Genomic DNA, 252892 nt, shown 5'->3' with positions numbered 1-252892 from the left:
ATGAAGGTGCCTCGCAACCAGGAGCGACCCCCCAACCTGGAATACCCCCAAACCCACTGCAGATCACTGGTGCAGATCACAAGGGTCTGCAAACTGGCCTGCAGGCCAGATCCACATGCTGCCTGTTTGCACCAGAGAGCTAAGCATTATTTTACACTTGAACATTTGTGTATGTATGTGATAATAGCTACAATACCATTGAACCCCAATTAAGAGACATATTATCCCCTTCAGAAAGGAACTCCTTTCCTCTCATTAGTGGGTGTGTACTGCAAAAAATTGTACTCTATTATTACAGTTTGGATTTCATCAATAAAAACATTGTGAATTTTTTTCTCTCTTGTTATATAAATACCTACATAATATCCTCTCCATTTTGCCTCTTGGCCCTCAAAGCCTAAATTATTTACCATCCAGTGCTTAGTCAAAGAAAAGAACTGTCCAGGGTTCTTGAAAAATTCACAGCGCCAGTGACCATCTGAGCCCTGACCCCAGGTGGAGGGGGCAAGGTTGCTCTCGACGTGATGTGCGATCGAACAAAGGCCCCTCCAGATTCCTCATTTTTAGGTAGATGTGGTGGTCCTTGTGCCAGTTTCGCAACCTCCTGCCTGTCGCTCTCTCAAAGGCCTGACCCCAGGAACGCAGTCCGCCCAGGTGGCCCCCAGCTGAAGCCCTCCACATCCCTGGAGGCCCCGCCTTCCCTTCCCTCCCTGCAGACAGGAGCAAAAAGTCTTTCTCAAGAAGCAAATACACTCCCAAACCAACCTCTGGGCACAAACCAAATGTCGGGGAAGGGAATGTGTTACATGGGGGTGGAGGACTCGCGTGTTGATGATGCTGGTCACAGTTTAACGTTCCTCGATGAAAACAGATTAAACAGGTTGGATAAATGGCTGGGTTTTACCTAATGTTGCCAAGAATTGGCTCTCCATCAAGAGAAGGCCACTCGCAGGTGGGTTGTAGCCTGCTCTAATCTGACTTCATATTTTTGGGATTTGGGGGATTGTTGGGATTATTCATATCATTGGAATTTTTCATCTGGGTCCATGTACTTTGCAAATTAGACTGCCTAGCACATCACGTGTTTCTTTTAAACTCCTGCATCTGCCTGCTTACCAAAAAATTGTCCAAAGCGTTAATTATGGCAGCACCTCTGCCCCTTTTTCATTCCGCCTGGAGATGTATATGTGCTCTATTAATTTTGGGGGGAAAAAAACCCTTCTTGCAATGCCTTATCTATGTATTCTATGGATAATTACCATAGCAATGAGATTTATACTCATACTCAAACATATGTTTAAAATTTTTATTGAATGAGTCTGCCAATGTAATTATTTTAAACTCTCCTAATAAAATTTACTACCAACAGTATTACTATAATTTTTATGTCCTTAAAATTTCTCTCATAGACAAAATATATACACATTCTTCTCAGAGGGAAAGTGGCTTCTTGTTGGCATGGTGGGGCTGCAGTTCTTTGATAACAAAACGGATGGACTCTATAAAACAGTAGAAGTTAAAGCCCCGGTCCTCCAAGTCTGTTCATGGTCGGGCACTTGGAAGCTATGATTGAATTGTCACAAACCATGACTTCAATACTACCAGGGAGAAGCAATATCTGGGTTGGGGCAACTAATAAAATGGTTGTCGGTACAACACTTTGATGAGTTACTATGCTTAAATGCTGAGGGTAAACAAGGGGAAATATCCCACTGGGATGGATGAGAGTCATCTAAAATCACCATGAGTAGCAGACTGTCCAGAAAGCTGATCTTTATTTAAGTGTGAACACTCTCTCTCCCAAGCGCCTTTATCCTTGATCCATAGCACCCAGGTTGTGGGGACCTTGGTCTAGAGCGGGTCTCTCAGCCTTGGCACTACTGAGATTTGGGCTGGGTAATTCTTTGTTGTGGGCCCTGTCCTGTTGCTTGTAGGATGTTTAGCAGCATTCCTGGCCTCTACCAGTAGCACCTCCCCACCAGTTGTGACAACCAAAAGTGTCTCCAGACATTGCTAAATGTCCCCTAAGGAGTAAAATCACCCCAGGTTAAGAACCACTTGTCTGAACAAACCACTGACCCTTTCTTCCTCCATGTGAGCCTTTCCTTAGAGCTGCTTGGGCTTCCTCACAGCATGGCTGCAGGCTTCCAAGAAGATAAGCCTCAATGAGCAAGAGCTTATCCAGCCTCTGCTTTTATCCTGTTTGCTAATGTCCCATTGGCCAAAGCAGGTCACGTGGCCAAGACCAGCGTCAAAGTGGTATGGGACAACATAAGGGCATGAATATTAGGTCCACCAGTCCACCAGCTGTCTACCCCAGTGCACTGACTTCTTGGACAGAATGTGGAGTTGAGGAAGCCCCCAAGAAAATGGAACACACGTTGAAAGACTCAAGACCCAGAGGATGAAAAGAACATCTACTATGTGTACATAAAATCTTAGACCACGAACATATTGTAAAGTATTCATTATTTTAAGATAAAATGTTAGTGGAGAAGATTTAAATGATAAGATATTTCCATTGTTGACTTCTGTCTTCATTGACTCATGGATAGGGCTGAAATGGGAAAGCACTCATTTGAGTTTGTGAACAGTTTCACATCTTGTATTCCCCGCATCATTTAGCCAGGTTCTTTCTGTATAGTGAGAGCTCTAAATATTTTCTGAATGAATTTATTTTCAACTATCCTAGGGCTGAGAAATGGAAGAAATGGCCCAAAGTCACATGGCTAGTAAAAGGCAATAAGGGGATTAGAATGCAGACCTTCTAGCTCAGCCCTTTGTTCTCTGGAACAGTGCTGTCCAAAAGAAATATAATACAAGCCATGTATGTAATTTACATGTTTAGTAGCCATATTTAAAAAGAGTAAAAAGAAACCAGTGAAGTTATCTTAATAATACATTTTAACCCAATATATCCCAAAATATTATTACTCCTACTTGTAATCAATATTAAGATTATTCATTAGATATTTTCCAGCTTTTTCATACCAAGTGTTTGAAGTACGATGTATACTTTACACCTACAGTGCATCTCAATTTAGACTTACCATAGTTCAAGTGTTCAACATCCGCATGTGACTGGTAGTTGCCATATTGGAGTGAGAAGCTCTAGAACACTGGTTCCTAAGAGCAATGCCAAGACACCCTGATGCATGCATTCTATCAGGTGTTTTTATTAGGAGTCTGACACTTTACAACTAATTATAAAATGCTAATGTTTATAAATAATTTAAATTATAAGTTAAAATGGATGCAAGTTTATTCTTCAGTTAGTGGCATTTTCACTCATAATCAAGTATTTTTCCGATTTTTATTTCTATATCTTTTACTTTCTATTATTTAAAGAAAAATAATTTTTAAACAGAGAGGAGAGTAAAATGAACACCCATAAACCGATCACCTAGATTTGGCAGCTGTCACAACTTTGCTATATTTGCTTCATCTGATTTTTTCTGAAGTGTTCTAAATTACAGTCATCGTATATTCACCTGAAAATTATTTAGTCTGCATCTATAAAAAGATATGGATATCACATAATGTATAAAAATTAACTCAAAATGGATCAAAGCCCTAAATATAAGAGCTAAAACTATAAAATTCTCACAAGAAAACATAGGTATAAATCTTCATGGCCTTGGATTAGGCAATGATTTCTTTATTATGACACAAAAAGCACAAGCAACAGCAACAACAAAAATAGATAAGCTGGCCATCAAAATTAAAAACTTTTGTGCTTCGAAGGATACCATCAAGAAAATGAAAAGGCAACCCAAAGCATGGGAGAAAATGTCTGCAATTCATATATCTGATGAAGGACTTGTATCTAGAATGTATAAACATGACCACAACTCAATAAAAAGACAAATAATTCAAAAACGGGCAAAGGAACCTGCACATGGACGTTTACAGCAGCCTTATTCATAGCTGCCAAAACTTGGAAGCAACCAAGATGTCCTTCAGTAGGTGAATGGACACATAAACTGTGCTGCATCCAGACAGTGGAATATTATTCCAGTGATACAGACAGTGGAATAGTATTCAGTGATACAAAGAAGTGAGCTCTCAAGCCATGAAAAGACACAAAGGAACCTCAAATGTGCATTACTAATTAAAAGAGACGGAAAAGGCTACCTAGTGTATGATTCCATCTGTATGATACTCTGGAAAAGGCAAAACTACGGAGACAGTAAAATGATCAGTGGTTGCCAGGGGTTAGGGGGAGGGAGGGATGAATAAGTAGAGCACAGAGGATTTTTGGGGCAGTGAAACTATTCTGTATGATACTATAATGGTAGATACATGTCTATACGTTTGACCAAACCCACAGAGTGAACCCTAATGTAAATTATTGACTTTGGTTGATGATGATGCGTCACTGTTGGTTCATCAATTGTAACAAATGTAGCACTCTGGTGCAGAATGTTGATAGTTGGAAGAAGCTATCATCAGTTGTAACAAATGTAGTACTCTGGTACAGAACGTTGATAGTTGGAAGAGGCTATGCGTATGTGGAGGTATGCAGGAACTCTCTGTACTTTCCACTTGATTTTACTGTGAACCCAAAACTGCTCTAAAAAAGTCAAGTCCATTAAAAGAATGGGAAAAAAAAGTAGGCCAAGGATCTGAATAGATATTTTTCCAAAGAAAATATACAAATGGCTAATAAATACATGAAAAGATGATCAGCCATCAGGGAAAGGCAAATGAAAACCATAATGATACCACTTCACACCCATTAGGTTGGCTATAGTCAAGAAGACAGATAATGACAAGCGTTGGTGAGAATGTGGAGAAATTGGAACCCTCGCATACTGCTGGTAGGAATGTAAAATGGTGCAGCTTCTTTGGAAAACAATCTGGCAGTTCCTCAGTTAAACACAGAATTACCACCTGACCCAGCGATTCTACTCCTAAGTATATAGCCAAAAGAATTGAAAACAAGTACTCAGAGAAATAGTTTACATGAGTGTTTATAGCAGCACTGTTCCCAATACCCAAAAGACGAAAACAACCCAGATGTCTATCAACTGATGAGTGGATAAACAAAACGTGATCGGTCCATACAGTGGGATATTATTCAGCCATAAAAAGGAATGAAGTTCTGATACGTGCTGTGACATGGATGAACCTCGAAAACAGTATGCTAAGTGAAAGAAGCCAGACACAGAGGACCACATATTGCACGATTCCATGTCCAGAATAGGCAAATCCATAGACAAGTAAATTAAGGGTTACCTAGGGCTGGGGGATGGGAGGATGGAGGGTCTAGGGGGTGATGGCTAAGGCGTGTGGGGTTTCTTTGGGGGTAATGAAAATGTTCTAAAATTGATTATGGAGATGGATGCACAACTCTGTGAATATACTAAAAGCCATGGAATTTTATACCTTACATGAATAAATTGAATAGTATGTGAATTACATCTCAATAAGAGATATTTTTAAAGATAAGGACATTTCTTTATGACTCCAGTACCATGATCACATCTAATATATTATGTCAGGTTGTCCTGCTATTGGGGATATTGAGGATGATACTGATTTAAGGTGGTGATGGTCTGATTCCTTCATTGTAAGGCTCTCTTCTACCCTCGCAAATGCTGATTTTCTAATTCTATCATCCCTTCCTGTCTACAAATATTCACTGGAATTCTCCAGTAAAGAAGAGCATCCCTTCATCTTCTACAGCCATACGTGGTTACCCTAAAATATAGTTTGTACTAGAAAATCAAGACAAAATTTCATTTTCTTCCTTTTAATGACCAGTTTTCAGAGTACGGAGTTTGGTATAAATGCTATCTCCCACTGAAAGGAACCAGGGTCCTTGGAGATCTGGCAGGTCCAAGGTCTGGGGCAGGGGATGGACAACATGACCCAAGACACCCTGCGTCAGCGCTTTCCAAGACGGGGAAGACTATGTCTGCAGGATCAGGGAGCCGGCTTGAAGTGGTTACTTCTCATCAAAAGTGGGATAGCGTGAACAGCAAAATTCATGGACTGATAATGGCCTGAAATGTACAAAATATCTAAAAAACAACAAGTTCATAACAATAGGCAATAAAATGAAAACCAGAAGTCAACCTCACGTGGACCCAATGAAGATGAATATTAAACTAATTCCTTTCCATGAAAATTGGTCATTAAAAGAGTTCGCTTTCTTGAGAGGCAAGGTGAAGGTGGAATTAGCCGATTTCTCGGGTAATTACATATAATCTGAGGCTGCCCAGGGGAATTTCCTTTTCATGTGGGTTGGATCAGTCACATGGGTTGGAAATTAGATCAAAGATAAAGACTCTGGTGCCCTCGGTGAATCTAAGAGAGCTGGATACGGCATACATAATTCAAGCAGAGGAGTCCAGCAAGTTAAGTGGCACAGGAATTCCCAACCAGGGCAAAGATGGAAGCGTGAGGAAGTTTTATAATGGTGGCGCCAGAAGGTTCTTCAAGGGGATAGAGGGTTTTCGGGATTGTGAGAAGGTGGGGGAGCATTCTGACGAGAGGAGCAACGCAAAGTCAGTTAAGTTGAATTGAGCTTCATTTTAGTGTGAGCCAAACAGAGAAGTGAAGGCTCTAAAGTAAGGACCAAAAAAGCAACTTGCTGCAAACCCTTTCTAGAATAAGGTAGCCACAGAGAGAAGGAATAATAACGTCACATGTGCATGTAACACTTACTACCCTGCAGGCCTTCACATCAACCCTATGAGCTTGGTCTTATGACTCTCATCGCCGTTTCACAGGTAAAGAAACTGGGAAACAGAGCAGTTAGGTAACTTGCTGAAAGTCACACAGCTATGTAGTGGAGCCAAGCAGCTTTTACTACTGCACCCACCGCCTCTTACATCATTCCACCATGTAAGTGGGAGCAACTGAAGAAGGCTTTCCATTTTAGATCCATGTGATGTATAAAAAGGGTACTTCTTCCTTATGATAATATTTCTCGCTTCTAAAGTATCACAGTAACACAATCGTGATAAAGATTATCCCGCCCACCCAACGTTTCTTGGGATGTTGTTGGAATGCCTCGGCCTCTCTTGTCTTCTTTGATCTTTCTACAAGCTCTCTTTGCCAACATCCAGGCCCATGACCTGGTAAATCCTGATGATTTACATGCTCATATCTCCAGCTCAGACCTCTCTCCTGAGGGCTAGGCTTGAACATCCAACTCTATAATGGGTGGGCAAACCAAGGCCAAATTCTGTTCACAGCCTGTTTCATTAAGAAAGCTTTACACACTCACATGCAGATGAAAATTTTCACTGACATGTTGTCTATGGCTGCTCTGTGCCACAAGGACAGAGTTGAGGAGTTGTGGCAGAGATCATGTGGCTTTAAGGCCTAAATATTTACTCTTTGGTCCTTTACAGAAAAAGCTGGGCCTCTTCAATGAGAAGTCTTCTTCTCCCCCCGCTCCAGCCTGCCCAGCTTTATTGAGGTATAATTGGCATATACCTTGTGTAAGCTTAGAGTGTACGATGTGTTGATTTGATACACTTATATATTACAAAATGATCACCACCATAGTGTCGGCTAACACCTTCAGCACATAATTACGATTTCCTTCTTGTGGTGAACTAAGATCCACTTTCTTAGCAATTTTCAAAAATATAATACAGTATTATTAGCTGTAATCACCATGCTGCACATTAGATGCCCAGAGCTTATGAATCTTACAGCTGAAAGCATGTTCCTGTGGCCAATATCTTCCCCTTTCCCCCACCCCCCAGCCCTTGGTTCTGACCTTCCCATTACTTTTCATGTGCCGAGGCTGTTAGTTCTGTTTGCAAAGTCTCAACCTCAAGTCCGTTCACTTCTGTCCGTCTCCATGGCCACCAGTCAGCCCCGGCCTTGGCCTCCTGCGTGATATTTGGTCCCGAGATCTTTGCCTCTCCAGTCCCTTTCCACGCAACAATCAGAATGATTTTTTTTTTAAATCAAAGCTAATTATATCACGTCACTCTCCTGCTTACAACCTGTCAATGGCTTCTCACTGTGCTTGGAATTTGGCCCTGCTTAACCCTCCAACTTCATGTGCCCTCACTGAACTTCAGCTTCTCTTGTCTCCTTCCTACAACACAAACAGCCCTCCTGGCCACAGGACCTTTGCATATGTGCCTTCCTCTCTCAGGAAGCTCTTTCCACTGACTCCTCCATCACAGGCTTGGCTCCTTTGATGTCCTGGCCTCAGTTTATAAATGTCACTTCTTTAATCTCCCCACAAACCACAATTCTCTTTCCTCCCCTCACTCCCGCTCCACTTTTTCTTTACCTCCTTGCTCCCTGTGTTGACTGCCTTCATAGCATTTACCTTAATCTGTAATTATCATCTTGCTGCTTTTAGCTGCATATTACCTATTGACTAGACTGTAAGTAACACAGTCAGGGATTGGGTCAGTCTTGGTCACAGATTTATCCTCAGAGTCTAGCACAGGGGTTGGCCAGATGGTAAATATTCTCAGCTTTATGACCATAGGGTCTCTGTTACAACTACTCAAGTCTGCAGTTGTAGCACAAAAGCAGCCACACATGTAAATAAATGCACGTGGCTGTGTTTCAATAAAACTTCATTTATAGACACTGCAATTTAACTTTTGTGTGTCATGAAATATTATTTTTTCCCCTCCATATTTAAACATGTAAAAACCATTCTTAGCTCAAAGGCTGTGAAGAAACGGGGGGCAGGTTAGATTTGGCCCCCAGGCTATAAGGAGTTTGACAATCCTTCATCTAGCACATTGCTTGGCAGATTCTCATCATTTTTGTTTTTCTTTTTTGGGGGAATAAAGAAGACAAGCAGGGAAGAACTTAAAAATCAGAAATATTCTCCAACCAATACTCCTTAAATTTGCGTGTGGAGAGAGCAAACACATGGTTAAATGAAAATGTGATTATTTTGCAATTGACATGATCAACATAGACAGCAACCAAAAGTCCCTTCATCATTTGGCATCTTCCTAAAGATCCACTTCTCTTTATGCTGTGCAGACAGAGCCACTCTCATAAACACTCCAGCGATAAAATAGGAATTAGTATCAAGTGACCCCTAGAAACTTCTTAGAGCCATGAGGAATAACTCAACAAAACATGTTTTTCTGGACACACACACACACACAAACACACCCTTCATCTTTCCAGTTCTATCATTGACTTTTTGTCCCTCTGGATTCTGAATTGCCCCATCCTTTTCTCCTCTTTCCCCAGAATATTGAGACACTTTTCCTTGGAGGAATTGGTAGTGAACGCAAAAATAGCACCCAGTTTAATGGTGCATCTGCTCTTAGTTGCGGTCGTTTTGTTCTTGGCCTCGTTCTGTAGACCGCCATCCTCTTTTCCTGCCATCATTCACGCCATTAGGGCTGTGATGTAACACCATTTCTCAGAGGAGTCATTTAAAAAGATACAAACTGTTTACGCCACCTAATGAATTTAGCAAAGGTACTGGGGAAATGTTGAAAACAGTGTTTTCTTTGTATTTACTTTAAAAGTGTTTATTTTTGAAAATAGTGTTTATTTTTTAAAACAGATAAAATGAATACTTTTGGAAACCTTTTTCTTTTTCTCCAAAATAAAATTCTAAAGTATGTCAACGAGTTCAGCATGTACTTTCTGAAGGTTTATCATATATAAGAATCTGATTTACAAGCACAGCTTTTTAACAAAAAAAAAATGTTCATTTCCCTGAATGCCAACGTATGATAACAACTACCTACCTATCACTTCTCAGAAGCGTGATATGATTTTCTTGATCTTTTAAAAGAGGAATAATGTGACCTTATTCAGGCTTGAAAAAGCTTCAGCTCAAGTGTCTTTGGGGAAAAAGCCACTCTTAGTCAATTATTAAACTCCATTGGCACTCCTTCAAGGTTACACTATCATGGCAAGAGACAGGCTGCAGCAAGCCACGATCAGGAATTTTAGCTCCAGCACACACCTCTGGAATATTTAGACCCTTAAATTGCAGGTGCTTTAAATTAAGTCAATAAAATACATTTAATAAACACCCATCTTGTGTGAAACACAAAGCATCAAGTATAAATCCTATCAGTTTAATATAGAAAAAGTAAGGCAGCCAAGGTTAGTGGTGGGCAAGGATTTGAACTCCCTGTTTTCTGTGTATAAGTTTGACTTTTTTTTTTTAAACATTGAAACACAGAAGATAATTGCTCACTCTTCGATATTAGATAGGGTGAGATGTCCTTTGGGAACCAGTGGGATGCTAAATATCTGATGCCAGGCCACTGGTGAAATGAATGTATTTTACGACTGCAACGGGAATAAAATTAATATAAAAATCATACGTAAATAAAATTATAAGTATGTTCCCTTTTAGTCTCTAAATAAACTAAGCTGTATCATCCAAGACTGCTTACCAAGTAATCTAAGGGGTACCATATTGCTCCTTAATTTTCTAATACTTTCCAAATCATTCCTGATTTTTAGAAATTGTCCACATGATCTTTTGTTTGATGCAGCTATGACCAGCTAAACGACGCCCCTGTCTGAGCTGTGATTTGACACAAGGAACCACATCTAACTCATCCAATGATGCCCCCCTTATATGGATGTCACTAGGGCCCCAGTGGCAGCTGTTGGATTTGTTGCAGCCCAGGGGCCACCAGGCTAGGTACTCCAGACCTCAGCTGGCTCAGCCTGTGGGTACCAGAGCTTTCTACATGGCGTGGAAACTATGAGAGAACTATGAAACGTGAGAACTATGGTTCTTCAGACATGGGGCCACCAACGCCCCCTGCTCCAGCCTGCTGGGCACCGTACACTGGCACTGCCCCCCCCCCCCACCTGCCTTCAAATCTGCCAGAGAGCCGTACTGTCTGGTGATTTCGTATCTAATCAGCAGAGAATGTATGTTAATAGCAACCATATTATTCTCAGTGCTTAATTCACTTTCAACTTTTGATGAACCAATAGCAAATTAATAACATTTTCCAGCTACTTTTTCTAGCTGGGATAGTAACATATTTAATCTCTCTATTAATTTACCAAGTCATGCAGCCTCCCCAATGATTGGTTATCATGACATTCGATGACATGGCAAAACCTGGCACTAAGTTTATATTATATATGGAGAACAGTATGGAGGTTCCTTAAAAAACTACAAATAGAACTACCATACGACCCAGCAATCCCACTACTGGGCATATACCCTGAGAAAACCATAGGTCAAAAAGTGTCATGTACCACAATGTTCATTGCAGCTCTATTTACAATAGCCAGGACATGGAAGCAACCTAAATGTCCATCGACAGATGAATGGATAAAGAAGATGTGGCACATATATACAATGGAATATTACTCAGCCGTAAAAAGAAATGAAATGGAGGTATTTGTAATGAGGTGGATGGAGTTAGAGTCTGTCATACAGAGTGAAGTAAGTCAGAAAGAGAAAAACAAATACAGTATGCTAACACATATATACGGAATCTAAGGAAAAAAAAAAAAAAAAGGCCATGAAGAACCTAGTGGCAAGACGGGAATAAAGACACAGACCTACTAGAGAATGGACTTGAGGATATGGGGAGGGGGTGGGGTGAGATGTGACAGGGTAAGAGAGTGTCATGGACATATATACACTACCAAATGTAAAATAGATAGCTAGTGGGAAGCAGCCGCATAGCACAGGGAGATCAGCTCGGTGCTTTGTGACCACCTAGAGGGGTGGGATGGGGAGGGTGGGAGGGAGGGAGATGCAAGAGGGAAGAGAAATGGGAACATATTGTATATGTATAACTGATTCACTTTGTTATAAAGCAGAAGCTAACACACTATTGTAAGGCAATTATACTTCAATAAAGATGTCTAAAAAAAAAAAAAAGTTTATATTAGAATGCACGTTATTAATTATTCTTACTAGTCATAGCAGCTGCTATCTTGCTGTTTACCAGTTAGTAGAGAAATACAACAATTTCAGGTTGAAACATGAAATGACCGATACTGAACCATTTATGACCTACAAAAACAGCTATTTCATGTGATTCCACCTGGCAGTTCTAACAACTTGAATGCCAGTACTCTAGAATACACTCTCTGATAAATACGCTTTTCTCTTGGCCAGTGGTTCTCAATCAGGGACACATTTGCCCACTAGGGGACATGTGACAATGTCTGGAGACATTTCTGTTTGTCTCATCTTGGGGGCTAATGCTGGCATCTTGTGAGCAGAGACCAGGGACACAGCTAAACACCTTACAATGCACAAGACAGCCCGCCACAAAGAAGTATCCAGACCAAAATGCCGAGATCGCCGAGGCTGAGAAATCCTGCTCGAGGAGGATTTATAGACTAGATGGCCATGTATGTGTGTGTAGCTGCGTCTTACAGCTATAGCTCTTTCCTTTTCTTCTGGCCCTTTATTTGTGCTTAATCGTTACTAGTACACACCTTCTGTTTCATTAACTTGGTGAAGAAAAACCCATTGAAAATCAGAAGCTAGGAAACTGGTAGACCAGAGATGAATACAGAAGACTTCCTGTGATTATAAAACAATATCTTAAGAGAAATTAAATGAGTGATGCCACTGTCTGCTGTGCCAACACGGAATTCAGGTCTATACCAGTATGCTCTCATTTTCTTCCAAACTTGTCACCTACAAGCTGCCCTAACAGACTCTCTGATCTACCGACATTGGTTTACCCAATTGTCTAAAGATATCTTGTTCTTTCTGGAATTTTTGCTTTCATCCTCCCCACACCTGAACTCAGTTGTATATTAGACCTTATTTCTCACTTGCGCCACTTACTACAGTAATGTTCATGGACAACTTGCTTGTTCAATGTGCATTTTATGAAGTAGTTGATTGGACCTATTTTACACATGTTCTTTTATATACAGTTGACTCTTCAACCAGTATGGGTTTGAACTGTACGGGTCCACTTATAAGCAGATTTTTTTTTCAATAGTAAGTACCAGAGTAAGGGGTTGATTGAATCGTGGATAGAAATGAATCTCAGATCTGGAGGGCTAAATGGCCAGCTATAAGTTATACGCAGATTTACCACTGCGAGAAAGGTCTGGCCACTAACCCCCGTGTGTTGTTCAAGGGTCAACTGTAGTTTATTTTTAAATAAACTCTGTGTTGTGGAATCATTTTAGATATACAGAAAAGTTGCTGAGCTAGCATATAGAGTTCCTACAAACCCTTCATTGAGTCTCCACTCATGTTCAAATCTCACAAACCAGGGCCCACTTGTTAAAACTAAGAAATTAACAGCGCTTCAATGCTACTAACTAAACTCCATATCTGATTTGATTTCACTACTTTACCATTATGTTTTTGGTTATTTTCTTCTGTTCCAGGATCTGATCCAGGACATCACATTGCATTTAGCGTGTTTTTTTTCCTTTTCTTTTCTTTTCAATTGAAGTATAGTTGATTTACAATGTTCTGTTAGTTTCAGGTGTACAGCAAAGTGATTCGGTTAGAGATATATATATATATATATATATATATATATATATATATATATATATATATATATATATATTCTTTCTCAGATTCTTTTCCATTATAGGTTATTACAAAATATTGAGTATAGTTCCCTGTGCTATACAGTAGGTAGTTTTTTTTTTCTTTAATATTTCTTATAGAGAAGAGTTTTTGAAAGAATAGCGATTGCCTCAATTTCTATTTCAAGGCAAAATGCAACCTGGAAGAAAACTTCATACTCTAGGCCACAGTTAGGAAACCAGTGTCCTGCGGTTCTGTTTTCTTTGGTCATCGTAGCAATGTCTCTGCATTGTTGCCTTTCACTTGAACAAGTTGCTTACTTTTAAAATAGAGGAGATTTCATCTAAAAGCCAGATTTTTTTTATTTTTTAAAGTTTTTCTTTTTTTAAATTAATTAATTTATTTATTTATTTATTTATTTATGACTGTGTTGGATCTTCGTTTCTGTGTGAGGGCTTTCTCTACTTGCGGCGAGCGGGGGCCACTCTTCATCGCGGTGCGCGGGCCTCTCACTATCACGGCCTCTCTTGTTGCGGAGCGCAGGCTCAGTAATTGTGGCTCACGGGCTTAGTTGCTCTGCGGCATGTGGGATCTTCCCAGACCAGGGCTTGAACCCATGTCCCCTGCATTAGCAGGTGGATTCTTAACCACTGCGCCACCAGGGAAGCCCTAAAAGCCAGATCTTTGACTTCACTTGAAAAATCAGGAGATCTGGCAGCAATGGCCCTGCTTTTGTGTTGAGCCACAGTTGTTTGTCCCCAAGTCGAGGCTGTTCCCTTTTGGGGGGCAGCAATCTCCTCTCTGCCACGTCCCAGCAGCCTCTGTTTTATCCCCACGGAGGCCAAATGTCGGCTGTCACTTTTCGTCTCTTTGTGCCTCTGTTTGTCATTCCGCCCAGCCCTAGTCACACATTTCCTTTGCTGTCTTGGCTCTTGCAGGCGGCTGATTTAGCTTGTCTACCTCTAAGCCTTAGGACCCATGTAAATTAGAGGGCAAATAGCTGTCTGGCTCCAATAATCTTGGGCCTGCAGCTCAGGACGAGCCTGCATTTGGAGAAATTTAATTATCCTCGTAGACAGTGAAAGTGCTTTCACTGTTGAAGAAAAAAAAACCCAAAGAGCATATCGAATAGGTCTGCACCAACATTGCCTTAAGTTGGAGGCTGTTCTTAAGCAGGGGATTCTGCACCAGCCTCAGCAGAGCCTGGCAGTCAGGCCTGAGATGGGGGAACGGAGACCCAGACTGCACTCCTTATGGCAAAAGACCTGCGCCCTGCCCGGTACTTTTAGAGAATTAAATAACATCCCAATTTTAAAATGAATAATGCAGCCCTAAGAAAAGAGGTAGCAGTGGCATTGCCGAATTTTAGATTTTTGTTTCAGATACTGTTGGTTGGCAATTCTTTTTTCCATTTGAACTGTATGCATATGTAGCTTGAGGTTTGCAATTTTAGTTTAATTCCCCAAATAATCCTTATTTTAGAAATATGTTTATATTTTCAATTTCTTCCAGAGAAAGGCCTTCTTACTGTATCATCATTGTTTTGGTAATAATTTTCCATTTTTATTGTGCATTTTCTGTATAATTTGGAAAACCTAAAATATGGAAAGTATATTGGTCTCATGGAGAAGCATGTTGAAGGGAAGGAACTAGAACTTACTATTTTAGCATGACTTCCAGTGAACTTGTCTTTCTAACAGTAAAGGAAGTTCACAAATATTTCACTTCTTGGTTATTTTAGTGATATGTCTACTAAGATCATATATCGTTAATTTTTAAATTTGGGGGAAAAAACTCCAAAGGAATAGCTTCTTACTGTCTTGAATTAAAGATTACTGTATGCAAATCAGACCTTTAACTGTCTTAATAAACGAGTGTTTGACTACAGTTACAAAGATAGAAAAACTCAGAAAAATACTGGGGAGACTTCTGAAGAGAGAAACAAGGTTTTCCCTAGAAGTTTTCCTTTCCACGGCTCCCATACTTTTTCATAAAGGAGAACAGTTTGAATTGTGCCTGTTATTTTGAATGATGAAGAATAAAATCGCCAGTCACAAACTGTTATCCAGCTATCTTCTGGAAACAAAATTATAAAACTATACTTATCATATTTGGCTTTCATGTATATTAAGCCCATATTACGCATTCTCCAAGCACTGTGCTAAGTGTTTGCATTCATTATCTCAACTAATCCTCACAAGAGCAGAAGAAATGTGAGTTACTATCCCTATTTTACAGATGCATAAACTGCAGGGCAGAGAGAGGAGGTCATGTGATGGACAGCTGGCAAGCGACAGAGCTGGGATTTGAACTCACATGTATCCGTTCTCCCGAGCCTGTCCAGTGAACTACTGCACACACCATCCCTGCCCACTGCTATGGCTTTATGTTCCGTGCTTCCTACCTGTTAAGAAAAAGGAGCACAAAAGCATTTTTGTGTCCCCAGCCCCAGTCACCCCTGCCATTTCCATGAGCAGGAAGCTGGGTTCAGGGGTCCCCTGGCCTCTGGTTTCCCTGGCGCCTGCCTCCTGACCAGATCTCAAAGGCTCAGAGCTGGAAATACAGTAAATGCATATTTCCAATTCATATGCTTGTTTAGTCTATCCCCCTTCCTAAAGGGATCTGGGGCAGCACAGAAAGATGAAAACTGAACATACTAATACAAGATTAAAAACAGCAAGTGGATTTGGAAGAATTACGTTAGAAAGCCAATATCAAAGAGAACATTTGAAACCCAAAACAGCTCAGAACTTCCGGGTGGGCAAAGGAAGCCAAGAAGGCAAAGTAGTGTATGTGACTCCCCCGAGGAACGCTGGAGGGATGAGGGCCGATCCCCAGACTCAGGATTCTGAAAGAAGCGTTTTGACATTTACTAAAGATCTGGTTGTAGGAAGAAGTGAAAGGACCACCTGGCTAGAAGCTGGAAAAGCTCAGCTGCTCTGTTCTTAATCCATCAATTTTACGAGCTGTTATACACGAGGACAGACAATCCAAGGCAGCAAGAAAGGTTCATTCCCTTCCCTCCCAGGAAATGCTGGGTGATCCCCAACTGAAGGAGGCTTATGCTCACACATAAACATACTTCAAAGGTCACTTGAAACACAAAACTGATAATATATTTGCGAAGAGATCAAACATGTATTTGAAAATAAGGAGAATCAGTCTTTGCACAGAAAAATAAAGGCGAGAATGATGCTGAAGGTTGAGAAAGGGTCAGTGTGGATGCTCAGGGGAATAAACAAGATCTTTCCATTAGCAGAGCTGTTCATGTTAAGAGTACAGGCACGAAGTTCTTTTGAATATGGATGAGCTGAAAGAAGCCTTTTTTTAAAAAAAAAAATGTTCTCAGAGAAAGTATTTTTAAAAAGAAAGAAAGAAAAAAACAGATGTTCTTCATATGTCTGGAGAAATGACCTAGAACCAGTATGAAGCCATCCCAGGAGAAGCGGCACTGGCTTAGAAGTGACAACCATTAGGTTTGGCTGTGAGGACTCGAAGACTGAGCTGGTGGGTTACCGGCTCTCATGCCAGAAACACAAGTCAAGGCAGGCATTTCTATTTCTTCTGCAAGATCTAATATCAGAGCAGCCCCACCCTGTTACAGAAACAAGGAGGGGCTGTGATTCACATCACTGCCCACATGGCTTCTGGAGTTGTGCAGTGCACAACCTGTGCACCCATACATGGCAACCCTGAGAAAGGGGAACCCCCAAGGGGCTTTGCAAAGTTTCTCTTTCTTTTTTACTGTCTGCTGGATGGACAAGTATACAAATAAAGAGCCAATGACTTGGACAATATTTCAGAGGGCTTAGCTTTAAATTAGAAATGATGCTGAAAAGGTGACTGTAGAATTGGGTTTTTAAACTAAATAACTGAAAATACAGAAAAGGGCTTTGTTATCTTAAGAAATTCTGTGGCAATTTTTTCTATAAAGAGGAAGCCTTTCACGCAGTAAATAATCATCTCATGTAATTAGAAAAATACAGGGGCTTCCCTGGTGGCGCAGTGGTTGAGAGTCCACCTGCCAATGCAGGGGACACGGGTTCGAGCCCTGGTCCGGGAAGATCCCACATGCCGCGGAGCAGCTGGGCCCGTGCGCCACAACTACTGAGCCTGCGCTCTAGAGCCCGCGAGCCACAGCTACTGAGCCCACATGCCACAACTACTGAAGCCCCTGCGCCTGGAGCCCGTGCTCCGCAGCGGGAGAGGCCACCACAGCGAGGGGCCCGGGCGCAGCAGCGAGGGGTGGCCCCCCGCTCACCACAGCTAGAGAGAGCCCGTGTGCAGCAACGAAGACCCAATGCAGCCAAAAATAAATAAATTTATTTCTAAAAAAAGAAAAATACATATTTTTCGACATTCAATTTGCTTAAAATGAAGACCATTGAAATGCGTGGCTCCGGCTCTGTGAGTGGAGCCCTTTGCCCTTTCCACTCACACATCCAAGATCCCACTCAGACCCTCACACTCTCAGTCGTCACAGTGCTACCTCTGCTAGTAGCTTGTGCTGCGTCAAGGAAACAAGAGGCTCCTATACGGAAACTTAGAGCAGCCAAGGAGATGGCTGTGCTTACTACACACAGATTAGATGAGATAATCTATGCCGAATGCTCTTGCCAACAGTGAAGTGTCATGCTCACATAAGACACCATTGCATGGAACTACAGGCTAAGTACCCACAGGCTAGTGGTCCCTATGGGTGCCTGCACATGGGAACCCCTGGGGGAACTTCAAAACTTCTGATGCCTGGGTCGCTCCCAGAGATGGAGATTTCCCTGGTCTGGGATGTAGCCTGGGCTTTGGAATTTTTTAAAGACCCCCAGGTGATGTTAATGTGCAGACAAGTAGGGAAGAGGAACAGGTTTGCTCTGCAAACTTAGCTTCCAGCCACACCCGAGCTCCCACCATCTGGCTTGACAAATGTCAGAACCCACTGCCACAGTCCATTTCTCCCCCTTTCTCCAGGCAAACCTGTCATTGGTCCCTTTTGCATGGGTAACTATGACAACAATGATGAAGGCGCACAGTATAACTCAGGGTACTTCCCTGCCTGAGGACTTCTTAGGGGATACCCTTGCTGGATTACAACACACTTGACAGAGAGCTTAGCCATCAATTTTTCTGATGTCTCTTTTCTTTCCTCTCCTTGCATGTTCCATGTACCATCTTGAAACTTTTGGCTAACTACATTTCATTTTTCTATCAAATATTTTTGACCATCTGCTCTGCATAAGGCACTTACACCTCGCATTTCAAGAATCACATCACAAATAATGGCATGCTCAAGGGAGAAGGTGTGCTATTACTTTGGCCACTAGATGGCAGGAATCTTAAGCCCAAAGCCCACAGTAAATCAGAGCATTCTTACTACAAAAACAGATCAATGGCCCCTAGGTGAGGATGGGACAGGCTTAGGTGGTGTTTTAAGGGAAATGCAGTTTACCTTTCAGGCCTCTAGACTTCCCTTTCCCCCATACGTTTGGGGGGCTCTGCTCCCATCAGGTACAGCCGGACCCCACCTGGGTGCGTGCCTCCCCGTCCTCTCCTCCTGCTGGGAGCTCCATCTCTCCTGGTGATCAGAATGGCGGGGTGCGCAAACTAAACGGTGGACCACGTGGACTACGCCAATCCCAGGCCAATGTATGCAAGCCCAAGAAAAGGGAGTTTTTACCTTTTCCCAATCCATAGTTTCTTCCAGGCAACGATGCGACTGGTGGAACGAGGACGGAAACGTGGGTATGCTGCTGACCCCAGTGGAGGGAGCCACAGGCCTGTACGAGCCGAGGCAACCAGGTGCGCTGGCTGGGGCCGAGGTGCCGCTTTAGCTGGGATGAGGATTGTCTCCGGGTTTGAACTCTGATAGGTATGTAAGATAAAGGGATTTCAATCCATCATCCTAGACATTTCCTTGTCAGTTCTCGCAGGTGAATATGGCTTTTTCTGCTTCCGTTTCTGTAGCCTCAGGTCAGCTAGGCCCTCTCCCTAAGCTTGACCCCTTGTGGAGACTATGTCCTTTTTATGCCTCAACTAAAATCCCCGCCCCCTAATTTTCAGCCCCCAAGTTATGAATTGGAACCGCTCTTCTCTAGCAATGACTCAGTGGTTTTGATACAGTTCGGTGGGACAAAAGATGCCTGTAGGACACCCATCTGACTCGTTCCCACTTTCAATGGAGAAAAGACATAAGTGGTAACAAGAGAATGTTGCTTTATAAGCATTTTTGGCTATAAACCTCTTCTTTAGTAATAGGAACGGTGAAGACCACCAAAATCTGCCTAATCCTTCCCGGGGCCCTGGCCATACCACACATATGAAAAGGTGTTTGGAAGTTGGAACAAAAACAGTTTGAGCATGTTATTTGAAAATGCATATAAAATATTGTTTTAAAATAAGCTCGGGCTTCCCTGGTGGCGCAGTGGTTGAGAATCTGCCTGCCAATGCAGGGCACACGGGTTCGAGCCCTGGTCTGGGAAGATCCCACATGCCACGGAGCAACTGGGCCCGTGAGCCACAATTGCTGAGCCTGCGCGTCTGGAGCCTGTGCTCCGCAACAAGAGAGGCCGCGATAGTGAGAGGCCCGCGCACCGCGATGAAGAGTGGCCCCCGCTTGCCGCAACTGGAGAAAGCCCTCATGCAGAAACGAAGACCCAACACAGCCATAAGTAAATAAATAAAAAGAATTAAATCTTTAAAAAAAAAATGTTGACTTCCATCTTAAAAAAAAAAAAAATAAGTTCATCAGAGGTTTCCTGATTTTTTTCAGATACCTGTAAATCTCCCAGTGGCCTTTGCTGTGAGGTGCGGGCACGTGGCTGAGTTCTAGCCAGTGGAACTTGAGCCGAAGCGACAGTGAACCTCAAGTACTCCTCCACGGCCTTCCTCGCGTCCTGCTGGCTGGAATGATGATGACAGAGCATGCTGGGAAGCCAAGTGTTGAAGACGGGGGAGCTGCCGTCAGCCTGGGTTCCTGAATGACTCTGTGGAGCAGAGCCCCTCTCTTCCTTCTCCCCACTAACCCTGTACACTGCACCCCCCTCAACTCCTATCCCTTCAAGTGTTCTGTGAATCAGAAACTTCTCTGAGTGTGAGTCATTACATTACATTTTGGATCTACTTGTTACAGCGATTTAGCTTACAACAAAGCATGTGGATGACTATATCTCAATTAAAAACAAATTCACAAGAGTTGGGGGGAAAAAGCAAGTGGATGATTCCTATTTGGACTCTCAAGCTTAGGCACCTTAAACCTCGCTCTGGGAAAATGATAGGTCTCTCATCAGCATATGTATACTTGGGTGGACGAAGTAACTGACAAGCTAGAGTAATACTTTACAACGGAAAGCAAAGAAAATCACATTCAGGGCAACATTGATTGTGTGCTCAGATCAATGTTCTTCCTGAAAAGTTTGGGAATTTCAGCTCTATGCAAGCTGTACGGTTCACAGCTTTCATTGTAGAATGCTAAATTAGAACTCTTGGTGAACCCTAGTCACATGCTAATTTTAATTCATGAATACCTTACTTTAGTAACTTTTTATGACTTACTTAGATGGAGAGCCACTTGAATACAGCCATAGATTAGAGGGAGATAGCAGCTTGGCGGTGGGTATGGATTGAGAGGAGAATCAGTGACCTGGAGAATTCTCCTAGATTTCCCACTACCCCGGACCCTGGATGAACTGTTTCGCCTCCCAGAAGCTAAGTCTTCTCACTTGGAAACCAAGGCAGCTGCAAGTACTGTAATCTCTTCCAGCACGAACGTGTTATGATTCTCCAGTCATTCATCTTTTGGTTTTGCTTTTTTTTTCAATTGAGTTTTACTTTTTATCAGTTAAACACTGATGGTTTAAAACAGGGGTTGGCAAATTGTTCTGCAAAGGGCAAGACAGGGCATATTTAAGGCTCTGTGGGCCACAGGGACTAACCCAGCTACTTAACTCTGCCCCTGTGGTGGGGAAGCGGCCAGAGAAAACAGGTGCCAATAAAACTTTGTTTGTAAGAATAGGCAGCTGGCTCGCCGGCCATAATTGCTGACCCCTGGTTTAAAGGGCCAAATACTTTCCTGCCAGGGCCCACAGTGCTTATCTGTGCAGTTTCCTACCCTGCACACCCCTGTGCTCCCCAATCCCCCCCTCTTGCAGCTCCAGTGTTTCTTCCCCAGATACAGCCACTTTCAACCCTTCCTTTTTTCTCCCTAATTAACTTCTGTATCTCTCAGTAATACGGATACAGAGCAAGCTCTGCCCAGGAAGCTTGTGCTGGTTCAATAAGCCGTCCAGGTGATTTACTTAAAGCTTGAGACTCCCCGCTCCAGAGGATTTGCTTGGTTATTTCCAGTATATGTAAAATATTGTTTAAAAATACATTTGCTTTTCTCTTAAGCCCAGTCTTCCTGTCACCAGCCCCACTTTTATCACTAGTTCTAGAATTTTCCTGGAACCACATTCTCTTTCTTTTGGACTTGCTCCCTCATTTAGGGAGAGACTTTCTTCCACTAGCTTCCCAAGAAATGGGGCCTGGGAAATATATTTTTGCGGTTCTGCAAGTCTGAAAATGTCTTGAGCGTACATTCAGACTTAAATTCAAACTTGGCTGGATGTAGAATTCTTGACTGGAAATTGTTTTATCTCATTTTAAAGGCTCTGTTTGATATACTCCTAGCTTCCATTGTTTCCGTCGAGAAGTTTTTGTATGAGGTTCTTTCTTTCTTCACTTTCCCTCTCTGGAAGCTTCTGTGAGTTTCTCTTTGATCCTAGCATGGGTCGTAGCATGGTTCTTTTTCCACCATTGTACCAGTCCCTCAGTGGATCCTTTCATTTATGGCCTTCAATTCTGGAGCAGTTTCTTTTTTAGAATTCATTCACTCATTCATTCATTCATTCATTCATTCATTTATTGCTGCGTTGGGTCTTCGTTGCTGCACGCAGGCTTTCTCTAGTTGCAGCAAGCGGGGGCTACTCTTTGCTGCGGTGCGTGGGCTTCTCATTGCAGTGGCTTCTCTTGTTGCGGAGCACGGGCTCTAGGCACGCGGGCTTCAGTAGTTGTGGCACGCGGGCTCAGTAGTTGTGGCTCGCAGGCTCTAGAGCGCAGGCTCAGTAGTTGTGGCGCATGGGCTTAGTTGCTCCGCGGCATGTGGGATCTTCCCAGACCAGGGCTCGAACCCGTGTCCCCTGCATTGGCAGGCGGATTCTTAACCACTGCGCCACCAGGGAAGCCCTGGAGCAGTTTCTTAAATTACTTCTATAATGATTTCCTTCCCTCCATTTTTTCTGCTTTCTCTTTCTGGAACTTCTCTCATTTGGTTGTTGGACCTCCTGGAGAGATACTTTTTATATCTTTTTATTTTCCATTTCTTTATCTTTTTGCTCTACTATCTGAGAGCTTTCTTCAATGTTTTCCTCTACTGAGTTTTTTCATTTCTGTGTTTATATTTCATTTCTGTGTTTCCTCTACTGAGTTTTTCATTTCTGTGTTTATATTAGGTTGAACTATATGAAATTGCCAAATTTTTGATGACTTTCAATCTTTAAAAATGGCAATTTCATGTGCTGCAGACCGATATTTTAAATTTCCAAAACATGCTCTTGTTTTCTGATTGCTTCCCTTCATTTTGACAGTGTCCACTTCTCATTTCATGGATGTAATATCTCCTCTGATCTCTCTGAGGCTCTACGAATGGTAGATCTGTTGGTGTGTTTTTATCTTCCTGTGTAGTCTTTCTCCCCAGTTACTTTTTTTCTGTCTAATTGTTTTGTTCTCTAATTTTCACATTAGAAGTTTTCCTTCACTGATAATAATATCAAATAATAAAATCAAACATCTTTAGAGCACTTACTATAGTAAGTGCAAAAACTCTTTTAAGTTGCTTTAAGAATATTAACTCAATCTTAACAACCGTCCCAAGCTGTTGGAGATGAGGAAACAGGTTCAGCTATCTAAACTGTCTGCTAATATTTGAGACAAGGCACTAAAGAGAAGAAAAGAAGCTCTGTGCAGTGAGTGGGGCTTGTCAACCATGGGTGTCATTGAGAGTGATGGGGCCCCCTGTGGTGAGCAGAATAATGGCCTCCACAGGTACCCCTGCCCTAATCTCCGGAACCGGAACCCGAGAATATATTACTTTACATAGCAAAGGGGGACTTTGCACATGCAATTAAGTTAAGGATTTTGAGATGGAGATAGTCTCCTGGATTACCCAGGTGGGCCTGATGTATTCACAAGGGTCCTTACAGGTGAAGGAGGCAACCAGGAAAGCCAGAGTCAGGGGAGATGTGACAATGGAAGCAGAGGTTGGGGTGTTGCAGGTCCATGAGCCAAGGAATGCAGGCAACATGAATCATTATGTCGTACACCTTAAACTAATATCAATATAGTGTTATAGATGTCACTTATATCTCAGTAAGAATGAAAAAAAACCATACCTATTCTTTGCTTAAGGGGGGTTTGGAATGGAACAGTGCTTCATTTTAATAGACCATGTTTAACTGGAAATCCCAGTCATTGAATTGATTTTTGTGTGTTTCAGCAGAGACCAAAAGAAATTAATAATGTGAAAATCTGATTTTTCAAAACATACACAGCGTCCTTTGAAAATAAGTCAAATTAGCTATAGTATTCCATTTTAAGCATTCTAAAAAATATATTAGAACTTTTAAAGTTAGTAACAAGTCTGTATTTGAATACCTTTCTTCTTCTTTTTTTTTTTTTTTTTTTTTGGCCGAGTTAGCATTTATTTTTTTTTTGGCTGCACTGTGCAGCCTGTGGGATCTTAGCTCCCCGACCAGGGATTGAACCCGGGCCCCGGCAGTGAGAGCACCGAGTCCTAACCACTGGACTGCCAGAGTTAACATTTTAGACCAAGTCCTTCTTTTTTTTTAATTTTTTTTAAAATAAATTTATTTTTATTTATCTATTATTTTTGGCTGTGTTGGGTCTTCGTTGCTGCACGTGGGCTTTCTCTAGTTGCGGCAAGTGGGGGCTACTCTTCGTCGCGGTGCGTGGGCTTCTCATTGCGGTGGCTTCTCTTGTTGTGGAGCACGGGCTCTAGAGCTCAGGCTCAGTAGTTGTGGTGCATGGGCTTAGTTGCACCGCGGCATGTGGGATCTTCCCGGACCAGGGCTCGAACCCGTGTCCCCTGCCTTGGCAGGCGGATTCTTAACCACTGCGCCACCAGGGAAGCTCTAGACCAAGTCTTTCTGATGCAGGAGCTCAGAGCCATCAAGCTGCACAATACCCAGAGGCTCTATTTGCACAAAATAATAGAATTCAATATGACTCCAAGGAACAGCGTCCCAGAACTGCGAGGCTCCCCTTTCCCCAGACTCCTTGTGTCTCTTTTTTTCCTTCTAGTTTTATTGAGACATAAGTGATATAATTATACCGAGATATAATTGACATGCAGCACTGTATAAATGTAAGGTGTACAGCATAGTGACTTGACTTACGTACATCATGAAGTGATTATCACAGTAAGTTTAGTGACCATTCGTCATCTCATATATGTACAAAATTATAGAAATAGAAATATTATTTTTCCTTGTGATGAGAACTCTTAGGATCTCCTCTCTTAACAACTTTCAAATATATCAATCAGCAGGGTTAATTATATTTATCATGTTGTACAGTATATTACTTATTCCTTATTATGTATCTTATAACTGAAAGTTTGTATCTTTTCACCACCTTCATCCAGTTTCCCCTCCCCCTAACCCCTGTCTGTGGTAACCAAAAATCTGACTTCTTTGTCTATGAGTATGTTTGTTTGTTTGTCGTCAGAGTATAATTGACCTACAGTGTTATTTCTTGGTGCACAACATAGTGATTTGATATCTCTATGCATTTCAAAATGATCACCATAATAAGCATACTTATGATATGTCACCATACAAAGATATTATGTAGTTATTGACTATATTCCCCACACTGTACCTTTCATACCCCTGACTCATTTATTTTGCAACCAAAAGTTTATATTTCTTAATCTACCTCACCTATTTCTTTCCTTCATCCTCCCCCCCATTCCCTCAGGTGATGACGTGTTCATTCTCTGTATCTATAACTCTTTCTGTTTTGTTATATTTGTTCATTTGTTTTCTAGATTTCACATATAAGTGAAATCATACAGTATTTGTCTTTTTCTGTCTGATTTATTTCACTTAGCATAACCTCTAGGTCCATCTGTGTTGTCACAAATGGCAAGATTATATTCTTTTTTATGGCTGAGTAATATTCCATTATATATGCATATAGATATAGGTGGATAGATAGATCACAATTCCTTTATCCATTCATCTTTTGATGGGCACTGAGGTTGCTTCCATATCTTGGCTATTATAAATAATGCTGCAATAGGGGTGCATATATCTTTTCGAATTAGTGTTTTCATTTTCTTTGGATAAATCCCCAGGAGTGGATTTTCTGGATCATATTGGTTGTATTTTTAATTTTTGGAGGAATCTCCATACTGTTTTCCATAGTGGCTGCACCAATTTACATTTCCACCAACAGTGCACGAGAGTTCCCTTTTCTCCACCTCCTGGTCAACACTTGGTTATTTATTGTCTTTTTTTTTTTTTTAATTCTATTGACTTATTTATTTACTTTTGGCTGTGTTGGGTCTTCATTTCTGTGCAAGGGCTTTCTCTAGTTGCGGCAAGCGGGGGCCACTCTTCATCGTGGTGCGCAGGCCTCTATCGCGGCCTCTCTTGTTGCGGAGCACAGGCTCCAGACGCGCAGGCTCAGTAGTTGTGGCTCACGGGCCTAGTTGCTCCGCGGCATGTGGGATCTTCCCAGACCAGGGCTCGAACCCGTGTCCCCTGCATTGGCAGGCAGATTCTCAACCACTGCGCCACCAGGGAAGCCCTATTGTCTTTTTGATAATGGCCATTCCAACAGGTGTGAGATGATGTCTCATTGTGGTTGAAGGCGTTTCTGTGAAGTCTGCATAGCAAATGACGGATTCATGGTCACGATCTGCAGAACATACGGCAAAAAAGCACTGTGATGCTCCATCTAAATGACCAGTTCATTTAGCCCACGCGAGCGCATTTTGCACTTAATTTATTCTCACAAGTTCATCAAGGTGACGTGCTTCATAAAGCTAGAATATCCATAGAGGCGACACGGAGGTTCTTATGTGGACCAAGCCATAGAAGGCAACAGATGTTTCAAATGATCTCCAGCCCAAATAGCATCCCTTCCATGCTGTTTGGCAGCAACTTTAAGGCCTTATGTATCTTTCAAAAAGATCCCAAGTTCTTGGTTGAGAAAAATTACTGCTCCTCCTTAAATTGGGCCCCCTATTTCCCACACTTTCATAAAGTGAATTGCTATTCCATGTAGCTGGAAATAAAGCCTGACTCTTAATCTTTCTCAGATGGATGTGCATGCTATAAACCCCTCTTTCTCTCTCAAATCTCACATCTAAAGCCTGTAACAAACAGAAAACCATATTTTAGAATACTTACCTTTTCTGGTCCTTAAAGCGTGGGCCCTGGACCAGCAGTATCAGTATCACCTGGGAACTTGTTAGAGATGCAAATTCTTCACCACGCCCCACCCCCAGGCCTAGTGAATCAGAAACCTTGGGGCTGGGACCCAGCATCCTAACAACTCCTCAGGGATCGTGTTGCACACTCCAGTTGGAAAAGTCCTGTCTTAGAGGACTGCAGGATAAACTGACAGCTACTTTAGCACCTGGCACAGTGTTTGACATACTGAAGATAGATACTCAATACATTTTTCAGAGAAGGAACCTAAGACTCACTTAAGACATACAATATTGGAGGAGACAGCCTAACAGGGCATAGTACAGGCTTAATACTTCTAAAGGATCAAAAGAATCTGAACATATATATATATTCAGTTTTATATATATATATATAACTGAAGCACTTTGCTGTACACCTGATACTAACACAACATTGTAAATCAACTATACTTCAATTAAATAAACCCAAAAACCTAACATAAGCTGAGATTTGCCTTTCTGGCTCCACCATCCAGAAGCTTAGAGCTGCACGTGAATTCAGACTCCCTTTGTCCCCCTCCCATGGGGCCCTTTATTTTCAACTGACCCCACTATGCCTTTGGCTTGATCATGTGAGCAGCCTCAGAATCTTGGGAAACAGGCCAGGTATAGATTAGAGATAAGGTCCGTGAAGGGCCACAGGCAGCCCCGAGGCCAGGGTCAACGCACAGAAGCGAGGCTGGAAAAGTGACCTTTGATCACTCTGGCTCGCCATGAACACGAGGAAAAAGCAATATGTGGGGGCCGTTATCAGCTTGCACCTGACAGCAGGTCAGCTTGGGCAGGGCTCCAGAGCATTTGGTGTCATGGGGGTGCCAGCTGGAGCTGTGGGAACAGCAAACATGAACTTCTGGAAGGCCGAGATGAGCTACTCTCTTTGATCAGCTGGACAGCTTGGGGGACTGGGGAGCTCAGTGAGGCCTGTCCCTCCCATTAGGGGTGCACCTGGGCTCCTTCTGTGGCCAGAACACTCATGGATCCTTTATATCCTGCAGCTACACTGAAGGAATTACTGGGATCTTTCCAGCAATTGTATCCTTGTCCTGTTGGGACAACCAAGCAGTAATTTACAACAAAAATGATTGACAGGTGGTGGTTTTAAAACGTGCCTGGAGGAGAGGGTGTGGAGAAAAGGGAGCCCTCCGACACTGTGGGTGGGAATGTAAGTTGCACATCCACTATGGAGAACAGTCTGGAGATTCCTTAAAAAAACTAAACATAGACTTACCATATGATCCTGCCATCCCACTCCTGGGCATATATCTGCAGAAAACTCTAATTCAAAAAGATACATGCACCCCAATGTTCACTGCAGCACTATTCACAATAGCCAGGACATGGAATCAACCTAAGTGTCCATGGACAGATGAATGGATAAACAAGATGTGGTACATGTATACAATGGAATATTACTCAGCCGTAAAAAAGAATGAAATAATGCCATTTGCAGCAACAGGGATGGACCTAGAGATTATCATACTAACGGAAGTGAGTCAGACAGAGAAAGACAAATATCATATGATATCACTTATATGTGGAATCTAAAATACGACACAAATGAACATACCTATGAAACAGAAACAGACTCACAGACATAGAGAACAGACTTGTGGTTGCCAAGGTGGAGCCGGGGGGAGAGGAGGATTGGGAGTTTGGGATTAGCAGATGCAAACTATTATATATGGAATGGATAAACAACAAGGTTTCTGTACAAGGAACTATATTCAATACCCTGTGATAAACTATAATGGAAAAGAATATAACAAAGAATGTATATATATGTATAACTGAATCACTTTGCTGTGCAGTAGAAATTAACACAACATTGTAAATCAACCATACTTCAGTTAAAAAAAAAAAAAAGCCCACATATTCTTGCGAATGTATTCATTTTACTTCATCTTAAAACAATAATGGACTCCCTCTTTCGAGAACACCAGAATCACAACTAACTGCTGAACAATCATCGACAGGAGGACTCTGGAACTCACCAAAAAAGATACCCCGCATGCAAAGACAAAGGAGAAGCTGCAATGAGACGGTAGGAGGGGCGCGATCACAATAAAATCAAATCCCATAACTGCTGGGTGGGTGACTCACAAACTGGAGAACGCTTACACCACAGAAGTCCACCCACTGGAGTGAAGGTTCTGAGCCCCACGTCAGGTTTCCCAACCTGGGGGCCTGGCAATGGGAGGAGGAATTCCTACAGAATCCGACTTTGAAGGCCAGCGGGATTTGATTGCAGGACTTCGACAGGACAGGAGGAAACAGAGACTCCACTCTTCGAGGGCATACACAAAGTAGTGTGCGCATCAGGACCCAGGGGAAGGAGCAGTGACCCCATAGGAGACTGAACCAGACCTACCTGCTAGTGTTGGAGGGTCTCCTGCAGAGGTGGGGGGTGGCTGTGGCTCACCAAGGGACAAGGACACTGGCAGCAGAAGGTCTGGGGAGTACTCCTTGGTGTGAGCCCTCCCAGTGTCCGCCATTAGCCCCACCAAAGAGCCCGGGTAGGCTCCAGTGTTGGGTCACCTCAGGCCAAACAACCAACAGGGAGGGAACCCAGCCCCACCGATCAGCAGACAAGCCGATTAAAGTTTTACTGAGCTCTGCCAACTAGAGCAACAGCCAGCTCTACCCACCACCAGTCCCTCCCATCAGAAAACTTGCACAAGCCTCTTAGATAGCCTCATCCACCAGAGGGCAGACAGCAGAAGCAAGAAGAACTACAATCCTGCAGCCTGTGGAACAAAAACCACATTCACAGAAAGATAGACATGATGAAAAGGCAGAGGACTATGTACCAGATGAAGGAACAAGATAAAACCCCAGAAAAACAACTAAGTGCAATGGAGATAGGCAACCTTCCAGAAAAAGAATTCAGAATAATGATAGTGAAGATGATCCAGGACCTCGGAAAAAGAATGGAGGCAAAGATTGAGAAGATGCAAGAAATGTTTAACAAACATCTAGAAGAACTAAAGAACAAACAGAGATGAACAATACAATAACTGAAATGAAAACTACACTAGAAGGAATCAATAGCAGAATAACTGAGGCAGAAGAACGGATAAGTGATCTGGAAGACAGAATGGTGGAATTCGCTGCTGTGGAATAGAATAAAGAAAAAAGAATGAAAAGAAATGAAGACAGCCTAAGAGACCTCTGGGACAACATTAAACGCAACAACATTCGCATTATAGGGGTCCCAGAAGGAGAAGAGACAGACAGAAAGGACCTGAGAAAATATTTGAAGAGATTATAGTTGAAAACTTCCCTAACATGGGAAAGGAAATAGACACCCAAGTCCAGGAAGCACAGAGAATCCCATACAGGATAAACCCAAGGAGAAACATGCCGAGACACATAGTAATCAAACTGGCAAAAATTAAAGACAAAGAAAAATCATTGAAAGCAGCAAGGGAAAAATGACAAATAACATACAAGGGAACTCCCATAAGGTTAACAGCTGATTTCTCAGCAGAAACTCTACAAGCCAGAAGGGAGTGGCATGATATACTTAAAGTGATGAAAGGGAAGAACCTACAACCAAGATTACTCTACCTGGCAAGGATCTCATTCACATTCAAGGAAGAAATCAAAAGCTTTACAGACAAGCAAAAGCTAAGAGAATTCAGCACCACCAAACCAGCTCTACAACAAATGCTAAAGGAACTTCTCTAAGTGGGAAACACAGGAGAAGAAAAGGACCTACAAAAACAAACCCAAAACAATTAAGAAGATAGTCATAGGAACATATATATCAATAATTACCTTAAATGTGAAGGGATTAAATGCTCCAACCAAAAGATACAGGCTTGCTGAATGGATACAAAAAAAAGAACCATATATATGCTGTCTACAGGAGACCCACTTCAGACCTAGGGACACATACAGACTGAAAATGAGGGGATGGAGAAAGATATTCCATGCAAATGGAAATCAAAAGAAAGCTGGAGTAGCAATACTCAGATATCAGATAAAATAGACTTTCAAATAAAGAATGTTACAAGAGACAAGGAAGGACACTACGTAATGATTAAGGGATCAATCCAAGAAGATATAACAATTATAAATATATATGCACCCAACATAGGAGCACCTCAATACATAAGGCAACTGCTAACAGCTCTAAAAGAGGAAATCGACAGTAACACAGTAATAGCGGGGGACTTTAACACCTCACTTACACCAATGGACACATAATCCAAACAGAAAATTAATAAGGAAACACAAGCTTTAAATGACACAATAGACCAGACAGATTTAATTGATATTTATAGGACATTCCATCCAAAAACAGCAGATTACACTTTCTTCTCAAGTGCGCACGGAACATTCTCCAGGACAGATCACATCCTGGGTCACAAATCAAGCCTCAGTAAATTTAAGAAAATTGAAATCATGTCAAGCATTTTTCTGACCACAATGCTATGAGATTAGAAATCAATTACAGGGAAAAAAATGTAAAAAACACAAACACATGGAGGCTAAACAATATGCTACTAAATAACCAAGAGACCACTGAAGAAATCAAAGAGGAAATCAAAAAATACCTAGAGAAAAATGACAATGAAAATACGATGACCCAAAATCTATGGGATGCAGCAAAAGCGGTTCTAAGAGGGAAGTTTATAGCTATACAAGCCTACCTCAAGAAACAAGAAAAATCTCAAATAAACAATCTAACCTTACAACTAAAGGAACTAGAGAAAGAATAACAAACAAAACCCAAAGTTAGCAGAAGGAAAGAAATCATAAAGATCAGAGCAGAAATAAATGAAATAGAAACAAAGAAAACAATAGCAAAGATCAATAAAACTAAAAGCTGGTTCTTTGAGAAGATAAACAAAATTGATAAACCATTAGCAAGACTCATCAAGAAAAAGAGGGAGAGGACTCAAATCAATAAAATTAGAAATGAGAAAGGAGAAGTTACAAAAGACACCACAGAAATACAAATCATCCTAAGAGACTACTACAAGCAACTCTATGCCAATAAAATGGACAACCTGGAAGAAATGGATAAATTCTTAGAAAGGTATAACCTTCCAAGACTGAACCAGGAAGAAATAGAAAATATGAACAGACCAATCACAAGTAATGAAATTGAAACTGTGATTAAAAATCTTCCAACAAACAAAAGTCCAGGACCAGATGGCTTCACAGGTGAATTCTATCAAACATTTAGAGAAGAGCTAACACCCATCCTTCTCAAATTCTTCCAAAAAATTGCAGAGGAAGGAACACTCCCAAACTCATTCTATGAGGCCACCATCACCCTGATACCAAAACCAGACAAAGATACTACAAAAAAAGAAAATTACTGGCCAATATCACTGATGAATATAGATGCAAAAATCCTCAACAAAATACTAGCAAACAGAATCCAACAGCACATTAAAAGGATCATACACCATGATCAAGTGGGATTTATCCCAGAGATGCAAGGATTCTTCAATATATGCAAATCAATCAATGTGATACACCATATTAACAAACTGAAGAATAAAAACCATATGATCATCTCAATAGATGCAGAAAAAGCTTTTGACAAAATTCAACACCATTTATGATAAAAACTCTCCAGAGGGTGGGCATAGCGGGAACCTACTTCAACATAATAAAGGCCATATATGACAAACCCACAGCAAACATCATTCTCAATGGTGAAAAACTGAAAGCATTTCCTTTAAGATCAGGAACGAGACAAGGAGGTCCACTCTCACCACTATTATTCAACATAGTTTTGGAAGTCCTAGCCATGGCAATCAGAGAAGAAAAAGAAATAAAAGGAATACTAATTGGAAAAGAAGAAGTAAAACTGTCACTGTTTGCAGATGACATGATACTATACATAGAGAATCCTAAAGATGCCACCAGAAAACTACTAGAGCTAACCAATGAATTTGGTAAAGTTGCAGGATACAAAATTAATGCACAGAAATCTCTTGCATTCTTATACCCTAATGATCAAAAATCTGAAAGAGAAATTAATGAAACGCTCCCATTTACCACTGCAACAAAAAGAATAAAATACCTAGGAATAAACCTACCTAGGGAGACAAAAGACCTGTATGCAGAAAACTATAAGACACTGATGAAAGAAATTAAAGATGATACCAACAGATGGAGAGACATACCATGTTCTTGGACTGGAAGAATCAACATTGTGAAAATGACTATACTACCGAAAGCAATCTACAGATTCAATGCAATCCCTATCAAATTACCAATGGCATTTTTTACAGAACCAGAACAAATCATCTTAAAATTTGTATGGAGACACAAAAGACCCCGAAAAGCCAAATCAGTCTTGAAGGAAAAAAATGGAGCTGGAGGAATCAGACTCCCTGACTTCAGACTAAACTACAAAGCTACAGTAATCAAGACAATATGGTACTGGCACAAAAACAGAAACATAGATCAATGGAACAAGATAGAAAGCCCAGAGATAAACCCACACACCTATGGTCAACTAATCTATGACAAATGAGGCAAGGATATACAATGGAGAAAAGACAGTCTCTTCAATAAGTGGTGCTGGGAAAACTGGACAGCTACATGTAAAAGAATGAAATTAGAACACTCCCTAACACCGTACACAAAAATAAACTCAAAATGGATTAGAGACCTAAATGTAAGACCAGACACTATAAAACTCTTAGAGGAAAACATAGGAAGAACACTCTTTGACATAAATCACAGCAAGATATTTTTTGATCCACCTCCTAGAGTAATGGAAATAAAAACAAAAATAAACAAATGGCACCTAATGAAACTTAAAAGCTTTTGCACAGCAAAGGAAACCATAAACAAGATGAAAAGACAACCCTCAGAATGGGAGAAAATATTTGCAAATGAATCATTGGACAAAGGATTAATCTCCAAAATATATAAACAGCTCATGCAGCTCAATATTAAAAAAACAAACAACCCAATCCAAAAATGGGCAGAAGACCTAAATAGACATTCCTCCAAAGAAGACATACAGATGGCCAAGAAGCACATGAAAAGCTGCTCAGCATCACTAATTATTAGAGAAATGCAAATCAAAACTACAATGAGGTATCACCTCACACCAGTTAGAATGGGCATCACCAGAAAATCTACAAACAACAAATGCTGGAGAGGGTGTGGAGAAAAGGGAACCCTCTTGCACTGTTGGTGGGAATGTAAATGGATACAGCCACTATGGAGAACAGTATGGAGGTTCCTTAAAGAACTAAAAATAGAATTACCATATGACCCAGCAATCCCACTACTGGGCATATACCCAGAGAAAACCATAATTCAAAAATACACATGCACCCCAATGTTCATTGCAGCACTATTTACAATAGCCAGGTCATGGAAGCAACCCAAATGCCCATCGACAGATGAATGGATAAAGAAGATGTGGTACATATATACAATGGAATATTACTCAGCCATAAAAAGGAATGAAACTGGGTCATTTGTAGCAACGTGGATGCATCTAGAGACTGTCATACAGAGTCAAGTAAGTCAGAAAGAGAAAAACAAATATCGTATATTAACGCATATATGTGGAACCTAGAAAATGGTACAGATGAACCGGTTTTCAGAGCAGAAATAGAGACACAGGTGTAGAGAACAAACATATGGACAGCAAGGGGGGAAAGCGGCGGGGGGTGGTGGTGGTGGTGGTGGGATGAATTGGGAGATTGGGATTGACATGGATACACTGATGTGTATAAAATGGATGACTAATAAGGAAAAATAAATAAATAAATAAACAGTAAAAAAAAAAAAAAACCCCAAAAAACAAAATAAATTAGTCACAGGCATAAAATGTACAGCATGGAAAATATAGTCAATAACAATCTAATATTTTTGTATGGTGACAGATGGTAACTAGAGTATAGTGGTGATCATTTTGTAATGTATAGAAGTACTAAGTCAGTATATTGTGCACCAGGAATTAATATAGTGTTATAGGTCAATTATACTTCAAAGACAAACAAACAAACAAACTCTTAAAAAAAGTGATTAGATTTGTGGTTACCAGAGGCATGGGCCAGGGGGAAGGAGAATCAGTGGAAGGTGGTCAAAGGGTGCAAACTTTCAGTTATAAAATAAATAAGTACGAAGGATGTAATATATAACATGATTAATATAATTAACATTGCTTTATGTTGTATATGACATTTGTTAAGAGAGTAAACCCTAAAAGTTTCACCACACAGAAAAAAACTTTTCCTTTTTTTAATTTTTGTATCTATAAGAGATGATAGATATTCACTTAACTTATTGTGGTCATCATTTCATGATGCACTTAAGTCAATCATTATGCTTTATGCCTTAAACTTATACAGCGCTGTATGTCAATTATATCTCAATAAAACTGCCAAAAAAAAACCCAGTAACGGCTAACGTTTATTAGGGCTTATTATAGGTCAGACAGTCTCCTAAAGACATCTATGAACTCATGTATTTCTTATGAAAACTATATGATAGCAGCTGTTTTATCCCCATCTTACAGATAAGAAAACTGAGGCGCATAAACATTAGGCGACTCACCTGAAGTCAAGGCTGGGATGCGACAGAGCTAGGAAAAAGGGAAATACAGATTTTTTATTCTATTAACTGGAAAAGTGTTTCTAACTCAAAAATAACTTCTAAAATCTACAAAATAAACACCTAAGTACAAAAAGATTTCTTTTATTAATGAAAACTTTTACAGTGATAAAAGACCCGGTTTATCTATAAAAGCAAGGCCCTACAGGAAAACTTTCCTTAATAAAGCTTGTGATAAAGAGCAGCAGTAAAAACACTTACCTGCAAGAATAATTCTACGTAACATTAAATCTGAAAATTAAAAAAAAAATCATTTATAGCTCAGCAGCCTAGCCAGGGATTTGTCCCTGGAGAGTCATATTAAGCATTGAATTATGCGTCTCTGTTCTCAGCGCTACCTGGAAGGGTATTCTATTCTAATGATACTTCAAAGCAGCTAAAATTAGAGAATTAGCAGAAAGCCAGGGCCTAAAGGGCTATTTGGAGCCCAGGGTTTATTACTTTTATTCATTCAATAATAAACATTTAATGAGTATCTGCTCTTTGCCAGGGGTATCTCTGGTTGCTTGAGAAACTATAACTCATCTCTGGCCTCAAGGAACTCAGAGTCTTAATGCAATAAAGACATACCATTGCAGCGCATGAGTAAAAGACAAAGGTCCAGTGAGATGGGAGGTCAGACTTGCCTGGGGGGGGGGGGGATCCGGAAGGTCAGAGAGCTGGGCCTACTTCATCTGAGTTGCGAAGTTCAGGCAGAGAAATTGAGGCTTGAAGAGGTTCAGAAATGACCCAAGGGGATGTAAATCACAGCTTCAAGACGCAGAATTGGAAGCCAGGTCTTCGTACGCCTGATCCAATGCTCCTTCCTCCTTACCAACGTGAGGACAAATCTCAAATATAATGGGCTACCAACTCACTCTCATGTGGCAGATGGTTCCAAGGTGCTCCGGTTTGATCCTCTCATATCACCTGGGGGAACGTTTGGACTCTGGCAATCATGAGGGAATTGGTCATTGATTATGATTGTTTCAAGGTGACTCTTAGAGCAATGGTTCCCAAAGTGTGGACCCCGGACTAGCGGTGTCAGCCCCATTTGGGAACTTGGTAGAAATGCAAATTCCCTAACCCCACCCCAGACCGGCTGAATAGAGAACACTGGGGGGGTGGGTCCTACAGGTGATACTGATGGAGCTAAAGTTAGAGAACCACCATCTTAGAGAAGTTTAGGAACACTTACTTTCACATTTGTTTGCTTGTTGATCAGTTGTCCAAATGTTGTAGCTATATTTCATGCATTTGGTTAGTAGCGGGGACTAGGGTCTTGCTGCTTGCATGGCTGGTGGGTGAAAAACATCACACTAGCTGGGAGCTTGTTAGAACTGCAGCATCTCAGCCTGCCCCAGACCTCCTAAATCAGGATCTGTATTTAAAAAATGCCCAGGTGATTCGTATGCACGTTGAAGTTGGAGAGCTGCTGGGCTAGATAACATCCATTTCCAAAGTTCAGGTTGTATAATTCTGTGAGTTTTAATGTGGTCACAAATCAGATTGTATTAAAAGTTTAAAAAAAAAAATACAACTTTCCCCCTGCCCCCTGGAACTGTTTCATCACTGTGGTAATACAAAAAAAAAAAAAAAAAAAAAAAAAGCCCTTGGCATTTCAGTTCATTTTTTAAAAAGACATTTATTTGGTGCTTGCTGTGTGTCATGTATTCTTCTAAGCACCAGGAATACAAATGTGAATAAGATGCAGGTACTTCACTAAGCAGAACAGATTGAAAAACAAAACCAAAAAACTAATACCGTGTGCGTAAGGCAGTAAGAGAAGCATTAACAAGACACAGGGAGCTCAGAAAAGAAAGGGTTGCTCTTGAGTAGGGTTGGAGGTGCAATCACGGAGGGCTGCCTGGGGAGGTGACCTCTGAGGTGTGACTGGAAAAACAAGTAGGACTTCATTAGTCGGACAAAGCAGAGGAAAGACTTCAAGATGGAGAGCTATTTTCCTTGGAAAAGGTCACTTAAAACTGTAATTACAAATTCAAGAAGTATTTCTCAAAAATCAATCATTGTTATACTTTTAATCTGTACCTATTCCTGGGTTGCCTCAGGCACTTATGACCACTGCTCTGTCTTCTGCTCTATATTCTCAAAGACAGATAAAAATGTCTTCCTGGATTTAGTTATTCTTTCCATTATGCTTTTTCATTTAAGATACGTTCAAGTGTGATTTAGTGATATTTTTACATGATCAAGTGTCATAATTATAATGTCTTATCTCACATCCATTTGCCTTTAACAGTATGAATATTGTATAATAGAAAAATAATTCTAAAATATAGAGTAATCCTTTACTTATAACATGAATGGGTGACATATACAGGCTAGGTTTCAAAAATAAAATTTTTTTCCATTCAAACTGCAATTTACTCCCAGGAATGTAATTCTTATTTAATGAACCTGAAAATAAAATGATACTTTCACCCCATCACACACTAGAGAATGCAATTTACATATATTGCTCAATTTCCCCTGACCCCATCAGCTGGGTGGTTATAAAAGGGATCAACTTAATGGAAATTAACCATGGCTTGGCTGCTCTTATGCCCACCTAGTAATGTAAGATTTTTCTTTCCTGTTAATGTCTCATCCAGTTTTTCCTGGGAGTTCTTGATGGTACCTCATAGAAGTTCACCAACAGGTCTGCCCAGAATGTGTGACACCTGCCACGTTCTTCTGCCTCAGTTTGGCCTTGTTGTGATCTGCTCCCTATGAGCTGGTGGAGAGCACCTCAGCCTTTCCCCATGCCACATCACCACAATAGAATCTGTGTCATGGCCAAGGGTGTTCCCCCTGAGGAGTCCCAAGTGAACCAGGGGCAGAATGTATATAACTTTGATGTGATACAAATCACCGTCCCCAGTCTGTCCACCCTTTGTCATTCTATGCCTCAAAATATGCTGCTTGTTCCACAGGGTCTGATCAGAGATTTGATGCTGAGGAAATTGTCTACACCCATGGAGAAAAATAAAAGCGGATTTCCTACTTCACTTCATATTAAAAAAAAAGTAGATTTCAGGTGGATTAAAAACTAAATATGGAGGGGAGAGATAAATTAGGAGTTTGGGATTAACAGATACATGCTACTGTATATAAAGCAGATAAACAACAAGGACCTACTGTATGGCACAGGGAACTACATTCAATATCTTGCAATAACCTACAATGGGAAAGAATCTGAAAAAGAATATATATAATATTTATATATATATATATATAAAATATAGATATATATCACTGAATCACTTTGCTGTACCCTGAAACTAACACAACATTGTAAATCAACTATACTTCAATTTAAAAAATAAATAAATAAAATAAAAGTATATGTTAGCAAATGTAAAAAAAAAACACTAAATACGAATGGTGAAACTACAAAGCAAATAGAAGAGAATGTGGGAGGATACATTTCTCATGAAGAATTGAGGAAGGACTTTTAAACAAAACCCTCAAGGCGTACATCATAAGATTAAAGATTGGTGGGCTTGGTTATTTCCATACTAAGCTTTTCTGTTTTTAAAGGAAACTATGGACGAAGATTACAAATGATGGATTGGGAGAAGATATTGGCAATGTCCCAAACCAATGAGGGCTTTACATCTAAATGCATAAGAAACATCTGCAAATCAGCATTAAAAAAAACCCCAAAATACTCGATTGAAAATTGGGCAAAAAACATGAAAAGGAAATTAAAGGAAAAAGAACCCAAATGGTCAACAACGCTATTAAGAGAGACTCAAACTCTAGAAATCAGAGAATGCAAATTAAAACAATAAAGAAAGATAAATCCACAAAAAAGGCAAAGTCAGAAAGCTGGACAATACACATTGTTGATGGGGTACATGAATCAACGTCTTGTGGGTGTGTAGACAGGTGCCACCATCTTGGTCACATTAAGTATACACATACCTTATAATCCAGCATTTCTGTGTCTCTCTGTGTGGGTGTGTGCTGCTGTTGTTGTCACACAGGAGGATGTATGATGATATTCGTCTCAGCTTTGTTTGTAGGAGAGAGCCGAAGGTCATTAGGTGTCCACCCCTGGCGAAATGGACAAGTAAAGGTGGTGGATGTACGCTGTGGAATATTTTACAGCAATAAGAAACCAGGGGGGCCTCCCTGGTGGCACAGTGGTTAAGAATCCACCTGCCAATGCAGGGGACATGGGTTCGAGCCCTGGTCCGGAAGATCCCACATGCTGCGGAGCAACTAGGCCCGTGCGCCACAACTACTGAGCCTGCGCTCTAGAGCCCAAGAGCCACAACTACTGAGCCTGCGTGCTGCAACTACTGAAGCCCGCGCGCTTAGAGCCTGTGCTCCGCAACAAGAGAAGCCACTGCAATGAGAAGCCTGCACACCGCAACGAAGAGTAGCCCCTGCTCTCCTCAACTAGAGAAAGCCCGCGCGCAGCAAAGAAGACCCAGTGCAGCCAAAAATAAATAAAGAAAAGAAAAGAAAGAAACCAGGATCTGACCAAAGAGTACACATAGCAACATGGGAGAGATCTTTCAATAATAATAATAATAATAATAATATTAAAATAAAGATCAAGATAATTAGAATGAGATCTATAGTACAGTACCATTTTTATTAAGTCATGATACATGCAAACAAAACAACACTACATTTTTCTTTGAACTTACCAGAAGACGTGTTATTCAGACGATGGGCCTCCTGAATTGATCATTTAATTTCTTCCATTCCCTTCCTTCCCCTTCCCCCTCCCACCTCTTGGTCTGTTTGATTTATCCAGGTTGTGTGTGTAACTGTCAGTAAACACCCACGACCAACATTTTTCTACACTGTAGTCATGCTGTCATGAAGAGGAACAGAACAACTTATAGAAGGTTTAACATGAGCCTAGTTACTCAAGAGTACTTCTGGGTCCTTTGGTTTGGTTAGTGTTGGGGAATATATAATTTATTGCAGAGAGAGCAATCAATCTCTCTTTCTCTCTTTGATCTCTATCTCTCGCATTTCTATCTCTCTCATCTCTATCTCTGTATCTCTCTGCTTATCTCTCTCTCCCTAAGAAACCAGCCAGCCTGCTTTGGTAGCCTGCTTAGAAGGAAACCTCAGACACTCAGGAACCGAGCAGAACTGGAGAAAGCAGATGCGGAGCATCTTACACAGCCTGACGCTCGATTGCTTATCTTGCTCTTGCAATCGCCATGGATCGTTGGGCCTGCCTAGGAGGGAATCAATATCTGGCAAAGTTGAAGAATACCTATCCATTTCTCAAATTCCACACTTGAGCATACCTCCTGAGAAAAATCACAACACGTATGCACAAAGAGACAGGTACAAGAATGTTCATTGCAGCAGTGTTTTTAATAGCAAAAAATCGTCAACAACCTAAATGTCCATTAACAGCAGTATCTAAATTCTAATATGCAATAGATGACTGTAAAGCAATGAGGGTAAATGAATGAAAGCTCTCTCTCTAAAAGGCATAGATCTTTTAGAAACTGATGTTGAATAACAAAATCAAAGTGTGGAAGGGTATGTACAGTATGATACCGTTTACATAAAGTTTAAAAGCATGTCAAACAATATTACACATTTTTAAGGACATGTAATCATGTGGTAAATATATGAAGAACTGCATGGGACGGACGGATACAAAAGCAAAATCAGGCTTGATGATATCTGAGGAGGGAGAGAGACACATGAGACTGGGGAAGGTTACTCAGAGTATTCCAACTGTCTCTGATGTTTATTTCTTTACAACAAAGATCCAAAGCCATATGGTAAGTTGCTAGGATCTGACAAATCTGGGTGGCAGGTACATAGGAATTGACTGCAGAACATTCTAGATAATAATGTATGCTTCAGGTGTGTCATACAAAAATCACAATACAAATCGATGTTCGCTAAAGTAGAGAAATGAAGCTACCCACACATGTAGTCGTGCACACGTAGATCACGGCCAGGTCATGAACTATTCACCCATGACCTCCACATAGTCCATTGCCCACATTGTAACCAAATCAGAAAAATGTCAAACCAGCGCTCTGTAGTGCATTATAAAGAAGTTCATGAAAACAATGTAGCTGATATCTCTGAACAAATATCTGTGAATGGTTTGCTCTGTTCACTGAACACTAGATAATGGCTAGAGAGAAAACTGAGAGGAAAAACAGAAATAATAGAAGGGAAACAATCTAGAATTGAAGAAAGGCGTGAACTCTCAGCAGGAAAAGAGGCACTAAATTCCAAGCAGAATGAATGAAAGAAAATTCCAGACCTAGACACAACCTTGTGAAATTCGCACTGCAAGTAAACAGAAGAAATGGATCTGCAAGGCGATGGGGGACTCGCTAAAGGAACGAGGAGAACATTTAGCAAACTGACTTTAAAAGACAGTGGGACAATGACATCAATCCAAGGGATGTCACTTTGAACCTGGAATCCCATATGCAGCCAAATGATCAGTTAAGCAGAAGGGCAAAGTAAAGGTATTTTCAGACATGCAAGATTCGGAAAGGTTACATTCCATGTAATCTTTACGGGAAAATTCCTCTAGGCAATACTGGATACAGGAAACTGTGGAGTCCCTTCTAAGAAAGCTGGGAAGGGAAGTCCTAGGATGGTATTTATTCAGATAAAAACAGGTTTATACTAGAAAAGGAAGTCAAATGGCTCTGGCAGGGGGGATGCCTCCAGGAAGAGCTTATTCCATGGAACAGATAACACGATTGAGATGCCGGACCGTGTTAAGGCTTTGGTGGAAGCACACGGGACAGATTAAACATGGCGGCAGACTCTTTGTCACCCCTCCAACTGAGAGGTGCAGTCTAATTCTCTTCTTGATTCTGGTCTGGTCTGGTGACTCAGTTGACCAATAGTAAGTTACTGAGTGACATTCCAGACTAGGTCATAAGAATTGAAGCTTCTGCCCGGTTCTCTTGGGACCCTTGCTCTTGAGATGCTCCATCCTAGAAGCCAACCGCCGTGTAAGAGGTGCTGCTATCTCGAGATTGCTGTGCTGTGAGGAGCCCCAGCCTCATGGAGCGGCCCCATGAAGACCCTGTTTGACAGCCTCCAGTGAGCTCCCAGCCAGATGCTAGCCACATCCACATAAGAAGTCATCCTGAAGCCCTGTCAAGCCTCAGGTGACTCTGGCCTCAGTCACCACCTGAAATGCAACTGCATGAGAGATTGCAAGTGAGAATCACCCAGCTGAGCCTATCCCCAGACCCAGGAGAGATGCTAATAGTTCTTTAAGCTCCTACATTTTGGGGTGTTTTTTTACCGCAGTGCTAGATATTCAGAACAGCACATTTTAATTTTATCAGTAAGAAAAAAGGAAAACCTATAGAAACTTCAGGGTAAGTATTTTAAAAACCTAGAAAGTAAATACAGAGGAACCTAAATATGACATGATTTTGAAAAATCAATGCTATTTAAGGAAGGACAGTCTATCTTATTTTGATGCTTTGAACATTCTTTCAAATGACTTGGGAGCCACGATATTGAGTGTGGATAAAAGGAATCCTCTTAGCACAATAATCATCACAATACAAAACGCTGGTTACTGGCTTGCAAATTGCAGATCCAACCGAAGTCAAAGCGTGAATGACTTCATTTTAATGACAGAAATGAAAATGTTACCAACCTTGACTGGGAGGAAACAGTAAGACACACTTGCCCTTCTAAGAAGGAGGGATCAGCTTTAGTTAAAGGGACTCCATGAAGGAATCACACTGAACTTCTGTTAGGCATATCTATGAATATTCTGGCTGCTACAGAACTTCTCCAGGTTGAGTGCAATTCAAATTGTGTTCTGTCTACTTTCTCGTCTTATGAAACTTCTTCCCTTGACGTCTCCTGATGTTGAAAATCCAATCTCGTGAGAGCTCTCTTAAATATGTATGCAGTCTGTAGTCATCTCTTTTGGAAATATTAATCAGAGCCTCTCTGTATTTCAATATTTAAACACATTTTAAGTCATTTCAGGTTCAGTCACAGGACAAGGTTTAGTGCAGAAAAGAGTCGTGCTTCTTAAATTCTATCTGTTGGTAATCATTTAATACAGGGATTTTCAAACTTGAACACGCATTAGAATTATCTGGCGGCTTGTTCAATCAGATTGGTGGGCTGCCCACAGAGCGGGAGTCAGCAGGTCTGGGTGGAGCGCAGGAATCTGCATCTCTAAGTTTCCAGTGGGTGATACTGCTTGCTGCCTCTGGTTCAGGGGCCGCACTTTGAGAACCACCGATTTAAGGTGTAATGAATTCACAGTTCTTCTTTCCTTCCACGTATAGGGTTCTCTGTTTCACCTTCTAGAAGAGCTCTGGATAACGTCATGGTTTTTGCAAAAGCAGTTGACCATGCTGTTTTTCCAGACTGCAGTGGTTGACAAAATATTGATCTCTAAACACTGCGGCAAACATTGCTTCTCATAACAGTGTGAATGATGTCAATGTGATGGTACTGATGGCCTAAGATAGGAGGAAGGAGTGCAGAAGTGGGGAGGTGGAAAGAAAGATCGACTGCGGGAATAATTAGGTCCATTCCACGTCGATAAGGAATCAACAGAGACTGTCTAAAGATGATTGAACAAGAAGCAGAGATGTAACTATAATATTTAAAGTTAAATAGATAATGAAGAATAGACACAATAATAATATCCCTATTAGACATTGGTTAGGGGAGAAGAAGGAAAGGTGAGGGGTAACATAAATAAGTGAATTCCTTATCTTTCAAGAGGTGATTGGTAGAAATTGTCCAAAGTCGGTAAGTCATCCACATGGCGTGGCAAAAAAAAAAAAAAGTTGGTAAGTCAACAAATTATATTATTTAGAATTAAGGAGAAAACCACTAGAAGAACTAAAAATAGAAACTGGTGAAATGGGTTGTCTCTTGGAACTGGGACCAAGGATGCAGAGTTTGGGATAGGAGATGCTTGCTTTTTCTCCCTAAGTTCTTTGGTGGAATTTAAGCTTTTAAAAAATAATGCTGTATTTATTTGATTAAAAACAATCAAGCTATCTACTTGGCCAAAAACTGATGAACAAAATTGCAATTCCTGAGTTCAAATCTTGATTCTGACTAACATCCATGATTTGGGGCAAGCTATATTTGGAGTCTCTAGCCTCAGTTTTCTTTCTTAAAAAAAGGATGACACCTCGAGAGGTACAAACCATTAGGTGTAAAATAAGCTACAAGATATATTGTACCACATGGGGAATGTAGCAAAAAAATGAAAAATAAAAAAGGGATGATAATAGTAATTTCTCAGAGGTTGTTCTAGGAAATAGATGCAATAATTATGCATGAAAGTCATCCGGCATAGTACCTGGCACATTTGCCTGATTAAATATTAGGTGTTGTTATTATCAATGTCATTATAATCGTACCGGTAACAGACTGGAACCAAATTTTCAGTAGTGAGGGACAGAGGCAGAATGGAAGCAGAAAAGACAAATCTGGTCCATGCATGTATTTCTGGGTTATGTGACACTACATTTATTTACATCACAGGCACGTGCACAGGTGTGTGTGTGTGTGTGTGTGTGTGTGTGTGTGTGTGTGTGTGTGTGTTTGCCTTGTCACAGCTTTCTCAGAAATCCAGGGAGTATGACGGAGTACTTCAGTATAGTCTGATGCAACAATATAGCTTTACATAGCTTTGGAAAATAAAGGGAGAGAATAAAGGGTCACAGAATCTAGAAAGAAATGAGCCCTGCTCCATATTCATCTCTGCCGAAGCCCACAGGGAGGAAACAGCACCCTTTCAGGGTACTCTGGCCACGAGTTCCAAGTGGTCATGGAGGGCAGTTGAACTTCAGTGTGTGGGCTCCTCCAGATGAATAGCTTAGGAGCAAGTGACCTGGGGCCATTCATCCCCCTTCCCCTAAATACTTGAGAAAGCCATGGTTATGTTGGTTAAAGTTCAGCATGTTTTACAGTTCATCTGCCAGTTTAATTGTTCGATGTAACCTGACCTCAAAGTCATATTTGACTGTAAAATGAGTGCAATGAAAAAAGTCATATTGCCATAGAAAGTTTACCTATGGACCTACCACTGATGCACAGGTCAGTACATCATAATTATTGGAGTTTCCAGCCCCAGAGAAATTTGGCATATTAACAGGGAAACTAGAGAATGGGCCATATCTAGAGAATGGGCCAGGGCCAGGACAGAGAAGGCCAAAGGCTGTCCACGTGGCCTCTGATGACTTATGTCAGAGCTCCGGGTCCTGAAAGCCTTTCAAGTTTGTATTTCAAGTGTCTACAATATTTCTTCTGTTCAGAGGAATATGTGATCTGTTGAGTTTGTAGCTGAAGGAAAAGCCTTGGATGGCATGGCTGACAGACCCCAAGGTGGTCCCCATGATTCCTGCCCCCTGCTGTTCGTGCCCCATACGGCCCTCTCCTGTTGAGTGTGGGCAAGACCTGGGACATGCTTCTAACCAATAGAATATGGCAGTGGTGAAGTAATTTTGGAGATGTACTTAAGGTCCCCAATCAATTAATTCTGAGTTGATCAAATGGGAGTTTCTCCTGGGGGGACCTTACTTAACCCTGAGGTCAGAGATTCGCTTTGCAGGCTTGATAAAACAAGCAGCCATATTGGAGCTGGCCCTGTGCCATGGGACTGTGGGCAGGCTCTCTGACCTCACGGCAGCCTCTGGTCTCCAGCCAGCAAAACAAGAAAATGAATTATTCTAACAATCTGAATGAGCTTGGAAACAGAGTCACCACTAGCCAAGCCTTCAGATGAGGATGCAGCCCAGCCACAACCTTGTTTGCAACCTTTTGAGGGCCTGGGCAGAGGGCCAGTTAAGCTGTGCCCGGACTCCTGACCTCCAGAAACTGTGAGATAATAAATATGTGTTATTGTAAGCTGCTAAGTTTGTGTTAATTTGTTACACAGCAACAGAAAACTAATACAGAAGGGTGGAGTGGGAGTGTCAGGGGAGACAAAGAGGGCAAAGAGGACAAAGGCAGGAAATAATAGATAGTGGAGATTAAATTTAAATTGGCTTTCATCAAACTCTGAGCTCACATCTTCCTTTATTCCTTTCTACTCTGTATATATTTTAGACCTCAGAATGGATTGGGCCACATCTGAGTGGCCTTGGGATGAGGCTTGGAACCCAACCAAGAAGGAAGTTGGGCCCAAGAACTGGTGGAAAGATGGGGAAAAGCAGAGGAAAGTTCCAGCTCTGGACTGAGGGCTGGTGTGGCATCAGAGTGTGTTTTCAGGAGGGACATATTTTAGGGAACAGAATGCACATGCTGATTGTTAGGTCAGTATCTGACACAACGCTTCCCATACGCCAATGCCTATGTTAATCATCACCAACTAATGTGTAGTCAAAATTTGCAGCAGATTTTCAGATCTTGGGGAAGAAAGAGTCATCCATGCAAATCACACATCATCATCTAAGGCATCCAAAGGCTAAGAACAAGTGTTGTTTGAGTCTCTGTGTGTGTTGGCATTGTTCAGGGGCACTCAGGTGTCTTTTTTACTTAGGGCTTACCTGGGGTTGAGGAAAGGATTTGGGTCAGAACTCGTGGTCTAACGAGGGATAGTCTTCATCTGCTACCGTTTCCATTACATACACCATTTACATGTCTCTAGCAGGGCCTGTGTGAAATGGGTGTCATGTGTACTAACTGATCAGAGTTAGCTCCTTCCCCCCAAATCTAGACAAATCTTCCCCAGCAGCCTACCCGTTTCCCTCTTAGAATTTGCTGCCATCTGTCATTATTCTGTTTATTTTTTACCTTTCTGTCTGCTTGCCTACTAGAGCTTCATTATCCAACAGGGTAGCCACTAGCCACAGATGGGTGTTTAAATTTAAATTCATTAAATTGTATAAAGTTAAAAATTCAGTTGCCACATGGAAAGTACTCAATAGCCACATATGGCTATTTGCTACCATATTGTACACCAACGATTTAGAAAATTTCCATTATTGCGGAAAGTTCTACTGGACAGCGCTGAATGCTACCCGTTTAGCCATTTTCACCACGGGCTTCAGACCCTTTAAACACCTGAGTACAGGCAGTCCTCACTCTCTATGGGTCTGATATACGTGAATCTCCATCAACACTGTTGAGCTAAACACCAGTCCCCCAACGACATGGTTTAAACTTCGGTTGCCATGGTATGTTAACTGTGAATAACTGCATAAAGTACAAATTTTGCTACTAGCTTTTTTTTCTGTTTTTTTGTAACCTCTTTATTGGAGTATAATTGCTTTACAATGGTGTGTTGGTTTCTGCTTTATAGCAAAGTGGCTACTAGCTCTTTAATCCAAAAATCACTATATAAGTAAAAGGTGTGCATGATGATCAGTGACCAATCATAGCACTTCTTTCAAAGTCTGCCAGTGATTGGTCACTGAGCACCTGCTATTCAGTTCATGCACAGACAGCAAAGCACGTCGTCGTGCCTCCTCCCTTTATCCTGAGCGATAAAGCCATAGAACGTTTTATAAAAAATGGATGATTGAAAGAGGGAACTGGCCAATAAGGACGAGAGCATAACAAAGAAGTAAAAAGTGGTTACTCTGGGGCTTCCCTGGTGGCGCAGTGGTTGGGAGTCTGCCTGCCAATGCAGGGGACACGGGTTCGAGCCCTGGTCTGGGAAGATCCCACATGCCGCGGAGCAACTAGGCCCGTGAGCCACAATTACTGAGCCTGCGCGTCTGGAGCCTGTGCTCCGCGACAGTGAGAGGCCGCGATAGTGAGAGGCCCGCGCACCGCGATGAAGAGTGGCCCCCACTCGCCGCAACTGGAGAAAGCCCTCGCACAGAAACGAAGCCCCAACACAGCCATAAATAAATAAATAAATTAATTAAAAAAAAAAAAAAAGTGGTTACTCTGGAAGTGAAATTAAAATCAAATGTAAACGGAGTAATAGAAGAAGTAGGTGACTGTGCGAATGTTATCACTGCCCTCATTTGAGATTGTAGACATACAGGCCAGAGGGATGCAGTGAAGGCGAACTTAGTGACATAAATAAGGGGAGTGGTTGTGATGAAAAGGATGAAGCTGTCCCCGAGGAAGTGACACTAGGGAAAAAACACTCACATTAAGGAACTCTTAGAGATATTGCACAACATTGAAAGCCCCAATGATAAAATATTGGAAGCTGATCCACATTTAGAAAGGAGTAAGAAAATTTGCCAAAGCATAGAATAGATGCTCATTCCATACTGTAAGTTACATGATGCAGAAGAGGCAAGCACTGTTCAAACTACTCTATAAGGTTTTACAAAATGACCCACTTTAATTCTCAAAGTTTCCAATGTTTTAAATTACTGTGTACAGGTACTAAATAAATAAGCATTTTACTATATTTTTCATACCCCTATACATTTATAAATGATAGTAAGAGAATGATATTTTGACAAAAATCTTTGTAAGTCACGGAACAACTGTAATTTTTTCGGATTATTAAGATCACTTTACACATTTTGGGCTTGCATGGTCATCTTTACAGTCCTGCACCATCATGCAAAGTGAAGACTGCCTATACTTCCTTCGAACCCCTCCTTTCTTAAGGAATAACAAAGCATTATCCATTCTAGAATGGGCACTCCCTTTTTGGCAGGGACCATGTCAATCATATTCATCACTGTACCCTGCCTCTGGCACCTAGCACAGTGTTTACCCAGATTAGGACGTTGTTAATAGCTATTTGAACGAATGAATGGACTCATCCTGGGAGGGGGTGACGGAAAGAAGTCATAAGTCATTTAGTCAAAGGGCAAGATGTGCAAAGGGTACTAATTCAAAAGGAAAACAGAAGAAGCTAATTCCGCCTAACGTTGTATGTGATGATAGCGCAAACGGCATCCTGGACCAGAATTTTGGTTTAGACTATAGAGTGGAAAATGAGGGAAATTCCCTGGCGGTCCCGTGGTTAGGACTCCGCGCTTTCACTGCCGAGGGCCCGGGTTCAGTCCCTGGTTGGGGAAAAAAGATCCCTCAAGCCTTGTGTCACAGCCAAAAAAAAAAAAAAAAAAAAAAATATATATATATATATATATATATATATATTTATTTAATATATATATATTTTTTTATTTTAATGCTTTAAAATTAACGTGTAACATAAAATTGAGATGCAATTATAAATATGGTGGAAAGATTAGGAAAAGTTCACCCGAAGGTAGCAGGTTAATTTCAAGTTGAATGGTGAAATAAGCTACTTGTGATAATTGGTTATCTATTTCCCTCAGCTAAGCAGGATTCAATTAATTCCATTATTTTCTGCAGCAGAAACAGTTGATAAAGACATGGATTGTTCTTCCGTGGATTTCCTATGTACAGGCTTCGAAATTTATTTATTTTTTAAATTAAGATGAATGGATAAAGAAGATGTGGCACATATATACAATGGAATATTACTCAGCCATAAAAAGAAACAAAACTGAGTTATTTGTAGTGAGGTGGATGGACCTAGAATCTGTCATACAGAGTGAAGTAAGTCAGAAAGAAAAAACAAATACCGTATGCTAACACATATATATGGAATCTAAAAAAAAAAAAAAGGTTCTGAAGAACCTAGGGGCAGGACAGGAATAAAGACGCAGACGTAGAGAATGGACTTGAGGACACGGGGAGGGGGAAGGGTAAGCTGGGATGAAGTGAGAGAGTGGCATGGACATATATACATTACCAAATGTAAAATAGCTAGCTAGTGGGAAGCAGCTGCATAGCACAGGGAGATCAGCTCGGTGCTTTGTGACCACCTGGAGGGATGGGATAGGGAGGGTGGGAGGGAGACGCAAGAGGGAGGAGATATGGGGATATATGTATATGTATAGCTGATTCACTTTGTTATAAAGCAGAAACACACCATAGTAAAGCAATTATACTCCAATAAAGATGTTAAAAAATTAAAATAAAAATGAAAAAAAAAAAAATGAAAAAATTTTAATACAGTTTCTAAAGGTTACTTTCCAATTTTTGAAATGAAAAAGTGAGAGGGGTAGGCTAAGGAATAGGCAGAATAAAAAGTGTCCAACTGAGTGATGTTCAAGTTGTTATGAATAAAAATTCAGTTCAAAAGGTAAGATTCCAACTCTTTGATATTTCAAAGCTGAGAAGCTATTTCTGTAATCTGACTTGAAAGTTTTATCATAGTTTTTGGAATGCCAGAGGGGAAACCTGCACTGAAATCCATAAAACCAAACTGAAAACTATTCTCACAGACAGACACACACACCTATCTACTCAAACACCTGTCCTGCACCTCTATACACCCAACACACTCACGCACACACACACACACACCCCAAATCAACCACTTTCACGGCAGAGATAAAATCAGGTTAGAGGAGAAATGATGTAATAATATCCATGTATTTTGATCCCTGTGAAGATTCCTAAATATTTGGAAGAGGTGAGGAATCACCTGAACATAGCTAATTTGCTTTTTTCTCAATTTCAAAAACAGTTAACACAATTATGAATGGTGATAATCAGTCCAAGAGAACAAACTTTTCCATTGCCAAATGGAGAGTAATCCAGGAGGAATAAATTAGTGTGACATCTTGAGTAGCTCAGAAATAACATTCAGAGAATAACTGACATTTAGAAATATATAAAAGAGGAACAGAAATGAAAATTGTCTTTCCTAAGACGAATTATAATGAAAGATGAGATTCATAGCAAAAGGAATCAATCTATTGTAATGTTGCTGTAGCTGGTCATTTCAATATTGTCAGTTTTCTTTTTTTCTGAAACATAATTTCTTTTGTCATTAGACTAATATCAGCTGGGCTGAGGGGTCTGTATCATTTTAATGTCTAAGGCAACTGCATTAGTTGCTGGATTTTACTAGAAGCCTAATACTGTGGTGGTGGTTCATCTGACCCTTCTGTCTTTCCATGTCAATCAGACCCCTCCGGCCAATCCACTTACATAAAGTATGGTGGAACTGAGACTCAGGAGAAGGGCAAATGTGTTCAGACTAACTCTGAGTCAAAGGTGAAACTCCTAAACACCTACAATAATAATAACAATAGCACAGATATAGAAAAAGCTGAAAGCAGATGCCCCAAATTGTTGACAATGACTGTCTTTGGGGGTTGGGTTTATAGGAATTTTCACTTTCTTCATCATTTATTTCTGTAACATATTTATTTGGTAATATTAGGGAATTATTAATTTTAAAAAGCATGAAAATGGCATTATGATTATGTTTTAAAATTCTTATCTATAGGAAGTGCTTACCGAAATATTCATGGATTAAGTGCTATGATGTCTGGGATTTGCTTCTACATACAGTTTGGAAGGAGGTGCCTAGAAACAGAGAAAAGATTGGACATGAATGGGTGTGTGATCAGTACATATTGATTCATTATATGATCGTGCCTATCTTTGTATATGTTTGAAAGTTTTATAATAAAGGATGAATAAAAATGATAGGTGGTACACCTGGAAAAATAGGCTAGGGGCTAAATGTAAAGGACCTCAGGGACAAGGAAGTTTCATTCTCTGCTTCAGTGGTCTCCGAACTTTAGTGAGTGCAACCTTACCTGCGACAATATTATTGCACACATGCATCAGGCATATGCTTATTAATTAATTGATTTATTTAAAATGATGTACATATACCACTGTACTCTTATGCCATTATAAAACATACACAAACATAAAAAAGGCTAGATAAAAATAAACACAAGTATCATTCTAATACATTCTTCCTACACTCTAGTGGACCTGGACCCCACTTAGGAGCAGCACATTTAGCGATTGGGGGGCTCTTGAGGTTTTCTAAGTAGCAAAGAGTTTGTTTATAAGAAACAGAAATGTATTGGAGCACCCAAAGGTAATGGGAGATTGGTTAGAAAGACCCAGAGCTATTTCACTGAGGCCTCGCGAAGAACTGAAATGGACCGGGGTGGTGTTCTAACTGTACATGTGATCGAACAAGGATCATCACTTCCTCGTATATTTCTCTTATACATATGCAATACACTCATGTATTCTGCACAGAGTCAGGATACAATACGTATATAAAACAAACAGCCCCTACATATCACCTTGGGCAATATATTTAACGCAATGCTTATGATGATAATAATATCTAACACTGAGTACTTACTCTTTGCCAGGTATTGCAGTAAGAACTTTCTATACATAATTTTACTTAAAACTCATGACAATCCTATGGAAATAGATCTTATTATTGACTTCCATTTTACTAGAAGGAACTTGAGACCGAGGAAAATTGATAAAGGGCTAGAAAACGGCAGAGTCCAAATTTAAATCAAGAAGTTTCTGACCCCAAGCCACATGTCCTTAACTACGAAACTATATTGCCTCCATAGGGAATTAATGATAGTGTCCAAACCATAAGATCGTCGTGATGATTAAATGAGATAAGATATATGATATGTTTAGCACAATGTCTGACATAGAACACAAGCCTATTAATATGTATTTTCGTATACAGAATATTTACCAAAAATTTTCACAGTAAACATCATTAATATTTCTCACTATCAAACACCAATATTTATAATTGTAATCAAATAATGTTTTATTATTTAAACATTATAATAACACGTCTAAACTCCTTTTGTTTGCTACCACCTATAAATATGTGTGGCTTTTGTTATTGAGTCTCTATGGAACAACTGACGAGAGAGACAGCAACTAGGGACTGTGTTATGCCTACGGAAATGGAAATATTTGCACTGGGCACACTCCTGTCATATTCTAAGAAGCCACCTACATAAATAGGAGTGTGTGTAGCTTGAGCACTAAAAGAGCCACGAAGTACATATGTACATATCAACTTTATTTTACAATTGCAGACTTTGCATCCTTTTGCTTTGACCCAAAGATACATTTTTAGAGAGACGATGGTTCTAAAAACTTCTTTGCATTCTGTCAGGTTCACTTAAAGCAGTCAAGTTTACCACTCTTTTTTTTTCCCCCCCAGCTTTCATATTTCTATCAGTCAATCCAGATTAGAACATTTCATAAATACTTTTATTATTTATTTAAGTATGGCTTCCATATTAGAGTAACTATCTTTCCCTGATTTTCTGGAACATTCCAGATTTGAAATTTTGTCCCAGCGGTGTTAGGTTGTCATTGCAAATTTGGTTGGAAGCATTGGCTCCCGTAGAGGTGATGCACGAAGCTCTTTGCTTTACGTTACTGGACCTGCATTTACTTGTATCATTAAATGTTCCTTTTCATAATTTTGCAAATACTTTACTAAATGTTCTGTCACCCTCAAGGGAATTCTAGAGAGACGGTGTCTTTGGTTTGTATATTTTGACATTGAGTCAAAGCAGATCTCTCTTTTCATCAAACAATTTAATTTTGGTATTATTAATTCCTTTCCTTGCATGCAATTAGATAGTCCCTAAGTAGGTATCACCCAGGAACCTGCCCCTCATTCCCTCTGTTCTTCTATTTGGGAAGTATTTTAATTCTGGAAACATCATGAAGAGCATTTGTGTTGACACAATAGAATCCACTCCCACCCCATTTCTAGCCCAAATGGCGTAAGCCAAAATGAAATATGTAGGATTCCTGGAAAAAAGCATCAGATAACCAAACACTATGAGCAAAAAATTAATTTATTATATATATTCTCTAATAATTCATAATAGCTTTTTGAATTTTAAATGTCTTTTTGCTATTTCCAATGCTTAAAAATCATAGTTTTAAAACATAAGTACTGTTTTATATACATGGTGATTTTTCTTTTCTTTTCTTTTCTTTTTTTTACTTCTAAATATGAATGATATGGTCTCCAAGTATCCACTTGGAAGGAAAGGGGATAGGATTCATTGTTTTGCTCCAACACAGCAGAATTTAAAGTTTCACATCACATACCTGGAGTTTCGACTATATGAAAAATAGCCAAAGATCACCACTTTCTTGTATATTTCCTTTACATGTATATATATGTATAATATAAACAGAATACATCTGGATTAGTACATTTCAACTTTTCATCAATGTGACTTTTATCTCCTATTTCATATAAAATAACAAAATATACAGAGAGAAGAAAGGAGACATCTGTTCATCGTACACATAAAGTAAATAAAAGTTCATGTATGGCTTTGCAAAGGTAGATTATGACGTGACTTTCATACTTTATTTATTTAAAAGCATCTTGAGAGAACGTGTTAGTGTGCTTACGAGAGCGGCCATGGTGGTTGAATGTCGCATTGAGAGTCCAACATTGGGATCCCCAGTGGTCTTTCCGGTGGCTGCCTCGGCAGCTTTCAGGAGACAGATGTAGTTTATGACCACTTCATCGATCTTCGCTACAATTTCCTGCCGCTGTGTCTCTGAGTTCACAACTTTAACTAACCGCATGCAGGCCTCTGTTAGGCAACAGAGCACTTGAAAGCTGGAAGTCATAGCTAGGAGCATCTCCTCTGGACTTTTCTCGGCCATTGCCATTTTCCTGCAGGCACTTCCCAACTGTCTGGACTCAATGGATAACAGCTGCTTGTACTGAGAAAGCGTCAGGTCATACGCTTCAAGGCGTGACTCCTCTTTCTTGCCCTTGGTCGCCCTGACAAGGCAGAGCAGCTCATTGGCATCATTCTGGGCTGCGAGGAACCCATCGGGCATTGCATATGCGCTCTCCTTAAGGGCATTTATCCTTGCAATCCGGGCATCAAAAGCCAGGTTGCTGAAGTCCACATCATCTGGGCCACTCAAGTCTTCGGCCCAGACCTTCAGCACTGAACCTCTGGACAGCTCCCCTCCTTTCTTCTGAATTCCGACAGCCAGGGGTGGGCTGGTTGGGTCCGGCATGGCTTGAGCCATCTGTGGTCGAAAGAGGCAAGAGACTTGGAGGGTGGCCTCTGCCTCCTCCTCATCCTCGTCACCATCTTCATCCTGCCCTCGGTTCAGGAAGCAGTAGCTGAAAGGTCCCCGGCATCTCCAATTGCTGCCTTCCAGCTTCCGCAAGGGCAATGTCCTATACAGCTTTGAGTTTTTGTGAGCCGCTGGGGACCTTTTGTGAACTTTCCCCTCAGAGCTAAAGTGCATCGAGCTTTGGGAAAAACTTTTGGTGAGCTTCTTCCCTAGGGGGAGTTCTGCTCGCCTTTCTGAACTGGCCTCCTGTGCTTCTGTGATACCTGGACACTTTAAGCCGACTGCACCTTTGCTTCTCTCCCGGAAGGTCTCCAAACTTACAGATCCCGAGAGGATACTGCTGCTACGTCTCAGAGCCCTCTGGCTGGGGGGTGTCCTGAGGCTCCCCCCTCTCAGATCCAGTGGCCACCAGCTCACAGCCTCTCCGTAGGCCTGGTTTGCTTGGGAGAAATCAGTAGGGTCTTGATTTGGAATTGGCACCTTTGATTCCGAGTGAATGTTTGATGGTAGCAGGGTGGGATCAGCTTTAGGATGTTGAGACCAAGCTGAAGGCATGCCTCCTCGTCTCTCCTTCCCAGGCTCTGTCAAAGCTACACTAGGGGTAGTAGGAAAACAGAGAGAATCATTAAGCACCTCATGGGTGGTCATTTTTACTAAATCTCTATGTGATGTCTGTCATCTCCCAAGGATGTACTCTAGAAGAGCTGCCATCTGCCAGGGTCGACCTGCTTTCCAAAGACGGCCTCCTGAAATCTTTTAATAGATTTTAATTTTAATATAGTTTAAGAAATACTAGAATCTCTTATTCCTGAAACTATTGATTCATTTGGCGTTGTCTAGAAATCACAAATATTTTGAGGGAGACAGTGGAATTTTATGAATTGCCTTGTTCCCAATATTTATCTATTAAAGCTTAGACACATAATGAGCAAACACACATCTTACATATAGATTATTCAAACATATTTATGACATTTAAGTTCCATTTCAAGGAGTTAGGTTAATCCCGGCATCGGTTACCTTCTTAAAAAGAAGTGACCTAATTTAATTAATGCAAATTAGGTATATTCACCTTTTAAAGAGGACCCCATGAGATTTGCCTGGTACAGGGTTTGAAGTTGAGACACTGGGGAAAGTCCCAGAAAAGTTGTCATGTGAGGACAATAATCTCCACCTCACAGAATTTTTGTGAGAAGCAAGGGGTAAGTTAGGTGAAAGCTCTTTGTAAACTGCAAAGTGTCCTTTAATGAGTTTAGAGGTAAAGATGCTAGTTGGGAGGTGAGTTTAGTAACATTCATAGACGGGTTTCCCAAGGCAGGTGAAGCCAGTGGTGAGTCTTGAGAAAGGCGATAATCTTAAAACGGCGGGAATGGAAATTAACCAATATAAGGTCTCACTAACATCTATTGACCTATATGGAAAAGACGCTACTGAGGATATAATTTGAAATTGGAAAGTATGAAATAGTGTCTGCTTTTGCCACACGATGGCCGGCCAAGTGGATCTCGGAGACGGATAGGTGCCCACTGGGTGGCAGAATGGTGAAGGCGGGCACAGAAGGTGGCTGTGTTCGTGCTTCTACCTGCGTCTATATTTTATTATTTTGGGGAAAATAAAGCACCTCATCGTGCATCCCCCCCAAACCTTCTAGACACTGCGGTAGGCCAGACACTTCAGAATCCTCGTCTAGGAGAGTCTTACAGAGTAGGGAGGGCTCTGGAAGTATTGCTGAGAGGCAAAGGATCTTCCCCAATCTCTCCCACCTCCCAGATCCCCTGCTCTAACTTCCTTCCTTGCCTCTCGAAAAGGAAATGGCAAAATGAGAAATCCGATGTCTTGAGAAGGAAATCAAACTTTTGCGATTCTAGGCAATACGATCTTAGAACTAAAAGTTGCACTGGGCGCTGCTCAAAGTCTACATTTAGAATTTAGGGAAAAAATGCTGCTCCATCAAATTGTAAAAGCAAGACAGAGCAGGAAGCTAAAGGCCAAAAATGCCATTTCCACTACCGTCCAGACCTAGAAACTTCAGTATTTATTCAACACTGGGGGAACGATGATTGACACTTAACCTGGCCACAGTTCTGCAGCCATTTTAAAAAACCCTTTTCCTTTTCTTCCAGACTTTCTGTTTTTAGGGTTTGTTGTAAATTTGGTTTACGTGCTCCTGGCGGGTAACGCAGAGCGCTAAATCCATCATTGCTGTACCTGTGGTTTCCTTAATCTTGGGGAGTCGATGACATCCGTCTCTCAAAGTGCCAAACAGGGGTTCGGCATTAATGGCCGTGTGCAGGGCAGGCACCGTCATCCGCGGACACATCCCTTCTGTCTGTGGGTGTAATTCCTTAAAGGCGGCTCCGTGGTTGGGAAGCCCGGTGGCTCTCTCCTCGGAAGGGATGTAGCTCACGCCTTTCCCGGAAGTCTCAGGAATCAGGTGCTTCCCCATGGAGGGGCAGAGCGGAGACTCCACCGGAGTGGCACAGGTGCTGCCGCTGCTACCCGTGCCACAGCCCGCGTCCACCGAGGAGCCTTGAGAGCTCTGTAGAGAAAAATGGCCCTCGCTCTGCAACGACGACATCCGCTTGGCCAAGTGGTAGTCACAAAGGCGGCCCACGCTCTCCTCCGCCTCGGGGAGCTTGGAAGGATGGTCACAGGTGGACGGGTCAGCATCGTCCGGGTTACCCAAGTCTTTGGCTGAAGACACACAGGTCACCTCTGTTAAGAAGTGGTCCCGCTGGCCAAGTCCTGAAACCTCAATGGCTTCTCCATCAGGAGCCCCATCGTCCTTCCCTTCGGTCTCTGTGGTTCCCATGGCCAAAGCTCTGGGAAAGGTTATCCCTGTTGCTGCTTCCAACCCACTTTTTTCAGCCATAGCCCCCTCAGTGGCCACGTACCATCTTTGGCTGTCCTTGCGAAAGGCAGTTCTCTCCAGGTTAAAAGTGCTCAGGTGTTGACTGTCCCTTGAAGACACACTAGCAAATTTACCTTTGGCGTCCTCCTCCGCCTCTGCCGTTTTGGTCCCCTGCTGTTTCTTCCCTGGCATGCTCCCATTAAGGGATGCTTTCCCCTCCCCATCGGCCGGCTGGCTTTTCCTTTTGCTGGTGCAGGAATATGCCATCGGCCCAATGTGCAGTTTGCCAAAATAGTCAGTGACTGACTTAGTCTCCATGGTTTCGGGCTCCATCTCCATGTGGTCCGAGTGAAGTATCTGCTTGGAAGGCACAACTTTGGGCGGGAGGTCGCTCACCGGACGGGCAGGGAGGGCGTGGGAGGCCTTTGGAGGCAAGGCCCCAGCTGGGCTTTTGGAGGTGGGGAACTCTGTCTGCTCTTCCGCAAGGGGGTGGTAGCCTTCGTGAGTGGCCAAGAACATGCGGGAGAGGTTCTCTGACTGCTTCTGGGCCGTGGCCAGTTCAGAACTCTCCGTCATTTCAGAAGAGTTAGTTTCATTGCCCGAGTCTGAGGAGGACTCAGGACTATAAGCCCGCAAGATGGCTACACCTGCAGGCCGTAAAAACAAGAACCGGTTAATGGATGCGTCACAGGCACTAGGAGACATGTAAGAAAATGGGACTCACTATTATTAAAACAAAAAATACCAAGTTTTTCCCTTTTCAGTAAGGACTCTGAGTTTATTGCACAGCTGTTCCGGAAATGGGGGGGAAAAAACGTGCCACGTGTTTTAAAAAAAAAACCACCAAGGACACCACACACACAAAAACCCCACGATGGTAGTTTCAGCACGTTTAGGAAACGGGACATGCGTGACATGAAGGACACATGACAGGACTCCAAGGGCGGATGGCTTGAAAGGATGAAATGATATGGCTATCAGTGAATAAATGTAACAATCGTGAAAGAACCTGAATTGTCACTGGTCTGCTGATCTTCTGACACGGACAGAGCTTCTAGAGTGTCCAGCGTGGAAACGACGGCGTTATCCAGGCCCTTCTCACACTTGCCCTCGGCGCTGGTGGGCACAGTGTCGATAAGGGACACGGGGATCTCGTCGTTCTGCAGGGTGCCACCTGCCTCCTTGTCCTCCAGGAAGGAAGCGGCCTGGCTCTGAGAGTCCTCCTCGTCGGAACTATCTCTGAAGCCAGGCGGAGGCGCGGCGATAGCCATGTTCAAGGAACGCAACAGGAAGTCATCCTCATTGTCGTCCCCTTCGGGAGGGGGCAGGGACGTGAGGTCAATGATGTCATCGCTTGAGCCAGACAGGTTGAGGATGGCCGGCTGGTTCATCTCTCCCACCACGAGGTCCTCCTCGCAGCTCACCTCGTCCTCGTCCTCCGCGTCATCGGTGTTCTCTGCGTAACAGATGTCGTGCAAGAGGGGCTCCTCTATGCCCTGGGCGGCCTCGAAGTTCTTCACGTCGCCTATGTTTGCATACACAGAATTGGCCACGAACTGGATGCTCTCTGCGTCTGGAGTGAGATCCAGGCTCTTCGTGTCATTGGCACCGCTGATGTAGAGATTCCTCTGCTTCTCCAGCAGTTCTGGACTCTGGTCCAGTAGTCTTTCATAGCCGAGAGTCGGGGGAGTGATACCATCATCCAAGGCGAGATCTCCAAAAATAAAGGACACTTTAGCTCCTCTTGGAGGCTCCTGTGCTTTCTTTAGAGCTTCTGGTCCTGAGAGAGTCAACAGGGACCGCTGAGCTAGACTTCTGTAGTCGGCCTTGCACGGAGCATCTCCCGGCTGGGTCAGCTGCTGGCTGAGCTCGTCTGCGCTATAGGTGTTGTCCATATACAAGTGCCGGTGGTGGTCTTTTGGACACAAGGTGCCATCCGGAATCTCAACTGCCTTCTGCTTTGCATCTATGTATGTTATCTGCGCTTCTTGCTCCCCTTCGCCAATGAATGTGGTCACTTGGGGTATACAGTTCCAATCTGGGCCAAGGAGGTTATGCTTTCCTTTATTTTCAGTTCCTAAAGAGAAAGAGTCATGCAAAGACACATTACTGCGCTGTCTGGTTTCTGGGGGGCCTTCTCTCTGTTTCTTAACTTAATGGCTTGTAGCACCACTTTTGTGAATACGGTTGTTATTCAGCTTTCCAAATACGGTAGCGGTCGATTTAGGCTTCAGGTGCAAGGATTTCTTGGTTAGGAGAACTGATACTGCAGAAAATAGAATTGCTATTTGATAAAATAGAATACCATCCGAGAGTAGGGAACTACAGTTTACTTCCATCTGATCTCTGGTTCTAGCATTAAAAGGCCTCGTTTATGTCTATAAATGTGAATATACAACATGCCTTTAAAATTCCTTAAAGGCGATAGTCCAATAGGCTGTTATTCCAGAAAACAGACTGCCCCTTTCTTTGTGAGATCTAACATTTCCCGGTTTGTACAGGGAGATGTTGGACTTTTTACTCATCGAGTTAAGAGAAGGTCAAGGAGCCTCATACTTCTACCGTGTTTTAGGAAATATTGTAATGATAAGGTAATAATAAATATATACATATAAATGTATATTAATAAAAACTAATACTACATATTGCAATGGTGGCACCAAAACTTCTCTCTTTAGCCTTTTCCTGTCCTTGTGGGTGCGCATATTTTTTACGCATAAATGCCAGTACGCATGCCTGTAAGCACACACGCACACACAGGTAGGACGTAGAAGGTGGAGCATTCACAGGTAATGTGCCCTCTCTGCTATTTCTATGCATAGTTAATACTTTGATGAATTTCCATTTTTACTTGTATCGTGAAAACTCCTGAAGATTTGTTTGATGTTCTTCAAGAATTAAAATTGCAAAACTGTAATTTAAATACCAGTGTTTTCTTTGATCTTCAAGGGTCTTCCAATAGAGAATTCGGCTGCGGAGATTCTGCTCTGATATTTACCAAGACAGGGCAGCGAGTCATTGTGTCAATACTGCTTTGTCAATTCCAGAGGTGACATTTTGAGGAAGTGTTAGGGTCACAAATTGTCCCATTTGTTTCCTCAAATTGCCCTCTGGCCCAAGTTTGAATAATACTGAAATCAGATATACAAGAGATACGGGAAAAAAACCAGTTTTACTGAAGAGGTTTTGGCTCTCTCCCAAATATACAATGGACTCAATGCTGCACAATGTTCCGAGTCATCTTACTCAATACATATATTTTTATGAATAGCAGGTAAAGATAAAATTTTGAAGACACTGAGTTACACACCAGCCATACTTACGTGCTACCTTATAACAAATACACCTGTCGGGGTTCAGCACTGTTTTATTAACAATGGCATGGATTATGACTGGCTCTGTGTGAGTGTGAGTGTGTGTGTGTGTGTGTGTGTGTGTGTGTGTGTGTGTGTATGTGTGTGTGTATATCAGGAGTGTGGATTGTTGGGAGGAGGGAGAGTGGTTCAGCAAAGTCGTGAGACAGCTCTGGGTTTAAACCAGGGGTTGGCAAATTTTCTCTGTAAAGGGAGGGCCAGATAGTAAATATTTTAGGTTTTGTGGGCCAACAGCTAAGTTGAGCAACTACTCAACTCTGCTGTTATAACACGAAAGGAGCCATAGATGACACATAAGCAAGTGGATGTGGTGACTTGAATGGTGACCCCCTCAAAAGCTAAGAATGTGACTTTATTTGGAAAGAGTCTTTGCAGATATAATTAAGGATCTTGAGATGAGATCACCCTGAATTATCTGGGTGGGGCCCTAAAATCCAGTGGAAAGTGCCCTTACAAGAGAAAAGCAGAGGGAGATTTGGGCCACACAGAGAAGGAGGGAAGACCGTGAGAAGACAGAGGCAGAGACTAGAGTCATGCAGCTACAAGGAATGCTGATGGCCACTAGGAACAGGAAGAGGCAAGGAAAGATTCTCCCTGGAACCTCTGGAGGGAGCGTGGCCCTGCCAATGCCTCGATTTTGGACCTCTAGCCCCCCAAACTGTGAGAGCACAAGTTTCTGTTATGTTGTCCCCAAGCTTGTGATACTTTGTTACGGCTGCCCTAGGAACCTAATACAATGTACAAGTTTCAATGAAACTTTATTCACAAGAGCAAGATTTGATCCATGGGCCATACTTTGCCCACCCCTGGTTTAGACCAACAAGAAATCTGAATAGGTCAGCAGGCTAAAAGCAAGTTAACAGACTTTCCTAAGGCTCAGAGATGCTTAGCTATGTGGGTTCAGGGATTCTGAAAGTACTTGAAGGGTTAATTTTCAAGATAGTGAAGAAGAAATAGGGGCTTACTGTTCCTGGTTAGAGATCTTGATGAAGGTCTTTGATCAATTTGAGACAAGAAGAAAATACATACTCACTCTTGGCTTCCTTCCAGGAGAGTGTACTGATTTGGCTTCTGGAATGGTTTTGGAAACACAGAAGGATATCTCCTTCTAGGGACGAGCTGGCCTCAACAGACTTTGCTCTGTATAGCTTTTGAGTCTCAGGAGATCTCTGGGGGATTTCTGAGGAGAAGGGAGCCCTTTCAGCCATTAGAGGATCCTAAGTCCCGAGCTGCAGCTCTGCTTGGGTCAACCAGTCGCTTTTTTGGCGTGTGCCATCTCTCTCACTCGTCCTCCCTTATTAAACACGCACACGCACACACGCCCGCCCGCTTGCGTGTGCTATTTGGAACATGTGCCCTCGCCCTCATTCTCACTGTCGAACCGAGAGAAATTACCGAAAGGATGAAGTTCTAGTCTTTCTCCACAATAATACAATACTTTTTGGAACTACGTTTTTGCCTCTTGAAACTTTGTTCAACATCACATTGTGAGTCACTATAAAGTGGACAGAACTGAGGCCCCTCGGTTCTGTAACCATTTGTAGAACGGTAGGTTTGGCTTTCTTCTTGTACCCATACAAACTTAACAGTCCGTGGGGAAAAGGTTTGATTTTCACAAGAAATTTTAAGATTTTAAGATTTAAGATTTTCCAATGTGAAAGGATTGTGTTAAATTGCGGAACTGCTCTTCAGAATTTCAAGCGTCAGCGTTCAGTTGCTCTAAATCTCCTCGCTCAATGAAAACATGTGGTTGTAAAAATATTTACCACCTCCTTTTTGAACCTACTTATTTTTAATCATTTGTGTCTCTTAGAAACAACAGACACTTTGAGATGGGGTGGGATGAAATCTAGCCGCAAGTCCCAGCTGCCTTCCAGCAGGCCTTGCTCACCTCTCTTTCTCTCTGGTTTTCCTTTACCCTTTGACGGCAACTGTTTCCACTTAACCAACCGTCACAATAAACTGCATGCCAGTCTGTCTGTGTGCCCAGCTACATATTACTATATATTCATGGAATAATTTCTGTTTTCTGCTAAGTTTAAAACGAGGGGATCTTCCTTCCCTTCTTTTTCCTTTCCCCCTTTTCTCTCAGTAACAGTGACAATAAAATTTGTTCTTAAGAATTTCCCTTTCTTTTAAAAGAAACCCTAATTATGGAGCCCCTGATTATACTTTTTTCATGGGTTAGTAGCTCTGGCTTGAATGGTAGGGTCTGTCCATCAGCCATATTTCCTGAGGGTCCACTATAGATGGAGGAAAAAGTTCAAACACTGAAGAAAAAGGTTCTAGAACATGCAAACTATTACATATAGAATGGATAAACAACAAGGTCTTACTGTACAGAACAGGGAACTATATTCTATATCCTGTGATAAACCATAATGGAAAAGATTATGAAAAAGAATGTATATCTGTGTATGACTGAATCACTTTGCTGTACAGCAGAAATTAACACATTGTAAATCAACTATACTTCCATAAAATAAATTTAAAAAAAAAAAAAGTTCTAAAATAAATAAAAACCATCCACCCTCAAAGAAACTATCAGTTTAACAGCTGCAGCCCTCCTTATCCTCACTTTGGAGCTATTTCTCCCTGTCAAGTCGCTGAGATGAATTATTTGATCTTTGCCATTTTGATGCTTCTGCTAAAAAGCCAAGATGGCTTCCAGGGTCCCTTCTAGAGCCTGAAGTACAAGGGCTGGGCAATTCTCAAGTCTTCCTGTTGTAAGGCTCCCAGAATCCTGGAACCTTAACTAGGGACCAGCCCTAAAGCTGGGGGCTCACAAGCCCTACTGGGCATTCCATCCTTAGTTCTCTGTGCCCTGACTCACCTCTAGAAGAATGAGGCAGTAAAAACTTAGCCGTAAAGGCTGAGGCTTACACCCTTCACAATAATTAAATCACTGCTTTGGAAGCATGCACCCAACATTGCCAAGTGATGTGTAAAATATGATGGAAAAATCAACATCTTCGTTAAAAAAAACTAGACCATATCAGAAGTAATTGGAGGGTTTTGTGTTACATTTGGACACTAGATGTTTTTATGTGTACGATTTTAACTTTTCAAGAAATATCCTTATTATTGTTGTCGGTGGCGTGGGGAAGGGAGGTCGGTGCCTCGTGAGTTTAGGAAGAGAATACCTGTCTCCTGGGTCCCTGCGTTTTTCTTGTTGGCCATGTTAAATATCGACCTCCTGGAATCCACAAGCAGCCGGTAGTATCCAGCCGTTAAGCAGGCCAGGTTCATGGCATCGGAAGATTCCATCAAGAGCGTGATGGGCTACACAAAAGAGAACGTTTTGGTTAAAACCATCCCTCCTTTATAACCTCCCTCAAGGGACAACGGCTACGTTTGTGCTTATGAAATGTGAACAGACGGAGTTTTGGAGCGACTGTTTCATTGAAGAAACACAAATGGGGAAAGGTCAGGTATAACAGAGAGCCTGACTGAAAAACGTTCAGGTGACAACATTTTGAAAGCCTAGACATTTGGAATCTTTCCCAAGTCATATTGGATTTAAAAAAAAAAGACTGGCTTTGTTCCAAATAGTTAATATTTTTAAAAGTCATAGTTAAGGAGTCAGTTACTAGTTGTGAACCCGCCATCTGAAAAAAAATCACAGGAAGATTAAGTTTGGGTTCGTGGTGAAAATTCATGTTGAAGTGAAGCAAAAATCAAGTGGAAATTACTGCTAAGACTGAATGAAAAGTGTCAAAGAGATCCAGGAAAATGATACTTCTAAAAGAAACTGTAAATTCAGAGGAGGGCAAAACAGACATGGGAGTTGAGAAAAGGCCCTGCCAGAACTTTCTGCAAACTATGAGGTTACCATATAACTGGACGTGGATCTTGGGCATATAGGGAAGCAATTATCCTCGTTGAGTAAGGAAGGGTGGACTTGCTGGTGTGTTCTTGTTGAAAGAGAGAGAAAGTGAGAGGGAATTAAGGGAGCAAAGAACAAGCAGACACCCGGAGAGGCACAGAAACAGCGAGATGACAGGCCTCTTGCTTTCACTGCCAGGGGTAGCACCCTGGCCTTGGCTGGTGAAACCTAATTTCCATCCAAAGCCCCTATACTACTTGATGTGCTGCCTTTTCCTTCCATTTCAACTGTGGTCTCCCTCCAAGCCACCCCACAATTCTTTTCAGTAGGCAGGAAACCATCCATAGGGTCTTGTCACCCATTTCTGTTGGTGATAGATTATCCCTGTTATCAGGTCTGTGATGACTGCACCCGATATACCCTTTCTTCCGCCTGTTTTCCATGACAGGCTATTGTTCTCAGCATCTTCGGTTATGGACCGGGACAGGCACGCCAAGTCTCCTCTTGGACTTTCTTTGCCATGAAGTCAAGGGCAGCGCCCTGGATTCAGCCCATGAAACGCTCAGGCCAGCGCGCCTGAGCTCCGTGCTCGCCCTTTCGCGCTCGTCTCTTCCGGCTGCACTGCACAGCGAGGCTCCCCTTTTGCTGTGCAGAAGCCCTTTCCCACATCCTCCTTTACTCTTAATCCGCCCCTCCCACGCCCTGGTGGGCAGGAGGCTGGGAGCGGGTTAGGGGCAGGGGTAGTTCTCACAGCACCCCTCCTGGTTCACCCTGTTTCCTCTGTGGACTCACTGTCTCTCTTTGGATCCAGTGCCTTTTCTCTATAGAAACATCAGATACATTAACGCTGCCAAAATCCAATGACTCATCTATTACAAACTGGGGCAAGAAGGTGGGGACAGGGGACCTGGATTACTTCCTGTCAGCTTCTGTTTGGGGAGGAAATGTCTGCCCTCTGAGGACAATCTCAGATAGTTGTTTCAAATGAAATGGCCGTGATATTAAAGGGGCCAGATGTTCAGCCGGCACTAATTGCTAGAGCATGAAAAGACAGATTGACTAAAATACTGTTTTTCCAGAAGAATAAGCACATACGGATGCAACCTAACAAAAGGGAAAGGGGGTTCTGAACAAAGCTGGGAAAAATCTCCCTGACTCTATACAAGAGCCACAGATTCTAGAAAGTAAGTCGGGAGACGTGTCCCCTACTCTCCATGTACGGTTCATGCACTCTGGAGCCAGAAGGGACTTTAGAAACGAACTCGCTTGCTTTCTCACGTAGAGATGAAGAGGTGGAGCCCAGAGAAAGAGAGTGGCTTGGCCCCCAGTCACAGAGCGCCTAGTGAGGACTGGAGCCCTCACACCTGAGTTGGGTGGACTTCTTCTGCACCCGTTGCGCCTTCCATGCGCTGCACATGTTGCAATTTTGCCTGCTTTATAAACATCAGCAGCATTATCAGGAAGCAAGGCCATGTTCAAGGCCACGTGTCAGTGTCTGAAAGACTCACCTTCACGTCCAGCACATGGAGCTCCACCCTCACCAGGCTCTCCTCTTCAGTAAACATCTCAATCCTATTGACGTGGCTGAAGTCAGCTAAAAGAGCCACCAGATTGGTTTTGGTGTTTATGACATGGCTTATGCCGTAGCGGGGCCCCACCAGGAGGGTCACTTCCGAGCGCTTCTCGGCCTGCTGAGAAAGAGACGTCGACAAAATATTAAAAATACTAGACCTCTGGGAATTCCCTGGAGGTCCAGTGGTTAGGACTCCGCACTTTCACTGCCCCGGGGCCCCGGATTCAATCCCTGGTCGGGGAACTAAGATCCCGCAAGTCGCGTAGTGTGTCCAATCAATCAATCAATCAATAAATAAATAAATAAATAAATAAATAAATAAATAAAATTAAATAAAAATACTAGACCTCTGAAGCACCAGGCAAAGTTGAACCTGAGAGTCTGTTTTTATAAGATCACATTTTCTTTAGAAAGTATTCCTGAGTTACATTGTACTAAATCATCCAATCAGAAGAACCAGATATATGATTGCAGCGAGGCTCTGATAAATTATGAATAATGTAGAAAGTAAATGCTATCACAGCACATATATTCATTATCATGAGAAGCTTTTAGAAATGAGGATTTTTTCCCTCTTTTTGAAATCATTCTGGCCCAGTGATTTAAAAGGAGGCCACTGTGAGAGCACGTTCTTCTCGGCTCTTCACATTTCTTTTTCTAGGGCATTCTGCAGTGGCGTTATCTAGCTTAACATTTCTTCTGATATTTTCAGACTGGGGTGCAGTCAATTAGAAATGAGGCTGGAAAAGACTCACAGCTGACTTGCTTTTGTCATCAAAGACGGCTCATTCAAGACAGCCGAGGCAGTGACATTTTGCAGGCCTCTGTGGCTTCCATGAAAAAGCAAGGAAAAGAAATTACCACTAATGTTGCCTTGAACACACGGCCCCCATACAGTCGAAGGTCACTGAGGAACTTGAGATAATGGACCTTGGCTTGCAGTGCGGAGAGCTGAGGAGAGAAAAGAAACCTCAGGTGTTCACTCCGTCGGGTGTGACTGTGTTCCTGCTGGACACCAGCCGAAAACAAGGGCAAATGAGAAGAATGCTTCTACTGCCAACAGATGGGGTGCGACAAGGGCTCTTCGTGAGGAATGAAAGTAAACTGCTCTGTATTTGGTTTCCTGATCAAGGGCCGCAACAGGACATCTAGATTTAAATCTTTTCGTTTTGGGGGAAAAATATGGATTTGCTGGGCCAGAGCATTCAACAAGTCAGAATGAGATGATAGAACTCTCCACTGCAATGGCTGCCTGCAGAGTTTGTGGGAGCTGTTTTGAATACACACCTGCAATCCATAGAAAGCCTTTTAAATGGGCTCTTCACTCCCATCTTGTTTCTTCCAGTCTTTGCAAGTTTTTAGGGAAAGTGAACTTTCTGAGCACCGATCATTGTGGAAATGTTTGAACTCACTATCTAAGTCAATTCCAAGAAATGACTCCAAGAACTCAATTCCAAGAATCTATTGATTCAATTCTAAGAATCTATTGAGTTTCATGAATGATTGACAAATGAAATTTTATCCAGGTAAAATTGATCTTTATAAAGACTTAAAAATGCAGAGTCCCATATCCTAAAAAAGTACTTGATTGAAAAAAGTCCACGTTTCAATCTAAAATATGATACAAAACTACTAGACATGAAATAGATAAACAACAAGGTCCTACTGTATAGCACAGGGAACTGTACTCAATATCTTATAATAAACCATAATGGAAAAGAATCTGAAAAAGAATATATATATATATATATATATATATATATATATATATATATATACACACACACACACATATATGTATAATTGAATCACTTTGCTGTACACCTGAAACACTTTAAATTGACTATCCTTCAAAACAAATTTTTTTTAATTAAAAAAAAATCAAAGAAAGAAAAAAAAGTCCACGTTTCATACCAAATGTGCCAGGAAAGTTTGTTAGGGGTGAAATTTTCCAACGAGGTGTAGAACATCAAGTAGCAAGGACTGCAAAACTCTGTTTTCAATTGCAGATAACTTGCCAACTCATTTGTCAACCGTACCTCAATGTGCTATCCTTTATATAATTGTAGTTTAGAACCAGTCACCCAGCCGACTTCTTTCAAAAATCCAAAGCACTTTGCAAATTGATTTGAAATCAAACCACTCACTCTTAACTAGAAAAAAAAAAGACCTTTATAGAAGGGCAGTGATAGATGGACTGATCTTAGAGCAGTTTTCCAAATTATTACATAACCAGTGGGCCAGGCTTGGAAGAAAATCACACCAAGTCAATTAAAAGAAAGTAGCTTTGGGCAAGTCAGAACTGATACTTAGAACATCTTGACCCATGACATCCTGCTATATTTCCATAAGCTGAATGCTTACAGAAACTGGGAAGTAAGTCAAAGGTGGCTGATAGTGTGTCAAAGTTGATCACACGTTTTAAAAAGTCATTGGGGGTGAGGGGGGAGCAGAAATAAGTATGTGTTAGTCAGTAAAAAGGACTTAAAATCAGATACTAAGACCAAAGAACTACCCACACAAATGATTTGTATTAGAGAGTCACACACGTTTCTACGGCTGATGTCATTGAGAAACTGTTCTTGGGCTGTCAGACTGCCTCCAATTTTATAGGTCCTGGATTTTAAGGCTCCTTCTCTTTCTGGTTCCTGAAACCCTTTGCTTTTATTACCAGTAAACATAACTCTCTATTCTGACCAACAGTATATTTTAAAATGTCCTTTGTGTCTCTTTTACTTGATTTAAAAAAAGGAGATTTTAACACTAATGATGGTGAATGACAGAACAAAGTTTATCTTCTCTCTAAAAGTAAGATTTAATTCAGTGGTTGTCAATTGGGGGTGATTTTGGCAAAATCCAGAGAGACGTTTTAGTTTGTCATGATTGAAGGGGTGGGTGCTACTGACACCTCACGGGTAGAGGACAGCGACGCCGCTAAATATCACACAGCGCACAGGACAGCCCTTCTTCGCCAACAAAGAATGATCTGGTCCCCAATGTCAATAGAGCCAAGGTAGAGAAACCTTGGTTTAATTCATGTGGCATCTAGTCTGCAGGGACCCTTAGTAGCTGCTGTGCACTTAAGCTGGTCTGAGTGGTAAGCGAAAAGATGATGAAAATAAGAAAATATTGTGCAATTCTATCCTCTAATCCCAAGGTCTCAGAGGCTTTGCAAGGTTCTCCTGCATGCACACGTGAACGCACACACAGTCCGTACAATAAGGAGTCTATAGCTTGCAAGGAATAAATAGGCCTCCATTAGAATACTTAGCTTTCACTTAGTCTTAGAAACATGTTAATAGTTAAAAAAAAGAAGGTTATATAGTGTTACATCCTCTGCAGATCTGGTGCTAAGTATTTTATTCATGGGCTAATTTTAAACATTTAAAAAAATGTATGCAAGCCTCTCTTTTTAAAATCCATTTTCTATTAAGATGCAAATGTGATACCTTTTTACCGGGTGGTACCAAGTTTTGATTTGCTTTGACAAGGTGTGAAAGTGCTTTCTTTATGTTCTTCTCTTTCATGCTTTGCAGCACAGCAGAGGGAAGAAAGGTCTCTAATCCCCATTCTTTTCTGCAATAAAGAGCATATCTTTAATTTCACATTCCTGTGATGATTAGGTATCTAAGACAAAATGGCACTCTGATGTTTGTTGGAACAAATGAACTCTTGGTAAGGCAGGGAATGGAGACAAGTCCCCAATTAGGGAAGCAACTTTTAATTTATACTCAGGAAACATACTATTTGATCATTAATCCATATGTTTGCATTTTAAAAGAAATATATTCTTCACTCTCCAGAGAGAAGGCTAACGAGGCATTTGGTACCAATGGAAACTGAACAGACACTTTATCCAACCCACCTCTGAGTCTCTTAGAGTTCATTCACATATCTGACTTTGTACTTCCAACACCAATTTCTCTCCATCCCTTTGTTTATTCCCATTGCCACCTCTCCCTGTCTACCCATGCTCTGTCTTTCTGTCCTCTCTTAGAAGGACGAATATAGCTCCTTCATGCTCCCCAACCATTCTTTCCTCCCCATTTCCCTCATCAATGGCGATTTCTCCAGAAACACACAATTCTCTTTTCTCCCACCCAGATAGTATCTATCTAACTCCTTCCGTCAACATTTCTTGCTGAGGAGGGGGGGGGGGGGGTTGCTGGTATGGAGTCAGGGTAGGGTTCAGGACCCTTAAGCATGTCTGGTACTGACAGGGAGATGCAAACATCACTCATAGGTGTGGATATACAAGGAAAAAAACAAACAAATGGGCCTGGGTTAGTATATTCTTGCCAAGAGCCCATGTTCCCAACAATGACTACAACCCTATCCTAGGAAGGTTCCATATTTTGAATTCTAGGAAATTTATCCTGATTGGTCATGTGCCCAACCAGTATCTTCTAAATTATGTGAAGACTTTCGAGAAGGTTCTGGTTATCTCTCCAGCTCCGGCTCCTCTCTAAAGAAGGGTAGGAAGACAGCTTTCCCCCCACTTGACCATTCACACCCTTTTCACTAGTTAAGATGGTGTTTTTTGTGATCACTGTTTTCTTCCTTCTCCTTCTCCTCAACTTGTACTTATTATTTTCACCCATCATTTGGCACTCCTTATGGGCTACCCTGTAATTCTACTTGTATCGTTATTTTACATCATTACTTTTCATTCTCTGTCTTGTCTTTATAATCAGATCACAAATTCTTCAAAGGTTAAGATTATAATTTACAATATTTTCTTTTCTCTTAGTATAAATACAGTAAGTCCCCTACATACGAACCTTCAAGTTGCAAACTTGCAAAGATGCGAACGTGCGTTCGCACCAACGTCAGGCATGAGTGAAACTGCAGCTTGCCCTCTGTGTCCTACTGCTGATGATCCTTCAGCTCTACCATCTCCTACTTCCTCTCCCTCCTCCAGTCAGTAACTCTTCTTGCCTGTTCACTAGAGGCCAGCCCCAAAAGTACGCCAGCTGTTGTACTGTACTACTGTACTTTTCAAGGTACTGTACTGTAAGATTAAAAATGTTGTCCTTATTTTTGTGTTTGTGTTTGTTTGTTTTTTATGTATTGTTTGGGTGAAAAGTATTATAAGCCTATTATAATACAGTACTATATAGCCGATTATGTTAGTTGGGTACCTAGCCTAACTTTGTTGGACTTAGGAACAAACTGGACTTACCAATGCGCTCTCGGAACGGAACTCATTCGCATGTAGGGGAATTACTGTATCACATAAAATGCTCAATGAACATTTGTTGGGTGAATGAATGAATGAATGAGAACATTAATTAATCATCATAGACTCTGCAAGGTTCTTAGGCAAGTTAGTTATCTCTGGAAGTTTTTGATTGTACCATGCTCAACCTGGTAAAATGTGGGTACAGAAAGTAGGAACAGAAATGCATTTTGGTTGTCTGAAAATCATCTCAAGTTGTGCAGGCCACCTTTTCAAGTGGGATCCAGTTTCATCTGTTCCTAAGAACCTCAGAAAGGGGAACGGATGAGGGTGTGAATGGATCCACTCAAGCGCGAGACCGCTTTGTGAGCCGAATCTCTCTCGGGCTCCAGTCCTGGCATGTGTGGCAAGAGAGGAAGAGACAAACCATCTGCAAAAAGGAGTGGACTGAGATTGGAAGGCCTGGGGTTCTCAAGCTGCACACAAGGATCTGTCCCTAGGCAGTGACAGGAGAACCGAGGGTGGCAAGATCAGGGGCGCTGGGAGTCAGCAACCTGGAGCTCTCATCTTCCCGTCTTCTCATCTTCCCAAACGCAGGCTCGCAAACCCATTGAGAAGAAGCCATTTTACTCCGTGGGGGTCGACCTGGCGCTGTGGAACCCAGAAAGGCTTTACAGGCAGCCCATGGGAAGCTTCTGTGGGATGTGGAGTTTCAATCAGCCATACGCCACTTGGAGGTGGAGACGGAGCAGACGCTAAGGTCTGTAGTGTTACATGTTCAGCCCCACCATAAACTTTGAAACATGAGTATTCTTTTTTTCTTAGCATTAGAGCTGCCAGGATTAAAAAAATGGTGGCTGCTTTAGGCTACTGGATCACCTTCCAGCAGGAAGCATACAGACTGGGAGATAGAGGGTTCTCTTTTAAAGGATGACTCTTATATAAGCTCGTCAACTGAAGGCAACATAAACTGCTTTTTTCTAAGAAGAGGGGATCTTTTCCGGCTAAAGAGGTAGTACACTGCTGTTGTAAATGCCATATTCAGCAAGAGAAGGCATTTATTTTCCAAACAGCATTTGATTCATGAAACAAAGTTTGTGTGGCATCCTTTCCCACGCTGTCATAGTTCTTTATTACAACTACCATCCTTCCTGATTAGGACTCAAAGAATTACTTTTTATACTGCATTTTGATCGTCTAAAAGTAATCTGTGGTTATGCACACCATTTTCTAAACACAGGTCTTCAAATGATCACACAAACTATAGCCCGATGTGGAGTCCCACCGCCTGTGTTCGAATCCTACCCCCTCTAGTTAATAGCCAGTGTGACTTAGGCAAGTTATTTAACCGTCTGTGCCTCGGCTTGCTCATCTGTCAATCCTACTGATTTCATAGGGAGGTTTTGGGAATCAAACAGCTTAACGTCTGAAGAGTGCCGAGACCAAAGCTTGGTTTAGAACCAAGTTCATTTAGGAATTTAAAAATGTATGCTTCATTTTAAATGTGACCCTCAATTTAACCACAATTCTCTAAAAGTGGACTATGTAAGAAATGGTCTCTTCCACCGAAAATGAACAGAATATTCATATATTTTGCCTCTGGTTAACAAATGCTCTGCCACAAACAACATCAATTTTGGAAATAGACACACACATCAAAAATACCCTTAGGCATTAAGGAGGCAGCATCTTTGTCTCCGAAATGGCTCCAAGAGTCAACACTTACTCAATGTACTTGAGGGAGATTTTCTGCGTTTGCTTGGTGGTCACGGTTGCAATGTACATCTGCAACGCCGCCAGCCGCAGGGCGATGTCATATTTCAGCTCCGGCCCAAACCGCTCCTGAACGACATCGTTACAACTCTGAAAAGAGACCAGCAGAGGGCGCAGCTTGTCAAAGGATGCACTGCGTTGCCTTAGAGGGACAGGTGACAGGCGTTTCCCCACTGTCCCACCTTCACTTCCAAGGCAAGGGGCTAAATGTGGAAACATTTTCACCGCTGCTTAGAACCGAGTCAGTATTTAAGTGCAGGCACAAACACAGAGACCACACAAACGTTTAACATTCATCACGAGCGAGCTGCTATTTAAATATTTCGCTTTTTGTAAAAATAATGAGGAAATTAGGAATGGAATTTCCAAACACAGGTGCCACGACTGAACACGTGAAGCTCTAGTAGCATGATGTGGCTTCTGTAGCTAGGCTGCCGGGATTGGAATCCTGGGTTCCAAACCTCTTCTTCCACTTTAAGAGGAAAGAATCCTCTTTCTCTACTTACATCATGTGACCTTGGGCAAGGCCCTTAATTGTTCTGTGCCTCGGTTTCCCCTTCTGTAAGTTGGGGATAATACTTCCCATTCGCAGGGTTGTGACAAGGATTAAATGAGTTAACAAGCCCTCAGAATTCCATCTGGTAAACTGGAAGCGCTCACACATGTTTAGAGCTGTCATCATCAATGTCACCCTCTTGCTATCATCCAGAGTGGCTTCGGGGAGGAAGAATGAGCAAGGTGATGGACAGCAGCAGCTCTGGACCTACACCTGCCTCGGGGTCCTGGCTTTACCAATGGCTACCTCTGTGCATAACCTTCAAGCAGTTTACTTCGCTCTTGCAGCCTCAGTTTACTCATCTGTGCAATGGGGATTCATACCAACGACTTGGCCGGAGTGGACAGGGTGGTGAGGATGAGGTGAGATGCACGCTTTGTCACAGCGCCTTGGCGCACTCAGTGGAGGGTGGCTCTTGAAATCGTCAGTCCGTTCCAGTGGTGACTGCCCCCACTGAGACTTTGAGGGAGTCTCTCGGCTTTAGTTTGTTCACGTGTAAAAGGGTGACACCTACCTCACAGGGTTTGGGGTGAGCATCAGATTGAAGAGGGGCTGAGAGGGTATTGTAACGTGTCAAGCCCTCCAGGACCACAAGTGAAGGGTCTGAGGGCGCCATTCTCACTCCTGCACGGAGCAAACACTGAGCCGAACGTTGATGGGAAGCACGGTGCTGCTTAAGTATATTCTGCATGTGTGTTTACTTATTTTCGTTATTGGAAACTAGGCTCTTGGGCCAGAAGATATATTTAGCCTCTTTCTCCCTTCTTTATTCTCTGCCTTGTCCCCAAAAGATTTCAAATGAAAAACTGTATCAGGATTTGTTTGGCTCCTTTCTGAGATAAGTACCTTTACGACCACTTCATGTATTGATTCTACTAAATGGGAACACGTACCCCATACGGTTTCTGCATACAGTATTTGCCCTTCGGATACGTCCCCCTGGGACCCTACCTGCCCGCTCTGGGTGCCTGCCTCGCAGCCCACCCCTCACCCCCAAAAGTGAAGCCACATTCCCTTCCCTCCATCCTTCACATGGTTTTCCACCTTCGCTTTTCCTTAAAATCCCACATCTATCTGGATTGCACTGTACTCCTGTTGGAAGTGGGTCTGATTAGAGGCAGGAGACAGGGTGGCTCTGAGGGAAGCTGCCATTTTGTTTTGCTAGTCTTGGATTTATTTATTTGCTAGTCTTCAGTTATTTCCAAGAGCCCAGGGTTGTCCACAATGGGATACCAGGGGTTTGAGGGTCCAGATAGGGTCATTTTATAGTCTCGTGAGGGATGCGGGTGAGCAAGTCTCTTGGCAAAGTGCCAGGCCATAACACGCACTCGAAGAACCAGTTTTTTGATAAAACCATTTTGATAGATCACTTTCTTCTAGGACTGCTACTGCATGACAGATTTGAAACAGGATTTTAGCATAGAATTTAGAGACAAAAGCTCCAAGTTGGATCCTAGGCTCTGTCAACTACCAATCAACTGACCTTGGATGTGGCACTTCATCTCTCGAGTCTCAGTTTTCTTATCTGAAAAAAAAATGGGCTAACAACAGCTAACTCTCAAGATTGCTAGCATACCTGCAAGGATGTTTCATAAAATGGAATGTGCTTTATAAAGGTGAGTCATCACTATCACTTGTCCTCTGAGTTGTGACTGCGGTTGTTTTTTCCCACTCCTGTTATACCCTGTATTTAACCAGACTTCTGAGTGGATTCTTTTGTCAAGGTGATTAGTCACTTAATTACATTATATAATTAGTTCAGACTGATCCCGGAGAACTAGTGTGATGTCTGACTTATACATATTTTTGGTACAAATTATGCATTTATTACTCTCAAGTACATTATTTAAAATATAGTTATACACACAAATGGCGGTCATTGTTTTGCTAAACAGAGGTCTCGACAGACTCCGCTTTAGACCTACAAAAGTTCATTTATAATGAACATGTGAGATATTAAAAAGGAAACCAATACTGCTAAAGTGTTTGAAAACATTCTGTAGCCTTATCATCCTGTTTACCAATTGGTTTAACCATCTTTGTTTTAATAGACAGTGGACAGCTAAATGTCAGCATAGCTTATTATAATTATGAAATAGAACAGTCTGGATTATTAGGGTTTACTGTTATTACATATGCTGAAATCTGTAAAATACCTCATGGTCCATTAATGGCTAGGAGATTCTTATATATTATCACTATCGAAACCTCTGTGGTCATTGTCATGGCTTGTTAATGGCCACTGCCCTCATTAAGAGCCCACTAGGCTGAATTGATTTTTGTCTGTGTAACATGATAGACATTGTTTCTGTTTCCTCTCTTGTTCTCTAGGCTAATTTTATTGCATCTTTTTAGTACCTTAAAATCAACACTCGGACACAGCACCATTCGCAGGCCCACTGACATATGCTACACAGATATGTAATTTTAGACATACTGCACGTTCTGTGATACAAGGCATTTTGAAACAGAGGGTCTGAGTCCAAGAAATTTTCATTTCCTATTCTCAGTGGAGGATATATGAGATGATGGTAGATTAATTTTGGCCTCTATCGCCCACCATAACATGGCTCCCCCCTTCCCCCCCCAGCGCTGGCTACTCCTTGAAGGGATAGCTAATCCACCACCTGTGCAACACCCAAGGGGGGAAAGCGGAAGTGTCTTCGGTCTTCAGCTAGTCCCAGGGCAAGAGCCCCAGACAGGTTTTCCTGTTCTCAGGACAGTCCCACAGGTAGAAAAGATGTGTCTTTTGAATAAGAAAGATTCCCATGAACTGCATTAGATTTGAGCAAACACCTTAAGTGCTTAGCAGTACTTCTGGGCTACTTAAAAGCTCTCCCCTCGCCAAGACAAACGCAACCGGGCTCTTCTTTTAGAAATGCAATGGACTTGTGATGTTGCAAACAGAAGCCAAGTAAATGGCTTTAAAGCATCATCTTGTTAATGGGATGAGTATATAATTATAGAGAATGACAACTGAATGCATCTCACGTTCTACAGCCACGTACTGATCGGCACCTGTAACTACTTATTTGCAACTAACAAGCTAAAAACATAGCACGTGACATGAGTTGCCGTGGCAGAGCCCCGAGCTGGTTCTCAGAAGGAATATGGGAAGATGCAGTAATAGATCAGCTGAGAATCAAGCTGTCCCGTGCAGTCAGATCTGGGTTACCTGGCCTCTGGGGAAGAGGGGATGTTGTAACCCAGGTAACCAAAGTTTAACATTTAAGTTCATTGTTCTGGGTAGAAAATGGAGTGAAGTGCACTGCACATTTCTTTATTTGATAAACAGGGTATATGGAGCAGGATTTGCCTTTTTCTGATGACTCCGGGTTATCTTCATAAACAGTAATCATCCTTCTGAGCTGTAAATACCACACCACAGTCTCCTCCAAAGACCACTGAGGTGGGGAACATTTAACAGGCCTTTCCCTGAGTGCCCCCATCTGCTGGAATGTTCTAGTATGTTCTGCTTCTTTCTCCTCCCACTTAATTTCTGTTCTCCAGGGCTTATTGCCATTTAATTTATGTCACTGTTCCTAATTTCTGACATCTATCTTGTCTACATCTCTCTGCCATCTTCTATCTGTTTTCTTTTCACACCCAACTTTTTAAAGATTACAAAAGCTTTGAAATATACAAGAAAATACTGAGAATAGTAAAACAAATACCAGTATATCAACTACCCAGAGTTAACAAATGTTTCTTTTATTTTTCTTTTTCCTACGTTCTTTGCTTTTTAGTTCTTACTTAGGGCTCCAGCAACCTTTGGCTTATACAGATATCCCCCAGCCAAAGAGAGCATTGTTTTTGGCCTCACTCTTGCGTTTTCTCCTTTCTTTGCGGTGGAAGGTTACATTAAGGTTTACAACCTCTTTGAGTAATTCTAATGTAGATGCTTAAGCATTAGGTAAGTGGGTTCTTACTGTTTAATGTGATTATATTGGGAATTTAAGTAAGAGTAATGGGAAGCAGTTATAGAGAAATATAGGAATATCGCCTAAATATCAAGCAGATAAATTCCCTTTGGGATAAACAGCAAAGAGTCTCATTTCTGGAAGTCTTGTTTTTTGAAAATTATATCCCAGAATCAGATATAGACAGTCTGCAAAAAGATATATCTTCTTAAAGTTTTACTGCCTTGAAATGAACAATTCCATTACAATGAATATCATGATATTTCAGAACAATCTAAGCACCAAATAAATGAATGAACAAAATAAGTAAATAAAGGAGAAGGGAAAACTCTTTCTTACAGGAGAATGCCAACAAATAACTGAAGAAGAAATAACGGAATTAGACAAATCATCATTTTCAACCATCGCAATAATATTTGGGCAAGAATCATCAACGAATACTAAAATGAACAGGTAAAAGGATAATGAGAGTTGCAAAGTGACTTTCCACAAATTACTTAGTAACTATAAAAGGAAAAGTGGTAACTTCTGGAGAACATCAATTAATATGAATGTTGACAAGAGTCAGTGTGAACCTTACCACGAAGGGGACAAAATGACATCACATGCCTCCTGATACGATGCACTAAGGAGGGCATGGAGTCATTCATGTTGTTGTTCTGCCCCCAATGCAGAGCCTCAATCTGATCATGAGAAAACCCCAGAGAAACCCAAATCGAGAGGTTTCTACAAAATAACTGATCAGCACTCCGCAAAACTGTCAAGGTTGTGAAAGTCAAAGAAAGGCTGAGGCATGCTCCAGACTGAAGAAGACTAAAGTGACATGCCAACTAAATGCAAAATGAGATCCTGGGGTGGATCCTATCCTAGAAAAAATTGATATAAAGGACCTTTTTGGGACAATGGGCAAAATTTGGATACAGACTGTAGATCCAATAATGGAAATGGATCAGTGTTAAATTTCCTGATTTGGTTAATTGTATAATGATTATATTAGAAAATGTTCTCATTACTAGAAAATATACTGACGTATTTCGGGGTAAATGAGCATGGTTTTGGTACCTGACATTCATATGGTTTAGGAAAAAAATCGTGTGTGACGGGGGAAGGGGAGGACGTGTGCACATGCTAAAGATAGGGTAAATGTAGTAAAATGGTAACAACTGGTGAATCTGGGTAAAGGATATCAAAGAGCTCATTTACTACTCTTGAATCTTTTTCATAAGGCTGAAATTATTTCAAAATCAAAACTGAAAATTTAAACAGCACCATGGAACCTCACTCAATATTTTGTAATCACCTATAGGGGAAGAGAATCTGAAGAATATATGTATATGTATGTATGTATAACTGAATTGCTGTGCTGTACACCTGAAACTAACATGATATTGTAAATCAACTATAGTCCAATAAGAAAAAAGCACCATGGAATCCTTTTATAATACACTGAGCTTGGGGTGAGGGACGAAGAGAGAGAAGATCCCAAACGAAAGAATTCAGGGGGGAGAACCCCACAGTTAATCCATCCCACGGTGTTAATATGAAACGTGCCCTGGTTCTCACGTACCTGAACATACAGATACTCGAAAGCAACCGGGTCTCGCCTTAAAAGGTCAATTGGATCCTTTGGGACGAAGCTAATTCGGAAAAGACATCTCATCTTATGCGAGCTGGGCCTCTGGGTCACCTAGAGGAGCAGACCAATGACAAGAATCCTTCAGTGCTGGCAGAAAGGGCTGAGGGGCAGAAGCAAAGGCAGCTTTCTTTGGACACTGAGGAAGGAAGCGGTTGAGGTTCTTTTAGTACTTGTCATACATACTCATTTCCTGAACACTGCACATACCTGTGACCCAGGTCACGTTCCCCCAAAGCAGTCCCGGAAATGAGGGACTTCAATAAGGAACTGCTCCCAGGAGAGGTCAGTGAGGGAGCGAAGCAGGTCAGACAGGAGAGGAACCTGCTCAGGTCAGCCCAGCAGGGGTGGCTACAGGCTGTCCTGAGGGAGACTCTGGTGGGAAACTTACACCACGGAGCCTCTGGGATCACAGGTAAGTCACTGGTTTCGGGCTGTCCCAGGGGGATGTGAATTTCCAGGTACGGACAGGATGGGCACCAGCAGTCTGAGGGCGGTCCTCTGAAGAAGATCTGCAGATGCTGGCTGTTGTGACAGGCACACACTCAAGCGAGGCTGGGGGTAGGGGGCGCAGAAGGGGACCCGGGGGTAGGAGCGCAGAGACTGGCCACTACAGTTTATTACTGTGTAACACTACTGTGGGTTTTTTCCTCAATTAGACTCCAGAAGGACGGTAGCAATGAAAGCACGACAGTGGCAACTTGGATGACATCCAACTGGAAAGCAGGAGGACAGAAGTTCTGGCCCGTTCACTAAATTTGGAGTCCACAGGTTTCCAAAGTACCCAAACTTCTGCTATCATGATTTGTCCAAATTGTTCAAAGGGGCTTAGAATACACCACGGGTCCTTCAGGGTTAAGGACCATGGATCATTTTGAGTTGCTTTCCTTTTCCCCAGCACGGTATGTGCCAACTACTAGGTCTTAGTTTCTTAATTCTTTTTGCAACAAAAAGGAATCGATCAATGAACGGTAGGTGCTTCATACACAGCTGAATGAATGAAAGACACTGGACTTCAAGAACGAAGGTAAAAGAAAAAAAGTGAAAAAAAGTAAAAAAAAAACAAACAAAAAAAGATTAAAAAAAGAAAGAAGGTAAAAGCGCTTCAATTTCCCTTAAAGAGGTCAGTGCGATGAAACTAAAACCCTGCAGCAGGAACCCACACAGTTGTTCTACTTGTAGTTTTGTGCACTTGGATGTACTTTTTAATGCGCTTGCATGCAGTTTCATGTACTTGTAACTACTTTTATGCAGGGGACAAACCTGGCAAAATAAAAATGTTTGTGAACTGCAATTTAAAAGTTCAAAATAGGGAGTTGCCTGGTGGCCTTGTGGTTAGGATCCTGGGCTCTCACTGCTGTGGCCCGGGTTCAATCCCTGGTTAGGGAACTGAGATCCCACAAGCCACGCAGTACAGTCAAAAATAATAATAATAATAATCAAAATAAAATAGTAATAGCTTTATTGAGTTATCCGAGTGCGCATGCACACACACACATTCTGAGAGTTCCCATTGCTAACTTTGTTATATAGAAGAATTTCAAGGGGACTACACATCCCACGTTTAAAGGTATACTGGGCATCCTGAGAAGCAGTAACACTGAACCAGCTTTCTGGCTGTGGGCAGGATTGCAAAGCTGAGTGAAGTCAGGAGCCCATGGGATCCGGGCTGCTCATCACTGGCTGATGGTAAAGCAAACCAGGAAGAAGGATGCGGGGCTCTAAGAGACCTGGGGTGCTGGCAGGGCTGCTGTTGAGTGTCACAGTGACATAATGGTGTTTTGTCAGAAGGTCCTGTCTGATGTCAGAAAGTCAGAGATCATCATGTCTCCAGCTCCTTTAATTACAGGTTAGAATCTGTCCTGAATTTTCCATAAGCCTCCTTGAGTTTATTTTTATCATTAGTAGGTTACACTAGTTTTGGGAAATAAATTAATGTAATGCAAAAACGTGCTTTAGACTCATTAGAAATGGCAGTCCAGGAGAATTACAGTCTCTAAAACAAGCAACAAAACAATTTCTTGGAAACTTTAAGTAGTATGTAACAACAATGTTACTTTCTAGACAGAAGTTTAGTGTCAAACTGCCAGAAATTCAGGTAGAGTCGCTTAAAAGTTCCTTGGGGGTTTTCATCACAGTTAAATGTTTTAAAATAATTTTTGTTATTGGACAAATTCCTTATACTTACTCCCCAATTCTATCAAGCTTATATTTCATGGGTCAAATTTTTCATATGTGTTGAATTCAAAGGCATATAGCTGGTTTGTTTCGGGATATTTAAACAATCAGTTTTCTAGAGATAATACTTGAGTTTTAGCACTTTGCTTGTAGTTCTGATTAAAGAGAAAACAAAGCCTCTTCTAGAAAGATAAGGGAAGAAGCACTGTTAGAGGCTTTTTGTTTCCTTCTAAGTTTTTTGTTTTGTTTTGTTTTTTGGGTTTTGTTTTGGTGAAGCCGCCCCGGTTCCCTGACCAGGGATTGAAGCCGGGCCACTGCAGTAAAAGCGCTGAGTCCTAACCACTGGACTGCCAGGGAATCCCTCTAATTTTTTTTTTTTTTGAAGGCATCATTACATTTATTTTCGGCCCTTTATGAGTCCTACCGCACCCAGCCCCCGTCCCCCCGCCTCACCCAGCCCCACGCATTCCCACGCGTGGCCTGGACCCGAGGGACTACAACTCCCGGCAGGCTTTGCAGCAGGAGCCTGTAGCCAGGGTTTCCTGGGAAAAGTATTGCAGGTCGGCTTCGCCAGCACGCTAATTAAAAAGGCCAGTAGGGGAGGGTAAATTAAGCTCTGATTAGGAGATAACGGAGGAGGTAAAGCAAAAAGACCTGCGCTTTATTCTTGGCCCTTAGGGAAAAGGAGTTTTGACCTTGCTGCCCGAGAGTAGGAGGGTGGCCAGCGCCAAAAGTCCTGATGGAAGAGAAAGCCGGGGGTTGAAACTCCTCCTCTAATGTTTTAAAAGAAGTCTAAAACTTGGAAATCAATCCGGAATGAGAAGTTATGGTTACCTAGCATCAGAAGAGACTTTGAAAGAACCTCTGTCCAGCTAAATCAGCATGAAGCTTTCCCCTAAAGGCTGGGTGGTAGGTAGAAGTTCAGGGCGAAAGTAGAAATAGAAATATCAAAAAGTTGTGGGTGGTTTCATTAGACTCATAGTAACTGGCTGTCTGCCCACATCCCCCTGGCATTTACTGCTCCAAGCTGAAGGCTGTTTACTGCAGACACCTGTGACCATCTGCCAGCACAGGGCAACCCAGCACAGCCAGGGAGCAGCTGTCCTTAGGAGCAGCCCACCCCCAACTATGCACGGGATGTTAGCGTACAAAGCCCCAGCCCCCTCGCCCCTCGGGTGGGGTACCTCGGAGGCACGTTCTCTGCTGGTTCCCTGTGTCCGCAGCAGGATTGCGCTCCACGTGCCCACAGTGGAAACTGGCTTGATTACACACTCTTTATTGGCGTCCCCATTTTCCCATTTCCCCTCCCATTGCTCTCCCAGTATTTCCCGATATCGCCTCCCAAATAAACCACTGACATCCAAATCCTTGTCTCAAGGTTGGCTTCTGGAGGAACTCAGAGCCAAACACTGACCGTTCACATGCGGGATTCTGTGTATCAGGGGTTGTTCCCCTATAACAAAGAATAAACAACTCATCTGTTTCCAAGCGTGTTTTGGCACAGGTTAAAATAATAAACAATTAGATGTGATTTAAAATATCCAGAGGTAGATTTAAACATGATAAAAATAAAAGGTCAAGTTTAGAGAGAGGAATATAAATGAACACAAATGATAACTTTGTAACGAATTCATTGCATCCAGTTTTACTAAATTGAGAGAGGCAGGGATATCTGTGGCACCTGAGTGTAGCTTTTAACTGTGCGACAACCAAAAGGCAATTGAGCGTGATGACACTTTCTGCTACTCCATCCGTCTGGGGGTGACTCGACTCCCTGCCTCTCCTCCCGGTGTCCCCTCACGCCCCCCTCCATAACGTCCCCTCTTCAGTGAACTCTCCTACATAAGAGGAATTTGTTGAAATCCCTTATACATCCAACAAAGACCCTGCTTGTGTGGAATCACAAGGAAAGTCAGGGCGCTGTGCTGAATTCAGCAGCCAAGCAACCCGCTTGTCTCCCCAGAGAACAGATGGGGGTGGCATCTTGGTGACCAGGAGCTGGGACACATTGGTGGGCCACATATTTACAGTGGGCACAATGGGGCAGGGATTTCAGGCTTCCAAAAACAGTCTGAGGTAGGTACCCGGAACTTAAAAGAACGAAATATGATTTTGGCTTAATTTAAATAATCGCAGAAAGCATTTCTTTTTAATAGTTTCTAGAGATCAACTATCAAAACAGGTGAACAAGTCACTACCATAACATAAAATATAATTCTGCAGAGCCATATCCCCAATGAGTCACTGCTGAGTCTTTGACAATTCTGTTTGTGAGATCAACTGACAGTCTATGAAAAATTGACAAAAGGGAAACATCACCTTGAGGTGTCAAATCCGTTGTGAATGCCAGTGCTTCCTATAGTGGGGCTGCCCAGGGCTGCGGGGAAGGTATTTAAAGGATTCAAGGACAGGGGAGCTCCGGGCAGGGCAGCCTCTGCTCCCAGGGGCGGCACGGGCACTGGGGGCATAATTCACACACCTGAGTTAGGGTCTCCTGTTCATGCAGCAAGAGCAGCTTCGTTCCGGCCCCTTCCATCCTCTGCTCCAGCATGAGGGAGAAGTGTTCGATGCCTTTGATGGAGAGTTTCTCTTGAAGGGTTAGGATGACATCCTTACAGAGGAAACAGACAAGATGCGATCAAAATCAAGGCAGCCCTTTTGTAGATTCCATATATAAATGAACTTATATACAAAACAGAAATGGACCCACAGACATAGAAAACAAACTTATGGTTATCAAAAGGGAAAGAGGGGAGGGATAAATGAAGAGTTTGGGATTAACATACACACACCACTATGTATAAAATAACCAACAAGGACCTACTGTATAGCACAGGGAACTATACTCAATATTTTGTAATAACCTATAAGGGAAAAGAGTCTGAATATATATGTAACCGAATCACTTTATAGAGCCTAGCAACAGATTGTGCAGTGTAGTCGGCTCAGTTCCCCTCCTTCTAAATGGGGTGGCAATTAAACCACCTCTGAAAGTGGTCTACCCCAGGGCTCGGCCTGCATGCCAAATCCAGTCCACCGCCTGTTTTTGTAAAATAAGTTTTATTGGAACCCGGTCTTGCTCATCTGTTTATGTATTGGCTGCTTTCGTGCTCTGCATGCGCAGACCTGAACTTGGTGGCAATGGAGGCTGTGTGGCCTGTGATGCCTAAATTATTCTATCTGCTATCTGGCCCTTTACAGAAAAAGTTTGCCGACCCCTCGCCTACCCCTCTGTAAGAGCACGTGGTAGCGGTGAGGAATGTGGGCTCTGGAAACAGTCTGGTTTCTGCCCTGGCTCTACTTTGTATTAGCTGGTAGCTTAAGGCAGGTTACTTAACTTCCAGGGACCTTAGTGTCCCTGTCAACCGGGGATAATAATAATACCTGCCTCAGAATAGATACCAGGACTAAATGAGTTCATACACAGACAGCATTTATTACAGCACTGCTTGGCACACAGTTAGGGCACCATATTGATAAAAGAAATTTTCACATAATGAGGTATGGGGAAGTCATTCTGACTTATGCATGAGTTAACTTGAATTTTTTTTTCTTTTTTGGCTGCACCAGGTCTTAGTTGTGGCATACGGGCTCATAGTTGCGCAACGCATGTGGGATCTAGTTCCCCGACCAGGGATGAAACCCGGGCCCCCTGCATTGGGAGCCCGGAGTCTTACCCACTGTGCCACCAGGGAAGCCCCAAGTTAACTTGAATTTTATGCTAATTTGAACAGTCTGTTTGTGGCCTATCAAACATTGCACATCTGCCTTATTAAAGAAAAGGGCACACTGACCAGAAGTCAAGAATGTCCACGTTAAAAATAAAGATTAAATGGCTCCCTTCCTGGGACACCAATGCCGGTCCTGCTTCGATGATAAGACTCCCTTCCCAGGTGCCAAGGTCATATTGACTTGCTGTGTACATGCTGGTCTAGTTTTTTTGAAATCCTGAAGAAATGTATTCCTTACTTGTTTAATGTCCTTTTTTTCTGACAAGATATAAAACTGTGCTCAAAAACCATGTTTTTCTGGAGCAGTTTCTCAGAGTAATCTGGGAAGCTGGCTTCCAGGCTATAGTCCTCAGTTTGGCTGAAATAAAACTCTTTTCTATTCTTATTATTGATTGTTTATGGATTATTTTTGTCAACAATGATGATATACATATATTAGCTTTTATTTTAAGTCTCCGGGGAAGGTAGAATGAGCAAGCTTTGTCAGCAATCCTTCACAGGATTAAACATTTATGACCAGAAAGGTGTTCTATACACAAGCACGAGTGGACTGCAATGTAAACAAACATCGTCAACCATTACTTTTTCATGTACTTGAAAACTAGGAAATGATCTCTCTTCAAGGATAATTAATACTCAGACGCTAAAATCCCACAGAGCAACATTTGGCGATTTCTGGAGACGCTTTTGGTTGTCACTACAGGGCTGGGGGTGCTACCGACATCAAGGCATTTTCTGGTCCAAAGGATCGACAATGTCAAGGGAGAGAAACCCCGCCATACGTAGAAGTTTTTTTCTAATTGCTCTTTCTGGGGTTTTGATTCTTCCCCGTGGACCATTTTCAATTTCTTCTGGCTCCTTTAAAACAAAGATCCCTATACCTACCCACCACCGAAAAAATCATTCAACAGAAATTCCGTGACTATACTGAATTTCATAAAAAGATTCTGTTTCATAATTTTTGCTCAAGACCCAGAAAAGAGAAAAGAAAACCAGCCTCTGTGTGGCAACACGTATTTTATGAAACATTCTCCTGAATCACCAGGGAGGGCATGTGATAGCAATAGTGTTTCCCTATTGTGACTCTGTAAGCAAGAATTTTGGCAATTTTTATTAAACAGCGTCATATCCCTTTCATACCTATACTATTTCCACTTTACGCCACCCAGTCTGCATCTACTGTGATAATGAGGCTGTTAGGCACAAGCTAAGATAGCTTTAATTTGATGTGAACTCTTTGCATTGCTCCCCATCTTCTCATTGTCATCTGCCATCCTCAGGGAAATCAAACTTAGTCTGGGGTGGGTTCCTATAATAAAGAGGCCAGAGGGAATTAACAACAGGGCTCTCTTTTAAATTTAGATTTATTTCTGTTAAGAAATGCATTCAAGTCTTTACCTATATCTTCAGATGGGTAAGGGCTCCAATGGCAAGGAGCTTTTCTGACCAGTTGGTATCACAGAACAAGCCACAGTATCAGAGGGAGTTGAAACAATGTAGCTCTTTTGGGTTAGGTCAGGGGTCTTCAAACTAGAGCCTGGCCCCATCGTTTCAAATCTGGCCATGGCCATTCATTTACATATTATCTGTATAGTAAAGGATGAGTCTTGCCTGAAGAAAGGTTTGCCTCTTTGCCCCTGGCTCTTGGGAGGTAACCTCTAAGCCCTTGGAGTGTCCTGCCTGATATGCCTTTGTTCACTGAGTCGGGGGCGGGGGAGGGGGGGGGGGGCGCCGGCGGGCAGGGTGTCTTGGGCTACACTGGATAGTCTACGCTAACGATGGGATAAATGGTGGGGACCGTGGACCACGTGGTCTCAGCTCACCTCTGGAGGGGCAGGGTGCTAAGGTCAGCCACACAGGTGGGCAGCTGTGTCTAAGTGGACAACCCCCAATAAAAATTCTGGACACCAAGGCTCGGGCGAGCTTCCCTGGTTGGCAGTACCCCGTGTACACTGTCACACATCAGTGCTGGGAGAAATAAGCACTGACGGCATGACTCCCGGTGGGGGGTGGGGGGGATGACTGGGAGATCTCTGCCTGCTGTCCGTCGCTCTGAGCGCCTTTTCCCCGTGTTGATTCTAATCCGTAGCCCTTCGCCATAATAAACTGTAACTGCAAGGATACCAATTTGCTGCGTTCTGTGAGTGCTTCGAGTGAATTATTAAAGCTGAGGGTGGTCTTAAGGACCTCCTGAACCCACCTGTCTCCGGCTGCTTTCATGAGACAAGAACTGAGTTGAGTAGTTGCAACAGAGAGCAAATGGCCCACAAAGCCTAAAATATTTACTCTCCAGGCCTTTCCAGGAAAAGTGTGCCGACCTCTAAGTTAGTTGATCAATACTTGGAGTAACATCTCACTATAAATTGATTTTGAGTAGGACTAAAGGAAAAGGGCTTTTTCAGTCATCACCACTTAAAATTAGCAGTCTTGTACAAAGGAAGTTAATATTTCATCTGGAATGATTTAAGGATGATTTAAATGCTCCCTCATCAATCTAATATTGTCTGCTCTATTACCTGCTAAATCACTACCTGTTTCAAGCAATTCAGAACAAGCTGCTTGTGGTATCATGGCAATAAAAATGCACAGCGAGTTGGCCTTGGCGGACATAATTCCACTCATAAGGCCTATGCTGATTAATTTTTAAAAAATGAGAATTAGAGGTTGACTATTGGTAGATGTTTTTTAATACAAAGTTGATATTCTCTTGATACATTATTGTACAGATCATCACTAGGTACCCCTTTTTTTTTTAACCTCAATAAAACCCTTTTTATTGTGCCATTTGAAGAAAGCCTATTTTAGGCTGATAGAACATTAGGGCGCAATCAATTTCTGAACACACCTTTGTCCAATAAAATAGAGAATATGCACTTTTCTTCCCCAGGAAGGAAACACGGGGGCAAAGAACCCATACGCTTTGTTATACCAGGTGAGAACTCACCTGTGGCTCTGAAATAACAGGATTGCTTTGTGACTCTTCCTTTTCACCCCCCTCCTAAAAGTACACCTCATTTCTGCCTTTTTATGAATCATTTCCATGAAACTGGTTAGAGCAATGGAAAGTAAATGTTATCTTTACATTATTCTAGCCCTTGTTTTTGCTGGACACCAAAGTAGCAGATACTCAATTAACATCTAACATCTTAATCATCTCCGTGGCTGCCATGGCTGAGAAATCATGCTGGCTTTGGGCAGGGTGCCAAGCCTTCTTGGTGACAGTCACACTATTTTAATTAATTTTCAGCTGTATTAAAATGACTAGCCCTAGTATCTCACGACTGGTAGCATATTATATTGTTTTGCAACACACACACACACACACACGCACACACACAGAGCAGAATCTTGTTAGTTTAAATTTTTTGTTTGGGTTTGTGTTTAAGTATTCACACACCTTATTTGGAAACAACCAAAAAAATCTCAGAAGTAAACAGATAGTTCTGAATGAAGGTATAGCCGCACAAGACTCACAGTGGGACTTCCACGCCGTACCTGGCAGTGTCCAGGTACACAGTTCAGCGGGTCCTCTTACCTTTATGGAGGTGGTGCAGTCAAAGCGAAACGATTTGGTCTGCCCATTTTCCAGATAGACTTTCAGGACATTTGGCATAAAAAGAAGTGAATTATCCTTAACAGTTTCCTATTTAACAAAAAAAAAAAAAAAAAAAAAAGAAGAGGGGGTGTAAGTCAGTTGAATTAGGATTCTGCCCTTTGCAGAAGCAGCATATATCTGCAATTTATTCTAATCATAGCATAAAAAAATAAAAAATCAAACTCCCTAAGGCCAACCAAAGTATCCCTTTGGTGATATCTGAGTTCAGCTGTTCACAGCAGAATTCTTCTCTTCTAGCTACAAATAACTCAGCTGAATCAACTAAAAGACCTTTTCCCGTCAGAAGATTGATCAGATGAGTTTTTTTTTTTTAAATTTAAATCAAGGTTTCCCACTGGAAAACGCAATGACAGAAATAATACCTTTGTAATTAGACCACAATGTTTGGGACCACAAGGCCAGACTTTAGCAGAGCAGCGTGTCTTAAACAGAAAGAGGACCAGCAATGATGATGTCTCACATGATGCCTGTCGGCAGGGGTCATGACGACGAATCACAAGCATTAACAAGCTTCAGGTTTAAAGTAATTTTGTGAAATGATTTTTAACCCATTTAGAGATGTTCCTCAAACTCCAAGGGGATATATGAGGAACGGGTTAGCGTGTTAAAAGAATAAAACACTGTCTGTAACAAACACATAACTTAAAAATAAGTCAAAAAGAGATGCTTGAAGCGCAACCAAAAGTAAACAAAAGACACACATTCCTTTGAATTTTCTCTTTAACTGGAAGTAGGGAGAGATGAAAGGGGGAGCAGGAAGGCAAGTTGGGTGAGTTCCACGAACACGTGGTTGGTCATGAAGTCACAGGAGTGGAGGGGAAGTCAGCAATCATGAAAGCGTAAGTCCCTTGTTTTACAGATGAGGAAACTGAGACGAGATGGCCAGAGATTTGCTAACGTCCTACAGTTGGTCCATGAGAATTCAGTCCCTAAGTATGTCCGTGACAGGCTCATGCCTTTCACTTCCTGTTTCTTTCTCTGACTCCCCTCCCCTCCTCTCTACTCCTGAGGGCTTCACACACGACTTTCCTGCTGCCCAATTCACTGAGTAAGAGTGGCTCCAAGTCCAGAAGGAAGGCCACACAATGACTCAGAAAAGCAAGAGGAGACTGGAAAGGAAGCCGGTCACAAAGGCTGAGGGGCAGACAGCAGACCGAATGTCCCTGCCACGCTCAGGCCTGTGGTGAGGCCACGGAGGCTGCAGGAGATGATCGACCCCCAGAGCTGTCCCCACACACCAGCTGCTTTTTATTCAGGGACAAAGGGAAGCTGCCACAGCAGCTCCTGGAATCATATTCTCTCTAAAGATGCATAAACTGATTGCCCAATCTCATGCTCAGAAGCTTGAGAAAAGATGAGGTAAGTTTCCCACGACCCTCTGTGTCACAGTCATTCCTCTGGGACTGGAACGAACAGCCTTAAACTGGGACAGTCTTGCTATGAAATGATAATTATGGTAACTCTGCATCCAGAGTGCTGGGGATTCACCGAGAGGAACAGAACAGACCGTGGTGTGAAAGGGGGCAGAGGGGATGGGGTGGGAGATGGCCACTGGGAGGACAAGGCCACAGCTAAAATGTACATGGGGCAGCACAGTGACAGCCTGAGGCCCCATCCCACAAACACCACAACAGTTTGATAGATTGGCCAGTTAAGCCCCTGGATTCCGAGTGGGGCAGACGCAGGTCAGCAAGTTTTGGCCAGAAGACACTTGGCACCATGAGTGCCTTGCCCAGGATATGCAGGCCTCTATCTTCAAATTCAAATCCAGGACCACCCTCACGGAAGAGTCTGTGGCCCATAGCAAGTATATCATGGATGAGATTTTTATCTCTTTGAGCTTATTTAAACAACAAAACCTCGACAACAAAAGGCGGCATTTCAAAGGTCCAAAAAATATGAGCACCCTGGACGGTAGCTTTCTAAAAACTAAAAATACTAGGCTATATTTTTGGGGAAAAAATTGAAAATAAGCATCCTATCAATGTTTGCATCATTCATTTTGAAGATCAATTATGTGCCTGAGTAAACATGATTCCTATCAAGACCTATGGAGGGAGGTCTGGGGAGTATTTCTTCACTCCTGGTTGCATATAGGCAACTTTTCCCATCATTTTAACTTCTTTCCATTTTGATTAGTTGAAAGAACAGAGACATTTTATTTTGGATAAGGAAAACCTCAGGGGAAACCCTTCTCAAAATATAGAATGGGCTGTCATATGGAAGAATGCGTAGTTGGCAGAATGGGGAGAAATAGGTGAAAGTTTCCAAGAGGCATATTCTACTCAACATAAGGCAATGTCAGGTGATCTCAAATCAAACCAACTCCTCTGTAAAGTAGTGAAGTCTCTAACTCTGGAAGCATTCAAGGAAATACCGGACTACTATGTATTCTGGGTTTGTAAGAAGGAATAGAGCTGGCACAGCCTGGCGATCTCTCAAGCCGTCTACAATCCTGAGATTCGACACCCCTGTGAAATCCAACAACCAGTTCTGAACTGATCATTCCAGCGGGGCGACTGGCTCTGCTTAGTGCAAAGTCCCTACCTCAAGGCCTCTCTTTGAGTCACCAGCGGGTGTCTGTCAACTCACCGACACTTGGCCGTTGATGATGACCTCCTCGGAGAATCGCACTTTGACTGGATTGGACTTTAACCTTGCCTTTTTTGCAGCACTAATAAATGCTGATTTGGGAGACTAGAAAATAAGAAAACATTTGATCTGATTATTGGTAATGTAAGGCCAACCTTGTAAGAATTGTTTTCCATCCTTATCCTCCCAGATATTTAACATTTTTGCTAAAAAGTGTTTGGTGCATGCCCAATTCAAGGACTAAATACAAATTATGGATGCAGTTGAAACCCTGTTATGTTCATCGAGCAGTAAGTTTGATTTAGCCACCAGACCAGAACTATAAACAGCATGTTCCATGTTCTTACTGAGCACATTTCCAAGGACCTTTTAAAATGACAGTGGTGGAAGTACATAAATCCTGCTTTCAACACAGAGCTTTGAGTACCATGTAGAAGGTGAGGTGGTAGCCAAATCTCATGTTGGGTTTATGACAAGTTGCTCATTAGTTATGTATTTTAACAAGGTGGAGAAGAGCCACTGATAGTTCTAAAATGATTGATAATCCTACTGTTATTCACATTAACGGTATATGGGCACGTGAGCAGGTAAGGGTACACACACGCACACGTGCCAAAGCTCCCACGCTTTATGAGCCCAAAACTTGAGTTTCAGCCTCTTACTGGTAACCTGTGATCCTATGACCTTACTTAGAAGTGAAAGGTAGAGAGGAGACCTTGACTTAGAAGTGAAACTCAACTGAATCACTTTGCTGTACAGCAGTAATTAACACAACATTGTAAATCGACTATACTTCAATAAAATAAATAAATAAATAAGAAATAATATCAAAAAGAAAAAAGAAGGTCGACTTCATCTTCTGCCTCATCTTAGAGGCCCTCTGTAGTGTCTTTCATTGGAAAGAGGGGCTGAGGGATTCAGCTGGTCTCCCTCAGAAATGGAAAGGACAATGATAAAACCTGCTTACAGGCTGTGATCTTGGTCAACTGCCTTCATCTGAGAATCAGCCTCATTGCATAGTTTTAACAAAGCCCGAGGGGAAGGGAACTCACGTGGTAGGTGAGCTCCCTACCATGTTGCAGGCACCATCTGTTTATTCTGAGAAAGAACTGCATTCTCTACTGAACCTAATATAGCGGTAAATATTTAGCTTGAATCATACAACTGCAATTTTATAGATTAAAATGGCCAAATATTGGAAACGGCACATGGTTCAACCTAACGTTTTTCAATGTATACAGTTCTAAGAGATTGAGGCTGTTGTGTAAAGAATTCTGGTAATTGACTCTAGAATCAACACAGAGGTTCAACCTCCTGTGTACTGCATTAATCTCAAAGCACAGAAGCCAGTTAGGGTGTCCCATACTTTGAATTTCAAGTAAAATGAAAAAAATAAAAGGATTCCCATCTTTGTCAAATACAAGTATACTTGAGATCAGTTTAAAAACAATACGATGGAACGGATAAGTTAAATGTGGTCTAGCCGTACGATGGAATACTATTCAGCCACAAAAGGAATGAAGTTCTGATACATGCTACAACATGGATTAACCTCGAAAACATCATGATAAGTGAAAGAAACCAGACACAAAAGGCCACACATTGTATGAGTCGATTCCACTTATATGAAACGTCCAGAATAGGAAAATTCTGTCTCTATGGAATAGAGACAGAAAGCAGATTAGTGGTTGCCCGGGGCTGGGGAGGGCGGTGGGGAGAATGAGGAGTGACTGTTTAATGGGTATGGGGTTTCCTTTTGGGGTGATGAAAATGTTCTGGAACTTGATAGTGGCAATGGTTGCATAAGATTCTGAATGTACTTAATGCCACAGAACTGTACACTTAAAAATGGTTAAAATGGTAGATTTACGTTATGTGTATGTTGTTATAATAAAACAATCATTGTTGGAAAAACAGATGATAAAACATGTGGATGTGTATTCCTGGGTGGAGTTCTGCCTTAATGCTCAGAAAATCCTGTTATTTCAAAAGTTCCCCTGGGTCTTAAGGGCGGCATAGATGGATGCTTTGGCCTCCAGAGCTTCAATTCTTCCACTTATGCAAGATGTTTTAAGAGAACGGCTGCCCTTTAAAAACAAAATGAAACAAAAAACCAGAAAAACTCTGAACGGCTTCTCAAAAGAGTAGCTTTGAACATGCTCAACGTGACTTTTAAAAGTCCTACTGCAAAGCCGAAGTCATGGGACAGGGATGTTCTCTTCGGTACCGTAATTACAGGCCAAGCTTAGTCATGATGAATGAACAAATCATACAGTAGGGAGTTCATTTGCTTTTGATATGCCATTTTTTAGCTGAAGGGAAAACATTATTCTCCCGTAATGATTTTAAGCAGGGGATATTTACGTTGGCACAATGCGTTTAGCTCAAGTGAAGCGGCTGTAATAAAGCTACCCAGAACAGACACTGCTAATTAGATGAGATATTTGAATGCAGTAACACCCCACTTCCCCAGCATTGTTTGGGAATGATGTATTTCACATGTGTTCAGTGTGCCAGATACTGAGGTTTATTCCTCTATGCATCTGAATTTTTAAATGTGATATTTTACCTTATTTTTCTAAAATGTTACATAATTCCTTGCCTCAATAAAAAGTATATTTAACAGAATGTAGTTTCTATGCATCTCATTTGATGTATAATCTTAGAATGCAGTGATGTTCCTATGGAAGTACATAGGGTTATTTGCCCCTAAAGTGGTCCCATAGAGCAGAACTGGTCAAGCCGGGGATGCTTGTCTCTTCTGTCTATAGCTATTGCATGCCCATTTCTTGGAGCCTCATTCCTGAATTTATTTCCCATGCCCTAATGACAAACCTGGTAATCTAGGAAAACCAGAAAGAAAACTAGATAGCCAAGGTAGTTAAGTAAATATTATTTTATACATATTTTGAAGTCAACAGACCTGGGATAAGAGTCTAAGAATCCATACAAGTTGCATTTTTCTTGTTCTGGATTTGTGACTATTTCATATAATGGATATACATTTTAAAAATTACTTTGTGGTGATAAAAACATTAGCTCTACAAGTCTGAAGGTTACTGAACTAGAATCAGTAAAGTAATGGCTTCTTCCACTGGCTGGAGTTACCTCTGGTACATGGGGTATGCAAACCAGTCACGACTGCAGTTTTGACTCAGATCTCTCTTTGTGGCTAAAAAATATACAATGTGTACCACCCAAAAACCTGATAAATTAATTCCTGGCAACCTGCCGACCAATAGGTGCTGATCACAAGCACTTCATATCCTGTGGTGGAAATGACAAATAATGGCTATTTCGAATAATCAGATTTTCCGGCTGTTAATTAATTTTAAGATTAAAAGGCCTCTAATCAACCCCTGCACCTCTTTCCAAATTCGCTGTTGCTAAGATGGCCACGATAGATGGCTGACATGCTCCTGATGCTCTTAGGAGTCATTAGAACTTAGTTTGAAACAAAACTACATACATAAGATAAATTTCTCAGGGTATATGCTACCATACGACCCAGCAATCCCATTACTGGGCATATACCCTGAGAAAACCATAATTTAAAAAGAGTCATGTACCAAAATGTTCATTGCAGCTCTATTTACAATAGCCAGGACATGGAGGCAACCTAAGTATCCATCCACAGATGAATGGATAAAGAAGATGTGGCACATATATACAATGGAATATTACTCAGCCATAAAAAGAAACGAAACTGAGTTATTTGTAGTGAGGTGGATGGACCTAGAGTCTGTCATACAGAATGAAGTAAGTCAGAAAGAGAAAAACAAATACCATATGCTAACACATATATATGGAATCTTAAAAAAAAAAAGGTCATGAAGAACCTAGGGGCAAGACGGGAATAAAGATGCAGACCTACTAGAGAACGGACTTGAGGATATGGGGAGGGGGAAGGGTAAGCTGGGACAAAGTGAGAGAGTGGCATGGACATATATACACTACCAAACGTAAAACAGATAGCTAGTGGGAAGCAGCCGCATAGCACAGGGAGATCAGCTGGGTGCTTTGTGACCACCTAGAGGGGTCGGATATGGAGGGTGGGAGGGAGGGAGATGCAAGAGGGAAGAGATATGGGGACATATGTATATGTATAATTGATTCACTTTGTTATAAAGCAGAAACTAACACACCATTGTAAAGCAATTACACTCTAATAAAGATGTTAAAAAAAAAAAAGATAAATTTCTGAAGCTGAAGTGTAAGGTCTTGAATTTGCCATCCCTGTAGCTCTAAAGGACACTTATATAGTAGGCACTGAGTACATACTTAGTGAGGACTAACTAGCCAACAGTTATCACCGGATGAGTTAGTTTGGACTTCCCCCAAAGCAGACCCTAAGAGCAGGATTCACAAGCAGGTAGCTGATTTGGGAGATGCTCCCAGGGAGCACGGGTAGGTGAGCAGGGGAAGGGAGACAGGGAGGGTGAGGAAGCCAACGAAGCATTCATTGTTAAGTCAGGCACCACTGTGAGCAACTGGCGTTTAACCCTGCTGGGAATGTCTGGGAAACAAGGCAGGCCGTATGCCTCAGGGTTACACTGACTGAGGAGAGAGGGAGCTGGGGTATTTATCCACCAGCTCCTGTCAATCAGTGATGAAGTGGCTGCTCTTCTGAGAGTGAGAATTCCTAGTGGAGTGCTCAAAGAGCACTTCTGGCCTGCTCCATGAGCATGGCCCTGTGGCCAGAAAAAACCCACAGGCAAAGAATCACTGGTGCTCTCAGTTGGAAATTGGGCCGGCATGCTCAGCATGACACATGCCAAGGGGATATGTTCTGGGTTCTGATAATATCTACTGTGCTGGAGCTTCCATGAGGAGGTGTGTAGCCTCCCTCAGGTATGTGGAACACAGTGGAAGGTAGACAGGAAGTGAGAGGCAGGCAAGCAGGTCTCTCAATTCTTTGGCCTAGAAGAAACCTGAGGGAAGGTGAATCATGGTAGCTCAGGGATGCCAGAACTGAGAGTGACTTAGCCCAAGTCCCACTGACTTGGGGTTGTATGAGGAGAGGTTACAGAGACTCTTTAAATACTCTCTGTCTCAGGTAATGTTGGACTGGAAAGCTCTGAAAGTTTTAGACTTGGGAACTATGGAAAGGAAAGAGGGGAGCAGCTGGCCAAGAAAGATCTGGAATAAAAATGGTAACAGTATAAGGGAAGAAGATGGTATGTCAGAAAAAAACAAATAAAATCCAGGAGTAACCCAAAAATTCCTCTTCTAAAACTCAATCCTGAGGAAAAGCTATTAAATACAGATAAAGACTTACACACAAAGATGTTCTTTGCAGAATTATTTATAATAGAAACACATTAGAGACAGTGGGCTTAATGATGGGTGTTGATTAAGGAAATCTTGCTTCAATGTAATGTTTTACAGCCATGTATATAATGCTTATATAGAATCCTTGATGACATGGGAAAATGCTTGATATACTAAGTAAAAGATGCAGAATAAAAGTGTACATGTAATATGATCTCAACTGCTGACAAGGCATTAGAACAAAAAGACTGGAAAGAAACAGGCCAAAATGTTTACACTGGTTGTCTCTGAGGATAAGTATTGCCAACACATATTTCTCTGCTTCTGTATTTCCTTCTGCACTTCCACAATTTTTCTCTAAGAAATAAAGTAAAAATGGTGGAGAGAGAGTCCTCCATAATACTTAAAATAAGAAGGCAAAAACCTGTTAAGAATTATTTCTTATCAAAGAATTTTGGGAATCCTAAGACTTTTCTCCCAAGCTCCCTTGACCTGGGCCTCACTGGAGATTGATTTCTGTGGCTGGGTCATGTTGGGGTGCCCCGGGGACACGTGGAGTATGGCAAAAAGGTGTAAACATCGGCTCTCTGTCTGGACCAGATCTTATTATGCAGAAGAAATACAACATAAAAAAATGCTGACCAGTAAGTTGCAAAGAAATTAAAATGCTGAATGCTATTGTCTGTAATAAAAGTAGAATTTATAGACTTTCTTTTGGTCTGGTGGGTCCTCTGTTTCTGTATGTCAATTCTGGTTGCCAAGAGAATGTTCAGCAAATACATAAAACCTTTAAAAAAAAGCCATTTGCTTGTAGGAAAATCCAAACACAAAAATATAAGTAAAACTTCACAGTCTCCTTTCCCATGTGCACCCCTCTCTCCATTTAATGTATCTATTTAAGTAACTTTGGGGTTTCAACTCTTATAATTCAGAGGAGGAAAAAGTCACTTTGGACTGGATCAAGAAGGGAAGACTTTAGGTGTGGGACACTGGTTCCCAAGTGGGGGTGATTTTGGTCCCCAGGGAACATTTGAGAATGTCTGGAGACATTTTGGTTGTCACCAAACCCAACAGTGCTGATGTTGAGAAACTCTGGGGTAGCATTTAGAATTTGTGCTGAGACTTGAAAGGTGAGAAGGATTTGGTGAGCCGAGGAGGTGGCGGGTGGAGTACGTGATGGGCATTTCAGGAAGGAGGGCTGGTCAAAGTTGAGAATTCATCTACGATGACTGGTCGGGAGAGAGTGACTCTGGGGAACAGAGGTGCAACCGTTGGCCATAAGAACAAGCAACACTCCTGAATGTTGACTTTCAATATAGCCCAACAGCAGGAGCCAGCTGAACTCCTAGAAGATTCCAGGTTATCTGTTAAAGGGAAGTTCCATGATTCACGGATAGTAATGAGTATTCATATGAATAACAAGTCATGCAGACTCAAATGGCAAAAAAAGCAAGCAAAGCAACAAGACAAAACCCTTAACTTAAATGCAAAACTCCTCTAAATTTACTGTTTGGGGGTAACATGCGACCCCATGTTGGAAAAATAACCTGGTTTGGAGTAAAATGGTTCTGATCTTGCATTACTAATAGGTTATAAAGTAGGAAGAGAGAATTCAGGAAAGACAATGAAAGCTTGTAGTTCCGCCAGGAATTTATAGTTGGTCCATCACTTGCGTTTGTTAGACACTCACATTGGCTTTACCCAAATGCATTTGTTCATTGCAAAGAAATGAAGAAGTGTGGATAGATTTGAAGTAGGTGTGAGTGACAACTGGGTTAAATGAAACAATCTAAAAACAGATGAGCTGTACTTCATATGGAAAGAATCGCCAGGTCACGAGGTGGTGAAGCAGGAAGGCCCTTGGACGGGATGCCACCTGACCTCCTCCTTACACAGATGAGGAAACCGGGGTCCAGAGCAGGTGTGGGAGTCGCCTTTTATACTGCTGGGAACTAGATCGCAAGTCTTGGTTCTTTAACCTCCTGCTGTCTCCTTAGATTTCAAATCCAAACGTGTGTGTGTGTGTGTGTGAAGCTGTGTCAAAGAGTTGGGACTAAAAGTAACATTCAATATTAAACTGTGCTTTTAATATATGTAGTAATGACCCTACATGGCATAACTTGTGGTCTTGGTTAGTTCAATTTGTGATCTTATCACAAGCTTGAATACATATTTTTTTCCTGCCTAAAATGACTAGCCCATAGCGCTTAGAAGGAAAATTCCAGGACAGGGGAGATGAAGAGTTTGGTCAGAAGATGGAGACTGGCAAATGCCAGAACCTCTGAATTGATGTAGAAATCTCTATGGGGAAGAAAATAAAAGCATAAGTAGGTTGGAATCTCTGCCGCTCCATGTGAAGGCCACACAAGATATTGACAGTAAATGTTTGGGGAAAAATCTGAAGGAATTTGCCTCGCTATTTTTTAGTTCACTGACCATGTATGAAATTCACAAGCAATGGCAAATCTATAGAAATAAATAAATAGTAAATTAGTGGCTGCTTGGGACTGAGGGTAGGAAAAGGGATTCATTGTAAATGGGAATGAGGAATCCAGTTGGGGTGATGGACGTGTTCTCAAACTGGATGGTGGTGATGGTTGCGTACCTCAGTAGACTTTATAAAGATCATGGACTTGTACACTTGAAATGGGTGAATTTTACAATATGCGAATTACACCATGATAAAGTTGTTTTTAAAAAAATCATGGGAACTGAAAGCAGTACGATTTTAATCACTCCCCGCCTTCCTGACAAGGCCGCTGAAATGTCCAATGTCTCCACCAAATCATTTAGATGGGGGTAAGAGAAACAATCATGCTTCAACTTCCTACAATTAGATATTCCCTTTAGACTTGTGATGCTTAAGCTGGAAACTTAAGAATCACAAGGAAATTCTTGAGTTTTGTGTCATTTCTAGATGTGAGAGGCACTGAAAAGCTGATTTTCAAGTTACTTAGGAAACGCATCACTTTCTTTTCTCTCCAATGAAGGATTTGCTATCTTGGAGTACAAAAATACAAATAACCAAGATCTTGGAACTGGTACTGTGAATGCATGTTATTTCTCTCTGCTGTTAGTCACTGGAGTGGAGTGGGAGGAGGAGACTGGAAATCTGAGATCACACACAGGCACTTTTACTCACAGGACACTTACAGGGTAAGGCTGAATGACAGTGAGGAGTATCGATTCTTTGCAGCTTCTGTAAGAGAGAGAAAAAAAATATTTATGATATGCACAAAGCCTGGACTCTAGCGGTGACGGTGCTCTTTTAAAACAAAATGTGTGATGTTGGCGAATGTTCCTTGGGCTCCCAGGGCAGAGAATCAAAAGGCTCACAAGTGGGCTTTCAGACCACAGAGAAAACTGGAATCAAATGTTCAGCCAGTGGAAAGCTTCCTATTCGGTTTATATTGGGTGATATTATCTGCGACACCAAACAGCAGAGCCCTAAAATAAAACTCGCTGAGGGAAGATTGGATTTTAAAAGCATCAACTCGGTCTCTCAAAATTGATTCTCCCCTTCCGATTTTCCTTTAGCCGCTTAAAATGTCTGTGTAATTTTCTGGAAGGGGATAGATTTTTAAAAATTCTATCAATTCATTGAACGTCAGTATCTTCTTAGCATCATGAAAGAAAAATGTCACTGTAGGTTTCTTATGTAAAAACAGTATCCCAGCAAATGTGACTTCCCATACCATGTGGCTTTCTAAGGCTGCAGTAACAATGCCTACGACCTTGGGCCGATAAACATTTCAGATGCGCGCTCATTGGGAAATACTGTTCACCATAGGGAACACTGTGTGGCCAAAAGCAGAACAGTGTAATCTAATGGTTTATTTAATTTCCCCCAAGTAACCCAAACCTTTCAAATAACTCGAACCCTTGGGGAAAAATCATATTATGGGTTATAATAGTTTTTCTTCCTTCCTTCCTTTGTTCCTTTTTTATCCTGAGTAGGAGAAAGGTCACTTGCCATTTCGTTGAGGTGGAGCTGACTTTTTTTACTTTAGGAGGTAATTAATTACCTGCTTTTGTGATTTCCTGCCCAAATGACTAAAGCGAAGGGGATCTGTGGCAGTGCTGTTCTCTTGGAGAAGCCACGACAAATTGCATTTCTAGCATTAAGTGCTCTTCAGCCCCTTACTATAAGCCCCTTGCCTGGGGAGGACCATGTGACTTGCCCCAGCGGCGGTAGGGGTGGCCCCTGACCGAAGGAGTCAGGGCAGCGAAGAAGAGAAATCAATGGAGAGGAGAAAGAGGACTAGAATTCAAGAGCTGGAGGAAGAATTGAATCAGAACTGATGGTGATGGTGGGGAGGGCCCGTCTGATCCCCTCAATTCTTAGTTGCCAAGGGCTGGCGGAAAGCCCCAATAATTGGAGTGGCAGACAGTGTTCCCATGAGAAGCACTAATAGCGCGACAGTGTAATCAAATGAGAATTCCCAGCGGATGGGATGAATGCTCTTGCTTTGCTGGTGGCCATGGAGCCCCGCGTAGCAGTTCTGGGGAGCAATCTGGCACCCCTAGGCAAACTTCCGCGCCACGAGCACTATGACCCGGCCATTCCGCTCTGGTTTACATCACAAAGAAATTCTGCCACTAGCCTTTAAGGGAATGCGGATGAAGATGTTCCCCGCTGTGGAAGGCATGGAAGTGAAGCAGTGGAGGCAAGGTGGGCGTCCAGCTCTAGGAGGGTGGGCGTGTGAATGTAGGGATGGAGTGTCGTGGAATGATGCGGCAGGAGGAATCAGAGTGTGGCAGCCGCGGTGTGGGCCTGTTTGTCCTGCCCGGCCTGCTCTACCCAAGGCTGCCCCCAGAGCCCTCAGCAGCAGGCAATGGGCCCAGAACTCATCGTCAGGGCACAGCTGATTGGACCCGAGTGCTGGAATGAGGCCATCAGATGTCCCCTCTCCAGAAACAGAACTAAGAGACACAGACAAAGAGAGTTGGGAGCCGAGTCACATTCATGACTGAATAAGAAAGAGTAAAGGTTACAGATGCCAGGGGTCCCCTGAGCAGGCCTGGTTCCCACCATTCCTGAGGGCTGTTTGCGCACCATTTTACATCAGTAAAACAGCTAATGTAAAATATCTCAGTATTATATCTATCATCAGTCCTGGGAATGGGCTTTTATCTCTCTTTTCTCTCATACAAGTACTTAATTATTACTTGCCAGACAAGAAGAATTAAAGCCACAATGCTTTGGGTCCCTTAGGATTCCAATCCTAGAGGGAAAGAAAGATAGAAGCTACAAGTGTTCATATGTTACAGGGCGCTACGATGACTGAGGCCTCATGCCAATCACCCCTACATGCCAAAACAGGGTGCTACATACTTTCAAAGGGGGTATTAAAAACCACAGTTTGGGACTCTTATTCATCTTGGGGTCTTAATCATGACTTAATTTTAAAAAATGGTAACAGGGAGAGGCCTGTGGAAGCAGCACATGCCCAAAGAGCAGAGGCTATATTTGCAAAATTATTACCCTTCCACTGAGACAGGCCTTAAGTGTGCAATTCCTGTGGACGATATCTGGACGACACGGTAGAAATGGTGCCCTGGGGTCATTTAATGAAGGCATTGCTCAACTGAGCTTCTTCCAGGGGCAGGAGGGCCTTAGTAGAAAGATATAGAAGCTAAGCAGTGCTGGACATAGCCAGCCGTTGGGTACCATCTGACTCAAGGGAACTGCAGTTGGAACAACTCAAAAGAGAAGTCTTCCAGAAATCTACAAATGTGTCCACAAGTCAACCTACATGATCTTCCATGGACAGAGGAAACCAATGTCGGATTACCTTGGTGCCAATCGAGTGAGAACTTTCCTGCTTTTTACCTCACTGTCCTGGCCTCATTTCAATGTGGAAGGAGCCAAGGCTAGACAAGAATGTTGGGGAATGCCCCTTAACCCAGTGCAGGCTTCCCAGGCCGGAAATAGGGGCAAGGGAGAAATTCTGTGGAGTTGGCAGTTTTGACTATTACATGACAATTGAACATTTTAATTACAGATTACAGGTTGTTGTGATTACAAGTGTCCAAGTGATTGGAGAAATTTTCTGAAACTGCTCAATACATTTGCAGACCTGCCTGAGATTTTAATGAAGACCTGGCCCTGGAGAGCTCTTCTGAATGGGCAATGGGGGAAAAGAACAGTTGCTTTACGATTCCTTCCTCTGAGACCTACTTGCTACACTTATCCCCAATTTCTCTTTACTTAAACTGACTTGAATAGATCACATTATTTGAGTCCAAACAATCCTTGACTAAGACAGTCCGTGCTTAGAACCTGAAGAAGAAACAGTAAAAAGGTAAATGCAAGAATGAGGGGTATGAGGTGGTAGGATGGATGTGCCCACAAGGCTGTGGAAAAAATGCTCATTTTCCCTAGAGCAATGCTCAATGGCACTGTATTTATTTGTTCATTTCTGGAAAAAGAAGAAAATATTCACAGCTCCAGTGCAGTCTGTTAGGAGCAGACAAGCCCCTGGAGGAGGACTCATTATTCATCTTAGATGCTCACAAAATAAGCATAGAGTGCATTAGCTTCCTACTGTTGCTGTAATAAATTGCCACAACTTAGTGGCTTAAAACAGCACAGATTTGTTATCTTACAAGTCTGGTGGTCAAAAGTCTGAAACGGGCCTCTCTAGGCTATAAAATCAAGGTGTCAATAGGGCTGCATTCATTCTGGAACCCTTTCCAGATTCTGAAGACTTCCTGTATTCCTTGGTTCATGGCCCCTTCCTCCATCTTCAAAACCCAGGCAAAGTAGCATCTTCAAATTTCTCCCTGACTCTCCTGCCTTCCTCTTTCACCTATATGGGCCCTTGTGATTACATTGGGTCCACCCGGATAATCCAGGAAAATTGCTCCATCCTTAACTGAATCACACCTGCAAAGTTACAGGCTCTGGGGATTAGGATGTGGACGTCTTTAGGGGATCATTACTCTGTCCTATCACAGAAGCTAGCTTCTTTAGTTATGTAGTGCTGCATAACAAATTACCATAAACTTAGCAGCTTAAAACAACACACATTTATTATCCCACACTTTCTATGAAGCAGACAGATGAGTATGATTTAACTTGGTCATCTTTTTCAAGTTCTCTGATGAGACCACAATCAAGTGTTGCCCAGGGCTGAGGTCTCATCTGAAAGCTCAGTTGGGAAGGATCCATTTCCTGTGGTTTTTGGCAGGATTAAATTCCTTTTGGTGATTGTTGGACCAAGGGCCTCAGTTCCTTGCTGGCAGTTGGCTAGAGGTCATCCTCAGTTCCTTGCCACATGTGCCCCCTCAACATGGCAACTTGCTTCAAAAAATGATCAAAGGAGAGGGACTCCTTTGGCAAGATGGATGGAATGTATAATCTTAGGTAACACAATCATAATCATGGAAGTGATATTCCATCACCTTTGCCATATTCTGTTGGTTAGAAGCAAGTCACAGGTCCCACCCATATTAAAAGAGAAGGAAATACACAAAGTTATGAACATCAGGAGGCAGGGCTCATCCATGGGGCCATCTTAGATTCTGTCTGCCACACCAACAAAGAAAGATTCATAGCCAATTAACCTACAAGTATCTCAAAAGTAGTGTCCACCCATGACTTCACCTTACACAGAATTTTTTTCTGTCAAGAATGTCAGGAAGAAGCATTGATCAGTATACCTTGTTTAATTTGAAAATGGGAACCATTTTTCAAAATACGTCTATTATATTTACAGCATTTAAATTCTTTCTGTCTATAGTAATTCCCTGTAAGTTGCCTGAAACATAACCTATATTGATTTTAATTTTACCACTTAAGGAGTAAATGAAGTTATCTGAATTGAAATAAAACATTCCAATATGTTATTTAACATTAGGACTGGGGATATGTTTTTCTTCCATTTTCTCTTGCCTATAAGTATTTAATTATAACCTGCCAGACGAGAACAATTAACTCCATAATGTTTTGGATTCCTTAGAATTCCTAACCCTAAGATCCTAGGAGGAAGAAAAGAAGACCTAAGCCATTTAAAAATAGCCTCAACAGGAAGATTAGAATTCAGAATGAAAGATGGCACTTTCAAGTAATCAGATAACTTCTTTTTATGAGGGCTTAAAACAGCTAGGGACTTGAAAAAAAATCCAGTTGGAAGCACATTTAGAGAAGTATTATTTCATAATAAATGCCAAGTGAATTTTCTACTTTTAAAGAGTAATTTCAAATTAGAGTGCCAATATTTTTTAAATGGTTGAATTTGAGAAAAACATCATTTTAATCCCTGTATCACAGTGCTGACCCGCAGAGGAAGATACAGTCTAACCTACCCTAAATCACTCCTATCAAATTTGCCTTTAATTCCTCTCTCTTCATTCCTTTAACAAAAGTCTTTTATTTTTTGATGGTAAGTCCCTTGAAACACGTTTGGGACACCCAGCATCAGGGCTCGCAGGGCATCCTTCGGCACCACATCCCATTTTAAAATTTCATTGGATGGGATTCTGTTGTGGCAAATGAATAACCTCAGATTCTAACGAGGCTTTCAGTATTAAAATCCCTTTCAACAATGAAGCTAAAGTTGGTGTTTGCTTTCTCTTAGAGCAGGATAGCTTGGCACCTTTCTTAAACTGACTTTCCCACTTCATATTTACATGATCTTTTTTTAAAAATAAATTTATTTATTTATTTATTTATTTATTTATTTTTAGCTGCATTGGGTCTTTGTTGCTGTGTGTGGGCTTTTCTCTAGTTGCGGCGAGCGGGGGCTACTCCTTGTTGCGGTGCGTGGGCTTCTCATTGCAGTGGCTTCTCTTGTTGAGGAGCACGGGCTCCAGGTGCGCGGGCTTCAGTAGGTGTGTCACGCAGGCTCAGTACATGTGGCACACGGGCTCTAGAGCGCAGGCTCAGTACTTGTGGCACACAGGCTTAGCTGCTCCGCGGCATGTGGGATCTTCCTGGATGAGGGCTCGAACCCGTGTCTCCTGCATTGGCAGGCAGATTCTTAACCACTGCGCCACCAGGGAAGCCCTTTATATGATCTTAATATTGCAATACATAATCACATTGGCATGCGCTATTGTATACTTCCCTTCTAGACCGACTAAACGATTCCCTTGACTAACTCAGAGATCAATATGAATTTACGTTGTGAAGAGCAATGAGGTTTCCTTAGAGACTGGGAAAACAGAACAAAATGAAGCATAAACAAAAAAACACTAAAATATAAAGAAGATATTTTATGTCAAAATTCAAGAGTCTTGCTTTAAAAAAAGTCCAAACAAGTTAACGAAACGATTTTAAACTTCACGAGTAGAAGGAATCAATTCATGAAGGCTTAAAGGTTAGGCTTTTGAAAGGCAAAATAAAGAGGTAATTTAAGGCGATATATGAAAGAATTTTGTGAACTGTAAAATGACATCCTAACAAAACTCAAAAGACTGATGTGTGGTATTTTTATTTGGAAAGAAAGGTGGTAAGGCACAGTGAAAGGGTGTTTGAACTCCCACTTCTAAGGCAAATGCTTGCACACATAAGGGTCTTTCTTCTAACTGAACTTCAGAGTTCTTCGAAGAGATTAGAAAAATATTCTTTTCTGCAAGCTGGTGCATTTCAGCCCTTAAACTCTCTGCTGGTGGACAGCCGCTGTTTATGTAAATAAGAACAGATTAACAGCATTTCTCCAATGACTCTTTGCTCAGTAGAACCTTTCTGCAATTGTAGGGTATTATGAAGCCACTGGGACGCCTTCTATTTTCTCTTCCTACCTGAACCTGGAGATGTGAAAAGAACACAGAGATTTCTGATGCCTAGCCATAATATAAAGTCAGCCTAGCCAATTGCTGGCAAAGCTGGAGGAAAGAATGTTGCCCCTCCTTTTTTAGAAAAGTCACCACAGGACTACTTGAAATGGAGGTTTAATGCAGTTGACCTTTCCACTGTTCTAAAGAGAGACTGCAATTATCCACTGTATCAATTCCTAACAGGTACTGAAGCCGTTAGCTGGAGAGAATGGAAACAGCTAACACACAATCAAGCATGCAAACAAGGTCAACACATTACGGCTAAGTGTGATCTGTCATGGACTTCATGAAACATTTGCACTCTCCCCATTGTTGCTGAACCTTGCTTTGCTTCGATAACTGCAAAGAAGAGGAACAGGGTTATTTGTCATTTTTCACTTAGGTTCAAGGGATGCTGAGAAAGAAAATGGGCATAATGAAGCCACCATAGCCATCAGGGCAACAAAGACAGAGGAGATGAATCGAAGAATTCACTTGTCCAGGAGCACTGGCTTGCCTTCTACCTACTGGACAGACGAGGTCTCTCCCACTACCATTTTCCCCTTGAGTGAGGGGTGATACTGCTGATGCAACTATATGCTGCCTACAAGAGATGAACTTCAGCTTGAAGGACACACATAGGATCAAAGTAAAGGAAGGGAAAACGATATTCCGTGCAAGTAGAAACCAAAAGAGAGCAGGGTAGGTATACTCATATCAGACAAAATAGACTTTAAGGCCAAAATGGTAACAAGAAACAAAGAAGGTTACTATAATGATAAAAGGGTCAATTCATTAAGAAGATATAATAATTATAAATATATATGCACCTAATATCAGAGCACCTAAATATGTTAAGCAAATACTAACAGATCTGAAGTGAGAGAAGTTTGGTAGCCAAAGAGGAAATGATGAGAATTTAAGGAAAGGAGAATTTATTACTTACTAAGTAATATGTTAAAGAGTTCACCCTGAACAACTGTATGATCGTACTGTTCATCTTTTCCCATCTGTGATACAGAGGCTCCAAAGATGGCCCTCAATGAATTATACCTTTTGGTACTCACACCTTTGTGTCGTCTTCTCCTGCTGAATCTGGACTAGTTCTGTGACTTACTTTTGACAAACAGAATATTGCAGAAGTGACACTGCATGACTTCCAGGCCTTGGTTAGAAGAAATCTAGAAGCCTTGCAGTGTCCACATGGGTATCTTGGAACGTTCACTCTGCAAGAAGCCAGCTGCCATTTAAGTCCAACAACCCTGTGAGCCCCATGTTGTGAGGAAGCTGGCCCTGTGGGAGAAGCAGCATGGGGAGAGGGAGATTGGCCTGGCCAGCTGCGGTGGTGTCAGCTGTCAAGTCCAGGCGACAACACGTGCATGAAAAAGCCACCTTGGATATCCAGTCCAAATAAGCCTTTATACGGCTCCAGCTCCAGCTGTCATTGAACTGAAGCCACAAGAGCGACAGCAGTGAGAACCATGTGAATGAGTCCAGTCAACCCACAGCCTCATGAGATAAGAAACTGTTTGGTTAGGCCATGACATTTGTTGGGTGGCAGTAGAAAACTGGAACATCATCTGTCCGTAAAGAGTCTGAAAATTATGTTTTTTAAAAACAGGCAATCGAAGGAGTCAAATGGTTTTGAAATTGAACATGTCTCCCTTATTGAGGAAGGGAAAGTATCCAGCCTTATGATTCCCCAGGATACTGGAATGGATACCCACACTTTAAAAAAAATACCTGTCATACAAACATGTGGAAGTGTGGAAAAGGACGCTCTAACTGCCGGAGGTGGGGCTAGCACAGCTGTAACATTAATTGTGGGCTTTTGGAGATTGGGGTGACGGGGAAAAGAGCTACAAACTTAAGGGAGAGGAAAAGACCCGCTCAGAGTCTTGGACCAAAAATGCTTCACTACAAAGAAGAATTTTAAGGGCACAATTGGCGGTGCCTTGTGGGGTATGTATTTGAACTTTGCAGAGAAAGGATTAAAGCACACTGTAATTTTAGGTGTAGAATTAAATAGCTTACATACAACCAATGACTTGAATATAAACCTAGGGAGAGACCAAAATTCTTTGAAAAGTCTAATTCACGTTTTACTGAATGCATTTAAGGCTTAGGCTGTGGTTTTCTTTGTGAAGAATATTAAGCTATTCGGTTAAAATCCATATAAATGATGCAGTGATTATCAAAATTAACATTTTAATGAAATTGTCTCATTTCAAGCCCTTTATTTTATTGTATTTTTTAAACCTTTGCAGTAAAATTCCAGGTTAGGCACTCTGATTTAGAAACTGCTACTAAGAGAGTTTTATTGGCATATACTATTTGTTTTTGGTTTGACCTAAATTTTTTGTCCATTTAATTCATTTTTTGCTGAATGAATATTGCCTTTGGCCTTTGAATTACTTAATCTTTAACTAATGGATGAAACTGGTACTTATATTTAAGATTCATAAAGGGCAGCAGGATCTCTTGGGATAAAAATTAAATTATTTTATACACCTGTGTGATACTAAACAGCTCTTGCCTCATACATTCCTTCAATAAGTATTTATTGAGTATCTAGCAGGTGAAAGGCATTTGGGATACAGCAGTGATTTTCAATGGGGAATGATTTTGCCCCGTAGGGGGGGGTATTTAGCAATGGCTGGAGACATTTTTGTTTGGCACAATTGGAGGGTGGCTGTTGCTGGCATCTAGTGGGTAGAGGGCAGGTATGCTGCTAAATATCCTACAACGCACAGGACAGACCCCCAAAACAAAGAATTTTCTGCCCAAATGTCAGCAATGCTGAGACTGAGAAACCCCGGGCTACATAAGATGTAACCCCCCTGCCCCCAAGGATAACCACCATCCTGGCTTCTAACACCATAGAATAGTTTGATCCCCATTGGGAACTTATATTAATATAATCACGTAAACTATTTATTTTCCTTTCTTCTTTTACTCAGCGTTGTGTTTGAGATACATCCAAGTCGTCACGTGCCATTGTGTGAATGTACCACAATTTCCTTATCCATTTTACCACTGATGGACATTTGGGTGATTTTCAATTGGAGGCTGTAAAGAGTTGCATTGCCATTAACATCAGTCTTGTATGTGTCTTTTGGTGAATATATGTATGCATTATTGTTTGGCATATTCCTAAGAGTGGAACTGCCGGGTCATAGGGTATGCGTGTGTTCAGGCCAACACCCTGTTTTATGTGGCTACATCATTCCTTCCAGATCTCGTGATATCTGTATCTCTTTAATTCTATTGGTTCTAATAGTCTTCCTTTACCTTATTCTTTTACTCTTTCTCAGAGTCTGACTGAGCTCCTTCTATTCTGCCGGCTATTGGAACAAGCTGCGATCCATCAATACATGCTGCCATCTACACACATACTCTTGAGGGCATGTGGAGAAAGTGCCATTAGGACTGAAAGACATCACTTTGAATAAGCGATCAATTTATGTCTCACAAAGGAGGGTTTGGAGAAGAATGTCTTAAAGTTACTTAAGAAGTAGTTAAAGCTTTGTCAGCTGAGTGAGGGGTGCAAGAAGGCACAAGCATGCAACATGCAACAGGCCCAGGCTAAATAGTACAAACTCTATTAAAAGTATTGGGAGTCCCAAAGTCCTGGTGAGAGGTTCGTAACAGCTCACCATGACGTCTTTGGAAAGGAGAGGGTTAATCTACATCCTCTCATTCATTTCTGGCTGCTTGACTTGCTTCCAGTATGAAAGCATCCTTCCCATCCTCTTTCTGCCGGTCTATATCTTCAGGGATGTGTTACTTGAAGAGTCCAATACCAAAATTTCCAAAAGCATTCTAGTTGGCTCAGAACATCTGAAGAACTCTCTAAACCAATGGCTATTTACATTTAAATTCATTAAGTAAAATAAAATAAAATTAAAATCCAATTCCTCTGTTACACCCGCCACATTTTAAGTGCTCAATCGCCACAATTACAGGCTATCATATTCCATCACTGCAGAATGATCTGTTGGACGATGCTCTTCTAGATGCTTAGCTAGAGATATTTCTCCAAGGACTACCAAGATGATCCTCCTCCAAAATTTTAGCATGATGCCTATCTTATTCTAAAGGAAGGGGGCAGTTTGGCCAGCTGGATCCGATTGTTGGAAGGCAAACAGAGATAGAATGGTGTCCAGGGACAAGAAATTACGTTGTACAAACCTTGCAGCAGCCCAGTCTCTTGAAAACAAATTTTTCTAGTTTATCCCTCAAATTAAGAAATACTATATTTTTCTAAAATAATATGGTTTCTAAAGATTATAAGTAATACTGTTTCAGTATTTCCCCAAATGTATTCACTGTGCCCAAGTGCATAGAAAACTGGCAAAAACTTTGAATAACACCAACAATCATAAAATAAGAACTAAAGTAAGAGCTAATATGTCCTAAATGATTACCACATGCCAAACATTGTACTACTTATGTTACTTGTGTTCCCTAATTCAAGCTTCCCAATAACCCAGTAAAGAAGGTGTTGTCATGTCCATTTTAGAGATGAGAAAGCTGAGGTTCAGAGAGATCACTTAAAAGGTCCCAGTTCACACACTCAGTAACCGGCAGAACCAGAACATAGATTCTAAATCCAATGTCCTTAATTGTTAAGTTGTCCTGTGGAAATTCTGATACGGGTCTACAAGCACAAAACTTAGAAGGCACCAGAGTGGCATTTTGGCAGCCCTGGTAATGCTTCTAAGGGTGATGAGTATTATTAGTACTTATAAGAAGCTTCTATTTCTCATATGATTTGGGGCAAATCGCATCACCCCACCAGGCTTCACTTCTTTCATCTGGAAGAGGAGGGAGCTTGGACTAAAGCAGTGGTTTCCAAACTGTGCTCCATGCAATCCTTCTGAGACAGGGACACGTGTCGGTGGGAAGAGCTCTGGATACTCCTGTGTCTTTTCAACCAGAAATCCTCCACTGCTTTATGCATTGGGACTGTGGGTTAGGTTTCTGTTGAAGAAAGGGTTCTACTGCTAAAAGCAATAGGAAAACCAATGGATAAAATGATTGCTACTGCTTCATCAAATTCCAATAAGCCTTAGTCTGCAATTCTAAATCCAATTTTGAGTTTCCATGAAGGTGTCCAGCATCCTCGTCTAACTTAGAGAACAAAGGTTTATTGGATTTTGTTGCTTTTCTATTCTTCACGTTTTAAGAATGACAATAATATTGTTTGCAATTTTATATTGCAAATGTAGAGCAATTCAGTAATAATCACAACACCCTAGGAGCTAGGTAATACTATTATCCTCATTTTACTGATAAGGAAATGAGGCTCAGAAAGGTTACAGCACTTTTAATAAAGTCACATGGTTGGAAAGTGGTAGCATTTACTTCCCTGACCCTAGACTTTGGGCTTGGCCAATGCCTGGCTTTGGCCAATGGAAGGAGGTACAGAATGCCAGGTCAGAGCCTACACTTTTAGAGGCCTTGCGTGTTCCTGCTTGCCCACTCATGCTCTCCACTGCCATGTGCATACCATACCCAAGCTAGCCCCCAGTCCAAAGAGGATGAGAGACTTGCGGTGTAGTCCTGAACTGATCCTGCCTCTTCCAGGCAGGCCCTCCCCAACCAGTTTTCAGATGCATGAGAAAGCAATGCTTACTTCCAGACACAAAGGACAAATATTATATGATTCCACTTTTATGAAATAACTGGAATAGGCAGTTTCATACAGGCAGAAAGTAGATTGAGGCGACCAGGGGCTAAGAGTAGAGAGGAATGGAGAGTTTTTGCCTAACGGGTCCAGAGTTTCTGTTTGGGGTGATGAAAGTTTTGGAAATGAGTAGTAGTGATGGTTACATAACACTGTGAGAATAATGAATACCTCTGAACTGTACACTTAAAAGTGGTTAACGTGGCAAATTTTACATTATATATATTTTACCACAATAAAAAAATAGAAATGTTTGTTGTTATAAGACACTGAGATCTTGTGGTTATTTGTTATGAAGCAATAGCTGACTGATACAGCCTCTATCTAATAGTATGATAGCTATTATGTAGAGAGAAGAATGAGAGTTTGATGGGACAATGAATATGAGTAAGAGAAGAAGAAAGAGGGGGAAAATATCAGACTCAACATCTGGTTTGCTAAATGAAATCTCTCCATGTTAAAAATAAATTGGGGGCTGGGCCATGGAAGGAAGAGACTGTTGGGGCAATTACAAGAGACCATTTACCAGTGCCTTATGCCATCTCGGGGTCATTGTCATGGAGGCGCTGCTGTCATGGGTTATGTAAGATGATCAGAGGAATTCGGTAAGCTGGAAACACTTTGAAAACATTAGAAAATTTGAAGCCAACACAAATTTGGAGCCTGCAAGCTTGGAAGAGACTAGAAAGAGACAGGTAGTGTCATCTGCCAAGTTGAAGCTGTTAGAAAGTGTAGTTCATATCCCGAGACAATTCTTGAAAAAAAAAAATCACATTCTTATGCAATTCAAGTCAATTTGCCTTGAGAGCTGCTTTCCATTTCCCTCTTAGTTCCGAAGATATTTATGTTCGATTCTGCTCTCTTTCAGCGCTGACTCCACCTTCCTCTCACCAGCTCTGCGGTGCTCGCTCAATACAAGAATTTAATATATTTTTAAACGATAAAATTAAACAAAGGGCCAGAGACTGTGATGGAATACGTGGCACAATCACAAGTGGGAGGTGGCAGTTGAAACCTTTTTTATACATAGGCTGAGGGGCATGAGATTGTTCAAAAAATGAGGTGGTAGCCAAAAGTCTCAGCAGCAAGCGATGTGATTGAAAAATGGATATAATAATAACAATCGTAACGGTAATAATCATAATAATAGGCCTGTTCAGAGGATTGTTGTGAGGACAAATTATAGATGGGGGAACTGCTTTTAGTATCTTGGAAGAAAGGTGTTATGTAAATTCCAGTTCTTTTTCTTTTAACTGCTTTTCCTTAAAGACTGCCAAAAAAAAAAAAAGAAAAGAAAAGAAAAAAAAAGATCCTAGTGGGTGGATGAGAGCAGGGATTGAGGGAGGAAAGGGAGAGAAAATAATTTAAAGAAGCAAGTGACAGAAGTACTACTTGGCCATAGCTTTGGCTTTAATAATCTTCATCCACCTAGTCGCACAGCTATGTAGGAGGTGGGGTGATTGCGAGATTCTTTCCCTCCCTCTTGCTCCTGGCCAGGAAGTATCTAGATTTTATGCCCATTTTTCTAAGAGCATCTTCTCTATCTTGTTGAAAGGGCTGCTGCCTTCACTTCCATCATTGTGCCCTGCGTTTTTAGCACTGACTGAGAATATTCTCCCCAGGGAACTATAAATGCCGGGTCCCAAGGGCAGATACGGATACTGGGTGCTCGAGGACAGTTAGTGTGCAAAGGCCAGTATGTGCAACTGTTGTTTGAAACTGAGCATTTCAGAAGGCAAGGCGGAAGAGCAGCTTGTTGCAATGAACGGCAAGAGAAGTTAAATTCCTATCTTGGACTCCATGGGGATGGCTGACTTTGCCATGTGAGATGGTAACGAGAAGCTTATGTTTTTCACAACCAGGGCATGAACTGTTTTTCAAATTAATTCATTCAGGGACTTCCCTGGTGGCGCAGTGGTTAAGAATCCGCCTGCCAATGCAGGGGACCCGGGGTCGAGCCCTGGTCCGGGAAGATCCCACATGCCGCGGAGCAACTAAGCCCGTGCGCCACAACTACTGAGCCTGCGGTCTAGAGCCCGTGAGCCACAACTGCTGAAGCCCGTGCGCCTAGAGCCCGTGCTCCGCAACAAGAGAAGCCACCGCGATGAGACGCCCGCGCACCGCAACGAAGAGTAGCCCCCTGCTCGCCGCAACTAGAGAAAGCCCGCGGGCAGCAACGAAGACCCAATGCAGCCAAAAATAAATAAATAAAATAAATAAATAAATTTTAAAAATTCATTCAATAATAACCTATAATGGAAAAGAATCTGAAAAAGAATATATATACACGCATATACATATTTATATATATGTAACTGAATCACTTTGCTGTACACCTGAAACTAACACAACATTGTAAATGAACTATACTTCAATTTAAAAAATGGTTTAAAAAAAGGTAAAAAAATAAATTCATTCAATAACCGTATTTGGGGAAAATGACTTTTTAATCAAGAAATAGAATGCTCTTGTTTCCTTTCTCCTTGGTCTATTTGGAAGCAATCTTGAACCATCTTACTGAGGTATTATATGTTGATCACACCATTTCCCTTCTCAAAATTTCCAATAGCATCTCAGATTCAAATAAGATTCCCAATCTTCTTCTCCCAGTAGGGGATACTCCACTTATATTTCAGTCTTAAAGACCACTGGACTTCGTTAAACAAATGTTTGACAATGCCCTACTATGCATCAAAGACTGTTCTAGGCCATATGGATACACCAGTGAACAAAGAAAAGAATCCCTGCCTGTCTGGGATTGTCATTCTATGGAAGCACCTGGGGCTCAGGCATTTGAGCAGAGGATGCCCTAGCTGGCTGGGAGTGGCCTGGGCAAGCCCCTTCCACCTCTGGCCACCTGCATTCTCATCCAGAAGATGCAGAAACCGGACCGGACCTCAAATGACATGGGTTTCTCCTAGAGACTCAAAGCTGCTTACCCATCCGGTGGATGAGTCCCCTATAATAATCAAGCTGTTTTGTTCAATGTCATTCACCTAAAACTTCCTGCACCCTCTTCTTCCACAACAAATGGTACCCCAGCCTCTTTCTTCAGGACACTCTCCAGGAATCACTCCTTTCAAGTCTTCCCAGATTACCCCATCTGTTTCCAGGCCTACTGATGTCTATGGTAACCTTTCAACATCCACGGACAGCTCTGCAGGGGCGGGAGGAAGGAAAGACTCTGCTTTTCCTTAAAGAAAAGAGGGGACAGAAAAGAAAATTGGGAGAGGGGAGAAATAGCTTGCTTGGCTACTTGGAGTCACGTGGCTCGGACTGCGTTTATCAGAACGTTTCAATAGGCGTGGCCAGGATCCACATGGGGCCAACCAGTGATCATTTATTTCACACCTACTGTATGCTAGGAACTGTGTAAAGCACTTCACACCCAATATTTCTCATGTACTCCTTCAGGTATGTTAGGGATTCGGGGTTATTGTTCTCATTTAGAGATGAAGATACAGAGGCTCTGGAAATTAAAATACTTTGAGCCCAGGAGCCAGAAATAATTAAAAAAAAAATCCTAATTTATCAAAGCACATCTACTCCTGCTGCAGGAGGAGGGTCTTTGCTAGAGACACAGCGGCAGGCTCCACACTGGGCAGACCAGTCACAAGTGGCAGGATGGAGTAGGAGGAGGGATGAAAGACGCCTTGACCCACACGTCTTCGCAAACGCTGCTGCCTGCTGTTGTTATTAAACCATGATTGTTATTATGAGTAATTCCTATCTCCAGAGCCCTGAGGGAGAACATTCCAGAAGATACAGAGGAGAGTCTAGCCCAGTGATGGAGTCGGCTCATTTCACTGCTGTGTAAAGAATTGCTCCCCCCCTCCCCGCCCCGTGCACGTTGCATGTTCTCGGAGCTTCTGTCTGAGCTCATCATCCCTGAGGATCCGAGAATAACTCCTGCAGGAGCAGACAGGATGCTCTAAACTGCTGTCAGCCATGAGTCTGGGGAGCCTGGGAGTGTGACGCTTTACAAAGCAGGTTTCTAAAGCAGGATCTTGACACCTGTCTAGGTCGGCAGCCTCCCAGGATGGATTTCAGTCTCCCGGGTCTGACGATCGCTCTCTCTCAGGCCTTGTCAAGTCACGTAACACTGTCTGTTGCCCGGGTGTGCGTCCTCATCGGTATGGTTCGCGTGGGAGACGATAAGGGAACATCGGAAACCATCTGAATTCAAGTCATCAGAGCTACGTCAGCTCCCATTTATTATTTATCACCGACTGCACCAGGCCTCTGCTGGGCTGCTTGACCCTCGTCCTCTCTAATCTTTAAAAGCACTCTGCAAGGTAGGTTTCATTATTTCCACTTTACATGTGAGAAAACAGGCTCTCTTCAAAGAGGTTAAGCATCTTGTCCGAGGCCACACAGCTCACTCGAGGTACAGCCAGGAATCCAACCCAGGCCACCTGCGCCAATGTTCTTTCCCTTTGTCCTTGGGAAAGTCATTATCAGTAATCAGAGCGCCCACATCCCAAAGTTTTGCCTTTCTCTGTTGGCTCATTTGAGCTGCCCACTAAAGATACATGCTGTGTTCGTCTTGACAGGCTGCAGAGCATGTTCCCATATTATGTCTTTTAATCTCCATAATGCCACTGACAGGTAAGTATCACTTCCTCCATTTGGTAATTGACTAAACTGTGGTGCAGAGAGGCTAAGCAATTTGACCACCATACCCAGCAGGGCAGGATTTGACAGCTGTAAAGCAGAGCTTCTGTCGATGTCCTGGAAACACAGAATGGGGAAAGAGCAACTCCAGCTTGTGGGAAATAGGAGGACAAATGGTGGAGAGCCACAGGGAAGGCAGCTTTGGAGCTGGATCTGGATGGATGGGTAAGAGCTTGACAAGGAAAGGGGTTCCCAGGAGCACTGAAGGTGCAAACAGTTCTACAGGTAGGAATGCTTTGGGTCTGGTTAGGGAAGAGTGCATTTCTAAGCGTAACTAGCACACAAGATGGGTGGGTGGTTCTTGAGAGAGAGAGGAGGTGAAAAGGAAGGCTGGGGAGAGCTGAGCAAGACCCTGTTGATGCAAAGAATCCTAGAGAGAACCACTCTTCAGTAGGGGAGTCATTACAGGGGGAGACGATGCTGTCAAATGGTAAGAGCCAGCGGAAAGTATCCTGTGCATAGGAAACCAACGGGAGTTACAGATGAAAGTTTAAATGTACGAGTGCAGTTTGTGTTTTTAGTGGGTGTCTTACAGCCAAGAAAGCTCTAAAATGCCTGTTGCTACTATTAGAATTTAGGAAACCCATTCATTTTTTCAGAAAGAAGCCAGACACGGAATAAAGGTTTTCAAAACCAAGCAGCCAAATCGGGATCTCATTCATCCATTTATTCATTCATTCACTTTTCTTTTCATTCAAACATTTAGGTACCTGGGACCATGCTAGGCTATAGGGAAATGAAGAACATAACAGGTTCCTTGTCCTCAAGAAGTCCACAATCTAGACTGAAAGATTAGTATCATTGCAATGAAGGTGTCATGTAGAAGCATATATGGGTACATGGCGGCATGAAGGGGGAGGCGGTCAACCCTTCCCAGGGAAGAATTTGCAAACTAGGAGATGCTTCAACTGGTCTTGAGGGATGGAGGAGTTTATCAGGTGGGTAAGGAAATGAAGGAACTTTCGGGCCGTGGGAATAACAAGTCCAAAGAAAACAATGTAGGAGAGAAAACCGTGCACTCGGGGGCTGCTGGAAGTCTGGTAAGGCCACAGTAGAGGACAGGCAGGGCATGAGGCTGACCAGGAGTGTGGGCCCCATCACAGAGGGTCTTAAATCTATGTAAGCAGTGTGCCCTTGATCTCAGATGGCTGTGACCCTGAGGTGGCTGCTTTAAGTTGGGGGCTGATAGAATCAGTTTTACTTTGAAAGGTTCCCCAGCCAACAGTGCAGGCAAATGTCAGGGGTGTCGGGGAGAAGGTGACTCAGTGATAAAGTCATTGTCATATCCCAGGTAAGGCAGAATGATGGCTTAAACTAAAGATGTGGAGATGGAGCCGAAGAGGAAGGGAGATACAAAAACGATTTGAAGGAAACCTGTGTCCAGAGGCCTCACCTTCTGGATGATGTCTACGAATGAAAAGGTAAAAGGCACAGATGGAATTAGTGAAATGGAAACTACAAATGAGGTTGTTCTGGTGCCAGAAGTAGCTGGGGCTCCCAGGTGTTCCTAGCGGTTAGTGATCACAGCCACTACCTCCCAACCCACATGCATCAGAACTGACACTCTGCAGAGCTCTGCTGGGATTGAACTTGTACTTGAATATCAATAATCAGGCTGTGGTACTGTGGAGAACAGTACGGAGATTCCTTAAAAAACTAAAAATAGAGTTGCCATATGATCCTGCAATCCCACTCCTGGGCATATATCCAGAGACAGCTCTAATTCAAAAAGATACATGCACCCCCATGTTCATAGCAGCACTTTTTACAATAGCTAGGTCATGGAAGCAACCTACATGTCCATTGACAGATAAATGATAAAGAAGACGTTGTATATATACACAATGGAATACTACTCAGCCACAAAAAAGAACGAAATAATGTCATTTGCAGCAACATGGATGGACCTAGAGATGATCATACTAAGTGAAGTAAGTCAGAAAGAGAAAGACAAATATCATATGATATCACTTATACGTGCAATCTAAAAAAATGATACAAGTGAACTTATTTACAAAAGAGAAATAGACTCACAGACTTAGAAAACAAACTTATGGTTACCAAAGGGGAAAGCGGGGGCAGGGAGTGGTCAATTAAGAGTTTGGGATTAATGGATACACACTACTATATATAAAATAGGTAAACAACAAGGACCTACTGTATAGCACAGGGAACTATATTCAATATCTTGTAATAACCTATAATACATATGTGTGTGTGTGTAACTGAATCACTTTGCTGTACACCTGAAACTAACACAGCACCTGAAACTAACACAGCATTGTAAATCAACTATACTTCAATAAAAAAAAAGTCAACCAAGGAAGGATTAGAAAAAAATAAGAAGGCAATGGTAAGAGCTCTGAACTCTTGCTCCAGTTGATAACTTTTACATGCATGTTAGGGGAGGGGGGAAAGTATAAAATAGAGAAATGTTATTTCTAACCCTGGCAAGGAATAGCGATGATGCCATTAAAGAAGCTGTGATTCAAAGATGGCATGCACAGAGACAGCTTGTAAACAGCTACAGGACAAAATGTACCTTCTTACCAGGAGGAAGAATCAGGTTAAGGAAGAATAGGTACATAGCCCAAACACAGCTACCTGAAGACAACACCCCAAATCTTATGAAACCTAGCAATGCCCTAATCCTCTGAGAGTTGACAGATTTTCAGTCGACCACGATCATATTTTCATTGATGGGAAGAGGTTGTGGGACTTCTATTAAATTTTTGAAGTGTGCCTTCCATGCTTGAATTTAGCCTCAACCTAGGAAAACAATTTACTCTAATCAATGGCTATAATTTCTCCATGGCAAGGCTGAGAGAAATCCCGTTTTCCTGTCTATTGGGAAATACGGCTTTGAACATGAACTTGGACCACAGTAACCTTGCAACTGAATTCTGAGACCTTTCTACTTTGTATTAATAGGGTTTATAGGGTGCACTTGGGCTGACTATATGAAGAAAGTGTTTCACTCACAAAAGCTCTCCAATTACTACATGAAGAATCATATAAAGATAACTTTTCAAAAGCAGATATCCATTGGGGTTAAGAACAAAGAAAAAAAAAGCAAATAGAAGTAGTGGGTGGAATCATTTCCTTGCTATAGAACCTAAGAGCATAGCTTAGGTTATTTCCCTCCACATGTCCCCAAATAATAACAGATTAGAGTTTTTGTAGTACCATTGCCTTTTCTTCTTTCTACTTTCAAGGCTATGAAGAACAGAGAGGGTATAGGTTGGTGATCTCCATTTTTAATCATCCCATATTTTCCATTCCTGCCACCAAATGGAAGCTTAACTTCATGTCCAGAACCAGAGTGAATTAAAAAGGATGCAAATGAAAAATATATGCAACAATCTTTTAAAAATATGAACAAATTTTTGTCTCTTACACTAAGTATTTTTTTTTCTTGAGTTTCATTAATGTCCAAGGGGGATCAATATTCAACTAGGCAAAATAGTAAAAAAAGTCCCATAGGGTGGTGAGGGGATAAGAAAAGGTGAATATAAAAATTGAGTTAAAGAGCGAGAGTTTTCAAAATTACTTGATGCCTAATACAAAAATACTATGCATAGAAAAACAATATGAAACAAAATACAGCAAGGTCTGAATGGATCATAATATGTTGGAAACAATGGTAAGGGATTAGCGGGAAATATAAACTAGGTAGGAGACTATTACTATGTGAATATTATTTTGATAATATTATAAAGCCTTGTTTTTCATATTTGATGAACAGTAGCAACATTAAAATTACCACGAGACATGATTATATAAACACACATTAGGATTTCTTTTAAAAAATGCATTTTCGGGGACCTCCCTGGTGGTCCAGCAGTTAAGAATCCGCCTTCCAATGCAGGGGACGCGGGTTTGATCCCTGGTCGGGGAACTAAGATCCCACATGATGGGGGCACCTAAGCCCACGCGCCACAACTGGAGAGAAGCCGCAACTACTGGGCCCGTGTGCTCTAGAGCCCGTGCGCCACAACTAGAGAAGCCCATGCGCCGCAGCAAAGACACGGTGCAGCCCACCCCTGCAACAAAAAAAGCATTTTCTTTGCCCAGATGAGACCTTAATGGCTCCTTTTAAACTCATATAATATGTCTTTAAACATATGCCGTATAGCACTGTTAGGGGAAGTGTGAACAGAACAGCTGAAGTAGTCGATTTGCATAGTTAATAACGCACCCTTTACATGCTTTGCTCTCATTCACGTGTAGTTTCTCCGTGTAGATGAACTGCTGTTCATTTAAAGAAAGGGAAATAAGAGCCCTCCATGTAGATCGCAGAAAATGATTAAACAGGAATGGTACTTCGAGCTTCAGTTTGAAATGTGGCTAGCTGGGTCACCCTTCACCTTCCAAGTTGTGCCAGATCCTAACCTGGGCCGGGTCTGCTGCTTGAGGAGACTTGGGTGGGGGTGGCTGCGGCTTAAGATTCCATTCTGGGGCGCCACTGGTGGCACAGTGGTTAAGAATCCTCCTGCCAATGCAGGGGACACGGGTTCGAGCCCTGGTCCGGGAAGATCCCACATGCCATGGAGCAACTAAGCCCGGGCGCCACAACTACTGAGCCTGCGCTCTAGAGCCCGCGAGCCACAACTACTGAGCCCGCATGCCACAACTACTGAAGCCTGTGCGCCTAGGGCCCATGCTCTGCAACAAGAGAAGCCACTGCAACGAGAAGCCCGTGCACCGCAACGAAGAGTAGCCTCCACTCCCTGCAACTAGGGAAAGCCCGCGCACAGCAACGAAGACCCGATGCAGCCAATAAATTAATAAATAAATAAATAAATAAATAAATAAACAAAATAAATTTATATTAAAAAAAAAAAAGATTCCATTCTGCCTGAGTGGAGTAGTGAGGGCACCAGGGGAAGCCCCCTGCTGCCCTCTCAGCTACCTAGATGCGAAGATGAGCCAGGTGTGGGAGGTCTCGTTCAAGCCTGGGCCCCTCAGAGCACTGCCGTCCAGTCTATGGCTAAGCGCAGTTCTAGAATCTCCTGATTTCGAATCAGGATCTGAGAAATGTTGGTGAGTGGGTCCCCCATGGATACCTGAGACAAAATAAATGTTAGGGCGACAGCAAGAGTCCCACAACTATTTTGAATCCTATACTGTATGTCCCCAGCACTGCTCTCTGTATAGTGTATGTAGATACACATTTAATTCACATCGGAAAGATTTTAATCAGTGGCCTGAGACAGGTTTCTTATAAGATGAAGCTCAAAATTAGCTCATTTTTATGCATAATACTAATTAAATATACACTTTGTCAAATATAAGGAACTAGGCTACACAACTGCAGGCATATCTTCCTAAAACAGATCATTTTGACCTTTTTTTGTGGCCTGATTACACAATTGCCCCACATATTGGTGTGCAAAGATTTACTGTTGGTGGTTTTGTGTGAAAGGCACTAATTCAATTGAGAGTTAAACCCATGTGATGATTACTATGGGAGGCCACACTGTTTATCCCGACAGCATGATGACATGGTCTCCAGTGCAGAGTCCATGACTTAGTAACAGACAACTCTGAGCAACTTAAGCTTTTCTACTCACTGAAATTATTTCCGCCGACTCCAGTTGGCTCATCTCATTGACTGGCACCATCACTGACCCAGAGCAAAAGCTTGAAACTTTAGGGGACTTATACTGCATGCCTCACTGCTCCTCAATCTCCGCATCAAATACACTGCCGAGTCCTAGTGATCCTTCCTCTGTGACACACTTTGCTCTACTCCCAGGATGACTCTGGCCCAGTCCTCTGGCTGTTACTTCTCACCTGGTCTCTTCCAAGAACTTCTAATGGCTTCTCTGTTTCCATCCTTGTCTCCCTTACTCCATTCTCCATGAAGTGCAGCCAGAGTGATACCTTAAAATGCAAGTTGGATGATCTGACTCTACTGTTTAAAACTTGCCAATGGTTTCCTCTTTTTCGTAGAATAAAATCCAGACTTCTTTTCATGGTCTAGATCAAGGGTCAGCATACCTTTTTTGGAAAGGGCCAGATAGTCAACGGTTTAAGCTTTGTGGGCCAGGTGGTCTCTTGTTACTACGCCCCCCTGCAGTTGTAGCACAGAAGTAACCACAGACAATATGTAAATGCACATGTGTGGCTATGTTCCAATAAAACTTGATTTACAAAAACAGGCAAGGGTCCAGATTTACTTACTTACTTACTTACAGGGAAGTAAGTCAGAAAAAGACAAATACCATATGATATCACTGATATGTGGAATCTAAAATATGACACAAATGAACTGATTTACGAAGCAGAAACAGACTCACAGACTTAGAAACAAACTTACGGTTACCTAAGGGGAAAGGGGGTGGGGGAGGGATAAATTAGAAGTTTGGGATTAGCAGATACATACTACTATATATAAAATAAATAAACAACAAGGACCTACTGTATAGCACAGGGAACTCTACTCAATACTCTGTAATAACCTATAAGGGAAAAGAATCTGGAAAAAGATATATATATAAATATATATATAAACTGAATCACTTTCTTGTACACCAGAAACTAACACAACATTGTAAATCAACTATACTTCGATAAAAAATTAAAAAACAAACAAACAAGCAAACAAAAACAGCAAACAGGCCAGATTTGGCCCGTGGGCCACAATTTGCCAACTCCTACTCTAGAAGACCCTCCATCACCCACCCAGTTCCTGTCTCTCTCTCTGTCTTTTCACACCACTTTTCCCTCTGTGGGCCAAGGACAGCCACGATGTTCTTATTTCTCTTCTCCAAACACCCTAAGCTCTTTCCCTACCTCCACTCTTTGCCTGGTTGACTTTTCCCACCCTCTCAGTCACAACTTAAATGTCACAGCCTCATTGAGGATTTCCCTGAGTCTCCTATTCCTATGCCATCATTCTCCCTTACAGTGCCCTGTTCTTTTCCTTCATGGCACATGACATCATTTGTAATTATCTATGTGTTTGTTTGTCTCACCTCTTACTGTCCACCTTCCTCACTAGACCATGTGCTTGAGGAGGGAAGGGACCAGGTTGCCACCCCATAACCAGCACCTACTGCCATGCCTCGCACACAGCGGGTGCCTAATAAATATTTACTGAATGAATACATTTCATCTCTTTGAGTCTTAGTTTCCTCACCTCTAAAATGGCAGCGACAGTACTTGCCTTAGAGGATTGCTGTGTTGATTAAATATGTGAAGCACCCAGGGAAGTGCCTGGACTCAGACATTTCCCTTGCATTTGGTTCTCTTTTACACAGATACACTTTTAAAGATTAGAAAAGCATGGTTTTCTTTTTATAGCAGATATTTTTATAGTTCAATTAATTCACTCAATTATAGTTAAATTAATTCACTTTATTCTAGAGATAACTGTCAGTGAATGTGGAATGTTGGGCTAGAAATGAATGCTGGAGTAGGTACAGGTGGTCTCCGATATTTGATTTGATGTGTTTCCAGAGGACACAACAGAACTTGAACTTCTTATGCACCTTTGTCTGCTTAAGGTGTCCTTGGGACCTCTAGGATGTGTTGATGGAAGCAGCAGGAATAAATCAAGTGCAAGGAGGATGAAAGCACCGGAGGCAATCAGTATACAGAGCACACATCCGGATCCCGAGGGCTTTCACTCCCAACATCCAGCACCTGGACTTGACTCTTTGTTCAAGAAATACCCTCAGGCTACTGAGTCGTCATTGCCCGGGAGCATGGAGGGAGCGTGGTGAGCTAAAAGTACCTGGGAATTTACATTTCCCAGTGGGCAGTCCCTAAACAGTGACTTGTCCTGCGGTGGAGTAGAATCACAAATGTTCTATCTGTCTGCCTCTGATGGGACAACTATTAGGTGTGACCTAGGCACTGCCCAGAACTCCCTTGTGGAATGAGCCAAAGTTATCCACCTGGGACTCTGCCTGATGCGGCATCTTTGTTTGGCTTCCTTTTCTTCCAGGTCTTACTTTCCCACTCCCCTAACTATTTTTCCTGGGAACTCTTCCCTTTAGGTCACTTGCACATGGATTCTCATCTCAGGGTCAGCTTCTGGGAGCCCAACCTGAGACAGTGAACAAGTGCTTAATGATGAAAACCTGGTACTTTCTCTATAAACTGTCATTTCAATCCCACGTCTTAGTGGTCAAACTTTGGGTGAACTTTTTGTGGAAGGTATACATAGTAGACAAGTCCGGCTTACTTGAAAAGTTTAGATAAATGCCATTCGACAATTTCTGAACTAGAAAGAGCAGGAGAAGAAAGCGCAAAGTATTTGGAGCTTTGCAAGTAAACCAGAAACAGACCAGATTAAAAGCAAAATCTCCACGGCAAGGTCATGCTGGGAACGTTTTCTCTCCATCAAAACATACTGAAATAACCATCATTAATAAGGATCATTCTTTCAAAAGAATGACTGGAAATGTTCCTTTAAACCGAAGAAATGCCAATCTGCATTAGTCTTACATAAAGATTTCTCTGAGCAAAGAGGTAATTACAGCCTGACAGATGCCTAAAATAGCCTTGATTCTGTGTCTCTTTTTCAATCCAGAGGTGGGCAGATACCGCCCTGGTGCCTCTCTGAATTATAGCTTGTAAAACTTAGCAGAAAAAAATGAGATCTAGTGAATAGCAATGTTGACGCTACACAAGCCTTGTAATACCTTCTCCTGCTGTCTCCTCTCCTCACTATCCTTTAAGCAAATGAAAAGTCTAGGTTTGCTTCTCCGGTGGTAATGGTGAGAATCCCTTCTTGTGTTGGAAACGGTGCTACACGGTTTCTGCGTGGTCTGGTACAACGGTTCTCAGTCGGTTCACGTGGCATCCATGTTCGACCCTGGGCTCTGCTAGTTACTGGCTCTGGGAAAATACATTCCTTGAGCCTCTATAGCCTCAGTTAGAGCATAAAGAAAACCTTTCCTGTGAGTCCACCGTTTTGTGAAGGTGAACGGTACCCTTTACTCATATATATTAATCATGGAAGAACATACAGCATGAAAATAAGCCTGGCAGCAGCAATACCTTCAGTGGGTCAAGTATTTCCCACACTACTTTACGATACTTTACTTTGCAGGAAGTCAATTTTTTAAACCTAGGCTTTGACGTCCACAAGTGTAACATTCTCAACATTTGAACTTCATATAGCAACTCACAAGTGTATCATAAAAAGTGGTCTGCTATTCACATCCAAGAGAAAAAAAATAAACATTCTGTTTTCAACAGAGCAGCTATGTTGTATTTTTCCATAATATATGATTATTTCCTCTTTATTAAAAAGAAAGCAGGGGCTTCCCTGGTGGCGCAGTGGTTGAGAATCTGCCTGCCAATGCAGGGGACACGGGTTCGAGCCCTGGTCTGGGAGGATCCCACGTGCCGCGGAGCAACTGGGCCCGTGAGCCACAACTACTGAGCCTGCGCGTCTGGAGCCTGTGCTCCGCAACAAGAGAGGCCGCGATAGTGAGAGGCCCGCGCACCGCGATGAAGAGTGGCCCCCGCTTGCCGCAACTAGAGAAAGCCCTCGCACAGAAACGAAGACCCAACATAGCAATCAATCAATCAATCAATCAATCAATCTTTAAAAAAAAAAAAAAAAGAAAGCAGGATTTTACCTGAGCCTGGGAGAATTACTATTTGTTTATATTTGTCTGCTAGGTCTGCTAGAGAATTACTCAAATGAAAGTATTATATGACCATAAGAGATACTGAATGTTTATATGTACTTTTCTAAAATTAAAACTTTTGATAAAATTTGTAGCCACTGGAGGATTATGTCAAGTTGCTAAAATAGATTTTGAACATCCTTGAGTTCTGCCATAATAAGAGAGAAAGCAATGAGGATGGCAAAGCCAAACCCAGGGACAACAACCCCAGCACAACTAGGTGGGGAGATATCTCTATGAGCGCCAAATAGGAGCTGGTGGAGATAAACCACCAAGGCATCTCTGTGGGAGATAACGGAGGGAAGGGAAAGGGGCGCTGATGACTCGGAGACCAGAAATACCCCGGAGTGCCTACAGGTCCTCACGAGAAGTTGGAGATCCACCTCCAGGGGGAATGTGCTGCAGACACCGCTCATAAACAGGGTGACAGCCACCAAGGCAGAGCAGTGAGGCACAAGCACACAGTTCCCTGTATGACTGCCACTCTGATCCTATAAGAGCGAGAGGTACCATCCACATTGGCTCTATTCTGATAAGGTGGATGTAGCACATCGATCCACGACAAATGGGGGGAGAAATTAGAAAGTTTATGAAGAGCAGAGGTAGGTCTTATAGGCATTAACATGAATTATGAGTATAACGATATTAGTTCAAATCAAATGTCCAGGGAGAGAGCAAAAAGGCAAAGAAGACGTTACTTGGCTAATTTCAATAATGTTCATAGTAAGAAAGCAATAGACAATAGCCAGAAAATTTAAAAGGTGAGTAGGTGGTGGTGATGGGGAACAAGGCTATTACACAAAGGCATTAGTCTAATGACAGCCATTAGAACAAAAATACACATCTTCCTAATTACTGTGTGTGTGTGTGTGTGTGTGTGTGTGTGTGTAAAAACATGATGATATGATGTAGCAATTGGTAGGAGACAGAGCTAAGTGAAAAAAGCAAAGTGAATAAAAGTGTGTCTAGTTTACTACCGTTTCTAAGAATGGAGATAGAGTATGTGCTCATATTAAACAATGCAAGAACGAAACACAAAATAAAATTTAAAAATAAGTGTTACATATGTGGAAGGAAACAGGGAGGAGGGAACGGAGGCAGAATTTACACGTACTTCTTTGAATATACATTTTGTAGATTTAACTTGGGAATCATGCAAATACACATAATTATAAAACAAAGTTAAAGAAAATCCCTAAAAATTGCTTGCTAAATGAAATAAAGAGCCTGGGTATCCAGTTGGTGTCATGGTTATAGTTATACATAATTTTCAAACAAAATCAAACAAAAGAGCCATCCCCAACAATTGTAAGTAAAATGAAATAATTGTACCTGTGAATCCAGTTAGAGGAAGAATGACACAGAGAGGAACTATCTCAAATGATTTTAAAACAGTATTTTGAACGTCCATGTGGGATATGCCATAAAGACAAATAGGACTGCAATAAAAATATCTTAAAATGTGTTCGGTAATCAGGTTATTTGCAGTAGTGCTGTCATTCTCAGGCTGGTGTGTGGAGAAATGATGATGAGAATTGGGACACACAGTTTGAGAGAAAGGAGACAAAGATTTAAGACAGATGAGGTTACATAAAAACCTTTTGTCCTGAATTTGAATCAGACATGTTGGTATGAGCTCATGATGTATTTTATCTTGGAAAAATGTACACAAATGTCTTCGTTCTGTCAATGAGCACAGTAGCACTCAGATTACTAAATATAGTTTCCCACTAGAAGGAGTCACAGCTCCTTGGAGAAATGACAGATTTCAGATGTGGAGCAACAAACACACAAGCAGGACCTTGAGTATCTTGTCTTATCGGAAAGTCAAAACAGTAAAAGAGACTATTAGGGTCCTATTGAGAGGACTCAATAGCACTCTGGAATAGGCTCTCACTTACCAAAGAGGAGACAAACTGAGCTTCAAGAAGAAGAATAATATCAGTGGATTTAAATAATCAAATATACTTAAATCTATGAGTTCATAATGATACTTTAAAAAAACAACAACAACAACCTGGTTTTTGGGAATGCCAATGAAACAACTAACTGTTTTGAAAACTGGTTTTGAAAAGTGGTAAATAATGGGACAGAATCAACTGGTTGTCCTGCCTTTCATATGAACTATTCCTCAGGGTAGCCAAATACTTTCTCTTCAGAGTTATTCAGCTTATAACTGAAGAAGAAATGATAGAATTAGAGTATCACCTTTTTCTAATCATTCATGAATTGACAGATCTTGGCAAAGATTATCAACGGTTGCTTACATCACAGAAAGAGATACAATCAGACACCATGCACCTCTAGAGGATGAAAATACACAGCATCGGGACAAAGTGAGAGAGCGGCATGGACATATATACACTACCAAATGTAAAATAGATAGCTAGTGGGAAGCAGCCGCATAGCACAGGGAGATCAGCTCGGTGCTTTGTGACCACCTAGAGGAGTGGGATAGGGAGGGTGGGAGGGAGACGCAAGAGGGAGACAATATGCGGATATATGTATATGTATAGCTGATTCACTTTGTTAAAAAGCAGAAACTAACACACCACTGTAAAGCAATTATACTCCAATAAAGATGTTAAAAAAAAAAAAAAAAAGAAAATACACAGCATCCTCCATAAGACAGCAGATCAGATTCTTATAGGAAACATCGGAGGACAGATCATGTGACATGACACTCAGGGCCACAGTCAGCAAAATTCAGCCTCTGGGAATCTCTACAGGACAAAAAATTTGTTTCTTTAAATATACATAAATTATTTTGAAAGATAATAAAAAGAGATGGAAGGATAAACTACAGAGTAAAAGAGTCTTAAAAGACATACTGACAAATCATAGAATATGGACTTTATATGGATCTTGATTCAAATATACTGCAATAAGAAATTATTTTATGAGACCATGGAAGATATTTGAGTACTGACTGGATATCTGATTCAGAAAATACTGTTAATTTGTAAGATGTGATAATGCTATTGTGGGATTTTATTTTTATGAAGAATGCTATTCCTTAGAGACACATACTGCATTATTATAGATGAAATGATGCAATGTCTGCAACTTGCTTCAATGTCATCCAAGGGTGGGGAAGTGTCTTGGGTATGGATGACTGGCCATGAGTTGATGGCTACTGAAGCTGGGTGATGGGAACACGGGTTCACTATGCTATTCTCTACACTTAGGATCCTGTTCAAAATTTTCCACAATAAAATGTGTCCAGAACAACCTGCAGCCATGAGTGACTAGCTGTAGTGGCAGTTGTTTCCATTCTTTTGGTAATAGCCACCAGATTTCCTTTGCAGAAGCAACCTCCCCACTCTTAGGTACGGATAATCCAGGCGGGGCTGATCCCATCTCCACTGCACGACCTGGACCTAGCCCCTCTCCCCCAGCGCCCCCCAGCCAAGGCAGAGTCCACTCCCTGAGCGCCAATCGCTTGTTTAGGGGTGGAGTGTCACCATACCTGGCCAGCGGAAGTCCCGTCTGGGAAGTGTGGGTGGATTTAGTAGGAAATGGTGGTCTTTCACCCACTTGGGTTGTTAGGCTAGTGGCATGCAAGTCTAGAGCTGTGGTTTAGCCTTACCACTACTGGGAGAGAGCGCTCCAGAGAAAGAAGCCAGGGCAGGAAGTGGGCGGAGCCAAGAGATGGAGGCCGAAGGATTCCCAATTCCCTTGTGCCTGAGCACCTGCACCCCACATCCTTTTGCGTTCCACCAGCCAGCAGATTCCCTTTTTTTGTTTAAGCCAGTTTGAACTACATTTCACTTCTACCTGAAAGGCTCTTATTAATCACAGCTATGCTGCCTTCAGGACATACTGTATATTTGAGGGCCTAAGGAGAGGGACTTCACGGGGAAAGAAAATAAATTACAGGGGAAGGCTACTTTTAAGGCCCTCCCACATATTTTATTGCTTTGCCAAATAATGGAAACTGGTACCTCACAGTGTTTAAAAAACATAATACACACAGGAAATTAAAGGGTGAGAAATGTGCGTTGTTTTTTTTTTTTTTTTTAAATCTTCGCACTTTTGGAAGCTTTCTCCAAACGTGGTATTTTTTATTATAAATCCCAAAAGAGGTTTCCTTTGTTATTGTGTTTAGCTATTCAGTTTTAAAATTACCAAGCTCTAAGTTACCCAAGTACCCTGAAGTGCTCTATCAGAAAGAACATTCCAAATGTTATTTCCGGAATTCAGAGTAAGCTGATGTTGTTGATTGGGTTCACTGAAGAACAGTTTGTTCCACCTCTAATATCCTTCACTTAACATTAAATATAAATGAAAACACCCTGGGGTAGGGTTTTGGAGCATGTGATGAAAACTCAGCTCTGACATGCTACTTGGAAAAATCCAAGAATGCTCAGCCCACAGAGCAATCCCATTTATTAGACACAGAGACGTAGACTATTTTGTGCATAAAAATATAAATAAAACAGCAGCAAGGAGCTAAAAGGGAAAGAAGGATGTTTTAACAGTGGTAAGTTCTCACATGGGGGAAAAATTAACAAACCTTTTGTTTTCAAGGTCCTTTATTATTTGACCTAGAATCGGTAACAAATTTCACCTTGGTTGTTTAGGCTGGAGATTCTCAGAATACAAAAAAGCAAAGATGTTGAAATAAAAGTGAAATCCTATTTGGAATCATAACACATTACAATTGCTTCTGTCTAAATGACAAGATCTACAGTTTTGGGGTACTTTTTTGTCTAACCATATATATCACATGGAGAAAATGAGTCTATATTTTATCTTTTAAGCTGTTATCAAATGGCTTCTTGACTGCTTTTTAATGTCTACTACATGGTGGTATATAATTTGGCACACTTAATAAAGACTGATTTAAAACACATAGAATACTAATAACAAGCAAAGGTGTTGAAATTAAGGCCAATTTGAGAGACATGAGCTCATATGTTTGTATGTGGAATTGAAAAGTATTTCAGAGTGGAAAAATGGCACTAAAGAAAGTGCCCATTTTCCTTGCTTCTGCATTTTATCCAACATTAAAACAAAAGACTAGGTAGTTTACACTAGTTGTAAGAAATATCCCATTTCTTTGTATTTCTAAATAACGTACCTTTACTCTGAACTCCTGCCCAGTTGGCTGGTGGGAAACATTCTCAGTTTTGTCTTGGGAGAGTTCCCCTCTTGCCTGGGTCATGCAAGGGTCCTGGGGGTGTTATTCAGCTCTCACCATTCAGCAAAGATCCTCTGGTGGCTGAATCCACACATCCACCGCAGACTGGCCTGCTCAGTGTCTAAGGGTCCCTTAGACAACAAGCGGCAATAGGGAGTGGACATTGGGCTGACTTCCTGGCTTCATCAATTATTGCTCAACTGACCTTGACCAAATTACAGAACTTTCTAGTAGACTACAGAGCCTTGCATTCAGTTAGCACTTGTCTAATCCTGTTTCCTTAACCATAAATTGAGTCCAATTACCCCCAGTCACAGAGATGTGCCAGGATTTGTGTATGTGGCCCAGAAAAGGGCTTAGTAAATGGTGGCTGCTTTCCCTTTTCCTTTTTTTTTTTAAATTTCAGTTCAAGTGCCTCTTTCAGCAGCTTCTGTTTGCATGAAAAAACAAGGTAGCAAAAGAGTGTCAAGGGAGTACAAAATCTATCTCTGTATCTTACTTGTTCAAAGAATCCTTTTCTGCCTCAGATTTTAAGCCAGTACATTTTTATAGATCCTATTTATAACTAAAATCCACTGTCCTACCATTTTATTTATGAACATGGGGGTCTCTGCTACCACACCAGCTGGGTTCCCAGCAGGGAGAGGGGTGGATCTTGATAATTGCTACCTCCCTGGTCCCTGCTCCCTGCTCTGTTGCTTGGGAACAGGGACAGGACTTGCCTCATTACCTCTCTCCTCTCTTCTCAATCATCTCATGGGTATTCTGCCATCTTGGAACCTTCCACCCACTGGAACCATTCACCTGCAGGAATTTGAAAATTGCACCCCCTTGAGAAAAAGGTAAGATGTGCTGACTACTGGTCACAGTACGCTTAAGCTGGAAGCATCTCATGTCAGTCAACTCCAGTGCTCCTCAGTGGGGTAGGGCATCCAGTGACTGGGGAGCACCACCAGGATTCAGGGGATAAGGCCACAGAGGTTAAATGTCCTGCCATTCAAAGACAGAGAGAGCTGTACAATGAAAAATGGTCTCAGATGGAACGCCTGTGGTTCCCCATCCCCACCTTTTGAGGGGTGAGGACTCTCAAGCTGTTACACGCTCATATTGACAGAGCTGGTTGGGAGACGCCTGGTGTAGAACCATGATCTTCTCTCTCCCAGGTGCAGGTCTGTTTTGCACTACCACACTCTCTGCATCTTAAGGACAAGAAGGGGGCACAGTGATAGTACACAGCATGGATGCTGATTCAGTTACAAAAGGAGAAGGATGTTTATCTTCAAGTTCATACGTAAACGATCACAGAGGGCATAAATACAACCCTTAGAATCCCATACAGAAGGGCAGCAAACACTGATTTTCCCAGAGGAAAGACAAGTTATTGAGTTTAACGTAAAACTAGAGATCATCTTAAGTGTGGACATAAATGTGATTCTGGTTATGTTCGGTATATAATGTGACACTCAATTAAGACATGGGGGGCAGGTTTATTCCAAAAGGAGAATTTAAACCACTTACCAAATACCTTCTTTCAAATCTGTGAATGGAGACTAAGGTGACGTGAGGAGACTGAGAACAGTGAAGTCAGTAGAAGCGAGGCAGACAGAGATGATACAGTAAATGCTACTGATGGAGTGACGGAGATGTTTGGAACATACGATGTGTCGAGGCTAAAATCAACACAGTACGCAAAAGCATGAGACAAGCAACGGACCTGCTTCTGGCTTGAAATGTGTGTAGGCAGATTCATCCATGTGGCTGCCTTCTTGCCATAGGAGGGGGAGCAGAAGTGCTGTCTGTACCCCCTTCTGGGCCTGACCTGAAGAAATCTTCCATGGCCCTTCCAGCCTCTTCCCTTTCTGCATTTTGACGGGGACAAACCAGGAGCTAGGTGTTGAAGATGGCAAAGTCACAAAAGGGAGAGGGTCTGAGTTAGGTCCCCAGATTACCCCCTTAAGGAGAGCTATCCAGCAATCAGGAGTACCCATTGCATCAGGAATTTATGTGATTGACAAATAAATTCCTATTGTGACTGAAGCTTTGTATGGGTTTGTATTTGTTACAGCAGCTAGTGCTATCTTAATCCTGGTCCCTGTCATTAAGAAACACACAGACTGGGACTTCCCTAGTGGTGCAGTGGTTAAGAATCCGCCTGCCAATGTAGGGGACACGGGTTCGAGCCCTGGTCCGGGAAGATCCCACATGCCGCAGAGCAACTAAGCCCGCGAGCCACAACTACTGAGCCCATGTGCCACAATTACGGAAGCCCACGCACCTAGAGCCCGTGCTCCACAACAAGAGAAGCCACCGCAATGACAAGCCCACGCACCGCAACGAAGAGTAGCCCCCGCTTGCTACAACTAGAGAAAGCCCGCGTGCAGCAACGAAGACCCAATGCAGCCAAACATAAATAAATAAATTTATATTAAAAAAAAACACACAGACTTGTGACAAAGACAAGTTTACATATAACGGTAACACTGTGTGGTACAGATTATAATAAAAATATATGTACAGGGGAATTCCCTGGCGGTCCAGTGGTTAGGACTCTGCGCTCTCACTGCTGAGGGTCTGGGTTCCATCCCTGGCTGGGGAACTAAGATCCCAAAGCTGTGTGGTGTAGCCCCCCCCCCCCCCACAAAAAAATATACACACACACACACACCCCCCTCAGTGCATCAAGACATGAGAGTAATTAACTACTTTGGGGGGTGGTTAGGGAGGATCGGGAAAAGCATCACAGAAGTCTTTGATGTTTATCTATTTGTTTGTCTCATTATTTTTTTCCCTTCTCTCTACCATCCAAAAAAGGATTTTAGGTGCCCAGGAAGTTCATATCATTTGCTTTATCTTTATTATTATTGCTGGCAAAAAAAAAAAGAAAAACTGTCCAGCACCCTCTGCTTTATTTCTCTGCCTCTATGTCCTCTTATCTTCAGATCAAGTCTCTTTCAGTTTCACTGGTTTAAGTCAGGGGTCGGCAAACAACAGCCTATGGGCTAAATCCGGCCCACACTCTTGTTTGTGTAAATAAAGTTTTATTGGAACACAGCCATGCCTGTTTGTTTACATATTATTTATGGCTGCTTATATGCCACAACAGCAGAGTTGAATTGTGACAGAGACCATGACCTGCAAAGCCTAAAATATTTACTATCTGGTCCTTTCCAGAAAAAGTTTGCTGACCCCTGATTTAGGTCATTCCTAACCTAATGTCAACCTCAGGAGGGCACACGCCAATAGCCCTGCATCTTTCCATATCCCCCGTGCCCCTCTGACACAACACTCTTGTTCCCGCCACAACACACTGCACATTTCATCCCACTGCTGCACACCTGTGTGGTCCCCCCAAGTCAAGTTCACTGCCAATCACTGCTGGGTTCTAGCACCCCAGGGATGAGCCCTGGCTGCCTTTGCAAACCCTGAGTTTCAGGGCTTTTAATTGTTCCCCAAGTTATCTTTAACCTAAAAGATGAGATTTCTACCCAGGATCCTCTCTGGTTTTGGGTGACTTCCGGGTTTGTGCTCCAATCTCCCAGGAGCAGCAATGACGGCAGCTGACACACAGAGACCAGCTGGTGACAAGTCACAAAGCGCTCCCCTGTACATTACCTCCTTCGACCCTTAGACAAAGCCTTAGAAGTGCAAATTCTAAGCGATGATGCTGATGGAGACCCGGACAAAGACAACAGTAACTCAGATTTATGAAGAGTTCCTCATGTGCTCTTACCCTGCTAAGAGCTTTACTCACTGTGGTTTACTGAACTCTCACAACAGTGCTATGAGGTAGGTCTTCATTTTATAGGTCAAGAAACTGAGGGTTATAGAAATTAAGTCGTTGCCCAAGGTCACACACAGTTAATCTAATGCAGAGGCAGAACTTGAATTCAGATTTTTCTGATTTCTACACCACATGTCTTCTCAGTGGGTAGCAGGACAATATTTTGAAATATTCACCGCTGTTCACCTCCATGCCCATTTCTTTGTTCTGCTTGGTCAGCTCTATTTCTTTGACCATTTGGTCAGCCAGACCACAAAACACTCATCACTGCAGGACAGGGTTGTTACAGAAGAAAGTAGAGAAATACATAGGTTCCAGGAGCTCAGGGCTAGGAAGGATATTCGATAAATGAGAGTGAAGCTCCCTCCTCTCCAGAACGGGGACTAGTGAGAGGCTGGGGGAGATGGAGAGAGTCTTGGGGCGAGCAGAAGAGCACCAACTTGTGGGTGCCTGGGAAAGGACAGGCGTGCTCCCCCTCTTTTGAGAAGCTGATCCTCTGGGAAAAGTCACTTAGGAACCTCCACAAAGCCTTGTGGGATTAAAGAGCACAACGACGGTGTCTTCTTTCCTAGTCAGAACCCGGAAGGTGACAAGATCCCGGAGGGAATTAGCCCTGGAATTATTCAGTGTCCCAGTATGGCTCAGGAGGGGCAAGTGCACCCAAGATGACAGAGACATGGCTTCGGAAGGGTTGACAGCAGTGGACAAGGAATGACACAGTAGCTCCCTGCCTACGTGAGTGATCAAAAGCCGACCAGATGGGCACAAAGATATCTCAGCGAATTCTAGTGAGATGGATGATGTGGCCAAAGAGGGGACACACTTCACCTCTCCCAGTGCCTCCTCCCATTACACCCCCTCCCCCCAAATGTAGACTCAGCACCATGGAAAATGGGATGAATTGACCATACATTAGGATCAGGATTTGAAATAAAATCTGGATTATTACAGATAACAGATAAATAACAATACACTTCTTGCACATCTGAGTGTGTGGCCTGAGATTCTTGCCAACCACACCCTCCACTGTGTTGCCTGTAAAAACAGGATCTGGGGGCTTCCCTGGTGGCACAGTGGTTAAGAATTCGCCTGCCAATGCAGGGGACACGGGTTCGATCCCTGGTCCGGGAAGTTCCCACATGCCGCGGAGCAACTAAGCCCGTGCACCACAACTACTGAGCCTGCGCTCTAGAGCCCGTGAGCCACAACTACTGAGCCCGAGTGCTGCAACTACTGAAGCCTGTGTGCCTAGAGCCCGTGCTCCAGAACAAGAGAAGCCACCGCAATGAGAAGCCCGTGCACCACAAGGAAGAGTAGCCCCTCCTCGCCCCAACTAGAGAAAGCCCTCACGCAGCAACGAAGACCCAACACAGCCAAAATTAATAAATAAATAATTAAAAAACAAACAAACAAACAAAAAAAACAGGATCTGGCTTTGAGTACCTGAGACCCTCTACTGAAATCTCTAGGGAATGAGGCTTATACCTTGATCCCAAGCATGTTCTGATCACAGGCTCACCAAGATAATTTTTTTTTTCTTTTCAGCTACTTATACAAAGGGCATGGAAGACTTTATAAATTTGTAGTTCTAAAGGAACATGGCATAAGGCCAATAATTATCTTCATTTTTTTTCTTAATACAAGTAAGGTACTCGTTAAGTTAATACAAGGTAAAACATGCGGTAGTGTCAACCATATGAGATAACTGAAAACATGCCCTAGTTTAAATTTTTTTCTGGTTCTTCCATCTCCAACATTTATTTTCCATACATGAGTCGCATAAAAGTATCTACAGTAATGGAGAGATTTAATGAGCGAGTGGGAGATGGTTATGAAAATCTAAGGGACATTAAAACAATCTGGGTGAAGTCATTTTTCTCATTCATTTTCATCATATGTCATTATAACCTTTATGAACTATGGACTCAAATCCTTTTTTCTACACTATCCATATTAGAACGTTTTCCCACACTTTCCATCTTCTAGAATCGCCGACTTCTTTCTCCCCAGGCTCTGTAATTTCCAATTGTCAGAAAATGTGTACACTGCAAGTGTGTATTAGGTGAGACCACAATCTGTAGTGTCAGCATACCAAGGGGCTGCTCCTCTGTGTTTCCACTGAAAGTGCTTGCTGGTCTTACTATAATAAGGCTTTATTATATCATACATCATCATGCATATTTTATGTGCAGGATGCTCAGTAGATGTTTTTGCTTTGTTCTTTTTTTTAATTTTTTTTTATTTTTTATTTTTTTATTTTTTTGCTTTGTTCTTTACTGCGCAGCACCGCGAGGCATCTAAGCCCAGCTGAAATGAGACAGGAAGGTGACCTTCTGAATATATTCTTCTGCAGACACAGTGCTCCTGGAACATGATCTGATTTGACTTTCCATTATCATTCTGATGAGGAGGGACTGACAAAAAGACAGATCTCATTGTTAGATGGGTCCCTTCTAAATGGCTTATTTCACTCTTAAGCTTGCCAGGCTCCCGCTGACCTCAACGAGCAGGTACTCCTGAGTGCTTCCTACTAAAATCAAGGCAAATGTTTGGCCAACCTGGAATAGGAGACAGGCTATTTTTGTCTAATCCAAAATTGGACTGGAGCTGTCTATGGGGTGAAGGCACTAAGACCCAGGTTCTAGAGCTCATTTCCAGCTCTGTTGTTTGCTGGGCCCACCAAGTAAGGACTTGATATGCCAGATAGCCAGCTTGGTCCCAGTAAGTTGTATTGGCTTTCTTCAACTCCCACTGCATGCCCCCCTCCAGGCCCTGAGCAAGTGCCCAGGTTGAGCAAGTCCTTCAACCTCTCTAAGCCTCAGTTTCCACTCTGTTATGTGAGGACAATTAACAGTACTTGCTCGCTGTTGTGAGGACTACGCATGATGAGTGGGTTAAGAGCATTCACTCAGGAGCCAGATTGGGTTTCCCTCCACCTCTTACTAGCCATGGGATCTTGGGAACATCCCTTACCCTCCCTGTGCCTCAATTTTCCCATCTTTAAATTAGAGTAAATGGGTAAGCACTGTACCCGTTCACCATTGTGAGGATCGAATGAGTTTTAATACACAGAAAGTACTCAGGACAGGGCATGGTAAGCACCACATAAGTGTAGCTGGTCTTAACACTAAGGAAGGGTGCTTAGCAGAAGGTTTAGCATAGAACAAGGACTTAAGACATGTTAACTCTCATCATCATTATTAGTTGGGATAATAACAATTATTATATTTATATTAGTTTATATTATATTATATATTATAATAATATATATTTTTAAGTGTCAAAAAGTTACCCTTAACAGTTATACGCAAAGCTTTGATCTTGATTGTAGAAGTGAGTTGGCTCATTGCTTTTGTAGGGATGTAAGTGTTCCAGGAAAATACAAGTCCTCCCGAATAATCTTCCTGGTCTTAAAATGAATATTTGACATTGGTTGGCATGTGTTTATGTATATTAGTTACTTAGGTAAAAGGAATGTTACTAAAAACTAGTGTTCTTATCCTCTGTGAATTTAAGTAGTGATTAGTAATTTATCATCTATTTTTATTTCTTATAGTTACTTTCTTATCGGAGGAACCCTACTGCTCCCCAGAAAAGCTCTCCAATTCCAGGTTATTAGTAGAGAAGGGGTGAGAGATGTGGGCAACCTTGTGTAGATGGGGCCATAGCTATAGCACTGCTCATTAATTAGATCAGCTGGAATAGTCAGCTTAGGTGGTAAGAGAAGACAGATGGAGGAATAGTTAGCTGCCCCATTTCAGAGGCGGGGAGAAGGCGGAACTAGTTTCCAGTTCAAGCCTTGGGCCTTCTTATTATGGGGTGGGCAGCCCTCAGCTTCTACTGCTACAATGGAAAGGGAGCCAGCATTTCCAGAGCCAGCTGCTAGGGCTCTAAAACTGGGGTTGGCCTCAGGGGGGTCAAGGAACATTCTGATATACGCAAGACTATGTATACATGTGGATTTTTCTGGGTGGAGGTATAAGTCCATGGTGTTTATCAGATTCTCAAGGGGCTCCCGAATCCCAAGAGACTAGCACCTCCCGTCTAACGTGAGCCAGATTTCTGCTGCTGCCTTGATGAGGTGATTGAGGGACGGCGGGAGGAAATTTTGAGACTGTGGTCCAGGACGGCATCTGGGCAATGGATATTTCCATGTCTGCCAGCTGGAAAGGGAGTGTCCTTCAGGAGGGTCTGGGGCTCCCAGAGACAAGGGGAAGATCTATTTTACGAGCCTCTCTTCATGCATAAACCTGCCCTTCCACGCTGGGCCAACGGCTACCCTTCACCACATCACTACATCCCTGCGCGCTCTTGCCCACCCCTACCAAACATTCCCACCCAACACCACCCGCCCCCCAAATATGGTGCAATTAACTGGAAGTCTCCTCCTTGAGGGCAGGAATCATGTTTTAGGTATTTATACATTCCCAGTACTCTACATGACATTTGCTACTTGTTAATGCTCACTAATTGTGAGCACTGTAAATTAATTAAAGAAATTAATTTAAAAAATGAATTTAATTGGATTGGCTAGCCGTGGGGGATGGAGCGTGATTCATAATGTCTATGAGCAATTATACGCCATAGTTTTTAAAAATAAAATTTTGGAGACTGTTTTAAGTTAATTTGTCTAGTTGTGAAAAGCCACGGGAAATTATCCTTGGATACTTCTAAAGAAGAAAGATATGGTAATTTGCAAAGGGCATGAATTCTTCAAAGATTTCACTCCTCCACCACTACAAAGTATGAGTTAGAGTTAAAAATCTAGAAAACTATGAAATGAACGGAACTCATCTAATTTCAGTGCAGCAATTATAGCTCTTTTTGAGGATACATGAAAAAACCCAAATGTGGTTACTATAGCAGTAAATTGGTCTCCAAGAAACTCTTTCATTTTCTCAAGAAAAAAAAAATTTTACAATAGAGCAGCCAAATGATAAGAAAAATAATCCACAAAGAAACATAAATGTATCTGGAAACAAAAAATGATCCATGAGCAAATGTGGCAATGGGAAAAAAAGAACAAAATAAGACCAAACCACGTAGGCAAGTAAATGGATGCCAATTTTTAAAGAGAGAATTTTATAGTGTTATTAAAATGATGAGTGTTTTCCCAAATTTCCTCAGTGGCTAAGAAAATGAGATATTTTATCAAACAGAAAGGGAATTTATCTTGTGTAAGATACAGATGTTAATATTGGCTGAGAAGCCTAATAAAAAAGAGATTATTTTACAAGAGCTGAATTTTCAGGTTAGCATACATATGGCAGATAGATGACTAAACTGATGGGAAGGCACAGGAAAATTTTCTAATGGATGAACTTTTTCATTAGTGAGAAGAAATACATTATTTCAAAATTCTGGTTTAGTGAATTTGAAGGTATCTGCTCTTCAACACAATAACTCCACAACCAGCTGCATTTCACCTCTGTGAATTGCACTGTATCACTGGGCTTAGATTTATTTGGTTAAATAAAGTACCCTGTTACTTTTGTAAAGATAAATTTATTGCCTTGAGATTAAAAGGGAGTAAGTTTTAGGATGACGTGTTCACCATCTCAGTAGCATCTGGGCCGATGTGTTTTTATCACCAGCAAAATCCTTTCAAATCTGACAATTCCCTCAAGTGGCCAATGGGGGGCTTGTCTGTCTTGAGAGGTCCCACCTGAACAGGTGTCACGTAAGCTCCCTGAAGGCTTTGGCTCACCTGTCCCCGTGGATGGGGTGCCTAGCTTGGTGGCCTGCATCTATAGTAGGTGCCGGAGAACGTGTGATAAATCGGTGAATAAAATGAACGTTTTTCGGAGGGATGGATTCATTAGCTGACGTTCAAGCTCACAGAAGAGCTGCAGGAGGGCTTGGGGAAAACCATCTAAACCGGTCGTTTCCGAAGAGCGCTCTTCAGAGCACACTCCCTCCCAGCACATCGCTAGTGGGCACCTGCTATGGGCCTGGCGTTGGGCCAGGCTGTGGGGACATGGCAGAGGACAACACAGACAAGGTCTCTGCTCTCACGGAACTCGGGATCCAGGTCACCTGATTCTACAACATCAAGCGTCATTCCTGATTCAAACTGTGTCCTTGTCATCCAGCAGTGAGACACCAGCCAAGGGACACTCAGACCACATTCTAAAGTCAACTGCAAACACATGGGATTCGCCAGAACTTTCCAAGAGGAGGCCCAAAGTGGTGAGCTACTGCCAGCCACCTCCTCCTCTTCCCCTCTCCTTCTGGGAAGGGTTGGGGAGAACCATGGAGCTGTGAGAAGGCCGCAAGGCCGTGAGAGTTCACGTCCTCCCCTCCAGGATGAGGTCAAGTGGACATCTTGAAGAATAGCCGGTCTGGCTGGTGCCGTACCCAAGAGGTCTTGTAGGAAAGCTAGTGCCAAGAGGGTGCCCTCCTCTCCTGCCACCAAAGAACCCACAGATGAGCCTCACAGAAGAGCCAGCATGTAGGTACTGGGGACGTGAAGGGAGGCGACAGCCAATGCTAATCAGAGAAGCCACAGTTCACCCAGAGAGGGCTCAGCTCTCTCTCCCCCACTCCGGGGATGGGGAGGGGACGGGTTGTGACAAGGGCAAGAGGGTTTTCTGTACCTGCTTAAAAACGATGCATGATTTCCACGCCAACCCATTTCAAACACAACCCCGTCATCAAGTATGTGGGAATCTTGTTTTAATCACAACCCCATCCGGAGAGAAATTCTCTGCGTATATGATTTGGGGTTTTAATCTAAATCTGACTTAACCAAAGAAAATGTGATTGGTTACCTTAATATTTCCTAAAGCGGGGGTTAGCATACCTTTTCAGGCAAGGCCAGATAGTCAATATTTCCATCTCTGCGGGCCCCAGTTCTCTGCCGGGAGTACGCAGCTCTGCTACGGCAGGGAGAAGGCCTTCTTAGATCATATGTAAATGAACAGGTGTGGCTGGATTCCAAGAAAATTTTATTTATGGGCTCTGAAATTTGAATTTCATATGATTTCTCTGTGTCACAAAATATTCTCTTATTTTTTGCCCAACTCTTTAAAAATTGCAAAAACCATTCTTAGCTCCTGGGCTGTCCGAAACAGGTGGCAGGCAGGCTGGATTTGGACCACAAGCTGTTGTCTGCTCTCCCTTCTTTTAATTGGTTCATCTATCCAACAAATCTTCATTGAGCTCCATTACATAAATCGTCCGATAGAGACTTTTGTTTACAGAGATGCCATTTTCTTCCACGATGCATTGAACCAGAAGGGAAAATCTTTTTTGGAAAAAAAATCTTTCTAAATGCCCTGGAAGGATGGCTAGGACATGATCACATGCTTAGATGGCTTTTTCTCCATTTCTGTCCTGCAGCCAGCAATTCAGTCACAGCAAACACAAACAGAGATAGTTTATTTCTTCTGTCATCCTCTGAGCACAGAAATCAACAGGACTGATCACAGAAGCGCGCGCCTAGGGGACAACACGATGACCGTGCAACCTGTCATCAGCCCCAGCGTGGCGCTCCAGGATGCAAGCCCACATAAGGCTCAGAGCCCGCCCGCACGAGGTGCGTTCCCGCTGACATCCACACGCATCTCAAGAGAGAAGTGGTTCCAAATGGTCACATTGCAGCTCCCTCCCAAGGGCACAAAATGCGGCATCGCTCCTGACCCTGGTCTTCCTGGTCCCCAGGAAGAATGGCGGTGAGTGCCCCCGGGTGCCCAACACGAGGCGCAGTGCCCGCTCCCATGCAGGCACTTCCTTTAGAGATTTGGACGCCCCAGTGAGGACAGGCACTTTGCCAGCCAGCTGCGAAGGCTCCACTCTCTGGAGCCTACACTAAAGTAGGGTGACCAGGCCAACCATCTGGGGACGGAGGGCCGTCTCAGGATGTGGGCCCTTCCCTGCTAAAACTGGGACGGTCGGTTACCCTAAAAATAAGCCTTCTCTATTTCTACTTCTCTGTCTTCTCACCCTCGTCCCAGTTCTTCCCAGGAGGTGTGACGATCCAGCACTTCAGTGTAAAGCAGAAGCTGAACTAGGCTTGGGAAAGCAACTTTCTCCAGAAAACCCCAGAAATACTCTACTTTTTGCCTCTCTCAGGGTACAGATGTACCTTTTGTTATGAGAGAGCATAAATGTTCGAAGATCCCGTTCTCGGTTTGAACTGTTCTGAGAGCCTTAACTTCTGATTCCATCTCGCCTCAAAAGATCCGTTTATAAAAGACAGATGTCACGCAAGCCAGTCAGTATCCCCCAGTGCCCCGCAGCACGAGGGGGTCCACTCATCTAACAGACACAGCTTCATTTGGAAAACTTCTAAACACTCCTTTTGCCCTCAATTCACCATGGGGGTATAACTCTGGTGGGCTTCGAAGAAGATTCTTGACCAATATTTTACCATCACATAAAATACATTTCTGGCGCCCCCGTAAGAATATCACATAACAAATGATGTGCATCTATGCTGAAACTAAACCAATAAACCAGGCACATTTTCAAAACCGTCCTACTTTTGACCTGACGATCCTTTTTCCTTTGTTGAAGATTTCAAAATTCAGTAATGAGTCAGTCAAGTATGAAAAATCGGTGAACTGTATGTTTGTGTATCCATAGGATAATGTTTAGAAAAGTACTGCATGCTGATCTCCTTGATTATGGAATATCAATGTGTTAGTAATTTTGGAAGGAAACCAAAACGCAACCCTTGGATGGAGCAATGGAAATAGGACTATTTCATTCAGCCTATGCACCTGGAATGTTAACAGAGCGGGCAAGTAGGTGTCTCTGTTTACTTAGCCTGGTTTTTTACATTAGAGGGCAGTGCCAACAGCATTTTCAAGGTGAACGTGTCAGCTGGGGTTCCTGCCCCGAAGTGGCCCATGGGAAGCCCTTCCTCTGTGGGGTGAGGTCTCAGAGCTGCGCAGCCGCCGGACGGGGCCCCGGTGAGTGAGTCGCCTACCTGACCAGGTCGATGACCCGTTCCCTCGGCGCGGCACTAACTGGCTCATCGTTGATCATTACAATCTGATCTCCCGGGATCAGCTTGCCTTCGGAGGGGCCACCTGGAGACAAATGAGAGCGAAGAGCAGGTGAGAAGACCACTGGTCATCCATCCATCTGTAGCCTCCTCTCCCTGTCGTGATTCCCTGTGAGCAATGGGCGTTATCAGCAAAAGCAAAAGCCACCCAGAGAATGGGTGTTCTCTCCATCGTCCTTCTCGACGCTAGACAGAACCGGGGAGGGGCGAGCTTTGGAGAAGCTCCTGGGGCCCAGGCTGCACCCTGGCCAATGACATCAGAAGCTCCGGAGGCAGGACTCACACATCAACATTCCTCTCAAACTTCTCAGGTGAGGTTGAGACTGGCAGTGCTTCCCATACTTTAACAGGCTTATGAATCAATCACCTGGGACCCTGTTGCCCTGCAGACTGATTCCGTAGGTGAGGAGGGGTGCGGGGTGACATGATGCATGTCTCACAAGATCCCAGGGGCTGCTGAGGCTGTCAGCCAGCTGACCACACCCTGAGTATCGGGACCCTTAGGAGAAGGTATTCCCCCGACAGGTAGCCAGTCAGTTGGGTTGATCCCCGGCAGCCAGAGGCACGACCACCTGAGCACACCTGGATTTGCACACAGTTGTATTTACTTACTCTGTACAACGAGGGAAATGGCACTCTGTGGCGGCCCGTAAGGCAGCGGAACACGAGGGTGCTAGGAAGGACTTGTAGGATTGGGTCTTGAGTTACATGCTTTGGGAGGAGGGTTCAGGAAAGTGGGGCTTTGCTCTCAGCAAGTGGGGGTAATTCTATCATGAGCATCTTAATAATTCTTGCCTAAAAGGTGGGAGGAAGGAAGCTGGCATTGGTAAAGAAGCAGCAGTCCCCTGTGTCAGCTAGGAGATGAGGGCGTTTGGTCATTTCTGTGGTTTGGACTGTGCTGGGATGTTTGTGGAGGGGCTCACGTGTGACCACAGAGGACTCATGTTTTTGTCTTGATCCGTCACAGCCTCTTCCAAATGTTTTTCCAAGGAGGAGGTAGAGAACGAATATTTGTTGAGCATTTATTGTGTACCAGGCAACAGGATAAGTGTTCTAACTAGTAACCTCTCTAAATGCTATAATCCCTTCCATATAATGACATAGCTGAGGCTCACACAGGGGCAAGAATTGCCTGGAAGGGTTGAACTGGATGTCAGCTTAGGTCTGTGGACACTTCCAAGTTCAAGGTGGCCAACATCTCTTTTGAACTGGCTCCTGTAACTCAAAAACTGGTCACTGCCAGGTTTCTTGACACATAAAGACACAGCTGCATGAAGCACACATCTGTATTAAATAAGACCTAAAAACAAATACTTCGATAATATGGATTATCTTCACATGTCTAATGGAATTACTCCCCAAATATTGATCTGGTGCTTTATGGTACTGGGATTTTAATTTTATTTCCAGAGGTCTATCTGGATAATAGGCGCAGCTGAAATGTTATCTTTCAAATATTATCACTTTTACTTCATTTAGTAATTGAAACGAACACTTCACAGCCAGAATATGGAACTCATATTCATTTCAAGATGAGGGAACTGAGATTCAGTGTTTGCACACATAAGGAATTCTGAAAATCACTTGAGGGAGTTTTGATGACGATTGGATTACATATGAACAATGACTCAAATTCAGTCAAAGAAATGGTTAGACGTCAGATGCTGGTCAAATACAGAAAAATCTCTGAACTAACTGTTTGGAGAGTGACGTTAACTAGTACTCTGATGAGAAAACCATGTGCAGATGAACAGGGCTTAGTCTTACATTTGACCTATGCTTCTGATCAAATGGAAATACTCTCGTTTGAGCAAGAATTATGGGAGGAAGCAACACACAGTTCCTTCCAGAACATGAAACAGGGGCACACTTCAGAGAACGCCCATGCCCTTTACTCTGAAAGCTGGCTTGTCTACTATAGAAAAATCTGGTCTTACCATTGGAATCACTTATCATTGGAATCACTCAGTAGAGTCATTTTATGATAGACACAGTTTATGTGACCAGCATTTTCACTCATAAACATGACTGGAAACAGTGCTCTTTGACCTTAGTTTGCACTTTTTCTATTCTTCTCAAAATTGTCGAACAGTAGGTGAGAGAGTCTGACTCTAAGGAAAGTTGAGGGCAAGGAAGGGAAAAGGATGAAGGAACAGTAAGGCGATAAATACAAGAAAGCGAAAAACCAGACCCAAATCTCCAGTTAGCTCTGGGGAGGACACACACTTTGGAGAATCCCATAACCAAGACGTTAAAGTGTCCCACTGTTACAAAACTGCATGCTAAATGGGACACCATTTAGGAAAAAAATATGTGTACGCACACATATACATATATATACATGTAATACATTATATATATATGATACATAATATATGCAAATGTATGCACAGAATTGTCCACTATATATATGCTCTCTCTATATATGTTAATAATGGTTAACCCTCAATAGTAGGAACTCAGGTGATTTTTTTAAAAACTCTATCCTCTATACTGTCTACATTCTTTTCCTTTTTCAGGAAAGCATATGGATTATTTCATTGTTATAAAAAACAACAAATCTCTTTTATTTTTGAGAATAAAATTCTCAGTTGCATTGAGTTCAACAACTATGATCTATAGCTAATGAAATAAAAAGCTCAGCAGACAAAGTAAGAAGTTGTGTGGTGAGGCAGTGGTAGGAGTGAACAGGGAAGTTATTCTTTTCTGCACAAGTCTAAAGGGGTTGACTGTATTTGCAGTGCTTGCCTTGGGGCAGAGTGTGTCAAAATGAGGAAAAATGGAATCAACTTTAATAATCTATACTAGCTCACTAGTTGGCTTTCATTTCCCTTAATTGACAGACTCAACTGGCCAAATATTTTAGAGTTTAATAATAATAATAATAATAATAATAATAAACATTCCTGGACTAACTATGTACCTGGCACCCTTCCAATGCATTTCATTCCCTCCCTTAGCCCTAGAAGGTAGACACTATGATCCTTATTATCCAAAGGCTATAGAGAAGTTACATCAAACTGACATGTAGGGGGTTATCGCGGAAGCTAAAAAAAACCTAATAAGGAGCAGAGGCACGATTCAAGTCCATCAAACCCAGGAGGTCTGATGCCATAGTCTGCGCTCTTGACCACAGCATTTTACTTTTGAACTCTGTTACTGATTTGCAAAATCCTGGAGAAAGACAGCACAGAAGATACTTTCCTTTTGTCTGAAAAAAAATCCAGTACAAGTCCATTAAAATAAGTATATAAATACATATAATAAATAAATATTAGAGCATTGTTTCTGGAAGGCAAAGGTGGCCCACGTCAGGCAATGGCACCATAGTCCAGTATATTCAGCTGTGTTGATAGTGGAACATTTATATACTGAGAATGACTGAGACCAAGTGCATTAATTACCTGACCGTATGGTAGAATTTAAGAGATTTGCCACACACTGTAACAGTCAGCATTTACTGTATAACAAGACACCCCCCAAACCCAGTAGGGTTTCCTCTCATGCTTATGGGTCTTTGGAATGACTGTGGAGTGGCTGATCAAGGGCAGGCTTGGCTGGGCAGTTGTGCTGTACACTGAGGGTCAGCCTGTACTTAGCTCTAGGCTGCAGGCTGGTTGCCCCACGTGTTCATTTTGGGGCTCGGGCTGTGAAGGGGTAACAGCCACTTCAGGGAAACTCTTCTTATGGCCGTGGCAGAAACCCAAGAAAGGAGCTCAACTCCACAAGCATATTACAAGCCTTTGCTCATGTCATCTTTGCTAATATGCCATTGGCCAAAGTCAGTCACCGGGTCCGGCCCAAGAGCAATGGGGTGGCGAAATACATTCTACCTCTAGTGGGAAGGGAGGGGAGCACCTCTTTGTAAAAGAATTCAACCACCCCAATGATCTAAATCAGGGGTCCCCAAGCCCCGGGCTGCAGACTGGTACCGGTCCGTGGCCTGTTAGGAACCGGGCCGCACAGTAGGAGGTGAGCGGCGGGCTAGCGAGTGAAGCGTCATCTGCCACTCCGCATCGCTCCCCATCGCTCGCATTACCGCCTGAAGCATGGCTCACAGGACTGCCTGAACCATCCCCCGCCCCATCCGTGGAAAAACTGCCTTCCACGAAACCAGTCCCTGGTGCCAAAAAGGTTGGGGACCGCTGATCTAAATCCTAGAGAAACTTAAACACAACCTTCTGCTTTTTCACTAAGGAGCTCGTCGGGAGCTTACTGAAAACAGCACCGTGCCTGCCTCTTAACGTGTGCATTCATACATTAAGAAGTGGGTCATTTCCATGGTTACAAATGATGGGTCAGTGTTTTCCTAAGTCTGGCGATATGATGGATTTGGAAGTTTAAAACCTCGTTTGCAGAGCCATTTCTGTCCCTCTGGTAGTCTGGCTCTACCCAGGTGATGGGAAAACTCAATTAGACTTCATAGCCTGAAACAGAACAGTATTAAGCTTGTGAAATGGAACAGTGGTCATGCTGGCAGGGCGTGGTGGGTGGTCCCGGAGACCGAGCCTTGGGGTTGGGTGCTTACCTGGTGTTACTGAGCGGACGACCACTGGCTTTTCACTCCCTGCCACGAAACCAAACCCCAGCACAGGGTCCCTCCTCATCTCCACCCTCCGAGGAGCCGGAGGGATGATTTGGCAGCTCTCCAACCGAGGGTCATCAAATGCGACTGCCTGTGTCATGTGACTGTGGGAAAAGCACACAAAAGAGAAACTTGGCATCAGTGTACGTGTTTGGCAATGGCCCGGCGACCGCATCCTCTCTAGTTGTAAAACCTTCTATTCTCTGTTTGGTAGAGAGTGGGGAGGATGTGGGGAGACCCACTGTCAGGCTTCTCACATGGCTGCCTTCTTCCTTGAAAACTCTAGGCCCACTTCTGCTTGAGGCCTTCGTACTGGCTGTTCCCCCAACCTGAAATGCTTGTCCTGCAGATGTGTGCATGACCCACCCTCACCTCTCTCAAGTCTTTGCTCAAATGCGAGCTTCTGAAAGAGGACTATTCTGGTCACACACTTTAAAATCACAGCCTTGCCTCCCCACAACCAGATCCCTTCACCCTCGTCTACTTTTTTTTTTCCCATAGAACTAATCACTTGCTAACGAGCTGTGGAACCTACTTATTTTGATGCTTATTTTCATTGTTCTGCTCTCCATACTAGAATGTAAGCTCTGTGATGGCAAGGAATTTTGTTTGATTCACTGATTTATCCCAGGTGCCTAGAACAGTGCCTGGCATGTAGTGGATTCTCAATAAATAATTGAATTAAATAGAGAAAAAGATATTTCTTTGTGGAAAACTATCAAATTATAACTGATGTGCTGAGAAAGAACCTCAGAGGGTTCTGGACATTTAGTGGGTAATGCATACGGCTTTTGGCTCCAGTGAAATTGAAGTGATGGGGATCGTTTTGGTGGCAATAGGTTATCCTGGTGTCAAATACAGTCCCCCTTTCCAAAGAAGTTGAAGAACTAACTCTTGGCATTTCTGTTCCAGAGAGACTTTCAAATGATTTAAATGAATCTTTTTGTTAACACTTAAACTTCAGAAGTCTTATCGATAATCAAACTTGAAAAATGTACAGCATTCAAAAATTTTCAAAATGCTTCCACGAATAGCTCATTTGATCCACAAAACAACCTTGAGAATGAAGGAGCGGAGCAGGTATTATTATCTGCATTTTGCCAAGGAGGAAACTGAGATCAAAACAGTGGCTTATTGTTACTCAGGGCCCATGGTTGGTATGCCAGAGACTTGGGTTGAAAATCAACTTCGGTGACTCTTAATGAAGTCTTCACTCATGCACATCATCCAAGGCAGACTTCTTTTGGGGCAGAGTTATTAGTTTGAACACTAGAAATCTCCTTAAATATGTAAGCCAAGATTATTTCAATGACACGGCCTTAATTCAATTTTTTTCCCACTAATCTTCTTCAATAAGTAAAAGAAGATCATTTTAAAATACCTTGAAAGATGCTACTCCATATGCCATCTGGACAACGTATCGTTCAAATGCAATAAAGAAGGACAGAGAAGGAGGAATCCTACTGTCCTTCAGTGTAATGAGTAAGAGTTAAGAAAAATCATTGAAAACCCGCTAAATCTGTCCTTTTGGCATATATCGCTGGCTAGGAAAATAAAAGTTTAAAATCCCTTTGAAACAGAAAGGAAGGAAATGTCTTTTTGATTTAGCAGTTTGTGATCTGGAACACTAGGAAAAAGAGAAGTGTTAGTTGCTAAGGAACCCATTGTGCTCCACGTGCTGACACTCATCTGTTATCGTGTTTCATCTTCACAGCCGCTGAGATAGAGGGAGTTTGACCCCGCCCACCTCCTCTTTGTAAATGCCCAGAGAGGAAGAATAACTGGGCCAAGGTCACACGCTTCTCAGGTGTAAGCCAGGTGCGATTCACACCAGGTCTTCTGATTCTGTGTCACGTGCCTGACCAGCTACATAATTTGCAAGGACAGTACAAAATGAGAATGCAGGGGCCCTCCTTCCAACATGATTAAGAACTTCAAGACGGCAGAAGGTGAAACCCAGCCCAGGGCCTTCTGTGACTGCATGGGTCACAAGCCCATGAAGCTGGCCTTGGTAGGGTGCTATCCCCAATGTCTCACCACCATTCTAGAAACATCCAGGTTCAGAGTGGTGGTGTTATAGGGCCAAGGGGGCAGGGGCTGTCTTCTGTGAAACTGTAGACGTTTGTCTGGACCCAGAGAGTAGACATGGCTACCATGGTGGGGCACGCACTTGGGACGAAGGGAGGTGGGCAGACCTCAGGTGGGCAGAAGGTCACATGGAGAGGCTTGGCAGTCTGAAGGAAAGAATTCAAAACCCTGATTAAACCAGCAGAACCTATATAGGGTGAGCCCCAGTGTCCAGGGTAGGAGCTGCAGATGGGGCCCTGGGCGGGAGGGACTGAGACACAGGGAACGGGTGGGGAAGTCAGGGCTGGGAACTAGGACACCAGGAGGACCTCTCATAATCCTACGGCGGGCCCTGCTGGGCGGAACTTGACCCTCCACATTGATCTCTCACAGGCCTGAAACAGGCCCGGCTGTGTGTGCCTGGGAGAGAGTGGGGCTACCTGGGGGGTCGTGGCCACTGTTCGGTTCTCTTGTGTCCTCTGTAAGACGGCTCCATCTCAGCGTGTAACAGAGAAGAACAAGCTGACTCTATGTTGGAGCTATTCCTTCAGCTCTAACCCTTGTGCTCTGTTGTCTGTGCTTAGTCATGCTGCCTCTGCGCCTTTGTAAAAGAATGCTGCCTACAGCCTGAAATATACAGGATAGCCCATTCTCAAGGCTCTGACCTTTAAAGGTACAACACTTTCCCCTTTATATACAGATTAAAAGTTGCAGAACAGAAAACAACAAATGCCTTGTTGGAGGTTTATAGGAACATTGTGACCAGACCAATATAAGAACAAAGGATTCCGGCACCAAGAAGTTTGCAATAACCAGACACACCCCCTCCGCCTTTCGTACAAAAGAATTCTAACTCCAGTAAGATAGTTCTTTGGGACAGTAGTCCACCATCTCCTCGGTCTGCTGGCTTTCCAGATAAAGTCGCTATTCCCTGCCTCAGCAACTCCTCTCTTGATCTACTGGCCTGTCGTGTGGCGAGCAGTGCAAGCTTGGACTCAGTAACAAGAGTGTGCTGTACTCTAGCTGCATTTGGAAATGAGTCTCTCCTTTTATCCCCAGAGCGAACAAAGGAAAAAAGGGAGGGTAAATCCACATGCTTTTGGCCCTGAGCTCTGAGTTTGCACCAGAATCCACAGAAGGCATTCTGAATGATGAAGGTTGTAGAGGTGACGTGACTTGCTAATGGTAGTAGGAGTTGCATTACAGAGAATCAAACTCTCAGTTCCAACTGTAGAGCGGGACTGGGAAGATGAGTCCCCATGCTGCTGCCAATACTGTGAAAAGCTTCCAGGAGTGGTTCCCAAACTTTACTGCATATTAGAATCACCTGGAGAGCTTTAAAAAGCCCTAACGCCCAGGTTTCATCCTAGACCAATCACATGAGACTATCTAGGGGTGGGAGCCAGGATCAATTTTTTAAAAAATTAATTAATTTATTTATTTTAGGCTGCATGGGTCTTCGTTGCTGCGCGCGGGCTTTCTCTAGTTGCGGCGAGCCAGGGCTTCTCACTGCGGTGGCTTCTCTTGTTGCAGAGCACAGGCTCTAGGAGTCGGGGCTTCAGTAGTCGTGGCACGTGGGCTTCAGCAGTTGTGGCTCGCGGGCTCTAGAGCGCAGGCTCAGTAGTTGTGGCGCACAGGCTTAGTTGCTCCGCAGCATGTGGGATCTTCCTGGACCAGGGCTCAAACCCGTGTCCCCTGCATTGGTAGGCAGATTCTTAACCACTGCGCCACCAGAGGGGCCCCTGGATCAATTTTTTAAAAAGAATTCCCAGGTGATTCCTAAGTGCAGCAATGTTTGGGGATCATTCACCTGCCCAGGGAAGGGTGTGTTCTAGTGCCTTCTGGACAATAGGAAAAGGGGACTTGACTGATGTCCCTGACCACCTCCCCTAGCATCCATTGCAAATGTAAGTTAAAATATTTAAAGTATCTCTAGATAGATTATCCTCTTTCCACTACATGATAAAGTAATAGTCTCCAATTTTTAATTCATCATTCACTTAATGAGTATTACAATATTATTTTATTAATACCTGACATTTATTAAACACTAACTTCATGCTAAGCCTTTTTCGAGATGCTATCCATATGTTAGTTCATTTAATTCTCCAAAACAACTCTATAATGCATTCATTTATTCATTTAGTCAACAAATGTTTATTGAACGCCCACTGGCTTCTCAGTTCTGGGGGTACAACAGGAACGAAAGCAGAATAAAAAAATAAAATATTCACTCCAGTGTGCAGAGACAGGGAATAACCTAATGAATTGGTAAAACGTATGGCATATCAGGTCATTTTAAGTACTAAGGAGAAATACAATGCAGGGAGGAAGGCTGGAGAGCTGCCAGGCGAGGGAACTGTGAGATCATGCTAGGGGTCAGGAAATGTCTGGGGGGAGGGGCATTTCGGCAGTGCAAAGGTCCTGAGGTGAGCTATGCCTGTGAGAGCATGCCTAAGGGACGGCCGGGCAGCCGGTGGTGGGGGGAGGGTGGAGACAGTGAGGGGAGTGGTAAAGAAGTGATGAGGGGCTGAAGATGACCCAGGCTCTTAGAAGGACTTTGTGTTTTGTTGTGAGTGAAACAGGAAGCTGTTTGAAGGTTCTGAGTGGAGAAGTGATGTGATAGCTGCCATACTGAGAACAGACAGGAGGGAGCACTGGTAAGCAGGGAGGGCATTTCAGGCCCCACTGCATCAATCCTGACAAAATATCATGGTGGCTTGGACCAGGGTGAGGGCAGATATGGCAAGAAATCATTGGGCTTTTAACATATTTGGAAGCCACTCTGACAGAGCAGGGGTGGGACTCCTACTCTGGAACCTTCCTCCTGCACACACAGGATGGTCCCAGGGAGATGGACCTTTAAGCACATTATCTAATGCAAGTCCCGTGTCCCGATGGATCCAAATTGCAGGAGACATTTTCTCTGGAGCTAATGCTTCACGGTTTGTACAGGAAACACACAAATGCCCAGGTATGGGGCCAACACGAGAACTGGTGTGGTAGTCTGGAATGAGACTGTGAAGCCAGACTCTCTGGGTTCGAATCCTGGTCCCACCACTTCCCAGCAGTGTGATGTGGACAAATAACTTCATCATCCTGCACCTCAGTTTCCTCATCTGCAAAGTGGTGATAATAATGGAAACAACCTCATAAGATCATTGTGAAAATTAAATGAATGAATAAATGTCAAGCACGTAGCAAACTCTCTGGCATGTAGGAAGCACTCAAAAAGCATTAGCTGTTATTTTCATCTCTTGAGGGCAATGAACAGAAAGGCATATGTTTCAGACATTATGAACTCATTCAATCTTAAAATATGAAGACAAACTCAACGTTTCAATTGCCTATAGCCCAACTCTCGGTGAGATGCCTCACAAATCCTGGGTAAGCTCTGAGACTTCAATCTGAAGAATCACGTCAAATGCAATGACACAGGAAACACAAATATATATTGATATGCACGAGGCAAAACAGTACCAGAATACAGAAGAATAAAATCTAGGCTTCTCTAGCAACTGAATCACGGTTAGTAAGTTTTCCTCCGCCACGTTTCAAAGACTATTAAGTGACCTTGGAGTCTAGGGCTGGGGAATGAGGCTGGGTCATGGGGAAAGTGAGAAGCACTAAATCCGTTTTAGGGAGTGAGACCCAGGAGCAGGCCCTTTCACCTCAGATGCTGCCGTCCTCTGTGTCAACAGAGAATCTGCCCTTGGTCCATGTCACTTTCCCACCCCAACAAGGTCTGAAACTTACAAGCACGTGCATATGATGTGGTTGTTGCCTGTTCTAGTATTTTCTTTTTTGTTTATGATTTTTAAATTCTTTTTGTTTTGCTTGCACTTTGAGGATAACCTTCCAATGGCATTATCATATTCTTGCTAAACAGGTTATATTTTCAGAATACATTATCTAAAAATAATCAACCCCTGTCTCTTTTCCAGTAAGAAAGGATCCACACTAAAATGTTCCCCCATGAAACATCATTCTGTTCTTTGTGTTAGGCAAGTACCTTTTGGCTCTCTCCTTGCAATATTTTTTATAAAGATTTGAGTACTTTTATAATGAGCTGAAAAAGCAACATCTTTTTACCTGCTGAACATGCTTCAGTGAATTCTGATGCTGAGCCTTGAAGAATACAGCTGATGAACTACACAAACTTTCAGCCCCTGCCCCAACCTCCTCCAACAAATACACATAGATCGGCCAGAAATCTCTGACCTAAAAATCCAGAGTGCATTAATTGAGATGGAAAATGTGTCCATTGAGATCGAATGAGCAATCTTGCTATTTCTGAAAGATTCATTTCAAAAGGAATGATGGGAACCCTGCTGCCTAACTCCCCGCGACAAAAGGAAAGGGCTTTCTTTGAACTCTGGGAGCCTTTCTTCCTCAGCAGAAATAAAAGACTGATACATCCAATGTATCACAAAGAATTACTTTGACTAGTGAAATGTGCCCTGTAAGAAAACCTAAAGTAATTTCAGTTTACCATGCACTCATTAGAGCCAGTGAGGTCCTTTTTTGGAATATGTGCTGAGTAGAAAGATTCTGGAAGGAAGAACCAAATTTAGAAGCCATTCCCTTTGGTGTGGAGTTAAAGAATCTAGGAAGATGGTGGCAGGTGGGACCCCTGGGTAGTTAAGACTGGAATGAAAAGGAGTATAAATAAACATACATGCCTCAGTTCTGCTTGAGAAGGTCATTGTTGGTGTGACCTTTCAGGGATGGGCAGCTGTGATTCCATGAGAGCATTAAGCATCAATATATAATAGCCTCATCTTGGTAGCCCTGGTGTGGGTCGCAGACTAAGTTATTCTTCGTTTGCTTCCCAGGATGCGATTTGCCACTGGACACCACCCTGCTTTTCAGTGCCTTCCCACTGGACACAGTACGTACTTCTCCACCCCTTGACTCTGCTAACATCTCATTGCCCAAAGCATGTGACATGGCTGAGCCCAGATGTGACAAGCAAAACACACTTGTTTAGCTGGGCACGAGCTCTTGCTTTTCTCTTGTCACCATGAGAAGACCTTCCCAAGGCAGCTGCCACCCTTTCAGCTTGGGCTCTGGAATGGACACATGCAGAACAGACCAGAGCCGGCAACTCAGTGAGGAGCCAAGTGGAGCAGAGCTGTCCAGCACCTCAGCCTAGATGAGCCAGCTGAACGAGGGGTAACAAATGATGACTGTTTCATGACACTGAATTTGGGGGATGTTTGTTATGCACCAAAAGCTCACTCATACAATCTGTAATTAGTGTTTTCAATAGTACTTAAAAACCCTGAAATGCCACATCCCCAAAGGATTCTCTCTACCACCCCTATTCTCTACACCATTTATGGCTAAATGTGCTACATTTTACAAAAACACTATCGACACTTCCAAAGGAAACTTCTCCCCTTATTATCCCAGTTGACATGGCAGCCACAGGCACCTCATGACCTATTCTTCATGACTTTCTCATATCTCTGAACTGGACTTAGGTAGTCGTGGCTCCCAAGCCAACAATTCAAAAGCCCTGTTGTGGCCTGTGAGGGGGCTTAATAAGAAAGGCTCTGGACTTCCCTGGTGGCACAGTAGTTAAGAATCCACCTGCCAATGCAGGGGACACGGGTTTGAGCCCTGGTCCGGGAAGATCCCACATGCCATGGAGCAACTAAGCCCGTGTGCCACAACTACTGAGCCCGCGTGCCGCAACTACTGAAGCCCGCGTGCCTAGAGCCTGTGCTCCGCAACAAGAGAAGCCACGGCAATGAGAAGCCTGCGTACCGCAACGAAGAGTAGCTCCTGCTCGCAGCAGCTAGAGAAAGCCCACGTGCAGAAGCGAAGACCCAACGCAGCCAAAAATAAATAAATAAATAAATTTATTTAAAAAAAAAAAAGAAAGAAAGAGGCTCTGAGCAAAAGTGCTGAGCGAGACAAACTAGAGCTCCCCAGAATAAGAATGTAAGTAGGAAGGAAAAAAAAAGCAGAAGTGTGAATTACTGAGGTTGATAGGTCACAACTGAGAGGGATCATGAGGTAGATTAGACCCCAAGATAGGTTTCCAGCAAGTCAAAATTACAATGATGTGTGTGACAAAATAACATATTGAAAAGAATTTTTGCTTTGTTCTCATTGAGTTTCTTCCTCTCCCAGGTCTAGTAAGGTAGACAGGCTTCGTTCAGACCCTTGCCTCAGGGAAGATGCATTTACCAGGGCCCAGAGAAAAAGCTGATGGCAGAAAGCCTCTCTCCTGACTTGTTTCGTGAAAATCTGAGCAACTTGGCTTAGGAGTCAAGGGCAGAGGACCCCTGTGAGGTGGCAGAAAGTTCAGGAGAGAGAGCTTGGTGGTAAGTCTAGCAAAGCAGCAAGATGCACAGGCTGAACCTAAAGAAATGGCAAAGTCAGTGAACTTCAGGGGACCATGCAGGCTCAGACTCCGGTATCTTAGGACTGAAGAACACAAAGGCCTGTTTGAATTTCTGTTCTGCAGAGATTCCGAGGACTTCTGAATATTCGACATGATTATATTCCAATTGCCAAACAGCTGAAATGTAATATGATGACACTCACACACGAGTTTAAGGGTAAGATTTATATTGGCTCTGTGAGAAAACAGAAACTCTGAATAAACAGCGTCTTTGAAGGAAAGGAGAAAAGGGAGCTGGAAGAGAAGTGACGCCACTTGGAGAGAAACCATACTGTGGAGTGACGTCACGCAAGGAGATCCAGGAAGTCCTGCTAATGAGGGTCCTGAAGCTTCTCTGAATCTCTAACTACCTCCTAGAGCTGCTTCCCATGAGGCTAGGAGGCTCAGCCACGCGGCATTTCCATTCTCATACGTCCAGGAGATTCCATCTCTCTTAGGATCTACAGTATGTATTTTTATACTCAACTCCCCCCTTCCCCCTCCCCGCTCCTTTTTTTTTAAACAAATCCCAGCAAGCCTCTGTCCTTTAGGATCAAAAGAGCCCAACCAAATCCCACCACTGAAGATGAGTTAAATTTAATATAAACATAGATAACTGGACATGATGTGTTTCCAGGTCACATAACACAGTGAGTCTCAGGCTTTTTGCCTTCGTGAATATGCAGATTATGGGTTCAGAGGAACTTAACCTTCACTAATCAATTCCACAGGCCATTGTCAGTCAATTCCCACAACATGTCAGGAGCATTTAAAGATTAAGAACTGTTTAGTCAAGCTTGGAAACTTACATAGTACTTAAAGAGCCAAGATAATCCAGAATGCTTAAACTTAGAAACCACAAAATGTTTGGAGGAATCCTGTTAGAGAATTTTAGGAGGACTTGAAAGAAATGGAATTTTTCCTTAACGGGTAGACTAAATATAAAAATTTTCAGTTCTTTTCAAATTAATATATAGATTTAATGCCATCTAATAAAGATATATCAACAGTCCTTTTAAAGAATCCAACAAAGAGAATTCTAAATTATATATGATAATATAAAAGAACACTCTGAACAAGAACAACACTCTGGTTGTCGAGCCCTACAAGATACTGAGATACTGGGACAAACATAGAAAAGTATAAAATGATGGAGTAGCAGCTTTGACTACAACAAAACAAGGTTCCAGGGTAAATTTAGAGATGAGTGCCCGCTTGAAAGAATTCAATGCAAGCTTTGGCACCAAAGAAAGTGAAGTGCTTTAGCATGTCAACAACATGGCTGCTTTCGAAACAAAACCATTAAAGTACAGTAGAGTGACTATGACAATCTTTTGTCCTACACAGGGGTTGTTGGCTACCTGGTAACAATGAACTAAAAGAGTCCTCTCTTCAGAGTAAAGGAGATATTATAATAATGAATGAGAAAGTAACTTATTTTGTAAAAGAAACTTGGATTGTGGTAAGAATATAGGGAAACAGATGTTTGGAAATGATTCTACCATTATGTGCTTGTTTTACTGAAAATTATACAAATCTGTATCTATCAAAACAGCAGCCTTTGAAAACTTGAAAGTGAATTTTTCTAACCTGTTTTAAAAAACCTGCAAATAAAGCATTTCAGCGAATTGTGGACTCATTCGTTAAATATGATAAATGGCAACATCTTCGATTTGGTTTGTGAGAACAGTTGAAGGACATCAAGGAATACGGAAACTCTCCAGCTGAATTTCAACAAAATCCCTTGCATGGATGGAATTGAAAAACAGTATTTCCTGATCTAATAAGCAAGCTGGTGAAACACTTTGTCCATTTGCCTCTTCATATGTTTCTGCAGTTCCCTTTTTCTCCAACGACAATGACTGAAACCAAGTAAAGAAATAAGATGAACTTGCAACCAGACCTTCAAAATTTATCCATGAAGTGGTAAACCAAGATGCTCAAAAATAAATAAGCACCCTCAATAACTCTGCTGTCATTTAAAATATCATATAATTGTTAATGCAGCAGTGATAGCAAAAATGTTTACAAGTGATTAAAATGTGTATTTCACCTTCAACTCATTTTAACATCTATTCTTTACAGCCACATATATTTTATATATATATATAGTATGAATAAGTGAATATATATTAAGGGGGCACGTGTTTAAAATTTTTTTACTAATAGGCATACAAAAGCACCAAATGTGGACATTTCTGTTCTGTATGATCTAGGGGGTTCCTGACTTATGGTGTGGGCCCAAAGGATGTTTTATATACTCAAACATGATGGACAGAGTCGCTGATATCACAGAGCTCATCACAACGCTTGAAAAGTCCAGCTTTCTCATTTAGGAATATTCAGTGGCATTTTCAGAAACCTAAAAATGAAGTTAGAGTGCTGCTGATGGGAAATGGTGCCTTTCCATCCTGCTTATCTCATCCTACCCCAGCCACCAAGATGAGAGAGTGGCCCCAGGTTTGAGTGACTAAGGGACAGACAAATTGATGGTTCTTACATGTGCTCTTGCTGTGGGCTCCACTAGATTGAACCCTCTGGGGTGTGGAAATCCAACCACCACACATCTAAGATTTCATGGATATCTGTTGCTTACAGAGCATAAAGTATTGCATGGCTGGGCAGACTTTTTCTTCTTGATTGATTACCCTTTTTTTTTTTTTTTTTTTTTTTGGACCTATAGGAAAATATATTTTTGAACAAAAGACTTGATAACAATGAGCAAAGCCTTTCTCAAACATGTTAAAATTATCACTTTAGGTCTGAGAGTTTTTCTCCATCAAATTGGATTCTACCCATATTTTAGTGCAGTACTTGGAGGGGGGAGGGGTGAAGACACAGGAGGTCTCCTCCCCATCCCAAGGGGCTGTTGTATATCCCTGTGATCGACGCATATTCTTTGAAAATTTATATTATAATTTTATACTTAGAAAGTGAAAACAATCCCATGGTTCTTATAAATTCAAACTGTAAGAGTGTGTGTTACAGAAACCCTAATCTAAGATAATATTTTAAAACATGAATTGATCTTTATAAAAGAGGTATTTTTAGAGAGACGATTAGGCGCACTTTATAAATTTCATGATCTTCTAATCTTTACACAAAAGATTTCAAAAAGTGATTAAGTGGTAAGGGCTCACTTTGACGACTAAGAACTTCTGATGGAAGTTAAATGGCATTGGTAAGGAAATCACAGTATCAAAGGTTTAAGCTAACAGTCCTGTGTTAATTAAAAACTTGTGATCTCTTAATCTTTTCTTCATTAAAATAATTATTCCTACCCCCTACCTAGAGTATTTAGTTTTCTTAGACATAAAACTACATAACTGCCCAAGGTTACACATCTTTTCTGTTTTGGGTTGGTTTTGTTTGCTTATGTTTCCCTTGTTCTAAGCCCCATAACAAGAGAACTGAACCTCACTTCCGCACCCCCTAGATCCACGCCTGGCTCCTTTTCTACGTGTCCTGTATGTTGGGAGCTTTGATCCTGTGGGTGGCAACATGTGGGCCCGCTGCCCTCTGGCTTCCATTGGGTTCAACCAATGGGAGGTGCTGGCAGGGGAATGCGAGGTGAGGAGGAGAAAGAGATCAGGGTATTTCATGCTCCGACTCCCTCCTTGGTTTGGTGCAGGTCTGAAATGACTTCATCCACTGATCACCGTTCCAGTCACATCAGGCCCCTTGAGCCTAGTGGTGCTAACGGGTCCCAGCTGCTGCTAGTGCCTGGGTGCCTCCACGGGACTTGCTGCTTTCCCTGTCTGAGCCCACACTCATCCATTTCCTGCCAGAGCCAGGCACCGTGCCTCTCTCTTCCATGAAGCAACCTTGTAAGTCCCAGGAAACAAACCCTGCCCCTTGGACGGCACAGATGGAGTCTCCTTGAGCTGGCTTCCAGTGAAAAATATAATTCTAGCTTCTTTTTTGATTCTTAGCCAAGAGATAATAAATACGTCTGCTCTGAGAGCAGCATTGAGATCAATTATCCAACTAATATTTATTTATAATGCATCAACCATACTTAAATTTACACCAATGGTTCTCAAAAACAAACAAAAACAACAAAAACCCTCCCCAAAATACCTATGAAAAAAACATTTCTTTCTGAATGAAACATATTTTCCACATATAAACCTTTAAAGACAGTGAAGACTTTGAATTCATGTATTGACCACTGTGGAATCCATTTCTATTTGCCTAATTTAAATGAGATGCGAACTCTTTTTATCTTAATTGAGGCATGCTTTCTTTGTCTCTCTGTCAAAGTATTCTTAGTAAACTTTTATCTTTGGTTGACATTACATACAGTCAAATTTGCAAGAAGAGAATATCACTGAATTTGAGAGCTGGATGAGATCTTGGCTAATGCTTTTATGTTTTAGAAGAGTTGACATGCTCATTTGAAGATTTCGTGTACCATTTTCTTTCAAGTTGGCAGAAACCGACTTTTCAAATTCAGTCAAAATCAGTCCCTTTTGTTATTTATGGTGGATCAAATGTATCGACCATTTATTCAACAACTATTTAATAAAAGCTTTCTATCTGCCTCGTGCCCAGGATGTGGCTATGTTTCAGCCCAACAAGCTTATATTATAGTTCAGGTATCGGCAAACAATAGCCCATGGGCCAAATCTGATCTCTGCCTGCTTTTGTAAATAAAGTTTTATTGGAACACAGCCACACCCATTTATTTATGCACTGCAGCTGTTTCCATGCTATAATGACAGAGTTCAGTAGTTATGAGAGAGACTGGCCCACAAAGTCTAAAATATTTACTATCTGGTCCTTTTCAGAAAAAAATTGTTAACCCCTCTTCTAATGGAAGGATTGATACAATAAAAATCAAATAAACATGAACTATTTCACATATTGTCAGGGGCTGGTAGTTTTTATGAAGAAAAATACAGCAGGATAGAGAGTGAAAGAGGGAGTGGATTGTTTTAACAAGATGGGAGTGGAGGCCTCTCTAAGGAGGCTATTTTTGAGATCTGAATGAAGTGAGAAACTAAGCTGGGGGGATACCCATGAGAAAAACATCCCAGGCAGAATAAACAGATGTATAACGACCTTGAGAGAGGAGTCTCCAGGCCATCGTTTTAATCACGCATTCGTTCCTTTATTCAAGGAAGCTTTAGTGAGTAAGGAGAACTGTGAAGTTCTCCTTGGTTCTATGCCTTCAGAGAAATTCCCCACCCTCAAAGAAACTCCAAACCCCTAAGAGGTGCCAGATATATAAACATCTGAGTATAACAGATTGCTAGAGGCAAATGTGATGGAAGGGTTCACCCCATACTGTGAGGGTACAATCCATGGGGGTCGTCAGTCTAACCCAAGGGCAGTGAATGGGGACCAGGAAAGACTTCACACAGAAGATGCCCATGACGTGAGTCTAGAGATGTGAAGCGGTAACTACCAAAGGGAAGGGAGTTATACTCCAATCCAAGGGAAGAGTAAGCAAAGCCATAGACGCATAAAAGAATCTGGTGTTGGGACAACTGTAAGTGTTGCTTGTTGGGTAATGGGGCAGAGTGTTTAGGAGAGAGCACAGTATCGAGGAGAAAGGAGGTTAGAGAGGAAAACTACTAGCCGTGTTGGAATGCTGTCCAATATCAGCCATACACCCTTTATGTACACAAGAGCACATCCTTCCTGGAAAGGTCAGAGGCTCTAAAATCTATCATATGATTAGCATCTAGTATGCAAAGAGTTGAGGGAATAAAAATCCTGAAATTCTCTCCATATTCTAGAAGACGAAGAGTAGGATATCTTAGAGAAAAAGGTAAACATAGTCCTTAAATATTAACTTGAACCCACACATTATTCATTTTATTTATGAATCAGACTATTATTCACTTTGAAGGTTATAGTTCAAAGGACCACAGAGTTTAAACAGAACCCAGACTGATACATTTTTCCAGTCATGCTTTCAGTTTTAGCAAATGAGATACAATAAATCAAGGATCTATTAGGGCTTGTATAAATTAACATCCAAAATAGATTCCACTAATTCATGATCAAATTTATCCTTCAAGGACTCAGTAATATTTGTCAATACCACCAATGAAAACCATTTCAACAATTAGTCTTTCATCCAGTTCATCTACTCAGAGAGATTTTTGTCGGCGTTAGATGATGAATTTAGCGCCTGCAAGATGCTTATTGACTGTGCCTTGTGAATCTAATTGTAGGATCTAAAAGGGCAAAATGTTTGTCAGTTTCCTTAAAGCTGCAAAATCCCTACAGCTAGGCTGGTAATCAATTACATTAATTGAGTTCAATTCAATGTGTTTAAGAGATGACTTTTATGTTAATGACACTCTAATGTGTCAGAGGCAATAATAGTCAAGTCACATCCTTGGGTTGATTGAGATGCTGAGCAGAGCCTGTAGCTCTCAACCTCGCCTCTCACCGACAACTCTAGATATGCAGTATTCCCAAGAACACTCAACCTTAGATTGAGATTTACTGCTGATTAAAAATTTAAAAGACAGGTAATCTAGGCAGGTAGCCACATAATAAACATTCGGAATCATATGCTCTGTTTGGCAATAATCAATATGAACAGTGTGAGATCTGGGTGAGTGTAAGTTAATGGGAATTGAATTCGAGAGAAGGCTATAGAGTACTTCAAATACCACTAGGGAAATTTCTGGAGAATTCATTGGTACAACCACATTAGAAAACAATTTAGCAGTAAGCCCAAGCTTTTTTATTCTCAACCCTGACTTTGGAGCTATTGGGTAGGACCCAGGCACATGGATCTTCAGATCATGTCAACGGTCCTCCCATGACATTTGTTAGGTAGTCCTGTGGTTTCAAGAGAGCACTCCAGCTAGACTAGAAGTGCCGGTGAGCAAGTTCAACCTCAGGGAAAAGCGCTGGGAGGAAACCAGAGTATTTCATTGCTCAGACCCCATTCAAGCAGGGAAGCCCTTCCATTTCAGTAGGTGGAAGACAATAGTCACTGAGAGTAGAATGATCACTGTCTTCCAAGATAATGAATTTCCCACCACCTGTCTCCATTTGGAAACAAAAACATTAAAGTTAAAATAATTAAAGAAAGTGTAACAATGTTCTGATATTTTCCATGATATCTACTTTGATGCTATTTCCTTAAAAATATTTAAGTTTTCGGACCCAACTTAGATGATAACCTAAATCATACTTTAAAATCTAGTATTACACAGGAATCTGTGTTTTTAAAAGGCACTCCAGGTGATTCTGGTGCACGGTTTAGGATTACACTTTGAAAAGCCCTGGCTTGGGGCTTCCCTGGTGGCGCAGTGGTTAAGAACCCGCCTGCCAATGCAGGGGACAAGGGTTTGAGCCCTGGTCCAGGAAGATCCCACATGCCGTGGAGCAACTAAGCCCGTGCGCCACAACTACTGAGCCTGCGCTCTACAGCCCGTGAGCCACAACTACTGAGCCTGCATGCCACAACTACTGAAGTCCGCGTGCCTAGAGCCCGTGCTCCACAACAAGAGAAGCCACCGCAATGAGAAGCCTGCGCACCGCAATGAAGAGGAGCCCCCGCTCGCCGCAACTAGAGAAAGCCCACGCGCAGCAATAAAGACCCAATGCAACCAAAAAAAAATATATATATATAAATTAATTAAAAAAAAAAAAAGAAAAGCCCTGGCTTAGTGGGAGACATCCAGGAAGAGAGCTCAAGAGATGAAACAGCCAGCCAACCTCCATATATCTTGTACCTTGCAGCTCCCCACTCACTACGCAGATGGCGAGAATGCCGGCCTCTGTTATATTATCTTGATTCCCAGTGACTTTCTTGAGAACCTGAGTTCCCAGATGGAGAAGCATTTATGGGAGGCAATAGCAATTCTTGATGACAAACAATTTGATGATTTGAATAGACATTTGCCATTACGTGGGTATGAATCCAGACCTCTTTCAAGGACTGGAAAACATATAGATTAGAGGCACATGTTTTAAAACTCTTCTGTTGCACTGTTGATAACTGATGTACCAACATCTTGTGGACAAAGGAAACAGCTCTTCATTGCTTTATTTTAATTTCCTGTGTTGCTCCCACACAGACTGGAGCTGCTGGGACTTGGGAACATTCCTACCTGAACAACTGGAGTCCAAGCCAAGTTTACTTTATAGACCTTTCGCTGTGGCCATTTGCGTTTGCCTTTTGTCTCACTAAGAGAACTTCTGGGAAAATTTTACTTCATTTTATGTTGTTAGATTCATTGGAATAAGCTCAAAATATCTCAAGCTTTCAGAGGCCATGCATGCTTAATGGCATATTGAAATTTTTAAAGAGCTCAATTACTTTCCAGAATAATTAACATGTGTCAGCAGTATCCATTTTACCAGATGCAGATTTCTTATGATCATAATTGATGTTTAACAAAATATGGAACATAGGCATTTTCAATGACATATATTTAGCAATTTTATGCATGCCTAATTGTCACAATAGTATTCATTTAATTCAATTTAACTGAAAACTACTTTCAACCTTTATTAGTGTGACACTTATTCTCTGGGCCACACAAGCCATAGGGGAAAGAAATCAAAGACCCAGGATAAAACTCTGGGAGATTTTGCCCCAATCCCTGTCTGCTTTTAAAAAAGGGCATTAAAACTTTATGCTCTTCTCTCTTCCTCGCAAGTGGTTTCCATTCTCTTAAATAATTTACAATTATTTATCTAACTTTTAAGTCATTATTTTTAAAATCAGGCACTGTGCTAGGCCCTGAAGAAGAGAACCAGTACCATTACAGCAGCACGTGCTGCTAACATGCACTGAGCTTGCCAAACACCGTTCTCGATTATATATATGTATTAGCACATTTATTTTCACAACAAACCTACCAGATGTGGAGTATTCTTATCAATCATAGTTGAGGACACTGAGGAACAGAGCAGTAACATTTAAGCTATGAAAGTACTAGAAGAAAATACTAAAGAACACATTTAGAGTCGGGGTAGGAAGGGCGTTTCTAAGTAAAAACGTGAAATCTAGAAGCTACAGAGGAAAAGACAAACAGGTTCAACTACATTGTAATTTAAAAAGGTAAAAACATAAGCAAATTTATAAGACAATGCACTGGAAGAAAACATTTGCAACATATAGGACAGAAAAATATATAATATACATAATAGAAAAAGAGCTTGTACAATTCAAAAAGAAAAGATAATAACCCAATTTTAAAAAATGGTGAAGTATATGAACAGGCACATAGATAAAAATAATGTAAATGGCCAATAAGGTTCTGAAAGACACTCATTCTCACCAATAAATGCAAAGTAAAATAATGATATACCACTTTTTTCCCCCCTGAAGTAAACTGTAAGGTGGTACAACCTGTTTCTGAAGGGCCATCATAAGCTTTCAAAATTTAAATGCATATAATATGTGTCTTAGCAATCTCATTTCTAGGCCTGTATCCTATACAGTAACTGGGTAGAGCTATGTGCCCAAGGATATGCACTGCAGCACTTCACTGGGGAGAAAAAATAGAAAGAAACATGAGAATAAAGGAGTTTTCTTGGAAATTGAACATGTAATTTCATAGTCAATTCAATAGAAAGCTTGAAGGATGAATTTTTTTAAAAAATCTTACAGAAAATGGAACAAAGTGACAAAGTGTTGGAAATAGAAGAGAGGAGAAAAAAATTACAGATGATCAATTCAGAAGATCCAATATACGAATGATAAGAATTTTGAAAATAGGTGTTAACTCTTCTCTAAATGTTAAAAAAAAAAAAAAGAAATTCCAAAATAGAAAAGACAAATGGGAGAAAGGAATTATCGAATAAATGAATCTGAATAGTTCATTTAGCCTGAGAGCCCTTAGCCTGACAATAAAAGCACCTTCACAGCTGGATGCATCACAATGAAATTTTAATATACCAAGGATAAAAAAATTATCTTTAGAGCCACAGAGAGAAAAGACACATTGAGGATAATGGAATGAGAACCAGATCATTATCTGACTGCAGGACTGGAGGCGTGGAGGCAATGTAACTTGACTTAAATCTTCGGTGGGAAAATCATTTTCAACCTAGATTTCTATGTCAAGTGAGAAGGCAAAATAAAGATATTTCCAGACATGCTAAGATTTAGGAAGTTTACTTCCCACACATCTTTTCTAAGCAAGTTATCTGAAGATGTGCTCCAACAAAATCGAGAGAGAGAAAGACATGGGATCAAGGAAACCATGGCTGCTACATGGGATAAGAAAGAAGAAAGGTCATAGAATGACGTTCTGTAATGGCCTAGGAAGTCACCAATCCAGATTAGAGCAGGAGGAGAAACTGAGGAAGGAGTTGAATGGGAAAGAAGGTGGTTTCAGAGATCTGACTCTACTCTTGAGAAGGACAAAGTATTTAAGGCAGGACATGCAAGAGGGGAAATGAAAAAAAGTCAGAGACTGCTAGAAAAACAAAAAATTGTAAAATAGTTGCAATATAACCAGCAATAATTAGCTAAACAATGAATAATATTTTCTTAGTAATAAAAATTAAAACTCTTCATTGAGTTTTTTAAAAAATTTATTTATTTATTATTTATTTTTGGCTGCATTGGGTCTTTGTTGCTGCGTGCGGGCTTTCTCTAGTTGCGGCGAGCGGGGGCTACTTTGCGTTGCGGTGCACGGGCTTCTCATTGCGGTGGCTTCTCTTGTTGTGAAGCACGGGCTCTAGGCGCGCGGGCTTCAGTAGCTGTGGCTCGCGGGCTCAGTAGTTGTGGCTCACGGGCTCTAGAGCGCAGGCTCAGTAGTTGTGGCGCACGGGCTTAGTTGCTCCGCGGCATGTGGGATCTTCCTGGACCAGGGCTCGAACCCGTGTCTCCTGCGTTGGCAGGTGGATTCTTAACCACTGCGCCACCAGGGAAGCCCTAAAACTCTTCACTGAGCTTTAAAATTTAGAATCAACCTATAGATAAGGCCCAAAAGACTCATTAATGGTTACAGGACAATTGTAAATGTTTCCAACCTTTGTATTATTAAAGACAAAATATGGAAGACAAAAGGGAGGGCTAGGAGAAGTAAGCAGGAAGAGTGCATGGATTCTATTTTCATCTACTAAATGAACATTACTAGCATCAGAACATGCTGTTTTCAGTAGAAGGAAAAAGAAATAAAAGTATAATCAATCACTTAAAATCAGTGGTAGAACTACACTGGAAAAAGAGGTGTGTGAAGAGGTGGGGGACAGTGTGACCTAGCTCTTCTCTGGCAGAGTAAGCAACAGCAGATAGGGTCTGAAGTTGGTAATCCTACAGATACCAGTATAAGCATATTATTTGGATCAGGACTTGGCAGATTTTTTCTGTAAAGCCCCAGAGAGTAAATATTTTAGACTTTGCAGGTCATATAGTCTCCATCACAACTACTCAACTCTGCCACCAGAGCACAAAAACAGCCAGGGACAAATGTATAAAGAATGTGTATGACTGTGTTTCAATAAGACTTTATTTATAAAAACAGGCAGAGGGTCAGATTTGGCCTATGGGCCATAGTTTGCTGGGCCTAGATCTAGATATACATGGGAAATCGCCACATTTACAAAGACAATAGAGCATAATTTTCCAAACTATCATTAGGGACACCTTAAAGATGAACACTTCCTTCATTTAGCACCTAGAAGGAATCCTTTCTCTTGATTCTCAAAGTCATGTCAAAAGCACAAATGCTCCACTAAGATTAAACAATGGTAGCCTTTTCCCAATCCTTAGCACAGGAAAGGTCAATGGATGAAATGCACTTAAAATTGAAGCTTTAATCCAGTATCTCTCCAGGTGAATCACTGATAAGTGCCTCCTTTTGGCAATTTTAGAATCGAATACTGCTGAATTCTGAACCCCTGGAAGACTGTGTAATATCTCTTCATTTTCAGTCTCTGCCACAGTAGAGAGCACAGAGTTGGTGTGCAAAGAATACTTGGAAAATACAGATATAATGTAGCCCAACATATCTGTTCGGTTATTTTAAGTTTCATGTACCAATGTTTCATGGGGTTTCACAAAGAACTCCAGAGATGTCATGCCCCATTTGAAATTTTAGAACCATGGTTTTAGTTTTAAACTTGGTATAGTCAACTTGGCTTTATCTAGTTAGAAGAACAGAGAAGCTATCCATCAAGATTATGAATTAAGGTTAGAAATTTTTGCAAGGCTCCTTTCAGGCTTTAGAATTTCATGATGAATAACAGGTCTTTCCATACAGGTATGTGAAAAGCTATTAAAAATATTTAAAAAGCTGTTAAAAATATTTTTAAGACAAAACTCAAGACATTGCCTTCTCTCCTGAAATTTAAAAAAAAAAAATTCCCATGGGAATTTAAACTCTGTCAGAAATGAATTGCTTGTTTGTATAACCCCTACAAACACCAGATCAAAGTTAAAGCAAAGAAATAAACCTCTATGCTTTCAGTTCACATAAAGCCCGGTCTACACACTGGAGCACAACCACATCTCATCATTTAATTATAGATCGTTTCATATGATAATTATGCAAAGTAGACTTTCATTATGTCTCAAATTGAGCCCTGAAAACTGTGGGTTTGGTAGAAATATCTGGAGATCATTCTACCTCTCCTTTTCTGAAAAGTGTTGCCTTTGAAATGTTAACGCCTATCAGTATTCTTTTATGAGCATAAAATCATGCACAATTAAGAAGCAAATTAAGCATGAAAAGGCCATGACTCACTTTTGATAGCCATGTCTCGGAAAGGGTTTCACGGGGTAAAACTGCACAAAAATGGAGCTTGGGTAGGCAAAGGGTTTGAGCACTTGTTCTCGGCTCATATTGAATTTAGGGGTTTATAGATAATAATGATATAATTGCTAATACTTTTTATCGTACCTATGGTGCGTGAAAAGATAAATATTTTCTGTGTGTGACTATTACTGCAAAGCGGAATGCAACCCTTTCTGTATTCAAGTTCAGATATATTAAAACCTGAGATTGTTCACACCTGTGTGCCTGGGCTTCTGTCCCCATAGGGTTTTCCTGGAATTCTGAGAATTCGGGAAGGAGCTGCTGAGTGGATGGTGGCTTGATCTCTGGAAAGATAACCGCGCTGCCCAATTTCACAAATATTATCATTAGACAACAAAAGGTTCAAATGAAATACCCAGCTGGTGTCGGAGAATTACTCGCTGTGCGGGGAGAACTCCCACACAGTGGAACGCGGTGCAGAATCTTAGTTGTACACATTATGAATGTACTAAATGTCACTAATGGTAAATTTTAGGTTATGCGTATTTTACGACAATAAAAAAAAAATGCATTGAAATATTTCCTTTTGAGGGACTAATTTTCTCCCTGAATTTCCCTTCTGGGCTCCTATGGGGCTTTGCCTGGGAGGAAGGATAATATTAAAAAGAAATGACAGCTCCCTTGCAAAGTACAAGCATTAAATTTCCTGAACCATTATGCACATGATCTTTCCCAAGGAAGGGAGTGGGAGAAGAAGGAGGGAGTAGGGTATCTATGAAGGAAGAATCCGAAAGAAAAGACGATATAATGAGTGCGACGTGGTAGTGGAAGGTTTTGCAATAATGTTTGGGCAGGTTCCTGGCCTGATAAATCATGTTTGTGATTCTGAGCAGCGGACTCCTTGCTGTGGAATTAGCTTTTCATCCTTGTAGTTCTTTGTATCATTGAGACAGCAAGTGACAGCTAAAGTCTATGTCTACAAGGTCTGTTTAATAGTTTCAATAGCTCAATTAAAAAAGATTGGCCACTGATCCAGATCAAACTTGCAGGCACCACCCAGCACTGATGAACGTTCAACTCTGCAGTAAATACTAAGGGCATGGTAAGAGACCAAGATGCAAATGTCAGATCCCAAAGATGTCACTTTATGTGAGGAACCATAGGAAACTATCTCCTTGGCACTGGATCCATACTTCCTGGGTTAAATGACAGCAAAGACCAAGCTTTAGGAGAGGTTGAGACTGAAAGATGACTGCCTGAAACCAGCTGGTTGGCAGAGGTTCTAAGTGACTGGGCTTAGCTTCCAAGTGGATTTTTAGCTCTTTGAGTATCTGGCCAAAGCTGGTTCTCCAGTTTTTCGTCAACTCTTGGCTCTGGCAACCTAGAAGAGGAGGACGGTCACAGCCTGCAGTGTGAGGGGGCTTGATGGGTTGAAAACTGATTTCTGTCTACAAAATCCATGAAATTTAAAAAATGAAATATCAAAAGCATCGTTATATAAGGATGAAGACGTAGAGCTAAAGCTCAGCTGCCAGGTGGGACAGAGCATGCCCATTCTACTCCCCGACTCACCATCACTGCACCTGGGCTCCACTGGGGGACCACAAGGATTTGGAGGCAAGGTCAGAAAGAGGTCACTCCTGAAGCTGGAACTACTCGAAACAACACATAATAGATCTGCTGAAGTAACTCTCCTTAGTAGATGGCTTTGAAATGTATCCCTGATGAGACTAGGTTCTGCAGTCTAATCCAATTAAGAAAACTAAGATGCTTCTCAAGGGCTATCAACTACTCAAGTGCACTGTAGCAAGTATGAGACAATTTTTGTATTATCGCAAAAGGGTGGAAGGGTGGTCTGAAGGGTGTTTAAATAAAGCAGGATGGAAAAAACAGATTTTGAGACTTCATTCAGCATTGCCAAAGAGACGGCAATATTTTATCTATTATAGAGTTAGATATATTTTTTCACTAAAGTAAGGTTTTATGTGTTAGACTGAGGGATAGTTCATCAGGCATTTCTATACATTAGATAAAATATTTCCATGACTATCCAATTTATTTTATTTTACTTGAGTCAATACTCTTCAAGCAGTTTTTCTCCCCCTATCTATTACTTCAGTTTTCCTGGTACCTGGATGAAAGCTGGGGATATTCATTCCTTGGAAGGTGGAATTCATTGTGAATGAATACATAACATCTGATTTGACATCCTAATTCTCTTGTGCAGCAAGGTGACACACGTATGCATAGACGCATGGCCATATACATATATATCATGAATTCTCCGTAGGGGTGATATCACTTCCAAGAGGGTGAAAACTGGTTCTTGGGGGGAAAAGGCATAAAAATCTTACTCTTTTTATATATAAAGCACCAATATACATATAGTATATAAACTTATATAAAGTATAAGTGTCCATGGTATTAAAATTTCATTGAGGGGCAATTAGGGAAAAATTGTCTAAAAAGGCTCCCTTCGGTGGGGGAGATAATAGAAAAAAAAAAAAAAATCAAGAAACAGTGACAACAAACATACACACTCTCTATATGTATGTATGTATGTATGTATGTATTTCTGAATACATACTAGGTATAAACATATTTACAATTATATGATCAACTCATAGATAGTTTGGGATTTTGTGTGATTCTGTCAGTTCAATATGATGATCATCTCAAAAAGCTATGCCCCAACTTAGATCTGCTAATTACCCACTTCACGCAGTGGATAAAACCACACAGCACGAGCCACTAAGGCACATCCTGGGCGGATCTCAACGCAATCTCATCTCATCAGCAATGCCAGAGAGTGGGTAGCCCTCACTCCCACCCAAGCAGCTCTCCTATGTGGTACTGGGTTTAAATGACTAATGACTCCCTCTTCCTCGCCCATCCTAGCGCCTCAGCTTTGGTGAAATTTGATGGCTTCAGGCTCTCCATACTCTCTCACCTCTCTGTCCACACAGCCCTCTTGTGGAACGTCTCTTCCACCATCTTCAGCTGAAATAAACTCCCACAGACCGCCAACACCCATCTCAAATGGAGCCTCTTCCCCAAAGCCTTCCTAAGCCTCACTCTAAAAAGAATGCCTCCCCACTCCACAAGCCCCCCTCACTTTGTTTCTACTTCTCCCACTGCACTTAGCATATTTTGCACTTAGCATATTTTGCTCACATGACAGCTGTCTGAATAAAGGTCTTCTCTCTTCCACTGAAGTGTAGGCCTCTCTGGAAGAGAAGGTTGTTTTTTGGTGATTTATTTTAGAAATCCAGAGCACCTACCACAATGCCTGGAATGAATAAACTGTTGTGGATTAAAACCAAACTGTCATCTCTCCCCAGGAGCTAATAAACACCTACTGAGCACGCACTAAGTATGAGGCTTCTGCTTCTGTGGGAAGAGAAGGATGATGACCGAGATGTGGTTCTGTTCTCCAAGGGGTTTAGAGTTCAGTAGGTGTCTTAAGACAAGGCTAAGGATTGACGATTTCACAAGGATCAGAGGCTTAAAGTGACAGCTACCATGGAATTCAGGCCATCCTTGGCCCCTCAGAGACCTCTGGCCAGTCCAGGTGACAGACAGAGCTCATTAAACTGGCCTCAGAGTGAATGCCCGCTCCTACACATTTACTTACTACAGACAGAAAGTGGCTACAAAGTGGTGAATTCTCCAAATGAAACGATCTTAGTTTCCTTTTCAGTTTCCAAACAATGCGCTGAAGCTGATTTCTAAACTTTCAGACCCAACACCCATAGCAGTGGGTTGGAGAGAGCCAGGGTATGGAAAGAGCTCCATCACAGGGTCCCATGGACACCACGGAGAAGGCGCCCTCCAATCACTTCATCCTATAACCCGGACAACGGATTTGTTTTTCTTGCTTGACTTCCCAAGGAAGAGAGCCTGAGGGTGCCGCCAAAGTGCAGGAAGGGACTGACAGGTTTCCAGTTTCACAGATTTAGCCTGAAGGCCTTAAGCAGCTGAGGATGTGGCGTGGTATAAACAGAGATTCCCCCGGACAGACGGACCGCCTCCTGTCACCTCGCAGACCCAGACACGTACCAGGAATCTGCATTAATGGGGGGCTCTGTTCAGAGCAAGAATCTTGTTTTGCTTTTCTTCCTCAACTTAAGAATGATTAATTAGATGTGTGGATTGACTCTCCTTTCCTTATTTTGATTGCATTAAGAAAAAACTCCATCCAAGTTGAAGTCAAAGCCCTCATTTTCACTCTGAACTTGGCGGTGAGTGAGAAGGTAAATGTTTTACTTTTAGAAAGAAAGAGCATTGGTGACTGGAAGTTAGGGGTTTGGGATCTACTGCCATCCATTAAATGAGATTTGGGAACATATCTGGGGTCAGTTCTCCCCAGAATTGGGCACGAAGCTGGGTCTATAAGCATAGATGTGCACTGTTTAGTTTCCTACTGCTGCCGTGACAAACTGCCATAAATTTAGTGGCTTAAAGTCACACATACTTGTTATTTTATACTTCTGGATGTCAGAAGTCTGAAATGCATCTCACTGGGCTAAAATCAAAGGGTCTGCAGTGCTGGTTCTTTTCTGAAGGCTAGGGGACAATCTGTTTCCTTGTCTTTTCCAGCTTCTAGAAACTGCCTGCATTCCTTGGCTTGTGGCCTCCTTCCATCTTCAAAGCTGAAAATGGCTGGTCAAGTCGTCTTCACATTGTATCACTAACCCTTCTGCTTCCCTCTTGCACATTTAAGGAGTCTTGTGGTTACATTGGACGTACCTGGGTGACCCAGGCTATTCTCCCTGTCTCCAGGTCAGCTCATCAGCACCCTCAATTCTATCTGCAACCTGAATTCCCCTTTCTCATTTCATGTAACATATTTACATGTTCTGGGGGATTAGGGCAGGGACTTCTTTGGACAGCTAATCTAATGCATCTTCCTGGGGGGAAGGGGTTACTTGCTGTCAACGGATTCCCAAGGGGGAAGTTAAGGACCACTGGATTCCATGTTAAATGGTTTCTTGAAACTCTAACATAGTTTGATTCTACGAATGTTATTGACATGCTCCAAGGTAAAGGATTTAAGCTCATCTACCTGGGCCTCAACTTTATCCGCACTGAGTAATAAAGAGGGGCACAGAGAGATGAGCTATGGTTCTGAAAAAATAGGTCTTTACTTAGAAAAATTAATTGCTTCTTTTTGGCCCATCAAGAGAAAGTGTCTTGGATGGTTTTTACAACTGACTCAACAAATGAGGAAAACAAGAGGATAGCTGACCTGCCAGATTCATGGAAGACTGAGAGGCAATTCTGATGAACCAGTACGCTTTCAGCATTCGAATAATCATGCACATTAATTAGGTTCTCGATGAAGGGCATCCCTGGAGGGACCCCCTTGATATGTCGTTCCCAGCAGGGAACGATGGATCTGGTCGGGAGGAGAGCCAGACAGCCGAGCTCTTGTGAAATCAGAGCTTCTCTTTATAACTCTTATGAGTTATTAGAAGGTGAATATTGATATAAAAGCTGTCAGGAAGGGAGACTTGTCTTGACAGATTTTCCTGTTTAATGAGTACCCTCAGGAGATAGAAGGGTGTCAGAAGAGAAACCTAATTTTTAATGTGGCATTTTATCGGGTTGAAGATGTTAATGAATCCCGGCTCTGAGACTTCTAGCTACCTTTCAATGTGTATTTAAAATGCTCCTCCGTGCTGTAGGTTTCTCTGAGTTTAGTCTGATCTTTCCACGTCCCAGCGCACCCAACAGAATATTCTCATCTCTACTACAGCACTTCTTAAACTCTTGGTCTCAGGACCCCTTTACATGCTTCAGAATTATTGGCAACCTCAAAAAGCTTTTGTTTAGATGGGTTAATGTCAATTGATGTTGACCATGTTGGAAATAAAAACTGAGAAATTAAAAAACTACTTATTAATTCAATAAAAGAATAATAATATACCCATTATATTGTAACATAAACAACACATTTATAAAATATAACTATATTTTCCCAAACAAGAAAAATTCATGAGGAGAGTGGTATTGCTTTCCATTTTCACAAATCTCTTTAATGCCTGGCTTACAGAAGATGGCTGGATTCTCATATCTGCTTCTGCATTCAATCTCTTGTGAGATCACACATCCAGAAAATGCCTCTGTATCCTTGTGACAGGATGAGACTGAAAAGGGCTACTAATGTCTTAGTATTACTACAAAAATAGTTTTGATATCACGCACCCCATGATGGGCCTTCGGCACTCCCTGGGGTCCCCACTTTGAGGACAGCTGCTCGAATACATTTTTCATCAGGGAGTTAGTACTAGATGGTCCCTTGATAAATGACAAATAAACTAATGGGCTGCAGAGAATGCGTGCTGAAGCCAGAGAAAAAGTGAAGTTTTATTCTATGATTCCAAAATATTACCACTTTAAGTGAATTTAGTCTTTGAAATATATAGTAAGAGGCAGCAACAGTTTGGGGGCTCTGGTCTCCCAGGCAGTCCCTGTCTGTTCTGCCTTCTCTCCCCACGATTCCTTCTACATGGGTCTGGTCTCCTTCTTACCCTTCATTTTGTTCTGAGAGTTTTCAAGCTAGAAGAGTTTTTAAGCAGCGATTAACTAGTGACCTAGGAATAAAAGCCAATTTCCTTTTTAGGTCCCTTTTAATAAGTAAAACAGGGAGAGCACTATTACGCTTTAAAGGTACAAAGTCAAAGCACTTCATCAGTGTCTGCCTTGAAAGTTTCCTGGCCTTGCCATTCAACTGTATTAAGCAACTAATTTCAAATGTCTTATTTTGTTCCACCTTGAATATCAGATGCTGCTGGGAGTCAAATTTTGAACAACTTTTAAGATTTCATGTAGAAAATGAATTGTTAGCTACTCACTGTTAGGAAGCTTGAACACAACGGTTCTCAAAGGGAGTAATTTTGCTCCCTAGGAGACCTTTGGCAATGTCTGGAGACATTTCTGGTTGTCACACTGGGGGTGGGGAATGCTACCGGCATCTAGTGGGTAGAGGCCACAGATGCTGCTGGACAGAGCCCACGGCAGAAACATCTGGCCTCAGGTGTCAATAGTGTCGCAGCTGGGACTTCCCTGGTGGTCCAGTGGTAAAGAATCCGCCTTCCAATGCAGGGGATGTGGGTTCGATCCCTGGTTGGGGAACTAAGATCCCACATGCCGCGGGGCAACTAAGCCTGCGCGCCACAACTACTGAGCCCTCGCGCCTCAACTAGAGAGCCGCATGTTGCAAAACTACAGAGCCCACGTGCTCTGGAGTCCACGTGCCACAACTAGAGAGAGAAAACCCGCACGCCACAACTAGAGAGAAGCCCACGCACCGCAACTAGAGAGAAGCTCACATGCTGCAACTAGTGAGAAGCCCACACGCCTCAATGAGAGATCCCGCGTACTGCAACTGAGACCCGACGCAGCCATAAATAAATAAATAAATAAATACATATTTTAAAAAAATAGTGTCGCAGCTGAAAACCCCTAAAGAATGACATTAATTTTCAGATCTTACAATGTGTCTTTTTCTAAAGGCAGCATCTATTCTAAATGGGACCCTAATCACTTCTCCTTCAATCATATCTCTTAAGGAGAGATAACATGATTATCTTAATGTGTTTATAATAAGATTTGAAAATGGTTGAGGGAATTATATACTCAGTTTAACATATGTCACTTGAAAAGAGGGACTCCCATTATCTGGGAGGCCATGGGTTAACCAAGCTTGAAAAAAGTAAAAGTAAACCGCACAGAGTGTTTCCTTGTTGTTGCAAAAGTCACCAGAGGTTTTAAAAATCTAGACCAAACTGCAGGCATGCAATGGTCAATATCAATTGATACTTCCCTCAACCATTTTCAAATGCAATGCCTGGCACTTGGGGACCAGGGACTCCTTTCTTTAGGGAGCCCTTTGAGCAGGAGTACTTGAGGAACACACCTGGAGAAACCCTGTCTTTTTAAGGCAAAGCACGTCACTTCAGAATTTTATATATGTCAAGTGAAAAATCCAATAAATCATATCGATTTTTTCTTGCTATTTTCTTCAATTTATAAAATATCCCCTTTGTTGAAAAGAAATAGAAATAGAATCACGATTATTTTATACCAATGTTCACTGCTGACCACACAAAATAACTCTTTTTGAAGCAAATTAAAGCTTCGGTGACCTCATGATGAACAGACCATAGCTTTAGAGCTTCAAAATTTTCCATCGAGTGAACAATAGTAATTAGGCAATCCCTTTTCAAAGTCCTCCAAATCTAGGAATACGTATCAAATCATGTAACTATACACACAATTGTTCAGATGGTGATGAGTCAGGAATAGAAACTTCTGCTGGAAAGGTAAGAAAGAGAAGGCCATGGGCCTCTAATGGAGCACTCCAGAAAAGCCAGAACATGGCCTGATTATGGGCAATTACAAAGTGGAATTAAAATTTATCAGCTATAATTATGGCACAGAATTGCTGTTCTGAGCTATAGTCTCCAATCACTAAGACACAGTTCATCACAATAGGAAGCCTGAAATGGCTCTTAGGAGGAAGGACAAACAGTCAGAAAAGGAGAGAAGAAAACCCACCCTTGTTTCGTTCCCATTAAGCCATTGTCAAGTTCAATTTCATGTAAATGCACACTTAAAAAAATTACACACAGTCCATATTTCACTTAGTGTGCTAAAGGTTCAAAAATTTTAAAAAAACCGTTGCCATAGCAACACCTATCGGCAACTAGCATAAATATGTTTTCTATGCAAGGGTTTTCTTGTTGTGATCATTTGTGTAGTTTTCATTTAATTATTTCACAGAGCATTGCCTGGCTGAAGACTGAATTATTCATTGTGGGAGAAGAGAGCTCAATAGTTCAATAAATTAAGGTCAGGCTTAACCGCTGGGTAGAGAATCTTGTACTCAAAGTTGAGGTTTGGATATATAATAGATTACTTAGAGACATGGAAAACACAAATGGTGCTTATTTTTATTTACTGAGATAACAGTACTTCTATGTTTTGTACTGTGGTTCTGGGGAGAAAAAGCTGAAAAGTAGGAACCTGTTTAATCTGTAAAGCTCAGAGAGAGAGAGGAGTTGTACCTTTTCAAAGAGATTACCAAATGGACGCTGCCCTAAGGGGCTGGTGGGAAGGGTGTGTGTGTGTGGGATTTGTATGGGAGAGGCCCTGGGCTAAAATCTTACGGCAAGTGGCTTCACCTCCAGGCAACGCTTGGGAAATTTACATGTACCCAAATGAGATAACAATGTAAAAATGCTTGGCCAACTACAAAGTGCTATTCAATTTTTAAAGTGATACAAAATATAAACATGAATTAAGAGTATAAGGCAAACACTCAAACAGAGGGTAACTAAAGCAATTTAAACTTAACTGTTTTTAAAAGATACCTGGTTTTAACCTGTCAGCTTGGAGGGGGGGGGGGCAAAACCACAGAACTACATACGAGTTGTTGGATTTAGATGAGGAAAGGAAAGGATGTGGGGAAGGGAGAGAGATTATTTTATGCCATTTAGTAGGAGGGATTCTTTTGGTATTGAGCCTTAATCTATTTGATTGTTATTCACAATAGTTATTGCTAGCTTAAGGCTTATAAAGCATGCCGAGTCTCTTAGGTAAATGAAGCATGCTGAAAAATTATTGAACTACAGAACTAAAAGTTAAAAGACTTTGAGATGCAAGGAATTACCAATATCATATAGTACCTTTCTGTAACCATTTATCATTCTAGTTGCTATACACTGGTGTGCTTATCTTCAACTTTTCCTACTGCTAATATTTTCTTGCTAAACAAAAATAAAGTGTGTGTGCAGATTCAAGGCTATTTTTTCAAAACCACTATGTCCTGGTGGTCTCTGGGGGGCAGCAAAGAAGCCTCTCAATTTTGTGGCTGTCATGACTAGATTTTTAGACAATCTTTCTAGCAATGTTGATAACTTAAAATATACATAATTAGGTCATTCTTGAAACAGTCAAGAGTAGGCAGATATTATTATAAACTGAGACTCTCCATGTAACATTACTGGTTAAAAGTGTCCGATCTTTCACAAGCCACAGAGGATAAAAAGTCCAGTGTCTTCTGTGTAGCAAAGTAGGCCCTTCAGAACTGTCCCAAAGGGGCCACCAATCCTAGCACAGGGAACACCTAAGCCCTGTCATGGTGAAACTAAGCAGAACCCTATGGGGCTCCTGGGCAAGGAAGCCTTACAAACAGTTGCTAATCAGGGAAGGGGGGAGATGCAGAGACAAGAGAGGAGTAGTCAAGAAACAATAGTGCACCCTTGGGGCAGGGTCCTGGTTCCACCTCAAGGGATGCACATAACAATATCTTTAAGCTCTTCTACAGAACTAAAACCCAACAAACTAAAACTTCCAACAAATGGAAGATGTTCCCATTCTTCATTCCAGAGAGGTCATGGTTTGATAGCCTCAAGAAGCTCATCAGGAGACCACCTGAGGCCAGATTAAAGGAGTGCAGCCCCTGCACACACCCTGATCCTTATGAGCAACCCTGCCCTTGAACCATTGCTATAAAACTCCTCACCAAATCCTCCCGGGCTGGGACACACAGTTTTTCAGGGTAGGAGCCCGCTGTGTCCGCCTTTGCCTGGCAAAGCAATAAAGCTACTCTTTTCCACTTACCGTCTTCAGGGTAGGGTTTCCTCTACCCTGGAAAACCCTACTGGATTTTTTAATCCTACTACCTAGCACACAGTAGCCCCTAAATGTTTAAAGAATGGATGAATGCACGTGTGCATGAATGAATGGTTAAAGAGAGCTAGGATTTTGAGGTATTATTTTCTCAGAAAAATCAATTCTATGTCACAGAAACATCACAAGGGGACATAGGTATTTCCCTTCAAATAAAACCCTTATCTTATCTTAAACCCAAATGGCTCTGGGACAGCCAGTAGTGGAGGGCTCCTGGTTGGTATTGTGCAAATCTGTTGCCCTTGAAGGCGGCAGTAGTATAAGTCCACCTTCCTCAGAAATCCAGAACGGTAAGAACACAGTGATTTACTGTAATAGCTCAGACAATGGAAATCTGTGGCAGTTCAGAATTTAGCTGTGCATGATGGAAACCAGCTGAGGGAAGAGGAAAAAAAAAAGTACTTCCTTTTAAAACTAGGACAAAGAAGGAAATGGATAATGGCTTACCTATCTTTGCGGGAAGAATATACTGAAACAGAACGAAGAAAATCAGCATTAATTCCTATTTTCCATCACTGATCTTTGGGTTATAGCGAAGATAAGAATAGAGTATGCTTATATTGCAAGTGTGAAAAGAAAGGTGGCTTTCTCATCACTCAGAGCTAAGTTGTGAGGGCCAGTCTGGTGTGTGAGATCTTGGGGAAACTATTTTTTGCTACTTTCTAAATGATCCCCAAACACTCCTCAAACAAAAGTGTTGCCCAAAGAATCATAATTCCTAAATCCAAAGAACAGTGGGCAGTTATTGATACCATCTGCTATGTAAAAATCCCACCCTCCACCTCAAGAGAAAGGTGAAAGACTTTGGATATACAATTTCTTACCCATTTTAATCTCCAAGTTTTAGAAATTCAAGGCAGTTCATTTTAGTGCTCCATTTTTGTTTGATTTCTTTAAGTTAAATGGGAAAATATTTATTTTTCCGTCATTTCATTCCTGTCAGCTTGATGAAAATAATCGTACACTAGAAAATCCATATATTTAAAATTATGATATTGTGTTGTTTGTGATATTATGAAGTGAACTCTTTTGTAAGAACAATTCAAGCATATTAAGTATTCAGGAGGCAGTCACGGTGGCAATGTAAGCAGATAGGCTAGGGGTCCCCCAGAGAAAGAGAAGCAGGCATGGCGTTCTTGACATAAGAGAAGCCATTTTTGGCCTAAGCCATTTTGTGATCTAAGCCTGGCCACAATGCTTGTCCTTGAACAGGTCTAATTAATGGTCTTAAGAAAACAAAAGAATGCAGGAATGAACACTGTTACCAGGCAAGAGAAGTAACAACAGCAAAGATAATGAATCAGCTGTAAAGACTCCCAGCTCTGTTTCAATGGTAAAGATTAGCCTGAAGCACTTTATTGACAGAGTTTTGCAGAATTCAACCCCCCTTCTAGGGCTCAACCACCAGATCACCTAAGGAATGATGATGTTGACCTTTTCTGACCCTTGTGACTTCAATCAACTAAAGCTTGGACTCTGTCAACCTTTGCCCCAATTCTATGCTGAATTCTGCTCTGCTCAAGCCCCTTCATGAATATGCATGTACCCTTAGCTTAAAACTTCCCTAATTTTGCTGTTTGGGGAGACACAGCTTTGGGAAAGATCCCTGGTGTTCTCCTTACTTGCTGCAAGTAATAAACCCTTACTTCTTCCGATCTTTGGCTTGGTTGAATCTTTTGGCTTGATAACCCACCAAGAGGCGAACTCAGTTTTCCGGTAACAGTAAGATTAGAAATCATAAACAGAAAACAAAATGCATGGTATCAAGAATTTTCAAATTGTTTGGGAGGCCTGAGTCATCCCTAGGGTTTGCTGGAGGTTGGAGGTGGTCTAGGACCAGCAAAGACTCAAACCTGAAGCCAGTGACAAATCTTTTCCTGCTTTTGCCGCATTCCATTCCCTTCCCTTTTCAAGGGCCCACTGTATTCATATTACCCCTTACTGGACGATAATTGAGTTCTATAGTGTAAGACACTGGGTCGTGCTACAGAAGACACAGTTTTCAGTCCCTGCCTTCTAGGTGGTCCAGAGCTCCTCCTCTGTTGATGGCTCTACATTTGGAACTGTTTCTGAGGCCCCAGCGGTTCATACACCCTCATTGCCTCCAACTGCTCAGTGCTCTGCCCGTGGAATGACTGATATGATGAAGAAAACCGTGTTTCAGAATTAATGGGGCAAAGCTTCACTTCATTCTTTTAATACATTTTTAATTTTGGAAATGTTTTAGATTTGTAGAAAAGTCACAAGGATAACAGAGTTTCTGTTTACCACTCACCCAGTTTTCCCGAAGTAAAAACCCAACAACGGTACATACGCATGAACTAAACCCCAGATCGTATTTGGATTTCATCAGTTTTTCCATTAACGTCCTCTTTCTGGTCAGGATGCATTTCAGTTGTCATGTCTCTTTAGTCTTCTCTTATATGTGACAGTTTCCCAGTCTGTCCTTATTTTTCATGACCTTGACAGCTGTGAGGAGTACTGGTTGGGTATTTGATAGAATGTCTCGCAAACTGGGCTCGTCTGACATGTTCCTCATGATGAGACTAGGTTATAGATTTGGGGAAAGAATGTCACTGAGGTGATGTGCCTCTCTTATTACATTATATCAGCAGTACATGCTCTCAAAATGGCTTATCACTGGTGACGTTAACCTTGATCACCTGGCCAAGGTGGTGCTTGCCAACTTTCTCCGCTGGCAAGTTATTATTATTTTTTACCCCTTCACGTACTCTATTCTTTGAGCTGACACTCAAGGAAGAGGGGGTGGCCGCTAAGCTCTCCCTCCTGGAGGGAAGAAGTATTTCCATCAATTATTTGGAATTCTTCTGTAAGGAAGATTTGTCTCCTCTCTCTCATTAATTTATTTATTAAATAAATAAATGGACTCACGTCTATTCGAGATTTACATTGGGTTGTAACACAGTACTATGTGATTGGATAAACAACAAGGTCCTACTGTATAGCACAGGGAACTAAATTCAATATCCTGATATATCCAATAATGGAAAAGAATATGAAAAATAATATATATGTGTATAACTGAGTCAGTTTGCTGTCCAGCAGAAATTAACACAACATTGTAAGTCAACTCTACATCAGTAAAGTTAAAACAAAGAAACCCCCCCACTAAAACAAAACCCAATACCATGTGATTATTCTGTTGCTCAAATTTTCCAGGTTTGGCCAATGGGTGCTCTTTTAGGTTGGCTTCTGTGTCCCTCTGACTTGTCCTTATTTTTTTTTTTTTCTCTTTTAACATTTTCTTACTTTCTAGCACTACAAGATTCTATAGGCTGTACTTTCCCATTCTGATCCCCAAACCAGCCATTTCTCCAAGGAGCCCTGCTTCCTTTTATTGGAAAATGGGATAACTCAGTATAAGAGGGACCTTAATAGGAGTCATGTGCCTTAACCTGAAAGTTGATCTTACTTACTGATTCCAAGTACAATGACTTATTAAATACAAAACTCACTTAATATATTCCATACGTACCTACTTAGTGAAAATGAATACTAAATTGTGCAACTGCAGGTTCTGAGACGAGCCTGTTGGGGAAAAATTTTGTACTTATATAGCATGAATACTTAGAATTAAACAGTGTCTGCACACAGTAACATCTGGCTGAAGAATTCCTTTTTGTCAGATGGAATAAACTCTACCAGCCCATGTTCCATCATTTGTCGTTGTGTTACCATAAAATAGAAATCTGAGCCATTTAGATTTCAAAAAACTATCATCCAATTAATCTCCGGTTTTGTAAATGTTTGAAGCAGCACACTTACTCGAATCTGGAGAGTAAATCTCATGTAGGGCAAGTGTGATGCCCAGACAACACAGTATCATCCAACAAGCATCTTGAAGATACCTCCGTATTACAACTCAGATCTTAACCACATCTAACGTTACTTAAAAATGCAGTTTGCAGCAGTGGTTCACAACACCATGGTCGGGACACGATGGGGTCAGAATTACTGGGGAAGTATTCCAGACCAGACAGCATTTAGGAGAAAGCCAAGATCCCCGAGATTTCCATTGGACAGCTAAATTTGTGTGCCAACAAATAATGCTCCATGAATATTTCCATGTTTCCCCATGGTCAGCACTGGCACCTGGGTTAAAGGATGACAGAATAGCAACCTTCAAGACTGAGGCCTTGGTGGTGATAGAGTCTTGTGTCTCCCTGGAGCCCTGTGCCTACATTCCAGGGTGCTGAGGTAGAGACCTTCCCCTCTCCTCCCCAGAGAGCACTTGTTCCCATTTCAAAGCAATGTCATCCTCTCTCTCTCCAGAGGGCAGGATTGGATACATGTGGCAGAAAGTCCTATATAAGCTCTGGGTTTCATAATTGTGGAGGTCCTCTCCTGTGATGCAAAGCCCGGATATACAGGTAGGCACATCTGGCTTGCACTGGTTTGCCCTGGAAAGAAGTGGGGCTTTGGGAAAAGCTTCTCTGTGAGCAGTCTGTCTCTGATTCAGAGGTCTGGCGTGTGTGTGTGTGTGTGTGTGTGTGTGTGTGTGTGTGTGTACACTTACATACATCCAACTATAACAGGCTGATGTGTTAGACTGAGAGAAACATTTCAGACCTTTCACAATTTCAGACTCAACCCTGAGCACCAAGACTCCAAGGAAACCAGGGCTATGTTTCCATAAGCACCCACTGGTTTGGTGATACCTGTTATTTTTGGCTGTTATCTCCCTGATTTGTCTGTGCCCATACTATGAACGTTGTTAAAATATTTTGGATCTCACCCCTGATGAGAAACACCAAACATACTAAGCTCCAAGGTTTCACCTGGGGAATGTCTTTTCCCTATTGAATGCAAAGAGAAAAGAGATCAAGATTTACTTCTGCCCAGACAAGCCTCATGACAGCTTTTAGTCAAATCTGTTCTTTCAATGGGGCTTTGCTCTGGGTCTCAGGATGCAAGGGCAGTTCATGGGGCGTGTGTTTATGTGAATTTTCAACTCAATTTCCTGTGTTTCATTTTGTTTCCTCTTTCAACTAACACCATCTGAAAAGAATGAAGGATTTAATCATAACACTTTGTACTTCTTTTGCACATTTTTTCCTCCCAAGGAGTTAAAATGACTTCACACTGAGTTCCTCAGAGATCAAGAAAGAAGTCTCTGAGGTAGTTAGACTTCAAGTATTTTCATAATTGTCCAGATGAAGAAAACGGGGCCAGAGATATGTTTGCCTATGGCCAGTATCAGAAACCAGCAATATGGGTCAATTTCCTGGATATCACAATGGAGAACATTCAGAAGGGTTCACTGCATCATTTGAGTTAGTAGAAAGAACCGTAAGAAAATAATATTTTCAGGTTACAGAAAGATTTATATTCCAAGCAGCCCACTCTGCCCCCATACACAGGTTCATCTAAGCAGGAGGTAGGTTTTTAAGCCTAAATCACATATATTAAATTAATGGAAAATGAAGTGGAGTCCCGTGAACAACTTTGTTTCGCTTACCTAAAGAGACTGAACTGGATATTTGATAAATGAATGTGGGACTGGGATCTGTAGACGTGAGTTGGTTGATGTCTATCAGAGAAAAATATATCTCCCCAGTTTCTACATACTTACTACAACTGGGGATGTCTACTCAACCTCTGGCTTGACGGCTACTTAACATCTAATCGTCATAGAGTCAACGAGAGTTTTTAGTGTAAGAGACCTTCACAGACCTATGGCATTATGTCTTGATTTTTCTTTTCAAATATAATGTGCCATTTAGCAAGTCCTCCTAGCTTCCCCTTACTTTTGATCTGTACTGTGGATCACCCCAATGTTCATCTTTCAAACACCACTTCCTCAGGTTCAAAAACTGTGCTGCAAGGGAATGCTGTGAGAACCATGAAAGCGCCACTTTCTGCTCAAAGACTTTGAGGTTCACCAGGCTTAACCTCAAACCAACCCAGCGCCTATAGCCTTAGTGGCGAGTGCATGAGCCTATACAGTAATATGCAAAATTCTACGTATGCACAGTCTAGGGGCAGGTTCAGTACTGCCATCAGATTCTCCAAAAGGGTATCAGACCCAAATTAATAACTTGTGCTCTAAGGCAATGTTTTCCAACCTTAATTTCATTATCATCCCTAAGGAGACTTTTAGACCTTTTTTCCTAATAGAACCCCCCCCCCCCATATGCCATGAAATTTCAACATCAAAGATTTACCATATAGATGCTTATGTACTATAGTTATATATATGCTTCATACATAAAGAGTAAAACGAAACTTGTCCCCTACGAAGCAATTTTTGCCCAGTTAGGGGTGACATCAGCCTCCGCTGAAAGTACATGGTGTGCAGGGTCACAACCAAATTCCCTCTGCCTTGTCCCAGTGCCTGCAGGCTCCGCTCACTCCAGCTCTAATCCTACCCAAGCTGGCAGTTTATCAGGGACATTGCCCAATGTTCCGGCCTCAAAGTCACCGCCACAACCATAAACTCCAGCAATGCTATGAAGTTGATATTAGACTCTTGCACTCACTGTTCCTCGAGCTATCTCAAGGCATTTCTATCTCAGCAGCTTATTCATAGCATCGTCAGCTTTGGCGTGGTAGTTTTTTCCCCTTGGAACTCTCCTTTTCTTCCATGACACACTTCAGGCAAATATAAACTAGTAGCATGGCATGATTTTTAGGAGTCCATTCTTTGGAGTAGATGGTGGGTTTGCTTAGACCCCGCCATGAGGAGATATATGATTTTGAGCAATGGTGATAACAATAATGTTTATGCAGTAAACAGCTAATGATTTTGCCAGGGACACTTCTTCTCAGTTCTCTTTTGAGGAGCCAGCCATTCACCTCGCCCCCCAGCCCATGTCCATACTGAGGTGACCCCAATAACCTGGCCCCTGTGGTAGATGTATGACTTAGGTCTGGCCAATGATCATATTCCATCAGGACTGGCTACCTAATTTGTGGGATGCAGTGAAAAATGAAAATGCAGGACCCCTTGTTCAAAAATTATTAAGAATTTCAAAGTGACGGCAACAGAGGATTAAAACAAGCATGGGAGCCTTCTACGTGCAGGGTCCTGTGAGATTGCGCAGATCACACACCCATGAAGCTAGCCCTACATCTCATACTTCCAGCCACAGTGAATGGTTCAGGAACAGACACACAAGCAATAGAGATGATGTTAGACCTATACCTTGTGTGGAAGGGACTACTAGGAAAGAGAAGCACTCTTGCTACCAGTCCGAAAGCTTGTAAGAGGTGAGCCTGAGACTGCTGGTGGCCAAGAGAATCTGCCTGAAAATGAAGCCAGCCCAGAGGAAAACAGACCTATGAGAAAGAGCAAGAAATGACTGAATTTTGAGAGCAGAACATGTTGGAGTCCTTGGATGCAGCTCTACCCCTGAATATAAGCCAACAAAGCCGTCTTTGTTCTCAAACCAGTTTGAGTTGGAGTTTCCGTCACTTGCAACCAGAAGAGTCTTGACTAACAAAATTACGTTTCAGGGTTGTTGGGAGGATGGGCCCTGGAACAGATAAATATGATCTTTTCTTCAAACTCCTATAACACTTTGCCAATCTTCTTCACTTGGTATGCATCACACACTGCTTTACGTTGCTAATTTATGTTTAGGATAACTAGATTTTAAGCATTTTGAGAACAAAGGTTATTTTTATTATTTTTTTTAGAAATTAAAAAAAATTTTTATTTATTTATTTTTGGCTGAGTTGGGTCTTCGTTGCTGCGCACGGGCTTTCTCTAGTTGCGGCGAGCAGGGGCTACTCTTCATTGCGGTGCGCGGGCTTCTCATTGTGGTGGCTTCTCTTGTCGGGGAGCACGGGCTCTAGGCACGCGGGCTCAGTAGTTGTGGAATGCGGGCTCAGTAGTTGTGGCTCGTGGGCTCTAGAGCGCAGGCTCAGTAGTTGTGGCGCATGGGCTTAGTTGCTCCGTGACATGTGGGATCTTCCCGGACCAGGACTCGAACCCATGTCCCCTGCATTGGCAGGCAGATTCTTAACCACCGCGCCACCAGGGAAGCCCCCAAAGATTATCTAAAAATATATTTCATAGGACCTAGAATAGTACATGATTGTGTCAAAAATATCATGTGAACTGATTGCTCATTTAGCACCCTGCAAGAAAATTAAATACAGATAAATGTGTTGACAATATATAATATAAATTGACAGAGGCAGAAAATTCTCTGAGCTGAAATAGAAGATTTTTGAAGTTTGTAATTTATTATGACTTGTAGCTAAAAAACTTTTCTAGGGATATACATCCAAGGGGAACATGGGATTCAATGGGAAAATATGTTTTAACCGATTGATGTATTTTTAAAAAATTGTTTCAATTGTGAATGATATATTGAATTTTTTCAGTCTTCAATTCATTGAAAAAGTAGAAATATTTAAAGAGATTTTTAGATATTCATACTTGCTGACTTCCTCAAGGCCCGTGAAAAGTAGGTGAGTAATATTCACAATTTCCATTTGACTGAGAAATTAATTTTAAAGCTGTTTAAAAAGATGAGGGAAGATGCAAACACTAGGGAGAACACCTACTCTCAGATGCTAAGAAGTGGCAAAAATACATATACACACCAATTATTGTTCAGACACATGCCATGCCAGGTTTATAAAGTTGCAACAATAATCTACTGAGACTCACTGGACATAATCAACATTTGCAGCTAACGAAACAATTTATTTAGCTCCAAATTTTCATTTTATTTTTCTGTTTTGCTAGTAGTAATTTCCAAACGGTATACCATTGCTCTTTTGCATTTTTAAAGAAATCATGAACTATTTACTTTTTTTTCTTAGAATTGAGTCGTTATGGAGTCAAATTGCTATAAAGCCTTGTCAATAACCCTCTTTTGACACAACAGTGTAAATCAACTATACTTCAAGAAAAAAAAAAGTAAATAAAAAAATAAAAAGTACCCTCCTTTGAGGTCCCTCAGGTGACTGTTTTTTTTTTTGGGCTACCTTCTAAATTCTCTCTTTCTGATTTCCTTTTCCCTCCATCAATCAAGGCTATTCATTTTTGCAAACCTCTGGGTTTGCAACTCTGTGGTTTTGGTATTTCTAAGAGAAATGAACTTCAGATAAGAAAACAGACATATATATTTGAATATAGGTTTTGACAAGGGGAAAAATATTAATTATGGAGTCATAGACTTCTACATTCAAAGGGGAACAGTTCCCAATTGTGTGTGTACAGTCTGAAATTTTACCGTGAGAGTTAAATCGATATTTTCTTCAGTAGATTTTGAAAAAAGTATCATGAATTATTACTAAATAAATTCTGTCATTTCTTAAACTCAATAAATTTGAATGCACTCTGTAACTGCAAAGCATTTTGCAAAAGAAAACTCTTCTTTTTTTTTTTCTCAAGTATATATTGGATTTTTCCTGGACTGAAACAGGGAGGGCGTATTGAAAACAGAGTAGACGTTTTTACTCTTCAGAGAACAAAACCTAATTTGTAGACATCAATTTTCTCTTCCCTAAATTTACAATTTAAAATAATTGCTCAACTGTAACAGGGAAGAGCTAAATCGGACTCCATGTTCGATCTGTTTCTTTGACTTTAACCTTTGCTTTTCATTGCTTTTGTTATTATAATCATACATAATGGCCTGCCTCAGGGAACCCTGCCCCTGAATGTTAAACCAAGTGCCTTTGTATATCCGGACTCTGCCCACCTGTGGATGACTGCAAGAAGGAAGAAATTAACACATCCCTTCCCCGAGGCTGGCTGTTCCTGGGGATATTTGCAAGATTTATGGACTTTTTACTTTACTTCCTCATCTCCTTCCCCTCTCTGTGCTATAAAAGAAACTGGCATCCAAACCCTGATAAGATGGTTTTTCAGAAACTCTAGTCTGCCATCTTCTCGGTCTGCCGGCTTTCCGGATTAAAGTCGTCTTCCTTGCATCGACCCCTCGTCTCCACTTCACTGGCCTGTTGTGCAGCAAGCAGAGCGAACTTGGACTCGGTAACACGACCGAGCAAGTCACAAGCCCCCCACACCATACAAGTTTCTATAACTAAATGCTTATTTGAGGAAGGTACAGTCTTTCTTAAATGAGCTACATGAAGACTTCGACATAGTGTACCATTATGCCCTAACTAAAAAGTTCTTTCGCTGCTTTCCCAAATCTCCCATTTTCTGGTTAACTTTTCCCAATTAAATAATCCTTTCTCTAATAATTCTTTCCCTTCCTCCAATAGTTCTCTTGTGCTTTTGTTTTCTCAGAAGCACTATGGATTTGCTAGAAGGTATGCTTATTAATGAGCCAATTAACCAATAAAAGATTTCTCAGCCTAAATGTGGCACGGTAGAGGATGTGGAGCCCAAATAACCTTTCTGTGCTTAAGAATTATCTTGGGTAATGGATAGGCCATTTTGGGCAGTTTCAAAATTGGAAATTCTGACATTTAACTGATTCCTCCTTGTTCAAATCTGGATGCAAGTATAAAATTCAAGCATAACACCTATAAAATAGTACCATGCCCTGAACTTGGCCTTTTTATTCTTGGAGGCTATTTTAATGTTTTCCTTCTGCGAATAAGCCCATTTAGTCACTAAGGCTGCTATTTACTGAAAGACACTGCTCTTGCTCAGCCTTCTTATGTGTAGGGACAAACAGTTCTGTGCTTTTTCTCTGCTATCTCCTTTTTAAAACAAAATGACTTTTGAAAAAAGTTGGTATCTATTGTGCTATAATAGATATCATTTAGCAAATACAGTTTGTATTTTAAAGACAGAGCACTTTTCCTGAGGATATGTCTTAAATGAAAAGCACACAATATCTGGTTTTCACTATAACCTTACAGTTGCAGAGATAGATAATATGCACTGTTAGTGTGTTGTTTACAAAACGACACCTTCAGTCATCTAGATGTCTCTAGGTCGTTTTCTTTTCTTGTTCCTTTTTTATCAATGACTTGTTTGGCAGGACCCTATTCTTTTTCAATTCCACATAATGTACCCCCAACTTTTTATAAGGGGAAAGCATATGACAGCTTTGCATGAGCAATCAACCTTGTGAATATCAAATGAAAGACATACAGGTTCATTGCATCCCATAAAGGGATGTACAAATGGTGGCCGTTATTATCATGCACGAATGGTTTAGTTGGTGACTTTGGGGAAGAATGTGCAAAGCCTGATGTACTGTTCATCTCTAATTGCAAGAGACTGGAATTTTGGAATCCTTCAGACTTAGAATCAAATCTTGTTTTTACCATATACTAACCATATGAGACTTCAACTGACTTCATCTCTGAGTCCTGTTGTCTCATTCCTTAAAAAAAAAGGGGTGGGGGGCTTCCCTGGTGGCGCAGTGGCTGAGAATCTGCCTGCTAATGCAGGGGACACGGGTTCGAGCCCTGGTCTGGGAAGATCCCACATGCCGCGGAGCGACTAAGCCCGTGAGCCACAACTACTGAGCCTGTGCGTCTGGAGCCTGTGCTCCGCAACAGGAGAGGCCACGATAGTGAGAGGCCCGCGCACCGCGATGAAGAGTGGACCCCGCTCGCCGCAACTAGAGAAATCCCTCACCCAGAAATGAAGACCCAACACAGCCAAACATAAATAAATTAATTAATTAATTTAAAAAAAAGGGGGGGGGGAGGGCACAAATGATGCCTAACCCAGAAGATGCTGTTAAAATTAGATGAGTTCACTCTGTGTTATAGAACTGGATCTACAGAAGACTTACAGTAACTATTTACTGTCTTCTCCTTCCAAGTCTAGCCTGCTAAACAGGTAAAATCCCTGGTTCATGAGATAGAAGGTGTTAAATTTTTTTTTTTGACGTGGACCATTTTTAAAGTCTTTATTGAATTTGTTACAATATTGCTTCTGTTTTTTCTGTTTTGGTTTTTTGGCCGTGAGGCATGTGGGATCTTAGCTCCCCGACCAGGGATTAAACCCGTACCCCTGCCTTGGAAGGTGAAGTCTTAACCACTGGACCACCAGGGAAGTCCCTAGAAGGTGTTAAATTAATGAAACAAGGAGGCCATTAGACGGAAGTGGCTCTAATGAGGTAGAGGCCAATGTAGGCAAAGCAAAATCTAAGCCTGTAAATGCCTCAAGTTTACAAAATCAAAACCTAAGGACAACCAATCACAAACAGTCACCTAGTCTTTAAGCTATAGCCAATCAATAATTTCCTTGCTCTGCTTTTGGATGTTCTCTATGTAAGTTTTTACCCTGGCTCCTGGCTATGGCGCGCTCCTAGGAACTTCTGATCTGGCGTTGCCCGATTTGAATTGAGTTTTGCTCAAACGGACTCTTAAAAATTTTAATATGCCTCAGTTTAACTTTTAACAAAGGGGAGCAGACTATGCCACCCCAAAATATGCTTCTTTGGCATAAGGATTATTTTTGAGAAAGAGCAGACAAAGAAAAGCTCTGAAAACAGAGCAGAAGTTACTCTTTTGTAAGAGACATTTACCTTTAAAAGGGAAATCTCCACTTGTAAGCTTGCCCGCCTCTCTGTACCAGGATGAACAGGGTAACTCTAAATCACAAGAACTCCTGAACCAGAAGGCTAGGACTTCAGTCTGCATAACAATCTTACCCATGTTTACTGTGCTCTTCCTGGTCACCTCCCACAACTGGCCTTCCCCCATCCTCAACTTTTTTTTTTTTTTTTTTTTTTGGTCTTTCTCTTTAGATGGCATGGAAGGTGATGGCTTGGGCTACTTGGGGAGTTCTACTCAGTTTTCCTGGGTATTTCCCATGTATACAGGAGATATACATGTTACTAAACTTCTGTTTTTCTCCTGTAAATCTGTGTTTTATCACAGGGGGTCTCAGCCAAGGACCTAGGAGGGTACAGGGAAAATGATATTTCCTCCGCTACGAGAGGAATGCCTCTGAATCTATCAGTTTGTCTGAAGCCACACACAATCTATTTTTCCAATATATTTCAAATTGACTTTTAAGAAAGGAGTGATATATATTTTACTGAAGTTATATATTCAATCTCAAAAAATATATAATATTATAATGAAGTCTCCTGACATTCATAATACCATAAAACCGGATTTAAATCAGAAAGTAAAAGCAGCTCTTTTGCCCCTTTCCTGTCTGCCCATTTCTGTTCCCCTCTACCCTTGAAAGAACCTAATTATAGGAAAGAGATCACTAGGCAATTTAAACTCCTGACTTATGTTCTCCTGAATGCACACCATGCCTTGCCATTTCTTTTCATAGATTAAAAGAAGTAAGAATGAAGAATTAAGTAGTTAAAGAATGATTAGGTCTCTACCCACAACAGTCCCCTTAGCAATCCTGCAGGCAGATCACGCAGGCAAGAGAACATCTGAAGAAAGAGTCAGCCAGTCTGCACGCAATGGAGAACGATGCAGAATCCAACCTCCTGCCTTGATGATTCACTGAGATTCTTTCCCCCTTTTTCCTTTTAAAAACTGTCCTGGCTGAGCAGAATGTTAGGAGTTGGTCTCTGGACATGAGTCCACCTTCTCCCCAGATTGCTGGCTTTTCTGATTAAAGCAACTTTCCTTTCTATTGACACTTGCCGCTCGATTTATTGGCTTTTGAGTGATGAGTAGTTGAACCTGAGTTCCGTAACAGAAGGCGGAAAAAGGAGCTTTTTGTTGTGTGGACTGATAAACACAGTAGAAAAGACCCAAAGGGCCCCAAATCCACTCTGACCTCTATGACTCACCAGTTATATGGGGGTTGAAGATGGAGGTGAAGGCTCATTGACAGGATGAGAAGATCATCTGTTCTTACCCCAAACCAAGAGTGGTAAGTTACAACTTTTAAAAGAAAGAGGAAAAGCAGTAAGAAGAAGAGGGAAGAGGATGTTGGATATTTTGGATGGAGCTCTGGTCCTGAGAGAAAACAGCCCACACTGAGACGAAGCAGAGCATGCCTGTCAGGGAGTGGGGTGGGTGGGACTCACACAGCCACCCAGAGTGGGGGGCCTCCTGACTTTCCTGATTGCCACCCTCAAGAACACAAGAAGAAATACATTTTCTTTTCTGACCTAGTATGCATGTATCCGTATATATTTATTTATAGTGAAACAAAAGTTTTCCAAAACAATATTGATACTACGAACAATGTACTCTTTTTTTTTTTTTTTTTTCTATTTTAATCTAAGTCATGTTTTTAAAGGCCGGTTGTGACTTAATGAATTGATTTCATGAGTCACAAACAGGTCATGGCTACCTTCTGAAAAAAATGATGACCTAGACAGCCTTTGGAAATCTTCCATAGATATGGTATTTTAGCAATGATGCTAGATAATGTTTGTATATGACAAAAGTCTGTATAAAACACTATATTACACATAGACAGATTTTCCTCTATCATATTTTTGATATGAAAATAAACACAAATTAAAGCATAATATTAAATATAAATATACATACACGTACATATAAATAATGTTTTTCTCTTACAAGGAGTGCATTCTTTATAGCAGAGTTGACTCCTTGCCAAATTTTGAAATCTGTTTCTATGTCTCTTAATATGTCTTTTGATTTACAAATATACAAATGCAAGCACATACTCACAATAAAGAAAGAAACCCAAAGATAACTACTTCTGTTTTATTGCCTGCCCCCCTGAGATATAAAGTTACAAAGCAAGGCTCTGCCTTCCGTGGCTCATATTTTCCCATATCAAACCCCTGAACCCAGAGCTTCTTGGGTCAGGTCACTATTTCTGGAATCCCCTCAATATGTCATCACGGTAAAGAATATGCTTTAGAGACTGTTGGAAAGCTGCAGTCAGAAACATTTTTCAAAGGCACTGATGTTTGTAAACATCCTGTTAAGTGAAATAACATGGTGTGTTTGCATGTGTCCTTCTAGAATGCTGACATAGAATAGATACAAAATAGGTGTGTGGCAGCAAGACTTCAGCTTTGTAGAACTAGAATGACTTGATCTTTAATAATTAAAAAAAAAAGATATCTACCATAATGTTGATCTTTTTCAAAAATCATCTTAAAAAAACAAGAAAAAAGTATAACATGTAGGTTTATATACTTGCTATAAGTGCGTCATAAATTAGGTACTAAACTTTCTGGAAGCAAATGCTGAGGGAAATCTAGCTATGTACATAACTCACGTTGTCTATAAGATAAACTCAGACCATTTATGAGACGAGCAGCTACTTTGAACACTTTAATTACACAGAAGTTGCTCCTGAAATGCTTCTTCATGAGGAAGCTGGGCAAGATTATAGACACAACTAAGACTCCAGTTTTAATGGAGCTGGTCTTTTATACGATCTAGCAGGACCTGGGCCTGTACAGACAAATGCTACCTACAGCTTTGGAGGGTTAGAGTGCGGACCTGGGGACCTGGGTAAGTGGCAGGGGGTTGAAGGCTAGTGTTGAGGGGAAGGGACCGGAGGAGAGGCAAAACGTGGTGTCTACACTACATGGAGTAGGTTGCTGCAGTTAAAAGCAGTGGACTAGATATACCTTTGAATATGGATGGATCTCACAAAGTTAGGGTTGCACGGCACTATTTGTAGTAGCATGAGACAAGAGACAACCCAAATGTACATCAGTATTCTCTGTAGCTGCAAAATGGAGTGAGGACTGTGCCTAGAGATCTCTGGAAAGTGATCTCCAGAATATACTGTGAAGTGAAAAACATGGCGGAGCAAAGCATCCTTTGTACACTCTATGTATTTTCATATAAACATACGAATACATATGTCCGCTTATGTTTAAAAACAACGGGAGGATAGAATAAAAACTAGAAAAAAAATAAAGTAAAATATGACCTATGAGGAAGAGGCTAAACAAGGTGGAGAGAACAGGGAGGAAATTTCATAGTCTCTGTATACATCTTATTTTGTAGATATCACTTTGGAACCAGGTAAACATTTTAAACAGTTATAGAACAAGATTACACTTAAAAAGGAATTTTTATAAATAAAAGCAAAATGAAACAAAGGAATCTGCGAATTAAGTTGGTGGCATATGTGTAAAGAAAGGAAACATTTCAAGTAAATTTAAAGCACAGAAATTTGACTAAACATTTCTAGTGTTTTCCTAGGACAGAATAAAATGAAATATGTATATATATACATATATTCACATAAATACATATGTACATGAGATATAGGTGTACCATATATATATTCATATATTGATATAATATAAAAGGGAATATATTAATGTATTAGAATATATGTACTATATTCATATATACTTAAGCTTTCAAAGAGAGAATATAAACACAGATATATATTTGTATCAGGAGGGAGACTTATATGGATCAAAAATGATTAATGTTCTATGAGATGAGGAATATTATTAAATCAATCTTCTGCACCCAAAGTCCCAAAGGAAAAAAAGTGCTGTGTATATACAGAGAACAATTGTTTTTGCTACATCATTTGCCTTAGAAAATGAATCCTCTTTAATAAATGAGTTGGAAAACTGCTTTCAAAGTTGAAGCTGCTAACACGGTACTATGGATCTTGCACTTGACATGCTATTCTGAAGTATTCAATAGTACACCTCAGTGAATGCAAAATAAATCATTCCCCTCTTTTCTGGGGAAAGATATCAGATATAATGCTCTTCTTCAGTTTTTTAAATATTCATGAGACTTTTATTCTTCAGAGAAGATGCTAAAACCTTTAGGTCATTACACATCATTTCAGTACAGGAATTTTTTTTAACACTTTGGCTTGGTTATTTCCCACACCTAACATAGAACTCTACTCTAGAATATTAACAGAACTTACTGTTTATCAATTTTATAGGTTTTAATTATGGTTTGAAAAACGCATGAATCTGAAGCCTCTAGTACACGCCAGCCACTGTCCAATATGTAGTTATAGCTTGTTACTTTCCTATTAGAAAAGCATTTCTCCAAGGTCCAAAGTGCTCTATTTAGGAAAGACATAAATTATATCTTTTGATTCTCACTAAAATTGCCCTATCACATATGTAAATATTTAAGCTATGATAACAAAAAAAAATCATAGCTCCTCAGGTTCAGAGATATAAATTTCAGTAACTAATTTTATGTATGAGATGCATTAGTCCCCTCAGTGGTGTCCCCTGTAAATGGACTACATCTAGAAGTGTTCTATAGTAAATAATATATCAGGGAGATTACTTCTAAAATAAAGGCAGGGGTTCTGTGGTTCAAAGAATTTGGAAAATGATGGGCTGAACAGCATGAAAATGCCTTCTTCACTCAGAATATATCATGCTAATGAGCACTGTCATTCTCAAAAAAAAAAAAAAAAGGCAAAAAGTAAGGCAGAGTTTTCCAAACTTGTCTTCCTTGGAATCATTTCCTTTCACAGTTTTTTGTTGGACTAGTGTTCAGTAAAACATTTAGGATAATGCTGGTCTGTTCGTGCCTGGATACTGCCAACGACAGGTAATTAGATTCAGCAGCATGATGCACATTAAATCTTTTTGTAGCTCCGATTCAGAACTTCCATTTTCTGAACCAGATGCAAAAGTTGGCAAATTTAGAGTAAAAAATAAATCCATTTATGAAGATACACTCTGGGCTTTTGTCTTAGAAACCTTATACAAAATATACACTCATTTTAAGAATTAATTGAGAAAAGGCACATTAATATCAGCAATAGAAGATAAATGAAAAGTATCTACAATTTGAGTAATCTAATTTTATGGGAAATTAAAAACAATTAATATTGATATAAGAAGTAGAGAATTTTTGAATGTGCATATTGTAGGAATCAGATTTGTGAAATAAATCACAGTTTTTCTTCTCAAAAACTTGGAATTAGGCTGGGTTGTTAGTACTTCTGAGCTGACCCAGGGGAGGAGAGCTCTGGGGGGACCATATGCCATCCCCCCATCCCAACTGATGGAATCCTTTGTTGTACTGGCTAGAAGTGATGGCTTTTCTATCTAATAATCTGGGAAATCTTATGTGTGTGGACATCTTCAGAAGAAAGCTTATTTTGCTGGTGACAGCATTCTCCCAATGCTGCACAGAAGATCCCTGAGGACACAGAAGAGAACAGGAAGTTTTTCAAAGAAGTACAAGTGCTGCAAAAAAATCAACCTGGGACTCTGAAGGAGCCAAAGTGTGCTTCAGAAACATTTACTCTTGTGGGAACTGTCCATGGTTCTGAGCTGTCTCCTTGAAAAATCATGATGAAGGGTCAAGCCCCCTAGCTGTCTAGGCCTTATTTGCCTTTTTTTTTTTTTTTTTTTTTTTTTAAACCAGCCTTCCCCAGCCCATGCCTGGCCTGACACAATCAAAGCATACACCTTCTGCCTGGCCCAAACAGACAAGACCTAAGCTTGTCTACCATGCCTTCAATTGTTGACTGCCATGCTCTAGACTAGTTGCCTAGCTCCTTACTAGTTACCAGTATATTATTTCTCATTCAAGCAGGCCACAGAGAGGTGGAGAAAAAGCTGACAGGGATGTCATGAATTAGTGACAACCTCTAATGAGAACCAAGAGACAGGAGTGGGTAGAATTCTGTCTGATCACCATATTGGCATGTTGAGAATCACGTTTTCCATAGAATGAGATATAATGCCAGACTCTAGCATTTAGCAGCTACATGACTTTGAACAAGTAAGCTTTTCTGAGCCTCAGATTCAGAAAGTGTTAAACCACCAGGTTGCAATGATTGACTGGCGTAAGGTGTGAAAGCATAATGCAGAAAGCTGGATTTGTACACTAGAAAAAGAAGGCCCTCGTTGTAATCATTTTAAAGGTTATAAAGCACCCTTTCCATTTAAACTCATTTTTTCCCCATCTTACAATGCCCAGATGTCAATGAGATCCCTTCATCTTTAGTTACAATTTAGTAAAGCGATACCTTGCAGACACCTTGCATTTCAATAACAGTAATGTAGTAGGGCAGTATAACCCATGGGGCAAACTTTCACTTGAGGATATACACATTGAGAAGCAATTAGTGATACAACAAACAGAATTTTAAGGTCTGTATTTTCCCCTATTTTAGAATTCACAAATATATGGAAAATAAAGATGCTGAGAAATATATGAAGATCATAATTATGGGTCTTATTTTTAAGTACTCAACAGTGATTTACATCCAGAAGTCATTAAAATGGACATAATGCAGTCAGAACCTCTGATCCTAAAATCTTTCATTAAAGGTCTATTTATTTTTTGACAAATTAGCCTATCCTGTGCCAACTTACTTAATTTTTAAAGTTGGCTTTGTTATCGCAAAAACTGTACTTGATCATTGCAGAGAAGGTAGAAAATATAGATTTAAAAAAAAAATCACTCATTTTCCTACAGCCTAATTAAAATTTGTTAGAGTATTTTCCCATTATTTTCTCTGTTTAAACATTTTGTATAAATTAGTGGGATCATACTTCCTAATGTCATAAGTATTTTGTCACAAAATTTAAAATTCTTTATAAGAACAATTTCAATGGTTGAAAACCAGCTTGTAACAGGTCTACCACACTATTTAATGTTTACTATAAAGTTAGGTATTAAGTTTGCTTTCAGTTTTCTCTATTATTAAAAATATTCCAATAATTTAGTTTTATACATAAATCATTTTTACATTCTTGATTATACCGAGAGGATATATCCCTTGAAGTAGTACTACTGGGCCAAAGGGAATGAATTATTTTTTCTTTTAGTTGTAATATTTTATATATTTTATTTATATAATATCAGAACAATAATTTTAGGCCACAAAATTTTCCAAACCCTTGATAATCGGCTTACTCTATGTAAGTGACTTCAACCATTTATTTGATTAGCACTTTGAAAAAGTTTATCTGGGAAGAGGGGGAGCCCAGCAGAGAGTGGCCATACACAAAGCTCAGGCAGTTAGTGTTATTTCATCAAGATATTTTTGGTTGAGGCAAGTTACATCTGCCATGAAATCTTCGTGTGTTACATTTCAGAGAGCTTGCTGAACAGAGGTGAAGGGGGCAGTCAACACGGCCTCAGGCTGGAAGGTGGCCATCACTGCTGATGCGCCACCCAGGGTCCCTGGGCATTCACCCTACACACCTAAAGCTTTCTGCCGCAGGGCTTTTATTTTGGAAACAGGGGCACCTTGGCCTGAGAACAGTACAAAAAGGTGTCAAAGTGTTAATGCTCCCTGGGAGTCATCCTTCAATCAATGACAAAAGCCCTGCACGCCTGCCCCTTGGTTGGACAACTGTGAGGTTTGTTCTCCCCTGTCTCCAGAGGCCTCCAGAGGGAATGAGCACAGGAGTCATGTATTTGATAGTGCACCTTTAGCTAGTTCCTTTCCCTCTTTCTGTGTGTGTGTGTGTGTGTGTGTGTGTGTGTGTGTGTGTGTGTGTGACAGGGTAGGTCTCTTTGGTAATGTATCACTTGAGTAAAGATTTGAAGAAGACAACGGAATTAGCCTCATTTATTTATTGATTTATTCTCCCGCCCATCAGCATTTGGGTGGTCCCCAGGTTTTTGCTATGGGAACACTGCTCTGAATATTTTTGTGCAATCTCCTAGTACACCTGTGCAAGAGCCTCTCACCTGTACATACCTCTTCTGCTAGATGTCAAATTCCTCGATTGTAGAGAAGCAATCCCTACAGGCTGGGGAGGAACACTCTGGTTAGGAATGGGTCCCAAGTGTCCCTTGCCGTTGATACCTTCAGCCCCTCCAGGCTGCTGGATTTCGAGCCCTTCCAGTGTCCCAGGAAGATGCTGTTGGTCTATCTGGAGCCCTCATCACTGACATGTCACTAGTGAATACCTTGGGAACTGCTGCCATTCTGGCCTCCGCGTGTACACAAGCAAAGCCTCCAGGACAAAGCCTTTGATAGAGCCCTGACCTAGCTGGCTGCTGGGGGCTTATAAGCAAGCACTGTCACAGGGGTCCTGAAATTGGAGACTGGGCTGTCTGGCATCCTCTGAATGGGAGAACCCTGACTTTGCAGCAGGAACCCCGGAGTTATAGCGCCAGCCCCAGCACTGGGAGGAAGACGAATTTGTTTTTCCAAATGCCAAACTTTACTGAGGATTTACAATAAGATAGACACTGGACCTGACAGCTTTTTGAGCACTAAAGCGGAGATCAGCCAACTTCCTGAAAAGGGCCAGATTGTAAGTATTTTAAGCTTTGCGGAGCATAGGGTCACAACCACTCAACTCTGTCATCCTGGCCCCAAAGCAGCTATAGACAATAAGCACACAAACAGGTGTGGCTGTGTTCCCGTAAGACCTTATTTATAGACGCTGGAATTTAAATTTCTTATCAAAATATTCTTCTTCACTCCCTCCCAACCCTTTAAAAATGGTAAAACCATTCTTAGCTTGCACACCTACAGTAACAGATGGTGGGATGTCGTTTGTAGGCCCCTGCACTGCAGCGATCCAGAGCACGGCTTCTGCAATCAGACGACCTGGGTTTGAATTAGTTCTGCCATTTGCAAGCTGTATGACCTTGGGCAAGCCACTTACCATCACTGGGGAAGTATCACTACTTTGGAGGACTGTTGTGAGGGTGACTTGATCAATGAAGGATACGAAATAAACATTTAATAAATATTAAGTTTTTTTTAAATTTATTTTTATTTTTGGCTGTGTTGTGTCTTCGTTGCTGCACACGGGCTTTCTCTAGTTGCGGCGAGCGGGGGCTACTCTCCGTTGCAGTGCGCGGGCTTCTCATTGTGGTGGCTTCTCTTGTTGCGGAGCACGGGCTCTAGGCGTGTGGGCTTCAGTTGTGGCACGTGGGCTCAGTAGTTGTGGCTCGCGGGCTCTAGAGTGCAGGCTCAGTAGTTGTGGCTCACGGGCTTAGTTGCTCCGCGGCATGTGGGATCTTCCCGGGCTCGAACCCGTGTCCCCTGCATTGGCAGGCAGATTTTTAACCACTGCGCAACCAGGGAAGCCCCTGTTTGTTTGTTTTTTTAATTGAAGAATATGAACTGTTTTTAATCATTGGTCTTGCCATATTTACATGTAAACTCCACCACGATCATACAAGTCAGGTACCAGTGTTTTAGTGGAGGACGTGGTCAGGGGCAGGTCAAGGTTCAGCTGGATCCAGCTCCATGGCGTTTGCTGGGTGGACCCATCTGCCACTTCTCCCCCCTGGGGTAGCAGAGTTGAAATTAATGGATCATAATATACTGTTGCATGGGAAAAACGGGGAAAAATCCCTGTATTCCCAACTGCAGCTAAATTATATGGTAACCAAATACTTTTTGTGGGCTAGTCTGGAATTTTGCCACCACTTTTAACATTATTTCTATGGCAAAGTACATTCCATATTCCACCTTCTGGCTTACAAACCAATAACTGGGAAACATTCTAGCCATAAGAACAGACTACAACAGAGCTGCCTTGTGGGCTATTGAGAGAACAGGAATAAAGACAGTTGGGAAGAAATAAAACTCTCACAGTTTGGGATACAATATATTTCAGTAAGTGATGACTACGATACAACTAAACTTCATTAGGAAACGATATGCCAAAATTTGGACAACTCTTTCATTATCACTCACTCCCCCCCCACTCCTCCCCCCACCGCTCTCCCCCCCCACTCCTCCCCCCACCGCTCCTCGCTCCTTCCCCCACCACTCCTCCCTCCTCCCCGGCCGGGCAACTCATGCCACACAGTTTCCAAGGGAGTTAGGCCCATTTGAATTAATCTTGGAAATCTCAGGGGTTTTTGAATGTTGTTCACTGCGACTGCCCTAGGGCACCCACCATCCAGGAAGGCTTTGATGTATCTTATACTTTGGTCCTGATGACAGGAAGACAGAAATGAGAAAAGGCACTTATTCTGCAGCTGAACCAGGGGGAATGGCTGAGTTTGAAGGAGCTGGGGAGAACACCTCTAGAATCAACAAAAGTCTGTGATTTTGTGTGCTAATAAAAGAGCCTTACAACTTGTGGTGACAGGCCAGACAGGTAGGCAGAGAATTCAATCGGATCAGATTTCAATATCCAAGAACAGGTTGTGTCCTGAGAATATGAAAGAAGCAATATTTTACCAAGTTCAAAAATGTTAAAATTACACAGAAAGGGTATTTATACTTCCATAGAGGCAAAACTATGCAAAATCCAGTCATGTGATGAACGATGGGTGGGGGGGGGGGCGGTGGTTGCAGTGTTTCTGAAGAAAGGACTAGTTATCTTATATAACTCAACCGCAGGGAGCTGGGCTACCTGACCACACGCTAGCAACCAACGGCAGCTCGCCGTATAGCGCGGGACAACCCATTAAGGCTCCTGAGAAGGACTTGGTGAGTTCCTGGCTGATACTGCTGGCGGTCCAAAACCTCCAGCATGCTGAGAAGGCCACCCCCAGATCTCAAGGGATAAAATGACAGTGAGTGTGAGAAAAATCACCTTGGATGTCTATTCCAAGTTTCAACACCCCAGTTAGAATCTCTGGTCAAAAGTCATCTCAGTAACTGACACTGCATTTGACTTCCTGAGTGCCTGAGCATCTTTCAGCCCTGAGAGGCTTTAGAATTGAGAGCAGAAATAACTGAGAGATTCGAAACCACCATATTATCACTATTTCTTGGTTAAGGCATCTGGACGCATGTGGTATTGTCTGGTCTTGTAATAGTTAAGAGAATTTGGCTTATTAAGCTGATAGTTGTAACTCCCAGCTAAAGTATACAATTGAATGACTGGTTTAGCTTTTTTATTTTAGGTTGAAATCTAAATAAATTTATATGCATATTCAAAATTTTTTAAAAAACACCTCTGTTTCACCATATTGATAAGTTTAGTTTATTAGCTTTGTAAGATTTATTTTGAACCCAGGAAGGTTTTGTTAATAAATTCAGATAATGCATGTATTTAAAGAGTAAATAGAATATATATATAATTAATATATATAAATATATATATATAAGTATATGTAAAATTAAATTCCTTAACTTATTGAAGATATTTAAATACCGAAGTGAATAAATTGGACCAATATTGTTTAAAGGCTGCTAAAAACTGATTGCTCAAATATCCTATACTCCACTTAGAAACTCAACTCAAAAGCCAGAGGGAAATTAGTTTGAAGTTTAAACTGTAAAGCACTGAATGATAATTATTTAAACAAAACAACCCCCTAAAGAGTCTTTTCTGGAAATAAAAGATGCCCTTAGAGGCACAAAGGCCTTATATCGATAAGTGAAAGGGGACAACGATCCTATTAGGTGGCTCAGCCTGGACCAGGCAATGAGCTAAATCTTCACACTTTGTGTCTCTTATCCTCACAGGTACACTCTGAGTCAGGATTCAACAAACGTTTTCTGTGAAAGGCCGGAGAGTAAATATTTTGGACATTGTGGGCTGTATGGCCATGTTGTAACCAAAATCTGGCCATTATACAGCGAAAGCAGAGATGGACAATGTGTAAACAAATGGGCATGGCTGTGTTGCAAGATAACTTTTACTGCCAAAAAGAGGCTACAGGCTGGACTGGGCCCTTGGGCCACAGTTTGCTGACTCCTGCTGTAGGTGAAGGACAATTTTATCCATCTTGCAGTTGAGAAAACTGATTTCAAGTTGCTACGGTCTGAATGTTTGTGTTCCCCAAAATTCATATGTTGAAATCCTAACCGCCAAGGTGATGGTATTAGGAGACAGGGCCTTTGGGAGGCGATTAGGTCAGGAAGGTATTGCCCTCATGATTGGGATTCGTGCTCTTATAAAAGAGACCCCAGAGAGCTGACTCCTTCCTTCCACTATGTGAGGACACAGTGAGAAGGTGCTGTGTATGAACCAGAAAATAGGTCCTCACCAGACACCGAATCTGCCAGTACCTTGATCGTGGACTTCCCAGTCTCCGGCTCTGTGAGATTATACATTTCCGTTGTTCAAGCCACCAAATCTCTGGTACTTTTCATAGAGGACCAAATGTAATAAGACAAGGAAAAGGTAAATGATCTGGCCAAAGTCCTATAAGCATTAAGGGTGGAACAGGCACTTGACCCTTGTCCGATTCCATGATGTCATGTTGCCTTGGGGGGTCAGGTAGTTGACTTCAGTTTCCTGGTCTACAAACCAAAAGATCTCAGTTCCGATCACCTTTACTACCTCTTCCTCATACTGGAATTTTTAAACACGTTTTTTGGCCATGGACCCCTCTGACAGTCTAGCAAGGCTATGGGATCCCTTCTAAGAACAAAGTTTGTAAATACGTAAAATACACAAAATTACAAAGGAAATTGATTATACTAAAATATGGCTATCAAAAATATATTTAAAAAATGGCTGTAGCAGGCTTCTCAGTCTCAGTCTCAGCACTATTGAAATTTTGAACTGGAGAATTCTTTCTTGGGGGAGGGGACTGTCCTGTGCACTCTAGGACGTTTAGCAGGTCCCCTCCCAGTTGCGACAACCAAAAGTGTCTCCATATATTGTCAGATGTGCCCTGTGGGGCAAGATCTTCCCTTACAGACAACCACTGCCCTATTAATAGATGTGCTTCTTCGTTAGCAGGTTCAATGAGAAGATATACTGGAGGGTCTAAGAAGCACCCAAACTTTGAAGCAGTGGTGAGCATCATGACATTTTGATATTTACAAAAACTCTAATGTGACATCAGATATATTTGTGGTTTCTATTGGTGACCAAGTCACAGGCACTGCAAATACTACTCTAGTCTGTTTATATTCCTGACTGAAGAAAATGCTCACTGACAGTCAGAGGTCAGTGAAAGTAAAAACGTAATTCCACCCCTTGCCATCCCCAGCCCCTCGCCCCAGTGAAGGTTCATGGAGTGTGTGAATTCTGGCCACAGAGTTCTTGGAGATCCATGAACCTCATGTTGGGAACCTGTCTTCTAGTTGAGACATATAATAAAGATATGACACTAATAAGTCAGCATGTACATAATTAATTTTAACAGATGATAGAGATCATTTAATTTAATGTACTATATTACAGCAAATGGTGACTCAGGTAGGGTAAGCGGTTTCCTCAAGGTGAGGCAGTTGCTTAGCAGAAGGCTTGGGATTTGAGCTGCCTTGTTTCTAGCTAAGCCATCATCCCCCAGTGACCCACATTGACTGCTTTTCTCATTTGTTTTTGTTACATACATTGCTGACCTCCCACACACTGCCAATTATCAGATCTGAAATTCCTACTCAAAAATTGGACTTGATCCCTGACCTGTGAACCTTTATTGATTGTGGATGTTTGAAGGCTTTAAGGAACAAGAGACTAAAGATTAAATCTGAGGATGTAAATAAAGCATTAAGCTAAGAAACCTGACTGGACGCAGAAGGGTGTGGTGAGAAGGTCAGCTTTGATGGCTTCAGCAGGGATCTGGAGGAGGGGAAAGACAGCAGGCTGGCCTCTCCTCCCATATTACTATTGAGTCGGAGGAGTTGGAAGCATTATGGAAAGGAAAGGTAATAAAAAGTCACCCAGGGGTGCCACGAACAAGGGAAGGAGGTAAATGAAATTCTGGATTGATAGGCGGCTGACAACGTGACTGTGTCAACAACAGAGATATCAGCCAAGTCACCGATACTGAATGACACCTGAACAGCCTTGCCATTCAAAGTATGGTCCATGGGTCAGCAGAATTGCCTGGAACCTCATTAGAAATAGAGACTCTCAAGCCCCACCCCAGGCCTCAATCAGAATCCACATTTTAACTAGATCTCCAGGTGGTCCGCTTTAAAGTTTGAGAAGCGCTGCTTCAGAAAATCTGAAGTCCAAGAAACCTGAGAATTGCCAAGAAGTATGATTGTACCATTGATAGAAAGTTAAAGGTAAGGTTAATGTAGGATCTGAAAAGAAGTTACTTTTTGATTTGAGTTTCTGGGAACTTTTTTTTTAATATTCCCATATCCCTTACTACAATTGAAGGGATGCTAAATGGCTTCACTAGCCAGACTAGTAGTTGCTTTGCACAATGTTTTAGGATAAAACGCTGAGAAATCTAATAGGTTTCCAAAATGTTGATATGACTTGCACAACGAGTTCTGTTCTCTAAAGAAACTATTCTTTCCTAAAATTTGTTAAAGCAGGTGGAATAACAAACTGCTGACGAAAACCATCAAAGCCGTGGATTATCATTAAAAAAACCCGAGTGAATTTTCTACTTGCTTTCCTCTTTGTACTGTCACCTTAGCCATCTGAGGGTCTTATGCCTTCCTTCTACCCATTCTCTCCTCTGTCCCAAACTGATTTCTATCCTGCATTCCCTTGCATGTTTAACAACACCATCCACATATCCAACCACTCATCCACCTATCCACCCACACCCACACATCCACCTACCATCCTTCCACCCATCCATCCATCCATCCATTCACTCATTCGTCAATCCATTAAGGGCCAACCATCAAGTACCTGGCACCATTAAAATATTGAGATTCTAAAGTTAAATAAGACATTGTCCCTCTATTAAGAGGCTTTTATTCTCTTGAGATAGAAATTACAGAGAAATCCTTGGCTCTTCCACATCCCTCCCTCATTTCTCAGATCTTACCTGGCTCTGATAATCCTGTCAATTCTACCCCGAAAACATCTTGATTTTGAACTTTCCATCACCATGGCCTTCTTTTCCCTATATCTTATTTTACATCATTATCAACTCTCCTTGAAATATTATCTTAGCCTCTATCTAATATCTCCAGCAAATTCTCTACCTGCTTCCATAGTTCCTTTCTAAGGCACGTATTTCACCACATTACTGTACTAATCAGAGATCTTCAGTGGCTCTCTAATTACCAAATGGCAAAGCCCAAGCTCTGTGGTATAGCATTCAAATTCCTCTGCCTAATATGACTCCAATTCACCTTTCTAGACTCATTTCCTCCCACGACAATTCCCCATCCCTGACCACATCTCCAACATTCTAGCCATAGCTCCTGGAATATATCACACAGCATCACATCCCTATGCTTTTCATTACGCTGTGTTTTACACTTGGAAGGCCACTCCTACTTACTTCTTTTCTTAAGATTCAACTCAAATGTCACCTTTTCTGGGAATTAAGTTGGGGAAAAAGAACTTTCTCTGAGTGTCAGAGAAAGTTCCAGAGAAGAAGTGACATTATGTTTATTTTTAACTGTGAGAGAAAGTGGCATTCCCATTGGGGGATCCATCATGAACAAAGACATCTCTCTTTTCCATATTCTCATTGGGTTTTGAATCTGACTCTACTATAAGATTTTCTATGTCAAATTAGAGTTAAAGGTTGATGTACTCATGTTCCCAAGCTCACCGTGAGCACCTTAAAGACAAGGGCCACTTATCAACACAGTTGTACTCTAGTGAAAACATGATAACTCATAAATGTTTGATGAATAAAATAATTATGAATCCAGCTTCTAAGATGGCCCCCAATGATCCCTGTCTCCTGATATTAGCTGCCTTGTATAATCTCCCTTTGGGCAACTTGCTTGTAACTGATAGAATATGGCAATGCTGAGGAGATATCACTTTTGTGATTAGCTTGTAAAAAGTATGGTTTCCATCTTGCTAGCAGACTGTCTCTATGGACTTCTTGGATTGCCTGTTTTGATGAAGTGAGCAGCTCTGCTAGGGAGGCCCACATGGCAAGGAGCTGAGGATAGTCTCAGGCAAACAGCCAATGAGGAACTGAAACCTTCAGTCCATCAAACCTGGAGGAGCTGAATCCTGCCAATAACCACTGAACGAGCTTGGAAGTGCATCCTTCCCCAGTCTAACTTTCAAATGAGACCCCTAGCCCCAGCCAACCCTTTGACTGCAGCCTTTTGAGAGATTCTGGGGCAGAGGACCTACCTTAGTCATGTTTAAATTCCTGACCCACAGAAATTGTGAGATAAGAAATGCGTGTTGTTTTAAGCCACTAAGTTTTGGGGTAATTTGTTATTGTAGCAATAGATAACTAATACAGTGAGCTGGGTGGGTTGATAAATAATAATGACTCAAGAATACTTACGAAGGGCTTCCCTGGTGGCGCAGTGATTAAGAATCCACCTGCCAATGCAGGGGACACGGGTTCGAGCCCTGGTCCGGGAAGATCCCACATGCCGCGGAGCAAATAAGCCCGTGGGCCACAACTACTGAGTCTGCACTCTAGAACCCGTGAGCTACGACTACTGAAGCCTGTACATCTAGAGCCTGTGCTCCGCAACAAGAGAAGCCACTGCAATGAGAAGCCCGGGCACCACAACGAAGAGTAGCCCCCGCTCGCCACAGTTAGAGAAAGCCCACGTGCAGCAACGAAGACCCAACACAGTCAAAAATAAAATAAATAAAATAAATAAATTAAAAAAAAAAAAAAGAAAGAATACTTATGGATGATCCTGGATGCTCGGTTAAAAATGAGTATGAAAAAGAGTCTTTTTAAGGTGAGATTAGTTAAGGACTCCTAATGCTGGATTTTTATACATAATGCATCCATGCTATAAAGAATAATCCCTTGGAACAAAGGTCAGGATACTTCAAAGAGGAATCTTCCACTTAGAAACACTTGCTATCTTTCTTCTCACCTTGGTAAGTGTTTCTAACATGAGGAGCCCAGTGCAGTCTGGGTCAGGTCATGGAGGCTTTGCAATCATATCAGAAGTGAAAGAAGCCACCAGAAGATTTATTACTGTGAGGGAGATGAGACATCTTAGCTCTGTCCGCTACTTCCTCCTGGAGGCTCTGTCCTCTCTCTGATACCCTCCTGCACTGCTCTTAGATATAACTGCTGTGATTATTTTGCCTCAACTAGATTATGTGTCTGGCACACGCTAGGTGTTTAGTAAACATTAGTTGAATGAATGAATAAGTAAAGAGATGAACAAATTTAAGCTCCTTGAAGCCAGCGCCACATTTTGTATTTTTTCCTACTTCTTGAGGTACCTAACACATCCTTTGGCATATGGTAATTGCCCAATAAATTCCTGTTGACTGATAGGTTGATGGGTAACAACGAAAAGTTGTTAAATGCCACAAGTTATAACATGAGAAAACATTTCGATTTCCCCACTAAGACAAAGAGATTTCCTATGCTTTAAAATTTCTTTGGAATGAAAATTTGAGAAGCCTCATCTAACACCTTAGGAAAAATCCCAACCATGGCATCTCAACCCTGTAAGAAAGTTGACCAGTAGAACAAATAAATATAGCAAAGCATTGTGGTGATACATTCTAGACAGTTTGGAACCAATCTTTGCATAGGTATTCCAGGTGTATTGACCCAATGAAGATTAGGCTTTCATCTACATCTGACTGTCCTACAGGAGATAGTTAAAATGGGAGAAGGCTATTTTTCTTGAGTGGAAGAGTTCTCAGAAATGCAAGGGAAATTCAACCAACTAACTACAAACAAAACAACACTCAGATTCCAAGGGCATGGTGTTTTCCTTGTACTTCACAAAGAAGGAAGACAAAAACCAAACTGTAACTCAGATCTCTGATGTTGGGTAAGGGCCAATTAATATTGCAAGTCCTAAGCCCAAGGATTAACAAGGATCATTTACAGTAACAGAAGTAGTACCATTAAGGTAAACGTTAACAAAGGAAGAAATGAAGCTAAACACAAGGTGACATAAGTGGAAACACCTCTAGTGAGTTCTCTAGGCGAGGACTCAGCCAGAGAGGTGCCACTAGCATGTCATCTTCCAGCAAGTGAAAAATCACTAACAGCTTTAATAAAGCACCATGAGGTATCCAGGACCACTGTAGTTATTCAACGGATATTAATCCCTCAAGAGATGTACCAATTATGAGTTTACAATTTAAAAGACAAAATGATCAACTAAGGCCAGTCTTTTCTTCAGGGTTTGCTTGACTATTTCTTCCCAGCTTTCCAAAATTTGATCTTGGTTATATGATAACGCATGAAGCTGACTGGATGTAGCAGATGAAGACAGACTGTAGATCAGAAAAACCATTCTTCCATATTTTTTGACATCTAATTCTAGGACTGAATCTCAGGAGCTGCACTAACAACCTAATGTGTTGTGAAAGATGAAGAATTTTAGAAGTGCCACCTGTGAGTAATTCTTCTTAATATGTATGCTGATGTACAAGGCAACAATATTATTTTAAAGCATAAGAAATCTTTTTGGCTCAACAGAAAATTAGACTGCTTTCTCATATGATAACCTCTTCTGGAAATTTAAAACCTTTCTATTGTCACCCATAGATGATCTCTCTTGAAAACACAAGGTGCTTCATTGGTTACAATTTCCACAATGTTGTCAAAGGCATGTCTAAGGCTCATTTGACCACCATACGGCTGCTGCTCACGCAGGAGGAAGATACAGAGAGTGTGTTATGAAGGTTGGCACTGGAGGGCCAGGGAAAAGGGTCCAGAGGGAGACATCTGAGGAGTGTGAGTGACATTAGGGTTACGCTCAAGAGGAGTGTGAGTGACATTAGGGTTACGCTCAAGCCCTTTCGAAATGGACTTCTCTGAGTCAGCAGTTTCTGCACACCTCACCTCAACAGCTAACACTGCCACTTGCCCCAAGGGGCTCTTTGTGAACCAAGAGGCAAACTTGGGATTGTATGAAGAATCATACACCAGGATAGGATCTCAGTATAGGCTCCTGTCACTCACTCTGGCTGCTCTAGATTTCAGGAGCAAACATTAAGACCAAAGGTGCTCAAAATTACAATTCAGGGCACATGACTGCTAATGTCAGACCCAGCTCTCGCTGTTGGGAGACTGACACAGACAAACTACACTTTGATGAATTGGTCACACAGAGGGAAGTGACCCAGCAGGGTAGCCTGCAGAGGGCTATATGCTTGTGGGAATTGCTAATCAGGGCTGCTTCTGCGACAAGGCACCTCGAAGGCCCCAGAACATTAAACTACCTCTTCTGTAGCACTCTCAGACAGAAAAACATGTACTACAAAATGTTTCAGGAAATAAATAAGGGATGTTTTATCCAGAATATGTAACTCTTACAAATTATTAAGAAGATAAACGATGCCATTTAAAAATGGGCAAAAGATTTGAATAGATATTTCTCCAGACAAGATAGATACATGGTCAATAAGCATATGGAAAGACCCTCAATATCATTAGCCATTAGGGGAATGCAATTAAAGACAGATAAGCACAAGTATTGATGAGGATGCGGAGAAACTGGAACACTTATACATTGCTGGTGGGAATGGAAAATGGAAAACAGTTGGCAATTTCTTTAAAAGTTAAACACAGAGTTACCATATGATCCAGTAATGCCACCCCTGAGTATCTACCCAGGAGAAATAAAATCATATGTTCACACAGAAAGATTTTCACAGGAGTGTTCAAGCAGTGGAAATAACGCAAATGTCGACCATCTGATGAACAGATAACTAAAATGTGATATATCCATACAATGAAATGGGATTCAACCATAAAAGGCGTGAACTACTGATACATGCTACAATATAGATGAAACTTGAAAACATTATGCTGAGTAAAAGAATCCAGCTGCAAGAGACCATATATTATATGATTTCACTTATATGATGTGTCCAGAATAAGCAAATCCATAGAGACAGAAAGCAGATTAGTAGATACCCAGGGTTGGGGGGTGAGAACAGGGAGCGACTGCAAATGGGCACAAAATTATGCTGGGAGTGATAAAAATGTTCTAGAAAAAGATACTGGTGACAGTTACACAACTGTGAATTTACTAAAAGGCACTGAATTGTACACTCAAAGCAAGTGACTTTCATGGTGTGTAAGTTACACCTCAACAAAGTAGAATAAAAACATCTCTTATAGTTGTATATATCCATGCTCACTATACTCCCTCATCTTCTTTATTTCCTCCCTCATTGGCTGTCCAGGAACATGTTGTCCAATTTCCACACATACGTGAATTTTCCCATTTTTCTACTGCTACTGATTTCATACCAATGTGGTTGGAAAAGACATTTGCTATGTTTTCAATCTTCCCAAATTTGTCAAGACCTGTTCCACAGGCCACCATATGACCTATCCTAGAGAATGCTCCATGTGTGCCCGAGAAGAAGACGCGCTCTGATGCTGCTGGACGGAACTCTCTGCACGTGTCTGCTAGGTCCACGTGGTTCACGGTGGTAGTTAAGTCTGTTGTTTTCCCCAGTGATCCTGTCTGGATGATCCATTCACTGATGAAGGTGGGGCATTGTAGCTCCCTACTAACATTGAACTGCTGTCCATTTCTCCTCTCAGCTCTGTTCATTTTATGTGTCAACTTGACGAGTCTAAGGGATGGTCACATAGTTGGTAAAACATTATTTCTGGGTGTGTCTGTGGAGGCGTTTCCAGAAGATATTAGCATTTGAATTGGCAGACCCAGTAAAATCAATCACCACCACCAATGAATGTGGGCAACATTCAATCCATTGAGGGTCTGAATAGAACAAACAGGAAGAGAAGGGGTGAATTTGCTCTTTCTGCTTGAGAGGGAATATCCATTTCTTCTCCTGTCCTTGGACAGCCTCCATAATTCTGTGAGTCAATTCCTTGTAATAAATCTCTTCTTACATATTACTCTATATACCCTATTGGTTCTGTTTCTCTGTAGAACCCCGACTAATACACCTAATACAATGCCACACCTAGAACTTTGTACATTTCAAAGTGACAGGTATGAGGGATGGAAAATACACATCTGTTTCTATGCACCAGTCCCACTGATGATATTTAACTTGAAGTCTGTTTGGAGAGCTTGCTTCCTAACTTGTTCTCCTCCTCCTTCTCTTCCTAATAATTATAATAATAATAATAAATTAAATAATTAACTTAAGTACTTCCTGTTCTTAGCACTTTACATGAATAAATCATTTAACCCTTGTTCAATTCAATGGAGTAGGTGCTACTCTTGTGCTCATTTTACAGATGAGTAAAAGAAGGCACAAAAGGTTAGGCATCTTGCCCTCCATCATGTGACTGGGGAATGACACAGAAGATTCAACTCTAGGCAGCGTAGATCCAGAGCTCACACTCTTAACCACCTGGCTTTCCTGTACCTTAGCTTTTATTCTACAGGTAATAAAAACCCTCCATTATAACATTATTTGGAGGACACTTTCCTGTAAACGCACCCATACGGAACACAACAATCAAGTGTTAGAAGGGATATGGGTAATCTTAACCAAAAGAGTGTTTGAGCATCTCAAGGAGGTATCACACAACCTGAGCACTAAAACTTAGGTTCGTATGTTTCATGAGAGAACATGAGGCCCTTGCTTAGAGTTGATTAACTTTTATCTCAGTAAACTGGGATAAACTCCCCCAGTAAACTGGTTTCCTGGTCATGAGCAGATTATAAACTATGAATTAAAAGGGAATGAGGAAGTAAGATATTTGGGGAAGGGGCTGCTATTATTAGAAGGCAGATTTAAAGCTCAAAGCTGTGTGAGCAGTTTGCCATGTGGTAGTCCTCCAATTTAGAAAACAAAAGAAAGGAAAAGAAACAAAACAACAACAAGACCCTAGAGAAAACAAACAAACAGCAAAGGCAAAATGGACCCGCTCGGAAGGAGGACCAAAGGGAACCCTCCCTTCTGAACCTTGAGTGTGGCTCAAGACAGCATAAAAGGAGGGAATTGTACATTTGGAAATCCTTCCATTAAACCAATGGCTACAATAAAATTCTAGAGTTTATAATTTTAGCCTGCCAGTATTAGAATAATTTCGTTTTGTGAAGAATTAGACAAATGAGCCCTGAATTTGATGTATGCATTAGTGTCAATGCAGGTGAATTACCCTGGTCCCTCACAGCCCTCTCTCCTAAATCGTCCTTAGACCGTGTTTGGAAATTCCACCTGGGGAACAATTATTCAAATGCACTGCCACCCAATCAGGTGTCTTTTATCAAAAACCACTTCAGACCCAGGCCACTGCAAATGGCTGTAGGGGGGACCTGGTGAAAGCACCAAATGGGGGTTGAAACTTAGCTGCCTCACGGAGCTCTGAGACCCTTGAAACCCAGCACAAAGATGCCACTGGCCGGGACACAACAGCCCAAAGCGGGTACCATTTGTAATTCACACAGGAGCTGCACAGGCTATATGAGGCTCAGACGTTTTTTTTAGAAGTAGGCAGATCACAAGCAAACAATGAACACATTTTAAAAGTTATTATATGCGCTAAAGGTATTTGGACTATAATTCAAAGGCTGCCAAAATACATTTGAACAGATCATTCCATAGTTGCCCATTTTAGTTATAAAACAGATCACTGCCTTCCTACAGCCCCGTGCTATTCCAATGCATTTTACTTTCTCCCAAGCCTGTTTTCTTTTCATCTTCCTCCAGAGATCCAGTCAAACCCTCTCCTTGTAGGAATTTAAAAGCTTCCTTGACTTTATCTTCCCTTTGCTCCTTTATTGTTCAGTTCTATTTCCCATCCCTCCCTCCCCAGGGTCACCCTCTGACCCTGGAGATCTTCAAACCCACATTTTTAATACTTACTTCAATAATTTACATAATAGCACTCTGACCAATGACTAGAAAATAAAGCCTTAAAAAAAGAAATATATCATCCTGGAGACAGTTCTAGTCTAATAAATATTTAACCTAGAAAAAAAGAGGCAGAGCTAAAGGTGAATAAAAATAGGAAAATAATTGCTTAGCAACATGACGGAGTTTTAACCCAACTCTACAAATTGTACTGCAGATGTGAAGGCATCTTTAATTTCTAATAATGGTGGAGGGAAAGAGTAATTATCTTGAATATTTAACAGTATACTGTCCTGTATGTCCCAAGTATTCTATGGCAAGCAAGGTATTATGACCACTAGGACCCACAGAAAAAGAAAAAGAGACTGCATGGCTTTCCAAATGCCTTTTTGCAAGACAGGTTGAGGATTTTGAGCCGAGGGTCATCTCGTTACAGGTATTACAGAAAAGAGGAGTGAAGGTGACCCAGGTAAAATTATGAAGAAAAATCATCACTGAGCTAAGAGAGATTATTTTGAACAACACCTGCAAACTACAGCCTGTGGGCCAAATCCTACCAGCCTCTGTGAGCTAAGATGATTTTATGTTTTTAAATGATTTAAAAAAATCAACAGGGACTTCCCCGGCGGTCCAGTGGTTAAGACTTCGCCTTCCAACGCAGTGGGTGCGGGTTCGATCCCTGGTCGGGGAGCTAAGATCCCACATGCCTTGGGGCCAAAAAACCAAAACATAAAACAGAAGCAATATTGTAACAAATTCAATAAAGACTTTAAAAATGGTCCACATCAAAAAAATTAAAAAAAATCAACATAAATATAATATTTCATGATAACATGAAAATTATATGAAATTCAAGTTTCAGTGTCTGTGAAGTTTTATTGGAACACAGCCATGCTCATTCATTTAACGGCTATGACTGCTTGGTAAGTCACCAAACTACTCTGAGCTAATGGCATCAGCCTCACAGAGTGGATGAATAAATCTCCTTTATTCACTCATTCCACATGTGTCAACTGAGCACCTACTCCATTTGGGTCCTGGGCTAGATGCTGGGAATACATCAGGGAGCAAGACAGACGCTTTCCTTACTGTCATGAAATTTGCCACCCAACTGGGGACCCAGACAATAAACTAATAAATACACACACACACACACACACACACACACACACAATAAAAAATAAAGTCTATGGCTGCTTTTATGCCATGATGCCAGAGTTTAATAGTCGCAATGGAAGCCATATGACCCATCAAGCCGAAACTATTTCCTATATGGCCCCTTTACAAAAAAACTTTGTTGACCCCTAGTCCTGTTGGGAAACCATCTCTCTCCCAAGTGGTCCAGGTAGGAATGAAAATGATTCAACTCACACTTTGGGGGTAGGCTCTGTTTGGTGTAAGCCAATCAGCACCTCCCATGCCCCCTGGCCATTATGATTGGTTCAGGTGTGGTCGTGTGGCCTCCAGTCTATTCAGTGAGAACCCAGGGGCTGAATCTGAGAATGCTGGGACACAGCTTCTCTCTCTTCTGGATGGTGAGTGTGAGGATGGGAAGGGCTGCAGCCATGAAGAACGAAACTTGAGGAGGAAGGCAGAACAGAGGGAGCCCAGAGAGATGGAGCAGAGCTCTGGCGACTCTGAGACGCTCTTTAAACCTCTTTTGAAGCTGGCCCTGGCATTCTGTGTATTTATAAAATGGTGGTAAAAAATACATATAATTTACCATCTTAACCATTTTGAAGTCTACAGTTCACTAGTGTTTTATATGCTTACATTGTTGTGAAACAAATCTCTAGGACCTTTTAACCCTGCAAAACTAAAACTTTATGCTCATTAAACAACAACTCTCCTTTGTCCCCTCCCCCAAGACCTTGGTAACCACCATTCTACTTCCTATATCTATGAATTTGACTACTCTGCATACCTCATATAAATAGAATCATACAGTATCTCTCCTTTGGTGACTGGCTCACTTCACATAGAGTATTTTCTCAAGGTTCATCCATGTTGTAGCATGTCACAGGACTACCATCCTTTTTAAGGCTGCCTAGTATTCCATTGTATTTATTTACCATATTTTGTTTATCCATCTACCTGTCAATGCACATTTGGGTTGTTTCCATCTCTTGGCTATTGTGAATACTGCTGCTATGAACATGGGTGGGCAAATAGCTCTTTGAGACTCTACTTTCAATTCTTTTGGATATATATCCAGACATGGGATTGGTGGATCATATGGTAGTTTTATGTTTAGCTTTTGGAGGAACCATCATGCTGTTCTCCATAGTGGTTGTATTATTTTATAATACTGCCAGAAGTGCATAAAGGTTCCCTTTTCTCCACAGTCTATGAGGCCACCATTTTTTGAGAGTAGGCATCCTAATTATCTCATAGTGGCTTTGATTTGCATTTCCTTGATGATTAGTAATGTTGAACATCTTTTAATATGCTTGTTGGCCATTTGTATATCATCTCTGGAGAAATGTCTACTCAAGTCCTTTGTCCATTTAAAAAATTTAGTTATTTGATTTTTTTGTTGTTGAGTTGCAGGAATTCTCTATAGAATGAGCTGGGAATTGTTACCTCCTCTTTAATTTTCTGGAAGACTTTGAGGAGGATTAATTCTTTATATGTTTGGTAGCACTCTCCAGTAAAGCCATTTAGTCCCGGGCTTTTCACTTTGAGGAGGTTTCTGATTACTGATTCAATTTCCTTACTAGTTATTGCTCTGTTTAGATTTTCTATTTCTTCATGCTTCAGTCTTGGTAAGTTTGTATGTTTTTAGGAATTTATCTACTTCTGGGTTATCCAATCCTATAATCCTATTTGTCACATTGATTATAATGTTGTCATGTCTCCTTAGGCTATGACAGTTTTACCACTATTTTTTAGGTACATAAACCAAAAAGATATTCTTTTTATTGTTTAAGATAAACTGGTTAAGAATGTTCTGTTTCTTGTAACTCACAAGATTCCCAGCTGACACAGTTTTCTAGTATAGATCATTTTATAATGAGAAAAGTGAGGCCCATAGTGTCCAAATGATTACCCAGCATCACACAGCTAGTACTAAGAGCTAGAATCCTAGCCCAAGTGGTTTTACTCTTTAATTTCTGTGCTTTATGATTCTGTGCCACCTGTTGCGGGGAAACACTGCAATCAAACTACCCCAGAAAGGTACCTTCATTATATCCTGAATTTTGGAGCTCTTATAAACAGCCACACTAAGATATGGATCATTGACAAGGCGTTGATGAACTTTATAATAAGACCAAATTTTGGTAGTGAAATTTCTATATCAATAAGTTAAAGAGAAATAATTTTCACTCACTGACTTGTATATCAGCATCTTTCCTAACAATGTACTGAATATATAATGCTTTAGGAAAAGGTCTATTCATCCATCCAATAATGCATCTATCCACCTACTCATACATACACACATCTAAATATTTATTGAACAAACATTTATTGACCACCTGCTATTGCCCAGACAATACTCTGGGCAGTGCACAGCGACCCCTGTTGACCTCTTTTATCTCCTGTAGTGGAACAGTCATGCATCTCCAGCAATTTTTGGATTCAAACCAAATGGTATCAACATATTTAAGTTCATGAATCCTTTTTTATTTTTTGTGGGTTCTACGTAGAAATATAGGCTTGAATATGTGAGAAACTGAAGTTTGAATGTTGAGCTAATAAAGAACCAGCTGAGGAGACATGAGAAGGAATCTTCAGTGAGTTTGGAACAAAGGAAGGGGGATGGTGTCATGGAAGCCAAGAGAACCGCGTAGAACAGAACAAAAATAAGTTGGGGACCTTTATATGGGAGCTTTATAAAATTCCAAAAAGATAATGAGTAGAATTTCTTTAAAAACATTATGGACAATTAACGTTTTGAAAGTACAATGGGGCTGTTTCTCCGTAGACCATTAGTATGAGCAAGTTGCTATGTAATTTTCACCTCCCTAATAATTATTTGTACTTGCATTTAGCATTCCATTGTGACTGGGCTTCATAATGCTGTCATTTCCTGTCCCTCCATCCTCCTCCCACGAAGGTGTTGGCTGAAGGTGGGGGGCGGGGAATCGTGATACTCACATAATAAAAGTTCTACTTTTCTCATAGATTTTAACAATGCTATTCCTAGAATACCTTTTAGAGGTAGGTCATGAATGTCAGAGCGGTACAAGAACTCTTACTGACAACAGATACATCATAGAGCTTTCTGGCAAGAGCTAGGAAAAAAATGGGGCTCTGGAGTCCTTTTTTAACTCCCTGCATGACTCAGAGTGCAACCTCAGAAAAGGCTTCTTTTCTAATTTCTTTCATATATGAAATAAGTGGCAGCTCCCCATTCCACGGGAGGGTTTTGAAAATTTATTAATTATTGAATTAAAAACATGAGAATGGGGTCAAACGCATGATGCTCTAGAGCAAGGTTTGGCAAACTATTACAGCCCACGAGCCAAATCCAGCCCCCAGGCAATTTTTGTAAGTAAAGTTTTATTGGAACACAACCATGTCCATTCGTTTACACATTTCCTGTGGCTTCTTTCTCACTACAGTGGCAGAGCTGCATTGTGTTGATTTGCAAGAGAAACCACACGGCCTCCAAAGACTAAAATAATTTGCTGTTTGACCTCTTATAGAAAAGGTTTGCTGACCTGGCCTAGAGAAGTAAGGGCTGGGGGTAGGGGAGGGGGGGAAGTGTATATCTTAGGGTGACAAAAGCCATCCTTGACAGGGCATGGAGATTGCTTTTGGGGGACCCAATAGCTAGAGGCAAATTTTCCTCTTTTCTGTTTTCCTCTTTTCTACTTTTCTGTTCAGAATGAAATACATATACATGTGTAACCTATGAAACACAATTGTGTAATTTCGGCAATCCCTCATATGAGTTACATGCTCCTATATTTGCATCTAAAACCCACGTTGTACAATATATAAATGATTGGTAACATTCATGCTAATAATTGAAAAATTTAGTTTTTCATTACTTAGAATGGCATTCAATAACATATAAAAGACTATGACATGTTGACAGAGAGACAAGAAGAAAGGGAAAATCTTTACATTTTAGTACCTTTATGAGCACTTTTATCCTGCTTTTTGAACAAGGGGCCTGCATTTTCATTCTGGAATGGGTACCAAAAATTCAGTAGCTGGCCCTGCATATTTAGCCGTATCCTTTAATATCCAACAGATTTGAGAGTCTCTCCCGGCCTTCCACATTGGAACTGCTATCACCAAACCTGCGTTCCGGCAACGACTGAGTGGTGCAGCCTGTGACACAGCTATGGGACACGGCTACTCTTGACTCATGCTCATCTGAGCGTCCACTGACACAGAAAGTACCACCATCCCTCATCCTTGCAATTGAAGAGACTCTTCCCTAGAAAGTGGCTATTGATAGCAAGGTTGTACTCAAGCTTTGCAAGGAAACAGAGGACAGGGCTTGGGAGGGAACTGCTGTCTCCTACCCCCTGCTGGACCACAGTAAGGCGCTCTGTCACAGCCCTCTGCGACTCCTCTTAGGTAGCAGTGCAGACAGTAATGAAAAGACACCTGCCACAAAGGTGATTCCTTGTCCTCTTCAGTTCAGCCAATTTACTTGGCAGTAATACCCACAGGCCCCACTTGGCATTTGGGACAGGCCAGAATTTCCTGCCTGTGCCCCAGCCTTAGGTGATCATATCAAAATTGCTCTCTGCAAGGGCTGGCTCAATCCAGAAGGAAGACATGCAAAGGCCACTCAAAGGAACCAAGGGGTGGTAGGCAGCCCCAAGCTAGTATTTTAATTACAGGCTGTGATGGAAACCTGGTCATCCAGGTGCTTCTCATTTTCACAGGCTGGCTGTTCCTGTGATTCCAAATGGACTCTGTGACCCACCTCATGTACATCCCCAGGGGCTACATAAAAGCTCAGGAGAAGACAGAACCCACCCCGTCCAGCAGCTAACCTGCTGTCTACAGCTCCGCCTGAATGTGCATGTCCCAAATCCGCCGGAATCAAGTGGCCCAAGGAACTTCAGATAATTACAATCCCTTCAGATACCTTGGCCTGCTGGACAAATAAGCCAAGTGTATTAGGGATTTGTCCTAGAATGATGGCCAGATTAAGTCCACCAGCAAAGTTTCAAAAACAAATGTGCAGGGAAAATGAAACCATCTCCAATAAGGGAGAAGTCTGCTGAGCACAGCTCTGTGTGCCATATGCTAAGTTAGATCTGGAATGATGGTGTCATTTCAGAGCTTTCCTGTTAAAAGCCCTTCCATCAGCTCTGCAAACTTACCTTCCAGCTGGGAGCAGTGATTATTAACTCAGCGGAGAGGTGCTTTGTCAGATTTGAAAGAAAACAAATCTGCTTCAACGAAGGGAATAAACAGCCCCTAATGTTCAGCCTGGGAAGCTTTTGCATTGACATGACATAATTACCTTTCATTTCATGTAATGATACTATCACATTTACTTTGTTCCTCCAATTCCAAAATTATAATATATCTCCCTCCCTTGACTGGATGCTTGGGATCCTAAGGAACTCATTTACCTAAATGGCATTTGCTCTTGCAATGAGGCAATTATTTGCATTTTATGCAGAATTCACTGTGTGCACTTGGAAGCAAAACATTTTATCTAAGAATTCTTCATCAAAAACACAAAAAATGAGGCAGACTGCCTCTTCTCTAATCTAATGCTAGTTCTTAACTCTTTGGATATTTAAAACCACACAAAATAACAAAGCAACCCACCTCAAATAGATCTCTCCTATTGCCTTTATTGTCACAACTGTTGATTTCTACAACGTGGCTCTTCATTTTATTACCAGAAACAAAGGGTAACAATTTGAGTCATCTCTCAGATTCGTTTGTCCTTTGTTGAATTTAAATTAAAAATGTAAGCTTGATAAAGCAGGAAATTGACATCTGCTTCAAATATGAAATTAACCCAGGGGTTGGGTGGTACAATCACAATATCCACATCCAACTTTACAACTTAACTCTTCTTGACTTACTTTTTTTTAATTTTTAAAGAAGGAAAAGTTCAAGGTCAGTCATCACAGAATAACTGATTACTGGACTCATCCACAGAATAACAGTAAGACTCTCTTATGAAATTTTGGGGTAAAAATCAAGAAAAAAGTAGCAAAGACTAGCCCTAGAACTACCAAACAATATTTGAAAATAATCAATTGCTTCTTTCCTCTTTGGGACATTTCAATTGGACTAGATAAAGCCTGGAGGGAATACTTAGAGGCTCACATTTTAGGATGAGGTAAGGTTTTGTCATTTGTAATTTTCATGATGACAGAATCCTGTCACGCTGACTTGACTATCTTCTGGTTAATAAAAAGGCACATACAGTGCTTGTATTTCTTCAGATTATTCTTTTCTGGAGATAGATGAGCCAAAAACACATTTCACATTGACTGAATCTGCCACTGAATTGACTGGCAGATAGCAATGGCTAAACATCTCCCAAGTTGGGCCAAGGCCATACTGGAAAACAAAGTGGAAGTTTCCACATCTCATTACTAATCCCCAATATTCAGGTTTCAGAACTGAATTCTTCTGCATTAAGAAGACAGTGACTTGGTTTAATTGCCCCCCATGGGAATTGCTGGTAGAATAATAGAACAGTGTGTCTTGTCCAATACGCACGCAGGACTACATTTGTGGACTTACAGGGTGAAAGTAGCCAGAAAACCAGCAGGCCAAAAAAGAAAATAAACAAAAAAGCCTCTTAATTTTAGAACTTGAAAAATGAGGACATGTGGTTTGGAAATGACCCTCCAGCCTCCTCTCCCACTACCCATCCCCATCCCTTTCCCCAGACTCCAACGTGGCTCATCTTAATCATGTATCTTGCCAGCTAGTGTTTTGATATTTATTTTGCTCACGTTTAAATTTTTCTTCAATTTACAAACACCGAATTTCCAGATTTACAAAGCACATTATTTTTGCATTAACTCTACCCACCTCCACAGTTAAATAAGCACATATTACTCCATTTAACTCAAAAATGGAAAATAAGGAACTCACAGCGCTCCCTATTCTCTGACTATGAAACATACTACGTGTCTATAAAGAGCTTAAAAGAGACATCGCTTGGTTGAGAATAATGGTTGGCCTCTCTGTAGTGTGAGGCCCATGCCAACGGCCTGCATCCTCACGCCCACTCCCAAAGGATAGGATTGTTTCCTCCTTGGGGCCTTCCCCTGTATCTACAGCATATTGTATTATTTCATACATCACTTCCACCACACTCTAAGATCCTGGAAGGTAAGACTGTATCTTGCTCATTTTGGTAACTTCATCATTTAGCAGTGCTCAATAAATGATGGGGGGAACACACGTTAGGTGTAACCAAGGAGTGCTTTTGCGCATGGCCGGACAACCAGGCTGCCCAGGCCATGTCTAAGGATGCTGAGGGGGGAGGGTATGGCAGACACAGGTGGAGATGAGCCGAGCTGAGCACACATTGATTGGGCTGGGGAAGCCTAGGGGTGGTGATCAAAGCTTACTATGGATTAAGCTCCATAATAGAGCCAAAAGAACCGAGGCCTGAGTCTGACGGTGTGATGCAAACATGGGTCTGACTAGCCATAAGGACGTGGAGATACCAACCCCTGTGAACCTCAGCTTCTTCTGCAAGAAGGAGATTCCTCTATGTGCTTTAACTACCTCACAGGACAGTTATCAAGATTAAATGCAACCTTACGTCTTGCAAGAATTTTCTAAACGTTGGTAGTGTGATATATAGAGTTACCTTATGTTGTCTAAATCAGAACACTCTGAGAGCAAAGGGACGTGCCATCAGTAATTATGTGAGAACAATACCCATAAACCAGGACCCTCCTGGGCAAAGCTGGTTGTATGGTCACTGGTCTGTCTATCCATCTCTATCTGTATTCTATATCCATTGATATCTATATCTACAACTCTGTATATTTATAGCCATCTATATCTGTATCAATATCTATGTAATTATACTCCATAACTTTATCTACATCTGTATCTCTACTCATATCTACAACTATATCTATATCCACCTACATCTATTATTTATTGATGCTATTATTATAAGAACCATCTCAGAGTACCTCACTTTCTCTATTTCTCTTAATTTCTCTGGCCATCCATTGCTCCCTCTATTAGCCATTTCTCACCAGGACACTCTCTTTCCCGAGACTCTTCTCTTGGTAGTTTCTCTCTTCCCATCTGCTTCTCTCCCTTCCCCTCTTCTGCTCTCTTAACTGGTAATAACAAGGACCGAGAAATTTTTATTTTGCATCTGTCATGTTTCTTACACAATGTTCTTTGCTCCTCAAAAAACTGTAATTTGTATTTCTCTAAGAATACCAACAAAACTTGTCCTTTCTTAATGGAGAATCCAGTGTATTTGAACAAGCAGTAGTTTGCGACTTGGTACACGTGCGTAAACTTTGGGAAAGCCTTTTGATTAGTCCGAGATTCAGTTCTAGCGTCTAGAAAATGGGGTAATTATTCCACATTAATGCAAAAAAAGTGCTTTAGAGCAGCCGCCGTAGCTGTTCATTAGAATCAGCTGAGAAGTTTCTGAAACTCTATTCCTAGGCTCTATCCCAGATCCAGTGCTATGGACCGAATGTTTGTGTTCCACCAAATTCTTATGTTAAAACCCTAATCCCCAATGTGATGGTATTAGGAGGTGGGGCCTTTTGGGAGGTAATTAGGTCATGAGAGTGGAGCCCTCATAATGAGATTAGTATTTTTATAAGAAGAGACATAGAGAGGTGATTTCTCTTTCTCCTATCCTCTCTTTATGTGAGGATAAAGCAAGAAGGCAGCTCTCTCCAAACCAGGAAGAGGGCCTTCACCAAGAACCCGACCACGAGAGCACCGTGATCTTGGACTTCACATCCTCCAGAACTATGAGAAATAAATTTCTGTGTTTAAGCCACCAGTCTCTGGTATTTTATTATATAGCAGCCCAAATGGACTGAGACACCCAGCCATCGGGATATTTTACTGCTCCTTGGGCTATTCCAATGTGTAGCCAAGGTTGAGAACCACTAGTCTGCAGACTATACAAAATTATACAAATGTACATTAACACGTGCATGATGGCATTTAATTTTTTTTTAACCCTATGGATTAGTAACTCAATAGAAGACAGGTTATCCAGCCCTACTCTGAATAACTGTGGATAGGAGAGGAAAGGTGAAATTTGAACACATTTTGAACTACCCTGGGCCGTATTCTGAAAGATTCATAACAATAGAATTATCTCATTATCAACTCTGAGACTCTAACTCTGAATAGGTGAACCCTGGTTCCTCCCATAGCTTCGTCCATCACTTAAAAGTAGTTGTACCTCCATCAGAAAGAATTGTCTGATGTGAGTTATCATTTAGATCTTAAGACAAAATAAAAAAAGAAGACATCTCTTTCAAAGAGAAAATGTAGAAGAGTGGGAAATTAAATGCAAAGGTGCTAATTACTAACCACAGATTAATTTTCAAATTGTTCTTTTAACTTCTAAAACTAATGAGTAGAGATATAGCAAACCAGGCTCCCTGGAAACTTTGGTAATTAGAGTATCTCTTTGTAACGGACATCGCTCAGTAGGTAAGAGAAAAAATCAGAATGATTCTCAATTATTTATAAAACTCATTAGTGACAAAGAAACAATAAGCACTTTCAAAAGAAGTACCATTCTTGACATCTTAAAACAGTGTCTCTGAGAGGACTGTGGAAATTTACTTTTCAAGTAAAAAAGCTCCACGGATTTTAAAAAGTGACACCAGTGACTTTGTTTTAAAACTTGCTGTTTAGTAATCAGTGCAGGTTTCTCTATTAAGTTGCTGATCTGCTCTTTCATGTTGCAACAGCTGGCATCGGGCCAGTGTAAATGTTAAATTGACACCTGAGCTGGCCCTTAAAAATGTCAATGACATTGATGGAAATGCGTATCTGTAGAGCTAGCTGGGGATCCCCGAATCTCTAAATAGGCCATAGTTTGGGTTTCTGGCTATTGATCAAATGGTTTGGAATACACAGGAACCTCAATCCAACCAAGGACAAGGAAAAATCCATCTTAATCAGAGAAGTCTGAGCTGTACCTTCCTAAGTTCATAATCCATGTCTTTTAAAACTACATTTCTTTGGCAGAAATTTTTATTGTTTTGAGTTAAAACATCTAGGCCACCTCAACTGTGCCAATTACGTAAATTCATAACCATGTTACAAAATAGATGGCACAGTATAATATCAAATAATATCATCTTTCTACCATTATGAGGGACTTAGGCAAACTATTAAAATTAATGAATCAGGGCTTCCCTGGTGGCGCATTGGTTAAGAATCCGCCTGCCAATGCAAGGGACACAGGTTCAAGCCCTGGCCCAGGAAGATCCCACATGCCACGGAGCAACTAAGCCCGTGTGCCACAACTACTGAGCCTGCGCTCTAGAGCCCGCGAGCCACAACTACTGAGCCCACGTGCCACAACTACTGAAGCCTGCACGCCTACAGCCCGTGCTCTGCAACAAGAGAAGCCACGACATGAAAAGCCCACGCACCGCAATGAAGAGTAGCCCCTGCTCACCGCAACTAGAGAAAGCCCGCACACAGCAACGAAGATCCAACACAGCCAAAAATTAATTAATTAATTAATTAAAAAATAACAATAATAAAGTAAAATTAACGAATCAGAATCTAGGATGTAAACAAACCGTTGGCCTTTCTTCGTGTCTTTGAGCTTTCTGAGAGATTCCGTCCCCACTGCCAAGATTTCCACCATAGTTTCTCTATGAGCACATCCCCAGGAAAGCCTTGAAGAGCCAGAGGGTCACTTCGCACAGGCTCCCTGGAGTGGATCAGATTCAAGGTCAACTTTAATCTTTCCAGGATGGATCCAGGAAACAAGCCCCTCAGCCACCAACTGTACTCTTAAGAGAGGTCCTCCCTCTCCCCTCTGCAAATCTAGGAAGGGGAGAGATCTCGGCTGCAGAGACTAGGAAACCACTGAGAACCCTCACGTTGAGTTTTTCCCTAGCTACTTTCCAACAGTCCTAACTTAGAGGTGCTGGGCTGTCGAAAAGACCAAATACTCAAAAATCAATCTTGGCAGATATTTCTATTTTTATAAAAATGATACCCTACATCACGTAGATCCTATATTTGCTAATCAGTCCATAGTCAGCCTGGTTGGAACAAAGAATCAAGCCTGTGGTACTGAAAGATTTCTCCCCCCCTTGGCCTCCAACCTCTGCTCACTTGTATTAGGGTAGGCCAACCATGCTTCCTGATTTCAAACCTATTTCACTAACTTCTCATAATTAAGAACATTTCACTTTGGAGAAGCAAACAGAGTGAACTCTTGCTGTTTTGAGAGGTGCGATATAAGCACTTTTTTCATACAACTGCAAAAAACCAGAGCACTACAGCCTCTGTGAAAAACAGTTTGGTCATTCTTGAAAAAAGTAAACATCAAAGTACCATATGATCCAGCAATTCCACTGCCAGGTATATACCCAAAAGAATTAAAAGCAGGGATGCAAACAGATACTTGTATACCAACGTTCACAGCAGCATTATTCACAAGAGCAAAAAGGTGGAAACAACTCAAATGTCCCCTGACAGATAAATGGATAAAAAAAAGTGATCTATCCACACAATGAAATATTATTCAGCCTTAAAAGGAATGAAATTCATATATGTTCTACAACATGGGTGAACCTTGAGGACATTATGCTAAGTAAAATAAGCCAGATAAAAAAGTACAAATACTGTATGATTTCACTTCTATGACGTACCAGGGGCTGGAGGGAGGGGGAGTGGGAAACTGTTGTTTAATGGAGACAGAGTTTCTGTTGCAGAAGATGAAAAAGGTCTGGAAGATGAAAGTGGTGAGAGTTGCAAAACATTGTGAATGGGGGCTTCCCTGGTGGCGCAGTGGTTGAGAATCTGCCTGCCAATGCAGGGGAAACGGGTTCGAGCCCTGGTCTGGGAAGATCCCACATGCCGCGGAGCGGCTGTGCCCGTGAGCCACAACTACTGAGCCTGCGCGTCTGGAGCCTGTGCTCCGCAACAGGAAGGGCCGCGATAGTGAGAGGCCCGCGCACCGCGATGAGGAGTGGCCCCCGCTCGCCGCAACTAGAGAAAGCCCTCGCACGGAAACGAAGACCCAACACAGCCATAAATAAATAAATAAATAAATAAATAAAATTTAAAAACAAAACAAAACAAAACAAAACCATTGTGAATGTAGTTAATGTCACTGAATTGTACACCTAAAGGCAGTTAAGATGGTACATAAAATTTACCATTATGTTATAGATAACATAACCATTATATATATAACATAAATAACATAACCATTATGTAATATATATTTTACCACAATTTAAAAAAAAACAGAGCACCACAAAAAATCCAAAACCTCATCCAATGTTAGTGGGACCAATTTATAGTACAACCTGTAATGCACATAATCCTTTCAGCTGATTTTTCTAGTTGCAGATGAGCCAGTAACATTCCTGTCTTAATCATTTCTACAAGGCTTTCCAAATGACCCTCCTCCATGTCAAACTTCAGTTACTAGCCTCAGACAATCAGTACAACTGGCCTCGGACTCAGTAACATACATGTTTGCTCTGGCCCAGGAGTACCTGATACCCTGGGAATTGTTAGCCTAAGATGGCGCGTGTCCAAGAACAAAGCAACCTCATGTCACAAGATATGGAAGGCCCAGGGGATCACCTGCTTGAGTCATGGCCTCCAAGTGCCTAGGAGTCCCCAGTTTAGGTATGCTAATTCTCCTGGGCCAAGGGTCAAAACAGAGACATCCCCAAAGCCAAAGATTAAACTGTTCATGCCATGTGTTCAACCTACTTGATGAAGCAGTCTCGTCCATCCCGGTTTGCCGTCATCTCCCATCCATAGGGCGGCACCTGGTTCAAGCCCCAGGTTCCTGAGGGAGGTGGCCAGCCTGAAGACTTTGTCCTGTGGCTGGAAAAAAGAAAAGCAAAGCATCATTACACCTGACTCTGGAACACTTCTTCTGAGACAAACCCCAGAAGGGGCACAGGACTTGCCCCTCTCCATTACGGGCTGTGTCCTCAGCTGACAAAATGAACGATTAGAATGTTTTTGTGTCAGGTACCACGCTCAGTATTTTTCTTTATAGTATCTTGCTAGCTGTTCCCAGCTGCCCTGTGAGCTAAGTATACTCATCTTGTTTTACAGATGAGGAAACAATGAATGGCTCACAAAGCTTAAGTAACTTTCCTGAGGACACACAAGCCAATTCTGAACAAACGTTTAGCACACTTTCCATGGCACTAGGCATTCCTGGGACCAGACATTAGGACGGTTTGGCATATAAACAGATATCACACCACAATATAAATGCACAAATGAAAATAAATTCCTGTTTTTATGGATCTTAAACAAATAACCCCAAGCCTCAGTTTTCTGGACTCCTGTGACCAAAATACAAAATTTCCACTCATATTAACCACACTCCAGTCAAGGTGACTGGTCATAAAACCTTAGACAAACTCTCCATTTATGTTGCAATGAAAATCCACACATTAACTTTTACAGTTTCTAGTCCATACCTGAAATGTGACTCGTCAGCAAAATGAAAGGGTAGGTTAAGGAGAATTTTCTAGAAGCCTGCCTTTCCAAGAGCAAGAGGAAAAAGGAAGTGACTTCACGTGACAAGCAGCTGTGATGGGCAGCATTGCACAGTGACAATTCCCATCCAGAGGCCTAAGCCCAGTTTCTGGAACATTGTTGAATCTTGGCCGCTGCTCTGCTGCCTGGGACCTGCAGAAATTCCACTGTCCTCTCATGAGCACCAAAGACTCCTTTAAAGCTCAACCGTGGGAAGGAAATACATGCTACCATTTTAGGATCAACCAACATCCTTCATCATTTGTCCTTTGGCTCCAGGTGAAGCTCCCCACTCCGGATGGCCTGTTAGATGTTCTAGGTGGTTCCAAATTGCAGACAGGAACCAAAGTGTGTATGTGTGTGTTCGGGGAGCAGTGAGGACACTTCCAGGGCCTCAGTCAGCATCTCAATAGTGAACCTGGGAGCCCTTAGAAAGAGGCGCCCCTCCCCCTGCACCAGGCATAACATGCACAGCTTATACAACTGTCCATGGCAGCCCTCCTGCAGCAAACATCCAAATCAGGGGTGTCAACCTGTCTGTGAGGAGGTGAGGCTTTTAACTTCCCAGGATGCAGGGCGTCTCACCCCCGACCTCCACCCTCACCCAACTCACACAGCTGACCATGAACCGATGCTTCTCCTCAACGGAAACCAGCCCCATTTCCTGTAAGTTTCCTGGAGGGGAACTAGTTTGCAGAATTTTAATGACCTCCGTTGCCTTTCTTTAACTTCCTTTCAGTTTTCCCACATCCTTCAGAGAGCGTGGGGAGCAAAAGAGTTCACAAATTTAACACAGGTCCCGCCAACTTAGAGGCCCACCACAGGGCTAATTCCCACCCGTGGACTATTACACGGACAGACATGCCAAGTTTCTGTTCCTCTCCTCTGCACCCAAGCCAGCAGTGGCAGTTTCCTCTGGTGGTGTTTGAAGAGCGAGCTGCTTGCCTTCAGTGAGAGCCCATGGCTTGGTCCCCCTGAGGTTCTACAAAAAGCCCGCCAATTTCTCCACAGCAGCAGAGGACGCATTTGGACCAAGCCCTTCGAGGTATGAACACAGTGTATACTGTTGTTAAAAAGTTTTGCAAAAGCAAAAGCGAAAGTACAGTAAGAGGTGACGCACAGAATATTCCTGTAAGTGAAAGGAGGCCTATATAGAGAATGCAACAATTTATTCCGGATTAGTAAATTACGTCCAGTATCAGAATGTTCATCTTTCCCAGAGGGGGCGAACTTATTAAAAACAAATAAACTGTCTGCTTTTCTTTTCTCTTTTCTTTCCTTTCATTCTCTTTTTTCCCCCTGAAGTCTAAATCACTAAAAGAAATATGCTGGCCTCCTAATATAATTTACATGTAAAATACAGGGTTATAATAATGAGCAAGAGGGAGCCTGAATTTTATTATAAACTACATTGTCCCGTAAGGTATGTTCAGGAAATAGTAAAAAAACAACAGTTCAGCGAGATGTTTTCAAATAAAGCCTTTTGTCATAAAACACCAAATACAGTGCTAATACTGGAAAAAACACTCACTGAGTTAATTCTGGGCAAGGGACATCAACTGCTATAAAACAAATCATTGAATAATTAGAATCAGACACGACTACACGTTTGCCTGTTAATATGTTGACATAAAATACATGGGTCGGAATGACATTCATAGAACTTAGCAAATTAAAATTAAAAGCAAATTAAAGTGCCAGTAGGAAAACAAAAAACAAAAAACCTCTTATTCTAAGTATCTAACCATACATCCTCAAATCAAAGACGAAGGTCAAAATTAAGGAGGGGTTTGGCTCCTATGTCTGTGTGGTGTGGTTACTGGAAGTCCACCCCAATATACAACCTTGGAAGCAGGCAGTTGCTCTCCACTGGGAAGATGCTCCGGGGACCTCCTATCCTGGCTCCCACCTCTGTGGCTGCACCAAAGGGTCTACCACTCCCAATTGCCCCCCACCCCAGTGCTACTGAAAGAGAGTTTTTTTCTACCAGGAGTGCAAAGAGCTGGCCCCTGGAGAGCAGCGGCAGGGCCACTGCACATAAATGTAGAGTCTTCTGGGCCTTTTGCTTTAGAGCCTCCTCAGATGCAGAGATTATCCTCAGGATGGACCAGGTGCTGCTATAAAAATACAGTCCTGTGCAGAACTCCTCACTTCTGGCGGTAACACTGACCCTGTGTCCCAGTGTGAGATGCATGCCCTTTATTTCCCATTTCAGAAGGAGTCCACTCTGAGTTCCTGGGCATCGTTCCCAGGGGCTGAGGCCTCTTCAAGTTTCTCCTCTTTGAATGAGGTCTTACTTTTCTTGTCCAAAGACCTATTGGCCTCAAAGGTTCTCTTGACTCCCTCTGTGGAGGCTGAAGACTGTCCTGTAAATAGGAACCCTGCAGCTCTGCTCAGCTGCGGGCATGCAGGTTGGCCCCATGGAGATTATTTGAAAGGACCCCTCTAGCCTAGGGTTTGCCAGATTTAGCAACTACAAACACGGGACACCCAGTTAAATGTGAATTTCACACAAATATCAATTTTTTAGTATCAGTGTATCTCATATAATATTGAGGAATACTTACACTAAAAAAATTATTCATCATTTATCTGAAATTCAAATTTAACGGGGTATCCCGTATTTTATCTGCAAACCCTACTCCAGCCCCTCAAATAAACGAGCACCCAGATTCTCTGAGAGTATCAAAGAGGCTAAAATATCACAGCCTAGAATCTTTCTGATTTGCCTTTACCTTAGTAGCAGGACTGAATACTGCTACCAATGAGTCTAAAATGTGAAAAGAAGTACCCTCAGCTACTTGACTAGATTCAAACCAAACAACAACCTCCTAATATATGTCCAGGGGTGCATGAGGATTACAAGTGGTCAAAATCCAGCATTTTCTGTATTTCCCAAATTGAGCTGACAAGAACCCATCTTGCAGTTTTTGTTAACGATTACCAGGCTCTAGAAATTATGATTCAGCAGGTCTGAATTACAACCAGGAATCCATGAGTGAGTGAGTGTGTGAGCGTGTGTGTGTGTGTGTGTGTTGAAACAAGTAATCCGGATGACTCTTACCTTAAAGTAGGGTTGCTAGATTCAGCAAAAAGCAAAACAAAATATAGAATGCACACTTAAATTGAATTTCAAATAATTTTTAGTATAAGTACATCCTATGCAACATTTGGGACACAGTTATACTAAAAAATAATTATTTGCTATTTATCGAAAATTCAAATTGAACCAGGCATCCTATATTTTACCTGGCAAGCATGAGGTGTGGGAAATACTAGTCCTTGCTACTCAAAGTTTGGGCTGAAGTCCAGCAGCACGGGTTTCTCCTGGGTGTCTGTGTGAAATGTAAAATCTGCATTCAGTCAACAGCCCTAGGTGATTCATATACCCACTAAAGTTTGCTAAGTGCTGCCTAAATCAGCAAAGTTTGTGAAGCCTCACCACACATTGGAACCACATGGGGGAACTTGTAAACGACAGATGCCTGGGACCAAGGCCAAGCCATTCGAGTCAGAATATCTGCGGATGAGGCCCAGGCATCAGGATTTTATACCCCGAGATGGCTGCTACGGCTCAAAGTCATTCTACCATTTTTTTTAGCTCACAAGAGGTAGGAGAGGCAGGGTGTGGCAGTCAAGAGCACGCAGGCTGGAGCAGGAGGTTTGCCAAGCGTGGTCTGTGGGCCAGTAGCGGCATCACCCGTGAATTTGTTAGAAATGCAAATTCTTGGGCACCATCCAAGACCTACTAAACCCGAAATTCTGGGGGTGGGGCTGACTCAGCAGTTTGTGTTTAACCAGCCTCCAGGCTATGCCGGTGCCCACTTGAGTTTGAGAACCACCGAGTGGCAATCAGACTCTCTTCAATTCAGGCATTTATTTTTCATAATCTCCAGTGAGTTACTCAACCTCTCTAAACCCCTCAATCCAGCTCCTCCTCTGTAAAATGGTGGTAAGAGGACGGCATCTTGGGGTGACAAAATGCATTTTGTAAAGATTTCAGTATGCTGCCCGGCTCAGAGTATTATAGTATGTGCTATAAATTCTTTGCTAAGTAAATCTCTACCTAACCCTCAAGAGAATATAAGACTTGGGGTGGTTACACAAGTATAAATGGCTTCATCCATTCTCAAAACAGCAGAAGGGTGAAAGGCTCAGTCATCTACTTTTTTCCAGTCTGGCCAGAGCAGGGTAGGAAGGGGCTGAAGCAACAAACAGTTACACCTTCCTATAAGTTAAGAAGTGGATGAGTTCAGCAGAAGTAGAAGAAAATATCAGAAATTTGTTTTGTTTTGTTGTGTTTTTTAACCAGGAATCCTGTGTGTGGATCCATGGTGCCGAGGGTCAATTTCCACGTGTCTCAGGCCAGGCTTTGAGATTCCTTGCAACTCTCATGTTCTGTGACTTCAACCTGAGATCATGGCTGTGTGAACCACTTTCAAACGCTTAGCTCAGCCTTAAAAATAGCGACCTACATTGGCAGGGCTATTTAAGTCACTCCAGAAACTCCCAACAACTGACTGAACTGGTTTGCAACTTTGTGTTATATTTGCAACAGATTGAAACTGTCTTGGACAAAAAAGATCTTTATATTTCATAAGAAGTGAGAGCAGCTATGAAGGTCACAGGCAAAGGTGCAGAACTATTTATACTGAGACCGTTTGAGGAAGCAACCCATGGTCACTTCCTGTGTGCATGCCTCTAAATCCTGGGCCAAATCTTGATGGCAAATCTTCTCTAGGAGAAGCAGTTTATTAGAAACCACCTGCAGGCCACTAGGAACACACCTCAGTATCAGAAAACGGGATGCTAGGGGAGAAGGAATGTGAGGCCCGGTTCCCAACTCCCAAGTCAGACAGACTCAAATTCTGCCATTTACTAGCTTTGTGACTCTGGACTCTCAATTCTTTGGGTCTTATTGTCTTCACATGTAAAATAGAATTGGTCTCACTCAATGATTCCCTCCCGAGACACGTGGCAACATCTGGAGACACTTTTGGTCGTCATAACCAGGGGAAGCGGTACTCCTGGTATCTAGTGGGTAGAGGCCTACAATGCACAGGACGGCCCCGTCACAAATGACAAATGTGCCCCTGCTTAGCTCATAGAGTTGTCGTCAAGAATAAACAAAGTGATGAATGTACAGTTCTTAGCACGGTTCTTGACATATGTAGGTGCTCAATACACTTCAGGGAAAAAAAAGCCTTCTCAATGTTTCCACTTAAAGCCTAATTACGATAAGTAGAATGCATCTTTACATCGGAGAGAATCCATCTTTACATCAGAATTCACAGTCACTTAATAGCTTCATGGCTTTGGGTGAATTACTTGGCCTTTCCGGGTTTTGGTTTTCCATGTGAAATGGAAATAGTAACATCCACCGCACGGTGATGTTATGCATAGATGAGATACGTAAAGTCCTGCAGTGCTTGACTCATTTAGAATAGTCTCATCAAATGGTATGTTGTGTTATAAGTGGCAGTCATAATAGTAATGGAAATAACTTTTGTATTTGACCAAATAGTTTAAACAGCACTTCTAGATACATTATTTCTTTAGATATTCACAAGCCTGTCTCAGCATGCAACAGAATGCCTGATAAAGCATTAGTGTTTCCATTATAAAGAGGAAGAAACCAAGGCGCAGAGAGAAGGTATAACTTGCCCAGCGTTTGGTGGAGTTACCAGCTTTTCTTCACTGGGGGAAATAGGCACCGCGATCTTGTTGGGAGACAAACACCGTGTTTCACATAGAATGTACGAGGGATGGAAACGGGCAGAGAAGGGCAGAGGCCACCCAAACTCATCTGATGCAAAGGGTATCCAGGACTGAACCCCGAGGCTTCCTGATTCAAATTCCCTCTAAATCACACTGTACCATAATTAAGTGTAACTTCAACTCATGGGCTTCCTCGTATACCTGGTAATACTTAGGACCAGTAGCCAGGATGAAGCTGCGTCCTCTGAACTTGGTGTTGAGAAATGAATTTTCAGGTCCGTTTCATATATGAGAAAACCTAAGCCACAGCTATTCAGTTATTCATCCCCGATATAGAATGACTCTATACAAATCCAGTAAAATAAAACGTGACCCAGAATTTGATTATCCTTATCTCTTTGGACTCACAAAGATGATTTTCAGAATAACCCAAGTTATAGAGTGCTAAATATGGTATTACAAGACTTTAAGCACTTCCTCATTTATTTTGCTCTAAATGGTGGCAGGGTTACGGTACCCGAAAACCTACAGAATTCCGAACTTCACAGAGCATGATGCAAGCAGATGACCTTCAAGGTTAACGTGCAATGTGGGTTGAGGTAAAGGAAGCAGAGAGGGAGCGAGAAAAATGAACAAAAGATGATTTTGGATGAATTTTAAAAACTCCAAATTTGGTGGCAGCCTTGTTCCTTTGGTGACCTACCTGGTGGGCCCCACGGGGGCTGGAGGGGTTCCTGCTCTTCAAGGTTTCTTGTCCCCATGGATCAGTGAGGAACAGACTGACATCATCCCGCCCCCCAGCCTTTTGGTTCCAGTTAATCATGCTGTTGAGACACAGACACCTTCTGAATTAGGTGTATTCTCTCCCGTCTCAGAACTAACCCTCTTCATGCAATCAGGCTTTACTACAGTACTAACAGCATCTCAATCTTATACAAGAGGGAACAGCTTTCCATCCTATAGCCCATTATTAGCAGCTCCTAGGGCAGGTGCACGTGAAGAAAGCAATGTTGATAGGGTGAAAATAACATCAAGGCCTTGCACACAGAAGACAGAATCATCCCGCCAACTATTGTGAAGATTTCACTTCTGTTATGACAAGGAGGACAGGAAAATACAGTAAAGGGGGAAAAGCAGGCAATTCAAAACTACTTTAAATATTAATACCAAGCCTCATAAAAGCAGAAACTTAAAAATATATTCATTACAAAATCATTTTAGTCAAGCAGAAATGTATTATTGATCAGGAGTTTAACTACAGTAAAAACATTTGGATGTATATTTTCATTACCAAATTTAAACATTTTTCTGATTATTTTCATCTGCTTGGTTGCATAATTTACCAACCCACACAATAAAACTAATTGTGTGATTATATATCCATGGGTTTCACTGCAAACCTCTCACCAGCCTGCTGAATTACTTGTTTCCCAATTGGGTATGTGGGAGAATTACCAGGAGAACTAAATTTAAGCTAACTGGTTCTCCTTCCCCAAATTTGCACATACACACTTGAGCCTCACTCTGTAAACAATCCGGTGACACACTCAAGACATCCTAAGACTCTGAGGCCACATATATAGCTGACCGTGAATCTGGGAGGACAATTATAATTAGCCCTGTATTGTACAGGAGAAAATAGATGCAGACAGGCCAGGCTGGCCAAGGATGCCCTGAGAGGTGTTACAGAACTAAACGTGGGAACAGTCAGCCAATGGTCTGGAGCCCCTCTCACTGGAACGCTGGACTATGTGCTCACGAGGCTGTAGGTGTGGCTCCTGGGTAAGCACGTGACACCAGGTGCAGATGCTACGCTCGGTGCACCCCCATGAGGCCAGGACCATGTCTCCTCCATCTTTCTATCTCTGTTACTCAGACTAGTGTCGGCACACAGGAGATGTTCAATGTGAACTGCACTCATAAAGGAATCCAAGGTACGTGATGGTCCTGGCCCAGAATCTTAGGCATTAAAACCAGAGCTCCCCGGCACTTCCCTGGCGGTCCAGTGGTTAAGACCCCGCACTTCCAATGTAGGGGGCACGGGTTCGATCCCTGGTCGGGGAACTAAGATCCCATGCAGGCCGCGCAGAGGGGCAAACAAAACAAAACAAAAACAAAAACAAACCCCACCATAGCTCCCTGCCTAATCAACGCATATAACAAATGCTGGTTGAGCACCTAGTATGTACCACGTGCTGTTCTAGGTGCTCGTAATACATCACGTCAACACAGAAAATAAACATTCCCAATCATCTGGCCCAGATCGTCTTTTCCAGCCGAGCAACCCACTAATTTTGCTAAGAATATGCTGCTACTTTTAAACTAACTCACCTATATTCCCTGAACACGCATGTTGCCCATGTTCATATTTCCATGTCTTCGTTCACGCTATTCCCTCTGGTTAAAACGTTCTCCTTCCCGCACTCCAACTCCCTGACATCTCCATATCTGTCCAAAAATGATGAATCCTCCAAAACGCATATCAAATGCTACCACTGCAGGAAGCAGTCCCTGAATCCCCTGCCCTAAAATCATTACCTTGTTTCCCTATGCTCATGGGAAGCGACTGTTTGCACTACTGAGGTAGCATCTACCTTGAATAATTACCAATAACTGTGGGAATACATGTCTTCCTAGATTGTAAGCTCTTGAGCGTTAATGCCACTTTACAAAATTCTACCTACTGCACACAGTTGGTGCTCAGTAAACACTTATTTGTTAATACAGTCATTGCAACTTGAACTCCTCTAATTAGCCTTGCCACTTCAGTTGGAATTCTCTCTTGCCAATTATGATTCTCCTACCCAACTGTGATTTCCTTAGGACAGGGGCAAGTCTCCTTCACGTTTAGATCCCTGGAACCCACATTTGGCAATGGTAGGTGTGCAAAATATACTGTTTGTTAACTGACTTGTCCTGTTATACTTGGTTTACTAAGGGCTACGAAGTAGTACAGAAATAGGAATTTAATCATTGCTTTCGATGGGGAACATACATGCATGGAAGCAATAATATAACTTCTTCTGCATGTCACCCTCTATTGTTGAATGGCTAGGGGGAATCTATGTCTCTGCATGATGAAAATGTACAGACATGGCACTCACGGGATGTGCCTCTGAATTCAGCCATGACCAACAAGCCCACACTCTACGTAATTGGATCCAAAACCACAGTCGCTTTTTACATCAGAACTGAGTGCAGGATTTGGCACACGGAAACTGTTTTATACCAGCATTTGTTTGAATAAATGAATGAATGAATGAACAGCAGTCAAACTTTGGAGCATCCTCCAAAACGAGCCATATGACAGTGACTAGGCAGGTCCAGGATTTCAACAGACAGGATCCTGCAGCCCAGAAGGCAACGCCAAGATAGGAACTTGCTGCCTCAGCATTCCTGAAAGCCTCCTGCTTTTGTGAAGACAAAATTGCAATTCAGAGGCCCCAGATCAACATCAAAGGCCTGAAATCTAAACCTCACTAATGCCAAATGTTTAAGCCTTGATCAGTGTCCTTGATAGAAGGTCGTTTTCATTTTTCTAGTTCAAGGTTTCCGTAGCTGGAAATGGCTCTTCACCGACGACAAGTTCCCAGTCCTTACCAGGATTGTTCGCTCCCCCGACTTCTCATTTTGTAAAATCTCAATCGCAGAACAGTTGAGTGCAACAGTCACCCCTGTGCTCTCACCTAGAGCAGCGGTCCGCAACAAGGGGCGACTTTGCCCCCCAGTGGACATTTCGCACTGACGGGAGACATTTTTGGTTGTCGCAACTGGGGGTGGTGGTGTGCTACTGGCATCTAGTGGGTAGAGGCCAGGGATGCCACTAAACATCCTACAGTACACAGGACGGCCCTGCAACAAACAACGATTTAGCCCCAAATGTCAAGAATGTGGAGGTGGAGAAACTATGACCTAGGTTCATCAATTATTCGTATTTTTCAACATTGGTTTTATCCCCTCTCCCTTCACTCCTTTGTCCACTCCCTCTGTCTCCGTTTATATATGTGAAATGTTTACTTGAACCAATAGACATCAGGACATTTCACCCCCAAATTCTGCAGCAACTCTCTCTTAAGAAAAAGGATACTCCCCTTTAAAACCATAATACCATATTGCACTCAAATTTAATATTGATACAATACTATCTAATATATAGTCCATATTCAAATTTCCCCAATTATCCTAATACTGTTCCTTCATAGATTTTGGGGGGATTTCATTTGGTATCCAATCAAGCTTTACCCTGTGCATTCAGTTATCCTGTCTCTTTATTCAATCGTGTTTTAAAGGTGTAACATTATCATAAATTTAAGACTCAAGAAAAGATGATGCAAACTTTTGCTTCAAAATCCATCGATAATGGCCATTGTTTATAAATCACACCATAGAGCCTTTTCAAATGTGACTCCAGGAGTCCACACAGGGTCTGGCAATGGTACTTGTGCACCAGATACCGTGTGTGAGTTGAGCTGACGCACAAGTCCTTAGAATCCTTTATGCAAGGGCCATAATTGTAGGCAGCTGGGACTGGGCCCCAAAGACTCCTAGGATTTTTCAAAGGGCAGAGTTCAAGATGGGAACATAAATTAATAACTTAGCAGCAACCAGAAGAAAGAACAAAAAGGGTCCTAGAATTGATGATGAGGAAACGAGCCAGTCACAGATGAGAGGCTCCCACTCCCTGGTTGTTAGGGCAGGATGGGCAAGGGGGAGCCGGCACGGGCACACAGCAGGCATCGCAACAAGGGTTTTGACATCAAAGAACATTCTACCCCAGCTAAAAAGCCCCTCACAGATGTCTTGATGTGCCAGGCGCCTGGGCACAGACAGACTAGGCTGTTCACCTTTGCTGGAGAACGCCAGACCAGAAAGGATCTGAGCTGGCAAAGGAATCTCTTGAGAAAACAGGACAGCTACGTTGAGCTAATTACTGGAGGGAGGATTGGCCCATCCGGATGAAGAGAGGATTCCGAGTGGACACAAAGGGCATTGTACAGCCAAGCTTCTACAAAGAGAGACTTGTGAGGTCAATCAACAAACAGTCACTGAGCATGGACTCCTCTCTGCAAGGTTCTGGGGTCGGCCTTGCGTATGATGTCACAACCCTAGAGTACAGTTTTTACTCTCTGTGCTATAATGTAGTCTGAGCACTCTTTTTCTTTTCCAAGCACCAAGTGCCCTCATGACACTACATTCACTCATTCAATTAATCATTCAAAACATGTTTTTGAGGACTTTTGTGCCAGTCCTGGTGCAGAGCTAGAGCTGTGACAAGCAGATAGGAGTTGGTAACATTGATGAGGAAGGCTGGCCTCGTGGCTCACCCTACCTAGGCATGGTCTGGACACTGGGATTTGCCCTGAGCTTTCATCGAAACTCCTCAGGTAGGAGTCCCACGTTGGGAAATTCAGGCATCAGGAAATAGGGAAGTCTTCCTTACACCTCTCTATTTAGCCCACATGGACAACAATTTCATCCATACTGACCATTAAATACATTTCCTACTTCACCTCGGGCCCAGTCTTTCGCTCTGAGCTGTAATATGGAACCCGAACACACTCTCAGGACGCAGCAAATGCATCATGTCATCGAACTGAACAGTGATTATAGGAGTAATGAAACCCAGCATTGGCTGCACCTGCCAAATGGCCTAATCTAATTTTCAAATGTGTTGTGAAAACGCTTTTGCAAACACATCATTTTGAGAGGCAGCATTCATGTTCATATTTGACTTATTTTATAGATGACTCATGACCTAATACTGCTACTCACCAAGCTCAGCCAAGTCCAATTGGCTTCCCAGGGAACATCCTCATGAACCATATACGAACAATTCAAACACTTTCTGAGTTAGCTCTCCATTGTGAAAATTATATTTGCACTGTCTGTTGGGGACATGCACATATATTCTGATCATTTTTAAATTTTTATGGATCAACATATAAAGTATGTACTTATATGGACTGTAGTTTTCTTAATCTTCTTAGTCTTGCTTAATGACTTTAGAATCCTATGTTAAAAGTGTACCTAAGAGCTATCTCTCATTCCATTAAGTTTTTTTTTTCATTCTGAGTAAGATAATTAAATATTACTTAAAAATTATCCTCAATTAGGTACCAGCAGAAATAAAAGGAAAGAGATTATAAAAGTGAAGAGAGAGAAGAAGAAAGTGCATTGACTATATATGTACCCTTTGCGAACTAAAAGTAAAAAAGAATACAGAAGAACACTGGCCTGGAAGGCATGAGAATAAGTTCTAAGTCTACCATTTATAGCAGGGATCAGCAAACATTTCCTATAAAGAATCGATAGTAAATATTTTCAGCTTCAAGGGTCATGTGGTCTCTGCGGTATTTACTCAACTCTACCGCTGGATCTTTAGTAGCCATGGACAATGTGTAAACTAATGGGCACAGCTGTGTTCCAAGAAAACGTTATTCACGCCCTGCCCACCAAAATTTGTATTTGGCTCATCGGCCAGTTTGCTGACCCCTGATTTACAGTGGCACCTTGGAAAATTCATTTATATTTCTGTCCCTCGAAATTCTGATCTGTAGAATGAAGGCGCTGGACTAGATGATTTCTGAGGTCCCTTCAAGCTCCAAAATGTTCACCTCCATCAACTAAACAGGTCTCTTTCTAAAAGGCCATAATCTTTAACAGGATGGAAAGAAACCCAGATACACAAATTCCGCAAAATTCCTATTTTTCACAGCATTTGACCCAAAGGTAGAACATTATAGTTCAATCCATCACATAGTTGAGTATTTATGGCGAGTTTTAAACCTCTGAACCATTGATCCTGTCTTATAAATAGGGCCACTATCTGCATGAGTAGTGTTTCAAATATGTAATATGTAGGCAGTCTAAAACTGTAATGAAAAACTTGCTATAGTGGCTGCTTTCCAAAATTCAAATCAAGATTTTGGGGGGCTTGTAGAAAGAGTATCACGAGCTGATTTTTTTTAGGGTTTTCAAATGTGATGCTATAAGAGGGTTTTAATATCAAGATGTACGATGCCTAATAATATCTACCACTGTTTTAGCCTTATTCACGTTTTCAAACCACCAAAGGCCATTCATTTTCCAAGCTAAAATGTGTCTATTTTCCATTGAAAATACGCTTGAGTTTGGTGTGCTATTTCAGTGTCTGCTGGAGACTTCCTCCTTTACTGCTGATTTATAATCCTTAAAGAACAGACGTTTAGACTACACCTGCTGACACCCTTCACACGGGAAGCCAGGGAGTTCCAGCGCACCCTGGCTCACCTAAGCACGCTGGAACGCGAAAATGTGTTGTCTGGCTCCCCTCCCCAGAGCTAGACTGCGTGTGTGATATTTTTAATGGGTTATTTATAATATCAACAAAACACATCGTCTTAGTGTGCTTTTTTTTTTTTTTTTTTTTTTTGCCATGTCGCACAGCTTGTGGGATCTTAGTTCCCCAACCAGGGATGGAAACCCAGGCCCTTGCCAGTGAAAGTGCAGAGTCCTAACCACTGGACCGCCAAGGAATTCCCTAGTATGCTTTATTTTTCTCTAATTCTAGGAAGATTTCTGGCGGCTTTTCATTTAGCGCTATTTCATACAGAGACGCATGGCTTTGTTCCTGCATTTACATGACCATCGCCTCGCCCTGTCACAAGTCTGAACGCATCATGCAGTTTCATGGCTTTTCTTCATTTTCCTCAGTGATTAATACAGAAGCAACAAATGTGTGTACATGATGCAAACTGCAGAAATTTAAATTTTTAAAATACTCCCTGCCCAGATATCAAAGGGGAATTCGTTATTTCCCTAGATTTCTCAATATCTACATATTTTCAAGGGCATCCAAAATGTGTAAGGGTGGAGAACACAAGAACCCTCATAGAGGACATGAACAGATACACTTGAAAAGATATATCTGCCACTCAGCACCACCCTACTACTGTTTTTTTGGTCTTGAAACAACTGTGAAGATCCGAAGGAGAAAACATATTCTAAATGGTGCCGAGTAACACTACTAGGGTTGCTTAGTTTTTGCCCAGCTTCCCCAGCTTCCATTTGGAGTTCATTCATATTTTTCATTCCCTCTGCTCCAAAGGTAGGCATGTTATCACTGAAGACAGAGAAAGATCCAGAAATTCCTTGCTTAACTCAAATAATGGCCACATGTAAGCTCTGCTACATGTTTATGTCCAAACACAATCATTTTATAAAGTGGGACAAAGACCATCATGTATTTCCCAAGATGCATCATAGAGAAGAAGTGAGCTGAAAACACTGGGCAGACAGTAAGCGCTCAGTATTTCTACACCTTGGAGTAATTATTTCCACAACAAGGAAGACATTTATTTACAAAGCATGCAGACTGGCAAGTGGGAAAGATCTATACTGTAACCATGTCGGACATGCTAAGTTTTTATGAGACAAGTCTTAAAAATCTGTTCCTCTGACAATGATAATAAATACTACAACTGTTACTATTTCCAGGAAAGAGATTTTAGCAACTAAATGATACATCTATTAGAACGGTGCTGAAAAGCCTTTTATGATGAAAAGTGCCTCTTACAAAACAGCTTCTCCAACTTGAAGATGCACACGAATTAGCTGAGCATTTTGTTACACTTCGGGTTCAGATTCAGCAAGCCTAGGGTGGGGCTCAAGAGTCTATATTTCTAATGAGCTTCCAGGGAGTACTGATGCTGCTGGTCCTAGGAGCACACTTTGGGTACTGAGCCTTAGCGTGTTTTTGAAACAGGAAGTAAACCACCTCTGTTGGAGGTTTCAACTTGGGGCTCCTAGATGGATAGCAGTTGACAGGTGTCTGTGACGCCACTGAGGTCAGTCTGGCAGGGATTTGCCAGGATGGACGTCAGAACCTACTCCTTGTCTGACACTGACCTTGGGAGACCCAGATCAAGGCAAAAGAGTCCATGCGAACTGGTTTGAATGAGGAAAATATAACAAAGTATGTCCCCTGAACAAAGGTGGCACCTCACATTCAAGGTCATCTCCATTAAATGGAGCTCTAACTCTTTTCCTTTCAAAATGAGCAGAGAGCCTCCCTTACGATCTGGAATCAAAGGGCTCCCTTCTCTGGGCAGTATCCTGGGGTCAGTGTCTATCTTAGAAGCCATATCAGCAGCCACAACTCCAGACAAGGTACACAAGCCATGGCTTGGCCCTAATCTTTGCCTGAGATATTGATTCTTTAGCAGAGCAGAGTCTGAAAGCTCTGGGAAACTTTCCTCGAAGCCTCTACCCTACTTCCCTCCAAAAGGATTTATTGAGCACATACTGTGCCTTAGAACTCACCTAAACTTTGTAAGAACACAAAACGATCACTTGGTCATGGTTCTCCAGGAACATGTACAAAAGCTGATGACAGGAAACTTATCCATAAAATAATCTGAAAGCAACCAAGAACAAACTAGATTGAAAATAGGTATCCCTACGGAAATCGTATCCATCCTGTTAGAACCGTTTCCTGTGCTGCCTCCTTCCCAAAGGAGGCTGGACTCTTCACAGCCAGCGGTGCTGTCTCCTCCCTCTATTCCCCACATCAGTGGTCAGCAAACCACAGCTCATGGGCTCGGCCCACTGCCTGTTTTGTAATTGAAATTTTAGTGGAACATGGCCATGCCCATTGATTGAAGTATTGTCTATGGCTGCTTTCGTGCAAAAATGGCAGAGTTGAATAATTTGACAGAGACTATGTGGCCTGCAAAGTCTAAAATATTTACTATCTGGATCTTTACAGAAAAAGCGTGCCAACCTCTGCTCCAGAGTAATGAGCACCTTCCGGACATCACTTCTATTGCTCCTGTATTACAGTGCACTCTAGATGGGGGATGGGGGCGTGGGGAGGCTGGGAGGGCGGTGAGAGAGAGAGAAAGAGAGAGATCTCCAGGGTCTCTCTGGAGACCCTACTTGTACGAAGAGTAGTACAAGTCCAGGTGATGTCATTCACTTTCTGGCATAAGTGACCCTGTATCCTACAGGGATACAGTTCTCTCGCAGCTTCCAAACTTCCTTATATCCGAGTAAGTCATGGACCACCAGCATAAGGATTTGCCTGAACTTGGAGCTCAATGAACAGAGTTGAATGGAACTCAACTCTGGAGTTTTTCTAGGGCACAATTGAAGCTATGGTATTTAGGACAGTGAAATTACCGAGAGCAATAAGCAAACATCTGATTATACCTGTAACGAAATTAGCAGAAACCAAATGGTCCTTTTGGTTTCAGCAAAACGAAAAGTGGCTCTTACAGCCATTTTGTTTGACGGGGATTTTATAAGAGGCTCCATAATGAATTGCAGCCCTAAAATACATGATATTAGCACTAGCAATCCTTGGTGAATCTTTACTTCCAAGCCATAGCAGAGATAAAGAGCACAGTCCGTGCCCTTTCCAACGCAAACAACCCAGAAACACAGCCATTGGCGCGCAGGTTTATGGGCTGTGTATTTCTCCTTCTGCTCCAGCAGCCCCATTCATCTGGTATTTTACAGTCTTAGCTGGGCTCCAAGGACCCAGCAGGAAGAAGAGGCAGAAATTGCCTTTTGTAAGCAATTAACTTTTTTCTTTCTCTTAAAATTTCCTCCTTTATGTTCATCAATTTTTAAGAATGGAATAAAAATATACACCTTCTGTCATTGCCTCTGGAAAGGAGACTAAGTCAAATCCTTTCCAAACTATCATATTTGTCCACTGGAAGTTCTGACGCTCAGCATTACATTCATTTACTATCATTCTACTGGAGCAACAAATTCCATACTTTTGCAATTGTGAGTCCATACCACTCCTACTAGTTGCTAAGATCATAGCAGAAAGGAGTTTCCAAGATGCTGGTGAGTCATTGGCCCTTTCTAATAAATGTATTTAATTTTTATGGGTATAGCATGCTATTTACTTTCCCCCCCCCCCACTAAAAAAAAAATCAAAAAATTGTACTTTTGCCCATAACCAGATTCTATATCAGAAGTTTATATGTAAATTTAGAGGATTTAAAAAAAAAACTTAGAAACAATTTGGGTGAAAAAGACTAATAAGTGTGATGCTTAAATTCAGTATACTTGACTTAGGCATGGACCACAAAACTACACGGTAAAAATTGTGCATTTCAGTGAATGTTCTTTCCTAAAAATTTAAAATTCACACAATTCCTCTAAAGCACAGGGGAATTGACCTTCATTTCATGAAACGTGAGAATATAAATATTCCAATAAAAGCTCTGGTATCTTACATCCAAATGCCATTCCAGCAAAACAAGGAGCCGTACTTTGTTTATGGAAGATAATGAGGTGTGAAGGAAACATACAGGCTGAATTGGTGTGCCTAAACTCGTGATGGATCTAATAATGAAGTTGGTTGTGTCTGTTCCTCTGTGTTGAATGACAAAAACTGAGAACTCCAACTCAGTGGAACCTATACCCCATGTGGGGTACAAGGCATTGACTCTAGCCATCCTTTAAAATGCTGGTTAAATTCTCACCTCCTTCTGGAAGCTTCTGCACTCTAGTCCAGTCCACAGTGAGGTCTCTGAATTCCTTACCATCTCACACCTCCACTTGGTCGTCCACAGGCAACTCAAATTCAGCAGATCCAAAACTGAACTCATGTTCATTCTCTCCAACCTACTCCTGTGCCTAACTTCTGAATCCCTATACACGGCAACCCTTGTACTCCAAGAGAGGCTGCAATGAATTCCACACATTTCCTGAAAGATATCTGCCTTCTCTTATCTTGGAGGGTTTAAGATTTTTGGCCCCTGAAGCCTAGAAGCCTTCTCCAGCTCTCCATTCATTCTCCCAGCTGACTTATTATCCTTCTGGCTTAATGGGTCATCCTCCGAGAAACAGTCTATCAACCTGCTCTGTCCAATACGGTAGCTACTCACCACATATAGCTATTGAACACTGGAAATGTGGCGAGTCTGAATTGAGGTGTGCTGTAAGTGTAAAATACACATCAGTTTTCGAACACTGAATAGGAGAAATATATAAAATGTTTCATTAATAATTTTTAAAAATTGATTACATATTGAAATGATACTACTTTGGATTTATTGGGTTAAGCAGAATATACTATTAAATTTCACAATTTCTTTTTTATTTTTAAAGTATGGCTATCAGGCGAACTAAAATAACATATGTAGCTCGCATTATAGTTTTTTGTTGGACTGCTCTAGACCCTTGGGACAGGGTCAGGTGTTCCTCTCAGATTTCTTTATATCCCCCATTCTTTTTGTTAATTTGCCTGGTGACTTGTCTATATGTTCTGGGCTCCGTTGGCTGCCTGAAGCACGAAATTTGTGGTCTTGTTCAGTATTATACACATAACTGATGCCCAGTAGGTACTCACATGTTTGCTGAACAAACACAAGAACTACACTAAGAATCAAGAGACCAGAGCTGCAGTCCCTGGGCCATGGTTAATGTGGGAATTAAACCAGGTTGTCTCTACTGGCCCTTCTACATTCACTGACTGCAAATATCTAGCATGGATATTTAAATGAGTCTCTTCCTCCTCATCAGATTTTTAGCTCTTTTGAAAAAAATGTCTTATATTTTCCTTATTATCATCCACAGGACTCAGTAAATACTATTACCTTAAAAGTCATTATCAACTCAAACAATAGTAAGCTAAAAATACTTGCTTAAGAGTTTTATAGGTTGGGCCTGATGTGGGAGAGTAAGTATTCCACTAAGTTGGACTCTGCTTAAATCAGGCACAGATGCGGAACCTCTTTCCCGGGAGGGGAGAGGCTTAGGGCAAGGCCTGGGGGTGTAGGTGGGAGGGTGAGGGGAGCAGCAGACATAGCTACAGCGGGGCTGGCAAGCTCCCTAAAGCAGCTGGGCAAATTCACCACATGCCACACCACTGGGAAGCTCCCAAAGAAGCCAGTATTCAGGAATGGCTGTTTCCAGAGACACCCTCTTTTCTCTCTCACCTCCAGATAGTAAGGAGTAAGCAAGCAACACCGCCCCCAAAGTACTGGCTATTGCTACCTGAGTTGACCATCTAACTCCATAACAGTGTCTCAGGACCCCCAAATCACCCCCAAATCTGTGATCTCAAGATACTTCTTATAGAAAAATAGAAACTTAATTTATACCCACAACAAAAAAAGTGCATAAATGATCAACTGCTCAGTTTATTTAATGAAAACATCCACATCAAAACATATGTTTTGTTCATAGGCTTTTAAAAAAAATTTAACTGGAAACCCAGTTGTCCAATTCATCATCACTTGCAAGTTCAAAGTCTAAGTTAGCTTCACGCTGTGATACATGTTTCTGATGTGAACTCCTGAAGTCATTAAGATCATAGGCTTTATTCACAGAAAGGATGCCAGCCATCAATCATGACACACAAGACAACCTGACACAGGCCACTCTCATTTTAGTGAAAAGAAGGAGCGAGCTGAAAGTAGCTTTGTCTAGAGCACACAGGAATGAGTTGAAAAGGAAGAGGCACTGCATACAAGAACAAGCCACAACCACTGAAGCCCATGCGCCTAGAGCCCGGGCTCCGCAACAAGAGAAGCCACCGCGATGAGAAGCCCGCGCACCGCAATGAAGAGTAGCCCCTGATCGCCACAACTAGAGAAAGCCCGTGTGCAGCAACGAAGACCCAATGCAGCCAAAAATAAAAAATAATTAATTTTTTTAAAAAAAGGTTCTTCAGGGTTCTTCTTAAAAAAAGAAAAAGAAACATAATAAACTTCTTTAGTGGGCTGCAAAATCCATAATTACTATTTATATTCTATTTATGCCATTATATTGCATGTGTATTACTCTCCCATTGATATCCAATATCTTATGGCTAAAAACTCTTTTCTGGGAGATACAGTCAAAAATGCAAAGGCATATTGGGAATTTTGCTTTTCCATTTTCATTTCTTTTTTCTTTTCTTTAAATGTAGTCTGTCTAAAGCTTCTATTCTGGAACCTCTCCAATCGCCCCTGGAGAATTTGCCATTCTAACTCTCAGAGGGCTTTGTTGTGTTTTTCTTCTCACCCACTGCCTGCCTTCCTCTGAGTCTGGGATTTTAGCCATGTGTCCTTGAAGCCAATCTCTGTTTATATAATTGTTCTAATTTCTTTCTTGCAATTACTTTTCTTTCTCCTTCTTCTTTTTTTTAAAAATCTTACCCTTTGTTCCATTTCTTTTTCATCTCTTGCCCTAAGAAATTTCTCTTTCTGGCAGGCTCCTCTTGTTCTCTTTGGCAGTATTTCATAGAGGCACAAATAGTCATGATGAGGAAAATATGCACTTGCAAAGGGGGCCTCACCCAAGGAGATAAAGCCACTCTGCAGACATAATCTCATCAATCTCCCCTAAACTCTGCAAGGAGGAACTCATTTCCTAGTAGAGACATGAGAGGGTAAAACAGCTGCATCCTGAGCCTTAAAGAACCAGGAACACCAGAACACCCAAAGCAACCTACAGATTCAATGCAAGCCCGACCAAAATTACAATGGCATTTTTCATAGAACTATAGTTCTATTTAGAAAACTAGCTCTAAGGTTTGTATGGAACCACAAAAGACCCTGAGTAGCCAAAGAAATCTTGAGAAAGAACAGAGCTGAAGGTATCACACTCCCTAATTTCAAACTGTACTACAAAGTTATGGTCCTCAAAACAGTATGGTAGTGGTATAGAAACAAACCCATCAGTGGACAGAATTGAGAGCACAGAAATGATCCTACACACATATAGACAATTAATTTACAAAAAAGGAGCCAAGAATATACAACGGAGAAAGAACAATTTCTTCAATAAATGGTGCTGGGAAAACTGGACACCCACATGCAAATGAATGAATCTAGATCACTATCTTACACCACACACAAAAAATCAACTCAAAATGGATTAAAGACTTGAATGTAAGACCTGAAACCATAAAAACCCTAGAAGAAAACATTACCTCCTTGACATCAGTCTTAGCAATGCTTTTGTGGATCTTACTCCAAAGGCAAGGGAAACAAAGGCAAAAATAAACAAACGGGACCACATCAAACTAAAAAGCTTCCACACAGCGAAGGAAATGAAAAGGCAACCTACTAAATGGGAGAAGGTATTTGCAAATCATGTGTCTGATAAGGGGCTAATATCTAAAATATACAAGGAACTCATACAACTCAACAACAAACAAACAAACAAACAACCAGATTACAAAATGAGCAGAGGATCTGAAGAGATATTTTTCCAAAGACATACAGATGGCCAACAGGCACATGAAAAGATGTTCAACATCACTAATTATTAGCAAAATGCAATTTAAAGCCACAATGAGATATCACCTGACACCTGTCAGAATGGCTATTATCAAAAAGATAAGGAACAACAAGTGTTACAAAGAATGTGGAGAAAAGGGAACCCTTGTGCACTGTTGGTGGAAGAATTTTTATATTTAATGACCTAAACAACCCTATAAGGTTGTTCCTATACCCATTTCACAAATGAGGAAACTGCTAGATCTCTTGCCCAAAGTAATCTAGCTATTGAGTGGACAGAGCCAGCATTTCAAGCCAGGTTTGTCTAATTCATATCCTGGATCTACACTTTTTTTCTTTTAAACTGTTTCTTT

General features: G+C 41.8%; 1 protein-coding gene across 1 annotated transcript; it reads right to left on the bottom strand.

Moving 5' to 3' along the window:
- Positions 1 to 54591: 54591 nt before the first annotated feature.
- On the bottom strand, positions 54592 to 230861 carry FRMPD4 (FERM and PDZ domain containing 4). Its single transcript, XM_059910961.1, has 16 exons — positions 230809 to 230861; positions 149726 to 149886; positions 145120 to 145222; positions 100642 to 100687; positions 92218 to 92322; positions 89545 to 89652; positions 84758 to 84889; positions 80035 to 80154; positions 73945 to 74081; positions 70489 to 70615; positions 67901 to 67990; positions 66975 to 67157; positions 64784 to 64922; positions 59276 to 60343; positions 57624 to 58913; positions 54592 to 56005 (listed from the first exon to the last, which is right to left on the bottom strand). Exons 1-16 carry the CDS (start codon positions 230844 to 230846, stop codon positions 54681 to 54683), a joined length of 5172 nt encoding a protein of 1723 aa, XP_059766944.1. The 5' UTR covers positions 230847 to 230861; the 3' UTR covers positions 54592 to 54680.
- Between the last annotated feature and the right edge of the window lie 22031 nt (positions 230862 to 252892).

Source organism: Balaenoptera ricei, chromosome X (assembly GCF_028023285.1).
Source record: "Balaenoptera ricei isolate mBalRic1 chromosome X, mBalRic1.hap2, whole genome shotgun sequence".
In the NCBI taxonomy this organism is placed as follows: Eukaryota; Metazoa; Chordata; class Mammalia; order Artiodactyla; family Balaenopteridae; genus Balaenoptera; species Balaenoptera ricei.
Note: the sequence above shows the minus strand (reverse complement) of the source record. Positions and strands in the feature narration are given on the sequence as shown.

Coding starts and splice junctions, on each gene's coding strand:
- FRMPD4 (XM_059910961.1), bottom strand. CDS start 230,846: ATGACGGCAAACCGGGATGGACGAGACTGCTTCATCAA. Junction 92,323..100,641: donor CTGTCATTCAGCCTTACCCT/GTAAGTGTCCTG, acceptor CTTATTTTCTAG/TCTCCCAAATCAGCATTTAT. Junction 67,991..70,488: donor TGGTACCACCCGGTAAAAAG/GTATCACATTTG, acceptor TTCTCTCCTCAG/CTCTCCGCACTGCAAGCCAA.